The 288,358-nt window shown below is 44.9% G+C and overlaps 5 protein-coding genes across 5 annotated transcripts; 4 read left to right on the top strand and 1 right to left on the bottom strand.

Annotated features, from left to right (window-relative positions):
• Nucleotides 1–20,430: 20,430 nt before the first annotated feature.
• On the top strand, nucleotides 20,431–62,321 carry LOC146772369 (tropomyosin alpha-1 chain-like). Its single transcript, XM_085637390.1, has 9 exons — nucleotides 20,431–20,841; nucleotides 40,969–41,094; nucleotides 48,704–48,837; nucleotides 50,777–50,894; nucleotides 52,103–52,173; nucleotides 53,248–53,323; nucleotides 58,102–58,164; nucleotides 59,600–59,669; nucleotides 62,038–62,321. Exons 1-9 carry the CDS (start codon nucleotides 20,728–20,730, stop codon nucleotides 62,118–62,120), a joined length of 855 nt encoding a protein of 284 aa, XP_085493516.1. The 5' UTR covers nucleotides 20,431–20,727; the 3' UTR covers nucleotides 62,121–62,321.
• Nucleotides 62,322–81,668: 19,347 nt separating this feature from the next.
• RAB8A (RAB8A, member RAS oncogene family) lies at nucleotides 81,669–140,580 on the top strand. The gene is made up of 8 exons (XM_085638989.1): nucleotides 81,669–81,905; nucleotides 95,255–95,315; nucleotides 96,234–96,294; nucleotides 105,157–105,234; nucleotides 108,701–108,790; nucleotides 114,914–114,979; nucleotides 119,695–119,745; nucleotides 138,607–140,580. The coding sequence occupies exons 1-8, from the start codon at nucleotides 81,764–81,766 to the stop codon at nucleotides 138,697–138,699; spliced, it is 642 nt and encodes a 213-aa protein (XP_085495115.1). The 5' UTR covers nucleotides 81,669–81,763; the 3' UTR covers nucleotides 138,700–140,580.
• A 30,478-nt stretch (nucleotides 140,581–171,058) lies between these two features.
• Nucleotides 171,059–211,452, top strand: HSH2D (hematopoietic SH2 domain containing). The gene is made up of 6 exons (XM_085639523.1): nucleotides 171,059–171,183; nucleotides 194,965–195,099; nucleotides 195,648–195,737; nucleotides 199,139–199,304; nucleotides 202,866–203,186; nucleotides 206,688–211,452. Exons 2-6 carry the CDS (start codon nucleotides 194,996–194,998, stop codon nucleotides 207,273–207,275), a joined length of 1,269 nt encoding a protein of 422 aa, XP_085495649.1. The 5' UTR covers nucleotides 171,059–171,183; nucleotides 194,965–194,995; the 3' UTR covers nucleotides 207,276–211,452.
• A 1,146-nt stretch (nucleotides 211,453–212,598) lies between these two features.
• CIB3 (calcium and integrin binding family member 3) lies at nucleotides 212,599–240,618 on the bottom strand. Its single transcript, XM_085639524.1, has 6 exons — nucleotides 240,535–240,618; nucleotides 240,121–240,155; nucleotides 220,389–220,500; nucleotides 215,711–215,858; nucleotides 214,209–214,404; nucleotides 212,599–213,319 (listed from the first exon to the last, which is right to left on the bottom strand). The coding sequence occupies exons 1-6, from the start codon at nucleotides 240,583–240,585 to the stop codon at nucleotides 213,298–213,300; spliced, it is 564 nt and encodes a 187-aa protein (XP_085495650.1). The 5' UTR covers nucleotides 240,586–240,618; the 3' UTR covers nucleotides 212,599–213,297.
• Nucleotides 240,619–259,303: 18,685 nt separating this feature from the next.
• FAM32A (family with sequence similarity 32 member A) lies at nucleotides 259,304–288,117 on the top strand. Its single transcript, XM_085639150.1, has 4 exons — nucleotides 259,304–259,459; nucleotides 277,337–277,478; nucleotides 279,639–279,692; nucleotides 287,746–288,117. The coding sequence occupies exons 1-4, from the start codon at nucleotides 259,395–259,397 to the stop codon at nucleotides 287,812–287,814; spliced, it is 330 nt and encodes a 109-aa protein (XP_085495276.1). The 5' UTR covers nucleotides 259,304–259,394; the 3' UTR covers nucleotides 287,815–288,117.
• The last annotated feature ends 241 nt before the right edge of the window (nucleotides 288,118–288,358 follow it).

Genomic DNA, 288,358 nt, shown 5'->3' with positions numbered 1-288,358 from the left:
CAGGATGTTTTGGCTCTCTTGGCCAAGGGAGCCATAGAGAGGGTCCCTGTGCCAGAAGAAGGCCGTGGTTGCTATTCCCAAAAAGGTGCCCAAAAAGAACAAAGGCCCGCGTCCTATTCTAGACCTCCGGGCCCTCAATTTGTTCCACCAGAAGGAGAAGTTCAAAATGCTCACCCTAGCCAAAGTTCTGTGTGCACTCGACCCAGGAGACTGGTTGGTGGAGTTGGACTTGCAGGACGCATATTTCCATATCCCCGTCCTGCCAGACCAAAGACGTTACCTTTGGTTCACGGTGGGTCACGAACATTTTCAGTTCACTGTGCTCCCCTTTGGCCTTACCAGTGCCCCTCAGGCGTTCACAAAGGTGATGGCAGGGGTTGCAGCTCATCTGCCCAGACCAGGGGTGCCAGTCTTCCCCTATCTTGATGACTGGCTGTTAAAGGCGGGCTCAGCCCAGGCTGTCGTCTCCCACCTCCAGACTACGGCGGACCTCCTGCACTCACTGGGGTTCACTATCAATGTGCCAAAGTCACACCTGACTCCCTCTCAGATGCTCCCTTTCATCGGGGCAGTTCTTGACACCATGCAGTTTCGGGCCTATCCTCCCGATAGCGAGTCCGGGCTATTCGGGCTATGATATAGATGTTTCAGCCTCTATGATAGATTTCGGTGAGAATAACTCTGAGGCTGCTGGGCCTCATGCATTCTGCTGGTCGATCATGCCAGACGGCATATGTGGGCTCTGCAGTGGGACCTGATGTTACAGTGGGCGCAGCATCAGGGGAATCTTTCTGACTATGTCCAGATCTCTGGGCGAACTGCACACCAACAGCAATGGTGGCTCACGAACCAAGATTGGGTCAGAGACAGATCCCTCTCCCTTCCCCAACCAGATCTAGCGGTGGTGACAGATGAGTCACTTCTGGGAAGGGGTGGCCACCTGGGAGAGGCAGAGATCAGAGGCATCTGGTCTCCGGCTGAGTCCGGTCTCCATATCAACGTTTTGGAGCTCCTGGTGATCAGACTGGCACTGAAGGCATTCCTTCCCTCTCAGTGGAGAGTGGTGCAAGTGTTCGCCGACAACACCACCGCCATGTGGTACTGCAACAAACAAGGCGGGGTGGGATCATGTACCATTTGTCAAGAGGCTCTCCGCCTCTGGACATGGCTGGAATATCCGGGCATATCCCTGGTGGTTCAACGCATGGCGGACTCCCTGCACGCCCGGGCGGACGAACTCAACCATCGGTGCCTGGTCGGTAATGAACGGCGTCTCCATCCAGAGGTGGCACAAGGTCTCTGTCAGCGGTGGGGAGGGCCTTGGTTAGATCTGTTTGCCTCCGAAGAGAACACGCAATCTCAGCAGTATTTCAAGTTGAAGTTTCCAAGGCGGTGCTTGCTCGGCTACGCTTTCATCGCAAGTGGAACTGCGGCCTGCTGTACGCCTTTCCGCCTGTACCACTTCTGCTCAAAATGCTCAAGAATATCAAGCACGACCAAGCCCAAGTCCTCCTTGTGGCTTCAGATTGAGCACAAAGAGCTTCTGAGCATGGCCATCAATCCTCCGATCAGACTGCCCCTTCGGGAGGATATTCTGTCTTGGCAGCAGGAGAGGGTTCTTAACCCAAACATGTCCAGTCTCTTCCTCCTTGTTTGGAGATTGAGGGGGGAGGGGGGGCAGTTGACAGCTTTTGACCTTCCGCCCAAAGTCTGTGATGTTATTTTGGCAGCCAGGCTCCACTAAAATGGTATATGCCTGTAGATGGAACGCATTTGTGGCATGATGCACAGCAAAGGCTGTTGATCCCCTTTCTGCTCCTCTTTCAGAGGTTCTCTTGTATAGACTTTCTTTGGCCCAGCAGGGCTCTGCTTTGGGCACTCTCAAAGGATATCTTGCAGCATATCCCTGCCTTTCTTCAGCTTCCAGATCAGCCTTCCTTGTTAACGTCTCCCATTGTGAATAGGTTCTTTAAGGACCTTCCTCATCTGCTCTCTCCATCTCTTTTCCCAATGCCCCAGTGGGACTTGAATCTTGTTCTCACATACCTTATGCGTGCTCCCTTCGAGCCTCTTCACAACTGTCATCTCAGGTTGCTGACTCTCAAAACGGCTTTTCTTGTTGCCATCACCTCTGCTCGCAGGGTGAGTGAGCTGCAGGATCTATCTTCCAAGCCCCCTTTCCTGTCTGTCCTTCCCGATAAAGTGGTGCTTCGAACTAAAGCTTTGTTCCTTCCTAAAGTAGTCACGCCCTTTCATGTGGGACAGTGCATCACTCTTCCCACCTTTTACCCATCCCCGCTTCCTTCCGAAAAGGAGAAGGAGAGACGCCACCGTCTGGACCCAAAACATGCATTGTCTTTTTATTTTGATCTCACAAAAGACTTCCGGATGGATGATCAACTCTTCGTTGGCTATGTGAGTGCCAAGAAAGGTCGGGCTGTTAAAGACCGGACCATCTCCCGATGAGTTGTCCGTTGCATCAAAGTATGCTATGCTTTGGCGAAGAAGGAACCTCCTGTGCGATTGCGTGCTCATTCCACCAGAGCAACAGCGGCAACCAAGGCATTAGCACTGGGAGTCCCAGTCCTTGGCATCTGTCTGGCAGCAACGTGGGCATCACTACACACGTTTACCAAACACTACTTCCTGGACAGCTGAGTCCGGAGGGACAGGTACCTTGCCCGGTCAGTCCTCCAGGACTTCCTGGTATGATCTTGCTTCGCAGACTGTCCTCCAGGGTGGTATTGCTGGGGTATCTATTCTAATGTAAGGAATCTACAACTAGTAGTCTCTTTCAGATGAACAAGTTACTTACCTTCGGTAACCATGTATCTGGTAGAGGCATAAGTTAGTTGTAGATTTGTTACTGCCCCACCCATCCTCCCCACAAACTGATTTCTAGGGATAAAGGACTCCCCTACAGGGCCCTAGTTTTGACACTCTAATAGTCAGTGTATTTCACGGCTCTGCGCTTTTGGCGTGGAAAGTTGTGTTAAGAACTGGCGTCAGGGCGCATGGGTGGCGTCTATGTAGGTCATCCTGTAGCACACGACGCCGACGACGGACGCGGAGCCAACCGACGCCACTTAACCGATGCGCAGGGGTACTGCTGAAGAAAAATCTCTGGATCCAGACTGACGCCTGGGGGCAATTCTAAAGTAAGGAATCTACAACTAACATATGTCTCTACCCGATACATCATTACCAAAGGTAAGTAGCTTGTTCTTCTATATGGTGTGCGTTATTGTATTTGCAGTTACCTGAAGGTGAAAGACCAACACAATAGTTACAAAATAGTTTGTTCTTTTCAGCCACTCCTTTGATCTCGCGCCCACTGCACTCAGGATCGCAGTTCCTGTACATTTTTTAATACACTTCGACCGCTGCGGTTGATACAGTCTGAGCCCTGTAGCCCCTGTTTCCGAGCTGCAATGAATAAGTTACTGCTACTAGTAATGCTAGTCATACTATTAGCACCACTACTAGTAATTTTAATACTATCACTAATATGCTACTAGAGGGAACATCTGCACTAGTGCCTGGCAGTTAAACGAGTGCCTAGAAAAGATGACTTAGGAACTTTACTGAAGACTGGACAATGTGAATGCACAGACGGGTCCTACGCTTGTAGACAGCTCCTTAGTTGAATGTACCTTCTTCAAGAACCTGTGTCTATCCTCTGGGTCATGGCTTAAAGCACAAGTGGGCCAAAGCGGCTTCCATCTTCCTGAGGTCGATGACAAGAGTTATTATTATTTTATTTTAGCATTTCTTATTTACATCACGTTTAACAGCACAGACATGTGACTTAGAACACTACGTAAAACAAGTTCATTTTATTATTATTCACATTTTGTAGTTGTTTTTATGACAAGAGGATATATTTAAGCAGTTAAGCTACCGGCTTTGTAATCAAAATACATCAAGCCTAACCTTTCCTTTGTTTCATCACATCTTGTGATCGAGGCCAGATGTGTTTATCACCTACTATATAAATGCAATTACAATACAATACAATAAAACACCTTAGCTAAAATTGGGAGAGCCTTTACCTTATTTCATCACATCGTGTGATCCTCCCTGGCCACATATGTTTATCTTTTTTCTACCTTAGCTAAATTTGGGAGAGCCTTTAATTTATTTAATCACATCGTGTAATCCTGGGCACGCGTTTTTATCTTTTTCTACCTTAGCTGAAATTGGGAGAGCTTTTACCTTTTATTTCATCACATCGTGTGATCCTGGACAGGTGAGTGTATCAACGTGTACCTCAGCTAAAGTTGGGAGAATTTCAAACCAGGCCAACTCATGGTGTTGTGGCCTTTGGAGCTCAAATTGTAATATTCCGGTATACTGCGTGAACAGATTGAACACAAGTAAACCGCTGCTACGGTGAATACCTGGCCATTCTGATAAATTCAGATTTCTCCAGGGACGTCAACCCTTGAGGATATCTCGCGCTGTGCGCCTCTTTGACCATACAAGGTGACGGGCCAGCGAGCTGCCCTTTCCAAGGGGGCAGACTCATTTCTGCTTCTAATCTGAGAAATGCGCTCTTGTATCTAGCGCTTTGCCCCTGGACATTCCTCCTCCGCGCCATGCGCTATGTCATCTCCCTCTCCGGGCTGTCAGGGCTCCGATAACACCGGGGACAGATCCCTGGCTGGAAGCACAGCCCGATAAAGCCCCCGAAGGCTGCATTAATCTGCTGCTGTACCAGGCAGGGGTGGGGTCCAGCGAGGAATGCTCAGATTTTTATTTTAATTATCCAGAAGGTGGGCTGAACTTTTCCCTCCACTTGAGTCGAATCTTTTCCTTCTGTGCACCTTCCCCCAAGAACACTCCCAGCTGCAGGGTCACCGATTTACAAAAAAATACCACAAAGCTTTTAATTTAGCGTTTCATTAGCTTTGTTTGACCCTCGTCGGCCGCCTTATTTTTAGCCCTGCCTCTGAGGTCTCTTTGATGCTTCAGGGCCGCAAGAATGTCCCAGGAGGCCGGTCTGAGGATCAGAGAGCCAGGCCTGGATGCAAAGTCAAAGTTGGAAACAGGACAGCGCAGCGGGCAAGGGGCACCCGGAGGGGTTAAAGAGCAGACATGCTTTCGAGCTGTAGGCAGGAGTTTAAAGCCGTGCTGTGGAGGTAGGAGGTGGGGTGTCAGCACGGCCTAATTACAGAAAACAGTCTCAAAGCACAGTCACATAGTGGTGGGCGAGCCAGAAGATTACCAGGGAGAGCCGAGCCAGAGCAGAGCCAAATGTCAGGCTTGGATCGCAGAGCCCGTGCACGAGCCGAGCCTTGAAAATGTTTGCTGCATAAATCATACAGCAAACATCACTTAAAACATCACAAAGGCTCTTCAAAATTCAAAAAGGTGTATTTCTTTAACATGTGGACGCTTTGCCATAATTAGTTCACGTTGTAGTGTTTAAAAGTGATAGTTTTTAAACATGAACCATTAGTGAACTAAGAGGCAAGACAATGTCATGTAAACCCTGTAAGTGGCCCAAATTATTATACAGCAACATTATAGTTTATTAAATCAAACACACAAGTTTTTTTATAACTGGTTTTGTGATCTCACATGACTGAAACTGCTTTCATACGCGGTAATGAAGAAAAGATGAAATAAATAATTTGCCCAATATCACACAATTTAAACAGGGAAGCTGTGGATGTGGAGCGGTTCCTGCGGGATCACCCTGTCACGGCGTTATCAGAGGCGGCAAGGACGGCATTGGATCTTCCGCTAACGGTGGAAGAATTTGGGGAGGCGCTGGGTGGCCTGAACCCGGGCAAAGCCCCGGACCCGAATGGGTTCCCGAGTGAGTTTTTTAAGAAGTATTTCCTACAATTGGGTCCACATTATACGGCGGTGGTGGAGGAGGCCCGAGAGCGTGGACTGTTACCCCGGGACTGGAGGCATGCTGAGATTGTAGTGTTCCACAAGCCAGGCAGATCCCCGGAGGAGCACGCCTCGTATCGTCTGATCTCCCTCATCAATGTAGAGGCAAAAATTCTGGCGAAAGCTTTGGCCAATCGTCTTCGGCCATACATCACCTCGTTGGTCCACCCGGACCAGGCGGGGTTTATCCCCTCCCGTGCCACGCAACATAACATTCGGCGGGCCCATGTGGCGATCGCTGAAGTGCAGCGGTTGGGGGTTCCAGCAGCCCTGTTGTTGGCGGACATGGTTCGGGCGTCCGACTCCCTTAGCTGGCGATATATGTTCCTGCTGCTGCAACGCTTGAACTTCGGGCCGCGGTTCCTATCCTATGTGCGGCTTCTCTATACGGAGATTACAGCTTCGGTCAGGGTAGCGGGGGCGTCCTCATTGATGTTCCCCGTACGGCATGGAACACGCCAGGGGTGCCCCCTGTCCCCGTATCTGTTTGCCCTGGCCATGGAACCCTTGGCGGTGTGGGTGCGGATGGACGCGCAAATCTCCGGATTTGAGTGGGAGAACGGGCTTGCCGATCGTTTAGCCCTCTATGCGGATGACGTCCTCTTTTTTCTGACAGACCTTGACCGCACGGGGCCCCGGCTACTCCGTATTATGCAGATATTTGGGGAGATGTCGGGTCTCTTCATGAACCCCCAGAAGTCTACCCTGTGAGTATTGGGGGGTCCGACTCAGTTGCAGGGGTGGGCGTCCCTGGTGCGATGGCGGTGGGGGGGCTTCAGTATTTAGGCGTATTCTTATCAACTACCCCGGCGGTTTCTTGGGGGCGTAATGTGGTGCCCGTGTGGGAGCGTGTATGTCAAGATATTAAATTGTGGACCTGCATGCCGCTCACCATCTTCGGCCGATCTGCGATTTTCAAGATGGTGGCTCTTCCCCGCCTTTTGTACCAACTGCAGAATCACCCGTATGTGATGCCACCGGACTGGTTCCATCGGGTGAACTCGACCCTGGGTCAGTTCCTGTGGGAGGGTGGGGTGGTTCGGGTGGCCCTACGGACGTGCTTCCTCTCAACATATGAAGGGGGTCTGGCTACGTCAGATCTGCTCTCCTATTATCAGGCCTCCCACCTGCTAGTTCTGAATGAGTGGTGGTATGGGGATAGGGGGGACACGGCAAATGCTGTGGAGCGGCGGCTCATGGTCCCACACACACTGCACACCCTGCTATATAGCGCTGTGGATCGGGCGCGCTTGCCACCGGTGACGCGAGTAATCTTCCAGATTTGGTGCCAGGCGCTGAAACGAATTGGGTGGTGGAACGTGATCACGCGGGAAACCCCCCTGTGGCACAATGGGCGACTACCGCAGATTGCGGCCCTGTCAGGGTTTGAGGGGTGGGATCGGATAGGCATATCCACCATAGGCGATGTGGTGCGGGGGTGCGTTTTGAAGTCCTTCCAGGATCTTCAACAAGAATTTGGCATGCCGCAGACACAGTTTTATAGGTACCTCCAGTTCCGTCATGCACTCTCCCCCAGTCTGGCGGGCCTAGACTCCATAGCTGACTTTAGCCCAGTGGAAGCGAAGCTCTTTATGGGTGACCTACAAGAGCGGAAAATCTCCAAGATATACCGAACGCTCATTATTCACAGCTCCCCCTCGCTCCAGCGTCTCAAAGGGAAATGGGAGGACGATGTTGGCCCCCTCGACGAGACGGACTGGACGGAGGCATTGGCCTCGCCCCGGGGGGCAGCCATAGCGATCCGACTACGCCTCATACAATTTAAATACCTACATAGGGCTTACTTTACCCGTAGGAGGCTGTGGCGGGCGGGCCTGATTGTCTCTCCGGAGTGTCTCCAATGCGGGCGGGAGGAGGGCTCCTTCTTTCATACAGTATGGCTCTGTGGGTAACTATCCCGGTTTTGGAGAGGGGTGTTGTCTTGTTTATCCGAGGTGCTGGGTTGGGATCTTCCCGCAGACCCTAAGTTGACACTTCTGCACGTTATGGACGATATTGGTGGCAATATATATAAGAGACATTTACTGCTGTTGGGCCTTACACTGGCTAAGAGGGATATCGCCCGGGCATGGAAGGCTCCGGCGGCTCCTTCTCTGAATGTAAGGAAGAGGGGTTTGGACTTTAGCATGGGCTTGGAGCACTCCATATTTGCAACGAGGGGGTGCCCCCGTAAACATTACAAGATATGGAAGCGTTGGGCAGAATACAGGGGTCTTCCCCTGGAGCCGGTTCCGGAGGAGCGGGAGGAGGTGTCCATCTAGTTCCCCGGGGGCGCGCGCAGGGACTGGGGTCGGAACTGTCTAGCGTATGCCCATTCAAGATGTCGCTTGTTAGATATGATATGGTGCGGTCGGGGGGGATCCGGGAGGTGGGGGGGGGGAGGGTTGGGGGGTTTGTTTTTCAATTGAAATGCATTTTCAAGTATCCTACTATGGTAAAATGTCAATGACATTATGGGTGCAATGCTTGGGCCGGTACCTCTGGGGCTTCAGGGGCCGGCAATGTAGGTGTTTGTTAACGAATAAAAACTATTTAAAAAAAAAAAGAAAACAGGGAAGCTGTGATTTATCCAGGTTTTTTGGTTTCACTTCGTACAAATGAGCCAGTAAATTAGTATCTATTTGTCTTTATTTATTTTAAGGCATTGTTTATACCTATTTGTGCATTTTTCTACAGTTTTTATGTAGGGCGAACTTGACCTGTAGGTATTGGAACTGCTTCACATGAGCACCAATGACATTGCACAAAGTCACCATTCATTATATATATGGATGGGGAGATTGTCATTTGCCCAGAATCACAGGATGTGGAGCCAAACGCCGAGAGGCAAAGCGGGCAGCTCTTGCTGTAATGCCACATCCATGTACCGGGAGGGAGGCAGGCTGAAGCCACATGAAGGCTCGGCTCGTTCTGGGCTCAAGGTCCCAACAAGACCTCGAGCTGTGCCAGAGCCCGGCTTCAGGCTCAAGCCTGGCTCGAGCTTTCAGTGGCTCGCCACCTCTACTTCCACGTCCACGCACAGACACTGCGGCTGAATTGCAGTTAAATTGCAGGCATTGAGCAGGAAGAGTTTAATTAGTGCAGTGTGATAGAGGCTCGATGAAGAAGCATGCCTGCGGGCCCATTAAAATGGGCCCTTCATGTGAGAATGAGGTACAGATTATAAGAAATTACAAATGTGTCATATCATGATTTAATATTTCCTGATGCTCACTCGCCATGCACAGTTGTATGATAGAGCAACGCATGCCTGAACCATGCAGACTTAACCACGGCCGCGTCTTTACCACGCATGCCTTTACCACGCAATTTCGACATGATTGGTAAAGGGACATGTGTGCTAAAGATCATACCCCTGTCCCCAGTCCAAAAAACTGTCCATTTTCCCCTGCCCTACACCCTAACAATCTATACCCTGCCCTAAAAGCTACCCTCTTCCTGTGCCCGCCCATCCGCTCTGCATTTAGACCGTGCATTGCCTTAACCACGCATATGCGTTATCTGAAAGAAACACGTTAGTTATAGATTCCTTACCTCAGAGTTACCCCCAGGCGTCAGACTGGATCTGGAAAACTTTTTCGTCAGCAGTACCTCTGCGCGTCAGAAGGTGGCGTCGGTCGGTCGGTTCCGTGTCCGTCATTGGCGTCGTGGTCGCCAGGATGATGTCACCGTAGCTACTTAGACACCGCCCTCAAACGCTGACGTCAGTTCTTTCTTTTTCCGTGCCAGCCAGCGCAGATCCTGAGAGAGCGGTACCTCCAATCACTTTTTTACTTACTTTTTTCTCGACTTTTGTCGACTTCTTGTTTGAGTCCATTGACTCCTGGTGCACGAGGGATGCCCGGCATCAAGGCTTGTGGGTCCTGTCACCGCATGATATCAGTTACGGATCCGCACCGCATGTGTCTCTGCTGCCTGGAGCATGACCACGACCCAAAGTCGTGCTCCGACTGCCGGTCGATGGCGCCGAAGGCTTTGCGGGAGTGGTCCCGAAAGCTGCTTGTGCGCCAGCAGTCGGCTCCGTGCCGTTCGAGGTCTCGGTCGCGAGGGAGGTCGAGGGAACGGTCGCGGAGCCATCACCACTTTTCCAAGTCATCAAAGTCTTTGCACTGGAGGTCGGGTAAGTCGAAGCACAAGAAGAAGTCGAAGAAGCATCGTCGCTCTTCGACTTCTCCCCATCGGTCGGCTGACGGGACGAGGGATGCGGGCTGTGCCCCTCCCGCAGCTCCGAGCGCGGAGCCTGAAGAGTCGACTCCGGCCTCCCTTCCCTTTCAGGGACCCAAAGCGACTCCCGCCCAGCTTCGTACATTCTACGAAGCAATGCATGCCATCTTTGAGCGGCCCAAACCCATCGGTGCGCCTTCGGGCCACGCGGACTCGGTTGGGGGGCCTAGGCCTTCTCTGCCGTCGGCTCCGACCGCGGTGCCGCAGGCCCCCCTTGGATCCAGGCCTGGATCCGGATCTGCGCCGGTTGACCTCATTATGCCTCCACCTGTGCCGCTTCCTGCGGCACCGTAACCGATGCAGGTCGTGTCCCCCTCCAGCGTCGACCCCGGCCTCCATCCCTACGTAGAGCCGGTCCGACGTCGCCCGGCGCCGAGAGGGGTTTTTGTGCCCCTGTTCACTCCTTGGGTCCCTTTTCAGCCAGATTGGCACCCTGAGGAGGAGGAGGGGGGTTGGGAGGGGTCAGGTGACCCTTTAACTGATCAGATGGAATCTGAGCAGGACTGGAGAGAGGAACTGGGGGATGCCAGTGGTCTTGATACAGCTCCTGACCTTGGCATGTTGTCTCCTCCTACCGTGGCTACGGAGGAGGGAGCGTCATATGCAGTGGTGTTGCGTAGGGCGGCCGAGGCCCCCAGCCTCAAGCTTCATACGGTGGTGGTCAGGACTAACCTCCTGACAGAGGTGCTTCAGCTGGCAGCGAGCTCTTCGGAGCCCCTGCTGCCGTTCAGTGAGGCCCTTACCGACGTCCTTTTGGGCAAGTGGTCCAGGCCCAACACAGGGGCTGCCGTGGATAGGATGATTGTCCGACGCCACCGCCCGGCCCCGGGCGACCCCACTTTCCGCTCCCAACACCCCACTCCAGAGAGCTTGGTGGTCCAAGCCTCCACTTCCAAAAGCGCTTTCCCTGTCGCCTCACCGGAAAGGGAATCCAAGAAGCTTGACCATCTTGGAAAGAAAATGTTCTCTTCCGCAATCTTGGGACTGCGGTCGGTAAACACCACATGTCTATTGGGCCGTTACTCCCACTCTGTGTGGGATACGGTTGCGCAGGTGCTGCTTCAGTGTCCGAAGGTGGCCCGGACAGTGCTCTCCCAGGCTATTGCCGCTGGGAGGGATGCGGCAAAGTTTACCATCGGTTGTGGGCTGGATACCGCCGACTCTCTGGGCAGGACGATTTCCACGTCGGTAGCTCTTCGACGCTACGCCTGGAGGAGGTCGACTGGCTTTTCCGGGGATGTCCAGAATACCCTCATGGTCATGCCCTTTGATGGCCGTCGCCATTTTGGCGACAAAGCAGACAACTCTTTAGAGCGTTTCAAGGACTCACGAGCTAAGGCCAAGTCCTTGGGCCTCTCCAGCCAACCCGCGCAGTCTGCTTTTCGCCCCTTTCGTGGCTATAGAAGGGGTGCCCCGCTACGTCCCACCCAGAGCCACAGACTGCAGCAAGTTACCCACCCTTTGCGGGGCCGGGGACATGGGAACAACCGTCGTGGTTCCGTAGTGCCAGCGGGCGGGCCAGTCCACCGACCCCCCCTCTGCAGCTGCCTCCAAACCTTCCTAGTCCGACATTTCAGGCCCATCAAATGCCAGTGGGCGGCAGGATTACCCATCACCTCCCCCTCTGGCGCACCATCATGTCGGACAGGTGGATTTTGCAGATAGTCTGAAGGGGCTACTCCCTTCCCTTCGAGACTACCCCTCCAGCCATGCCACCGCAATACCACCGCATGTCGGAGGATCACCTGGCCCTTCTCCAGCAGGAAGTTATGGCTCTCTTGGCCAAGGGGGCCATCGAGCACGTTCCTGTCCCAGAAGTAGGTCGTGGTTGTTATTCCCACTACTTTCTGGTCCCCAAGAAGGACAAGGGCCTGCGTCCTATCTTGGATCTCAGGAACGTCAACCGCTTCCTCTGGAAGGAGAAGTTCAAGATGTTGACGCTTGCTCAGGTCTTGTCTGCCCTCGACCCAGAAGACTGGATTGTAGGGTTGGACTTGCAGGACGCTTATTTTCACATCCCCTTCCCGTCGGCCCACCGGCGTTACCTGCGGTTCACGGTAAGCCACGAGCATTTTCAATTTACCGTGCTCCCCTTTGGCCTTACCAGCGCCCCTCGGGTGTTCTCAAAAGTAATGGTGGTGGTCGCAGCTCATCTGCGCAGATCGGGGGTTTCAGTCTTCTCCTATCTCGATGACTGGTTGTTGAAGGCGGGCTCGCCCCAAGCAGTCGTTTCCCACCTGCAGACTACAGCCGACCTTCTGCATTTGCTGGGGTTCTCCATCAATGTGCAGAAGTGCCGCCAGACACAACTTTTGAGAAGGCATGGAAGCCATCGCCAAATGGATGAAAAACAGCTGCCTACAACTAAACACCAACAAAACGGAAGTACTCATCATGGGCCCAAACCCAGACGCCTGGAACGACACCTGGTGGCCCCCCGCCCTCGCAAGCCCGCCAACCCCCACGGACCACGCACGCATCCTAGGAATCATCCTGGACCAGCATACCTAAATAGCCGACTCAAATTCCACGCACCCCAAAGGACCCTACGATCAGCCCAGCTCTCCTACGCCGTGGTCCCCCGCACCAGAAAGACCAGATTGGGAGGCCGCTCCTTCTCCTTCCTCGCGGCCAGAGCCTGGAACGACCTTCCGCTCCACCTCAGACAGATAACATCGCTCCCCATTTTCGCAAGAAACCTCAAAACCTGGCTCTTCGACAGACCCCCTCCTTGATAGACTGGAACCTGCAAACCCCCCTCTCAGAAGCTCCTTTTCATTGGAGCGGTTCTGGACATGACGTGGTTTCGGGTCTATCCTCCCGAACAGCGAGTCCAGGATATTCAGGCAATGAATGCGATCTTTCAGCCTCTATCCCGGGTTTCGGTCAGGATGACCCTGAGGCTGCTGGGCCTCATGGCCTCCTGTATCCTGCTGGTCGATCATGTCAGGTGGAATATGCGGGCCCTGCGGTGGGACCTGAAGTTCAAGTGGGCGCAGCATCAGGGGAATCTTTCCGATTGCGTCCAGATTTCGGAGGGCACTGCACGACAATTGCAGTGGTGGCTCACGAACCAGGATTGGGTCAACGGCAGATCCCTCTCCCTTCCCCAACCAGACCACACAGATGTGACGAACGTATCCCTTCTGGGATGGAGCGGCCACGTGGGAGGGGCGGATATCAGAGGCCTCTGTTCTCCGGCGGAGTATGGGCTCCATATCAACCTTCTGGAACTCAGGGCGATTCGTCTTGCACTCAAGGCATTCCTTCCCTCTGTCCGGGGAAGAGTAGTGCAGGTGTTCATGGACAACACCACCACCATGTGATACTGCAACTAACCAGGCGGGTGAGGTTGTGGACCCTATGTCAGGATGCCCTTCGCCTTTGGACATGGCTGGAACATCAGGGCATATCCCAGGTGGCTCAACACCTGGCAGGTTCCCTGAACGCCAGAGTGGACGAACTCAGCCGCAGGTGCATGATGGATCACGCTTGGCGTCTTCACTCGGAGGTGGTGCAAGGTCTCTTTCGACAGTGGGGAGAGCCTTGGTTAGATCTATTCGCCACCGAAGACAACGCGCAATGTCAGCAATTCTGCGCGTTGGAATTTCCAAGGCGGAACTCGCTAGGTGACATTTTTCGTCGCGTGTGACGTTGCGGTCTGTTATACGCCTTTCTGCCTATACCACTTCTGCCCAGAGTGCTGAAGAAGATCAGGCACGACCAGGCCCAAGTAATTCTTGTGGTTCCGGATTGGGCACAAAGAGTCTGGTATTCCGAGCTGCTCAACATGGCCATCGATCCTCCAACCCGACTGCCTCTTTGGGAGGATCTTCTGTTGCAGCAACAGGGGATGGTCCTCCACCCGAACCTGTCCAGCCTCCACCTCCTTGCGTGGAGATTGAGCGACGGCAGTTGATGTCGTTCGACCTGCCTCCCGAAGTCTGCGATGTTATCTTGGCAGCCAGGCGTCCCTCCACTAAGACGGTATACACCTATCGGTGGAACAAGTTTGTGGCATGGTGCACAGCAAAGGCTGTGGATCCCCTCTCTGCCCCTCTTACTGAGGTTCTTTTTTCCTCCTTTCTTTGGCCCAGCAGGGCTCTGCTCTGGGCACTATGAAGGGCTATTTCTCGACCATTTCTGCCTTCCTTCGGCTTCCACATCAGCCTTCTCTTTTCAAGTCCCCTGTTGTTAATCGCTTCTTGAAAGGTATAACTCATCTCTTTCCTCCTATTCCTATTGTTATGTCTCAGTGGGACTTGAACCTAATTTTAACCTTTTTAATGTGCGCTCCCTTCGAGCCGCTTCACAACTGTTCTTTGAGGCTTTTGACTCTCAAAGCTGCATTCTGCCAGACGAGTGAGTGAGCTCCAGGCCCTTTCCTCAAAGCCTCCTTTTCTGTCTGTGCATCCTGACAAGGTTGTCCTCAGGACCCGTCCATCCTTTGTTCCAAAGGTTGTCACTGCCTTTCACATTGGGCAGACCATCACTTTGCCCAACTTCTTTCCGCATCCTTCCAAAGAGGAAGAGCGGCTTCACCGTCTGGACCCAAAACGTGCGTTGTCTTTTTCTCTAGATCGTACCAAACAGTTCCGGGTGGATGGCCAACTCTTTGTTGGCTACGTGGGCGCCAAAAAAGGTTGTGCCGTACACAAATAAGTATAAAGTTTAAAAAAAGCTTGTTAAGCGCTCGAATACCAGTGGCGTCTTGGCGCTGAAGTGTGAGAAGCAAGACAGAGATGGAGGTAAATGACTACTAGACATTAAACATCGTAGACTTCAAGGCTTTCCTAAAAGAAAGGAGATCTGGCTGAAGGCGTAAGGTGACAGGGAGCTTGTTCCATAGTTGAGTTGCACAGGTGGAAAATAAGTGGCCACCCCATCTAGCACGTCTATATCTCGAAGTGCAGATAAGGCTGAGATTGGCCGATCGTAGGTCACGAGGGGGGGACGTAAAGTCTGAACAGATTCTGACAGTAAGTGGAACCACCACCATAGCGTGCCTTGTGCACCAGGCAGAGTGCCTTGTACTCAATTCTCTGTTGGACAGGGAGCCAGTGTAGTGATCTTCTTGCTTCGGAGGTGGGGTGGCCTTTCGGAAGTTGTAACAGAACGCGAACAGCGGCGTTCTGCAAGGATTGGATTTTACTGATCTGGAACTTATCAATGCCCAAGAACATCGAATTACAATAGTCGAGTCTTGACATGAAAAGAGCGGCCATTACCATCTTCTGGAGTACCTTGGGAATAAAAGGAAAATTTTTACGGAGGGTTTTAAGCAGAAAAAAACAGGCAGAGGTTATGCTGTTAACATGAGCTGACATATTCATTTTATTGTCGAAAATCACGCCAAGATTTCTGACCTTCTCCACAGGGAGAGGACAGACTCCTGCCTCTGATGGCCACTAAAGATTATTCCAAATTGGTGGTCCATTCCCAAATTCCATGACTTCGGTCTTCTCTGTATTAATTTTTAGAAAACTTTGCGTCATCCAGGCCATGATGTCCTTAAGACAAGCATGGAACCTTGCCGCTGTTAGCTCTGGTCTATCCGATAACGAGATAACCAGTTGCGAGTCGTCCGCGTAGGACACAAAAGCAAAGCCATGCTTCCTGACAACGGTGGCCAACGGCCTCACATAAAGATTGAACAGGGTCGGGGATAAGGCTGAACCCTGTGGAACACCACAGGGCAAATTAAAATTGTCTGATTTTAAACCCTCCCAGTTCAATGATTGCTGTCGATCGTGCAGAAAAGAAGAGAGAAGGGCCAGAGCTCGCTGACTGATGCCTACCTCCTTTAGTCGGTGTACCAACACCGTATGATTGACGGTGTCGAAAGCAGCCGACAGGTCGAGGAGGACTAAAATAGCCCTCCCACCCCTATCGACTGCTGCCCGAATTCCCTCCGCCGCAGCAATCAGAGCAGACTCGGTGGAGTGTTTCGAACAGAAGCCATGCTGAGACACATCAAGCAAGTTATTGCCGTCCAGATACTCAGTTAGCCTGGCATTCATATGCCTTTCCATGATCTTAGCGACCAGGGGCAGACCAGAAATTGGTCGGTAGTTTTTACAATCGGTGGGATCAAGAGTAGCTTTCTTCAAGATTGGTCTAACGCGAGCCGTCTTCCAGGCAATAGGATAAGTCCCTGATGCCAGCGCTTGATTTATCAAAAGCATGAGGGTCGGACTAATCTTGTCCGCAACCAGATGCATGACCGACGGGGGACAGGGATCGAGAACTGAACCTGATTTGGTGGTTTTTAACATATCACTACTGCCTTGACAGATAGTGACCCAAAACTCATAAAACCGCCCTGACTAGTATCGGGAGGCCAAGAAGGTTGATGTAAACCTTGAACAGAGAGTGGGGTTGAAAGGTTGAACAGGTCATCATATATTGTCTGGACCTTATCATAGAAGAAAGTTGCCAGCTGGTTACAAAAGGCCTGGCCAGGGCGAAACAAACTGCCCTGATGGGGTTTGGCCAGAAGGGACACAGATTTAAAAAGTTATTTGGCAGAGTTACCTGCAGCCTGGATTTTCCCCGTGAAATATATTGTCTTGGCTAAAAGAATGGCCTCTTTATATTTATTAAGGGCGACATTATAGAGGTCTTTACTGACCCTGCTATAATCCACTCTCCACAGACGCTCGTACCGTCTGAATTGAACTTTTAATTGTTTAAGTTCAGGGCCGTACCACGGGGCTCCGGCCGGACACCTATTAAGTGTGGCCGTCTGTGTGGGAGCGACACAATTGACCGCTACCGAGATCCATTCATCAAACTGGGCTGCTGGCACATCGTTATCTCCGTCTAAAGTGGGGGGGGGGTGGTCAAGGGCGGCCGCTAGGCCATTACTGGTGATCCTGGTCCACCGCTGGAACATGACTTTAACAGGTTTATGAGAAGTACCCGAGCTGGCCAGCCAGGCCATGCCCTCAAAGAATACTGCTTTGTGGTCGGTCCAAGGAAGCGCATCAACCTTACATTAGGTGACATCTGGGTAATTAGAGAACAGCCCATCAAGGATGTGGCCTCCTTCATGTGTGGGTTCGGACACTAACTGATGTAGGCCATAAGCTGCCATGACATCTAGGAGTCTGTTCGTGTCTGGATTAGTACTGGATTCCAAGTGGAAATTAAAGTCGCCAAGAATAGAATAGAAATTTGAGTCCGTGCAAGATTCCATATGGGACATGAGGGCCAGTGGAAAGGCAGCTCTAGGGCCAGACGGTCGGTAGACCAGCAGGCCTTGGAATATCGTTACGTCCTTAAGCTTGATACAAAATTGGATTGCTTCTGCATGGAGGTCTGTCACAGTCCTCATCTGGACTTTAAAAAATTGCTTATGGACAATTGCGATACCCCCGCCTCTACTACCCGAACGATCAAGAGTCAGAACTGCATAGCCAGATGGCAGAACGGCATTCCAGTCTGGGGCGGATGCTGCCTCCGCCCAGGTCTGCGTTAAAAAGACCATGTCGGGGTTATGTGTACTTAGGAGAATTTCAAGCTCAAATTTGTGTTTTACCACCGAGTGTACATTTAAAAGAATGCCCTTGAACATCTTTAGTGGGGCCAGCTCCACTGTCCTAGTCGAAACAGGTTCTATGCGAGTACGGGGAATAACCGGTGTAGGGAGGGTCTCTTTGCTGCCACAGTCGATAAGGCAGGCAGTTCCTCCGTGACTCCCGCTGTTGCTATTGGTGTTCTTAACCACCGAAAAGTGGCAATGTGTACACAGGAACAAACCCACCTTGTCATGAAAGTTAAACAGAGCGCAGTCCCCAGACGGTTGTGTCCAATGCTTAAACAAAATCTGAGAGGTATAACGTATGGGGTTAACCTGACCAGGGGTCGTGGCCACAGACACATTCCGGACGCTGACGGGCGCAGATGGGCTTACCTTTGGCGCACCTTCGGAGCGCCATCGGCACGCCCGCTGCACGCGTCCGCGCCAGCGTGCTTTATATTGATGTGGAAAACCAAAGACTAGAACGCTGACCAAACCGTAGACGGGCCCGATCGCACGGACGGGCACCGCTACTAATGGAGAGTGGTTCTATTGTTTAAAAACGGGAGAGAGTGCCAAGAATAAAGTAGTTTTTAAAGCATCCAGATAAAAACCCCAGTCCCCAGCCACAAAGCCTCTCGCAGCCCGCTGAAGTTTCAAAAAATTAATACACCAGCGTCAGCATCACACAAACGGACAATCTCTCGATGGGTCGTTTTGTGTATCATGGCCTGTTATTCTCTGGCGAAGAAGGAGCTCCCAGTACGGATGCGTGCCAATTCCACCAGGGCGACGGCAGCCACTACTGCTTTAGGGCGGTGAGTTCCTCTGAATGACATCTGTCAGGCAGCTATGTGGGCATCGTTGCACACCTTTACGAAACACTACTGGACAGCCAAGTCCAGAGAGACAGCTTTTTTGACCGTTCTGTTCTCCAGGACTTTCTGGTGTAATATTAGTTTGCAGATCCACCACCAGGGTTTGTATTGCTGGGGTATCTATTCTAAGGTAAGGAATCCATAACTAACGTGTTTCTTTCAGATGAACAAGTTACTTACCTTCGGTAACGATATATCTGTAAGAAACATTAGTTAGTTATAGATTCCTTACCGCCCCACCCATCATCCCTGTTCTGCGAACGGATTTCTAGGGTTAAGGACAACCTTTCAGGGCCCTAGTTTTGTGCACCAGTGGTCAGTGTCTTGCATGGCTCTGCGTTTCTGGCGCGGAAAGTCGTGTACAGAACTGACGTCAGCACGCAAGGGCGGTTTCTAAGTAGCTACCGCGACATCATCCCAGCGACCACGACGCTAACGACGAACGCGGAGCTGACCGACGCCACCTTCTGACGCACAGAGGTACTATTGATGAAAAAGCATTCCGGATCCAGTCTGACGCCTGGGGGTAATTCTAAGGTAAGGAATCTATAACTAACTAATGCTTCCTACAGATATATTGTTACCGAAGGCAAGTAACTTGTTCGTTAAGGCATATGCATGGTTAAGGCAAGCGTGATTCTGGTTGCGGGTAAACAGCGCGCATGGCTAATCCCGCGTTGTTAAGGTCGTTTCCCGACGTGCACTGCTTGTACCCTCACCTATTACATCACTTGTGACATGTTCTTGATAACATCCCTAATGATGTCTGAAATGGCAACATTAATTGTTCATTAAAAACGGTAAAACTGTCATTTTCACCTAACTGTAACATTGCTTTATCCTTTGGGTTTTTTCATTGAATAAATACATATATACGGCCTAACGGCTAGGGTGGTGGATCTCAAATCTGGGGAACCAGGTTCGAGTCTCGGCAATGACGCTCAACATCTTGTGATTCTGGGCAAATCAGTTAATCCCCCCCCACCCGGCTAACAATAATGAATGTGTTCTTGTGTAGCTTAACTGGTGTTCATGTAAAGCGCTCTGATACCTGATACCTTCGGGTCAAGTTGCCGCTATATAAAACTCAGATGGAAAAAATATATATATATATATATATGTTTAAATATCACTTTGCATATAAAAATATTAAGCAAACAGCACTGCTGTCCAGTGAGAGTTATTTGGACAAATCCCTGTGGGTGGTGAGGTGCAATGTCTTTTTGTGTGCCACCTTCTGCCACGTGCAACATCTGTGGTGGAGTGCGGGTGGTTGGCGGGGGGTGGCAGGATAAATCGACCTAGAACACAGGTCCATATGTCCCTCACTCTAGAGACTCTTGTCCGATATGTGTTTTATTTCGAACAAACTCGTACATTTTTAACATTTCCTCAAAGATTCCAAAGTTTTGAAACAAAAAGTTCTCGAAATTGAGGGTAAGGAACTCTTGCACGTTCTCCCAGCCCTTGTTCGTAGCCCCTGTCATAGACTACTTTCACAAGAGGCATGCACTAATCACGGAACTAATTCACGAATTTCAACGGCGGGCGAGGGATTATTGTTAAAATGCGCACTGTGTCAGGAGTCAGACTGACACCGATGAAAGGGGGTGCTGTCTTTGATGCAGACCGAATGAAGTTCACACACATCCCTTGAAGTTGTGACCCCCGCCCCAGTTGTCTCGCGCTCTTTTACATGGTCGTTTGAGGCTCACGAGCCCCCAGACCATTTTTCACACGAGCCCGGAGATTAGCGCCTCACTCCTCATTCACCAGGCACAATGAGCTTTGTTTGAAGCCTGCTGTGTTCAGATGTCAACACCTGCTTCTGTCAGGAAGTTAAAAATGGAAACACAAGCGCTGTATCCCCCTTAACAAAACGGAGCGACCCAAACATGGAGACAGGCAGTGCGCCGAGATAGGCCCGCCCAGAATGCCGAGATAATTCCCTAGGAAGACGGGGTGAAGGGGGGAAAAGTAAGGGTGGGGGAGCTGTGGGGTCTTGGTCACTTTCCAAAATCTTCATCCTGGCCCTTTAGGCGTTTAAAGCAAGTGACGGTCCCGAGCGGGCTCACATCTCCTCTCGGCTGGCCCCAGCGTGCTCGCCCCGCTTCCTGACGCCAGTTCCCGCCAGCAGCGCCCCTCGCTTCCGCCGGAGAGCCGAGACCTTCCGCCAAGATGGAAGCCATCAAGAAGAAGATGCAGATGCTGAAGCTGGACAAGGAGAACGCCATTGACCGCGCGGAGCAGGCGGAGGCGGACAAGAAGGCGGCGGAGGACAAGTGCAAGCAGGTACCAGGCGGGGGCTGCTGATTGTCCAACCAGGGGAGTGAAGCAGGCCACTGAGGTGCAGGGGGTCCCACTCTTCATGGGACCCCATTTAGTCCAAGGTCCATGAATATCTGTAAGATATGGGAGTTTGAGGGGTCCATCACTACATTCTGCAGGTGGGCCCCTTCATTTTGTATTACGCAGGGGTCAGCACCAGGCAGTGGCGTGGCGTAGGGGGCAGGCACAGGGGCGGTTGCCCCGGGTGCTATATTCTTAGGGGGTGCTAAATTTGTAAAGGAAAAAAATTCTTACTACAAATGTTTTATCTTTTAAAAAATTTGCGTCAGGAAGTGCTAAGGGTCCACGGGTTAGGGGGCACAAGACTTGCCTTGGCCCGAGTGCTGCCAACCCAAGCGACGCCGCTGTTACCACGTACGGGCAACTAGTTGATGCCTGGAACAAAAACTATTGCATTGCACAAGGTCAAGATGTTCTCCTCATTGAATCGAATACCCAACCAGGGTCTCATAAATTAAGTGACAATGGGAGCATTAATACGTACCATAAGGACTCGGTATTTGGAAGGCACGCCCTAAACACCCTATTTCCAAATATCAAACCAATTTAACGATTCGGAAGACCTTTTCTGATTTGTTAATTAGATGTAAGGCATTTTAAAAAGTGTTTTAGCGGCCGCTAACCCTCAGGTTATCAAACCCAAGGTTCTGCGGCTGTTAATACACTTTGTATATGTGGCGTAGGCGCAAGTTTTCACACAATGAGGATGTTTGATCGCAAACTGTTTCTTACCAAAATTAGTGGATAAAATCAAGGCCATTCAAAGTCAACAAGGGGGTGAACTGTCACTTACCTCTTTGGCAACACCTGGATTATAGGAATTTAGTCCGGATGTGTCAACTAGACGGGCGTGAATGTTTTCTGTTTTTGCAAAATGCACCAGAAACTGCTTATTTTTGCAAGTTTTCTTGAAACACAGGAAATTTCCCAGGATCTTGGTGCTTCCTGATGTTTCGTGGCATGATACTTACTGTGCACACCCGTTAGCAAAATTGTTCTTTTCACAAGCAAAATAATATCTCTGTCGGGTTTCGCGTTTCTGTAAAAAATTGGTGCAAGCAACTGCTTTGGAATAAAATGTCACAATATTAGAATTTTGAGCTTTTTCATGATTCTAATGTTAGGCATTTACACTGCACACTCTCAAACTGAAGTATCTTCTGTTCCTTAAATATTGGGTGTTTTATGGCACAACCCATTGGTGCTCATTTTCCACCTATCGCCTCTACTCCTGATAATTCTCTGCTCAGCCATGCCAGATAAATCTCCCTTTCACCGTATCCCTTGTAATGCTTCTTTCACCCTATTCCAGATAATGCTTCTGTCACGTCTGTGCAGGATGCCATCTCCTCACCCAATGCAGGATCATGTTTTGCCACTAAAACCTGGTAGCAAAACATTAATATCTTACCACCAACTCAAAGGAGGTGGTAACCCATTCCCAAACAGGAAGGGTCCCCAAGGGGCTCCTTCCCCTTTGTGTATGTTGACAAAAATGTTATTTAGGAGTGGACAGTCCCCCACGGGACCCCGGCCTACCCTGCTTCTGGAACATTGGACCTGGAATTGCTAAATCCCACACGCGAACTCCGAAACAACAACTGCACAATTTTATACTTAGCTGCTCTGTATATACTACTTGTGATCTATGTTGTGAACATTTACTGTGGTAAAGCTCTCTGACTCAGATGCTCTGTATAGACTTGTTATCTTTGATGTGAACATTTACTGTTGTAAAGCGCTTGGATACATTTGGGTCTAGCTAGCGCTATATGAAACTCTCAAATAAATAAACAAGGCATTTGGCACTTTTAATTTTTTTCTAAACGCATTCCGTTTTTTAAGCGAAACAGGCTGTATTTTGAAAACCAATGCTTCAGTTAACAGCAATTACAGATATGGTTGTCAGCTGGCTCACGCAGGGTACCAACATTGTGTATGTTGCCAATCTTAGTGGGTCGCAAGCTGAGGCTTACCTTGTGAATACTGGTGAGGTTGGTCGAATTGCAACCCACTACTATTCTGTATTTTGTGACCTGATCTATTAGTACATAGGTCGTTTTGTAAAATAAAAAATGATTAGGTAAAAGTTGATGTGCAATTTGCGACTACTTTTACAAACTCAATTTCTCGAACATGAAGCTATTTGTGCCCGAAGCTGTCATCCTCAATGGAACGAAGAGCTATTACCTTAATAATTAATACCTCATTCTGAACATCATTGTAATTGTGCAAATCCAGATTTGGCCACAAATGGGATTTTACCACTGACTCATCAATTTTCCTTTGTTACATTTTGGCATTAAAAACCCAGGGAAACATGTCCAAGTAAAAAGGGTTTAAAAGAGGCAAAACATGCTAATTGGGAGCGCGTACTCTGATATTACGTATGATGCCTTATTCAAAATCTGTATTACACCTGCGCCATACATCCTTTTTGATTGGAATATTCAAAATTAAATGATGGCTGGGAGTCTCAGGGGAGACTCCAAGTGTTGAGGGGCATGAAGGCACACTTGGAACTGAGCCCACACTTCTCAGCAAGGAGGGCTGTGGTACTTTAAATAGCACCGAAGCAGAATATCTCTGCAGGGCTGTGTGTTTCACAGTGCAGATAACAGCTGTACAAGCTTTGCCCGCACACAAACAATTATTTCACAGGCAACAGCAGTGTAAAGTTCACACAAATCCACAATAGAAGGTATAGTACAGTCAGCAACAGTGTAAGCTTTACACAAGCACACACAAAAGGTACAAACACTTAGCAACAGTGCAGGTTTCACACAAAGGTATAGTACGGACAGCAACATTCAAGCTTCACACAAACACACAAAATGTATAGAACCGACAGCAACACTGCAAGCTTCACAAACCTACACTAAGCATAGTATGGACAGCAACAGTGCAAGCTTCACAAACCCACAGTAAGCATAGCACGGACAGAAACAGTGCACTCTTCACACAAAAGGTATATTACACACAGCAACATTGCAATCGTCACAAACACACAAAAAGTATAGAACGTACAGCAACAGTGCAAGGTTTGTACAAAAGGTGTAGTACACACAGCAACAGTGCAAGCTTTCCAAACGCACAAAATGATTGGTAGTACAGGCAACAACAGTGAAAACTTCACACAAACACATAAAAGGTAGAGTACGCACCGCAACAGTGCAAACTTCACACAAAAGGTACAGTGCATACAGAAGTAGTGCAAACTTCTCAAATACACAATAAGTTGAGAAAAGACAGTCGCACCACAAGCTTCTTCCATGTACACAGAATAATAAATAAGTTTAGGGATTAGTTGCGCAAACCTCCCTTGTATTCATGACATGCACAGCAGAAACACCAGCAGTAATGCAAGATTGACTCATAAACTATATAGTTGTTGCACAAGCAGCTGACGGGTTGTTGCAGGGATTCTGCTCATGCACAGAACTATGCGCAGGAAACCAGTACCTCAGTGAATTGTGGTGTACCAAAAAACTCACCTCAGTACCCAGAACCCCTATCCGACCAGCATCAGTGTCCCATTCGTTATCCGTATTCTCTCGGAGGTCCCAATGTATAGACAACCCAGAACAAGCGACTTAGAGTACTCTCAGGAATGATGGGAATCAGAAATACCTGTTCGCTATTATTCTCATATCAGTCCACAACAAGAGTAATCAGAGACACGGTAAAGTTTAAAAGGTTTATTTATAAACTACGTGTCCTAAGATGCAGTACTTTGGCTAACATAAGCAGACAAATGATTATAATTAAAACCATCAGAATTGTTACAATACCATAGAAAATGAAGGGAGAAATCATATTACAAATGACAGTGGAATACAGCCACCTTCCCTTAGCTAGTAGGCCAGTATTATTATACTAATAGAAGGTCTCTAGGCTTGAATGGGGAACCCCATACCGTAAAGATCAGCGTAAGTGAATCACATCACAGGATCAGCTTTGCTCTGCGCCTGGCAATGTTCTTCTCCAGAATGTGTTTCTAACGCATGCAAACTGTAATATTAAAGGCTCTCGACATTCAGGTATTTGCAGCTGTGTGCATATTATGACTAAAGAGTGGGCCGATCAACCTGGACTCAAAAACATACATTGTCTGGCGGCTCAGTGGGTTTTGCACACAATGTTCAGACCAAGGTCGCAGTGCAGGTCTAGGGATGTGAACAACAGACAGTTCTCATGTGAAGAAAAGGCAAGCAAGCAGTTTTCAAATAATAACATGTCTCTGCAGTGTCGTGTGCAAAAGCAGCAAAAGTGGCAAGATGGCTTTCTAACATCTAACGCGCTTATGCTAACATAGCAATGTATGCATCTGAATCGCTGCCTTCACTACACCCCCCCTTGATCGGACCATGAACAAATAGGGATACAAAAAGGAACGCAGAGTTCAAGTTCGACAGAGCGGAACCAAGCGCATGTATTGGAAATCCAAATAAAGAGGAGTGAAAGTTCGAGAGAAAAAAAAACGTTAAAAAAAAACAAAATGAAAGGAAAAAAAGAAACTGGTAAGTCAATACATCATGTAAAGGCTCAATGAGCCCGGATGTAGGAACACACAAAAAAAATGTGTGGTTTGTGCAAGGGAAGCTGGACGATTATTAATTTAATCCATAAACGTGTAAGCACAGTACGTAGCAACAGCTTCCAAAAGAAAGTCATTGGAACGAGTTGCAAAAGTGTCCGCCATCCAGTCTAACAAGGTAAATGAAAATAAATGTTCTTCGACCACCGGAGCCTCCAGCACATTCAGAGGACAACTGGTGTGTTCTTCTAAATAACTTTGTGCCAAGAAGTCATACGCTGTCGTTCCGATTTCCCAATTCCCTAGGACTCCATGTGCCGCTCCATAGGCCATAATCCTAACACCAGAACAGTCCAACTCATGAGCCACTAATGGACTCATCAGTCGACCATAATCCAGGGCAGGAGACACCGAGTTTGACAAGCACAAATCCAGAGCCCATTCGAAAGGACAATCTAGGCAATGAAAAACAGGTTGTACGCATGTAAAGTAGGCAAAACTGAAGGATAAGCCATAGGCTATGCTCAGGGTAGCCAGTGGTAAAGTTCCATAGTATTCAAGCATCCAGTTACGAAGATGGAGCAGCCGGGACAGGCTGTTGCCTGACACAAAATGTGCAGCCATTGCGCAGTACGCAGACCAAAAGCAGCACACCAGCTGCGAGGGCGAGAATCAACGGGAGCCCTCCAAAGACGCTGGAAAAAATAGAATGAAAAAAGGCCGGTATCACACCAAAAATAGTTTGGAAGGAGGTCACGAGGCCGGAGCCCACAATTTTGAAAAAATGCGCCAAGCCAGTTGTTGACGAGGCGTTAATGAAGTGGGAGATCAGTATTTAAAAGTGCCTGCACCTCGGTACGGGTGTTGGCTACGTGAAGGACAAATGTTTCACGGAACAAAGTCAGAGCGACTTCTTTTTGAGACAATAGAGCCCATATTCTGCTCATCTTGTTGAACTCTGCTTTCAAGGTTGGAATGGAAGGCCAGATGGATACATCCAGTCGCCCATGTGGGGGTGGGAAAAGGACATTTTTACAGCAAACTACTCTCTGTGATACAGTCACAATGTAGGGAATTCCCACTAGCATTCCGCAGCAAGCCTCGTTATTCAAAAGCAAATAACTACCGTTAGCTAGCAGCGTGAAAGAAGGTGTAATAGCTGGCACTGGAATCCCTTTCAGGACGCATGCTAAATTAGGAGCTTGCACATTGCACGCGCCATGCAATTGGATGTGCCTACAGACTACAGAATGATCAGGTGTGGAAATGCATTCCTCACCCTTCAAATAAACTTCTTTACCTTCTCTCATGCACCTGTATGTAAATGGGAGTGACCATACTTCATGCAGGAAAGCAGTACCCAATGGTTCATATCTGCCTAGGGCATAATGTTTCATGCACGAACTGAATTTAAATAAAGGAAACGGCATTGTGATTAACCCGTGGATAAGCCACACAGCTGAATTCAATTCGGCCACTGAGAAAGGCAAAGGTTCTAACTTTTCAATATGCAGTAATGAGTATGTTGCATCTTTCATGGACATGAATTGTTGTTTCGCAGTTAGATTAAAAGGAAGCAATAACGATGAAGTATTCATGTAGTCAAAGGGGACTTTCCCAGCTTTTAACGTTTGCAATGTCCATGCAAACTGCATTATAGAACGCAATTGATTCTGCCCATGATACAAAACAGACACATCATCCTGCACGATATCAACAACAGATGAAACAATATTATCTAATGTGTAAATTCTGGGAGAAAGGGTGTTAATGCTATTATCTATAACAGCTAGCACTTTTTCCATATTGGCCTGATCAATAGCTCTCAATCTGGAAGCAGCTTCAATTTGTGATAACTTCCAAACCTCGTTATATATAGCATACACCCATCTTTTAGACCTGCCACCCACAGGACCCTTAACAAAATCATTCAAATCTATTTTGTCATGTAATTTAGATAAATGAAGTTTAACAGATGCCAAAGTGGAATTTTGCATCCAAGACTGGCATAACTTCCCAACAGAGTAGGTAGTAACAGAATGGGAAGATTCAAAGCGGGGGTCTACACAAACCTGCGTATACCCAGGCTGCAGCCCCAAAAAATGATGTTGACAGGAATCTGAGCTTGTCTGCGAAGTCAACCATCCTTCCGAATTGAATTCGGAAATATTGAATGATGTGTTAGTAATGTATGACTGCAACGCATCAAGGGAAAGAGCTGTATGATTATCCCAATGTGGATAAGCACCCAGATCTGGAATAGAGGGGGAATTCAGTTTTTTAGAAGTAGCCAATCCAAAACAGGTGGTCTGAAAAATAGTCAAATTCAAAAACAATATGTGGTTCGGGATGAGGCAGGCACGATGCAAAGCTTCTATTCCTTGTACCTGCCATAGTTTAGAACCCCAAACAGATTTAAGATCAATAGTATCTTTCCACAGATCGTAACCCCTGACCGCTAAATCATCCATAAAGGATTTGGAATACAATAATTTAGTGTGTGTCAGCCTTACCTTCGAGGCAGACTCCGCTGCCATTATAAAATAAAAGGCGGCAGGTTTTGAAACTCTGAAATCAGTAAAATAGGCAAATTTGTTCACCAATGTGCTCGAGCTGCCTAACATTGGCGTTGGACAATGTTCCCATTGTGTATAATTCGCAAAATTACAATATGTATTGGCTTTATGCAGGAAATGATTGCCATAATGTTGATAGCAAAACAATTCTCCGTAATTAGCAGTGTCTAAATACAGATCTTCAGCATCAAAAGCGGCATAATATTTCAAATCAGAAAACAATGCTTCTATGGCCTGAACGTCCCAATCATCAGAGCGGATGTTTTGACACACACCCATAGAAACACGAAATACATTTGGTACATTGATAACCTCAGTTGGACCATGAATCTGAAATGTAACCGCATCCCACGCAATCCCGTCTAGTACAGGCCAGGCCGTAATATTCACAAAAGTCTGGTCTCTCTTCATGATGTGTGATGAGGAGTGGGGGGCCAAAGTTCCATCAATTAATCTAATTGTCGGTCTTTCTTTTAGGTAGTGTCCGTTCACAAGACGAAAAAATACCACCACAAATCCGATGGACATAAATAAAAAAATACATATGAGCATTAGCCAAATGTAAGTCCAAGGGGGAATCAAAAAATGTTTTTTAAACCAATCAGCAAAAATAGAAACTTTTGATGGGGCCCTGGAAGTCATAGAGTTAGTATCAAAGGAGAAACGTGACCGGGTAACTGCGGTTGATTGTAAAACAGGCAATGTTACATCTGCAGGATAAGTATACTCAGTATCTTCAGGTAGACCACCAGCCGGTGGTAGCAACAAAGGATCAGTAACCGTATGCATCTTGATGGCAACATCAGGCATGGTGGTAGGAGCCAGAGCCAAAACAGAATTTCTTAGGATCGCAGGGCAAGAGACCGCTGGAGTCATACTAAGAAGAATCGGCCACTCGCTGTAGTTTGACATTGTCAATGGAGATGTACCTTTTATCCTTGCGACCAGGAGGTGGAGGTAAAATGACTGTTCTTGTACCCTGCACGCCAAGCATTGGAACCGGGGCACGATAAGAGGGGCCGAACTCCTTCTTGTTCTCCACCTTCTCACGGACCAGGTCACCAACTCGAGGTAGCCAGCCAACTACCGGATCTGAAGTTCAGCATCAGATGTGGAGGGCAAGTGTTCCTTCGCGAGACTATCTCTGGTCTCTTGTAGACTCTGTAACACAGCACAATGATCATCTACGTCAAAGGGTGCGGCAGACGCCGCCATGTCTAGACCATCAAGGTCCGGGACAAACATTTTTATGCCAAAGAGCATCATGTATGGGGTCCGCCCACCCAGAGACCTTCGAGGGGGATTATTAAGTGCACATTGGACGTTATACAAATGGGCTAACCAGTTCCGGCCAGTGCCTAAAACCCTAGCTGTCAAGGAGTGCTTTAAGTCACGGTTCATCCGCTCCACTACACTATTACCCTCAGGTCGGTATGGAGACGAAAATTTGACTTGGACCCCTATATTTTTCATGGCTTCTTTGTACGCCTTAGAGGCGAACGCAGGGCCCTGATCAGAATGTAAGGCACCACATGCAAAACTTCCCACAAAGACACGCAAATCCCTGATGACAGTACGGGCATCAACACTCCTTTGTGGCCATGCCCACAAAAAACGTGTGCACGAATCCACTGCAACTAAGATATACTTGTACGTAGTATCAGAGGAGAATGGACCGCAGTGATCCAGATAAACACACCCAAGTGGTTTATTGGATATGTACAACTGAGTTTGTGGTGGACGCGCAGCAGTTGAAGGTTTAATCTGCTGGCAAATGTCACAATCAAGAACATAAGTGCGAGCCTGTTTATATAACCCGTGCCACCAGTAACGTTGTTGTAACAGAGAAACAGTTGCTGCAACGCCGGCATGGGCAGACGCCATACCCTTGTGAGCCGCTGATATCAACGATGGTCTGCAGTCCACGTTGGGAATCAATCTGTCACCAACGTCGTTAATTCTCACTAATGGGACGTTATCAGGACTTAAGTGATAATGGTAACGAGAAGGGAAACCTCTCCGGTAATTACTTCCCTTCTCTGTTGCAGCGATAGCTGCCAAAATGACATCATTGATCTTACTTTTGGATCTTGTAACTGCTGCTACTAGATATGTCGCCACTGCTGTTTTCGCTGCTTCGTCAGCTAAGCTGTTACCGACAGCGTGGACACCAACTTGCTGGTGCCCAAGAGTGTGAATTACATTCACGAGAGGCAGATGGTCTTTAAGTTCTGCCACTCGAACCCAAAGCAGTTTATTCTTAATTGTGCTACCTTTGGAATCACAATATTCATTTTGAGACCAAAAGAAAAGATTGTCGTTAAAAGACTGAACACAGTAAAACGAGTCACTTACTATAAGAGTAGTGACTCGAGGATCAGCAAACTCCAGTGCAAGCACCAGAGCACGGAGCTCCGCAAACTGTGTGGTACAATCACCCAATGACTGCGTATGCACGACATCAGATTGGAATTCACCATTTACGAAAGTACCTGCCACAATTGCGCAAGCTGCTGAAAAGGCGTGCTTCGATTCCGTCGCCGGTTGCGCCGAACCGTCAGTATAAATGACACAATGGTAATCTTCGAGTGGGCGCAAAGACAGAGGAGCTGGATGAACGAATTCATATTGCAAGTACTCCTGCGTCTGTAATGAGGCATCAAAGATATAAGTGACATCTGGCAATGTCAGAGAAGTGGCCCATTGTATCCAACGTGGATGCAAAGCTTTTGAATTGGATACACTGGCTTTCGTCACTGCCTCTAGGGCAGGATACGGTGTGACCACCAACATGCGTTTTCCTTGCGACAGCGCTTGTTCTTTAAGAATCGCCATCTGCACCGCAGTCAAAACTTTTTCGACAGAGGAAAAGCGCAGTTCAGCCGAAGTGTACAGGTGTGATTTGTATGCAATGGGGACGGTGTCGCCCTTATTGAACGTTAAGTACGTGAAACCCACTGCGCCTGGCACAATTCTTATTACCAGGTTTGTGTGGTTATCACATGTCAGTAAGTATTTTGAAGCAAGAAGATCAGCCTGCAAAGATTGCTAAATAGCTGAATGCTCTGGCAGCCAACTCGATTTGGAAAAAGTAGGTTGTACCAAGGCATATAGCGGCTTGATACGCTGGGCATAATCGGGAATGTAAGTACGACCGAAATTCAGAAAGCCCAGCAAAGACTGTAATTTCTTCAATGTTGTTGGAGCACGCAGACATGCGCACTTCTCCAGAAAGTGAGGAGCTAAGCCTCGACCCTCATTGTTGAGCTCGTAGCCCAAAAACAACACTGTATACTCTGCAATGTGAAACTTCGCAAAGTTGAATTTGTAACCGAAGTCTGCAAACATAACAATAATGCGATCAACGCGACACAGATGCGGCCACAACTCGTCATCCGTGAGATAGATATCAACATACGAGTACGCATCTGGGTCAATGCTCTCTAACAGAGAGACTACACGTGCGGCAAAGACGCCAGGGCTGTTTTTATAGCCCATGGCCAATCTTTTAAATTGTTTTTGCTTGCCGCCAGAAGTAAACGCTGTCCACTGACTACTAATAGAGGACAGGTTATGGCTGTAAAAGCCATTGGATATGTCAAGTGTAGTTTTGAACCTTTTACGCACAAGACTATCAACTAGGGCAGAACTGTGGGTATTCTGTACCGCGCACGTCCGGCAATGAGAGTTTAAATGCCGGTAATCCAAAACTAGGTGGTACGACCCATCAGGCTTCGTTACAGTGAATAAAGGATTATTCATTGGTGACACGCATGTTTCAATAACTACCTGATATTCCAATTGCTCAAGGATGTCCGCCACGTGAGATCTAGCTTCGCGACGCATGGGATATTGGGGTTGTGGTTGAGGCATAGACCGCAAGGGAATCTCATGGCTGGGGGACAATTTATCCCAGCCCACCTGAGTACGATACAAAGCCGGTGCAAGCACCTGAGCCCACTCTTCGGCAAACCTTTCAGCATGCTCCTTTGGCACTGTATGCGCAAAGGACGGGAGGATTACCTCCTCCCCTCTAGGAGCATCTAAAATGAAAGCCGGGGGCCAGTCTGCCTCTGCCAAGAGGATGTCATAGGAAGAGGTCAGATGATCCCAAAAAATCCCTTGTATTGTGCGTTGTATGTCACCTTCAATTAAGAGGACTATGTCATATAGTCTGTCAGGGGGAGCCACTCTAGTGTCCGCAGTTTCTACAGTAATGAACGTGTCAGTTGCTGTCGCCTCCAGAAATGGACGCAGTGCTTGCCGCACTACTATAACCTTCACTGCGCTGTCGAGCAGCGTTAGTGCCCATGTCAGGTTCCGAAGCTGCGTCCGCATTATCTGTGGCATACCTCGCTGTTAGCGCAGCAACCTTCTTCTTCTGAAACGGGGGACGTTGCCGTGCAAACTCGTCTTGCTTGCCTTTACCGTCAGCCTGACGGGGTTGCTCACGTCCTTGTTGGGCACCCCGACCCTTGCCACGTTCTCCGCCCCCGGACTGTGAGGCCGATGTTTCCTGTGAAGAACGAGGAGAGCGTTGTTCAGTAACCTGAAATCTATCAGGTGACCTAATCCTAGTGCGATTGCGCAAATCGTATGTGCGTTCACTAGTCGGCTGTACAGGAGATGCAGGACGAGACCCCTGTTTCTGTTGCTGCTTTCCCTGTTTCTTTGTTCGCCAATTTTGCTTTGGAAAAGTTGGATGATCGTCTTTAACAGGCAAGCTCACCTTAGTTTGTTGTATCAAGTCAGGAATGACTATAGTTGGTTTAACCCCTAAACTACTGCGGCCAATTGTTCTATACGCCTCCGCAATAATTTTAGGCAACTCTTTGGGCTTATTGAGCTCATCGATGCGGGCTAAGCCATTAGCCACTTGGAATTGTACCGCATCTCCCTTGAGATTACCAAGGACGAGAGAGGCAACTACGACGAATACTCCGACAAGTCGCATTCCCAACTCTACAGCCGCCTCCGGACCGTGGTTATCTTGAACACGTTTAATGACGGAGGGAAGCACAGCCATAGACGGAGTGCCAAAGCACTTTGAGTAGACCGCGGCAAAAACCTTACCCCAGTTGTCACAATCGGACACTTCTGGGACTAAGTCTTTCGGCAAACTAATGGTGAGGATTCTGTGTTTCTCCACAGATGTAGAGTGTGGAAACACTGCTTCCAGTTGGTCAAATTTCTCGGCAAGCCAATAAGGCAAATCGTCCTTATTCTGGGGGCGCTTGCCCATCACCGAATTAATTATGACAGGGCTAATAACAACCGCAGGGTGACCAGCTGGTAATCCCGCAACAGCAGATGCCCCCACCTGCACATTGTGCGAAACGTATTGCAACAAAGCCCTATATACTGTAATGAGGGCTGTATGGAGTGTACGCAATTTATCCACCGCAATAGTCAAATAGCGGGGGTGAGGCGTGAATCTGGCCAGCACCGGCCTTGTGGCCCCTGGAAACCGCATGGGGAAGGGTGCCATTAAACCAAATGCTATGCTGCCAGGCTGAAAGGGGAATCTTCAGCGTCCTGTATGGCGTATAATTAACAAGCTTGTATGAACCTATGAGGTTACAAACAGGTAATCTGTCACTCCCGTTATCCGGAAACAAGAGTGAGGGTGTTATGGACTAATATAAGCACTACTAAGGCGTTTCAAATCAAAAGACTAAACGTTAGGTGCGCCATGTTGCAGGGATTCTGCTCATGCACAGAATTATGCGCAGGAAACCAGGACCTCAGTGAATTGTGGTGTACCAAAAAACTCACCTCAGTACCCAGAACCCCTATCCGACCAGCATCAGTGTCCCATTCGTTATCCGTATTCTCTCGGAGGTCCCAATGTATAGACAACCCAGAGCAAGCGATTTAGAGTACTCTCAGGAATGGTGGGAATCAGAAATACCTGTTCGCTATTATTCTCATATCAGTCCACAACAAGAGTAATCAGAGACACGGTAAAGTTTAAAAGGTTTATTTATAAACTACGTGTCCTAAGATGCAGTACTTTGGCTAACATAAGCAGACAAATGATTATAATTAAAACCATCAGAATTGTTACAATACCATAGAAAATGAAGGGAGAAATCATATTACAAATGACAGTGGAATACAGCCACCTTCCCTTAGCTAGTAGGCCAGTATTATTATACTAATAGAAGGTCTCTAGGCTTGAATGGGGAACCCCATACCGTAAAGAGTGCACGTCTAGGGATGTGAACAACAGACAGTTCTCATGTGAAGAAAAAGCAAGCAGTTTTCAAATAATAACATGTTTCTGCAGTGTCATGTGCAAAAGCAGCAAAAGTGGCAAGATGGCTTTCTAACATCTAACGCGCTTATGCTAACCTAGCAATGTATGCATCTAAATCGCTGCCTTCACTACAGGGTAAGCTTCCCTCACACATGCAGAACAGGAATAGCACCCACAGCAGTGATGCAACCTTCTGCCACATGCGCACATAAACACACCCCTATGTGTGCTCACAGACACACACACATGCATACACATTCCCTCCTATTTATATGCTCACACAGACTAGGTTAGGCAAGGCATTAGTACACATCAGGAACAACACGAGTGAAGCACTGTAAGATTCCTACACAGACATAAATGGTGCAACACAAGCAACACCAATGCATGCTCTTTTCACACTCAGAACAGTAACAATGTAGACTGAAGAAGTGCAAGCTTTCCTCTCACACAGAACAGGTGTAACACAGGCAGTGAAATTACCAGCTGAAAAACTCTCACATATTACCCACAGTGCACAGAGAATCTGTGCAAGATCCCCGCACACAGTTACGAAAAAAACATGGGTAGGAAGCTGGCTCTGCATATGGTATACCACTAGGTAGTTATACTGTGCACAGAGTCCAGGGGTTCCCCAAAAGTGTACAGGGCTCAATGTATAGCTCAAAGTGCTCCATTAGTGGTAGTCTGGGCTAGGAGCCCTAGGCCTAACGCAGAGGAGTGTAAGACATGTATTGCACTACAGCGATCGATAATGGACACACGACTCAAGAAGGAGAACAAGACCAATATTAGAAAAAGAAGCTTTGTTTGTATTTTATTTTAAGACCAAGATCTTTGAAATAGGGTGAGTACGTTTTTAAATAAAAATACTTTTCACTTTGAAAAATCGACACTCAAAAACATTTCAGGATAGTTCAATGTTATCCAATGGAGAAAAACAATATCACGATGAATCAGGTAAGTATCAAACTTACAAATCCAGTCTTCGGGCCCAAAGGTCAGCAAGGGTAAGGTGAGTACCAAAACTGCACCACCAGCAGCAGAGGGGCGGCCGGTGCAAAGGTCAAAAATGGAGTTCGGACCAATGCTTTTCAATAGAGACTGGGGGTGCCTGAAGCCACACTGCTTGCAGGTAGCTAAATCAGTTGCAGGTCCCACGTTTTGGGGGTTAGAACTAGCACAGGGGGGGCACAAAGCAGCACCAAACATACACCACCAGCGGCACAGGAGCTGCCGGGAAAACAATCTGCGTCGGGCGCCTAATGCTTTTCAATGTAGTTTCTTCTTTTGGCAAACAGGCTGCAGGCGTTGCACCAGAGGTTGCAGGAGGGAGACCAACAACAGCAAAGGTAAGAAGAGATGTAGGGGGTTATAGGGACACAATCGGTTCAGCTCACCAAGGCACAGGGGCTTCAGTGCAGGGGTGCCTTGCGACATCAGAGTCTTTATACCGGAGCCAGTCGCAATCGGGGGGTGCCTCTGGTTTCACACTGCAGGCACAGCCGAGGAGTTCAAGAAAGGTCAGACAATGCTAGATAAGAGGTCAGGATCGCTGGTTAGATTTCACTGTACAAGTGAGCCACTCAGACTCAGGCTGTGGGTGTCGGTTGCAGAGTGGCCAGGAGACCTGTATCCGCCTGGATCCGGGGTACATTGGAGTTAGTTTCTTCTGGACAGGTCTACAGTCCACGGGAGATTGGAGTCTTTTTCAAAGGCAGCATTCCTCCCAGGGTTTTTAGAGGTCACTGGCTGCAAGACTGGTCGCAGGTTTGCAGCAGCTGGAGACAGGCCGGTAGGGCTGGGGCCAAGGCAGTTGTTGTCTTCAGACTTCTCTGCATGGTCTCCTTCTTAGGTTGTCTCAGATCTAGTTCTAGGTCCGGAGGAGACAAATAAATACTAGCTTTACAGGCTTTTTTGGGGAGTAGCAGGTAGGGCCAATGGGCACCTTACCTACGGTGACTACACGATCTATTATGCCACCCTCCTGTGGGAGGGGGCATAGACCCAGTCCTGATTGTAGGGGTACCCCCATCTTCAAGATGGTGGGGATTGAAAAGTGTGCTTCACCTCGCCTCCCCCATCTTATGGGTGGAGTTGGCAGAGGTGGGCACGCCTCCTATTCTCCTAGGTTCTCCCACCCAAAGTGGGTGTGTAAACCAGGGGCTGCCATCTGCTACTAGCCTAAAGCCAGTCAGTGCCCACGCCAGGGTCGATAGGCTTTCAGGCGGTACATGGTTCCATAAATCTCACACTGGCATCAGGGTGGGTTTATTGAAAAGGAGTAGTTTGGTGCTGCCGAACTCAAGTTGTCATGTTCCCAGCCCAAGTACTCTCTACGGCTTCCCTGGCACATACAATATTAAGGAATAGATCCTAATACTGTAGGGGCATATCTGCTCAGGCAGATGTGCCCACACCTGGGATATAGTGCAACCTGCCTTAGAGCTGATAAGGTCTGCTAGAGGGGTTCTTACCTATATCTTAGGCAGTGCTAGCTGGCATGGCACACAGTCAGTGTGCCATGTCAACTTGGTCATTTTTGTACCTCACAGGGACATGCCAGCTGCAAGGGCAGTGGCATGGTCCTAGTGAGGGGGTCCCAGATGACCCTCTTAAGCCTCCAGGCCCTAGGTACCCAGGGTACCACTTACCAGGGACTTACAGGGGGGTATAAGTACCAACTGTGGACATGTTTTTAGGGAAAGAACACTGGTACTGGGAACCTGGACAGCAGGGATCCAGGACTTTACAGTCAAAGTTGCATCAAAAGCCAGGCAAAAAGTGTGGGGTACTACATCAGAATCCCATTTTCTCACAACCTGGCATAAGCATCAGCTGTGCAATTATTCCTTAACAAGCCCACAGTGTCTCTCTCTCTCTCACACACATGCACACACACAGGCACACACACACATATAGTGTCACATTTTAGCAGAACCCAAACCTCCCCTCTCACACAGAAAATGTACAGCATGGTCTTTAGGTGAGTAAGCTACACCTGTGAACACAATATGTGTTTAGTGCAAGCATTATTTCCAGAATCATCACACATGCACTAATGGTGTAATCTAAACAGGTACAGCAGGGCTGGTAGTATTGCAGCCTTTCTTCACATGCGCACACTCACAACAGTTGGAATATAGGTAGTATAATTTCAGGCTTCCCTCAGACACAAATGCCAAACATGCAGAGCATGTGTTTTAACATTGTAAGCCTGCCTTTTGAGGCTAACTGTTAAAAGCTGCAGGATAAAACTTTACAAGCGTCCCTAAAACACAGAGAACAGGCATTTCACAGGGAACGTCACTTCATGCCTACTTCGCATATATAGCGGCTTTAGCATGGGCACAACTAATGCCACTGTATCTCACAGACACAGAGTACAAAAAACATAAACATTATTTGTACAAATTCTCCTATGGTCAGGACAGGCAGAAGTGCAAGCTTCGCTCGCACACAAGACAGCTGAAGTGGGCTGTGTCAGTGCTTCATTTGTCATGTGTTTTTGTACAACTTTATTGTTCAATGAGTTGTCAGGCCCTCTGCAATACAAGAAATAATACAAAAACGATTTTGGGCTAAAAGCAATTGACAGTCGCTAGCACTGAAGGGAAGTACTTTGTGTGCGAATGTGTTTCTTGTGAAAGAACAAAATGCCCTCATTCACAGTGAAGATTGCCAACGGCTAAAATAGAATTGGACCCCATGCTGTATTCTGTAGCAGTGCTTAATTTGAGCCAGTGGTTTCCGATGCTCCGCACCGGCATTGAATTGTCAACACCGATGCTTGTAGCTGTCAGCCACAAGGTGGCGCTGTCTGGCTAATTTAGAGATAACTACCACAACAGTTCATTATAAATTCAATGTACATTAGAAATTACTATTACCTGCTGCCCAAGCCATTCTAATAGCTTAGGGGGGCCTGAAATAGTCCAAAATGTCACACTTGCATGAGTGCGATAGTTAGTATCTGTGTTGTTTCTATCATTGGCAGCGCTGGGAGGAGCAATGGGTGGTGCAAGCTGCACTGGCCCCTGACGAGAGCCCGGGCACTTCTTTATTTTTTTTTTTTTTTTTACAAATTAAGCACTTCCTTAGTGTGAGGAAGAAACACGTTAATGACACAATAGCAGACCAATCTATGAAGAGAACTAGCTGAGAGCCTCTACAAATAGGAATATTTATAATTTAAATATCATTTTAGTAAAATCAAAACGTCTTCGCTAACTCCAGACTTAGAAAGTACGCACATAAAACGTATTTTCCCTTATAATTCACTACTTGTGCCTCACAGAGGGGCTTCTAGTTACATTGGACACCAGGGGCTGCCCTGCAGGGGGCTCGGTCCTGATTATTAGCTTGTCAGCTGGAATGGGATCCGAGGCCACCCTCGGCCCTTCCCTCGTCTCCCAAGAATGCTGAGTCACCTCAAAGCACTCTGAGGGCAGCCCCCTCGTCCCGCCAGTTTCAAATAACTCAGCATAAATCAGGGAATTAATGGGGTTTAGGGGCCGGCTCCGCAGAGCTGAAAAATGCTTTGGTTCCTGCACCCAGGGTTTAGTGACATTAAAATATCTTCCAGAAAGATGAGGGCGCTGCTATATTTAATTTGACGTGGATGACATAATGCAACGTTTTAGGCACGACGTGGATGTTTCTATATATATATTTTTTAATTATTGACGATTTCCTCTGCTTCTCAGTCTGTCGTGCAAATAGAATATTTCATTTAGTTGAGTTGCGGTGGCGGAAATTCAGATGTTAGGCGTGAAAATACAGTATAAAACAATTTAAATGGCAGCGAATAAAGACACCAAGTCACGAAGCGATGCTTTTCTTTCAAAAATAATGTGTGATTCAGACCTTATGTGCGTGCGAGACACGAAAGTGACGTATATGGTCACATGTGTGTTTACATTTGTGTACTATATGCAAAATGCGACGTCACGTGCACTAGGCACATGCAGTATCCAATTATTTGTGTGGGGGTGGGCTCAAGGTTGTGTGGGGGTGGGCTCAAGGTTGTGTGGGGGTGGGCTCAAGGTTGTGTGGGGGTGGGCTCAAGGTTGTGTGGGGGTGGGCTCAAGGTTGTGTGGGGGTGTAGCAATGAACATTAGGGATTTCCAGTAAGAATCATCTGCTTCAGATATTTGCAAGTGAATTTCGCACATTTGTCTGGACATTTGTTCCCCACTCGAACGGTTCAGGGTTAAATGGCGCAGTCGGCGTGAGAAAGTGCACAAGTACAGCCGCTTGTCATAGGATGTGTGTAGGAAGGTGTGTAGCGAACAATACCACAGCAACACCATGCTCACAACAGCAGCACTCTCTGCCAGGACACACCATGCGCTCCCAATCAGCAGACATCCTAACCCACACCCATAAACCCCAAACGTGCCATTTATTGGCACCTCACTCCACTCACGACAACCAGTTGCCCACGCACACTTACACTATTTCACCACAGTGGGCATGCGCACATCCTATAAGAGTGCATTATTAATCCGTTAGAGCCCTCCAGTCTGACCAATCAAAAACAAAGAACATTCACCCATAACTCACTGGAACTAACACACTCAGCGCCTGGGGCCTCACAAGTAGTTACAAAGCGCTGTACAATTACCAATACAATATACTTACCTAACACAGGAATGCACCTGCTCACGACACCTGCTCACGACACTGATAACACTTCTTCAGACTATGGTCTAGGATGGAAATCTCAGAATCTTTTATTCATAGAAATGCTTGTCGTTCATATGTATTGTACAAAAATATTAGTAAACAGAAACAATCATAGTGGTTGTACCTGGATTTGCAGTCTGCAGGATACATACAGGTCTCAATGACATGTACCCACTGGTACAGTTTACTGACATGTAACATATATCCATTACTGGTACATGAATATACACGTCACATAAAGGCAACACATCAACACACATATCTCATTTAATATATGTGAGACATTTTACATACATTTATACTAACGGTGGGTAGTGGGTCTAAAACATTCTTTTATTTAGGTGTAGCTAGTACATTTCCGGACAAGTTATGTTTCCCCATGTTGGCGGCTATTTTAGAATAAACAACATGAATACTTCTTCACAAAAGCGTGTCCCCTCTACCAAAGAACACAACAGATATAGAATGTTATGTTATAGTGGTGTTAACAAAAACTCTGGCAGTGGAACTAATTCAAATATGTTATTAAACTGGGTGACATATTTAGCTATCCTTGCCTGCCAAGTTGTAAACTGCTGGCTTCAACTGGAAGCTCAGTTTATAAAATCGTTTCATAAAATAAGTAAATATTGATTACTGAACAATTTGACATTGACTGCCATATATTCATTCTGTTGTAAGAGAACACATTTTACCCGAAGAAGACTGTACGAATAAATTCAGACTGAAACATGTCTGCATATTATGTTGATAGGTATTACAATCTTGGGAACAAAAATGCAATTAATAAAAAGTACTTAATTGTTAGAAAATCAGAAGACATTTTGAGAATTTGTATATTATTTTGCAATCTCACCAGCATATGCATTTTTGTGAACACAAATACAAATCTACAGATATTTTATGTTTTGTATGAACAAGCATCGAACAGATATTGAGAGGACCCTGTCCCAAAATGGACGACACCTTATTGGATATGTCATAATATATCTATTTCCTTTTCTCGAAAGGTGGAAGATGAGCTGGTTGCGCTACAGAAGAAACTAAAAGGAACAGAGGATGAGCTGGATAAATACTCCGAGGCCCTCAAAGATGCACAAGAAAAACTAGAACAAGCCGATAAGAAAGCAACTGACGTACGTAAAAGTGATCATCTGTTGTTCTAAGGTGCTGTGTAGGTAGATTGTTTTGTATTGTATTGTAATTGCATTTATATAGCGCTTACTACCCCTGACGAGGCATCAAAGTGCTTTTTCGGCAAGCAGCCCACTACTCCGGAACCTATAATGCATTGGTTTGCATTTATATGTTATTGTACAGTTAGAGGTAAACTTCAATGTGGTGTTTGGGAGAAGTGTGTTAACTATTAGGGTTACGCTAACTTTTATCAAGGTTTGTGCTATACAAATATTACATACATGCATACACATGCATGTGACTTTCAGGGCTTGTGTACTAATTGAACGGTGAAAGTGAGTGGATATCAGTATTCAGAGTGAGTGAGTGAGTGAGTCATTTTTATCAGTGCTAAGACAATTAATGAATGAGCCACTCGCTAAAGTCATTTAATGAGTGCCTGGGTGAGTGAGTAAGTGAGAGGGTGAGTCTGATAGACACTAGGTTAATTAGTGAGTCAGGCTGTCGTCTAAAGAGCATGACGCAGTGAGTGTGGGAGTGGGTGGGTGAATGAGTAAATCAGATAATATTCGATCCGTCAGTTCATAAGTGGTTGAGTGAGCAAGTGTGAGTCAGTAAGAAAACAAGTCACTTCACTAATAGGAATGATGCTTGATTGAGTGACTGAATGATTCAATAATTAGTCAGTCAAATAATGAGTTGATAATAGAGTGAGCAAATCATAAGTGAATTGAGAGTGAGAGAGTTTGTGAGTAAACAGAAGGGGAGTGAACCAGTCAGTAACTGAGTGAGTGAGTGTGTGAGCCAACCAGTAAGTCACTCAGTGGGAGTGCGAGTGAGGGAGTGTTTTTTTCCTTCATAGTGCACAGAGTGAACTGAAGCCCTTTGTGGAGCTTGCTTGAAATCCCATTGTGGATTGTTGTGGACTGAGTGCTTGTGAGGCACAGCTGAGAGCACTGAAAGGTGATGCCCTCCACATCAGCTGCTCACCCTGCCTACCAGCCTGAACAACCCTAATGTGTTTATGTCCCGTTAGTAAGACATATTGTCCCAGAATCTTGCCTGGTGCCCTTTAGCCACCCTAAGTTATAATGGGGAACGCACTCTCTTTCCAGTGTTCAATAATCCACAGTTATAACAGTCTACTTATTAATGCTTTCTTCTAGCTTTATTTATGCTACACATTACAATCTAACAGCCAACATGTTTCGCTCCAATTACTGAGACTTCTTCAGGGCACTAAAAAGTATGTTGATTCCTCACATATTTCAAACAAGCTGATGCAAAGCGATCACCTTCTTCCTCAGTTTGGCCAGTGGTCACATATTATGGTAGCTGCATATTTCCAACATGCGGTGTGGAGTCAGTCTGATCAATCACGTTCAGTCACTTTCAGACATTTTGCAGGACAGCCATAAAACATATTAAACTGGATCCAAATAAACACTACATAATTCATAACAGCAAAGACATAAGTGTATAGTTTTGAGAGAGTGTAGCTCAGGGCGTGAATTGTGTGAGCAGTGGAGATCGTGGCCCCCTAATTGGCCCCTGATAGTCCCCACAATCTCAACTTATAGTGACAGAGTTTTACTCGTGATATGGCCACCCAAGTATCGGACACCCCACCTGTCCTACCACTGGGTGCTCTAAGAAGGGCACAAAAGGCTCATGCTTCAGATCAGTCATTTAAAGATGGTGGGCCTCAGAAGATGCAATTGCATTTATATAGTGCTTACTACCCTTGATGAGGCGGTGAAGTACTATTTTGGTGAGTAGCACGCTACTCCGGGACCCAAGAAGGATTAGTGGTGTATTAGTATAGGGAAATATGAAATTAATTTGAGCGGTGGACATGTTAGTCTGTTATTTTAATTGAAAAAGGATAGTGGAGGGATAGAAGAGGGAAGGGTTTGCATGTATACTGTGCTTGCTACCCCTGATGAGGTGCTGCAGCGCTTTTTGGGAGGAAGCACGCTACTCCGGAACCCAAATAGGATTAGTGGAGAAAGGAGTATAGGGGAATATGAAATTGATTTGAGCGGTGCACATGCAATTTAATTTGTACTGAAAAAGGATAGTGGAGGGATGTAAGAGGGCAGGGTTTGCATTTACATTTGAGGCCAATGGGATTGAGAAACAGCCACTAAGAAGACTGGTGGAGACAGGTGATAGGAGAAGTCTAGTTTAAGGAATGAAACATAAGTTTCAGCAATGTATGGATTTTTTAAAGCCAGCAAAAGAGTTATTCAAGAATTTGCAGAGCCAATAGGTCTGGGTTTAATGGGCTGATGTGTGCAGTCTTCCAACTTCCAAAACTGAATTCCTCCTCCTCTCTACCTCACTCTCTCCTCCTCCTGTTCAATTTTGGATGGATCAGCTGAATTCATACAATAATAAACCTATTATTGTTGACAGCGCAAAATCCCTTGGTGTCATACTTGACAAAAGGCTCAATCTACTCTTCCACATCAATTCCATTTCAAAGAATGCACGATACCAACTGCGCCTTCTCTGTGGGATTCAACGTTTCTTTCCGTACAAGACCTAAAAACCTTGGTCCAATCTCTGGTTCTCTCTAGATTGGATTATTGAAATTCTCTCTTTGCTGGCATCCCCAAATCTCACCGTTCTCTTCTTAAATCTGTTCTCCATTCAGCGGCTCGTTTTGTCTTTGGGGCCAAAAGAAGTGACCACATCACACCCATTTTGTCTTCTTTTCGGTGGCTTCCCATCGAGGCAAGATCAATCTACGAGACTGCCTGTATCACCCAAAAAGCCTTGCACACTTCCTCCCCTCACTACCTGGCAATGATATTTAAAATCTCTGGAGGCTCTAGACCTTCTCGCAATGCGGAAAATCTACTGCTTGAGCCCCCCACCTTCAAAAGGGAAAGATCGATGGCTCAATCCTCAGGCGATGCGGTCAGGATCTGGAATTCACTTCCTCCACTACTCCGTACCACCACCTCTATCCGGACCTTTCAAAACTGACCTCAAATCTCTTCTCCTCCAAAGACACTTCAAGAACTAATACACCCCTTTTCATGTCCCTCCAGGAAATTATTTCAATATTGTAAATTTGTGATCTATGTCTGTACGATCTTCATCCTAATGTGTTTTTTTGTTTTTTGTGTGACTGCCATCTATTGTTTTATTGTACTTTTTCTTCTTTCTCGTTTGTTTCTGTAACATGTAAATATGTAAAATTCTCCTCATGTAACGTACTTGGTTCTATTGTGAAGCGCTCTGACACCGTTGGATAAAGTCTGCACTATATGCAATTGCATTAAATAAATAATAATAAAAGAGAGAGACATGGGTGGGATAAAGCAGGAGTGGACAGAGAGGGAGATATCTGTAAAGTAGTCTGTCACACAGTTCAAGGTAGCACTCGTGGAGGCGGAAGGATACATTTAGAGAGCAAATACCAGTGAGAGATGAACCCTTCAATGGGCGGAGCCGAGACGTGATTCCAAAAGCCTCAATCCCCGCCTGAAACAAGGCTAGCAGAAGAAAGCAAAGGCGGGAAAGGACAGACTCCCAGCCCCTTCTGTGTATATTGGTGACACTACCTCTTTTTGACAGCTGCACTTTCAAAACCCAGACCTACAAAAAGCAAAAAACTTCCATAAACCGAGTGTGCGTCTTACAGCATTTAGAGTCGAGTTTACCCAAACTTTATTTATGCAGAGACCACATAGTACAGTCCTCACTTCCCTGCGCAGATCATTCTTTCTAAGTGTGTTAGTCCAATTGAAATTAACCGTGACTACAGCTCCCAGAATGCAGTTGGATGGAAAACGACAACCCGGGAATGGAAAACGTGGACCTTGGTGATAAGAGATATCACTATCCCTTGGGCCTCAAATGGCTTCTTAAACTTTTCCATCAGTACTTTTTCCTTAAACGTGTCATAGGACTGCTCCAGTGTAAAGGTTCTCGGAGTCACAGGTATAACAACCATTTTCTATTTGGAAGCTTCCACTCCAGCGATCAACGAAGTCTGGGTTGAAGTTATTTCTGTCACTCGAGCGCCCTCTTCTGTCGTCTTGTGGTAGCACTAGAATGCAATAGGCTGTCATACAGCCAGGGGTGCAGAAAGTGCCCCAGATGACATGAAGCGTAATAAAAACGGTGCAGGTAACGTGCCACGTTTATTAACAGTGATGCAAGGCTATACATGACGCTAAAGGGTCGAATGAACATGACGTCACAGTAATGGTGAGAGAGTTGGTACGAATTCAGGTTGTTTCGCTGGTTTCTGCAGAGGAAGGGGCTTAAAAATTCCTGCAGGCAAAGTGCCTTTGGCAAAAAAAAAAGCCAGGGGGGGGGTTAAATGCGCTTTCAGAGGCAGGAAGACAGGTGGCGTCTCTAGTATTACTCCCCACCTCCTACGAATTCCCTAAAAATATAAAGAATACATGAGAGTGTATTTGTTTTTGTAACACTCGAGTGCACGTGCAGAATATAAAACAGGCAGATGAAGGGCACACATAGGACTGACTGATAGCGCCAGGATTTCCCGCCATAAACCCAGGAAGCAATAACTGTCCCAGAGATTAATTTGTAACGCGAAATCCCGACACATAATTCGTGATCTGCTGTCCCGCGCTGTCTGCTCAATGGTTTGTAGTATAGGGGTACACAGCCCCTCCCCCCCCCCCCCCCCCCCTCGGGACAGTACAGAGTTTGCATCAGAGACAAACGACGGATTCAGAAAACGGAGGCACATTATAGCAGGAGAAGTGGCTAATTTTTATTTTTCCCACTTAATAATTTACTAGGCCAATAAAGTCAGGCCTGTCGCGAAATTACCGTTTTACGAGCCTTTTCGGCTCCTGCTTTCATATTTATCACTGCATTTTAAAGATTATTGGCGAAAAAAGGCCAGTGTCAACGTGAAGGCGCACTGCCTGCTGGGCCAGGGCGACGCAAGGGCACTCCGGGTGGTGTGCAAACAAAATCTTATGAATTAATTCCCTCCCACTTAAAAAACAATCGAAATTTCAAATCCAGTTCTCTTCCAGGCCGTGGACCAGATGGGGGTCTCCTTTCTCCCCCAGCCCCCACCCCTCCACTGAATCAGTGTCCCTCGGCTTTAGATGGCCAGCCTCGTCTGCCCCTCCCCGGGAGGTTCCTTGACAGAGGCTGTCCTAATGTCCGTCGGAAGACAGAGTGACGAGGGGAGTCTGTGGCAGTCAGTGTGATGACTTCAGGGCGTGTGACAGAAAGTGTGACCAACATGAGGCCCAGGGTAGTCTGAGGCAGACAGGGTCCATGACAGACAGTCTCAGAAGCACGGGGTACATGACGGACAGACAGTGTGAGGGGCGTGGAGACCATCACAGAGTGAGGAGAGAGGAGTCTGTGGCAGAAACTGTGAGGACTTCAGGGCGTGTGACAGAAAGTGTGACGAACATGAGGTCAAGTACAGTCTGAGGAGGACAGGGTCCATGCTAGATAGAGTCAGGAACACCGACAGGCACTGGCGAAGGTACTGTGGGTGCAACAGGTGCAGTGGCACCGGGGCCAGGAGATCTGAGGGGGCACTGAACCCTGCTAGTTGCTGTATTTTACTACCACAATAGCACTTAAAAGGCCATTGTCATTGCTTGCACCAAGACCCATTGCATCCTTGCTAACGCTGGGGGCCGTGACAGGCAAAGTAATGACCACGTGGCCCGTGCAAACAGAGTAAGGACCACGGGGCCCGTGACAGGCAAAGTAATGACCACGTGGCCCGTGCAAACAGAGTAAGGACCACGGGGCCCGTGACAGGCAAAGTAATGACCACGTGGCCCGTGCAAACAGAGTAAGGACCACGGGGCCCGTGACAGACAGAGTAAGGACCACGGGGCCCGTGACAGGCAGACTAAGGACCACGGGGCCCGTGACAGGCAGAGTAAGGACCACGTGGCCCGTGCAAACAGAGTAAGGACCACGGGGCCCGTGACAGACAGAGTAAGGACCACGGGGCCCGTGACAGGCAGACTAAGGACCACGGGGCCCGTGACAGGCAGAGTAAGGACCACGGGGCCCGTGACAGGCAGAGTAATGACCACGGGGCCCGTGACAGACAGAGTAAGGACCACGGGGCCCGTGACAGGCAGACTAAGGACCACGGGGCCCGTGACAGACAGAGTAAGGACCACGGGGCCCGTGACAGGCAGAGTAAGGACCACGGGGCCCGTGACAGGCAGAGAAAGGACCACGGGGCCCGTGACAGGCAGACTAAGGACCACGGGGCCCGTGACAGGCAGAGTAAGGACCACGGGGCCCGTGACAGACAGAGTAAGGACCACGGGGCCCGTGACAGGCAGAGTAAGGACCACGGGGCCCGTGACAGGCAGAGTAATGACCACGGGGCCCGTGACAGACAGAGTAAGGACCACGGGGCCCGTGACAGGCAGACTAAGGACCACGTGGCCCGTGCAAACAGAGTAAGGACCACGGGGCCCGTGACAGACAGAGTAAGGACCACGGGGCCCGTGACAGGCAGACTAAGGACCACGGGGCCCGTGACAGGCAGAGTAAGGACCACGGGGCCCGTGACAGGCAGAGTAATGACCACGGGGCCCGTGACAGACAGAGTAAGGACCACGGGGCCCGTGACAGGCAGAGTAAGGACCACGGGGCCCGTGACAGACAGAGTAAGGACCACGGGGCCCGTGACAGGCAGAGTAAGGACCACGGGCCGTGACAGGCAAAGTAATGACCACGGGGCCCGTGACAGACAGAGTAAGGACCACGGGGCCCGTGACAGACAGAGTAAGGACCACGGGGCCCGTGACAGGCAGAGTAAGGACCACGGGGCCCGTGACAGGCAGAGTAAGGACCACGGGGCCCGTGACAGGCAGAGTAAGGACCACGGGGCCCGTGACAGGCAGAGTAAGGACCACGGGCCGTGACAGGCAAAGTAATGACCACGGGGCCCGTGACAGACAGAGTAAGGACCACGGGGCCCGTGACAGACAGAGTAAGGACGACGGGGCCTGTGACAGACAGAGTAAGGACCACGGGGCCCGTGACAGGCAGAGTAAGGACCACGGGGCCCGTGACAGGCAGAGTAAGGACCACGGGGCCCGTGACAGACAGAGTAATGACCACAGGGGCCCGTGACAATCATAGGGGCCTGTTCACCGAGGCATTTTGGAATATGTAAACTAGTACTCCCGTCCCATTAATGTAGTCTCAAATGCCTTTGTCAATTGGCCCAGAAAATCTAAAATGGGAATAAAATGTGAATATTCTGGGAATATCCATATATAATTTGTACAAATAGTGATAAAATTAATGGGGAAAAGCTTGTTTATTTTCCATGAACAGAACATCCATGTACTTTTATGATATTTTATATAGAATAAAGTAATTTGACTGACTGACTGACATCCATTAATATGATGTTACAATGCAAAACCTTAAAATTCCCGAAGGTCCCCAAAATTTGACGCCGAAGGTCCCCAAAATTTGCCGCTTAGTGTAGCTAAGCAGCTTTAACTCGCCCAATACACAATATGCATGACATCACAAGTGACATCACTGATAACACATACATGCTGTGCTCCTTTACTGATGATGACATCTCTCTCCATTTGACATAGACAGGCAGAGGGCGATGTAGCGGCGTTGAACCGGCGCATCCAGCTGGTGGAAGAGGAGCTGGACCGGGCCCAGGAGCGGCTGGCGACGGCCTTACAGAAGCTGGAAGAAGCGGAGAAGGCAGCAGACGAAAGTGAAAGGTACCCACATGAGCACCTAACCCATGGCCTGCTGCTTTTAATGGGATGTGGCGGCTAGGATAGGGTTTCAGTATTGATAATGACATCGTCTCCAACATCAGAACAGTGCAGAGGGGTTATATGCCTGCTGCAAAGCACGTGCACCATGCAGATTACAGAAGTGCATATAATGTAAATAGTTTAGTGGGTTTCTGCTTTTGTCAGAGAGATATTGTTGTTACTTGCAATTTATAAATTAAAATCCTAATATCAAAAAGCTGCCTGCAAACTGCAAGGTATTGGTTAGAGCATTATGGTTTTCCCCAGGCTTTCATTGTCCTAATGTTGCAAAAAAGTTAATTTGGTTAGAAATCAATTCTTATTAGCAAAGACAACCCCCAACCGTGGTGGTACGTTTTAAATTCTGAGTTTGTGCTTCTCCAGATCAAGCACTCTTAAACTATCCTGCCTACCAGTATGGATGACATGTGACTCCTATACCTTTTATTCCTCTGTCTTATGTAACATTTCCTATGCACTGATTTACGCATGTATAATTTATTGTCTCTGTGTAACAAGTGTGTTGTAAAGTGCTCTGACACCCTACACTGGTATGAGGCATGTGCCGTAGCATAGGCCCCTGCAGTGCGGAGGGCCCGAGCTGCAGGTGGCCCCCTCAGCACAGTACCCTGGCGTGAGAGCTCCTGGTTGCGTCCGGAGGGCTGGCCCCTCCATTTACCTTGCAGGGGGAGCCCCACTCAAGTTTTGTTACACTACTGGACTGAGCAGCTCTATAAAACAAAAGAAAAGCATGTGAGAGAGTGATTATGGAGACTTGAGGGTCACTGTTAAAGGGTGGTAGTGAGGGAGTTAATGGAGAAGAGGTCATTGGAGGCACCAACAAACACAGCCGCACGGGGCGCCACCCGTGCCAAAGCCGGCCCTGCCGTTCAATATCTCTTCTTCCTGCCTCTGTTCCCTCTTCCTGATGAATGCACTGGGTCTTGCCCAGCACTCCATTGCTGGTCTGCTAGGTTCACGCTTTAGAAATTCCAATACATACGTACATACAGATAAACTATTCCATAATCTAAGGTTTAAAGATGAAAATCGAAAGTCCTCCATTGTTCTCCACAGTCTGTCATATTTGCCTGATACTTTGGACCACCAAAGTACGCGTTTATGAACATCTCTCCTGTAAAGATGAAACACAAATCTTGGTTTCAAGAATTTTTTTATACACAGACTATATGCTATTAACCATGCCACCGTGCATGCAGCTTACATTTCCTGCCTTGAAATGAGAAGTGTACACTGGAACTGGGGAATCAGGTTCGAGTACCAGCGTCGGCTCAACATCCTGGTATTCTGGGCAAATCACTTAATCTACTTGTAACTACAAAAAAATTAGTGAGTCCTTATGTAATGTAACTGATGCTCATGTAAGGGGCTCCTATACCTTCAGGTCGTGTTCGCGCTATAGAAAAACTGTAAAAAACTAACAAAATCTAATTAGAGTAAATTAATATTAGAAACATCTGATATCAATGTACATAGAATCCTAATCTCTATTTTAAGGAAACAGGCAGAGGTAAAATTATAAAATCACGATTTACAAATTATTATTTTCAAGTCAAAGTAAAAAAAATCACTTTTGGTAATTTCCTTATTTTTACACTGGGACCACTTTCAGTGAAGCCATTCGTGGAGGTGAGAGGTCAAAAGCTTGTGACGTCACTTCCGGAAGGCTTATCATTTGGTCCAGTGGAGGGTGTCCCTCTAAATGACAGGCCAAAGGTCACATACCAGGCATTGTTGGCTTCTTAACCTCTGCTGGGGACTGCCCAAAGATCAGACTGACTTTTACATGAGGCTCCGAGACTGTGTGTTGACAATCAATAAGCTGTATAAATCGATGACTTTGATCGTGGTCACTATTGTCCTATTTTTGTGTCTTCAGAGGCATGAAAGTGATCGAAAACAGAGCCATGAAGGATGAAGAGAAGATGGAAATTCAGGAGATGCAGCTGAAGGAGGCCAAGCACATAGCCGAGGAGGCGGACCGGAAATATGAGGAGGTGAGAAGCTAAGCTTAACAAAATAATGTAGATATATCTCACAGGGGTGTTCTGAAACTCATGTGGAACTATGTCTGAGAGTTATGGCAAGGAGGCCAAAAGTGGTATCTCCCGCCAGGCTTGGGCGTACAAAAACATATCTAGAGGATACGGCATCTTCGTAAAATGGAAACAGGACCTGGGTGGTGTAAGACGCTTGGAAGAAATCAGGGCAGACTGGTGTATGTTAAGGACCACTGCCACAGGGGTATCCAGTTCAGGCCCAGATCCATGTCACATTTTCAATATATCCACACAGAATAAATATCCTTAGAGTGCATCTAATTGGACCTCCTTGACATTTCTCCTGAATATCTGGCATGGCTCTGGTCCCCTTGGGTCTACGTTGGACAGCCCTTGTCTTAGTGTATTTGCTTTACAACGTTCTCTTCCATAGAGTTGAGCAGTTAACTATAAGTCTCAATGCTGAGACACACATTCAGGTGCTTGCATGCATCTCCAGGGGCCATCTCTGTAGCCTCCGGACTGGTTCTCAAGGAATGGGAACAGGCAACAAGACGCGCTCCCCGGTGAAATGGATCCATTGAGTTTACAGCTGGAGGGTAGGCGTAACTCGTGAGATGTTCACCCAAGGACGTCAGATACTGAGACACAACTCCGTAGCCCCAGAGTCTGCCGGTCGGTCATCGGCTATCATTCATAATGCAAAGTCAACAATACTTTATAAGAGATAGAAAGTTTAGCTAACATTTTTCTGAACTGCTTCAAGGACGGATTTGAAAGGATCACTTTATTTGAATTCAAATCTACTTAAGTATTGATGTGGTGCAATGTATATGTGGCCAGATAGCTTTGCGCCATCAATCAGAGTTTTACAGCCTTTGAAGGAAGGAATACCATTGTGTGTAAGATTTTGATTTAGAGTTGGTGGAAATGGAAAATTCTATGATCTCTAGAAGACATGCTAAATCTATAAGGAAATCCACCAGTGAAATTTCCAACAATTTAGGGAATAGCAGGGCAAATAAAAATCCACCAGTGAGCCTCCTCTGGAATTTAGACTTTGAAAGACATTGGTGAATTGTCTGTTGTCAACCATTTCAAAATATGGCCCACAGACTTTGTGAACTAAAATTCTTACCAGGTTCACATTTCTCCAGATCACTTGTGCTGATACAAATACAACACCGTTTTTTTCTCACCCACAGGTTGCCCGAAAACTTGTTATCCTGGAGGGCGAGCTCGAGCGAGCGGAGGAGCGCGCAGAGGTGTCAGAACTGTAAGTGTGGCGGATAACTTATCCCAAGTTATGTCGTACATTCAGCCTTCTCCTTGGTTGTGTCGGAGATAGAAATGTTTACGCTTCAGGAAATGTGCTGCATACGGTTTCTGTAACTGTGTTGGTAATGCGTTCCAGTTTTTGCCTTTGTGACTACAAAACATGGCTCCTCTGGCTGCCTTTCACATGCGGTAACTTCTGAGGGGGATGCCGTATGCCAGGCTGAGTATTGATTCAATTATGTAACCACATCAGTTGTTTACTCTCCTCTTTGTCGTGACATTTAGTGGACACATAACTCCCCCTGCGTCTCCAGTGAGCTGAGCTCCTCTGTTGCTCCCCAACTCCTCGCAGACATTTGTGTGGCGGTCCCTGCAGCTGCAATGCGATGTTGGGCCTCTCTGCTATGCAAAAAACACTTTCACACAAATAAAATGTCATTTTTCAATTTACTAATCCAAGTGGCGTCCACCATTTTGGATCTGTATATAAAAGAAAATGGCACCTTCGTCATTCCACAGGAGGGCAAGGGTGGTGGTGCATGCACGTGCATATGTCATCACTCATGCTTGCGTCTACAGAAAGACGAGTCCATCAATAGCAGCTGTGTCATCCTGCCTTTTTTTCTCGGTTTCTTGTAGATGCTGTCCAGCATTGGCAAAAATAATGTTGCTTTTGCTGATGCTGTGCACAGGATCAGAAGAAAGACTTGGCACAGTCAGCAGGTCAACAGGTGCCTAATGCAGTATGACCTTTCGCAGGCCCTAGCTTGCAGGGACCTCTCCTTCCTTGCCTACAGGCCTCTTCGTCCTGCAACAGGCAAATAAGTGACAAAGAGAAAACAATTGGAGCTTCATTAGGCGTAAGGAGGGGTTCCGGAGGTTCGGCCATATTGGAATGGTTTTAGGTCAGTTTGTTAGTCTAGTTGAAAGATGTACCCATGGGGAGAACCAGGTCATGTTGTCAGGACTGTGAAGATGAACAACGAGGTAATGCAATGCTACACTCCTGTTTTATAAAGTGCATATGCCATATAATATTTACAAGCACATGCATATTTTTTTTTCTCTACAGAAAATGCAGCGACCTAGAGGAGGAGCTGAAAAACGTCACCAATAATTTGAAATCTCTGGAGGCGCAATCAGAGAAGGTTGGTTGTTGACGAGCCACTGGCTGTGTATTTTCTTCTTTATTCACAGATACCTCAAGTAGACCTAGAGTGGTAATTCCTGGTTTTCTCTTTGTTCCTTGGCTGCATCATGGCAAATGCAGAAGAGTATTTATAATGGAAATAGCTATACTTCAAGTACCAGAATGCAATGCAAAGATTTAGGCTGGATAAATTACTGTCATCTAATACGGGATAGCATGTGATCTCTAAATACAGAGACTCGGTTGCAGTCTTATGGCCATGTAAGTGGAATGATGGTGACATTTTATCTTTCTCATACAGTCTAAATAACTGAATTCCAGTACTCTGAATTTTATCTGGTTTGTTGAAAGATCTGGTGGTCAGGCAAAGCAATTAGTAGCAGACTGACCATAAGGCTAAGGGGAAATTTCTCAACAAGATGGTGCTCCTGTTTGCCCCCAGAGCTAAGGTAGGGACACTCAAATGCCAGGCTCCAGTTGGCACATGACTGACACCACCCCAGCTCTACTGACCATTCAGAAGAACAGTCCTTTTGTAAACCTTCTCATTTTCCTCTGGACAAGTCCACTTCTCTCAGGCAGAGTTTCCTTTTACACTTCATTTTTTCAGGTCTGATAGTCCACAAGTTCAAATGGACTAAACTAAGACTTCAATTCCCAGAATGCACTGCTGTGGTAAAGAAGAGCCTATACTGGAAACTAGTGTTCGAATGACATGGAGTCACACAGCCCAGGTGAAGTAGTAGGGTAGGGGAAGAGATACGGAGTCTTCATTCTAGGAGTTATTGGGGATACATAATTGGTTCTGGTTTAAACCTTTCCCCCCTCGAGATTGATTTTCAAGCAAGCTTAAAGAAGGTTTAAAATTCTAAAGTTAATCGATTCTGTATGTGAGTTGCTTGATGGATCCAGTTTTTTTCTTTCCATTCATTTATGTGTAACCCTGTTTAGCCCCTTAAGAATTGAAGACTACAAGTACCAGAATGCAAAGAAAAAGCATGGCCCTGACGAACTTGTCTTAAGTGGTGGTATGCACACCGTATTTCTCACAGTGTAATCCATTTTGTTTGATCCATTTTTTTTTCAAACTTTACGATTTGCATGCGGAACTGGGCTGTGCCTTCCCCTGAATGCACCATCATTAGTACAGTCCTGTGGGGAGCGCGTAGTCTACATTCCACTCCCAGTCGCACTGCGTTAGTGGATACCAAATCCAGCCAATATTTCTCCATTTGACCATGTTCGCCATTCATCTGATTTTCAGCCACAAAGTTTCTCGAATTTTTATCTCGCTTTCCTACTCCACATATCTAACATAATGTATTTTGGAAGCTTCTCATATTAACGTGCCCATCCGGACCTCTTCGTAAATACGATCCAAAGTACAAAGGATAGTTCAGAGCAGCAAATCTTTATTCAGAACCCAATGCATTTCGGGCTTATTTCCAGCCCTTCGTCAGGGGTAACTGTAAATCAACAATTGCAAAAATTCATCATTACTACTTTGTGCCATTATCTGCTGTAATGACATAAATCTGTGTTTAATCTTGCGCATATAACATGTTGTACTAAAACAGGTAGTTCACATTAAATTCAATGAAAAGACCAGGTGTCTGATCCCCGTGACCCTCTCAACCGTATTCCCCACTCCCCCAACAAAAATTAAACATCGGCATGGACCATTTGTCATCCCGCGTTCCGAGTGGTATCAGACTTTCATACTTTCCCTCAAAATACCTTCCCTCAAAAGAATTACAGCAGATAATGGCACAAAGTAGTAATGATGAATTTTTGCAATTGTTGATTTACAGTTACCCCTGACGAAGGGCTGGAAATAAGCCCGAAATGCATTGGGTTCTGAATAAAGATTTGCTGCTCTGAACTATCCTTTGTACTTTGGATCGTATTTACGAAGAGGTCCTGACGAACTTGTGACACGTGGATCTCGGTCACTGGAGGCTGTACAGTTATGAGAACTGCTCCATGTCACTGGGTCACTATTTTTCTAGTCCTGGACTTTCCTATTACACACTATTGTATAATCCTATTTTAGTCCAGTTGGTTCTACTCTAAGACCAAGCCTTCAATTCCCAGAATGCATCGCGGTGTAAAATCAAATCCAAAGGCAGGGCTGGAAACAAGGTATATCGAGTGATATGAAGTGATCTGCTCATCACTTTTCCAAGCTGTAAAGGGCATCACTGAGCCCAGTTTGGTAGGACCTCCTGGTCTGTTCTCTCTATACCAGCCAAGAAGCCACCGTCCTGGCTTTGTAGAAGACATGATACATTCTGGTACTTGAAGTTTCTTTTACAAAAGTGTGAGTATTGAGTCAAAAATCCTAGCCTAAAAGCCAGGACTCGCTGAAGGTGTCATTCATGACCTGGAGCAACTCAGCTGTTTTTTTTGTTATTATTGCATGATGGAAAGGCAAATATGTTTAAAGCTCTTTAATGGGAACGAGCCTGCGTCTCTGGACTGGGCAGTAATAAAACAGGGCTTTTCGTGTAGTCGGAATTTTACAGTGGTCGGACAAACAACTCAGGCATGGACATGGGAAATGCAGGTGGTTTCTAGTTTCTTGAAACTTTTGGTAGAAGTCTTCCAGGGTTGCTTTCATGCTATGATGAGTAGCCAGCCTCCCCCCATCAGTGATATCTCTTTGGTGACATACTAGAACAGGGTTCTCGAACGAGTAGCTCGTGAGTTACTGGTAGCTCTCCAGCTCTCCTGTGTGCAGCCCAGCCAAAAAAAAAATATATATATATATATCAAAAACTCATCAGCTTATGTTTGAAGAAAAAATAACTGATATTTATAGATCAATCATGTGGCACTATGGAGATGTATTACTAATATTATCACCTTGGTACCAAGTGCACTACAGCTATGGCTGTTCTGTATTACCCATGTAGAAGCATTCCACATTGACAAAGCCATTTAAAAATTGTTTTGCTGTCAACCTGCCTGGTGAACTGAGGTGATCACTGCTCGTAAATTTGCATATGGTGGCCATAAATATAATCTTGCCCTTATGCCGTCACTATTGCACCAGTAATAATATAAGTAGCTCGGGTGATTTTCTTTGAACATAAGTAGCTCTTATTACTGAAAAGGTCGGAGGCCCCTGCACTAGAATGTTTGGCCACACAGATTGGTTTTTGGTGGCCTCAATTCAGATGGGTTAGTACTTCTTACCGGCACAGTCTTCACCGCACTCATGTTACACCATTTTTGGGCCAAGTTCTTTTTTGCTCCATGAACCTTAAGCAGGGTGCCGGGGACATGACTGAAGGTGGCATTACAGCGATATCGTTTAGCACTGCCACCTAGAGGGAGCTGCCTCTGCACCAGGACTCTTGTATGTTTAGACTCTTAGTCTTTCTTCAAAGCAATGTTTCAAAAATATACAGAACACTTTTTATGAGTCAAAAAAGTATTTTCTACTTGTAAAGTGGATTCGGCAGCCAATTATAAATTGCAACTAGGAGGAGGTGTGAAAGGGGTACCCCCTCCTATTTGGAAGCTGCAGTGGAATATATCAATGCCTTGACACCACAAAACATTGATCAGATACCGACACCTCAAAATGATGGTATCTGATTTCCCCTGAAAGATGTTCCCTTTGAGAATAATGTCAGGCATCCTCCGGGGAGCAGACACTGGTCCAGCTCTGTGTTCCCAAACTCGAATTATTCTGCGTTACTGAAGATCTTTTGAATGTTTTACATTTATACATATAATATACTTAAATATAGGGACTTTCGTCCAGCCCTCTTAATCCACAGGTCTCTTTCTGTAACATTCAAATGTATCTTGGTACAATAGGTCAGTCCACTTCAGCCATTGGTTAATGCCACTGCCAGTGAGGTCTTCTGCCCGTTTACAAGAGCATTTCCACACTCAGAGTAGTCCCATTCAGTAACAGGGACTATTTCGTAATGTGTGGGTTTTTTTGGCCCAAAAATGTAGCTTTCAGACAAATTAATTTTTTTATTATTATTGTTTTATTTTATTCTGGTGAGGGCCTGTCAGCTCCCCTAAAAACAAAATGTTAAAAAACGAAGACAAAATAAAATAGGCATTGACAAAGCCAAAAGTCATTCTTCCAGCTCTAGACCTATTGGCTTTGCCAGTGCTTGTTTTAACAAGATATTGTTGGATGTGCTAAAAGTGAGTGATGGCTCTGGATAACAGCTCACCTCTTGCACGGGCTCTGCCCACGCTGATCACTCCACGCCACACCCTTACATGTTGCTGGGAGTAAATGGTTTCCTGGATAAAATGATTCTCCTACAACAAGAGGTTAATGCCCGGGTGTGCCCGGATACAGGGCTGGCGCTGTGCAAAGCTTTATTGACAAGTGTAAGGACCTTGAACCAATGGAGGCTTTCCAAAATAAACAGATAGATGTAAGATATAGCTGTGCTTTACTCAGTTTTCTAAGGTGTTTGGTTAAACTGTGTGTCTAGCGTGCGATAACACCAGGTCTCTCAAGTTACCCAATCCCATGCATTGCTCACTCGTCTAGTCCATTTTTTCATTGCCGATGGGTTTTGTTGTCCGGTTTAACCCATCATGAGCCCAGGGCTACAAGTCACCCAACTGTACTTTAGTAGATATAAAATGAGATGCAAGAGATCTCCACTCTGCAGGTGTGTCATGCTCCTGGTTAGTTTAAAATATTATATTTTAAAATGACCTTTTCTGTTATGATGATTTGTAAGTTTTGATTTTTCCTTAGAATTGGCATTGATCAATGAATTGTTTTTGCAGTACTCAGAAAAAGAAGATAAGTATGAAGAAGAAATTAAGCTGCTTACTGATAAACTCAAGGAGGTGAGATATTGACTTGAGTCCATTTAAATACAATCTAAACTTTGTTCTTCTAAGCCGCGTTTTGAATTTCCCATGGTGTTGCATGCATGGCTAAAGGTATGGAGGAAGGCAGATCACATGTTAACTGTGCTAGAATGTCCTTCTTCATCTTCCTAGAGCATAGAGTCGAAGATCAGCATGAAGAGAGCTTTCTTCCTGTGCAGTGGTCTCCCCCATCTGATGGGCCCTTGGTGTGCACCCCAAGCTTATCCTTCTTTAGGTGGGATAATTGAAGAAAGTGAGGCCTCTGTAGTGCTGTCTGCAGCCTGATTTCAAATGACGATTCCTTAGTTGTCGGCTGTCCCTACTCCATGAGTGGTATTAAAAGTGTAAACATATTGACCGAGTGTGATAGACGTCTCATATCGCTATTGATTGGGTGTTGTGGCTGGAAGGTCAGTGACTGTACTTGTACCGAGCAGGAGTAGTATACCTGCTAGCAGGGCCCTCATTATTCGCCGCCAAATGTAGGGAATGCATACCAGGGATTTCAATTCACAAACTTTAAGAGTTAGAGAAAGTTACATGTCGTACCCTTAGGTCTCGCACACTGAGTTGTAGAGATGCTTAATGCTGCTAGTACATAAGTAATCAATACAGTGTTATCATATGAAATCAAATTCCCTTTTCACTATTGTGCTAAGAAAATGCTGCAATTACAAGGCAGTAGCCAGGTAAATAAAATACTCCCACTATGAAAGACACCCCACTTGGCACAGAGTGAGCGTATGACCCCAGTAGCAATTACGGGGATAACTCTCGTCCACACAATGGAAATTTACCTCTATCTGTCCTTCCTTTTGTCTGTTTTTCCTTCCTTCCTTCCTTCTCTCATTTCTTGCTTCTGCCCTTTTTCCATCTTCCTTTCCTTCCTTCTCTGGATCCTTTTTCTGTCCTTTTATCCGTCCATCAATTCATCATTCTTTGCTGCTTTCGCATCCTTCTAGCTTATCAATCCTTCTTTCCTTAAATTCATCCACCTAACCTTCCCTTCATCTTTTCATCCTTTTCTCCACCCAGTCACTCTTTTCGGCATTCATTCATTCTTTCCATCTATCCATCCTTCCATCAATCCACCCTCCCCTCAATATGCCTCTCTTTTATCATGCACTCTTCTTCCGCTTGTTACTCCACCGCACAGCTCAGTCGTACGGGGCTGTGGCAGTGGTATTTGTGAGCTTCTGCTAGGAGATAATCAGTTGCAGATGATAGTTAAAGAACCAGTAATAACAACATATATATATATAGTCTCTATAATAATCAGAACTGCTCAATGGTACCTATCCCCCGCTCAAATTGCTAATGCCGGGGGTATGTGACTACAATGAACAATCAGGTCGTGGGGCTCCCTGTTATAGTCATTTTTTCCTTTCGTCTATTTATCCTTTTTCGACAGGCTGAGACTCGTGCGGAATTTGCTGAAAGGACAGTCGCTAAACTTGAAAAGACAATCGATGACCTGGAAGGTACTGTAGAGAAAGAGCTAAGACTATTGAGGATCTGTTTTGTTTGGAGTGCTGTGAGGTGATGAAAAATCATGATTGGCAGAATCTGTCCCCAGTACGTAGGGATAAATAGGCAAGCAGTTGTAAGGTAGGAAAAAACACCATACCCTTTACGATGCCCCGGAGTTCTCACTTTGAGGCTTCATGGAGAGGGCACTCAATTTGCACTACTCTATGTTCTACCATTAGAATGAGATTTAAATTTCATCCTGTCAAAATATTTTTCCAGGATATCAACTACCACTATATTGTAAAATGAAGCATACATAAATCTATATATCTTGACAATATATAAATATTCAAGAATCATTGATGTGGAAGTTAAAAATAGTAAATCTGTACTTACCTATACATAGTTATTTTCACAGTATTTTGAAAAGAAGTATACATAAATCTATATATATTGAGAATATGTAAATATTCAAGGTTCGTTGCAGTGGGAGTCTGTACTTACCTGTACATAGTTATTGTCACAGTTTTGTGAAATAAAGTATACATAAATCTATATATATTGAGAATATGCAAATATTCAAGGTTCGTTGCGGTGGGAGTTAAAACTAGTAAATCTGTACTTACCTGTACATAGTCATCATTACAAAATTGTGATATTTAATATGCCGGAAATACTATTACAGCTGGACAAAATCTGTCACTGGATATTGTGCCAACTCTCCACTACTCAATGTACACACTCCACTTCTATAGAGTTACGATATTGTCTATGCTGCCTATTGAAGATGGCAAATGCCCTCTACTTGCATGCTTCGTAAACAAAGCTCCTTCTTCAGGCGTTAAACTGGTACCAGAACACTTTCCTCCATGGCTTTGCCGGCCCCTAAGGCAGGTGCCTGATCTGAACGAAACATGTGCTTCCATTCCTACCTGCGAAATAATAGATGGTCATCGGACCCATTAAAGTCATTTTTGTCAGAATATTTGCTGTTGCAAACGTTGATCAATTGTTAAGTAAATACTCATCCTGTCCGGCACTTCTAGAATATTAGTCTCAGAAAGCACTGCAGGAAGGACAAGAATGTTCTTCGTGAGAAGATTGTGACACTGCAGAGGTTTATCAGCAGAAATGAAAAGGTGTACTGTAAATAAATAGAGGCCATGTGCAGCAAAATCATCCAATGGGTTTCCTATAAGAAAACACACATTTTATAAGATATTTGTGTAATAATTCTGATATACCACTATTGTAAATGATAAGCAGCCTTGCAAACCACCATTGGTTGATATCACGTCTTGCTATTTTATTACTATTTGAATGAGCTGTAGGAACACTTACAGGAAGCCTACTAGAATTTCCTATAAGAATTCTTGAGTATACCTTTACAGTGTTCAATTGATGACTTCCTAATCAACCTTATATGAAAGTACAAGAAACCAACAATAATAGGTAACATAAGGAAAACTGCGGGGGAAACATACACGTACCATTTTAATGCGTTCCATTTAAAATTACACATTGTACGTGCGTGGTATTTAAAGCACAGCAAATATATGTGTACTGTATCCTCTGTGAAAGCAGTAAGTGAGAGCAGAGGCAGATTTACTGACATGTCCATGTCCTTTTTGCTTTAAATGCCATTGTACTTCCCCACATTCACAATCTCCATCCGATGTACTTTTCTATTGGAGCAACAAGAAAACCACCCGTTATTAAAGTTATGGTGCAAAGAGACAGCAGCTGTTAGAATTGTAAGGATTTAGGTCAAGGCAAAGTGAAACAATAAAGCACAGACGTGCATAAAATGTGCAAATCATTTGCAATCTGGCATACTATTCTATATCATAAAAGTTGCCTATAGCCTATAAGTCATTGCATTACTTTGTTTCAAAGGTTTAACTTAAATCTTAGTTGATTTCATTGTGGATATACCTGTTCGTAACCACCTTTTTGTTCTTTTTCACTTTTGTTCATTCCATCTCTCAACTCATTGTTGTCCATTTCTTTCTACTTCCGGTGGATGCCGTGCTGTTCTACATCATTTCCTGTGCACTTCTACTTCCTGTGGACTATGGGCTGATGTGCACTCTTGTATTTCCTGTGGATGTTTTGCTGTTCTACATCATTTCCTGTGTCCTTCAATGCCCTGTGAACTGTGTGCTGATCTGCATCATTTCCTGTGTCTTTCTACTTCCTGTGGACTTCACGTTGATCTGCATCATTCCCTCTGCTCGCCTTCTATCCATCGATTCATTTCTGCTCTTGACCTCTAACTGTATCTCTGGATTTTGTCTGAACCATAATTTTGATCATATGTCATATTGTCTTTGCACCTTACTCCTTATTGCACCTGATCTTTTGCTCTTTGACCTGTAGATGAGTTGTACGCTCAGAAATTGAAGTACAAGGCTATCAGCGAGGAGCTCGACCATGCACTTAATGATATGACTTCCTTATAAAGGTTTTGTCACCTCTGTGCCCTAACATAGTTCTTCTACTAAGTGTAACTTTTTCACTGTTCAGTATTCTACTTTCTGTTTGTCTGCTTCCTCTAAACTTCTCATAGAACTACAATTCTCTCCTAAAACTCCTGCTCAATTCTGCTTTCTTTTTGTCTATAAAAATGTTACTGTTTTAATAAAATCAAAGAAACCCACTTACCTATTGCCTCATTTCTTATCCTTGTAAATTAACGGAGGAGCAAGGACAATCCAAATAGGATCTTTTTGAGGTTTTATGATGAGTAGGCGTGTCTAAGGACTTTCCCTATGCTCTTGGTTGCATGTGGTAGACGCGAGCAGTTATCCGTTTTGCGGCCCAGGTGTAGTGTTTTCTATACATCACAATGCAGGTTTGTGTCTTATAATGTGAAGTTGTATGTGTGAGTGTTTTTTACAGTTACGATGTTTCTGCATGTATGTTTCCGGGGTGTATATTGGTGTTGCGTGTGACTTGATTTTGTAATCAATTTGTCAACGATATAGCTTTGGTTCTGGGTTATGCGCTTCACAGTGAGTGGGTTTGTTCGAGCTTGTGGTGTCTGAGTATGACCCTTTGTAGGTGAGACTGGAGAGAATGGTGTATGCTGTTGCTTGTTTGGTATGCCTTGCTCCCATAAAAGTGTTTTAAAGAACAAGGGTACCCCTTATGCGAACCTGGGGTGATACAATGTGGAAGAGAACAATGGTTCGGGATGGCCTGAGAAGGTCCAGTGAAATGAAAAGCCCTAAGGAGGGCGAGATGATTTAGTATAGGTTCAAGGACTCATATTGGAGAGTGATACTTAATATAGAGAAACAAGGGACAGGGGAGGTCAATGTATGGCACTTATTTATTGAACAAAGATTGAATTCAAGTGCTCACATATTTAGTGACAAGAAAGCGTGACATGCAGGTGAGGGTGGAGTCTTTAAAAGAGAACATCGCATTGGCAACAGTAGAGAACCATTTTTTAAATAAAATTAGTACAAAATAGGTTCGAGTTGCATAGGGTCGACGGCGTTTCGAACTCAGTTATTTGAGTTCATCATCAGGACAAAATGTGAGCATATGAACTCTAAATGTGAAAAAAATACAGAAAAAATAAATAAATAAACAAGTACAAATCATAAATTAGTCCCTGAACTGTAACAAGCATCACAAGCAATTAATGAGCGGTACATGGTGTTCTCCAAAACGTGATGCAATTACATAAAGATGAGAAATCGGTAACCTGGCAGAGTCAGCAAAGTCATGGAACTGAGCAGTCTAGTGCCCTGAAGGAATGCGCAATTACAAGAATATGATGTTAGAGACTCGGAGCTAATAGTGACGAAGTAAATTATAGCGCTAGGGGCGGAGGTTGGGGCATCATTGCGCGCGCATGAAGTGGAACACTTACTGAGCATATGAGCGGTAGAGTGACGGGATAGTCGTCAGTAAAAACGTGTTCGTCGCGGAAGTGAACGTCTTGGTTTGAATCAATAGCCTAGGAAAACGGAGTGATTATGGGATACAACTGGACAAAGCGCGTGGTGATTAAAGCAAGAATACCGCGTGGTGTTACGGTAGTAAAGACACTTACTGAAGTAATAAGCTGGGTCCGGACTTCTCATTAAATGGAAGCGCGGTGTCTGTGCCGAAAGTTATTTCAAGCAGGTATCAGGAGGAAGTTGCCTGAGGAAAAAGGGGGGGGGGGTGTGTTTGTTAAAGGGACGTAGTACGGTGTGTGTACATGTAAATACGGGGCGGTGCCAAAGTTAGAGCGAGGACACTTACTTAAGGTAGGAGTGTAATCATGCCTGCTCAGCGAGTTGAGGCGAGTTTTTCGGTGCCGAGGAAATCAATCTGTAGAGGAGGATGCGGGAGGTTACCTTCAGGCGGATATCAAAGCCGCGAGCAAGTGAAGGGAAGGGGATTTTAGTTTTAATAGTACTTACTTAATCCATGCGGCACTCGGTGCATTCAATGGGGGTCACGGGGTGGAGCGAATCCTGTGTGCGTGTAGTTACGCGCGGCGACTGGCCGGGAAGTGGGAGGGGGAGGTATTTAAGGGGCAGGGTTGCCATTGGTTACTCGAGGCGTCTACAGCTGCGCCGATCGCAAGGTGTGAAGGCCCCACAAGGGTAGTAGGCCCAGGGGGTGCCTGTAATGAATTAAAAACGCTAGCATGAATGGAACTGCTCGAGTTAATAGTTACTGTGATAGAGCATGATTCCATACCGTTGGGCACACAATGTTGAGAATTCTTAAGTCTGGGGTCAATACAAAAGGGCCAAAGGGGGTATTGGGCGGTGCAGTAACTAAATTGCAGCGTCAATATAGTGAAGGCAGCGTAGGTGTTCAAATACTTGCCCGCTTAGTCTACATTCAAGTATATACAAGTAGTACAATAAGAAACAAAAGGGTTGCTTTACATACAAGAGTACAGAATCGCATGTACGAGGTCTCAGGGTTGGCAAGAAGAGACTGGTGTTGCAAGAGTTAATGGCATATTTGAACACAGAAGGTGGTTACAGAATGGTTCTGTATTCGTCCAGAGTGTTAAGTCCTTGTTCAATGGAGCGGCATTTAAAAATCCATTTACATTCCATGCGGTTAAGGATTTGCTGTTGATTTCCTCCTCTGTGGTTGTGTTGTAGGCTGTCAATCACTTGCCATGTGAAATCAGATTCAGAGTGTCCTTTGGCCAGAAAATGTTCCACAAGAGGTGCCGTTTGTGTTTTGCAGCGGATCCTGCTCCTATGTTGCGAGATCCTAGTCTTGATTTTCTGCGTGGTTTGCCCGATATAGAGTAGTTGGCAGGGACATTTTATACAGTAGATCACATTTTGTGAATTACAATTAGAGAAGAACTGTAAAGTGTGTTTGGTGCCATTATATTCAAAGGACTGGGTGTTACAGGTGGAATCACACGACAGACAGTTGTTACATTTATAGTGGCCTTGTAGAGGAGGGAGGCCAAGGAAAGAATGAAGAGTATTGTCCTTGTGCACTGGTTTCTGGGCTCTAACTAGGTGGTCCTTAATATTACGTCCTCTCTTGAAGGCAAAGAGTGGAGTGCCTGTATTGAGTTCCAATGGGCCTAGTACTGACCAGTGTTTCTTTATCATTTTGGTGAGTTTGTTGCTAACCGGGCAGAAGGTAGTGACGCATGTGATTTTGTTGAGGGATGCCTTTTCTTTGGGTTGCAGCAGGAATTCACGATGTGAGTACCATGCTCGTTTCATTGACCTCTTTACTAGACGTCTAGGGTAGCCCCGATTGGTGAGTTTTTTACACAGGATTTCAGCCTCTTGGAAGAAATCCTCTTTGAACCTGCAATTTCTGCGAATACGCAGGAATTGACCGTAGGGTAGGCCATCTCTCAGGGCCCTGGGATGACAGCTATCGTACTGTAAGAGGGTGTTACGCTCTGTAGGTTTTCTAAAGAGGGTAGTGTAGAGTTCACCCTCGGACGTTTTGACCGTGACGTCTAGGTAGTCAATTTTGTTTTTATTGAAATTGTAGGTAAATTTTAGGTCCGGCTGGGTGTTATTGAGCCATGCACTGAATAGTTGGAGTTCAGTTTCAGTGCCAGACCAAATCATGAAGACGTCATCTATGTACCTTCGCCATACGCGAATTTTGTTAAAGAAGGGGTTGTTGTTGTTGAGGATGAACTTATTTTCAATGTCATCAACAAAGAGTATGGCAAAATTAGGAGCAAAAATGGCCCCCATTGAAGTGCCTTTACATTGCCTGTAATACTGGTCTTCAAACATAAAATAGTTTCTGGTGAGGGCTATTTCCAGGAGTGAGATGATAAATTCTGTTGGGACCCGATGAGGTGCTGGGCGTAGATTGAGATGTTTAGTGATAACTTCTATGCCTTTGTCTTGGGGAATGTTGGTGTATAGTGACTCGATGTCCAGAGTGACCAGGAGTTCAGTTTGGGGGTCAAAGGGCTGGGATTCAATTAGGTTGATAAAATGAGTGGTGTCCTTAACGTAAGTGGCGGTGTCTTGTACCATATTCTTTATAAAGAAGTCAATGTAGCTCCCTAAAGGTTCTAGAATGGATCCGCACCCAGAAAGGATGGGCCTGCCTGGTGGAGTTTCCAGATTCTTATGGATCTTGGGAAGAGTATATAGGACAGGAGTCCTAGGGTTTTTATTATTTAGAAAGGAAAATTCGTGTTTGCTGATGTAGCCTTCTTCTAGAGCCGTTTTGGTAGCTGTGAGGATGAGGTCACTGATGTCTTGAAGAGGATTGCGCATAAGGCGTTCATAGTGTGACGTGTTCCTGAGTTGGCGTTGGATTTCATTGTCGTAGGCGGTTTTGTCCTGTAGGACGATACCGCCTCCCTTGTCACAGGGTTTTATCACCACGTCATTGAGGTTTTTTAGAGCGTTGAGACTATGTCTTTCTTCAAGGCTAACATTGAAGGGAGTGAACCTGTAGTTAGTTTTTATGTTGTTGAAGTCTTTAAGTACGAGATGTTCGAAGGTAATAACTTCCGGGGGCATCGAACCAGTGGGTGGATTGAATATGGATTTGGGTCGCAATCCTGTGATATCATTTCTCGTGGTTGTCTCTTTATCTTGGAAAAATACATTAAGTCTTACTTTCCTAAAGAATTGAAGAATTTCGGTGTGGATGTCAAACCAGTTAGGTTTTTCCGTGATGACAAAGGAAAGTCCTCTACTAAGTAGGGATATGTCAGTCGAGGCCAGCAGTGGCTTCACTGCAAGGGTTCCACTCGTTAGTGGTTATATTAAGTTATACTAAAAAGAAATTACTCTGTTCCCTCCTTTGATCTATGTACATCACCCTAACTTACAGGCCAGCCAGAAGCCCTACCTCGTTATCAGACTATGTCTACACCCACTATCCCAACCTATACCGAGGAATATATAGCAAGATTGATTAATGGTCCTTCACTTTTCCATACACCGATACCAGCCAACAACACTCCCTCTAATGTAGCAAGTGAAAAACTTATTAGTCTAGAAAGACTAAAAAAGAAACACATACGTACTGAACTACACGCCCGTATGCTTACGGAATATCTGAAGGCAGACATCATTCCAGTAGGTTTGCAAGTACGCAACATCCCTGCAATTTTCCTACAAGACCCAAAATTTAAGAACGGTTTCGCCCACATTGGCACTACGTGTTCCCGCCACTGGATGGTGCTAGGTATTGACACTGCATTAGAACACAGTAGAAAAGAACTACTAGAAATCCGAGAACTAGAAAAGGCAATCTTAGAACTAGACAGCCTAGCAGATGCCAAATCAGCCCTGGAGAAACTAGAACGTACCATTGTTGACTTTCAAAACTTTGAACACCATAAAAAGTCAACTAAAGTGACAAAGGACATAAGGACCTACAACAAAGAACAAACCTACCCTTATCTCAGAGAAGACTTCTTTACTCAAAACAACCAAGACCAACAGAGGTACCCAACAGGTACTTGGGGTAGATTCAGAAACAGGCAGCCGGTCACGTTCTCAACCTCCTCTCTAGAATCCGACAACTCTGATCCCGGGGAAGGCACTAGCTCCTCTACATACAATCCCAATTTTTTAGAGAGAGGCCAAACATTCACAGGGGAGAGACCGAGAGGCAGAGGTCGGGGCAGAGGGAGGCCCAGGTACAACCTCCCCCCAGGGGAGCGACAAACACGCAGGAAATTCTACCAATGGGGATACCAATACTAACACCTTCCCCCCTCCCACCTCTCTCATCTAACATGGACCAAATGCCTATCTTTAACCTCTCCAAACATCAGCTGGCCTCGACTGACATATCCCTACTTAGTAGAGGACTTTCCTTTGTCATCACGGAAAAACCTAACTGGTTTGACATCCACACCGAAATTCTTCAATTCTTTAGGAAAGTAAGACTTAATGTATTTTTCCAAGATAAAGAGACAACCACGAGAAATGATATCACAGGATTGCGACCCAAATCCATATTCAATCCACCCACTGGTTCGATGCCCCCGGAAGTTATTACCTTCGAACATCTCGTACTTAAAGACTTCAACAACATAAAAACTAACTACAGGTTCACTCCCTTCAATGTTAGCCTTGAAGAAAGACATAGTCTCAACGCTCTAAAAAACCTCAATGACGTGGTGATAAAACCCTGTGACAAGGGAGGCGGTATCGTCCTACAGGACAAAACCGCCTACGACAATGAAATCCAACGCCAACTCAGGAACACGTCACACTATGAACGCCTTATGCGCAATCCTCTTCAAGACATCAGTGACCTCATCCTCACAGCTACCAAAACGGCTCTAGAAGAAGGCTACATCAGCAAACACGAATTTTCCTTTCTAAATAATAAAAACCCTAGGACTCCTGTCCTATATACTCTTCCCAAGATCCATAAGAATCTGGAAACTCCACCAGGCAGGCCCATCCTTTCTGGGTGCGGATCCATTCTAGAACCTTTAGGGAGCTACATTGACTTCTTTATAAAGAATATGGTACAAGACACCGCCACTTACGTTAAGGACACCACTCATTTTATCAACCTAATTGAATCCCAGCCCTTTGACCCCCAAACTGAACTCCTGGTCACTCTGGACATCGAGTCACTATACACCAACATTCCCCAAGACAAAGGCATAGAAGTTATCACTAAACATCTCAATCTACGCCCAGCACCTCATCGGGTCCCAACAGAATTTATCATCTCACTCCTGGAAATAGCCCTCACCAGAAACTATTTTATGTTTGAAGACCAGTATTACAGGCAATGTAAAGGCACTTCAATGGGGGCCATTTTTGCTCCTAATTTTGCCATACTCTTTGTTGATGACATTGAAAATAAGTTCATCCTCAACAACAACAACCCCTTCTTTAACAAAATTCGCGTATGGCGAAGGTACATAGATGACGTCTTCATGATTTGGTCTGGCACTGAAACTGAACTCCAACTATTCAGTGCATGGCTCAATAACACCCAGCCGGACCTAAAATTTACCTACAATTTCAATAAAAACAAAATTGACTACCTAGACGTCACGGTCAAAACGTCCGAGGGTGAACTCTACACTACCCTCTTTAGAAAACCTACAGAGCGTAACACCCTCTTACAGTACGATAGCTGTCATCCCAGGGCCCTGAGAGATGGCCTACCCTACGGTCAATTCCTGCGTATTCGCAGAAATTGCAGGTTCAAAGAGGATTTCTTCCAAGAGGCTGAAATCCTGTGTAAAAAACTCACCAATCGGGGCTACCCTAGACGTCTAGTAAAGAGGTCAATGAAACGAGCATGGTACTCACATCGTGAATTCCTGCTGCAACCCAAAGAAAAGGCATCCCTCAACAAAATCACATGCGTCACTACCTTCTGCCCGGTTAGCAACAAACTCACCAAAATGATAAAGAAACACTGGTCAGTACTAGGCCCATTGGAACTCAATACAGGCACTCCACTCTTTGCCTTCAAGAGAGGACGTAATATTAAGGACCACCTAGTTAGAGCCCAGAAACCAGTGCACAAGGACAATACTCTTCATTCTTTCCTTGGCCTCCCTCCTCTACAAGGCCACTATAAATGTAACAACTGTCTGTCGTGTGATTCCACCTGTAACACCCAGTCCTTTGAATATAATGGCACCAAACACACTTTACAGTTCTTCTCTAATTGTAATTCACAAAATGTGATCTACTGTATAAAATGTCCCTGCCAACTACTCTATATCGGGCAAACCACGCAGAAAATCAAGACTAGGATCTCGCAACATAGGAGCAGGATCCGCTGCAAAACACAAACGGCACCTCTTGTGGAACATTTTCTGGCCAAAGGACACTCTGAATCTGATTTCACATGGCAAGTGATTGACAGCCTACAACACAACCACAGAGGAGGAAATCAACAGCAAATCCTTAACCGCATGGAATGTAAATGGATTTTTAAATGCCGCTCCATTGAACAAGGACTTAACACTCTGGACGAATACAGAACCATTCTGTAACCACCTTCTGTGTTCAAATATGCCATTAACTCTTGCAACACCAGTCTCTTCTTGCCAACCCTGAGACCTCGTACATGCGATTCTGTACTCTTGTATGTAAAGCAACCCTTTTGTTTCTTATTGTACTACTTGTATATACTTGAATGTAGACTAAGCGGGCAAGTATTTGAACACCTACGCTGCCTTCACTATATTGACGCTGCAATTTAGTTACTGCACCGCCCAATACCCCCTTTGGCCCTTTTGTATTGACCCCAGACTTAAGAATTCTCAACATTGTGTGCCCAACGGTATGGAATCATGCTCTATCACAGTAACTATTAACTCGAGCAGTTCCATTCATGCTAGCGTTTTTAATTGCATACAGGCACCCCCTGGGCCTACTACCCTTGTGGGGCCTTCACACCTTGCGATCGGCGCAGCTGTAGACGCCTCGAGTAACCAATGGCAACCCTGCCCCTTAAATACCTCCCCCTCCCACTTCCCGGCCAGTCGCCGCGCGTAACTACACGCACACAGGATTCGCTCCACCCCGTGACCCCCATTGAATGCACCGAGTGCCGCATGGATTAAGTAAGTACTATTAAAACTAAAATCCCCTTCCCTTCACTTGCTCGCGGCTTTGATATCCGCCTGAAGGTAACCTCCCGCATCCTCCTCTACAGATTGATTTCCTCGGCACCGAAAAACTCGCCTCAACTCGCTGAGCAGGCATGATTACACTCCTACCTTAAGTAAGTGTCCTCGCTCTAACTTTGGCACCGCCCCGTATTTACATGTACACACACCGTACTACGTCCCTTTAACAAACACACCCCCCCCCTTTTTCCTCAGGCAACTTCCTCCTGATACCTGCTTGAAATAACTTTCGGCACAGACACCGCGCTTCCATTTAATGAGAAGTCCGGACCCAGCTTATTACTTCAGTAAGTGTCTTTACTACCGTAACACCACGCGGTATTCTTGCTTTAATCACCACGCGCTTTGTCCAGTTGTATCCCATAATCACTCCGTTTTCCTAGGCTATTGATTCAAACCAAGACGTTCACTTCCGCGACGAACACGTTTTTACTGACGACTATCCCGTCACTCTACCGCTCATATGCTCAGTAAGTGTTCCACTTCATGCGCGCGCAATGATGCCCCAACCTCCGCCCCTAGCGCTATAATTTACTTCGTCACTATTAGCTCCGAGTCTCTAACATCATATTCTTGTAATTGCGCATTCCTTCAGGGCACTAGACTGCTCAGTTCCATGACTTTGCTGACTCTGCCAGGTTACCGATTTCTCATCTTTATGTAATTGCATCACGTTTTGGAGAACACCATGTACCGCTCATTAATTGCTTGTGATGCTTGTTACAGTTCAGGGACTAATTTATGATTTGTACTTGTTTATTTATTTATTTTTTCTGTATTTTTTTCACATTTAGAGTTCATATGCTCACATTTTGTCCTGATGATGAACTCAAATAACTGAGTTCGAAACGCCGTCGACCCTATGCAACTCGAACCTATTTTGTACTAATTTTATTTAAAAAATGGTTCTCTACTGTTGCCAATGCGATGTTCTCTTTTAAAGACTCCACCCTCACCTGCATGTCACGCTTTCTTGTCACTAAATATGTGAGCACTTGAATTCAATCTTTGTTCAATAAATAAGTGCCATACATTGACCTCCCCTGTCCCTTGTTTCTCTATATTAAGTATCACTCTCCAATATGAGTCCTTGAACCTATACTAAATCATCTCGCCCTCCTTAGGGCTTTTCATTTCACTGGACCTTCTCAGGCCATCCCGAACCATTGTTCTCTTCCACATTGCTCCCATAAAAGCCCATATATAGGGTAGGAAAGGTGTGTTCTTTGCTTGTAGTAATCGATGTGTGTAATGTACTGATTATGGGGTTGAGGTAAGGGGCGATTTTCGGTTTGGACGATGAGAGTATTCAAAGAGCCACTAATTATTCTCCAACACCACAGAGGACTCATTCGTACCTTACCTACTAACAGCGGCGGCTCTTCCGCTAAGGCAGAGGAGTGTCGCCCCACACAAAAATTAAAATTATAATAACATAACGTTATTATCATTTTATTTTTATGGTATTGGTCCAGTTTTTTTAAGGGGTGGGGCTGGGTTGTCATCGTGCAGAGGGAGGAGTGGTATGTGCACATAAGTGTGCATGACGATTTGGCCGTCCATCTGGGGCTGGCCAAACCGTCATGCACACTTTGCATGTTCTCCAGCCAAGCTGCATTACAGCCTGGGTGGAGAACATGCCCGGTCTTCCACTCCCTCTCTGAGCATCGAAACACGGCGCTCAGATCAATCACGACACTGCTATAAGCAGTGTTGTGATTGGCTGAGAGAGACTGGGAGCCTGGGTGCTTCTTGTTACGGCGTCCTCGACAGAAGTACGGAGAGGCAGTGGCCAGGTAAGTGCTGTTTTTTTGTTTTTTTTAACCCACCCTCCTGCCTGCGCCCCTCCCGCCCCACCACCGTGGCCCCATAGCAGCCACCACTGCCTACTAAAGCACATGTGGGATCCTGGGCAGGCTTCCCTATCTCTCTCTGTCTCGAGTAAAACTAGAGACCAGGGGCAAACCTGCATGCCTTATCTAGACAAACATATACATCACATACATACCCCAGTAGGCCTTTCCTTCGAGGCATATTGCTTTGCAAATGCAATGGTTCCAAGTGCAAGACAGCATGTCTCTCTCACTCATGCTGATGTACGGGTACCGGGGATCCAGGTCCCAGACAGTCTGTCCCTCCCACTCTGTGTACTACCAGAATACCATGTTTTTAATGTCATGATTAAAAAATATTGTAGCCAGAACAGTGACTACTAGTCTATCGTGAGAATGAGTAGCTATTATTTTTAGCTCCATCTTGAAGATATATAAATCAACAAGATACATAGATATGGGATTAGGAACAGTAAATCTATACTTGCTTATACACACTTTATTTAGCAGTATTTTGAAAGTCATGTTGCCATTTAATAGAGGGAATCCAGGTCAGGGACCCTCTGACCCTCCCATTCTTGTAGTTATACAGATGATACAGGTCACAAATAGTCTGTCCCTCCCAGTCATGCTGCCATACATGTACATGGAACCCATGTCCCAGACCGCCTGTTCTTGCCAGTCATGTTGCATCACCATACAGATGCCTCCAGTCTCTCCCAGTCATATTACCTTACAGATACAGGGAACAGTATGTCCCTCCTGAGCTTTGGGAAATACCAACCCATGTACCAAACCACAGCCAAAATAAATTGTCAGCCCAGAATATTACAAAATCAGACATTTGACGTTGTGACGGGGACAAGTCGGCTGTGTTTTTTCTAGTTACTCATGGAGAGCCCCTTTTATCAGCCCTTTCAATCCCATACATTAATATCAATAACAATAGCTTGTTTTGTTATAACTTGTTTTTATGTATTGATTTATACTGCACGTCTGCCATTCCATAAGCGCTGTGTGGGTGTATCTGAACTTAATTAGTGAGTGATAGATGCGCTTACTCAGTTTTGTGTCAATATTGTAATATATATCAAAAAAGCTACCTATGAAAATGTGTTCCAATGATAGAACGCAGAAGGTATCCAAAAATGATGACTTGGATATTGATGCGTAGTTTGCTGTGACTGGCGATAAACCCACCGTCCTTCTAGTATGAAGCTGCTTGTCATATCTCTAAGGTTAACAGATAACTCCATGTCATTTTGTAGACCGCATTCCATTGCAGTTTCCCTTCTACAAACCAGTGCCATCCAGAAGCTTAAACTAATTGGTTCGATTGAGATGAGCTAGAGCCACAAATCCAAAGTACGCTTGGTTAGTAAATGAATGGCCAGGGCATGGTTATGGTATCGCTGATGGCATGGTGTCGTCTTGTAGGACCAAGGCCATTGTTATTCCATACCACGGTTGTACAGGTTATAGTTATTGGTTAGGGATCTCTCATGGGCCGCAACTGCAAAATACAGACTCTGGGGCTGATTAACAAAAGCATTTATGAGTACGGGAAGCAGTACTACAGGAGTATCTCATTAATGCCATTGTGAATGACCACACCACCATTTGTCCAACTCCCTATTAGAGAAAGTGAAAAGAGATCACATCCCTTACTATTTGTACCAGCTGTATATGAATCAATCAATCAGGATTTATAAAGCTCGTCTAATCACCCAATAGGGTATCCAGGCCCTTATGAATATTCCTATTGTAGATGTTTTAGGGCCAATTCACAAAGGCATTTAAGAGTACTTATGTACAAATATTCACAAAATCATAAATGCCTTTGTGACTTGGCCCCTTTCATGTCCAGGAGAATTAAATTTGAATGAATGAGAGCAAATTAACCCTAAAAAATATTGTAATCATCATATGTCCTTATTCATTCAGATGCCTCACAGCCTGCACTTAACTTAAACCCTCTCTAAAGAATCATGAAGCATTGCCAAAGCAAACGGGTTTGCATTTTATTTTGTGCATGTAGAACGCAGAGACGTGCAAACTAAAGGCAATGCGAGTACAAAATGAAAAGATTAAAGCGCCCTGTGCACTGCCTTAATCATCCTCTGGAAGGACATGCTGCACGAAAAATAACCCAATAATTCTACAAAGCTCGCAGTGAAACCTAAACCGGGAACACAAATCAATGTCATCTCTCAGTGTGCTACTGTAATAGCTATGCAAACCTCAGTTCTGTAGCTATGAAATTGATTCATTTGTCTTTCCCGTAAAACAACCTGTGGCGACAGGAAGCAGTCACAATAGAATGTGCGAATTTGAAGCAAGTTTGGAAAAGAAAAAAACATACTGTGACCATCTTAAAATCAGTACTTCTTTCACATTACCCAAATACAATGGTGCCTGACTCCAAAATGGCCACTATGAAGATATGGAGTACTGTAATTGTACGCATCAGTGATAGGGAGGAAATGCCACATGCTAATGGCTCAATCGTTACATGGCACGCTTAATAACTGCCAACCTCACCAATCTCAAAGCCAACAGTTCTGCATTCCCGACTCATAAACACCAGTCACAAGACTACACTTTTGCGTTCCAGGCTAGCACCAATCCCAATCCTACAAATCTGGCAAAAGATTTGCCTACACAACATATGTGTGTGAGTGATTGTTGTCTTCTTCTTCACCTGGAAACATCATTGTATGTGATGCTTGCTGATCAATATGGCACCCTTGTGGTGGAGCCCTAAACAAACTGAGAATTTCGGTTAAAAAAAGAATTAGCTCTGTGCATGCATTGACGTACGAATATTTCCTTATTAGGTTGAGCCTGGGCAGTGCATGCACTACTCTGCGGCATGCTGTATTGGAGTATGGCATACAAGCCCCGCCCACTCTCCGGCCATATTTGTCATTGGCTTGTGTCATTACCCTTGGCAAATACTGGCTTCTGATTCAGTAATAGGCTTGTTAGTCCCTCCTTAGTACCGCCTTGTCTTCATTTGTAACCTCCCATGAGGACTGGCCATTTTACTTCAGTTGTTACACGGTGCCTCTTTTTTAGTTTGTTAGCACTATTTTCGTTAATGAGTTTCTACTACTGCAGGCACGACATGCTTTCCTGCAACATTCAGCACGTCATGCGTGCGTTCACTTTCCGAGCAGTCTAGGACAATAACGGCTAAGGTAACGCATTTACAAGAGTTTGAGATGTTGGCATTGCAAATGACAATGCCTTTTATTTATGTGTTAATTAGCAAAACAGATAAATAAAAGGCATTGTCATTTACAATGGCAATAGCTTACACTCTCGCAAATGCGAGGCCTATAGCATTGCAAATGCTTGTTTTTAACTAGTACTTCTAACCTTACCCTCAATTTGAGATTGTCATCCAGCTTGGAATCAATTTCTAACCAACCTCAACATTCCCCATGCCTACCATTAACTTCAAAGTGTGCACTGCCCTCTATACATGTATGTATGTGGGAAACTTCTATAGTGCAAATCTTTTTGAGAAGCACCAGGGCTACAAGACACTTATCACCTCTGTTCACTTCAAGGGCATCACCAGCCCCAAACACCTGCCTTCAAACGCCTTGGCGACTCAGAGAGTTCAGAGGTGTTACTTTAGGCGTGTGCATTGGTTGCCTATTGATGGCACTTAATAACATTCATATCTGTGGGTTAATGGGTCTGTGATCACTGGACCAGTTGTAGTTTTTCAGGTTATATTTCTTGATCACCTAACTCCTATGTGTGGTGCACTTCATTCACATATTCCTGAAGTTAGAAGTATTTTTTTAATACTTTCAGAGTTTGCAATGACATCTAGTAAATTTAGATTTAATTTCACCATATCTCGCAGGGAAACGAATGAGGGGACAACATTTTGTGCAGGTGATTCTGTGATTACCAAACGTTAGCTATATTTTTAGGTCTCGCTGAGCCCCAGCGCTTGCGCTGGCTCGGAGAGACATTTTATAGTTGGGATTTTCAAAGTGCTGCCGTGGCCTAAAGCTTCAGTGCACGTGAACGTGCACGCGCGCAGCGCCATGTGTCTTTCCTCGGCAGCACGCGATCGCAATCGCGATCACTTTCACTTTCGTGGCCGAGGAAAGTGGCGAAAGCTTGTTCTCTCTCTGCCCCCCTCGCATCCTGAAGCTCATGTCCTTCTTCGTTTTATTGCATTCACCCCTACTTCTTTCCTATCTCTGCTTACCTCTTAGGCACTACCTTTCCTTACCGCCCTTCACCTGCTCTCACTCGCCTTCCCTTCCTTCTTCGTCTTCCTCCTCTTCTCTCTCTTGTTTTCTTGCACTTTCATTTCTTCCCCTCTCTTCCTCCCTTTCACGTCCCCCTTTCCCTGCCTGTGCGTACATTCACCTCTCCTTGCCCTGACTGCTCCCTCTCTCCACATCTGCCTCCTCCCCCACGCCCTCGCCTTACATCTCCCCTCCGTGTCTTCCTACTCCCTCTCCCACGCCCTCCGCTTCTCCTGCCCCTGACCCGGGCTGCTCTCCTCCCGCCGACCACAGACAGGACCCTCGGCGCCGCTTCCCCCGGCCTTACCTGCGGGAGGGGGTCGGGACAGTCCGCCAGCCTCAAGCTATCCAGTGGTCCCGGGTGTTGTTCCTCATGTGGGACGGAGAGGGGGTTCCCGGCCGCACAGCCTCCCCCTGTGTGGATGCAGCGATTGATCAGTCCCAGACACGAAAACGCGAATAAATGGCAGATTGCTGGGGGCATTTGGTGCAGATGCAGCCCTGAGTAGCCCCTGGCCAGTGCAGGCCCAGTTTTACTGCTGGCTGAATGCCACATCAACACCCAGCAGCACTCACGGACAGCGGAATGGCACACGCCATGTCGCCCCCTTCTCTTACCAGCACTGCACAGCCCAGAGCAAGCAGGTGAGTGATGACGAGGGCACGGATGTGTCCATGGTGGCACGGCTGTCCCAGAGTTTCTTCATTTTCAGGCTCCTCAAGCCGAGGTCTCCACTCTGGGCCTCCTCCCAACCCAATTGCGCTACGCTTTATTAACAGTACTTTGGGCCACACCGGGGGTGTGCTACAGACTAACAGGCAGCGTGCTTTCTATCCACTCCCACTTACCACGCTGGTGTGCCCTTAGCCTGCTTCACTATCGGTGCCATCCTTTTACCTACCCACGTGGGCACTTCATGTACGGGGGAGGCCTCTCGCCTCTTGCAGGAGGGTCAGCATAGGCTGCAGGGCCTTAACTTGCGGGCACCATCAGTCATGCTTCTCTCCCGCCGCACTCTCCTTTCTTTAACCTTCCTAGCCACAACGCATCGGCGCCCGGCCTTTGTGCGGGCTATCTTGCGATCCCTTCTTCCTGCTTGTAGGCGTCACCAGGGGGTGCGTGATTCCCTTTCGCCGAGCTTTCACTCCAGCAGTGCTTCCCCCACACTCAACCAGGCATTGTACTGTGTTTTTGTCTGTGTGGGCACTTTAGGTACATGTGTGTCACGCTTCATGCTGTGTGGGTTTCTTTTGTCTGCTGCTGCACTCCACCCCCTCACCCCTTTCAAATACCATCCCGGCTTCGCTCAGTTGGACCCATGGGCTCACCTTATGCCCTAGAATCTGCATGTTATGCCCCATTTTGCAGGGTTAAACTTGTAATAGGCAATAATTATTGCAGACCATATATTCTGATCTCTGGAGTATCGAATCTTATGTGCTGAGTTAATGTAAGTATCCAGTGATGTGAGAGGCCTGTTGTACCCCTGGTTTGTTGCTGGGTGCTGAGTGTGCATTGTGTCTTCATGTTTTTGAGGGGATTGTTAGTCATGAGTGGTGTTGATGTGCAAATGTTGTGCTTTAGTGTCTGGCATTGAGATGCATCACTTGTAATCCCCAAGGACTGTTCAAGAGATGCTCCTCCTTGCCCCCTGAATGGCTCAGTTGTAGGCGTCAAAAGTGCAGGAATGCTCTGTAAGCTTCTCCTTAGCACCTCCGTACTATGTAGCACTGTGGTGCATTGGGTGATACCCTCATAGCTGCCAAGTTTCTCAGGTCCATGCGCGATGTGCTGCACCAGTCCATGTTTTCTGGCTTGGAATTCTGGGACTTGTAGTTCTGTTTTATAATGGAATAAACAATACTACAAGTCCCACAATTCAAAGCCAAAAGACATCACTCATGCATGGACCTGGGAGACTTGGCAAGGAATTTACCCTACAATATTGGATGGAATCATGACTTGTTGAGTGCCACCCCTTGCTCATTTAACAGGCCCTATGGGATCTTTGAGTGCCACCTCTTGCTCATTTAACAGGCCCTATGGGATCTTTGAGTGGCACCCCTGGCAAATTTTGCAGCACCTTAGTGCTAGTGTCACTGTGGTGATGAGCACAACCTTGGGGTATTTAGCCACACCCTGGCACAACGCGACAGCAATAGTTTTATTTTAGGTATTTGCGACAGATCAGACATTGCACCTAGAAGCAGCCAAGAACTTTAAAGCGTACATTTTTATTGCAGCAGGAACAGCATCTCAGATATGAGGTCTTGTACCAACAACAGTAGCACAATAGATTGTATAAACCAGGATGTAGTGTGAGGGACATTCGGAAGCAGTCAGTGCAGTGCGCTAACTAGTGCTGCGACAATTTCGTGTTATGTTTGTTTTTTACGAGGCATAGTTGTACAGTTTTCTTTATTTTGTTTTACTTTTTATGAAATTCCAGACATTAGTCCAACTTGAGGCACAGAAAGATACAGTGAGCTGCCCACAAATACATAGCTGTTGGTTCAGTGGAAGAAGGCAGGATTTGAACCCTCCAGTCAAGGTTCAAGTTAGGCCTGGGCGGAGTTTGCTGAATCGCACTATGCAGAGCTCTGCGAAGTGTCGAAAAACTCTGCCTCGCTACGCGGACTTCTGCGAGCAGCGGAGTGTGCTACGTCGTGCTATTTGCGCTGATTTTTAGCACCAGGAGTTTCTCCTGCGTTGTAAAATAGCATGAACAGCATCATGCGTAGCATCAGAGGGTACTGCTTCTATCTGAATCTTGAGTAGATTTTCTACACGAATTACAGCTTCCTCAACACGAGCGGCAGCTTTCTCTACGCGAGCGGTAGCAACCTGCCGCGACCGCCCGCGTTTAGAAATCTCTCCGGGAGGTGGTCTAGCATGCAATTTCTCTCTCTTTTGCGCGAGAAAAAAACGGCAAAACTCCGCTTGCGGAACAGAATTGTTTGCCCACCCCTAGTTCAAGTGCAGAATGTTACGGAAATTTCTCCCAGTGGGTGTTCACTTGCTTTGTTTATTCACTACAATATAGCACAGCTCAGAGGCGTGTGGTTGAGATGCAGGGGCCAATTTGGTCTGAGGTTGCAACAGACTAAGATAAGAGCAAGAGAAAGAACAAGCATTGGCATAGCCAATAGGTCTCGCCTTTGAGACATTATAAGTGTTTAGCCATGCAACAGTTAATGTTGTTGCAGTAAGGATATTGTGCTGCATAACTAAATACTTATAAGGTGAAGAGCTCGGTTCAGTCACAAAGCTCTCTGCCTGCAGCTTCCAGACAGTCTGCTTGTTGCGTCCACCCTGCCCGTCCTCCTCCCATTCCCTCTCCCAGCAGCTTGTTCTTTGATCTTCTGATAGCGCTCCTACTCTCCATGACCCCCATTGCTCTGGGTCTCTGACAGTCCGTAGTCCGCGAGTATGATCTGTGCCCCCAGCCCCCACAGGCACTACTGCAAACAGTTTTATAACAAACGAATTTCGGAGGAAAAAAAGTAAGATATTTAATTTACTGGATCGAGTTGGTTGTTGCATTTGGTGGATATTTTATTTGCACAGGATTTAAAGGCTAGAGCGTTTCTTCTGTCCATTCATTTACAGCGCTTCATGGCTGCCGCGGTGCTGTTAGACACTGGGCGCTGCAGCAGGGGCTGTGACGCCGTCAGACTTCAGATTTAACATCAGGATGGGCCCCCCTCTGACACATGCGGTCGAGGGTTCCAGTATTATCCTGCTATATCTTAATTGCATGATATAGCGCTTAGTACCCCTGACGAGGATTCAGCTGTGTCCTCATTTTCCGGGTTCACAGAAGAGGTTTGTTGCCTGCATCTCGGATATCAGATATGCCCTTTTCAGGTGCTCGTCTTAACAAGCATTTGCAATGCAATAGGTCTCGCATTTACGCGAGTTTGAGCTATTAACAATGGAAATAACAATGCTTTTTATTTTTGTTTTTAAAACATAAATAAAAGGCGGAGTCATTTACAATGCCAATAGCTTAAACTTGCGTAATTGCGAGACCTATTGCATTGCAAATGCTTGTTAAGACTTGAACATGCTACACGTCCGATTTAGGCAAGTGACCCTTGAGTTTTTATGGCAAAATGACGATAGTTTAGCTTTCTCAGGATTAAAACTTTCTTCACTGTATTGAGATGAAAATTAACTTTAAGAAATGTTTTCCAAAATATCCCACTTACTTGTTTTTGGGTTGTGGCCTGTGTGTACAACACCTCCCCAAAAAAGTAAACACCAAAAATGCAGAAAGAAATGGAAGAGATGTAAATACACATTCTAAGAGTATAATTTATGAATTATGCCAATCCCCATTTTTTAGACTACCATCTTTTTTCATGTATGTTAATTTTTCCATCTCATAAAATATCCCTTATTTCATTCTGTGCAAGTCAATAGGAAAACAATATACCTCACAACTTTTTCTTTTCCAGATTCCACCATCTGGATCTCAATAAACGTGGGCATCTTTGATAAGCGCACTATTCTGATACCAGATGCAGTTTTGTTTTTCTTTACAATTTTTGTTGGGACCATGAAACGCATTGTTTACTATTTAGAAAATAGATTTAATAAAACATTTGTATTTTGTGTGTGTGTTTTTTTTTTAATTATTACTTTGAAACTATGTTCTCGTGCCCGGTCACCGCTCGGCTCCACCAATAGCAGCGGCCCTCCGGCTCCTGGCCCGCACTTCCTGCTTCGGGCCACTCCGTAAACTTTAGCCCTGAGCGACGACGGCCCGCTCCCTCCGTTGGAGGGCGGACACCAGAGGTGACGCAGCGGCGCGCCAGCGTCCAATCGGGACCCGCCGGCTCGCCTGATGGACGCGTGGCTCGGCCAGTAGGGCGCCGCTGCTGGCATTTCCTGTATGTGTCCGTGTTTTAATATGGCGAAGACGTACGACTATCTGTTCAAACTGCTGCTCATCGGCGACTCCGGGGTGGGCAAGACCTGCGTCCTCTTCAGGTTCTCCGAGGATGCCTTCAACTCCACCTTCATCTCCACGATAGGTGAGTGGGAGGAGCCTGTGGTTCAGGTGAATCACCCACAGGGGCCGGGTGGGGGAACCGGGGATAGTGCACTTCACCGGGAGTCCTCAGGCCCCTTCCCAGGGGGTGGGAGTGTCCAGCCACCTAGCACCAGGGGCTGCGTACCTCTAGGGTGCCAACTGTCACGACCCCTCTATGCTGGGCAGAGGGGGCTCCAGCCCTCATTTTTCTATGAATTCTGGGACTTGTAGTCTTGCTGCTTTACAAAAAAAGACTACAAGTACCAGAATGCAAAGGAAAAAACCTGGCCTGAAGCAGAACACAACGCATGGACCTTGTGAACTTGGCAGATTTGTAGTAACCTCTAGGACTGGCTTTGCTGCCAAGTTTCCCAGGTGCTGATCCAGGCTGGGGTGTTTTATAATGGAATGAACAAGACTACAAGTCCCAGAATTCAAAGAAAAAAAATGTGGTCTGGAGTAGCATATCATGAATGGCTGTGGGAAGCTTGGTAGGGCTGGCACTGGGTGGCAAGGATCATATCGCAAAGGGTGGCCCAACCACCTTCCCTCTCCAGTGCAGCAGCGTAGAAAGGGGGGTGCGGGCCGCCCTGATGTCATCACTAAGGGGGGTGACAAAATGGCGGAGAGCGCATGGATAAGGAAGGGAGGGGGGGTGTTTCTTCACCGAAGTCTGTCTTTGCAGTTTGTACTGGGGGGGGTGGGAGACAAGAAATTTGCCGCACGCGGGTACCACCTGACCTTGCTACGCCACTGCCCCAGTGAGGGGAGAGAGTTCACCGATCTAGAGTGCTAGGGTTCCGATAATCATCTGGACTTAAGCAAGTAGAGTTGTCACTTAGCTGAATGTCACCAGGTTCTACGTCGGGAACTGCAGTGATGAGTTACTACCTCCATTAAACAGGTTTGAATGCTACACCTGATAACAATATGTTTTTTTATCATAGAAAAGTCCAGGACTGGAAAAGGTGTTATCCTGATAAACCTAGTTGGAACTTAGTGTGCATCTCTCTCCGTGTCATCATAGATCCTGTTTTCAGTCTTGGGCATTCACGTGACAAACTAATGAATTCTGGGTGCTATAGTATTGATGTTGTCCCTTTGAACTAGTTAGACAAGCACATCTGATGGCTATGATTTGGAGATGAAAAGCCGTGCTCAGGAAACACTGGCTGTGGTCTCAAGGATTCAGGTGGCCACCATAGCAAGTAGTCTAACCTCTGGAAACTCACTATTTGCGAAATTCTCATCATTTGCCTTTGCATAACTATAAGACATTTTAGCAGTACTACTAAAATTAGGGCTCCCAGTTTTCATTTTTACATATAAATACAGACAGAAAACAATGTGCTTCCGGTCTGCATTTATTAAAAACAATTCCGGTCTGCATTTATTAAAAACAAGCATTTACAATGCAACGGTCTCGGCATTGTTAAAGTTAGAGCTATTGGCATTGCTCATGATAATGCCGTTTCTTTAAATGTTTTAAAAACAAAAACATAAACAAAAATAATGTCATGAGCAATGCCAATAGCTCTAACTTTACCATTGCATTGTAAATGCTTGTTATGTCTATTTGTCAATGTGAACGTAGTAAGCTGATCTCACTAAAACATAAGTGCCGGTGCTGAGCACCGGAAAGCACCGGCACAAATTAAGTACTTTATGTAAAACATTTTCAAACACACCAAACTGGAATTAAGTGTGGGGGAGGGAAGTGTATGTAGGTCAGTCTGTGAGAATCCACAGTGAATGACATAATGAACTGGTGGCTACATTTAATACATTAATTACCCGCAGCCAGTGTCACCGTTTATTGTCAAATACGGCTGTCACTGTCAAATCTGTTTCCGGACGATGATGATAAAATTATTTTAAAAAAACGAACAATAATAATAATAAATACATATTCTTATTCTTCTCATCATCATCATTACGTTAAACAAATGTGAAAATAATATGAATATTGTTACCATACTCATCATAATACTTTTTGTCCGTATTCTCACCCTAAGGCTGACTGTCGCTGTTCTCACTGTGCAACTGCTTGTCTCAGAAGCCGCCTTCTGGCAGCAGTGTCAGTATAGATTTATTAATATGCTATCTTCATTTAAGAGAATGACTTTGATTCTTTTTTTCATTGCATTTATGGGGCGTGTGTATCTTTAAACCCCGGACAGCCGTGCACCATAATTGAATAAATCGCGCCCCTAAAATGCTCACGAGAGGTCTTTGCTTCCTCCCTTTTTGTAGATGGGGATATATATATATGAAATTAAAAATAGCTCGTGCCGAATTGTCAGACTCTTTGTTGTGAACCTCTATCTTCTCTACAATTACAATAACTATCAAAAGCGCTGCTCCCGGCGCCTCGAGGAACTTTACGTTTCATGTCTTTAAATATAGGTGCGCTTAAACCCTGCGAACATTTCACGCGAGACAACTCTACTGACTGAGAGCATGCTACAACGTGAACTAAATGTAATCACAGCTGGCATTTCTTTCTCCACGTCCAACCAGGCGGCAAGATACGGTTTCGCTGAGGTTGATAAGTGCCGATGTTATTTGATCTCGCCAGGTCACCGTACTGATCAAGAGGCCGCAGAGAACGTGAACATAGCTCTGAAAAGACACCACCGCCTTTCTCCGAGGCAGAGCAGAAATGCCTCGGAGAAACGCAGCGTCCTTTTCGTATTCGGGGGCGTGTTTGTCTTTTCTCTCGAGAGAATGAGACTTCTTGCAAAAAACACGCCCCCCGATCCGAAAAGGACGGGGCCTGATCGGAATGACTGACCTCTTCTCCAATGGCTGGCCAGCATTCAAGAGGCCAGCCAATGGAGAACAGGGGAGAAGAGGGGCGGGTGCAAGCCCCTCTTCTCCAAGTCATTAAATCTCTCGACTTCCGGTTCTGCCTTCGGCAGACCGGATGGTCCCGAGACCTAAAAATGGGTTTCTTTTGAGTGCATTTCCATACTGTTTAATAATTTCAGGCCAACAGCTGAGCAGATAGATGGCATTGAGAGTTAAAAAACAGGATGAGGTTTTATACATTTTTGACATATGTCCACATCCATTTGTAGTATAATGCCAATATTTACCTGTGGGTGTATTGTAATGTTATATTTGGCTGCTTAATTTGCTAAAACACGACAGACGCCAAAATATGAGCACATATATATTTGGTAAATAAATATGGAAATATACCATATTGCAACTTTGTCTATTCAGAGAACACAAAATAAATATGGGTAATTACTGACAAGATGGGCAAAAAGTAAATATGGATGTATACGGAAGGAAATGTTAAAAACAAAACACCATAAAACCGGGAGCCCTACTCATAATTATGCAAAATGCACTATATTTTCATTTGAAATGCATATTTGAGTTATTTTGGCATAAGAATGCATTCAAACAAATCACAGTGAACAACAGCTGCTTGTGTTCTGTTGTGTACGGAATTTGTTTTTTACTGCGCCTGCTGCATTTTGCGGTAAGATTTTACTGCAAAAGGCGTGTAATTATGTAATGGAGCATAACGGCATCATTTCTGGAATTCACATACTGTAATATTACGTGAATTATAGCAGCATAATTTAGATTTCACCCAGGCGTGGATCACTCCCATTTCCTGCAGGAGGGAGTGGAGCATATGCTCTATAGTGCTGTTACTAACGGCCCCATGGTAGCCCCTTAATGGAGCGGAATTGGGGCCAGTGAAGAAGCACTAGGATCTTCATACTTGGTGTTCCCATAATGTTCTTCCTAAGTCTCTGAGGTTGTGGTGAAGGAACACTTGGGTGACAGTTACTCTAGGCTCAAGTATTGTAAGAGACAGAGCATGCCATCTTGGAATAAACCCCAATTAGCCCACAGATGTAGATCATTCTGTGGTTCCCAATATTTGTCCTTGGGTGATAGAATTTGATATTATTTAGGAACTATAAATAGGTCGTAAAGTTAGTGATGAAAACATCATTGGGAATCTTGAGCCCGAGTGAAAAGGGAATATGTGCTGCATTGTTATGTAAATTATTATTAATATTACACCTCTGCCCTAAGGTGGATTCTATCATCTTGGTGGTATTGGAAGTCTTCTGATCTTGTCTAAAACCTGAGGATTAGAAAGGCCCAAATGTGACATTCTATCGGTACCCCACGTATGGAAAGACCAAAGACGGCACATCATTGGCTATCTGTAATATCCTATATAAACTAAATTAACTCAGAGGGGTAGCAGACCTTTGTCAACATCTGACCTACCTTACAGCTAATTAGCTATGGCACTCAATCAATTCAAATGAATCTTTCAGGTAGGAAATGAATATTATTTCAGACTAAAAAAATATTCTCAACAAGTGGTGCTTTTGGGACCTTCCTGGGGATGGAAAGACATAAGAAGTGTTAGTAGGTTCCATAGCGAACTCTGGAAGACTTTCAGCTGAGTGAGTCATGAGTGAAGAAGTGGGCCGACACCAATTCTTCATCTAGTAGTGTATACCTCTGCTACCAGAACAATTAGGTTTAATGTCCTCAAAACTTAATGCTGATTGTAGAGCACAAGATGGGGGGGGGGGGGGGGGGGGCGGGTGGGGCTTTAGTCTATAATGATAGATGAGACTGGTTGCAGGGACTACATTTGAGTGGTAACTTTGAGATGAACCAAAGTAGGACGTTTACTGATACTGAAAGCAGCACAGGGGGAAAATATTCTCCAAAATCTGCAGCAGGCCTTTCAGTCGACACCAACATTTATGGGGATGTCTCTGTAAACAGCAGCCGCTTCTATATGGTCCAAAGAACCAATTAAAATGCATTGGAGATGGAGCGAGTAAGTCATGGACCTCGTTATTTACTCACGCCTGAACCTTCTTAGGAAACCCTCCCTTTCTTGCACGTACTATCACTGTTGCATTGTCTTTCTCTCTAACCTAAAAATGCGCTTTTCACTCATATGAATCTACTTTTCTCTGTTTCAGTCCAACCCCTTTGTGCACTTTTGATGGTCTAGTCCACGCTATACAAAACCTTCAAATAGACCAACAAAAACTAATTCTTCCCATCAAACAATTGAATGCTGTATATTCCATTTTTACTGGCTAACAAAAGTGTGTGCTGTCTTGACATAGTACTATTTTTCTGTTGCTAATGATAACTTTCTTTGTGTTGTACACATCACAATCGTGCATAGTACTGTACTCTATTCATGCGCTGAGTTAATGTGATAAATGCTTTGGGGTTTTTGTAGACGTACGCAACAACATTCTTTTTGTATAATGTTCATTAGGTTGCACTCCTAGTTAATTAAATTTAGAGAAAGGGGTGTGTGTGTTGCATAAAATGCTTGATTAGATGTGGCAGTAACTTTTTTTTGTGTCATGCATGTACATCATGCAGTGGCCCTGTTGAGGGTGAGGGGGGGGGGGTCAGTTTTTTTTTCCATGGCAAATTGTCTTCATCCTTGTTTGTCTCATAGCATAGTGCATTGGTTCTTAATCCGTAGCTCATTGGCTCCACAATGCCTACTTGGGCTAAACAATATCATATTAATAAAGTATAATCATATAAAAAGTACAATTTGAAATCTAAAAGCATTTGAAATGCTCTGAAATGGTGAAGGAATTTGAAATTATAGCTTCAAAATTAAAGTTGGTATCTTTAGTTTGATTGTGTCATACATTTGTCACGATTAAGAAATTCAACCGGATGGAGTGGAAATAGAAAATACCACAGTATGGTTCTGATACGTGATAGCGATTGAAACCCGGAGAGTTTAGATATAGTTAATCATTAAAGATTTCCTGTTTGTCTAGTTTTGAAACAGAAGCAGCCCAGCATATCATGATAAAAAACAGAGTATCTTGTTATGCTCTCCTTCCTGAAGGATTTCCTCTGTGTAGCAGCAGCCAAAGATACAGTTGTCAAAGTATACATTTACTCCTCATTGCATACCAAGTACTTGTGAGATTTTTCTGTGTAACTGTTAGAAATGGGATTTTTGGTCGGCTAGGGCATGTGCCAAAGTCGGGCAGAAACCACCACTCTAGTCAGGATAAGGGAGTTGCACTCCTAAAATAACCCCTGCTCACCCCCTTGGTAGCTTGGCACGAGCAGTCAGGCTCATCTTGGAGGCAGTGTGTAAAGCGTTCGCACATAACCAACAGTAATACAGTGTAAGCACTACAAGCGGACACCACACCAGTTTAGAAAAATATCCAGTATTTTTATATAGTTAAGACAAGGCCAAAAACTATTTTAAAAAATCCACAATACAGTACTTAAAAATCTACAGTTCTCAAAATACGCTTGAAAAACAGTTCCTTGATGTCAATAGCTCCGTCCGGGGCTATCACGGCGTGGTGACCAAACAAATCCAAAAAGTTCTGGCTGACCGCGGCGTCGCTGGTCAACTACGGTGTCGGGAAGACCCGCAAACAGTACCATTTTAGAAATGCGGGGCGTCGGCGATCTCTCGTTGAGCTTCCGAAAACACGGTGCCCGCAGGCGTCGGTGCAGGAGTGGTCGGGGCCCTCGAAGTCACTCGCGTTGCAGATTGATCTCCTCTCTGTTGGAGTCAGGGGCGCTGGCATCGGCAGGCGTTGTGTGCTGTGGCACAAAGTGCAGCAGTGCGGAGCCCTCAGGTCGCGGTGCGAGCAGCGGCTCGGTGGTGGCGTCAGATGACGTAGTCGGTGAGACCAGGGTCGCGGTGTGAGATGAAGGCGGTGCTCGTCACTGTGCTGGCAGGTCACGGTACAGGCAGCAGCGTCGTAGTTGCTGAAGCGCTGTCGTCGGCTTACGAACTGGAGTCTATGGCGTCGGTAGGCCAAGGCTGCAGTGCAGGATGAGGGCGGTGCGTCGTGTAACTTTACGAGCGGTGCCCTCAAACCACAGTGCAAGCAGCGCCGTCGATTTTTGGCGTGGCGTGGCGCGTCGTCGTGGTGCGGAGTGCGGTGCCCACAGGTCGCGGTGCGAGCAACGGCTCCGTGGTGGCGTCAGCAGGTGGCGTCGGTGAGACCACGGTCACGTTGCGGCGGTGCCCTCTGTGGTGCCTTCAGGACACTGAGTCAGCAGTGGCGTTGTAGACGTCGTCTGGTTGCTTTTCTTCTGTTGCAGCACAAAACGCACAGTCCCCAGTGCTTAGGGTAGAAGAGCTTGAAGTCTTTGCTGTTCCTGAGACTTTTTGAACAGGGGGCAAGCTCTACCTTAAGCCCTTGGAGAAACTCACAAAGTAGATTGCAGAAAGTTCAGTCAAGTCCTTTCATTGCCCAAGACAGAAGCTGCCACTGCAGGCCAACCTAGCAAAGCACACAGCAGAGTGGTAGTTCCTCCTCCCAGCTTCACCAGCTCATCTTCTTGGTCCAAAAGAGTTCTAAAGTTCAGGGGTCTGGGCCCCAATATTTATATCCCCAAATCCTTGGATCTCTTAGGCAGAGAGTGTCTGTGCCCAGCCAGAACCAGTTCTGCCTTCTCTGGTGTGACATCCTGGCAGGAGGTGGAGACTGCATTGTCAGAGGCAGACTAGGCCCTTTGAGGTGCAAGGAAATCTCCCCCTTCCCTAATTGGAGCCCAGGTCTATTCAGCCCTTTCATGACCCACCTAAACTATCTGGAGCCACTCCTGCTCCACAGCCTTCTGTCATCCAAAACCCAGACAGGCAATCCACATTCCAGCAGAGGCACACGGGATGACTGAGCAAGAAAATACCTACTTTCTAAAAGTGGTATTTTCAAACTCAGAATGTAAAAATCAACTTTACTAAAAAATGCACCTTTATAGATTCTGAGTTCAGGCATACTACTTTATTTTCCTACCTAGTTCCCAGGGCCAGTTATGTTTATAAGATGTTATAAACAAACTTCCCATTCTGTCCTATGGGAACCAGGTAGCCTTGCAATAGTGAAAAACGAAATTGGCAGTAATTCACTGCCAGGACATGGCACACACACCAAGGCATGTCCTACCTTTCTCATACACTGCACCCTGCCCACAGGGGTACCTTGGGCCTACCTTAGGGGTGGCTGACATGTAAGGGAAGGTTAGGGCCTGGCAAGTGGGTGCACTTGCCAAGTCGACATGGCAGTACCAGACTGTGCACAGGCTCTGCAATGGCAGACCAGAGTCACATTTACGGGCTGTTTGGGTGGGTGGCACAATCCAGTGCTGCAGCCCACCAACAGCTTTTGATCTACAGGCCCTGGCACACGCAGTGCACTTTACTAGGGACTGACACACAAATCAAATAGGCCAATCATGGAAACACCAATCCATAACACATTGTACCACAGGAGCACTTTCACTTTACCACTAATCAGCAATGAGAAAAGTGCGCAGAAACACTAAGCCAGCACAAACAGTGTCAAAACCGGGAGGTCAGAAAGCAAAAACTCAAACTCAGGGGAAACCCGCCCAAAGATGCCAAGTCTAACAGTAACATATTCAAAATGTACACAGCTGAGCGATTGTTCTGTCAGAATGCCTGCCACTGTGTAGGTATCCATTGAAAAAGTTAAAGGGAAGTTAAGTTTCATGAGGGTGTAATAGGGGCTAAATCTCAAATCCTAAAAATACAAGAAATTGAGATGGTAAGGTATTGCCTGAAACTCACTTCACACATGCATAGTAGTCGCCTAACCTTCACACACATCCCTATTGGTTTTATGTAGCCCGCAGCATGTGGTGGATCAAGGAAGATCCGAGCAGACAACAGCTTTCGAAAACTACCTCAGACAGCTGTCTGCTGCCCCTGTGTCTCTTAACAAATGCAAAGCTGGCGCTGGGGCAGATGTCAACTTCCATGGCACAGTAAATTCTGCGAGCCAAGGAGGGCAGGGCAGCCATAGGGAGCACTAGCACTCTGTTCACAGTCTGGAACGATTTCCCTCGTTCCTTGTCAAGAGAAGATGAGGTTTGGGGGTATCCGCATGTTTCCTACTGCCCTGTACCTAGGCAACCAAATTCTGCGCCCCCCCCCCCCCGTATGGTAAAGCAAGGGGGACCCATGGGCAAATAAGCACCACGGACAAAGCACAGAGCGGGTGTTGGGAAGCCCTTTCAGACATTTTGAGGAGGACGTTTAATAACACCCCACCCATTGTTCCAGTGTTTGTGCTCTTTAGGCTATTGGGACATATGCGATGTCCATTGAGCACATTTTTTTTCTCCATTGTTCTGTTGGCAAAGGATTCACTATAACTTGGTTATGTATTATCAGATTACATTTCCATGCTAGTACAGATATGAACTTCAACCCTTATATGTTGTAATTAAATTGTTTAAAAAATAAATTTTAAAAAGAAAGTTCATAAACTGTTATTCAATACAGTTTAATATTAATAAACTCTTGCATAGATTTCACATTTGTTGTCGTTGCATCCACATTTGTAGTGCCCACTAAAACTCTCTGGCGTGCAAGCATGTTTTTTTAGGCCGAAATTACTTTAAACTTAAATTGGATGGTGGTTGCAATACATCTTGGTGAATCGTCCCCAGCAAAAGCGAGGATTTTAACTTTTTTTAAAGTGGTTTTGTTCTTTTCTCCATTTGGAGAGTTTCTTTGCATTTGCCCTATCACTGCAAATATGTTGCCAACCAGAGATTTTGCATCAAGCATTTCCATTCCTGCATGTTCACTAAATCAGAGTAGTTGCGTTTCGAGTATGGTGGTTTAGGACTCTCTGCATACAGTTAATTTGTTCTTATGCTGGTTTTAAAAGGCACAGGTTTCATAATTTCCTTGCCTCTTGGATCTTTTTTGGTGTCTTAGTTTCTGGACTGTTGCCGGATGTTTTTATCTTTTCTAAACGGATGTGTCTCCAGTTGTAGTCCATGTCGGTGCCTTGTTACCTTCCTCCAAATCTGGGTCAGTGTAAGCAGACGGTCTTGCGTTTTGGTTATAGTGTACTGACATGGTGTCCCTGTCCCAATGAGCATGACTGTACCTTCTTTTTATTTTATCGCCCCCCCACCCCCTCCCCCGACCTCTCTCGCAACAACAATGCCCAGCATACATAACTGCATTTGCCTCCTCGGGATATCCACATCGTTGGGTATGACTAATACAATCTATTGAGGGCTCCTGGGAATAACAGTACCCACCACCTCCTCCAATTCTTTAACAATTAACTCCCAATATTGTGTCGTTCCTAGACATAAGTGTGTTCAGAGAAAGGGCTGTGACCGCAGTCATTAATCACCTGCAGTTGAGTAGCCCAGTGATGTGCTCTAATATCTGGGATCGCTAGGCCACCATTATAAGCATTATAAGTAGATGTGTGCAGGGGTTTCAAAGCTGTTCTCCTTAAAGTATAACTTGGTATCAACTCTGAGAGTTTTCACTGTCTCTCTGAAGGCCCAGGTGCTAAGTCTTCAATAGGTCTGTCTATGGGGCTGTTGTGTGCCCAGCTTGAGCAACAGGGGTGATCAGAAATCCCATGGGCCAGATTTTGTATGTCTGTGGCCCAGGGTATCTGACATGGGTTTGCGAGCCCCTAAATAGAGCAAATAAGTTCTCTCATGTGGATGTCTGCTCCGCCAAGCATCACTGAGCCTCGTAGCATGCATGAAGTGTGGGGGGGGGGGGCTCCGTGGGTTGGCAAGAAGACACCATCTGGAGTGTATGTCTGTCCATCTCCTGGTCTCGGACCACGTTAAAGTCCCGTCCCACAATATGTAACTCGCCAGATGAATCGAGTAGAATAGGACCCAAGCCATTTAGGGTCCTTCTTAGCAGCTATGAGAGGGCATATACTTTTATGATCAAAACCATTTTCCTCTGCCATTTGCCACTCACCGCTACATAACAGCCCTCCGGATCAGCCCATAGCCTGGTCTCCTGAAGGGTGGGGATGGAAGGGGTGTTCTTTCTCGCTTGAATCGTGATGACTAAGGAGCCACTCTTTTATAGCCAGCATGTGCAAGCATGGTATTGAGTGGCACTGCTCAGTCATTTGTGCCAGAGGGCCCCTCACCAGCACGTAGCAGAGGAGCAACCGGATCATCTCCAATGTCTGTCTAATGAGCGGGCCCCAATGCCTGCCCTCCGCCCCTCCAAGCAGTCTCAGCCTCCACCGTCAGCCCCCTCTGGAGCATCGTCTGCCAGACCTTTTTCTCTGTGGGACCCTTTCAACTGCTGCCCCCTTGCGGTAGCGGACTCGCTGTCTGGACGCCTCGTTGGGCGTCCACCAACCACTCTCGAGCCCTGTCCTTATGGTCAAACATTAAGGCCTTGCCTTGGAAGAGCACTTTGAGCTTGGCCGGGCACAACATCACGTAACAAAGTTTCTAACCCATAACTTCTGCTTCACCAGATCGAAAGTCTTCTGCTGTGTTGAACCAATTTGGTGAAGTGTGGAAAGATAAGAATTTGTGTAAATTAGTATTTCACTTCCCCCAGGCCCCTACGGTGCAAAGTACCAAGTCTCTGACCCTATAGTTCAGGAGGGAGGCTATCATTGGCCTTGGGGTATCACCCCGCCACCCAGAGGCAGTCTCTGCACCAGGGCACACACACCCTACCCCCAGCCCATGGGAGGGGACTCCCATGTGGCACCAGACTCCTGAACAGAGATGTGAGCGGGGGAGGCTCACCCCAAAGACGGGGATCACCTGCCCACCCGTTGCCCTCCGCAGCTGCACTCCAGCCGCTCCTTACCTCCAGGACCCAGAGTCGATGTCCAGATACGCAGAAGGAGAAACCCTGTACCGATGTACACTAGCGACTCCAACCCTCTGTTAACACATGTCCCAAAGACCGGGGAGGGGTAGAGGCCTGTTCCCTTTAGGAAACCAAGGAGCAAGGGGACAGCATACCCTGCACAGATCTGAAGGGGTGACTTTTTTGAAGCTATCAACAGGAAGAGAGGGATGCCCAGAAAGAGGAAACCACCAGCAAGAGACATGTGACTGGTAGTCACAAGAGCCTGAAACAGAGATGAATGTGTCTGGCTGTAAGAGGAGATAATCTCAGCGGCCACTGATCATAGACCATTTCCCATCTACTGTACCTGTATCTCAGGACCAGCACGTTCTAACCTCCCTTGTTTTTAGTGCAGTGGTGCGTGGAGGGTTAGAAATGCACAGGGCAAATACCATGATCTGGAATGTATCTTCTTGGCTGTGGAGCCAATCCCCCAGCCCTTTCAGTGTTCTCTCCCAATGACCTTTAACCCGGATCGGATACTTTAAAAAAAAAAACTTTTTGTAAGTTATTATCGGCACTAAGGTCTAGGAAGGGTCCCACATTAGAACCCCTTTCCTGCCTGTCAGAGTGGAGAAGTAGAGGATGTATCTCCAGCTTTTTCTCTGATTTCAGTTCCTGACCAAACAGGAGACAGTTAGTACTTGTATCTTATTGTACTGTATAATTTTACTGATATGGCGCCTAAACCCTTCTCGGTGGTTGGTTAAGAAAAGCCTACCCATTTTCCTGATTGGTAGAGAGGGATTTTGAAGAGCTACCTAAATGGGAAGCGTTGGTGTCATGTGTAAGGTTCAGAAGGGAGCTACAAGCATGTTGCAGCAAAGATTTGGCTAGGCTTATATATATGGATTGAAGAAGAGAAATGTAATATTGATGTTCGCATTTGCTGATACTTGCCACCTTCTGGGTGCTATGGCTGGTGGTCCGTTGAGTGGGTACTAAACAGAGTTCTTCTCTAAGTGCCGACCAGGGCAGATTCCTTGCCTTTAGGGATTTCTGGCTAGTGGCCTGAGAGGGAGCAGTTTTCTTTAATGAAGGTGAACACTGGCAAATACTGGTCTTTTTATGACTTTAGCCATTAATGACCTGTTGAAGATTAATTATTATTTGGACATGTTTGTGGGATCTCCTGGGCGCGTTGCTTCTGGGACAGAAACTTTAGTATCACACTCACCACTTCCCGACAATGGTCAAAGCAAATGTGTTGGTTAATTTTAAACCTCCAATTTCCTAAATTAAATGTACCTTTTGGTTATAGTCATGACACTAATATGACCATTTCCCAATGGTGAGCAAGTAGCTTCTATATGAGGTGGAAAATGTTGATAACTTTCCCTCCTTTGAGTAAAATTGATTGCTGATGCAGTTTAGCATACAAGGTTGAGTCGGCGACAGGTTGCAAGATGTTCTTATGCATTGCTGGGATTAAGCATTTCCTTCTTTCATCTGTGGAAGAATTTTGATGATTTCAGCAAGGGCTGGTGGCTACTAACCCCCCTCTTTTATTGTAGGTAAATATAATGAGAGCCACACTTTGCGCTTTGTAATATATCAACATCAACAACAGTTCTTGCTGTGAAACATTTAGAGGTAATTAATTTTATCTAGAAAAGGTGATATTTCATGCATACGTACTTTTTGGTTTTTTACAGGAATCGACTTTAAAATTAGGACGATAGAACTAGATGGCAAGAGAATCAAACTGCAGATATGGTGAGGATTGTGGTTTTTTTCAATTTTTTTTATCTAGAGTGCTGGAATGAGTTAATTGTGCATGCAATTATTAGAGATGTGCATTAGCCATAAACCAATTTCTTTTTTAATTAATAGAAGATAATGATGAGTAGCAATGCCTGATAAATGCTTACCATCTGCTTTCTTGTCAAGATTGTTTCCACATCTGAATTTTTATAATTTTTTTAAGTTTAAATGGGTTGAGAAGAGAGCAGTTCCTTCATAGTTTGGTAAATAAGGGACTTTGGAGCTGATGAACCTGCTCCTTTGCCTGTTCCATTAAAGCAAACTCAACAGATCGCGTAGAGCCGCTTGAAAACATACCTTTGTCAGTCTTCGCTTTAAACTTACAACACAGTTGTATAAACATGTTTTAACCTCAGATATGCCAAACCAAGCCTGACATTAAAGTTCACTGCCTTCGCCACGACCACTTTCCTCCACTTTTTATTAAGCTGTATTTGAAAAGCACTTTTCTAGCATCATTTACCTATATTTCCGAATCAATGTTATTTCACCTTTAACCTACTCTGTGAATTCTGACTTATTGCATTTACAAGGCTGTAATTTGTTTTCCTGGCATTTTGAGAGGCATAGAAAGCAGACCTGCTCTGTCAATCCTAATGGGCGAAACTCAGCTGAAAATTGAGAAGCATTGATTTAAAATGTTGTTAATGATGTGATTAAAATAAGTGCAGTTGGGTTCTCTTCATCTCTCCTAACCTCGGAGAGTCCCTTGCAACACCCTTAGTACTTCACTAGGACACACATTTTATCTAGGCCACTGTCTGTTCATATTTAAATCGTGTAGATGTCTGGTCTGCTGCTGTTCGCATGTTTTACTGCTCCTCCTCAGGAGTTGTTACCAAGGGTAAACTTGCACTTTTAATGTTTCAGGGACACAGCAGGACAAGAACGCTTTCGAACGATCACCACCGCATACTACAGAGGAGCAATGGTAGGTAAAATTGTTTGTCATTTACCCTTAACATCGATATAAACATTAATACTTGCCAAGCTTTTTCTAGTCTCCTTTTAATAGTGTTCTTGTTTGCCTTTTTAGAATACTCTGTACTATGGCTATCTCTCCCTAATCACAGAAAGATAGATTTTTTTTAGATACACTCTATTTTGATGGATCCCATTTACTTGCGTGCAAATTTATTGCAAGTGGATATCCATAAAATCTTAGGTAGATCTGGCCCCTTTCACCAACATTGGCTATTCTTGCCATAGACGAAGAACCCTAGATGGAGGGGATGAGTTTTGAGGGTTTGTCCCTAGAGTCTTGAGGGTAAGATGCACTGAGGGATTGTGCACTGCACTGTCTTCGAGGGCCTTCCATAGCCATGCCAGAGGTTCTGTCCTCAATAACCATATATACTTCACTCTGGGGTTGGGGAAAGTGAACGTGCAGGTCTCTGACCTTTGGGACTCTACCATATCTTTCCCACCTGCTTCTGTCAGGAGGGCTGGTGCACTCTTCATTACCCAGCCTACAGCCAGAAGGTGTTTTGTGTACCTTACATTGGGCCTATCTCATTGCATGTCAAATCCCATCCCAAGATTTTTTCTCTGGCTTACGCTGCCTCAATGAAGGGGCCTTTCTTAGCCTAGATAACCTATAGGGATTTTAATGCTGGTTCCTCTTGTCTTGGCCCCGCTATTCAGCTTTAGAACCCCTTCACAATCAGCACAAACGTGATGCTTCTGTACATGCATCTGCTTAATATCCCCTCAATAGCTTAACCTTTTCTTAAGCTCCTTTCAATTTGGCTTCTACCGAAACACTGTAGCCCCATCTTTTTGCCTCATTGGAATAGCCCTTCCCTTCTACAGGTCCTGCTAGAGAGCCAAAGACTTCCAAGACTTTTGGGTGACTTCTGGTTTTGTCTCATGTTTTGTCCAAAGTGATCTTATAGCTCACTGTTGCCAGTTGGGCTCAATGGTATACCATTCTTTGGAGTCCTATTCTCTCTGCAATGAACCCTTGCACTGGGCCCATATCGCAGAATGGTGTAACCGTCCACCATGCAACCCTTAGCGACCCCCGTCTCAGCTTGGTAGTGGCCCACATCAGAGACTCCTTCATTGTTTGTGTGTAAAGGATATGGATGCTTTGCAGAATCATTTTCAACAGCTGTTCCCCGGATTTGTGGTGAATTTCTTTTTCTGGTGAAGTCTCCTGTTCATTTAGTAAGAGGGTGTTCTTTACGAATTCCCATCTTTACTAGTCAAATTTCAACTCCTTGCTCTGAATTTGACAGCACAGGTTTGTGTGCACAAATCTTTCCCCCGTTGGTCCAATTCCCCACAAACGTTCACCCTGTCCTGTCCCCTTGCACCGCCCCTAACCCCCAATCGCCTGCTCTAGTCATATTAAAGCATAAATTGGTTGTAGTTCTGCCTTCCTTTTTAAGAAGGTCTTGAGGCGTCTCCTCTCCTTTAGGAGACGTGCTTGTGGTTGGGGGTCAGGGGGACACACCTACCATTACAGACTTTAGTGACCTCTATGGATCCTTTCCTAGCTTTTGTGCTTTGGAGAACGGGAGCTTGAGTTGGATTGGTATTGTCAATGATGTTTACCAGGAGTGATTAGAGATCACAAAGACCTATTTTCAGTCTTAGTAGATTCCAGGTTTTGTGATGATCTTGGTGGGAGAGTGTAGGAAGCTGGCTCTCTATATATAGTGCACCAAAATGAGGTACACAATACAGAGAGTCTAGGCGACCCTTATTGGTTTAAAAGGACTTAAAATATAATCCCAAATGCTCTCTTTCGTGGTAGTGTGGGCATGCAGTTAATGCTTATCAGAGGATAGGTTTAAGCATTACTTGCACATAAAGTGAGAGAGAACCAGATTCAATAATGAAGTCCAACACCAATTTATAACAAGCATTTGCAATGCAATAGGTCTCGCACTTACGCAAGTTTGAGCTCTTGGCATTGTATATGAAAATGCCTCTTATTTATTTTTTGGTATTTAAAACATAAATAAAAGCATTGCCATTTACAATGCTAAAAGCTTAAACTCTCGCAAATGCGATACATATTGCTTTGCAAATGCTTTTTTTAGAAAGCTGCGTTGTAATTGGATAAAAACGTAATGCTGCCTTTAGGCTATTCTATCAGTTCAGTCTGTTTTAAATGTATTCACACCTTGTGCTTGGCTTTTATGTTAAAGCAAACCAAATGCTGCGTCCTGCAAGTGGTGCGAGCGTGTCCGTGTGGCGTTGGGCTGTATAGGCGAGCGTGGTGTGAGCGCGCATTGGCAGAGAACAGACGGCGTGAGCGTGCACATGGACTGTCCGGGGGGAAAGTGCACATCTCCTGTCGGGTGTCCAGGCGAGCGCAATGGGAGCATGCATCAGGAGATAAGATGGCGAGCGCTGTCACTTCAGAACCCACCAGTCTCGAGCCACGGGGGCGAGGCACCTGCCTGCAGCGCCCACCGCACAGGCCGTCGGGAGCGGACCCCCCAATGCCCGGCATCCCGCGGGCGGCATGGGCCAGGCGAGGAGGGAGCCAATAGCCAGAGCCCTGCGCGCGGGGCCGAGCGCGAGCCGCCGAGACAGGTGAGCTGCGGCCGGGGGGATGGGGACGGGCGGGGAAATGAGGGGAGACGGGAGTTTGGAGAGAAAGAGAGAGAATGCGTGTGATGGGAAGCGGGCAGAAGACACCGGAGAGAGCGGGCAATAGTAGCTGTTGTTGGGCCGGGGAGTGAAGGTAAGAAGACAGCAGAAGCTGTGCACCGAGCGGTCCGTGAGGGGGCGGAGGAGACCCAGAGCACACGGGTGGGCAAGAGAGAGTCAGGGCTGGGTGTCGGGGGCGCACAGACGGAGAAAGGAAAGTTACAGAGAACATGAAAACGGACCGGCCCTGAAGCAGGAGCGCCGAAGACAGAGGCTAAGACACCGAGGAGAGGTTTGAGAGAGGCAGGACTGGGGAGGCAGGTGAAGAGAGAGGGCCGGGAACGAGCGGGCAGGAGGAGAGAGAAGGACACACTGATATAAAGGGAGGAGACATACTGAAGAGAGAGGGACCCAGACAGACAGACAGACGGGATGAGCTGAGATGCAACAACTTCTACAATGAGGACGAAAGTGAAACTGCATACTGGCTTGCTGAGGGAAGGGAGACAGGAGATGTGCACGCCGCGTGGCTGTAGGCGCGTACACCAACTCAAATCCGCCGAGACCATGCGCGTGCCCATCTCCTGTCCCACTTCCGAGGCAAGTCAGCAACAATAGATCTCGCCGAAAGCAGCGCTCCGCGCTGCGTTCGCAGGCGAGACCTAAAAATCACACTCATTTTTATATGAATTTAGACACCAAGATCGGAATTAGGCAATTACTTTTTAAGATAGTGATTTTCAAGGCCTAGAAAATGCACTGAATTGTATCTTTCAAGCGGTACTGATATCCAATGGAGGAAAAACATACATTGCATTTCAACTTAAGGTAAGTCTGGGGCAAGGTCCAAGGCAGCACAAACAGGTCACCTCGTCGGCTCTGAAGTGTCCAGGTGCTTTAAGTGTTGAGTGCCCTGTTTAAGTTAATGGGAACCGGTCCAGTTGAAAAGGCGCTGCAAGCAGGGACTGAGGGGCCAGTCCTGAAGAACCCACATGGGAGCTGAAGTCTTGAGGGTTTTGGGTATAATAAAGGGACACCGTCATTCCACTCGAACTTGAGCTGTGGTGTTTGTGTGCAGTGTGGCTTTTTCAGGCGGTGCCGCATCACTGTAGACTCTTGCGGTTCTCGGTTCCTGCAGAAAGAGGCTGCAAGCGGCGATTGGGGGACTAGTCTGGCCAAACCCATGGGTGGGCTCCTCTTTAGAATGTCTCAGGATCACGTTGACTCAGTCCCCTCCCTCGGACTCGGGCTGTGGGGCACCGGTACAGGGTTGCTTTGAGTTGCATTCGGTCAGAGACTCACTCTGTGTCTTGGTGACCTGGTGAGGAGGGGAAACAGGGCAGCAGGGCCACTCGGTATTGGCCTGGTAAATCCTTGCGTCCCTTGATTGTAGGTCTTGCTTTGTGCTGTTGGCGTCCGGACTGGGCCACCAACAAGCCTTGGTTGCTGTAACTGCTCCGGTACCCAGGGTATTGGTGCTGGGTGGCTCCTGGAAGTCCTGGCATCTCCAAACTCGGTAAGGAGACGGATCTGGACTCCTGGAGAACGAAGAACATCTTCTTTCGTGCTGTTCCTGCAGTGATTTCAATGGCTGACCACACCGTGGACCGGCAGATACTTTGCGGTGCCTGCAGGTGAAGATGAGCAGCTCAGCTACTCAAAGTGAGTCCTTTACCAGTTGTTGAGGTGCTCAACAGTCTTTTTTTAATTTTATTTTAAACATATTTTATAAGCAAGTATTTTGTGGAAATAAAAGCAGCATATGGCAGGGCTCTTGCATTATCGAATAGTAGACATACATAATACATCTCTTTTGCCAAACAAAAAAATATAGTCGTACTAGATAGAATTTCCTACAATGCAAAGGATAAGCACCATTCCAACCTCAGGACCACATTTGCTCACAACTGCTGCTTAACCCCCACAACAGGCAGCTCTCTCCTTCATCCCAACTCGCAACATGGTCATGCCCTGGCAAATTTCCAGTCCCTCCGGCTAGGGAGGGCCCACATCTAGTGAGGAAGCTAGGCTTCTGTCATCTGGTATTTCCCGACAGTCTTCCAGGCGAGGGGGGGGAATCTGAGTTTTGCAGGGTTTCCACTAATAACTCCCAGGCTCAGGCCATATCCAGTGATCTACATCCCTGGGGAGCCTCCCGCAGCATCACCAAACACTCATAACTCGCCCATCTTTCTAGTTCACTTTTCCAAACCTCTACCCTGGGTACCTCTTTTTGCTAAGATGAAAGCCAAATCCTGAAACCCACTTGTTGCTTTATTCTCAGCAGTGTGTGGATGCCAATGTAAAAGACAATGTCCGGGCATGTATGGTACCTCCTTCTCCGTCACTAGTGACAGAATTCTAGTAATTTCCTTCCAATTGCGTGGCAGCTCCGCTCCCAGCATGTCCAGAACATATGGTAAAACTTAGCCCTCATCACACCACACTTCGGGCATTTCACCTCCTATATGTAGCACATAGTAATTAATAAGTTTAAACCTGGCATTCCTAGAAACCTCAGGTGTGCGTTGCAGGATCGTTTCCCAGTCGCTCTCCGGTATTGGAATCCCCAGGACCTCCTACCAGAGTTCCTTGAGGGCCTCCAGGGGGAGGATCACATCATCATGGATCGCTCTGTAAAGACAAGCAACAGCCTTAAAGGTCCTCGATGAGGTAACTAAATACTGGACGCTTTTAGAATGAGGGGGTTCCGACGCTCCCCCTCCCTAGTGTTTGCGAATGGCTGCTATCACAGCACCATGTAGAAGAAAATGGCCTGCGGCAATTCATTCCGGGACCGAAACTCTTCAAATGGGAGGAGAACTCAATCTTCAAAGAGGGATCAGAGCGTTGATACGCCTACTTGTACCTAATCTGTCAACATGCTCCAGAAAATTTGAGGGAATATCTGGGGAGTAAGGCAGTCGCCCCCGCACCCTACATAGACTACGGGCCCAGCAATGGTACATAACTCAAAGCTAAATGGGGTCGGTCTGCATAGGGCTGGAAAGTTGTAAGAGCACCCTCACCAAACAAGAAAGGCCAGGCACAGAGGGAGTCTCTGCCCTCTCAGGAGCAAGTCTCCTACCGATCCACTGTGTGAGCCATTGACTTTGCGCTGCTAAATAGTACGCTTCATAGTTGGGAATAACCTCCTCTCTGGGAGGCTGCATTTTGGACAGCGCTACTCACCTGCGGCCGTGCCCTACAGGAAGCCCGTGATTAGTGTGTCTACAGCACGGAATAGTGCTCGGGGGATCCATACTGGAAACATTACAAAAAAATAGAACAGGCAGGGTAGGGCTATCGTCTTTAATAAAGCCACTTGGTCTGCCACTGATGGGGGAAGCGTTTTCCAGAAATCAGTACTGTATTGGAGCCCCCAGACAGCCTGTCCCACATTACCCACCAGTAGATGCACCGGATTGTAGTAAATCTGAACGGCAAGGTAGGGCAATCCTCTGCATTGCTGCTGGAGTATCTCCAAGTGTGGGCGTGTGGAAGACATACGATTTCTGCCAGCTAACGCGTAGTCTGGGGAGAGAGCCAAAACGCTCCAGCGATTCCTGAGTGCCTTCTATGACGTCCTTCGCATCTCGGAGGAAAAGCAGGAGATGATCTGCGTATAAAGCAATATGATGCACCTGGGGACCAATCTGGATACCTCTATGAGTTCCCTGCCCTGGCAGGCTAAGACACCGGCTCCATTGCCAGGGTGAAAAATATCAGCGTCGCAGAGGATAACCCTGCTTACTGTCTCACTCCACTGTATAGCTTTCTGATATAATTTGACCTGTCTTCACTCTAGCTGAGGGATCCGAATACAGCAAATTTGTCTAATTCACAAAGCCCTATCTCAGGCTGAAACGAGTCAGCACCTCATAGGGGGTAGTACCACTCCAGACTATCAAAGGCTTTTTCGATGTCCACCGCGAAAATCACTGCTTGGGTCTTAGCACAGGAATTGGCATCCGAAAGGGCGAGGAGTCTGCGGATATTGAGTGCCGTGTTCCGGCACAGAATAAACCCCGCTTGATCAGCATGTATCAGAGTAGACCTGTGGGGCAGGAGGAGGTGCTGAGCAGTCTTACAGGGGTTTTAGAGAGGGTGTCCAGCATTTGGCGAAGTCAGTCAAGCAATGTTCGAAGTGCAAGAAGCCTGGCAGGGTTTTGCGCCAATCTGATTTCCTTGGGGCAGGGGCGGCTCCTCCACGTGGGCGGAGAAACCTTGCCCAACAGCTTTCTCGCAGTGCGAGAAGCAGAAACATAAAATGGTATTTTAAATACCATTTTATGTTTCTGCTTCTCGCACTGCAAGAAAGCAGAAGGGTATGCCTGGTTGGGGGCTGGCGGGTGGGCGGTCCTTCAGGAGGCCAGGGTAGAAGTGGCTTGCCCACTCTGAGTGCGCTGACTGTTTAATCAGCCCCAGGGCCAACCAAACCAGTCACACGCACTCTGCATTTTCTTTATGTAGGCTGCATGCAAGCCTGGCCTCCCCATAGATGCCTGTGGGGTCGACGTCCTACCCAATCACAACGCTGCTATTGCAGCATTTGTGATTAGCTTAGGGGAGGGAGGCTGCCTCCTTCCTGTATGGAGAGGAGACTAGACGCGGGACCGGAGGAGATGGTAAGTTAAAATATTTTTTTTAAATTAAATTACCCCACCCGCGAGTCATGCCAGCCGCGACTGGTATGGGGGTCCCCTACATACTCTATTTAGGGATGTTAAGGAGAGTGAAAGGTAGTAGCCAATATGCTACTTACCCTTGGGGTCACTACACCCCCTAGATGACCACTTCCTTTGGGGAGTGGGCATACCCCTGTCCGATAATTCCAAATTCCACCACAAACAAGATGGTGGAATTCCTATCTTCGTGTTCACTTCAGGCTGTCCACCCTAGAGGTGTGTCCAGCCTGGCAGTGCAACACGCCTCCTGCATAGCTAATTTTCCCGCCTGTCCTGGTGCCAAATGGGCTTCAAGGTAGGGGATGGCCTCCAGGTCTGGGGGAAGCCAGGCTTGCTATCAAAGGCAGTGCGCGTTTTGATGCTCCCTGCCTTTTCATGCTAATTTTCTAGCCATGCTGCTGGCAAAGGTGTAAACGCCTCCTGCCAGAGCAGGCATTGTTTCTGACCTCTGAGAGCAGGGCTTTCACCTCCTACGGGGGTCAGAAATTTGTCTGTGGTTGCAGACTCAACATGACCAGTCAGCCAGCACACCAGAGGACTAGTAGGGTTCAGGGGATGCTTCTAAGGTTCCATCTGGGTGCTGGCTTCAATAATTCCATCACTGGAATCTGTGTGGGTTTTATTAATATGAGGTGTCTGGTACCAAACACCATAGGTTCAGTGAAGTCATTATGTAGCTGGGAAACTCTTTTTTTACCAGTTCATACCTTAAGAGGGCGCCCCTGATCACTTGCAATATGTAGTAACGGAACTGGACATTACCGGGGTATATCTGGTCCTGCAGATATGTGCTCATGTGTGCTATAAGGCATGGCGCACAGGAGTGAGTCACGTCGTGTTTTCAAACATGGTTTGCACCATGTCGCGCAGCCTGCAATGGCAGTGTTTGTGGAAATAAAGTGGCAGAAGCTATGCTACAGCCCTTAGGGACCTGGGGTACCATTTTCTACATACAGGGGTGCTAAAGTCCTTGGCTAATTCGAAAGAAAATCAAATCGGACACCACTTTGTTTTAAGGAAAGAGCACTGGCACTGAGGTCTGGTTAGCAGAGTTCAGTGCACTGTCACAGTTGAACATCTTCATCCAGCAGCTCAAAAGGGGGCAACAAGTGGGGTAGAGTGTTTGGGGGGGGCAGACTACTGCAACAGAAGCCCAGTTTCCTACAGAGGGCCCGGACTTGATTGTTTTCCCCCCTCCTTGGTTGAGGAACAGGAATTTGCCCACTGAGCTTCCTCCAGTGTCTGTTCGTCTGCACACACCTCCCTTCTCTCCCTCAATGAGCTTGTGTCAAGGCACCCATCTATATATGTGTTTGACTGATCACACATTGGTATTGTTGATCATCCCTGTAAAACTGTGTTAACCAATTTCACATGTTTTCTGGAAACTTGATTGTCTTGTGGTGGTCTGCTTTTTTTTTTTTAACTAGATCTGCAGTTTGAATGATTTATAGCCCTAGGCTGTACATTAATTAAAATGTTTTTTTTACTTCAATCAGGGTATTATGTTGGTGTATGACATCACAAATGAGAAGTCCTTCGATAACATCAAAAACTGGATACGGAACATAGAAGAGGTATTTAGATTACATCACATACTTTTGCTACAAGGAACCCCCTGTCCTTGGGGTACTTAAACATACAACCTGTCAGTGTTTGACTGTGAAAGCTGTGAGCTTGATCATACAACAATTTATTTTATGTATTTTGCAGTTTTCTCATGCAGTGAGTGTACATGCAGTGTGGAATTAGGGGAGTTGTTGAAACCGGTATTAACACATTCACATAATGTAGCATGACTTTTCTTTGGACACATACTTCCATTTGCACAGTTGGGTCTTTTGCTTATTATTTTCTGGTTTGAGTAGGCCAGAATATGAATGAGAAACAGTACCTGGCTAGACAGATGGCCAGCAGCACCACTCGCCGGCTAGCAATAATCTCCTTGCAGCAGCTCTCTCGCCTAACCAAGACCTGAGATAAAATAGGATGCACTGCTCCAGTCTTCTAACCTCCCGCACTAAAATCACACACTCCCTGCTCATTCAGTAAGACCTCTAAGCTCCTTGTTCCAAAATGACCTCCTGTTGTTTTTTTCTGCAACAGAAACAATGCTCAGCCACCACCCCACACAATAAACACATTGACGTCTTGAGAATGACACTGGAATGCATTATCCAGAGCAAATGATCACATGAGCAGAATGTGATCTGCAAGGAACCCTGGGATTGTGGGCGCACACACACTTTCCCGACAGACTGCTGTGCTATCAAGCCTTGCTAATGACCAGTACTCATACCTGCCATTGGTACTGACTAACCCCAGTTAGCACTTAACAGTAAGGCCCATAAGTAAGTAATGATAGGCCTTAAATGGAACTCATGGTGTAGAAGAAAATTGAGCTTATGAAAGGTAAGGCTTTGAAACATCAGGGGTTGTTGGTGGTTTGGCCAGTCGGGTCATTAGCAAGAAAAATGAGATGTAAACAAAAAAAATAAACCTTTGTTCATTGAAGTGGTTAAGCTGACTTGTCGTTACAATGGACCCAGTGCTTAATTTGAGCCGGTGTGAGCCACCGTCACTTATTTTTGGGGGCCAGCCCTTATTTTTCGGCATTCCGATATTTACCGAGTGAAAAAGAGGGAAAAACACGTAGATTGGAAAGACGGCAAAACTATCACAAAGGGATAAAGCAGGAACTTCCAGGAGTGAGAAGAGGGGGGGAGGAGTGCCTGGTAGTGGAGTAAAGACTACCGGCCTTGATATGGTGCGCCATGTTTAATTGCACCAGCCACCGACTTCTGAGCAGAGTTACGGGCGTTGTCACTCATTCTTTCACAAGTTAAGCGTTAATTGGAAAATACCTAGTAACTGGGTATGAGAGCTATAAACTAATCTTGTCAGGGTGATATGATATGAAAACTAAGGCACAGGGTTTGATATATGAAGACAGTTACGCGTATTACATCTGAAAGGATTCATGTGCCATGACAAACGTAACATGTTAAGATTTCGCAAAAGTGCATTTTGCAGCAACTTAATGTTTTCTTTATCAGTCTGACTCAGTTCTTAGAGTTGTTGATGTCTTTAAAAAACCTTATGCTTCACAGTGGTGGCCTGCCAATTATTCTAAGTGCTCGTTCTGTTCTGCATTGACATTTCTGTGGCTTCAAAACATGGAATTTCTGATTCTAACTTTGTCAACAGCATACCCAGAGGTGGGGGAAAAACAACAACTTTCAAACCCTATTCAGCAGGTTGAGTTGTGTTAATATTTTAGAAAACGGCAGAATTTTTTAATTTTAAATTCATCACCAGTGATAATTTGGCAACACTGTGGTAATGGGTCAGACGCTAGAATTTTCCTCAAATATTGGTGGATTCTGTAGCAGAAGATTTTGATAATCAGTGGTCATGCTTGATGAGACTAAGATGTTTCATGCTGAAGCCCAGGACTATTTGATGCTAGGAAGAAGTATTGGAAACCGTCGAAGAGCATGGCCCCTTGTTCAAAGTTTGGATGGTAATTTATGCTACACACAGATCTACCCTATTGGAAACCTCAGAGATTTTTGCGATCTTGTTACCAGATTGAAATCTGATTCTTACACAGCTGTACACATTGCACAGCTGGGCCAACCTTTAAAGGATTCGTGTAGGCACAAATTAAGCCAAGGGAGCATCCGAGCGCTGTGTACAATAATCCAACAACATCAAAAGATGTTAAAAGTGAGAAAAATATGTCCGTCAACAATCATCAATAATACAGACGTCTCCAGAGTAAATTATAGGTGGCCTAAGGCAAACTTACACAGATATCTTATTTAGAGTGTAGAGATTGAAAGATTGGGCACCTCTAGCAAGGTACAGCGTCACAGGAAATACTTCAGGGTATACTTTTACAGCTCGAGCGAAGGTGTCCGTCTGAATTGGGTAGATTGTAAGGGCGATGGGTATGCCCTGAGGTGGGTCCCGTGCTCACTGTGCCTTAGGATTCGAGTTGCATCTGAGTGAAACACCATGGGGTTGGTTTGTTTCCAGTTCAGAGGGGTCATGGCTTGGCAGTTCATGCTGAACACTTTGTATTGCGGCAGGACAAAGGCTGATTTGTTTAAGGTTGATGTCTTCTAGAGTGGGACAGTGAGCAAAAATGAAATCCGTTAAAATGCTGCTCAGAATAATTAACAGAGACCTGGGCGACTGGAATTATGAGATGCTGCTGCTTCAACATTATCCACATGATTATGCATTTGCTACATAACCCATCAACAACTGCATAATCTGCAGGTTTCAACACAACATTTTGTTTCCAGCTCAAGCTGATCAAAAGTGATTAGAAACGCAGCCCCATGTTTTGCAGCACGGTGGAAGGCAAAGGTTGACTGGTCACTTTTCAATTACTTTCTGATGTGTTTGGGTACTAAACTGCTATTAAAGAGGTGAAATCTTTGCCCATACAATGTTAACCTGAGTAAAAATGACAAAACAAAATGATACTATTACAAAATGTGCTGCATTATGCCACATAATTTGCCTTTTTTGACCACTTAATATAGCCTACCCTGCCGCATAATTTGGTTCACCACTTGCTGCATAAAATTGATTATTTCGGGGATTCCATAAATCATCTTGTTTTTCTTGTATGTGAGGCAGGCAGTTTTGTAACAACACTAAGTTTCAAATGGAGGCCATCTTATGGAGAAAGGGCTGGGATTATATTTCTGAATTTCTTGAGTGGCAACTAGTTGGTAATGGATTACAGCACCGTTCTGGGCGAGCCCTACCCTTTTTGATGTGCCCTGTAAGAAGGGATTTGTTAGAATCCATTCATGAGATTGCCATGGATTGAACTGCCTTGTTGAGCCCCCGTTTGACTCAACCTGCCTGTTTCCCTCTAGTTCTGTTTCCTGCCAATAAACTTCTCCCTGCAGGACTTGGGCATAGCAACTTAACCCTTGAGGAGGTTACAACTGTTTGTAAGTCAGTATCTGTATTGATATTTGATTTATTACATTTTCAATTTTGCATTGTTTTGTTTGTTAGCATGCATCAGCGGACGTTGAAAAGATGATTCTTGGAAACAAATGCGATGTGAATGAAAAACGGCAAGTTTCTAAAGAGAGAGGAGAGAAGGTAATTTTTTTTTTTTTTGGGTCAATAGCTCTAAGATTGCAAACGTAAGTCTCTCAGCCATTCATTCTTCTTTTAAGTTACAGTTTATGGTTTGTATAGTTTCCATATCTCTCTGGTATCATTTTGAAAATACAAATATGCTTCCAACCTTCATTGGGTGTATTATACAGAAACATAGCATAGAAGTCTTGAATTTAAAGTGTACCCGGGACCTCCATATCACACGGCTCCTACTCCTCATGGTGTCTTGATTCCTCCTTTCTAAATTGGAGGATGGAACAGCTTGAAGGGACCAGTTGTGCTATTTCTGAGATGCATCATCTTAAAGTGAAAAACTGAGTAGGACTAGATGCTCTGACAAGGCCTGATATGTGGAGTCTATATGTAAGGTTAATGTTCAGTTGCCTTTTCCTTTTCGCAAAGTGAAACCGATGTGTGAATAGTAAGCCCCCCACGTTTTCATATGGTGAAGACAAAGGTCTGCTCCTGTCTGTTTCCTCTCTGGAACATTTTTTCATCCAGGAAGGCACTGGCACAGCAAAGGATGCACATAGGATGCATTTGGTTGATAGATGAGAAATGTTAAATTTGCTGAAGTCCTTATTTGGGGATACTTTGCTATGCCCCTAGACATTTGGTAACTTAACCCCAAGGTTGCTCATTCTGGAAGATGTAAATTTGTTCTTTGAATGATTTCCTATCAAGGTTCACTTTCTCCACTTAAATGTAAATGTCCTTAATTTCTGCTAGTATGTTTTTTCTTAACACTTGTATTTGTACATTCTGGTTTGAAGGTAGTGATAATAATAAATGTGATTATTCTCCTTGCAGGAACATTTTAATTTAGCACTTCCAGCTGCTGGGAAGTTAAGAATGGCCGTGGGTAGGAAGCTGGCTCTTTATATAGTGTATCAAAATGAGGTGCACTGTTTACAGAGTCCAGCAGGGGAGTAACAAAGGCCCCTGCGGTGCGGGGGGCTCCCGGGCTTACCCATACTGGAGGGGGCCCCCTCAGCCCCTACTGATGGCCACTGGGGTCCAGGTATCACTTACTAGTGTACAGGGGCTTGCTTTAACAACGGTGTGGTAGTTTTGTCGAGCAGCCTTAGGATTTACAGAGGGGAGTGTTAGACATTTGTTGCACACAGAGTCAATAATGAGACACACAGTCTATAAGGAAATCTGACTCCAATCTAGAAAAATAACATACATTTTTGTATTAATTTAGACACCTAGATCTACAAGAATAAGTAATTACTTTGAGTTAGCTTCTTCTTTTTTTGGGAGGGGTGGGAGAAACACAGAAAATACAGTTGTCAGATTTGAGGCATGCGCCTTGAATGTGTAATGTTATTCTATGGGAGAAACATACACTGCATGGGGGTACTTGAAATCGAGTTACTGGGTTGTTCTTCTGAACTTAAGGTAAGTAGGGTCCAGGGTTTTTAGTACCACCAGCAGTCTCTGTTTACCTACCCTGATGTGTCTTGGGGCAGTGGTGCTGGTTGCAAGGGTAGCCTCAAACCCTAGCGCTGAAGTCAATGGAAGAACCTGTAACAAGAAAAAGGCTGAAGTGGGGACTGGGGGACCAGTCCATCAGAACCCAAAGGGGGACTCAGGTCTTAGGGGTCTCTGGAGCAAGGGTGCACAGTCGGTAGGCTCAGACTTGGGCTGTGGGGCTTGGTTCAGAGGTGTTTTGTCCGGCTTGTGTTGAAGGCTCTCAATTTTTAGGTCGATATAGAGATGGGGACAAATCGAGACAACAGGGCCACTCCACTCTCGACTATGGCCTCGCTGGTGCTGACTTCCTAGTAGTAGGCCTGTCTGTCTTGGTGGTGATGGTATATGGGCTAGACACTAAACAAGCTTTGTCTGCAGCAAGCGCTCGGATACCCCAGGTTTTGGTGCCGGGCAGCTCCTGGGGGTCCTGACGTCTCCAAACTTTGTAGGAAGATGGATCTGACCTCTTGGAGCATGGAGACCTTCTCCTGGGATACTGCTTCCTTGGTGGACCCGGTGGGGGGGGGGGGGGGTGTTGCAGAAAGGTTTACTGGGTCGATGCAGTCAGTGGCTGCAGGGAAGTGGCTACTTCATGTCCAGGGAGATGCTGGCTGGTTGGGGAAGTGTTGGCAGCCCTCCAAGGCTTTTGGTGGATGCAGGACGAGTCCTGCTCTGCAGTTGTCAGGACAGGAGCAGGCAGGGTTTGGTGCCAAGTCCACAGTTCTTGCATTTTTTGGTTCTTCTGGGTCCTTCTTCTTTAGTGAGGCGAGTTCTTGGTGCCAGAAGGCAACCTAAATACTCCATTTAGGGGCGTTAAGGTGAGTGAAGGGTAGTAGCCAATGGGCTACTTACCGTTGGGGGTCACTACAACCCCCTTTATGACCACTTTGTTTGGGTAGGGAGCATAACCCTCTCCCAGAGTTCATAATTCCACCTAAGACAAGATGGTGGATTCCTCCTTTTGTGGAGCGAATCACTCAGCCCATCTTAGGGATGTGACTAGCCTGGTGTTGCAGCACGCCTACTGTCAAAGCTAATTTCCCACCTGTCCTGGTGCCAAATGGGCCTCATGGCTGGGAGTGGCATTTCCCAGGTCTGGGGGAAGAGTGGGTGCGGCATATCAAAAGTGGCACAGGCTTTGAAGCCCATGGCCTTGATATGCTAAACCACTAGCTATCCTGCTGGAGGAGTTGTGAACGCCATCCTCTGGAACAAGCATTGTGTCTGGCTTCAGAGAGCGTGGGCTGTCACCTGTAGGGGGTCAAAAACATGTCTATGGTGGCAGGCTGGAAGATACCAGTCAGCGAGTACACTAGATAGTGGTAGGCTTTTCAGGTGCATGTCATAATAAATCTTGCACTGGCAACCGTGCAGATTTATTAAGAGAAGGTGTATGAGACGAAGCACCATAGGTTTCAGTAAAGCCATCATGTAGCTGGGAAACTCACCATGACCAGTTCCCAGTGCATATACTTAAGATGGCTTCTCTGTTCACTTGTACCATGTATTAATTGAGCTAGACAGCACAGGGGCTCATCTACTCATGCAGATATGCCCTTACATGTATTATAATACACCTTACCTTAGGGCCACAAGGCCTGCTGCAGAGGTGACATACATATATTATATGCAGTGACTTTGGCATGGCACACAGTGAGTGTGCCATGTCGTGTTTTCACTCATGGTTTGCACCATGGCTCGCAGTCTGTAGTGGCAGGCTGCATGCAATTTGTACGGGGGTCCCTTAGGGTGGCATAATACATGCTGCAGCCTTTTGGACCCTCTTTGATACCCATGCCGTAGTTACCAGGGGTGCCACTTACTAGGGACTCACAGAGGTGCGATAGTGTCTGCCAATTGTGTTGCAATTAGACCACTTTACCTTGTTTTAGGGAAAGGGCACTGGCACTGAGGCCTGTTTAGCAGGAACCCAGTGCACATCTGTCAAAAAGTATCTATCCACATGGCAAAAAGTGTGTGTGACCCTGACAAAAAGGGGCACTTTCCTACACTGTAATGTAATTTGTCCCTTTTTAGTTCTCTTGTCCCTAATGCATAAGTGGTGAAAGTGTGTGAGGCACCATGAACGGAATGCTGGCTCTTTGGGGCGGGTTGAACACAGCAGGGGTATGATAACCCTGTGCCTTTGTGTGGGGACCTAGTGGTGGTTGGAAGAAGTCAGTGGATAATATTGCTATAATTTCAAACCGCTATATGCATGCAGCTCTGGAGTGGCCACCCATATTCCACAGCAGGGAAGGCAAAACGCTAGGTGCTATGGAGCTCTTAAACACGTTTCTCTAGCACAAGTTACCTGAAGGTGCTCTTGCACAGGTCTCTGATGGAGGGGTAGTGTGGATGCTGAGCCCGTACAAGCAGCATGTGGGTTAAGTAAGATTGGGTGACTGGGTGGTAGCAGGAAAATCGCAGCCTTCTGTTGAGGAGGTTGGTTCTTCAGTGTGGCCCTCCAATGCCTGTTCCTAAGGAGACAAGAGTGATGATCGTAGACCTGGTCCACGATTCTTTAGTAGGCCAGAGCAGAGAGAATAGCAACTACACCTAGTTTTTAGGTTGAGCCTAGAGGAGCGTGCATGCACTGCTTGCGAGACTTTTAGTAAGAGGCTTCAGAAAGCTCACCACACGCTCGTGCATGTGTTTTTAGGTCTCGCCTGACGCATGCGCTGGTCTGGCGAGACTTATTGAGAGGGCTCCAAAAAGTGCTTAAATTTGGGGCAGCAGGGGGACCACAGTGCTAGTTAGGATTGGTGTCAGCTACAGGTAATTGACATCCATTTTGATGAGGGTGGGTCAATTACTAGAAGTCCTTCAACTTGGTTTCACAGGCCGTTATTAAATTAGTGGACCGGCAGTCAATGACGTAATTACCAGCCTCTATTTAGCCGCATGGGACTTCCCCAGACAGGGCGCCTTTAACAGTGGATGGGGGCTGATCGCTGTCTCATTTGGGGTGCTCTCTTCTCGGCGAGGTGTCAAAAGCTTCCACTGCAAACACAAAGCTCGCTGGGGCCAGCGAATGACTCGGAGCTGCGCTCGTTAAAGTAATTTCTGTTGAAGCCCTTCTGAAACCTTTTCGGCGCACTTGACCAGAAATGTCCGTAATGATGAGCGGTGATGGGAGAGCGAGTGGGTCTTCAATTTAGGTCCGTGAAATAGAACCATGAAGCAAAGCTTTGCAACATTTCAAATGGAACTGCCCGTTTATTTCTGCAGTTTTTACGGAGCAAACGAGAGTGCTTTATATTATCACTTTATTACATCATCACAAGTTCAGTCTTTTGGCACGGGGAAGGTTAAGTGATATGCATAGAATCTCAGGATTTTGAGGGATGCCGAGGCTTGAACCCTGTTCCGCAGTTTTAAAGTCTGTCTTTAAGCAGCTGAGCGTGAGGAGAGCCTTTCCGCCACTGTATAAACAGAGAAGCGTGCCGCTGCTAATTAAAACGAGCATTGGCATAGCCAATAAGTCTCGCTTTTGGGACCTTATAAGTGTTTAGCCATGCAACAGTTGATGTTGCACCAAGGATATTGTGCTGGATAACTAAACACTTATAAGGTCCCAAAAGTGAGACCTATTGGCTATGACAATGCTTGTTATAAGAAGCTAACTCACCTAGGTCCTGGTCGATATGATCGGGTAGAGGCTCTTCTTCTGGGAACTTGGTGGCTTCTTTCTTTTGAAAGGTCCAATCCCCAATTTGTGTTAATCAAATATAAACATACCAGTAATCCGGTCAAGCACATGCTTCACTTAATCTAATCTTCATGACAACCAAACAACCTTGGCCCTTAACAGGTTAGTATTTCTGTTCTCACTACTTCCAGAGAACTTTGACCCTCAGATGTCCTGCTATCCATATTGACAGGAAGGTGGGTGGGGGAGTGGTGTCGGGCTGTGTCATATTTTAGATCCAGTTCCCTTGAGCTAAGTTGACACCTAATCTGGCAAAAATGGTATATCAAGTTGATTCCACTTGTTGACTGACACTTCCTTTCAGATCTAAACCTAGGAGTGTCTCTGAGATATGTGGTTAATGTGCCTGAAATGTTCTAACCTCTCCCTAAATCGACAGGTACCTCAGAATAGCCATCTGATGAACAAGAATGTTATGCCTGATGTGTTTCAACAAAAGAAAATCCCCCACTCCTTTGTCATGTCGGAACCTGGTTTAGATGATTCAGATCTTCCTGAATTCTCTGGCACCCGATCATTCGTAGTCACAGCTTAAAGTGATCCTTGTCGGGCAGAGAATCCTATATAAAGCTAATAGTATTCAGTGTACAATCCTGTATTCTAGACAAGCCTTAGTTTGTATAACATATCCACCTCCTCATTTGGATCTGCGAAGCGTCCAGTGAGGTCGAGAGCCTCATAAACTTTGCCCCCCCCCCCCCCCCCAAAAAGATGATTAACATTGTCAGTGCTTGTAGCTTGTATTTCAAGTGAAAGTCTGTCGCAGAGCAATAGTTTGATGGTATTACTTGTAGTTTGTGACTGAACCGCTGTGCCAAGGCTCTACGCCAAAGCAAGGGAAAATGGTTAACGTTTATAATGGATGTAACTGGCTGTGATTAAACTGTGTTTTTATTCTGTTCTTTATACAGCTGGCTTTAGATTATGAAATTAAGTTCATGGAGACGAGCGCAAAAGCAAATATCAATGTAGAGAATGTAAGTACCATTAGTTTTCTCTCTCTTATCTATGGATTTGATGCTCACCTCAAGAAAAGTTCAACAAAGTTAAAGCAATAAATTCTCCAAATCACATTTCACAGATAATCACATTAGGGGGAAAAAAAATGGGGATGTTGTTTCTTCTTTGATCCTGTGTGACTCTATTCATGAAGTACTTGAGTCTAAATAATGTCTACTTTTGATGAACCTCCGTTCTGCCCATTGGTCAGCAACTCTGACTTGAAAGAAATGATAAAGAAACATATTCTTCTTTGTTAATTTGGTTTTCACCAGCACCGAATCCGGGGTTCAGGTCCAACCAGTCCACGGCTATAACCGTCCCAGTACCATTTACGTACATGATGTGCAAGTAACCCCTGACCTGTACACATTTGCCAAGCTCATTTCTGGGACAACTAAAATGGATAACTGCTCATTTATATCGTGTTCCATATTGACCTCAGGAAAAGGCTGCGAGGTCAGTCCCTTCATACAGTTGAACTAGACATTTACTGATTTTCCACCACTTTGTTTAATTGAGCAGTAACTGGTGAGTAATTTATACCGTTTAGCTGTTTTTCATTAGAAGTGATGACCGGACAGCAGACTTCGAACCGTATTAGTTCAGGTCTAATAATTACAGATTTCTCGCTTTACGAGAGGCCGACCGCGTAGCGCGTCCACGCCTGCTTTTTATAGACTACTCTTTCATGCGCAAGAAGATAATGGGACTCCTCACCTGATGGTTTATAAATAAAGGGTTTATAAATAAAGGTTAACGGTTCACATTTGGCAGTAATCATTGCAAGATTTTAGTTGCCTTTTGTTGCTTAATAATAATACTATAAATTTAGGCGTTCACTCGCATCCTTTTTAGAGATCATATAGAAACGTAAGGAATGTCTATTTTTTTAAACCTAAAGTAGGCAGAACATTGAAGTCTAAGAATAATTCTTTCGTATAAGTTGTAACTACGTGAAATAGGAATATTAATTTACGTAAAATACTCAAACAATATTGCATCTGCCAAAGAATGACCGTTTCAGTTTATCCCATTGCTTTAACTGAGTTCATGATATTTGAGGGTGGATTTCTAAACCTGATACTGCCCACTGCTCCATAATACCTCACTGTAGTTTACCATATCCTGCCTGTGTTTGCAGCAGTCTAAAGCATACTGTGGGGAATTCGATTTCATTAAAGTAGTTTTTTGCTTTATTTGTCTTGCATCTTGAGGTCAATCTAAACATCTGCGCTGTTGCATCTACTTTACGTCTCAAGACCACAGTTAGCTGCGTTGTATTTGTGGCACATTGTCGGCATATCAGAAAAATGTTACGCCTTGGTTCAGCCTCCATCACAAAGGCGTGGACGGATGTGGCAGCCCTTTTAGGCACGCTGTACTATAGAGCAGATCCGGCAGACTTCCATTTGCACCGACTCTCACAAATGTCTCTTCAGTGTCAATTAAAACTGCTGGATCTCGTTAAAGATGCTCTGCCCAAGGTAACTGCTGTTCTGATTGAGAGTTCTATCGACTGTGTGGTGTTCTCTTCAGTTACATCTGGTTGCGTTGTTGAATGCATCCTGTTAGTGGTGGTGAAGTGTGCAGTTACCAGTGGCAGAGCGGTACAAAAGGGGGTGGTGATGGACGGAGCATCAGACCCAATCAAACACTCACACCCAGTCAACAGATCTGGGTTTGATCCATCACCGTTCTTTAGCCCACTCTGCCACCCCAGTTCAGACATGGCAATATACAAATCAGTCTGACCCTGTGCCTCATGGGAACAGTCTAGCCCGAACTGCCAAGCCATGCCTTCCCTGGACCGGAAACAAGCTTCCTAGGACCGGTTTCTGGCATTTCAGCCGTCTTCAGCCAGGCTTGCTCACTTTGCCACTGGATTCAAGCAAGCCTGGCTGACGACGGCTGAAATGCCAGAAACCGGTCCTAGGAAGCTTGTTTTCGGTCCAGGGAAGGCATGGCTTGGCAGTTCGGGCTGGACTGTTCCCATGAGGCACAGGGTCAGACTGATTTGCATATGGCCATGTCTGAACTGGGGTGGCAGAGTGGGCTAAAGAACGGTGATGGATCAAACCCAGATCTGTTGACTGGGTGTGAGTGTTTGATAGGTTCTGATGCTCCGTCCATCACCACCCCCTTTTGTACCAGTGGCAGAGCAGCAGTGGCTCTAAGGTAGACTACCTTCACCTTGGAATTGGTTCGATAATAAAGTGCTGGGGCTGTTCGTATTCCACACTGTGTGGCTCAAGGTTTTGCTATTGTGCGCAGGATGGAGCCTATTCCCCTGCTTTCGAAACTGTACCCTCCGGGACCCACTCCTGAGTCCCTTACGGCGCTGAGCACGCTGAGCACTCTGTGGGTCTTTATCTGTGTTTTTTTGGTTCAGATGGAGGTGATATTTCAATAATGTTATCAGTCCTGGGTCTTTATCTCTGGCCATTGCAGGGTTGTTTGTTTCATTATCTTGCAATTTTCTTCTACACAAAACGCAAAGTAAGTAGAAAACACATGTAAAATCGTGTTGCCTGCAACATCCCTTTGCTCTAAAGTGTTGCCCCGTTCTTAGTTTTTATCTATTCCTGGACAGCATTCCCTAAAAGTTGCATCTTCTCAACTTCTGCAGTATATGTTATTCATGATGGAGTTATTTTCTTTGAATAGGGTCCCTCCCTCTATATATATAGGCTGATATCTCAACTTCGTCCGCCTCTGCATCAGTGTAGCTAGTGCCTGCAGGTTGGACACTTTGGTCCTTTGTTGATGAGCTCTTGTTAAATGGAGAGTACTTGGTAAAAGTGTCAAGTATTCTCTACATAAATTCTTATTATTGTATATTTACTCATATGGGTCCCCCAACATCTGAGAGGCAGGGACACTCCAGTACTGGGGCTGTTCTCTAAAGGGGTCGAAAAGGCGCACCCTCCGAAAAACGGCACCAAAAACTCCTTCAGCATTTCATGTTTACTCACTTAGCTTAACCAGTCTAGAGCCGCCCTTCAGCTCACTTCACTTCAGTTCCAGGTGACCGTGATAGATTTTGTGAAAATGGCCCGTAATATGGATGCAATGGGACAGGATTTTGAAGTGTGTAAAATTCCTTTGTCTGTTGCATGCCCTTCAAGACTTCACCAGCAGGGGGCACTGCATCTTTATCCTCTAATGAAAACATCTTAAGATGTATAATGCTTCAAGCACGTACCTGATTCCTGAGAGGAGGCTTCTAGCAGGAGGACATCACTAAATATTTTCTACAAATTAATGAAAATAACAACATAGACAACCATAGCAGGAAAATTAAGACCCGTGGTTTCCTGGCTCATTATCTTTTTACGTTTTCCTTGCTTTTTCTGTTCCAAGTATTTCACCCCTTACGGACTTCAGATCAGGGTTATGTAGTCTGTGACTTTAATCATTTTGGAATCGCGGTGCCGTGCACTTGTTTGTCGATCGAATTTGCATCATTTATCTCCTCTCTGTCCATCTCCTTACTTGTGGAAGCTGTATGTGTTGTTTCTCTACCTTATGACATGTTGCTGGTGCCTGTTACCTGAGGTAATTTATACATTACCCTACATTTTCACAATCTGCATGCCTACCTAATATTTATATGTGCAGTTCATTGGAATATTCATCCAATATCTAACATTTAGCTTTCTCTGCAGCTGAAAATAAATTGTTCTATTAAATTAGTTTTGTAGGTCAAATATATGCTGCTGGGATGGGTGTGCAGCCATAGAGTTCAATACCAGAGGAGCTGACTTAGCCTTTATTGATAAAAGAGTAACGCAGAAGGGAATGACTGTTTGTGATTTTTATGTTTTCCTCAACTCTTGCAGAGAATTGATGATTTTGTCTTTTACGGATGTTTAGAGATTTTCTCCCAATTATGTCTACGCTTTGGGAGAAATTTATAACATTTGCTAGCCTCTTTAGATATTATGCATAACCTGACACTTTTACCAGAGCAAGAAAATCTTCAAAACCCGAGGCCACGATAATTTAAAGAAGTGAATGGAACATAACCTATGTCATTGCTGCAGTTAAATGTTATCTTTTTTTGTACAAATGCAACATAGGAGAAAAAATAAATTACAATGAAATCAATGTGGAGAAACACAAAAAGAAACCCCTTAATTGAGTTAATTCTTCCTATTGTGTTCCTAACAAAAAGTAAGGTGCTTGTGAAGGGGTACATTTGATATAGCAGTCTCCTGAGCTGCAAGTCTAATTGTACAGTTTTTAATCCTGCTTTAAGTGCATTCTTACTCGGAGGGAAAACGAATGTCCTTAAAACTGTTGGAACATCCTCTGTTTACAGAGAAAAGTCTGTGCGCTGCTATTTATTTGAGTTGCATCCAGCCAACTTGATAGTAACACTTAATGTCTCTGTGCTCTTGGAGAACCTGTCTGTTTCATATTATTTACCTTCACCGTGCCCGCTCGTCTGTGCTGATCCATAAAGATTGATCTCTGTTTCTACTTTCTACCCAGTAACCAAACCTTAGAATAGTGATTGGACATAAATACCAGTTCACGTACAGTTGCACTACTGTGAAGTGTAGTTAAACATTCAGAAATCCCATGTATGAAGTCTGTGCAAACCTTTTACCAAATGTGGGACTTAAAAATCTAGCCATGTACACTTGTGACATAACTAATTTGTTTTTAAATGTCTTGTGCTTTATAGGCATTTTTTACACTTGCAAGAGACATCAAAGCAAAAATGGACAAAAAGTTGGTGAGTACAATGCATTTAATTAGAGAAAATGAAAAATGTTTCTAGAAAACAAATCTAGAATTTTCATATTGAGTGACAATGGCTCCTGATCACATGAAAATAGTAAATATTCCAACGTTCCAGGTATAATGTCTTCCAGGCAAATAATTGTGAATCATTTAACACTTCTAATGCTTAAGAGTTGTGCAGAAACCCAACCTCCATCACTTTTCAGATGTTTAATTTGAAAATTCAGTGATTTTATTTTTCTCGCACTTAACAATTTTCATACACAAACTACAGGAAAATAATAACACAGATGTTGGTTTAGTTTTGTGAATTAGCTGGATGCAAAAATGTCAACACCTCCTACATCTACCTTCAGCCATCTTTAGAAGAACTGTACTACCATTACGAGAAAAAGCAATACCCTTTTCTTAACATATCACACTGGGCCAAAATTGCTTATTTCTGACTGTGTAACTAAAGAAAGTTTCCAGGACTACTCCTATGGAACATGCCTGTCCGTTTTCCATGAACTACTGCTGGAATTAACTTGTAATTCATTTTTTGCATGAACATATTTACACACAGATTTGCTCTTGAACTTTTTTTCCCCCCTCTCCTTTAGGAACAATAGTTTGCCCACTGAATATACCAATTCCCCTGCACCTCAGCCAATGTTGTTCCCTGCCCATTCCCACCATGGAAATTGATTTATTTTTCCAGTTGATAACTGCAAATCTATTTACCAGGGTAAAAAGGAGTCTTAACATTTGTGAATACCGATAAATTCACAAATCTGTTGTTTTTTTCACAAACCATTCAGCGTATCCAAGCCCTGTCATGCTTCATAGGAGAAGGTTCACTCTTATGCAGTAATATTAAGCGTGAGCTAATTCTTTTACATGTGTAAATTCTTTTCATGAAGCCATTGTGTTTCAAGATTTAGGTTCACTCTTAAATATAGCCCTTTGCATGTGTACATTGTATTTACACATGCTAATGGCTGTAAGAATCAGGCCAGTACATTTAGGGATGTTAAATTATTGCTAAATATAACTTAATTTTAAGTTACTCCGTGGTCACTTCCATGTGCTTCTAAAGAAACTCCTCAGAACACTTGTGTAACTACAAATTACCAGCAAAAAAACTAGTTCACCTGAAAAGAGTTCATTAGATCTTCTAAGGACTCAATGCACCTTTCAGTCCAGTCTCAGGCAGACAATTCAAAAGATGAAGATTGAGGCTTAAACTCTACGGTCAGATGATTTTGAGAAGAGTATGACATTTCTCAGAGTTAATGGAATTAGAGTCTGAGGGGTTTCAGTCACTAGTGAGTTCAAATTGCTAAGTCATATACAGACACATAGCCTTCGGAAGCAGGCTTTCCTGTAAAGGCAGAAATAACAGGGTGTTATTCATGAGCATACATTGAATGAAACAGTTTTATTTTTGCGCTCGGGTGCCCAAGAAAATTTGTGAGGCAGAGCCCTGATACCTGTATAGACCAGCCACCTCTGTTGGTAGATACTGAACGACAAAGGCCTGATTTGTACTTTGACAGGTAGTACTCTATCAGTCCGTAAGGGGGAGGATAGTAACGCCTTCGTCCTTACTGACTAATTTAGAGATGACTGGCGGCCCAGCGGTCATCTCTGTATATTGACCAGGACCGCTGTTGGAGCAATTCCTTTGAGCATACAAAAAGTTTGGTGGGCTGCCTGTCCGTTTTGATGGGCGTTCACCGAACTTTTCAAAAGTCTTTGTTTTTCTGTAACAAATTTCCAAAGCAGGAGTTTGCTTCAGAAAAACTACAAACAAATGGCTTCCACACCCTTGGAGTTTTGTCTGATATGGATGCCATTATTTGGATTTTATTTATAACTCCACCAGTTTGTTCCTGGAGGGTGATGGACAGTGAAATAGACAGGGCAAGCACTGTCCTTCGTTCGCCTTCTCTCCTCCCCTCCACTTCCCCGCTCAACTCCATTAGTCACTCGGACGAGATTTCCATCAGCAGAGCCAACATAGCCTACATAAGCAGAAAACTTAACGTCCGTCTGACTCTAGATGAGACGAGCGGACCAAGAGATTGGTGGACTGGTACTGTTAAATGGTAGCGGCAGTTTCAGTCGATAACCTTTCAAGTATTGCCCGGCGGTAATGGCCTCTCATACCATTCGATAATTTACCAATGAAAGAGGCAGGCGCCGGAGACTGGAAGGCAGGAAACAAAGTTTTTATTCCGTCGGAGCAGAACACATCAGATCAGACAGCAAGGTATCGTCACGAGGTGCTCTAACTGCATCTCTGAGGCCTGGCCTCTTATACACAGGTTTATGACTTTATGGCAGGGTTATCATACATGGCACATTCTTGAGATTGTCTTGGAACATGAAAGAACATCCTCGGAATCCCCACTTCAAGCTCGTTCCCACACATATCTACAGTGGAAGTCCCCACCCCATCCACAGTAGGAGATGGCTATCACACAGCTGGACATTCCGCCAATTCCCGGGGGTGTGTGCGACCGGTCGGATCTCAGGGGGTGGGGGGCCTTGATCTACTGTAATCCCTTTGATGTGGGGTGTTTCCCTTACAGTAGGGGCAATAAACTGCATCCGCAGGGCTAGGTGATGGCCTGGGATCGGTTCGGACAATGGGGCGCAGAGGAAGGGGGTTATCAAAGAGATGCATGACCATGTATGGGATGTCGGTCAGGCGTGGGATGTGGTTCTATGGCAGGGTCGCGCAGAAGGAGAGGGTTTATGGCCCGTGTATGAGAGAGCGGGGGTGGGCGGCGCGCGGGGGATGCTTGCAGCGCCAGGGGGACGCGCTGGCGATCGGCAATGAGCAGGGAGAGACCAGGGTGCCTAAAATGGCTGCCGTGCGCTTTCCTGTGTGTCGCGCTGGGGAGAGACAAGATGGCGCAGATAATGTTCAGTTTGCAAGCTAAATTTCCACAGTCCTCTCTTTTAACATATCTCGCCAGCTTGTCTAGTTCGGATCTATCCCCGTAATACTACGAACTTCCACCTCATACAAAGCCTTCATTCGTTCCGCTTCAAAGTCTTAGGGCAGATGCGGTTCATAAAAAGCAAACATAAAGGTGGCAGACACTGAATCCCCAAGCAACATCCACATAGTATCACAATCGGTATTAGGATAAATGAAAACAGCCTCCATCCCCAACTTTTAATAGTGTCCCAAAACCAACTCCCAAGGGACCATCCTTCTTGCTCCTGATGAACCTCTGCGGAAAGTCTGTGGAGGTGTTCAATTGCTTTGTAGACTGAGGGTGAGTTATCCGGTACGTAGGTACAACAGCTGGACCCAATGATGCGGCATGCTCCTCCACGATCAGCCAGAACCACATCTAGAACGAGGCGGTTCTGAAGAGCCACTAGGCGGACGGCCTGGAGCTCGGCGGTGTTGTTGGCGAGGATGCCGGCCGTAATGTTCATCGCCGTTTCGACTGCCTGGGTTAAGTGGCGGATGGCACGGCTGTTTGCCATTGGACCCCAGAGTGGAACAAGACCTTTTACTGCGTTCATGAACTGTGCTCCGGCGGAGTCGGCTTGCACAATGTCTTTGGCACGTTTCTGTCGGTGATGGTTCGCTGGAGCCACATATGTCGGAGGAAGGACAAAGGCGATGTAGCAGGTGCCTCCCCAACCTTTCGGAAGCCAGGTGTAGGCCTTAGTACCACAGACTAAGTACATATTCGGGGAGGCAACAAAGGAGGGTGGATCAACTGAGTCCAATGTTCGGGTGATGAGGCAGGAGCTGTGGCCCACCAGCTGCGCCCCCAGGCCTTCGAGGCACACAAATCCAGTGATGTTGATGACGGATAGGGCCACTGTTAGGGTTGCGGCCGTCCGTTTCCGGAGGTAAGAGAAGGTGGGTCTGGCTGGGTTGTTGAACACTTGCATTTCAACTCGTTCTTTGGCAGGGATGTCCATGTGAAAGGAAGTGTTTGATCTCAGAGGACAGAAGGGGGCAGAAGTTCTTCCAGTTTTGTTCAGCCAGAACCCATGGTAGAAGTGTGACATAGTTCTGCCGGAAGTGGCATTGACCTTGTAGCTTTCTTGCAGGAGGATTAGCCAGGCGAGGCAGGAACCATGGACAGAAAAAGGTGAAGGGATGAAAGGGATAGAGTGTCCAGTGGCATGTGGTAGCAATCCACAGATCCAGCAATTAGTGGCATTGGCGGCAAGATTATGTTGGTGGAGCAACTGCACAAAAGAGTTATTCCAGAACTCCTTACGCCTTTCTCGGAGTTGGGGTGAAAGTGAGATCAGATGGTGTTCTTTCATGGTGGTAGGTTGAACGGTGGTCAGCAATGTCTTATGAGCGGGTGTGTTTTCCTCCATGATCCAGAAGGTGACCACGAGGAGAAGGCAAAAGAGAAGGGTAATGAAAAGTGCAATAGTCTTTGAGCTGTGCATTCTGTCAGTCTTTGGGTTTTTGTAGTGGATCTTCGGACGTCCGGTTGCTTCCATCATCTTCATGTCGGGCGCTTCCATCACCTTCAAGGGACTCGGTAGCGGGCAGAACCACAGACTTTGTTTAGTTTCTCTCCTGGTGGCCTTTGAGGTGGCTAGGCTACCGCTCTGAGATTTCCACTTAGTTTGTGGTCTGCTTAGCCGAAGTTCTCTCCTTTCGTCGCAAGTTATACCCTTCCTTGGATGGCACGGTGGGATCTGGATATTTCACTAACTCAAGTGTCTCTGTATCTGGGCAGCGGCTCAGGGATGGTCGGTCTTTGTCCAGAAGTTCTTCTTGAGCGGTGATGTTGTCCGTGGTCGTCAGGGTCGGTGATACCTTCTTGCAGTGGTGTGCATGCAGCCAATTGCGTTTCCCCTCCACTCGAAGAGCTGTTCGGGTGGTGATCAGGACTTGCAGGGGGCCCGTCCACCGGGGCTCCAGACTCTTGGTGCGCTGGAAGTTACGCACTAAGACAAAGTCACCGGGTTGGATGTCGTGTCCGGGGCCCCTGGAAACATCGGGAATGGCTTGCAGCACCTGCTGATGGATAACAGACAACGTTTTAGTTAGGTTATACAAATAGTCAGACATGAGGACGTCCGGGACGTCGTGGATGGATGTTGGCTTTGGTGCAGTCCAAAGGTTCATGGGCCGTCCGAAAACGACCTCGTAGGGGGTTAAGTGGTGTTTAGTGGGGGTGGAACGCATTGATAGCAATGCTAGCGGGAGAGCGTCTGGCCATTTCAGTCCTGTGGTGGCAACTATTTTTGCTATCTTAAGCTTCAATGTGGCATTATGTCGCTCAACCAAGCCTGCAGATTGGGGATGGAAGACCGCATGGAATTTCTGTTTTACACCCAGCCCCTTTAAGATGAATTGGATAACCTCGGCTACAAAGTGGGGGCCGTTGTCGCTCCACAAAATTCGACAAAGGCCGTATCGGGGGAAGAATTCTTTCAGTAGTACTTTTGCGGTAGTCATAGCGGTGTTGTCGTGGGTTGGGTAGGCTTCCACCCACTTGCTGAAGGCACACACAACGACAAGTACGTACTTCAAACCTTGGCACCTTTCTAACTGGACATAGTCCATTTGTAGGACTTCAAAGGGGTGATTGGGAACCCCAAACCCTCCCCGGGGTACAGCAGTTCCTTTCCCAGGGTTGTGTTGGAGGCATACCAGGCATTGTTGGACCAGACGTTTGGCTGAGTCTGGGATTTTGTCGTTGTGCCAGACTTTGGAGATGAGTTCGATCATGGGGGCAGACCCTATGTGTGCGGGGGAGTGTGCCATGGTCAGCATGGGGATCAAGTATGAGTCGGGCAGCAACCATTTGTTCGAGTCTTTAGTTCGCCAGCAACCGTCATCGTCCTTCAATCCCACCCGGGCCCATTCAGTTAATTCGTGTGGTGTGCTGGCTAGTTGGATATCCCTAATCGTTTCCCTAGCATCCTTCCATTTCTCAGTTTGTGACCTGGTCACGTACATATGGGTCGTGGACCTATTCTCGGCTGTGGTTCGGGCAGTAATGTCAGCTAGTGCATTTCCCTGTCCTATAATGTCTGTCACCTTCTTGTGTGCCTGGCATTTGATCACAGCCAGCCGTGTGGGGAGGAGGACTGCTTCGGTCAGGGCAGAGACTAGATCTCCATGCAGGATGGGTGTGCCATGGGAAGTCAAGAATCCCCTCTCTTTCCATAAGAGCCCAAAGTGGTGAACTACCCCAAAGGCGTACTGACTGTCTGTGTAAATGTTTGCGGTTGTCCCTGCTGCCAGGATGCATGCTCGTGTGAGAGCAATTAGTTCCGCCGCCTGTGCGGATCGCTGTGTGATGCGGGCTGTCTCAACAACTGTTCGGGCTGTGGTGACTGCATAGGCAGCTGAGGTGGTGCCATCGGGGAGCTTGATACATGAGCCATCCACCCACAGTTCTCCGTCAGGGTCCGGGAAGGCAGTATCCCGGAGGTCAACCCTACTCTTGGTCTGTTCGTCGGTGAGGGTCACGCAGTCATGTATAGGGGACGCATTGGGGTCAGCGTCAGGGAGAGGTAGCAGAGTAGCTGGATTCAGAGTGGTGCATCGTTTCAATGTGATGTGGGGTGCAAGCAGAGTCAGTTCGTAACCAGTCAGTCGTGCGCTAGTCAGGTGTTGAGTCTTGGTTTGGTTCAGGAGGGTGTCAACCGCATGGGGTACCAATACTGTGAGGGGGTTCGAGAGCACAATCCCCTCACTTTGCCGGATAGAGACAGCAGCGGCAGCTACTGCTCGAAGGCAGGCTGGCAAAGCTCTGGCTACAGGGTCAAGAGTGGCAGAGAAGTAGGCACAAGGGTGTTGTTTAGGGCCTATGGACTGAGTTAGGACAGACAACGCACATCCCTCCCTTTCGTGGGTGTAGAGGGAGAAAGGTTTAGTGTAGTCTGGGGTTCCTAGGACTGGGGCCGAGCAGAGGGCGTCTCGTAATTCTTTGAAGGAGGATTGGCATTCGGGTGTCCAGGGGAGGGGGAAGGGGACATCTTTAGCCAGCAGGGAAAGCAGAGGTTTTACAATAAGACTGAAGTTTGGCAACCATTGTCGACAAAAGGAGGTGAGGCCTACTAGAGACCGCACTTGCTTCTGAGTTTTGGGAACAGGGGTTTCTAGGATGGTCTGAATTCGGTCAGGGGTAAGTTTCCTCCCGTCTTTGGATAGTAGGTGGCCTAGATATGTCACTTGGGGTTGGCAGAATTGCAATTTCTTCCTGGAGACCTTGTGACCGTTTTCCACGAGGAAGTGGAGGAGGTGAATGGTGGCTGTGACGGCAAGTGGAGTGGTGTCGGCCGCCAAAAGAATGTCATCGACGTACTGTATTAACACCACTCCATCGGGTAGTTGGACTGCATCTAGTTGTCTCTTGAGGGCTTGGCTATAAATGCTGGGACTCTCAGTGTAGCCTTGGGGTGCCCTACAGAATCTGTACGAACGAGCTTTTAAAGTAAAGCCGAACAGGTAGCGGCTGTCTGGGTGGATGGGGATGGAAAAGAATACGTTCTTGAGATCAATAACGGTAAAGGTGGTGGCAGTGGACGGAATCAGGTTGAGGATGGTGGTGATGTCTGAGACCACGGGGTACTGAGGTATGACTACTTTGTTAACTTCTCGTAAGTCAACAATAAAGCGGTATGCTTTCTCATCTCCCTCGCCTTGCTTTTTTACAATGGGTAGGATAGGGCTGTTGCAAACATTACTGACTACTTCTTCTACCACTCCTGCATCGACTAGGGACTCGATGATTTCCACCAATGCCTTCTCGCCTTCGGGCGATATCCGATACTGTGGAAGCTTTGGGAGCACTGCGTCCGGTCGGACGGTTATATGTACTGGGTCGATCACCATGCGCCCTACATCTGAGTCGGTTTTAGCCCATAGATGTGAAGGTAACGTGTCGAGTAGGGACAGGTCAGCATCGGTTATAGAGAGCATACGTCGTGTGTGACAAGGTCTGAACAGATCTGGGTTATCGTGCAGGATGACTCGAACTCCGTCTTGGGAGCATCTGATGGTAGCTCGATAATGTTTTAGCAAATCAAGTCCCATAATAGCATCGGGGGTGTTGGAGGAGAGCAGAAAGGTCGTATCAGTGGCGTTATCTTCTAAGTCAAAGGAGATTGGTGCTGATAAGGGGTTAGTGGAGGGCGTTCCATCGAAGCCTATTGAGGTTACATGTGAGCCAGACAAGGGTGCCCTAGGAATCAGTCGTTTAGATAACGCACTACGTGTTGCCCCAGTATCTACCAGGAATGGAGACTTTGTGCCCAAGACCTTAGCAGTGATGTAAGGACCTTGCTGGTCAACACGGAGTTCGACTGGATCCCTCCCTTGCCCCTGGCGGTCCTATGCGAAGTCATGGGTGCTTTCGTAGTCGGACTGCTGACACTGGTTTTGTCGGGGGCGATCAAAGGTGTTTGGTCTGCCTGGCCTGTCGTTGATGGCGTCGTTCGTGTACCCTCGTCCCTGTCCTCTATTTCTGGGGTCATATGCTGTGTCTCTGGGATCCCTATTTTTGTTAAGTTCCAGAAGGACCGGGCACTGGGATTTCCAGTCTCCGAACCCTCTACAGAACGCACATTGGTTCCCATCTAAGTCTCTCCGTCCGTTGTAGGGTGCAGGTGTATGGTCTCTAGGGGGTAGCTTTCTAGGGGCGGTTGGTTGGTAATTCCCTTTCGGGGGTTCCCTTCCTATGGTCACCCCTTGCAACTGTGCTATCATTACCCTCTCCTTCAGCTCCTTTTTCTTCCTCTCTGACGCCCTATCGTTCTCATTCTTTTGGTTTTCGTAGTATTGGGCCATCTGGAGGATTGCTGCGGGTTTGGAGGCTGCCCAACTACTCTCGCTGGTCTGTAGCTTCTGGGAGACTTCTTGTGACAGACCCTTCACATAATTCTGGACAAAGAGGTGATGTCCGTTTGCAGTGGTCATGTCCTGGCCACTATAATCGGAAAACACAGTCTCGAATCGGGAGAAGTATTCAGACACATCCTCCTGGGGTTTCTGGCGACAAGCCGTCACTATCGACCAGTCTACCTTTCTTTCTGGGATTAGAGTCTTCAACTTCTGTACAATCTTGTCTGGGAGCTCCAATATGGCTTTCGGGGGTTTCTGTCCCGGTTCTCGCTGTTTATCTATGGTATCGAGTTGTACCCAGGTATATCCGAACGGTTCAGCGTGGTCAACTTTCCGGATTTGCTTCCACACATCAGCCGGCAGACATAATCCGAAGAACAAGTCGATATCTGCTAAAGTCATTATTGTTGAGCCTAAGGCTGTACCTAGTTCGGTGTAGAAGGCAGTCGGGTTCTTTCTTAAGTCGGGTAGAGTTTTTCTAAAGGTCTAAATATCTTGTCGGTCCCATGGCTGGTAGACCCAATTATATACAACCCTTCCCTTCGCATCTTGGTGGTTGATGTCGTCATGTGTTCCCTGACCTCGTGGGGGGACCCAGTAGGGGGCGGCCTCTTTGATGGGCATCATGGTATCAGTCCTTCCTTCCTGGGGCTTAGTCGCTATGGGGGTTTCTGCTTTGGTTGTCTGTCTGTGTTCTTTAAGGTGTCGATAGACCTCGAGTGTACGAGTGAAGAGGTTCGTCACATCGCCCTCTCCTTCTTCCCCAATGTCTACCTTCCTATATAGGGCCGCTAAGCCTTCGGGACCTTTATCGTGGTACCTATCCTCATATGTATTCAGGGCGTGATAACAAAGTCGTACGACAAAGTGTCGTCTGCGGCTGTCGGCATACGAGTTATACACGTCTGTTATATACTCCTCACTTTCCTTTCGCTCCACCAGTGTCCCTACTATCTTGTCGATTCCTGCTCGTTCATCCTTTGTTAGTCGATTCATTCTGGTGGAATCTTTCTTTCTCATCTCAGGGTCATCCAACGTCATTGCCGACGTTGTGTTCAGTACAAGAGGCTCGGCCGGCGCGGAGGCCGTGAGGGCCGAGGCCCCTGTACTGCTTTCGCTCGTGTTTGGGGGTTGTGGGTGTTGCACTACCGATTGGGAGGGTGCGTATGGAGGGGGCATGTAAATGATCGGGGGACCTAATAGTAATTCGTCATTCGTTCGTTGCTTAGAGGACAACTCAGGGTAGAGCATAGAGGGGGTCCTAACAGCGTACTGGCCTGATGTTTCGGGCTCCTGTCTTAGTTTAGTTTCCCTTCTCTCCTTTATTTATTCTTCTAACTTTCTAGCGGCAAGGTGAGCTGCCTTTCGTAATTCCTTTTATGCCTTTACTTCTTCCCTCTTTTTCCGTTGTGTTGCTTCTTTGCGCCACATGCCGATACTGTCAAGCATAGTAGGCGTTGTCTTATTGCTACGCAGAGCTATTTCTAGCATTTCTATCTTATGGTCGTCGAAGGATCCCATCAGTGGCCACTGACTCTCGGGGTCCTTCCTTGTATATTTATGCCATAGCTTGCTATAAGCTACGGCGACTAGTCCATATTTAGTGAACATGTCCTTATTAGGGGTGCCTTCCAGTGGAGCCGGATGGTCCACCTCTAATAAGCGGTCCGGGCAGAACCAACTATCAATCAGTGGGGAGAAGATAGGCATGACTGGTTTCAACGGGGACAAAAGTCAGCACTACCTATCCTTTCACTGCTTGCAAAGACTAGACAGAATATCTCTATTCCTCGTTATTTGTAAGCAGAGAATACCTCCAAAGAACCAATATCGAACAACTAGTGTTCGGACAATCAATCAATCAATGGGGAGATAAAGATAGGCACGACGGGTTACAATGGGGACAAAAGTCTGCGTTACCTACCCTTCACTATTTGCAAAGACTAGACAGAATATTTCTATTCTACGTTATTTGCAAACAGAGAATATCTCAAAGAGCACTATTCTTCAAAACAATCAATGTTCGGACAATCAATCAGTGGGGAGATAAAGATAGGCACGACGGGTTTCAACGGGGACAAAAGTCTGCGTTACCTACCCTTCACTATCTGCAAAGGGAGAGAGAGAGAGTATTTCTACTCCTCCCCGTTTGTAGACAGCGAATATCTCAAAGAGAACAATCAATAAGCAATACTAGTATTTCAATCAATCAATCGTTTCGCAATTTGTCGTGTTTCACGACCTTACCCGGACCGCGTGGACAGTTTCTCGTCTTCCGCCTCCAGCGCCCGATCGTCCTCTACTCTCCGTATTTGCCGCGGCACTCCTGATGGTTCCCAGTCAGGACCGTAGATCACTCGAGAGAGGTCTGCTCGGAACCAGTGAAGTTCGGATGATCGGCTGCCAGACGAGGGTCTATCGGGCAGGAGCTCTCCCGATCGTTGCAGTCGTTCACTCTGTCGTCGGGACCTCTCCCACTGGATCCACGTGTCGCTGATGGGCCCCACGTTTGGGAGGCCAATTGTTAAATGGTAGCGGCAGTTTCAGTCGATAACCTTTCAAGTATTGCCCGGCGGTAATGGCCTCTCATACCATTCGATAATTTACCAATGAAAGAGGCAGGCGCCGGAGACTGGAAGGCAGGAAACAAAGTTTTTATTCCGTCGGAGCAGAACACATCAGATCAGACAGCAAGGTATCGTCACGAGGTGCTCTAACTGCATCTCTGAGGCCTGGCCTCTTATACACAGGTTTATGACTTTATTGCAGGGTTATCATACATGGCACATTCTTGAGATTGTCTTGGAACATGAAAGAACATCCTCGGAATCCCCACTTCGAGCTCGTTCCCACACATATCTACAGTGGAAGTCCCCACCCCATCCACAGTAGGAGATGGCTATCACACAGCTGGACATTCCGCCAATTCCCGGGGGTGTGTGCGACCGGTCGGATCTCAGGGGGTGGGGGGGCTTGATCTACTGTAATCCCTTTGATGTGGGGTGTTTCCCCTACAGTAGGGGCAATAAACTGCATCCGCAGGGCTAGGTGATGGCCTGGGATCGGTTCGGACAATGGGGCGCAGAGGAAGGGGGTTATCAAAGAGATGCATGACCATGTATGGGATGTCGGTCAGGCGTGGGATGCGGTTCCATGGCAGGGTCGCGCAGAAGGAGAGGGTTTATGGCCCGTGTAGGAGAGAGCGGGGGTGGCCGGCGCGCGGGGGATGCTTGCAGCGCCAGGGGGACGCGCTGGCGATCGGCAATGAGCAGGGAGAGACCAGGGTGCCTAAAATGGCTGCCGTGCGCTTTCCTGTGTGTCGCGCTGGGGAGAGACAAGATGGCGCAGATAATGTTCAGTTTTCAAGCTAAATTTCCACAGTACTCCCGGTCATCGTTGCAATGGAGTACCCTGTTTGCTAAGCTCTAAATCAAACCTCAAGTGTGCAAATACACTTTCGCCACCTCAGCAAATTGGAAAAACAGGTGTGCAGAATGTTTCCTAAGCTCCTGTGGCATATGATATAAAGGCCATGTGTTAGCAATGTACTGGGATGGGTTCAACTTGCAGTCTATAAGAATATGTTTACTAACATTTCCACTAATTAATATCTGCTACAACTGCACATTAAATATTTACTTATGGGACAAAACAAGCAGGCCTGTCCTAGCATCTCCTCTCCCAATATTACTCACTTGGATCATAAAGCTGCTGTTGATATACTAGCTAACAGAATAAGGAAATTCATGCTCTTCTTAATCTCTTAAAATCAGAAAGGCTCGTACCATGGCAAAATTCTTCATATAGTTTTTATACAGTGTGTCAAGTAGTGTAACATAACCCCCTGACCTATGGATAACTTCGCTGGGCTAATCTCTATCGATACAGTCAAAGCCTTTGATGCCATTTGTAGGAAGCTGGCTCTTTATATAGTTGATCAAAAAGAGGTACACGTAGTCCAGGCAAACCTCAAAGGAATTACACAGGCACAAATGACGCCCAAATTCTCTCTTCTGTGGTTGTGTGAGTGAGCAGTTGGGCATATCAGAGGGTAGTGCTAAGCATTTATTACACACACAATGGCAGTAGGCAAGGCCACACTCGATGAAGAAATCTGACACCACGTTTATAGAAATTTAGATACCAAGATCATCGGACTCAGTTAAGTACTTTTCGAGTTATGAATTTTTACAGTCCTCAGGAGTGGACACGTTGTGCATTTTCGGTATTGGCAATGCTATCCTATGGAAGAAAAACATGTATTGCATTCTGGCTCTTGACAGCGACTTGGAGAACTGCTCTTCTGGAGTTAAGATGAGTATGGGGCAAGGTCCAAGATCACACCAACAGGTCTCCTCAGGAGGCACTGGGGCATCTAATTGCAGCGGTGTCATAGCGTTGGGTGTCCCATTCACTTTAATGGGAGAATGATCTGTCGGGAAAGAGGCTGCAAGCTTGGACTGCGGGACCAGTCCGGTGGAACCCACATGGGTGTTCGACCCTTGAGATGCTCGGACACACAGGGACACCTTTGGTCCCCTTCTCCTCTGGCTGTGGGGCTCAGGTACAGTGGTGTCTTTTGGGGTCCGATTCTGGTGCCGGAGTCTCTTGCTGTTGAAGGGGGCCTGTAGAAAGAGGCTGCAGGCGGCGACAAAGTCTATTCTGGGCAAACCCAAATGTGGGATTAGCTCTTGTGGGTCTGGCGACCCCGTTGGCACCGTCACCTCCCTTGGACACGGCCTCAGGAGCACAGGTGTACAGGTGCTTTGAGGCGTCTGGTTGTGGCGGTCACAGACTCACTTCTTGGTCTTTGTTTTCTGCAGGAAGGACAAACAGGACAGCTGGGCACTTCATGATGTGATTCTCCCTGTCTCTGAAGTGCCTCAACGTGCAAGTCGGTCTCCCTCTGCATTGGTGACTGGACACAATAAGCCTTGGCTGCTGCAAGGGGTCGGTACCTGAGTATTGGTCCTGTGCGACTATGGTTGGTCCTGGTGTCGTCCTACTCGGGACAAGACAGATCTGACCTTCAGGAGCACAGGGTCCTCTTCCTGGGGAGTTGCTGTGTTGGACCTGCCCAGAAATGGCAACTCTCTGGACCGCACCTTGGCTGCAGGGGAGTAGCTCTTCTAAAGCAAGGTAGTTTCTTTGTTGATTTGTGAAGCACTGGGAGCCCTCTGGGTTTCTTGAGATCTGCTCAGCGACAGGATGCTCCACGTGCGTCAGGTGCAGCAGGCAGGCCGGCAAGGATGGTGCCAAGTCAGTCGTGCTCCTCGGTTCTACTGGCACTCCTCCTTTTGTGTCCAACGAAAATCTGAAGTCCTGGTATTGGGGCTCCCCTAAATACTCAATTTAGGGCGTTTAGGGGAGTCAGGGGTAGTAACCAATGATCTACTTACCCCTGGGGTCACTACGCCCCCTATATGACCACTTACTGTGGGAAGTGGGCATAGCCCTTTGTCAGAATTCCTAAGTGGGCTAACACAATGATGGCCACTTCTGAAAAGTTGTACACCCTCCCCTCCCCATCAGGTTAGGCCACCTTAGGGGTGGTACTGGCTTGGGGCAGGCACGCCTACCCGACTAGCTAATTTTCCCTCCAGTCTAGGGACCAAGGGGGTTCTGGACAAAAGGGAGTTTGCTTCCTCTCCTGTGAGGGAAGCCAAATTCCCCTTTCAAAGGCTGTTGTTTCTTTGCAGCTCGCCTGCCTGGGAATGCTTATCAGCAGGTCATCATATAGGAGGGGGTATAAACACCCTTTTCAGAAAAAGCTTTGTTTCTGATCTCCTGAGAGCAATGGCTCTCACCCCTGGGGGAAATAAACTCATCTGTGTTACCGTTCCTGGTGGGGCCGTTTAGACACTATAAAGATGATGCTTTGCCCTATGATTTTATATACCATTTCTAATATTCCGGTTCCCATTTCTACTAAACTATTCAAATCTATTAATTCAGTACTGTCCTCCTTTTTATGGAACAACAAAAAACCTTGTATGTCCACTTACAAATTAACATGTCCTAAAGCTGAAGGAGGAGTTAATTTTCCTTAATTTCCCTGCTTATCAAAAAGCATTTTTATTACGACCGGCTTCGTATTGGTTACTTGACTCCACAGCAGATTGCCCTTTATGGACATCAGTTGAGAGTTCGCTTTTATTCCCTTTTTCATTTCAAGAATATCTCTTTTTCTCGTAAACCTCAAACGTTATCTACACCCCTATTTAAATTCACTTACAAACTTCTCGTCCCTTTATATCCTTTGATTTATGACACTCTGGACTCTTTTTTTTTTTTTTTTTTTTTTTTTTTTTTTTTTTTTTTGCCTCAACCATTTGGCATAATAAAACTTTATTAATACATAATAAGCCCTTTTATTGGAAAACATGGAGGCAACACGGTTTGATTTGGGTCCATCAATTATTTTCAGATAATGAAATTGTTTCTTTTTCTTTGCTTCAGAAGTTTTATAATCTGCCTGCCTCTTTCATTTCTAAATATTATATTCTCCGTAGCACGGTGCTTGACATATACACTCAACTTGCTAGTAACTCTGCCAACTCTCCAACTAATGCCTTGCCTACTGGTTTGTCTACTCTTATACGTACCAAACCTAAAGCATCCACTTTGTATACCTTCCTTCAGTCTACAGGTATATCAAGACAAAAATCTAAAACCGAAATTGCTTGGTAGACAGATTTTAATGTAGTTTGGTCCTTACCAATGTGGAACAAGATTTGGGTTAAAATACGCAAAACGTCAAGAACAGCTAGTTTAACACAAACGTTGTTTTACATTTATAACAGACTTTTGCTATCTCCACATACTTTAAATAAAAGGTTCTCCACTGTACAAGATACCTGTTGGTCTTGCTCGTCTCCCAATGCTACTTTATTTCATATGCTTTTTTCATGCCCACCTGTACATAAGTTCTGGAAACAGGTTTGGTCTCAAATCAACTTAATCTTTGGCACCAATATCCCATTTTTCATAAAGGACATCTTCTTGGGAAGCCTTTCACCAATTTGGGATAATTGTGAAACTAATATCAAAATTGTAGATTTATTTATAGCAGTTGCTTTTCAGCAGATCATAAGAAACAAAAAATTCTTACAAAGCTTGGTGGTATGATGTTTGTCACAATCATAGATTGGATACATTCCTTGTGTTTCCTCTACAAATGGCTATTAAACGACTTCAGTTATGGTCACCTGTTACAACCTTCTTTGATAAATGTGTATTACAACATTCTTCGCCGAACCCATCTCAGCAGGAAGTACTTAAGCCCCCATACATTTTTTTATGTTCTTCTATGCGAGCTGTGTCATTCCCGATTTTCTTTTACTGTGATTTTATCTTTCTCCTCATTTGTGTATTTAGGCTGGAATACATATGTGATGTATATTTCGTGCCTGACAGTATGTCTTGTATATTGCCACCTTTTTGCCTTTAATAAAAATTTTCTCTGAACTAAATAAAAACAAACTCCTCTGTGTCAACAGACTGGACTGAACCAGTCAGATAGCACACTAGAGGGCTAGTGGTTTCAGGGGTACCTCGAAGGAACCTTCTGGATGCATGAATTAATAAATTCATAATTGGAGTGGGTTTATTAATACGAGGTGACGAGTGCTTGGTCTGAAGAAGCACACCCTCAGGATCCAGAGAGTAACATAGTGGTTAGGGTTGGCGTTGCTAGTAAGAATTTATTTCTACCCAAACTCTTTTCAGCAACATAAGTATAATGAAAGACTGGAAACAAACTTAACTTTCTAACCTGTACCATGTAGTTTGCATGCAGCTCTTTGATGACACTTTATAGCTCACTGTGCTAGATTATGGTTGTAACTTATGAACTGCACAATAGCAAAAGGGTGTCTGTGGTAAAAGCAGTAACCCACTACGCTATGCACATAAAATACTGTTCTGCGATCAGCATGTTACACGTCCTTTGCAGCAGGCATATTAACCCTCTGCACTACCTTAGATAAGTCAAAACTGCCACTAGACAAACCTCCAATCTCTCTCCAGCAGGTACATTAATCACCAGAGTTATCTTGACACTGTTGTTGTTGCCTGAAAACTATTGACTATACAAGGAACTCTGCAGCAAGTGCTTGCAAAACTGCTGCACGGCTACAAAACTGCCCCCAGTAAGAAAACTGCCCCCCAAATCCTTCCAGCCTCCAGGGCAAACGCCTGGTACGGCCAGTCCAGCCTTGGTGCTCACCCTACATAAAGAGTACAACTGGTCAGAACACCACATGTTTTGTGACTGCTTTGAGTACACTTCATCTCCCGTTTTAATTGGTGCTCCCAGTTTTCAAACATTAATGGTACAACGCACAACGGACCCAGGTTAAGGAGAAATCTGCGCCAGTTGATTACAATAACTGACCTGCAAATTATAAAAAACCTACATTTGAAAAGAGAAAGGACAGAGATGATCACCCAGCTGAGGAAGAGGTATAATAAAGTATAGAACGGTGGATCAAGTGGGAAAAAAGTGACATCCTATACATCCATTCTGGCTTTAATCAGAATTTCTATTGATTTTAGTATAATTGACTTAAAAATTTAAACTTAACACATAGTAACTGCTTAAAGGATGCATAATGTGAAAGAAGACTGGCTATCGAAGGTAGATCTATTTCATTAGATCTGGAGCTGGGGTCAAGTGGTCATTTAATTGATTCTTATGTTTTATTTTATCCAGATAAGATTTACAAATGTTGCAAAATAGTAGGAATTTTATCCACGTTGTTAGTAAGTGTAAAAATAAAAACTAGTTTCTCTATAATGGAGATGCTTAAAAATTGAAAAGGTGTGAAGGTATTGGGACGATATACGATTCTGCGAGTTAACATTACAATTTTTATTGAATTTCAATGTGTCCTGGTCTGATAAAAAGACAATTTAACGGTTATAAAAAGGTTCTGTTTGTCAAATCGTATTTTGTAAAATTAAATAAATGTCGAATGCCACCTACAACCTTCTGCCTGAATTGTGTACCTTAAAACGGTCTTGGTGGCTGGTGGTGGTTATTGTGGAGATGCAGCTATATAAAAATAGCTGCCAATGCTAAATGTGGGTTGTTTAGGAGCTATTACATATAGAGCTGATTATATGTTGCAGGATTAATGTGTACTCGCTAGAAGGATTTGTTTTTCCTGATTGGGCTGTCTGTGTTGTGCAATTAGTAGGAATGAAGGGTTACTCAAGGGTTAGAATGGTGAGTGGGTGATTCATGGGGTTAAGAATAGAGAGTGTATTCATCATTAGTGAGACTTCATTTAGATGATGAGGTTATTAGTATTGTATAATGCTGTCTTTTTTTTTTGGTAATCTATAACAGTATGATATAATTTTGTCTGCCGGAATGAGTTTGTGAATTTAAATTTTACCTTCAATGAATTAGGGAGCACATCATTTAAAATAAAGAATGGCTAGAGTTATGAACTTTATAGTTTCTCTTACTTGCGGCATTTTTTATTTTGTAGTGTACTCTAAATATATTGCGTCATAATTGATCTTTGGCATAACATTCACACATTTATTTTCCAAGAAGTCTGAAGATATTTTTATGGATATGTTTATTTTCAAAGATCTGTAAAAATATGGGGGGCAATTAGAAATTACTCAAAGATTCGGACCCAGAATTACATTTGTTTTTCTGCAAGTAACTTAATTTCTGAAGATCCAATTTATAAATGTATGGACTTTCCTCATCCCCAAGATGCCTCTGGTATTGGTAATCCCTAGGGTGGGGTGAATCCGGAGCATGTTCTGAGCCGCTTGTAATGAAAGCCTGGAAGCGTGCGGTGTAAAGGATGCAAGTACGGCTACTCTTCCTTCTGCTTGGATACAAACATGTTATCCAGAACACTGTATATTTTAGCAATTCGAAGTATGTCTTTACATTTGTTTACATACAACACACGAGTTTGAGTATTTCTGTCTAGTATTTAAAATTGCATCGTAATAACATTTTATTTTTTCACAATTTTGTGTCTTTAGGAGGGGAACAGCCCTCAGGGCAGCAACCAGGGAGTCAGAATCACACAAGACCAACAAAAGAAAAGCAGCTTTTTTCGATGCGTTCTTCTGTGATGGGAGTTTGCCTTCGTTCGAGTGTCTTACTCATTTGAACTGGACTGTGCCTGTTGCGAATTTTACGTTCCACTGTGAACTTAAAAACTTTCCATCTAGCCCCTCCGAGCTGTGGCTGTCCAGATGAGATTAAACCATTGTGTTTATTTAAGGTAGTGGTCTCCCTTTTCAAAATCGGAAATGGAGCTAAGTTAAACAAAAAAGTGTATTCCGCTAATATTTTTCTCTTCAGTCTCATGTCTGATCTAAATAACAATTGAAACAGCTGAGCTCACCAAAGTAGAGTGGTATCCACGTATGGTATCTTCTTCCAGCCCACCTTGTTTTGCAAAATTACAGATTTGTTTAAATAAAAAAAAAAAGCGCCTTCTGTTGCACAGAAACCCATGGATTTGCAGGAAAGGTCTTTGCAAGACGGGATGATGCGAGTCTTCGCCGCTTGTCGTCTCTAACGTGGACACCACGAAAAATTATTTTCCTCCTGTTCATAATATATTTACTTAAACTGACCAATATTTTTGTAAATGTGTTATAAATATAGAAAATTATTTTTGTATTACTTTGGTGCGCTTCGATGTTTTAATTTATTTTGCTGCAGCGGATAATCGTTCTGGAGATGAAGCACCCTTTGCTAATATCAAAAGTGTACAGATATTTTTCTTATGTTCAGAGGAGACAGTGCAGTGCTGCCTTGCTACTTCCCTGACCACCTACTGCACTGTTTTTGTATATTAGTAGCGTGCCTACAAGAACAAAAAAATGCAATAGTCTCTAATCCGATTTCTTGAAAGTTCTATTTTACGCTGACCTGCCAACGTGCTAATTTACAGGTGTTTATAAACATGTATATTAATATGTACATAGATATACGTATATTTATGCCACATTTAGTTAGCCTCTTTACTTTAATTTTAAAGTAAGGTACTTGTATGAGTAAGAAGTATGCTCAAAGTATTTTGTTGCATACTTCCAACTCTAAAACATCTTCTGGTCGTATACTTCTCTTTGTGTATGTGTCTCATTTGCAATGTTTTCTTTATTAATCCTGCCGAAAGATAATTCATTGTAATTTGGAATGGATCGCTTGCTTCTTGAGAAAATATATACAACTTGAATAACTTCTTGCATAGATGTACAAAAAATGTGGCACAAATATACCCTGCTGTAGAATAGGGGCATTAAAAGCATCATCTTCCTTATGCAATGCTATGTAAATGAACTTGTGCTTTCCTTTGCTATTTCATATATCTGCATTTATTCTTAAATCGAGTGATTTATCTCACTCCTACGCTTGCAAACATTCCTTTTATGCAGTTCGTGTGTATACAGTAGTATGTGTGCAAACGATTGTGTGCTCACTTTAATGCATACAGTACTGTATTGGAAATACAATTTGTACAGTGATGCACAACTGCAAGACCATTCCATTCGATAAAAATCCAAACCGTGGACATTCCCAAACCCATAAATGAGTTTACCAAAAGAGTTCATGTACATAAGACAATACTTACCGCAGCCATCACATGTAGGGCCTTGGATTTTCAAGCGCCTGCTGGTGAGCGGTTATAACAGTAGTGCCTGTTAATGAACATTTATAATTCGCCATACTGTGAACACTGGTTTACTAATGACTTTGTGACAAGAGTTGTTGAACTATGTGTGTTGAACTAGAAAGTTGAGAACTAGGAAATTGTACCAACAGGTCAGGCTTTTCAGAAGCTGATGTCAAGTTATTAATTGGTATGATCGACTTTAGTATCATTTAAAGTAAAATGAACATATCAGTGGCCTGCTGTTCACTGGAATATTTTTAACCTGCTTTGTTTACATTTAAGACTGCACTTCAGGAAAACAAAAAAATTAAAGCTCATTTTAAGGTTATTGATTTACCAAACCTGCCGTTTTTATTTAATTTGTGTGTTCCAGCATGGTAAAACGTAAATTGATTTTGTCAGTTGTATTGTTCTCCCTGGTTTGTGTGAACGCAGCAGACTTTAACACACAGAGGCATGTGAGTGATGTGTGTGGATTCATGGTGTTTGGGATCTCTGTGACAAGGTTTTAACATTGGTGCCTTAGGATGATGCGAAAGTGAGCATTATGTCAAAGGTCATGACTGTTTTGTTGTAGGAGCTATCGCGGAGAGGACTCTGTCCACTACAGGGCCTTTAGAAGCAAAGCCAACTGGAAATACTTGCACCTGGAGCATGCAATTACTTAATGCCTCCAACAAGCCATTAAACCTCCATTTTTAAGCAGGGTCTACCTATTGTATCATTGAGGGCTAAATGTTTGATCCTGTTAGGTCTTCGCACGTCCCTTCCAACCTGTTCTTTCACCGCTACTATAGTACACATAAACCTCCACACTACATGCAGTCTCTGTTGCAAGGGTTACAAGTGTGGTGGTGTGAATTTATGTGATCTTTATTAGCACAAACACAGCTGAAAAACATTGGAGGGAAGCACAGGGTTCAAGGCAAAGACACGGTCAACATGTGCTTAGAGGAGTAGCTGTTTATGGACTGTTGCCGTAGCATGTTTTGTTGTTATTCTGAAGGGAGGCTTCCGCACTTTGCTAAATTTGAGCGGGGTTTGGACAGTCTTGATGAATAACAGGATATCTTGCCACAGCCTAGATGTATAGCTAGTGAAGGCTTGTTATCTTTTTGTTTCTTTTTTGGCACCACTTCTTGTTTGAATTGTTGGCCTAACCCGGCTGTGGGTCTCCCAGAAGCCTCTGAAGATGTCGAGCTTGTCAGCCAGGTAGGCAGTTGTGCCAATCGCGACGATCCAGCTGGTTCTGAAGATAGTGTGGGCCGAGAAGGGTAGACAGTGGAGTTCCATCAGATTGGTGTGATCTGGTGATATTTCTTCAGTATCCTAATGAGGTGAGCTGTACCATGTAGGATACCCTTTAGCCTTCCCAGTGTGGAGTCTGAGAGGTTGTGGGGGGGGGGGGGGGGGCTGTTCTACCATCTAGATGTGGGAGTGCAAATACTTGAACGGCAGTTCGGAAGTAGCTTTCTCAAAGGAATGATATTTGTTTCTTATGTAGAGACTACTTGAGTTCGTTGATGTGCTCCTTGAGGGTGAGCTTGCTGTGCGATTTACATCGGAGAGACTTTTCATTAGGTGAAAGTTTGGGCTTGAATCAGTCCAGATTAATGACATTGAAGCAGGTTTAGACTAGTTGCTGCTTGTTGTTCTTGCAGAATAGCCGGAGTTCTGTTTTGGTGAGGTTAAGGTTCAGGTCGGTACTGGACATCTTCGTCTGGATAAAGTGTAGACTGTGTTGGATGTCCGAACAGAGGAGACTTCCAAATGTAGTTGTCTGTCATCAGTGTATGGTTGAATTTTAATGTTCTCTCTCCGAGCCACAAGAAGCCTCATATAAAGGTTGAGGAAGATGGGAATCAAGATCGAACCCTGGGGTATTCGGAAGATGATTCTGATCTTCTGCAACAGGAGGTGCCCAAATGAAGAAAGAGGCGTCCGTTGGATAAGTGGGACGAGAACTAGTGAAGGACGTTTCCATTGAACCCCATTCACGACTTCACAGTGGGGTGATAAACGGAGTTGAAGGATGTTGAGAAGTCGTGCTATATACGGAGGCATGGTTCATCTTTATCTGTGGTCCAGAGGGTGTTTACTAGGATTTGTAAGGTAGTGGTCTCTGTGCTGCACGTGATCTGATGCAGGAGATCATTTTTGGGTTCTCAAAGTTGTGCACAGATGATTTTTTTTTTTTTTCTCAGTGATCTTACCCATGAAGAGAAGGTCAGTGGTGGGACAGTACTTGGCAAGATCGTTTGAGTCTAGTTTGCGTTTCTTCTGGCCTATCTTGTGATCTTCCTTATATACCTTTTCTGAGGAAGGTATTGATACTGGGGAATAAGGTTTGAGGGCTTTTCCAAAGGGGGCTTTGACGTAGGGCGAGGAGAAGCCTGTATCTTCGTAGACATGGCTTGAAAGGAGTGCAGTCATTGAGAAACTGGTTTGAAGGATGACCACTGAGGTATGCAGCAACGGTGGTCAGAGGTGCATCAGGGTTGGTGGTGTTCATTTGCTGTTGTACCTTCTGTTTTTTTTTGTGGTGAAAATGTAGTTGATGGCATTGCACTTTTACATGGAGTGCTGGTAGGAATGTCAAGCTTTGGGTTCATGCACTGCTTCATCTTCTTTCTACGAGTGTTCTGTTTCTGTCTTTAGATTTGACTGTTGGGGTAGTCCTTGGTTCTGACTGATATGAGTTGTCTTTGTGTTGCACAGAGGGCTTGAGTGTTGTGAGATCAGGGTTGTGTTTTTCTTTTATTTCCCGTCTGTGGATGGAGTCTGTTGTCTTTGGAGTACCAGGGTGCTGAAGTGTTCGGCCTGTTCTTTTTTGTTTTAGTTGGAGCTTGGGTGTTCACGTGGCTTTGCTGTGTTTTTGTGTGGTCTAGTTCTGAGTTTTATTGCAGGGGTGGGCAGTGGGGGAAGCTGTGTAAAGCACATGAGTATACCTATCTCAGTAAGTTGCAGTGGCGCAGGAGCTGTGGCATAAGGCCTTTCCTGGCCCTAACGTGAACAAACTGGAGAAGCCCCTGTCCACCCTTAGCTGGGGACGCTCTGAGGGTTTTAATGAAATATGGCGTAGGCAGGAAGTTATGTCTTTTTCAATGGAGATGAATGCTCACAACTGCAGTGATGTCACCTCTGAAGATGGATGGTGGAGAATGAAGTCCACTTGTCTTTTAAAGATGGTTTTGGCGTGAAATCAGTTAATGCCAGGTGATATGCTGAGTTCTGCTAAGCTTTCCACACTGCACCATTGTCAGCCTGGACGTCTCCCAAGTGCAGAACATTTCTCTACTGGGCACGGCCTCTCCCACTGGGCACGGCCTCTCCCACTGGGCACGGCCTCTCCCACTGGGCACGGCCTCTCCCACTGGGCACGACGCCTCTCCACTAGCACGACGCCTCTCCACTAGCACGACGCCAGCCTCTCCCACTAGCGGTTCAAAAAGGGGTGGTGATGGACGGAGCATCAGAACCAATCAAATACTCACACCCAGTCAACAGATCCGGGTTTGATCCATCACTGTTCTTTAGCCCACTCTGCCACCCCAGTTCAGACATGGCCATATGCAAATCAGTCTGACCCTGTGCCTCATGGGAACAGTCCAGCCCGAACTGCCAAGCCATGCCTTCCCTGGACCGGAAACAAGCTTCCTAGGACCGGTTTCTGGCATTTCAGCCGTCTTCAGCCAGGCTTGCTTGCTCTCCATGCCACTGGAATCAAGCTATCCTGGCTGAAGAGGGGTGAAACCCCGAAACCGGTCCTAGGATGCTTGTTTCCAGTCCAGGGAGGGCCTGGCTTGGCAGTTCGGGCTGGACTGTTCCCTTGAGGCACAGGGTCAAGACTGATTTGCATATGGCTGGGTTCAAACTGGAATGGCATGGTGAGCAAAAAAAGGATGGATTTAGGCCCAGATCTCTGTACTGGGGTGAATGTATGACATTGTTCTGCATTCTGTCCATCAATTGTTGTTTTTGCATTTGTCACCCGAGTGGGACGGGTATGCTCAGACGTGAGTCCCGTGCTCTCCATGCCACTGGAATCAAGCTATCCTGGCTGAAGAGGGGTGAAACCCCGAAACCGGTCCTAGGATGCTTGTTTCCAGTCTAGGGAGGGCCTGGCTTGGCAGTTCGGCCTGGACTGTTCCCTTGAGGCACAGGGTCAAGACTGATTTGCATATGGCTGGGTTCAAACTGGAATGGCATGGTGAGCAAAAAAACGATGGATTTAGGCCCAGATCTCTGTACTGGGGTGAATGTATGACATTGTTCTGCATTCTGTCCATCAATTGTTGTTTTTGCATTAGCCTCTCCCACTGGGCACGGCCTCTCCATGCTGCATCTTGCTCAGCCTGGACATGGCCACAATCCTGGATACCTCCTGCAGCATGGCTTCCTTCCTTTCACTTCCTCCATGGGCCTCTTCATCACAGGGTCACTTTAAATCTCCTTGCCAGTGTTGTAAGTGAAGACCTGTGGACGCTGGTAAAGAGCCGTGCATGCAGCCCAGTACAGTTGTGGAAATATTTATCAGCATGTAGGTCCGGACAGCAGTAGGTAAGTAAATTTTATTTGCACAGTTAATAAAAACCATTGCAATTCCACATTATAAAAAGAAGATAAAACAAATACATTCTCTACGTTTCCCAACACATACTTAAATTCAGTCTAAAATAATAAAATCTTCCAGATTAAGACTTTCATTATATCATTTCCGTCACTTTGATAAGTTTTACAATAAAAACTATATAATTGTGTACAGTTCATACTATCAAGTGACTCCAAAATAAGTTAAAAAACAGGTTTCTGCATCCTTATCTCCACCTCTTTCATAAATTTCACCAAGTTGCAGTTTAGCCGCAAATCGTCAGGGGAAAAACAGGCAAGCACGGCAATCCTTCGGGTGCGTATTCCTCGTTGGTTAAACAAACATTTAAGCAAACATTTCCTTACTTCTAACAGTTTTTCACAGGAGCATAAGAGGTGTGGCATGTCCTCAATTGCCTTACCACATAGCCGACATAGGGCATCCCCTTTGTCCCTCTGCCAGTGTGGGAGATGGCATCTACAAGGGATCAGGCCCATTCTGAGTTTTAGAAACCTCAGCTTTATAAATCTTGAGTAGCCCAAATTGAAATAACTCTGTAGACCTTGATTTGAATAGGAGTTTAAGACAAACCACCCATGTGATCTCCTGGCAACTGACTCCTTATCTTCTATCCATGATAGGTGTTTTGTAGTTTTCTTTACCAGTCTTTTAATAGTTGAATGATTGGTGGAAGTATTCCATAACTCCTTTAAGCCTAGGGTCACCAGGCTTTTGGCCAGATAGTTAGCAGCCTGGGATACTTGATTCTGCTGTAATTCTGACCATAAAAGGCTATTAAGAGACCCTTGTTTTGCCTTCCTGATTTTATCCCACGTAATTATGTATGCGCCCTGTCTTGCAAGCGCCTGTTTGTGACCTCCAAACTCTAATCTCATTTGGGCCGGGGATGTGTATTTAGGTAGACCAAAAATGATCCTATATACTGATGCCATAGTTTTATCCAAAATTCCTGCATCTCTGCCTCGTTGTGCTTCACTGCCATGAATAATAGTAGGCAAGAGTTTATGAGCGAATAACTTGTATTATGGGGGAAAGAGATGGACTAGTTAATTTTCCATTTAATTTTTTTAGCGAGACTGCTATGGCAATGCCTTTTCCTCTGATAGTTTCTTTTTGTAGGATAAACTGGCCACCACTGTCCATTATGACCCCTAGATATTTATACATGTTTGTATCCTCTATACGATTTTTATTCCAAAACCAACTGTTCGATGACTTTCTTTTTTTGTTGATTGACATCGTTTTTGTTTTGTTCAAATTAATTGACAATTGGTTTTCATCAGAATATCTTTTAGTAGCATCAATAAGATTTTGTATCCCTATTTTCGTGTGGCTAATTAAAACCAAATCGTCTGCGTATAGTAATGAGGACAGTATTTGGCCTCCTAATTTTGGTGCATGAGAATTGCAGTTATTGAGCAACGGAGTGAGGACTCCTAGGAACAGGTTAAATAGTGTAGGGGCCAAGACGCATCCTTGTTTTAGACCATTATTTGTTGTGATGCGTCTCGACAGATGAGAGCCGTCACCCAGCTTAACCTGTACCCATGTGTCACTATGTAAATTAATCAACAGATCTTATAGAGGCTTTGGTATCCCCCACTTCTGTAGTTTGGCCCATAAAAGATTACGATTAATATGATCAAAGGCTGCCTTATAGTCTATAAAGCACAAATTGATTGGCATTTTACATGTTTTTGCCTTATCAATTAACAGACCCATAGCCAAAATGTTTGTTGATGTCCCGACAGTTTTGGCAAATCCGGTCTGATTAGCCGGGATTAGAGAATATTCTGAAGCCCAGGCCTGCAGTTCCTCCAAAGGATTCCAGCAAAATATTTTGCTTCGTTATCCATGAGGGCAACCAGTCTATAATTATTTGGAAGAGTTTTGTCCCCTGCCTTAAATATTGGGGAGATGATTGAACCCTTCCAGGAGGCAGGTAAAACATTTAAATGTTTGATTTCCAAAAACAGAGGTAGAAGGGCTCCAGCCCATTCCTTTTCGTTCAATTTGTACAAAATAGGGGGAATGCCATTCGGGCCTGGCGCCCCGTCCCGCTTCCCTTTTTTAATTTGGCACTCAATTAGTTTTCGAAATTTCATTGAACCTATATCGACGCTTCGTGCTGTCTGGTTGTATCTAATATCACTCAAGGAAAATAATTTGTTGTCATCAGCAGCTGTCATCGAGTTATTAGTATTGTTAGACCTGACATCCTTGGCGTGGGTTTTTCCCCTATCGTTTGCCTCTGCTACCTGGATTTTTGATGCTGTGCTGGATTTCGTTTTGCTGGTTTAGATGCTTTGGACACTCTGCCACTGCTAATCAGTGCCAGAGTGTAAGTGCTCCCTGTGTAAAATATCGTATTGATTGGATATACCTGATTGGCATATCTGTATCACCATGAAGTCCCTAGTAAAGTGCACTGTGTGTGCCAGGGCTGGTGATGACAGATGCTACTAGTGGGTCTGCAGCGCTGATTGCGCCACCCACCTGTGTAGCCCTAAAACAGTGTCTCAGGCCTGCCGCCGCAGGCCTGCCTGCAGTCCCCGGACTGCCATGTCCTCCTGGCCAGTGTCCACACTGACCGGGCCTAACCCTTCCCTTTTCGTACACGTCAGTCATCCCTATGGAAGGCCCAAGGTACCCCCCTGGGCAGGGTGCAGTGTATGTAGAAGGTAGAGCATGTACTAGTGCAGGTAACATGTTCTGGTAGTGAACACCGGCCATTTTGTGTGTTCACTACTGCAAGGTTATCTTGTTCCATAGGCTAACATGGGGGAGGCGGGTGCCAATGGCTATCCGCCTATCTTCTCATAGGAACAAGATAAGACATGAGTGTTTGATGTCCCTGAGCTCAGCATTTAATAACACATCTTTTAGGAGAGGTTGTTTTTAAATCCTGAGTTGGAGAATAGTACTTTTTAGAGAGTAGCTGTTCTCGTGTCTGACCTTTCTGTGTGCCTGGGCGCGCTTGTGGATTGACTGTCTGGTTGGAGAGTGACAGGGGCTGGGGATCCCCCGGGAGGTTGGCTGAGTCAGCCCTCTGCTGAATGGCGACATTTGCAAGGAGAGTGAAGGGAGGAGATAGCACCTGGGATTGAATAGGGCTGTGCCTGCCTGCCACTCTGCTGGCTCCACCTCCTGCTGGGCGGCTGACGACTCTGCCCCTCGCTCTGAAAAGAATGTAGAGGCCAGGAAAACAAAGTGCTCCAGCAACACCCAGAACTGGATCAGACCGGGCTCAGGACCCACTTGCACAAAGACTTCAAAGACTTTTAGGGGTATAAGTATACGACCCCTGACAACAGATTGTCAGATTCGACCATCGAGAGGAACCTCTGCTGAAAGACGGACCGCCGAAGAACTAAAGGAAGATTGCCGTGCTGTGTGCTCTAAAGGCTGACCTGTTCTGCTGTACAACTGAAGCTGAGGAGAAGAAGGGGTCTTGCTGTGTGCTGACCCTATCCACTTGACCAAACAAGACTTTGCTGTGTGCTGTGTCTTCAACTGAATCTCCAAGGGCCTGAGAAGAGCTGGCCTCCTGTTTCGCAACACAGGGATAGAAAGGTTGCCAAGAACTCAAGACTGCTGTGTCCCACCTGCGCTGCTGTGTGCCGCAGGGACCGTGGACTGTTCTACCAAGCTTCTCAACATCTGCCTGTGAGGTGGGCTGGCTGCTCTCTGTCTTGCTGGAGAGTACCGCACCGAGCCGGGCCTGACACCGGTTGCCGCATCAAGAAGACCGACGTGCTCATCGGCACGTGCCTTGCCGCGACCCGGAGGCCTGAAGCAGATCGAGAGTCGTATTTCCCTGCTCTACGAAGCCGCGCTGTGAGTGGCTGACTCCGGTGACGTCGACATCGTCACTGGGGGCTCGTCGAGGGAGTTGTGGAATCCTTGCACCGAACAGCCCGAGGAGCGCTTGTACAACGAGTGCAGCGACACCGCCGGAACAACGTAGCTGCCTAAACATCGAGAGCCTACAAACTGATTCATTCTCAGTGAGTATCGAATCACTCAAGAGACTAGGGACTATCGTCTGACGATCCCGACCAACCAAGAAAGCGACTATTGTGTAAACCTGTGATGCTTGATTTCAACTGCGGAAACTAGATAAAGATATATTATTTTTGATATAACTCACCTGTGTGGTCTAAGTTTGTGGTGTGCGGAGGGGGGGATCATTGTGGTGTCTACGTGCAAATACCTTACACATTGCCTTGGGGATAAGCCTGTCTGCTCGAGCCAAGCTACCTAGAGGGTGAGCAGGGGTTATCTACCGTGTGTGTCCCTGTACCCTGACTAGAAGCAAGGGTCTCTATTTGGTCTCAGGTGTATACCTCTGCCAACTAGAGACCCCCAGATCTAACAAGTATTATGTTGTGAAAAATGGTCTTTGAGATAGTGAACCCATGTTTGTTCACTAATGTTTGAAGAGACTCCTTCGTGCCCAGGATTCATAAAGGAGTTAATTGTTTTCCAAAATTTTGCCCCGTCGTTCAGCTTGATATCAGAATGTAATTTTGCCCACAGGTTTTCCTCAATTGATCTATTTGCTTCCCTTTTGGTTTTTTTTAAAGATGATTTTAGTTCTAACAGATGGGAATGTCTTACTATGTCGTTTGGTAGGTGTCTAAGTTGGCGTATTGTACGTGCGATGTCCTTTTTTATGCTCTTTATTTTAGTTCTATGATCTTTTGTGAGAAGGAGCATGTTGCTAGCCTTCTTTGCGTATTGGGGTTTCAGGGTTGTGGTGTAACCTGCCATGTTGGATGTAAAGCTTTCCCATTTCTGAACCTCGCTTGCCCCGATTCGCTCCTCAAAGTGTTGCTTTGCTCTTGCTTCTATATCTCCATCCATTACTGCCGAATACTTGATCCTTTTGTAATTGATGGTATAAATTGACTCGTTTGGTACCAACAATTGTTCAAGTTTTGGTTTCATGATATTAAATATAATTTCCTGGGGACAGTGATCGCTGTCAGCTTTTTCCCCTATTTTAAATGAAGAAATGAGGCGAAATAGAGATAGCGACATAAAGGTATAATCCAGAATTTTACTTACTCTTGTAGAGTAGAATGTACACGCTGGCAGAGTGTCTCCACTGAGTCTCCCATTCAGTGCTCTGAGAATATAATGCGCAAGGGTCTCTAAGACCGCCTCTCCAAGCTTGGATTGTGAGGATGTTAGTGTAGCCTCTTGATGTGGAATATTCCAGGCTATGTTTAAATTGCGGCTTGCGTCACTCGATGAGATTCCCATCAGGTTGAGATTAAAATCATAATATCAGTTGTTGAAGTGTCAGTTATGATGTCATCAAGGCATTTGTATAGATCCTTTGTGGCTTTTCCTTTCCTTTTCGGATGGATATAAGCGTTTATCAGTGTTAGCTCGAGACCTTTCTTGCTTTGAGTTGAGGAAGACAAGTGTATTGCATTTAAATCTGGGGAAGAAAGGCCTAAGTCCTTAACATCATAGCCACTTGCAACCGAGACATAAGACACTAACCCCCCTTGTAGGTGACCAAATTTTGCTGTTTTCACTGCACTGGTAAAAAAACGAAGAAATCCATGCAGATGTGGAGGTTCTAGTTGCCATGTTTCTTGTAGGGATATAATGTCAAAGGACTGTAAATAGTTAACAAAATCCAAATCAATCATTTTAGAAGCAAGACCATTAATGTTCCATGAGCATATTTTTAATTGGTTTTGCCTTTTTATTTCCTTTTGGATTCCCATTTGTCAGTTTAGCTGATTGTTTATTGTTCTTGAGATCCATCTTAGGTCGATAAAGCTAGGTGAAGTGCCGGCAAGGGTACAACCCGTAACCCTAAGATCTTCAGCACTACTTGCTCCTTCCATCCCTTTAGCGCCTCTAAGTACAGTTTGTACCTTCCCGTTAGCGGAGTGTAGTTCTCTTACTCCGACCGCCGGAATTAATAGATCAGGATATTTTGGTTTTGTAAATGGGGCAGTTGTTATTCCCCAATCTTTAAAGGTCTTAGTTTCTGCCAAGATTTTTTGTGCAACTAAGGGTGTTGTCCATGTTGCTTTTGTTTTTTCGACCTTCATGCCAGCTTCCGATTGAAATTGAATAGAATCCAGGTCCTGAGTTGTGATACCTGTTATAGATGGAATATGAGCTAACAGTCGTAAGATGTTACCTCTATTCAAGATATCATATTTGCCTTTTGAGATGTACTCTGGGGTAAACCAGACAATATTTGATGTATCTTTCAATGTGTCCGTGTAACTAGGTTCGTTATTGTGTTCGTTATAGTGACTTTGTACGAATTCATGTCCTTGTGTTACGGTCAGTGGTGCTTGCTCTGGTATAGGAAGGACAGCTTTCCGCCCTCCAAGGTTGCGGATTTCCTCTGCAGTAGTTGATTTTGCATTCCCATTTCCAGTTTCTTCTTCCCTTTTTAGTTTTATGATGTTATTTCTATTCGTTGAACTTATGTCAATGGATTGTGATGTTTGTCTAATAGGGAGCGATCCGTTGTCATTTGTTTCTTTAAGGTCTCCATTCTGTGATGCCTGTTGTATTATCAAGACGTTTTTTACCGTATGGTTAATTCCATGTGTTTTTAAGGAAGTCATTTTGGTAGCCATAATTGGTAGATCCGTGGTATTCTGCTTTACTGTCTGGATATTTTCTCCCTCCTTAATTTTACTGCCATTCGCTGGTGATAATGGCGGTATGCAAGAGACTCTGGGTGAAGCATTTAGTGATGTAGTTTTGTCGGACTCTATTACTTCTTTTTTACTGACCTTATCCACAGAATTGGGTTCTTGTTCATTAAATTGGGACGTTGACCCAAAGAGACGCCTGAAGCCTTCTTGAGCTACGATTAATTTTTGGTTTCTACCTTTACGTTGTTTTGCCCTCCTTTGTTTAGCGTTAGGTTTCTTCACAACCTTGTCATCTATTTGAGCTACAGGACATAGATCTATTGATTCTCCCGTATCTTTTATTACTTTGTTAAATTTCTTGTTAATCGAAATGTCCGTCTCCCCCCGAGAAACATTTTTCCCGATCGATGTTAAGCCTATGTTTTTTGTTTTGTCGATTGAGATTGAAGTGCAAGTTTCAAGGGAGTGCTTATCTAGTTCTACGTCCGTTTGTCTAGAGCGAAAGTAGTTGGTATTACTTTGCAACGGATTTTTTAGTTGTATGCATAGATCAGACAACATTGATGGTAAAGTAGCCAGTTTGTCGATAATAGGGCTGCATCCACATCCCGCGTCCCTGTTGTGGGTTAGGGCCTGTTTATTTTGTAGCAGAGTCGTTAGTGCTCCCAATTTCCCATCGATAGCAACCACAAACACAGCCAGAGTGTCTAGAAGAGTCAACTGAGCGTCCATCTTATCTGATTGGTAGTGAAGTGTTTTTACAAGAAGTTGTATTGTATTTAGAAGACTGTCCCATGCCATCCCCTGGCTATTATTTTTTGATGAATTGACCATACGGACTGGGGATGTCGTATCCTTTTGGTATTCCTTTTTCTTTTCCTCTCCCATCTCTAGATCGTCTGTTAGATCGATCGCAGTACCCATGTTTGCCGTATTCGGCCCATTACTGATTGAGTCTTGGTCGTAAGCTGCCATTACGTCGTTCCAATCTTCTGATCCCAAGCGTGAGGAGATCTCTATGACGTCTGAGACATTTGTAACATTTTCTATTATAGTTAGAACCTTTGTTTCCCCCCTCTCCCCCCCCCTCCCCCCCCCCCCCCCCCCCCCCCTTTGCTAGGCTCCGTTTGATGATTTGATGGAACATTATTTGAGAGAAGGGTGGTTGGTAGTGTTTTTAGATCTTTAACACACTGTGCCCCGTCATTCCTTTTTTGGGAATAATCAGCTCCTTTGGAAAATGATTTGTCCCCAGAACATGTTCGATTTAATTGACATAATTGACTTGGTTGGTTAATAAACAAAGATTTGTTAGTTGTGTCATAGTCTTCAAGATTATTTTCGATGTTTATAGATCTCCAGTCATCATTTGAACTGAGACCTGTTACTGATACATCATGATTATTATCTTGACCACCTTTAATCGTCATAGTTTTCTAAATTGTCTCTTCCTGTTTATGAACTTGAGCTTTGACTTGCTCAATGTTTCTAATTGAAGCACTTCCCATTGTTGTACAGCTAATCCGTGATTTGCCGTTTTGAGGGGTTGATGTTATTTGCCGGGGACTGTTAAATAGTGTATTTGTACTTCTTTTTGTGTCAGGGCTTTTCCTCTCCTGTGTTGATTTCAGATCTTCAATAACTGGTGGTAGTTGACTTAGTTGTACAGGTTGAAGAGGTGATTGAAGGCCGATGACATTTGTTATGTTTGAGAAAAGCGTATCCCCTCGATTTTTTAAGAATGAAAATTTTGTAAAAATCTTAGGTTGATGAGAGAGCTGCTTTTTTGTTGTTTTTTTATTTTCCAAATTTTGTAGTTGTCCAGAGGCGTTTCCAACAGCTGGTGGCTCTATTGCAGAGCAGTTATTCATGGTTGCTTGCTCTAGTTCTGGTTGTAAGGCAGATCTTTCCTCTTCCTTCATCATGTTTTTCCGCCTCCGTTTTTTTGTATCTTTTGTATCTTTTTTAAATATAGCGCTATCTCGAACACGGCCAGACCTCATGGTACTCTCCACTTAGTTGAGGTATAGAATTTCACTTTTTGTCGCACGGAGCTTGTCGTATTGGTAGAAGCCTTAAGCTTATGAGTTTATTGTAAAACCACGATAAACTAAGATAGTGCCGCTGCTGCAAAAGTACAGTGGTGGCTAACTACACTGTTGCCGAAGATGAGATGAGCTAGTGCCCGGAAAAGGTTCACCTTTGCTTTTCTCCTTTCGCCCAAACCTTGGCGTTTTAGAAGAGTCACAGCGTCTGCCAAAAAAAACAACAGACTTTTTCTATTCGACTCGGGGCTCCTCCCCCTTTTCCAAAGATAATGGACCAACAAACCCGGTCACAGCTCATAGAGCAGATTGGGCGCTCCAAAGTGCACTAGGCTCCTCCAGATACCTGGGGCATACGCCTGATGCGACTGTTTAAGTAAGGTGCGTACTCTCGTGCCCAGAACACTCAGAATCACAGATAGTGTCATAAACCCCCGGGGTCTTTCCAACGGGAGGCCAGCGAGAGTCTTTACTGGTTTGCCACTTGTAAATTAACCAGCAGAGTTTTATTTTTTTCTTTCGGGCTTTCACCCTCCAAACAGCAATCCGCAAAGTAGAACAGATGACCCTCCGGAATCAGGCCCCAATCAAACCAATCAAACCAAACCGAGCCGGGAGAGGACCGAGCCAGGAGAGGACTGCAGAGAGGGGTGGGGGAGGGGCGATCAGCGGTTTCGAGTTTCCCCGGCAGTTTTACTGGTCCCGATGAAGATTACTCGCGTCCCATCCGTCTCGCGTCTCCTGCGCCTCCCGTGCTCCCGCTGCTTGGTGTTTGATGTTTGGCACGCAGTACTCGGTGCTCGTTCTTCCGCCCGCGTGATGCTGCCGATTTGCTGCCGCTGGTCACTCGCTCTGCTCCGTTCTGCGCTGCTCTCCGCTCTCCAGACAGCAGTAGGGCAATCCGTTCTAGGAGTCCCTCCCCTACCAGGAGCAGGATTTAATCCCCCTCGGTCACCCAGTTGGTTCTCCTGGTTTCAACAGGCAGAGCCATCCCCACCCTCCCATCCTGAGGAGCCACAGGACATACATGTAACCTTGACAATACATGACAGGACAAGTGTTAGTAGAGAGTGGATGTGTGTGCGACCCATGTGTGTATGGAGAGTGGATGGTGTGTTTTCGATGTGTGTGTGTGTATGCATGTGTGGTGTGCATGGTTTGTGTGTGAGGGCACGGTTAGTGTAATAGCAGGAAGGAGTGACGTCACTAGGATGTTGTGGATAATTGCTGATTTGGCAAGGCCTGTTTCATTGCTTATTTAAATAACTGTGTTTAGTTAAGTCAGCAGGGCCCCGCTTTTCTACCATGGTTTACTCAACAACACTAAATGACTTCTAATGTTTATTTCGGTTCCTAGCTTGTTTGAAGGACAGTTTTCAAGTAGCCCATATCCTGCTTTTATTTAAAAAAAAAAAAAAGGGGGGGGGCAGATTAGAGAAGGGGTTGGCTGTCTGAATAAAGGGATTTTAAAATTTAGAATGACAAGGCCAGTCCTCAACCAGTTGCCAGTCCTCAACTGGACTTAGAAGTGCTACTTTAAAAGATGCTGCATCCATCAGCGATGCTGTCTCTGCTGGGCCTCAGCTGTCTTTTGTCTCGGTCTCCCTTGCTGACTTGTGCTCACTATTTTGTGTGCTTTTGTGGGGTTGTTTTTGTGTGTTTTTTTTTTTTTTTTAGAGTTTTATAGAGCTATAACTAGACCCAAAGATATCAGGTATCGGATCTCTTTACATGAGCACCAGTTTTGTTACATATGAACACATTCATTGTTTGTTAGGCACGGGGAGATTAAGTGATTTGCCCAGAATCACAGGATGTTGAGGGTCATTGCAGAGACTCGAACCCGGTTCTCCTTCTTCGAGGTCGACCGCTTTAGCTGTAAGGCTACCTCCTCTCCCCAATTTTACTGCACCCTTCCGCTTTCTTTGTGTTCCCTCTAATGTCCCACTTCAATCTCTGTCCCTGTTTCCCCTACTGGCGTCTTTCACGTCTTGTCTCAAAATTGTTCCCTTTGTTAAAGGACGGTGAGTGACAAATGACGTTGTCTTTTTGTCTGTGCGTTTGAAAATGCTTGATGTTGGAAGGGCGGTTCTCCGGGAGGCTTCGTAATACGTTCCTGACCACCCTTTGACCCACCTCTCCCAGAGTGAGGCCGAGCACTGGCGGGGAGGCCCTTCCTGGAAGGGTCTCGTTCCTAGGATCATACACGCTGAGCTTACACTACTCGACAGAGGGACACCACACAGTAGTTCTTCGTAAACAGTATACTTTATCTCTGGTTTCTGGGGATCTTTATGATCCGTGATACAATTGTGGGATCAATATCACAACGTCGGCAGTTTCGTGAGGGGGTATGGGGGTAGCGGGACAGTCCTTAGGTTCAGTGTCTCTGCGGAATATCCTTCGCACAGCTCTCAATCCTTGAGCTGGGGGATATGGGGTTTGCTCGGCAGCTCAGTCGGTCTTTCAGGATAGGAGTGCCGCGAGTCTCTCAGCAGGCACAGGTGGTTTCAGGTTCTCGGGAGCCGCGACGGTGTCAGCAGCGCTCAGAAGGTTCGGAGTTCGGGGAGCCGCGACAGCGTCAGCAGGGCTCAGATGGTTCAAAATTCGGGGAGCCGCGACAGCATCAGCAGGGCTCAGATGGTTCAGAATTCGGGGAGCCGCGACAGCATCAGCAGGGCTCAGATGGTTCAGAGTTCGGGGAGCCGCGACAGCGTCAGCAGGGCTCAGATGGTTCAGAGTTCGGGGAGCCGCGACAGCAGGGCTCAGATGGTTGAGAGTTCGGGGAGCCGAGTCAGCAGGGCTCAGATGGTTCCGTGGGTCAGGTAGCGTCCTTGGTTTCAGGGGTCGATCGAGCCGCGACCAGGTCAGCAGGGCTCTCGTAGGTCCAGGTCTTCTCTGCCGCCTGTCCCTTCAGCACCCTTTGTTATACTTCCCCCCCCCCCCCCCCCCCCTCCTCTTTGAAGTCCGGAGTCCTCGCAGAGAGGGGTCTTGGTGCCTGGGTGCAGCGGGTTGGGAATTCCTGCCGCTTGGCCCTTTGATCTGTTCAGGTTGGTCTGGGCGGGACTCCAGACGCCCATCATGCGAGGCGCCCGCTCACCGGGGGCCTGGTGGCCGATCGAAACCCTCCTTGGGGAGGAGATCAGAGGTGTGACAGAGGCGGCGCCTCCCTGTCATGCTTGGGGGGCTCCTCTCTCCTTTGGCCGGGCATGCGTGGTAGTGTCTAGGTTTGGCTGGGGCTCCGGCCTGTCATCGGGTTTATTGGGCCCTGGTGGCCGGAAGTCTGTGGTACCGGGGGATCAGGTGGGGTGCAGGGGTGGCTTGCTGGTCGGGAGGGCCCACGCCACGAGGCCGGTCTCACACTTGAACACTGGCAGAGGGCACGGTTAAGCAAATTGTGGTGAAGCCCTTTTGGGCCCACTTTGGTTCTCCTTTTAGTTTTCAATTTTACGCATTTTAGCAGTCTTCGTTTTAGTCTTGAACCTTTTACATATATTATTTTCACGGTTTGTTTCTAAGAAACGCTGCAGACGCTGTTTGTTTTTAGAAAGCCTTTCCTGTTACATAATCTGTACTCTTTGCTCAAGGCTAGGAGCACAGAACCAGATATCCTATGGTACATGCGTTGTCTGCTCGGAGACGGCTTCTAACATCTAGACACATCATTGCATCAGAGCTGTATCTCTAGCACGGGGGTTTTATAATATAAACGGTGCACTGTACCATTGTGGGTCAGAGGGGCCCCTCCGGCCCCAACGATCCTGGGGCACATGCAGCTCTGCCAGTGCGGATCTTCCATATCCTATATTCCCGCAACAAGTTGTTAGTTGTACATTTGTGTGTTTCATTCCTCACTTAGTTTTGTTCATGTTGTAAACCTGCTCTTTGCATGAAGAAGCGCGGGGCAAAGATTTAGGCGTGTTTGAACCTGTGAACTGCAAGTTACAGGCAAGTCTCTCGAACGGGCCTGAAACCAGAGACATTTCCTCACATTGTAAGTGGTGATTTCCTGATATCTGCCCAGGGGTTCTATGTGCCCAATGCAGCAGCTCCTAAAAATCCTAGTTTACAGTTGGAGAACTAAGGGGTGTTCACCGGGCGGCCACATCAAAGTTAAGGCTGAAACTTGCATCTTTAGTCCAGTTGGAGGCTAGAAGGCTAGCAGTAATATTACCCAATTCTGTGGCACTCCATTTACTTAGCTCGCCAGCAAGATGGAAGGCTTTGCCAAGATTTAAAGCAGTGACGTGTGGCGCGCCACAGATGTCAGCGGCGAGTGTTTAACTTGCTGAGCCATCCTACTACTTGCAGTCGAAGGATGGCGGAGCTCAGCTGACCTCATGAGTGACTTCCAGCCAGTACTAGTTAGTCAGCCAAAAGCACTGTGTACATATATATATATATATTTTAAAATAAAACTGAAAATCCAGGAGTTTGAACTGATGTTGCTAAAATTGAGGTCGTGGGCACCGCTGACAATTAGGCAGGCGGAAATCGAGGTTTGGCTGTGCCAGCTCACTCCGGAATCCAAACAGGTACACGATGAACGCCGCCCACCGCCCCCGCCCCACAAATGACCTTCAATAACTCTTAGACTCGGAGCGTCTATTTTGGGCTCGGTGAGCAGTAACCGCGTGAAGGGCGTTGACCCGGAAGCCAGTGATCCGCCCGTGTGGTGACTCCGTCCGTTCTTCTAGGGTGGAGTTTCTTAAGACAGCGGATCACGGCCGAGTGTCGAAGCCGAGCCGCAGACCGAGAGCCCGGCGTGCCTTGCGCAGCACCGTTTATTCGCGGCAAACTGGGTTCTCGGTGTGTTAATTAGGATTGACCAGTTACAGATGTTTCCACTGGATTCGATTGTAGTGGACAGGGTTTTGGTCATTTGAATATACCCGACTAACAGAAACGACGAGGAATTACATTGGTTAATTTAAAACGACAAAGGCACCAATAAAAACATACACCAAACCAGTTCCGGCTGTAACTTGACTGTTCACCAATGAACTGCATGAAAGCCACGTGCTAGAATGTGGATCCACTAGGAACCACTTGTCTCTGGTCAACTGGAATTTCCACCGGGATTGGTAGTAAGCGTCCTGTGAATAACACTTTCTGACTCGCTGCCGCAGCCACATCCTTGCTGAGTCGCTGGACACGTGTGTTGTGCTGTCACACTTCCTTCCCTGAAGAATACGGCATCATTCAAGTCATCGGGTGGCAATTTAAATTATTCCTCCAACACGTGAGCTGGGTCTTGTCTGTGTGTTTTTAGAAGAATGGTCCGTGTTCCAGCAGAAAATGCAATGACTGAATTGTGGTTTTGAATAGCGCTGCGTCCGCTGAGCTAGGGTTACTGGGAGCTTTGGCTTAAAGCACTGTGTCAGAGAAGACAAAGTGTCATGTGGAGAGTCACTGTGTGTATTTTGTGATTTTCTAAACTGTTTCTACAACTACCCGGTCACTTTCAGGCGAAGGGAGATGCGGGCAGGTCTATATTACACTGAATATGATGACCATGGAAAAATTACCATTACCCTTTTAACAACAAAATACTCCCATTATCTCTGTGCCAAAAAAACATTGCCACTACCCCTTTGCAGTGAAACCATTGCCACTACCCTTTTGCACTGAAACCATTGCCACTACCCCTTTGCAGTGAAACCATTGCCACTACCCTTTTGCACTGAAACCATTGCCACTACCCTTTGCACTGAAACCATTGCCACTACCCTTTTGTAGAGAAACCATTGCCACTACCCTTTGCACTGAAACCATTGCCACTACCCTTTGCACTGAAACCATTGCCACTACCCTTTTGTAGAGAAACCATTGCCACTACCCTTTGCACTGAAACCATTGCCACTACCCCTTTGCAGTGAAACCATTGCCACTACTCTTTGCAATGAAACCATTGCCACTACCCTTTGCACTGAAACCATTGTCACTACCCTTTTGCAAAGAATCCTTTGCCACTACCCTTTGCACTGAAACCATTGTCACTACCCTTTGCAAAGAAACCATTGCCACTACCCTTTGCACTGAAACCATTGTCACTACCCTTTTGCAAAGAATCCATTGCCACTACCCTTTGCACTGAAACCATTGTCACTACCCTTTGCAAAGAAACCATTGCCACTACCCTTTGCACTGAAACCATTGTCACTACCCTTTTGTAAAGAAACCATTACCACTACCCCTTTGCACTGAAACAATTGCAACTACTCTTTGCAATGAAACCATTGCCACTACCCTTTGCACTGAAACCATTGTCATTACACTTTTGCAAAGAAACCATTGCCATTACCCCTTTGCACTGAAACCATTGTCACTACCCTTTTGCAAAGAAACCATTGTCCCTACCCTTTTGCAATGAAACCATTGCCACTACCATTTGCACTGAAACCATTGTCACTACCCTTTGCAAATAAACCATTGCCACTATCCTTTGCACTGAAATCCTTGTCACTACCCTTTTGCAAAGAAACCATTGCCACTACCTCTTTGCAGTGAAACCACTGTCACTACCCTTTTGCAAAGAAACCGTTGCCACTACCCCTTTGCAATGAAACCATTGCCACTACCCTTTGCAATGAAACCATTGCCACTACCCTTTGCAATGAAACCATTGCCACTACCCTTTGCAATGAAACCATTGCCACTACCCTTTGCAAAGAAACCATTGCCACTGCCGCTCTTCAAAGAAACCATTGCCTCTACCCTTTGCAAAGAAACCATTGCCACTACCGCTCTGCAAAGAAACCATGCCACTACCCTTTGCACTGAAACCATTGTCGCTACCCTTTTGCAAATAAACCATTGCCACTACCCTTTGAACTGAAACCATTGCCACTACTGCTCTGCAAAGAAACCATTGCCACTACCGCTCTGCAAAGAAACCATTGCTACTACCCTTTGACCTGAAACCATTGTCACTACCCTTTTGCAAAGAAACCTTTATCACTACCCCTTTGCACTGAAACCATTGTCACTACCCTTTTGCAAAGAAACCATTGCCACTACCCTTTTGCAAAGAAACCATTGCCACAACCGCTCTACAAAGAAACCATTACCACTGCCCCTTGCAAAGAAACCATTGCCACTACCGCTCTGCAAAGAACCCATTGCCACTACCCTTTGCACTGAAACCATGGTCACTATTCTTTTGCAAAGAAACCATTGCCACTACCCCTTTGCAGTGAAACCATTGTCACTACCCTTTTGCAAAGAAACCATTGCCACTACCCTTTGCAAAGAAACCATTGCCACTACCCTTTGCAAAGAAACCATTGCCACTACCGCTCTACAAAGAAACCATTGCCACTACCCTTTGCAAAGAAACCAATGCCACTACACCTTTGCAGTGAAACCATTGCCACTACTCTTTGCACTGAAACCATTGCCACTACTCTTTGCACTGAAACCATTGCCACTGCCCTTTGCAATGAAACCATTGCCACAACTCTTTGCAATGAAACCATTGCCACTGCCCTTTGCAAAGAAACCATTGTCACTACTGCTCTGCAAAGAAACCATTGCCACTACTGCTCTGCAAAGAAACCATTGCTACTACCCTTTGACCTGAAACCATTGTCACTACCCTTTTGTAAAGAAACCTTTATCACTACCACTTTGCACTGAAACCATTGTCACTACCCTTTTGCAAAGAAACCATTGCCACTACCCCTTTGCAAAGAAACCATTGCCACTACCGCTCTACAAAGAAACCATTGCCACAACCACTCTACAAAGAAACCATTACCACTGCCCCTTGCAAAGAAACCATTGCCACTACCGCTCTGCAAAGAAACCATTGCCACTACCCTTTGCACTGAAACCATGGTCACTATTCTTTTGCAAAGAAACCATTACCACTACCCCTTTGCAGTGAAACCATTGTCACTACCCTTTTGCAAAGAAACCATTGCCAATACCCCTTTGCAGTGAAACCATTGTCACCACCCTTTTGCAAAGAAACCATTGCCACTACCCTTTGCAAAGAAACCATTGCCACTACCCTTTGCAAAGAAACCATTGCCACTACCGCTCTACAAAGAAACCATTGCAACTACCCTTTGCAAAGAAACCAATGCCACTACACCTTTGCAGTGAAACCATTGCCACTACTCTTTGCACTGAAACCATTGCCACTACTCTTTGCACTGAAACCATTGCCACTACCCTTTGCACTGAAACCATGGTCACTACTCTTTTGCAAAGAAACCATTGCCACTACCCCTTTGCAGTGAAACCATTGTCACTACCCTTTTGCAAAGAAACCATTGCCACTACAGCTCTGCAAAGAAACCATTGCCAATACCGCTCTGCAAAGAAACCATTGCCAATACCGCTCTGCAAAGAAACCATTGCCACTACAGCTCTGCAAAGAAACCATTGCCACTACCCTTTGCACTGAAACTATTGCCACTACCGCTCTGCAAAGAAACCATTGCCACTACCGTTCTGCAAAGAAACTGTTGGACCTGGCCCTTCTGGCAAGTTCACCCCTGAACTTTTTGCTTTTTATGGTTAGTGATTTTTGGCTTCTGCGCACTTTATCGCTGTGTCCCAGGGTAAAGTGCGTGCGTGTAGTGAGGTTGGCCTGCCCTCCCTTAGGAATGCATGGGGGAATGTATGTGTCCCTGGAAGTTCCTGATGCGTGGGGAGTGCAGGTGCGAGTTTGGTATGTGCGGACTCGTGTGATTAAATGCTGCGTGATGATGTGTGCGGCATGGCTGTGTCTAGTGTGGAAGTGCCACTTCTAGAAGTGGGCATTTCTGTGTGCAGTGACTGTCTGGCGTGTGATTGGCTGGTGAGCCTGGCTCCAGGAGTCAGGATGGGTCTGCCCCAGTGGTGGGTGGTGAGAGCTGCATGTTGATGAGTGGGAGGAGTACACCTGGGAGCTAAATAGGGCTGAGCTTTCCCCACACAATGCTGGCTCCGCCCCCTGTGGTGCGACTGATAACCCTGGCCTGTGCTGTGAATAGGGAGAGGGGCTGAGCAAAACAAAGTGCTCAGGAACCAGTTGTATCTGGTTCGCCTCTTCCCTGCACCTTTGAGAACAGAGGATTTGGTGTATAAAAGAGGGGCTGTGACCCCATGAAAATGTTCTTGTTTTGACTTGAATCTACCAGGGGCGTGCTGCTGCTGGGGCCCAGGGGAAGGCTTGCCTCCCTGGGCCCTGCCCAGCCCCTGGATCCCTGGAAGACTTCTGGGACCTTTTGCTTCATTCTTCAAGCGCCTGGGAGCGCTTTGCCTTGGATTTTGGCCTTTTGCTTTAGAAGGAGCATGTATGCTCTGCAGCGCTCTGCTGCCGTCTTTATCCCCAGGGGGAATCCCCAGCGTAGGGATTCCCCTGTGATGCCAGCCTTGCGGGAGCCCACCCCGCTTATTTTGTTACTTTGGGTGCGCAGGTGCCCACCCTGCTTCTTCGTTGCACGTGATGGCTTAATGCGGGTGCCCACCCCGCTTATGTGAGCCCTTGCGGGTGCCCACCCCGCATATTGTTGCTAAAATGCACTGCCGCGGCCCGAGCCGCATTCAGAAATTACTGCTGAGTCCGCGGCCCGCCTGGTTGTGGGCGGGGCCGCTGGACGGAAGCGGAAGTGCGGCCATGGTTCGGGAGAGGCTGCCCCCGCCGTGCACCGAGAGCGAGAGAGTCCCCGAGGAGCGGGGGCTCTCCAGTGCATGCCACGAGGGGGAAGCCCGAGCCCCGGTGCCGGAAGAATAGTCCTGCGAAGTCCCGGGTCCCAGAAGGGGGCCCGGGTGAAGAAGTTGTCGGTCCAACAAGCGAGGCTCTCAGGAGAGACAGAGCTCCGCATGGAAAGCGCCGCTCCGGAGTCCCCGGAGAACGAGTCCTGCCTCCGCCCCCCCCCCAGCCGGTGAGTTATCTGAATGAGTCCGGGTGGGGAGAGGCAGAACCAGAGCGGCCCCGCCTGGCAGCGGGTCGCTCCAACATGGGGCAGGTCTTGCTTAGAGCGCCAGTGCGCTCCCACGCTTGGGGGCCATTTCTTTTTAGCGCATATTGTTTTAAGAGCCCCGAGTGGCTCCAACGCTGGGGGCCAGAGGGCCTGTGTGCCGGTTCCAGAGTACCATGTACAGCTGCCCCGCTGGCTAGAGGGCAGCTGCCACGTGTTAGGGCTATGATTGTTTTAGAGCCCCATGTGGCTCCAGCTTTTGCGCATATTTACCCGAGGGGCCCGTGTTTGCTCCACCCTGTACACAGATATTGACAGCGCCAGTGCGCTCCGCGTCTTGGTGGCTAGTCCTTTTCCTTGATTTTGGCCTAATTATTTCAGGAGCCAGTGTGCTCCATGGGACATGTTTATTTTCAGAGCCCGATGGCTCCAACGGCTGGCACATTTAGTTCAAGGGCCAATGAGAGCCCATGTCGCATTTTGACTTTCACAGCTGCCCAGCAAGTAGTGGGCAGCTGCACCTTTTAGGTCTTTCTTTTGCTTTGGGGGGACATGCCTGAGTTAGGAGTGAGATGCACTCCTTTACCCCTGACATTCACAGCTGCGCAGCACTTAGTGCCAGCTGCAACGTTTAGGTTTTGCGCAGGGGCGCACCCTTGACCTTCGCTGCCTAGGCAGCAGCCCTGACCTTATGGACATAGGGCATTTTAACCCCCTTTCTGAGATGGCCAGATGGCTAAGGGGGGATGGTTAGAGGTGTAGGGCGCCAGGCCCTAATGTGATTTATGTTCATGTGATTATGCCTACTGTGAGTTATGATTAGGATGTTAGTGTCTAATGTGTTAGACTTCCAATGGGAGTGTGGTGCTAGGAAATGTTATTCATTTAGTATGATTTACGCACCTGTGTTGATACCTCTAAAATGTGCGTCCTGATTATGAGGTTGGTTTGCATATAATGGTTTATGCTAGCGAAAGTTATTCCCTAAGATGAGTTATGGTTAGGGTCTAATGTGTTTAGACTTGTGAGAGAATTGTATAATGTGGTTATGCTGATGAGGTTGGCGTACAATGCGTTTGGCGCCTGATATGAGACTAAGCCTAATGGAATTGATGTTACAGGCTGATGCTAAGGGCAGTGATTACCAGTAGTACTGGTTGTGTTCTATGTTATGCTAAATTCCACATTTACCAAGTTCCCTTTGTGATGGTTCTGACAGTGGTCCATGCGGCCCTGTCATGTGTACATAATCCCTTGTAAATATTGCCCAGTGCCAGTTGGCACAGTGTATATTGTGTGATTACCATCCTAATGTGTTATGATAATACAAAGGCTATTTTTATATAATACCTTGTGTGGAGTTTCTTTTGTGGTGGGCCTTGGGTTTTGTTGATGGGTGCGCGCGCAAACGCTTTACACATTGCCTCCGGGATAAGCCTGATTGCTCGTGCCAAGCTACCAAGGGGGTGAGCAGGGGTTATCTTTGGCGTGTAACTCCCCAGCCCTGACTAGAGTGGTGGTTTCTGCCTGGCTTTGGCGCAAGCCCTAGCCAACCAGAAATCCCATTTCTAACATTGGTGATCAGCGGTGGGATAGGACTTGCGTTTGCGCAGTACCACAGCGACAACTGGCTGCACTACAAAACTCTGCATTTAGATAGTCACATGGTATAGGGATTATTGTTCTAAGTTTGTTTTTAAATGTCATTTCTGTGGAAATGTGTTTCTGGATTCACCAGTAAGGGTGGGATCCAGTGGTGGCAGCAGACGTGTGTCCAGTGCATGTATTCCGATTCCCAGTTCCCGGAGTAATGGTACCTGTGTCACGTGGTGGTCAGGTTGAGAAATCAGGGGCGGTAGAAACTGTCTCACTAGTCTGGGGGGTGTGAGTGTGGATGAATGTTGTGTTGCACTGGACGATTGAATGTTAAATGGTGTTAAAAGGTTCTCCAGTCTGTTGTGTCAGAGAGAATCTCAGAGTTATTGTTTTCCGAAGTTGCACCAACGCCTGGTGTGTGTAAATTCTTTTGAGTCTTCTTGAGCTTGTTTTTGGGAGTGACCCTAGAAGAATGGTGCAGGTATCTCCACAAACCCTTGCGGCGGAGATGGTTCAGAGTAGCCCAGCTAGGTACCCTTATTTGTGAGGATGTTGAGTGGTCTCACGCCTGAACTGGTTGAGGGCGTGACCCTGGGTTGTATTCCCAACCCCAACCTCAGTCTCCAGGACTGGTTGGTTCCATGAGGGAACACCAGGTAGGGAGCCTAGTCTGTCCTGTTGGACTGTTCTTTGAGGTGGTTCTTTCTGTTTGAGGTAAGCTGGGAGTGTCTGTAGTAAGGCCTCCATCAGTTCTGGTGTCTAGCAGTGCCAATCCTAGGTGGAGGGTGCAGAGGTTCAGTTTTGAGGGGTGAGAGGGGGAAAGAGTCCCCAGTGGGAGCCAGTGGGTCAGGGGCCGGCCAGAAGGGCTGATCCACCAATGAGTGACCATGGTGACGCCACTTCTGTCCTGGGGCATCTTCACGCACTGTCAGAGGGACAGGAGGTTGTGAGCTCTGCGCCAGGCAGACTGTCACACGACACGCTAGGTATGTGTCACCCTTAGGAAGTCCTGGTTCGCCAGGCATCTGACCAAAGGGTACGTCCCTCGGTTGGGGAGCCAGTAGCCGGTGTTTCCGGATCTGGACGTAAGGACGACTGTAGTCAGTGTCCTGGATGTTAGTTATGTATCAAGCTTGTGAAGTCCTGGTTCGCCGGGCATCTGACCAAAGGGTACGTCCCTCGGTTGGGGAGCCAGTAGTCGGTGTTTCCGGATCTGGACGTAAGGGCAGCTGTAGTCCTGAGGGCAGGTGGGACTCATCTTAAGTGAAGAGACCCTGCTCTACAGTGGAAGGGGGTTCAGAGGGAGGGAGTCCTCGCCTCTGACCCCTTGGATCCCAGGTGGTAGACCAGTTGGTGGAGAGAGGTCCTGAACTGTTGGGAGAGTTGTGTTCTGGTGGGTGCTTCCCTGGGAGGGTGCGAAACCCCAGAAGTAGAGGTAGGGTGGGGCATTCTTGCCCGTGACCTCTGGTCAGCCTGAGGGTGCGGACCCTAGGTTGAAGGATCAGTGGTAGTTGGGAACTACACTGAGAGGGAGAGTGGAGAATGGCTTGTATGCCAGGGGTTACTACCCCCCACTCTGGGTTTGGCAAGGACCAGTGGTATCTGGGTGGCCTAGGGCCTGGTCCTGGCCGTGGACAACTAGGTAGTACCAGTGGGGTAGCCTAGTTGGGCCTGAGTTTTTTTTCCGTTTGTTTTTTTTTCAGATGGAACCATGTTGATTCAGAATGGCGTAGAACCGGAGGGTGTCCCTGCAGTGCGGGCCTGCGTCCGTGTTCTATCGCCCCAAGCAGGGAAGACCATCACGGTGGTGATTGGTCTGCCCTGCGTTTTGGCTGGAAGGGGGTTGTGTTGGACCTGGCCCTTCTGGCAGGTTCACCCCTGAACTTTTTGCTTTTTATGGTTAGTGATTTTTGGCTTCTGCGCACTTTACCGCTGTGTCCCAGGGTAAAGTGCGTGCGTGTAGTGAGGTTGGCCTGCCCTCCCTTAGGAATGCATGGGGGAATGTATGTGTCCCTGGAAGTTCCTGATGCGTGGGGAGTGCAGGTGCGAGTTTGGTATGTACGGACTCGTGTGATTAAATGCTGCGCGATGATGTGTGCGGCATGGCTGTGTCTAGTGTGGAAGTGCCACTTCTAGAAGTGGGCATTTCTGTGTGCAGTGACTGTCTGGCGTGTGATTGGCTGGTGAGCCTGGCTCCAGGAGTCAGGATGGGTCTGCCCCAGTGGTGGGTGGTGAGAGCTGCATGTTGATGAGTGGGAGGAGTACACCTGGGAGCTGAATAGGGCTGGGCTTTCCCCACACAATGCTGGCTCCGCCCCCTGTGGTGCGACTGATAACCCTGGCCTGTGCTGTGAATAGGGAGAGGGGCTGAGCAAAACAAAGTGCTCAGGAACCAGTTGTATCTGGTTCGCCTCTTCCCTGCACCTTTGAGAACAGAGGATTTGGTGTATAAAAGAGGGGCTGTGACCCCATGAAAATGTTCTTGTTTTGACTTGAATCTACCAGGGGCGTGCTGCTGCTGGGGCCCAGGGAAAGGCTTGCCTCCCTGGGCCCTGCCTAGCCCCTGGATCCCTGGAAGACTTCTGGGACCTTTTGCTGCATTCTTCGAGCGCCTGGGAGCGCTTTGCCTTGGATTTTGGCCTTTTGCTTCAGAAGGAGCATGTATGCTCTGCAGCGCTCAGCTGCCGTCTTTATCCCCAGGGGGAATCCCCAGCGTAGGGATTCCCCTGTGATGCCGGCCTTGCGGGAGCCCACCCCGCTTATTTTGTTACTTTGGGTGCGCAGGTGCCCACCCTGCTTCTTCGTTGCACGTGATGGCTTAATGCGGGTGCCCACCCCGCTTATGTGAGCCCTTGCGGGTGCCCACCCCGCATATTGTTGCTAAAATGCACCGCCGCGGCCCGAGCCGCATTTAGAAATTACTGCTGAGTCCGCGGCCCGCCTGGTTGTGGGCGGGGCCGCTGGACGGAAGCGGAAGTGCGGCCATGGTTCGGGAGAGGCTGCCCCCTCCGTGCACTGAGAGCGAGAGAGTCCCCGAGGAGCGGGGGCTCTCCAGTGCATGCCACGAGGGGGAAGCCCGAGCCCCGGTGCCGGAAGAATAGTCCTGCGAAGTCCCGGGTCCCAGGAGGGGGCCCGGGTGAAGAAGTCGTCGGTCCAACAAGCGAGGCTCTCAGGAGAGAGAGAGCCCCGCATGGAAAGTGCCGCTCCGGAGTCCCCGGAGAACGAGTCCTGCCTCCGCCCCCCCCCCAGCCGGTGAGTTATCTGAATGAGTCCGGGTGGGGAGAGGCAGAACCAGAGCGGCCCCGCCTGGCATCGGGTCGCTCCAACATGGGGCAGGTCTTGCTTAGAGCGCCAGTGCGCTCCCACGCTTGGGGGCCATTTCTTTTTAGCGCATATTGTTTTAAGAGCCCCGAGTGGCTCCAACGCTGGGGGCCAGAGGGCCCGTGTGCCGGTTCCAGAGTACCATGTACAGCTGCCCCGCTGGCTAGAGGGCAGCTGCCACGTGTTAGGGGTATGATTGTTTTAGAGCCCCATGTGGCTCCAGCTTTTGCGCATAATTACCCGAGGGGCCCGTGTTTGCTCCATCCTGTACACAGATATTGACAGCGCCAGTGCGCTCCGCGTCTTGGTGGCTAGTCCTTTTCCTTGATTTTGGCCTAATTATTTCAGGAGCCAGTGTGCTCCATGGGACATGTTTATTCTCAGAGCCCGATGGCTCCAACGGCTGGCACATTTAGTTCAAGGGCCAATGAGAGCCCATGTCGCATTTTGACTTTCACAGCTGCCCAGCAAGTAGTGGGCAGCTGCACCTTTTAGGTCTTTCTTTTGCTTTGGGGGGACATGCCTGAGTTAGGAGTGAGATGCACTCCTTTACCCCTGACATTCACAGCTGCGCAGCACTTAGTGCCAGCTGCAACGTTTAGGTTTTGCGCAGGGGCGCACCCTTGACCTTCGCTGCCTAGGCAGCAGCCCTGACCTTATGGACATAGGGCATTTTAACCCCCTTTCTGAGATGGCCAGATGGCTAAGGGGGGATGGTTAGAGGTGTAGGGCGCCAGGCCCTAATGTGATTTATGTTCATGTGATTATGCCTACTGTGAGTTATGATTAGGATGTTAGTGTCTAATGTGTTAGACTTCCAATGGGAGTGTGGTGCTAGGAAATGTTATTCATTTAGTATGATTTACGCACCTGTGTTGATGCCTCTAAAATGTGCGTCCTGATTATGAGGTTGGTTTGCATATAATGGTTTATGCTAGCGAAAGTTATTCCCTAAGATGAGTTATGGTTAGGGTCTAATGTGTTTAGACTTGTGAGAGAATTGTATAATGTGGTTATGCTGATGAGGTTGGCGTACAATGCGTTTGGCGCCTGATATGAGACTAAGCCTAATGGAATTGATGTTACAGGCTGATGCTAAGGGCAGTGATTACCAGTAGTACTGGTTGTGTTCTATGTTATGCTAAATTCCACATTTACCAAGTTCCCTTTGTGATGGTTCTGACAGTGGTCCATGCGGCCCTGTCATGTGTACATAATCCCTTGTAAATATTGCCCAGTGCCAGTTGGCACAGTGTATATTGTGTGATTACCATCCTAATGTGTTATGATAATACAAAGGCTATTTTTATATAATACCTTGTGTGGAGTTTCTTTTGTGGTGGGCCTTGGGTTTTGTTGCTGGGTGCGCGCGCAAACGCTTTACACATTGCCTCCGGGATAAGCCTGATTGCTCGTGCCAAGCTACCAAGGGGGTGAGCAGGGGTTATCTTTGGCGTGTAACTCCCCAGCCCTGACTAGAGTGGTGGTTTCTGCCTGGCTTTGGCGCAAGCCCTAGCCAACCAGAAATCCCATTTCTAACAGAAACCATTGCCACTACCGTTCTGCAAAGAAACCATTGCCACTACTGCTCTGCAAAGAAACCATTGCCACTACCGCTCTGCAAAGAAACCATTGCCACTACCCTTCGCCATGTAACTATTGCCACTGCTCTTTGCAACACAACCATTGCCACTACCCTTTTGAAAAGAAACCATTGCTACTATCTCTTTAAAAAGATACCACCGCCTCGTTATGAAGAACCCACTCACAACCTTTTGCCACAAAACCATTGCCATTATCTGTTTGCAAAGAAACCAATGTCACTATTTTGTTGCCAAGAATTCATTTCTACTACCTCTTTGCTAACACTATTGCCACTTTGCCTCGAAAACGTTGTCCCAAACTCACTGCCTAGAAACCACTTCTGCTACCACTTACCCAAGAAACCATCGCCGCTACCTCTTTTTCGAAAACATCCTAGCATTTGACAACAAACCATTGCCACTACACCTGTGGAAATAAGTCATTGCCAATAAATCATTTCTACTACCTCTTTGCAGAAACCATTGCCACTGTACCTTTGCTAAGGAACCTCATTGCCTAGAAACCATTGCCACAATCTCTTTGCCAAAAAAACATGTTTTTGAAAATAGGTAGCGACAATGATTTCTCGACCTTTGTGTAACTCATTGCCACCCCCTATTTTCCAGTAAAGTGTCCCTACTATAAGAATGATTGAATAAGATGCCGCATGCAGCTCTTCTACTTTAGGCAGCTGCCTAGATTCGGCACCACCACAATGCTACAAATGGCCTAAAAACGACATTGTTTGAATGGGATGGGGAGCACACAAGTGCCAAACTGTCCTTTTGCCCAGAGCTTCAAAAACTGCGGAGGGGAGGCTAGGGGACTGCCAGGCACTGTTGGCCAAGATTCCAGGACCATTGCAGGCCAGTGAGCAAGAAAGACGCAGAGTGTGCCATGACACGAGGCTTGTGGGAGGCACCGTCTCACGCAAAGTGCCCGTCGCTGAAAGGAACAAGAACACATTTACAAACGAAAAGCCACAGCCGGAATGAAACACCAGGAGCTGGTGAACCGCACTCGCGGGAGGGGCAGTCACCCGAGCAGCCCGCCCCAGGAGTGAGGACTGGTTTCTATTCCTGGTACTTCCTGGTGGCGCTCACCTGCGCCCGGACACGCCCCCTGCTGTAGTATTACCGAGGCAGGGAGAGGTGGAAGCGAAACCAGCGCACGCCATGAGCGGCGACGAGGCGGCCTGCGCTCCCAACGCACGGGAAGGTAAGTGCCGGGACAGTCCTTCACGGACACAGTGCCGCAGAGGCTCGAGGCTCTCACTGCAAACGATTTATAAGAAAGGGGGAGACCCCTAGGCTCTGAACAAGTGGAAGAAAATCAGGGCACGAAAGTACCTACCGTAAGCGCACGCCTGTGAATATCGGTGCGCCCGAATGAACGTTAGAAGCTTTGCGCGTTTGCAGGGGCGTGGCGCAGTCAGTGCAGGTGGGGTGCGTGAGACGCAGATTTACCAACTGAAAAAGAGGTGGGCTATAGGAGGAGGGGTGAGGGGACCAAGGTTCGGGTGGTCCGTTTTCATGAGGAAGAGATATAGTAGTGGGGTGGTCTGTTCCCATGAGGGACAGGGGTGGACTGTTCCCACGAGGGACTGGGGTGGTTCTGGGGTGGACTGTTCCCACAAGGGACTGGCGTGGACTGTTCCCTGAAGGGACTGGGGTGGACTTTTCCCACGAGGGACTGGGGTGGACTTTTCCCACGAGGGACAGGGGTGGTACTGGGGTGGACTGTTCCCTGAAGGGACTGGGGTGGACTTTTCCCACGAGGGACTGGGGTGGACTTTTCCCACGAGGGACAGGGGTGGTACTGGGGTGGACTGTTCCCTGAAGGGACTGGGGTGGACTGTTCCCTGAAGGGACTGGGGTGGACTTTTCCCACGAGGGACTGGGGTGGACTTTTCCCACGAGGGACGGGGGTGGTACTGGGGTGGACTGTTCCCTGAAGGGACTGGGGTGGACTTTTCCCACGAGGGACAGGGGTGGTACTGGGGTGGACTGTTCCCTGAAGGGACTGGGGTGGACTGTTACCTGAAGGGACTGGGGTGGACTTTTCCCACGAGGGACTGGGGTGGACTTTTCCCACGAGGGACAGGGGTGGTTCTGGGGTGGACTGTTCCCTGAAGGGACTGGCGTGAACTGTTCCCTGAAGGGACTGGGGTGGACATTCCCACGAGGGACAGGGGTGGTACTGGGGTGGACTGTTCCCATGAGAGACAGGGGTGGTCTGTTCCCACGAGGGACAGGGGTGGTCTGTTCCCACGAGGGACAGGGGTGGTCTGTTCCCACGAGGGACAGGGGTGGTCTGTTCCCTGAAGGGACTAGGGTGGACTGTTCCCTGAAGGGACTGGGGTGGACTTTTTCCACGAGGGCCGGGGGTGGTACTGGGGTGGACTGCCTTTTGTTGTAGCTTCAAGAGTGTGCCGAGGCCTAGACATGATACTAAACAGGACGCTACGTAAAATAGAATGTATTCATTCGTTGCGTGACGTGTGTGTCTGTATTTACTTTGTCAGTGATAGCGTGGGCAGCTCTAGAACACATTTAAACGTGTTTTTTCTTTACATTGGCTGTTTGAAGTATGTACACATAAGTGCTAAAAATACCGTCTTTAGGTGACTTTGCTTATTAAAATACCGGTGGTGACGGCACAAAACCGGGCAGGTGGCAACGCTGGTTGGTACTGATTTTCTTTTGACGGGCCTCTGTCGAGAGTGCCGCAGTGGTTTGAAAACAATGGGTGTGCTTAGAAGCCCGAGACTGGCACAGCTTTCCAAGCCTACTACTGTCAATGTTTGTGAATTCCAAAAAGTAGTACATTTGCAGCCATTGAAGGAGTAAGGGGCATATGTATCAACATCTCCATTTGCGATTCTCAAATAGCGATTTTTTGAGAATCGCTATTTGAGAATTGCAAAAAGGGATGTATCTAAAAATTCGCACAATTTTTGCGACTTCTTAAAATTCCTTAATTGCGATTAGCAAATTGCGAATTCGCAATTAAGGAATACCTTCCCATTCATTCCTATAGGCCAGGAGGCCCAAAGCAATGAATGGGAAGTCCTTCTCAATTTGCTAATCGCTAGTTGCTAATCGCAAATTGAGAATATTTTCAAAGGTGCAAGGGTGTCATGATGACACCCTGATGCACTCCTGAAATCAGCATGTGTGCGCATATGGCGCACATACATGCCCTAAGGGCATGTATGTGCGCCACATGGCACTTTGAAAAATGCAAAAAAGTGCAGTTTTCAAAGAAATCGCAAATTACCACCAACTTGAAGTTGGTGGTAATTTGCGATTTCTTAAGGAGAAATCGCACAACTTGGGTGCGTGTTACATAGCATTTAAGAAATCGCAATTTGCGATTTCTTAAATGCTTACGCAAACTTAAGAAATCACAAAATTAGCGATTCCTTAAGAATGCGAGGCTGAAATGCCTCATACATCTCATTTTACGATTTTGTATTCGCAAACGCGTTTTTTTTGCGATTCGCTGCGTTTGCAAATATAAAATCGTTTGATACATATGCCCCTAAGTCTGTTTGCAGATCTTCTACTTTTTGGGAGGAACTATATACTTTTAAGTTCTCAAAAAAAAAATGAACAAGTTAAAAGCTTTCAGTGAAAAGAGAACAATGAGAAAAAAATAACCGCCATAGCAGACCACAATCGGGGCCCCCAGACGCAACCACAAGCAGGGCCGCACTGGGAATCCAAAGCAGCCCAGGCACATTTTGTCCAACCAGTCCCCGTACGGTGCATGGCGAGTGCAGCGAGCGAGCCTGACCACTAAAAGGAGAGCTTCGGGGGTTTTCCTCCCAAGAAAATTTGAGGGAAAATAGTGCATTCTACAACAATTTTTTCATTATATATTTAATGTATTAGTTTTTACAGCATAGTAAATGATGACCTTAAAGTGCACCAGGATACAGCAATTTTTATTGGGGTTACTCAACGATGCCCTCACTGTCACCCTCCAACAGTGCCCCTCATCTCTCCATAGCCCCTCGCTCACATGTATTTGATTTGTTTCATAGCACCTCTCATACCAGTGTAGGGTGTTGTCGCACCTTACATCACACACAAATACACAGACAATTACTCATACATGTGTAGATCGGTGTATAGAAAATGTAACATCAGACAAAGGGTAATACAAGGTGTGGGGTTCACATGTCATCCATACTGGTAGGCATTTTTAGGTCTCGCCAGACCCAGCTCATGCGCTGGTCTGGCGAGACTTTTTGTGAGGGCTCAAAAAATGCTACCATGGCCAGCCTAGAACTACAGTGCATGTGCGCGGGCACACGCTCAGGAGCAGAGGCTGGCAAACCTCGTCTTGCTCATTAAGCGCCCACGATCACTTTCGCCCGCGATCACTTTCGCGGCGCCCCTTTGATGTTCTTGTTCAAAGAACATTAAACATCAAAGAACATGTTGTGTTAATGCTTTGCTGCGCCCGTTTGACTTACAATGTGCTTTCTCTTTTCACAAACTCTATGTTTGTGTTCCTTTATTTTGAGATGCTTTTAGTATTACTGTTTTGTGACTTAAAGAACATTAAGGAAATGTTACTGTGAAACTGGACAACGTTCACAGTGTTTATTTCTGATCGCAGCGGCTGCTTCATGTCCGTTGCACCATTCAGGGAGTCCTTTCGTTGGCGCTTTCATGAGGACATGATGAGGAAGCTGGAAACTTTTGGCACATTCTCTTTAAAAGCACAGCATGTTGGCGACTGGTTAATCGATTAGACCTATGTAGCGCTTTAGATCTCAAAGCGCTATGGTGGGTGCAGCGGTTACAACTCATGAAATATGGGGTGCAACTCGCAAGGAGGGGGCAGGTTTGAGTGCACATTGGCTGCAATCGAACTCTTAAGATGATGGGCTGTGTATATCCATTATCAGCACTCAGTCTTCGCTAAGTGATCTTGTTTGTTTTGTTGTGTTAATGCTTTGCTGCGCCCGTTTGACTTACAATGTGCTTTCACTTTCCACAAACTCGATGTTTGTGTTCCTTTATTTTGAGATGCTTTTAGTATTACTGTCACACACACAACCACACGCACACAACCACACACACACAACCACACATACAACCACACACACGCAACCACACACACAACCAACACACAACCCCACACACAACCACACGCACAACCCCACACACAACCACACGCACAACCACACCCACAACCACACACACACAACCGCACCCAACCACACCCAACCACACAACCACCACATAACCAACCACACACACACAACCACACAACCACACACACACAACCACACACACACACAACTACACCCAACCACACACACACAACCACACCCACAACCACGCACACAACCACACCCGACCACACACACCCACAACCACACCCACACAACCACACCCACACAACCACACCCACATAACCACACACACAACCACACACACAACCACCCGCACATACACAACCACACACACAGCCACACACACACACAGCCACACACAACCACACACACATCCACACACATCCACACACAACCCCACACACAACCACACACACAACCACACACACACAACCACACACAACCACACTCAACCACAACCACACACACATACAACCACACACACACAACCACACACACAACACCACACACACACAACCACACACACAACCACAACCACACACACACAACCACACACACACAACCACACACACACAACCACACACACAACCACACACACAACCCCACAACCCCACACACACAACCACACACGCCACACCCACACACAACCACAACCACACACAACCAACCACACACACAACCAACCACACAACCACACACACACAACCAACCACACATCCACACACACATCCACAACCACACTCACACCCACAACCGCACCCACACACAACCACACACAACCCCACACAACCCCACACTCAACCTCACACAACCACACCCAACCACACACCCAACCACACAACCACACACACACAACCACACACACACAACCACACACACACACAACCACACACACACACACAACCACACACAACCACTCACACAACCACTCACACAACCACTCACACAACCACACACAACCACACACACAACCACACACACAACCACACCCACAACCACACACACACCCACAACCACACCCACAACCGCACACCACCACAACCGCACACACGACCACAACCACACACACACAACCACAACCACACACACAACCACACACACCACACACACACCACACCCAACCACACACACACACACACACACACACCACACACACATACAACCACACATACAACCACACATACAACCACACACACAACCACACACAACCACACCCACACACCCACAACCACACCCACACACCCACAACCACACCCACAACCGCACACAACCACAACCACACACACAACCACACACACAACCACACACACACCACACACACACACACACACAACACCACACACACACCACACACACACACAACCACACACAACCACACACACAACCACACACACAACCACTCACACACACACACAACCACACACACACACAACCACACACACACACACACAACCACACCCGCACCCACAACCACACCCGCACCCACAACCGCACCCACACACACAACCACACACAAACACACCTAACCATACACACACACAACCACACCCAACCGCGCACACAGAACCACACACACAGCCACACCCAACCACACATCCACACACACACCCACACACACACCCACAACCGCACCTGCACCCACAACCGCACCCACACAACCACACACACCACACACACAACCACACACACACACAACCCCACACAACCACACACACACAACCACACACACACCACACACACACACACACAACCACACACACACAACCACACACACACCACACACACTCAACCACACACACACACAACCAACCACACACACACAACCACACACACACTCAACCACACCAAGCATTGGCATAGCCAAAAGGTCTCTCCTTTGGGACCTTATAAGTGTTTAGCCACGCAACAGTTGATGTGGTTGCACCAAGGATATTGTGCTGCATAACTAAATACTTAGAAGGTCCCAAAAGCGAGACCTATTGGCTATGCCAATGCTTGTTTTAAGAGTCCTTGGTCTGGGGAAGGACAAACTCGGGATTCAGAACGTAACAACACACGGGTTAGGGTTGACTTTGCTAATAGTAATTTATTCCTACCCAAACAACCCCTTTTTAGCAAAATTAGGGTAAAGAAAGCATGGTGGGAAAAAAATACCTTTTTAACCTCGCTTACGATAGTAATTTATGAACTGCACAGTGACAAAACGATTTCTGTGACAAAAGCAGTAGTCCATTGAGCTATGCACAGAAAATACTGTTCTATGATCTGCATAGTATGTGCTCTTTGCAGCAAGCTATTAGCCCTCTGCGCTAACATAGACTAGTCAAAACTGCCACTAGGCTAAACTCCAATCTGTCTCCAGCAGGAGCATTATTCACCAGAGTTATCTTGGCACTTTTATTGTTGCTGAAAACTGTTGGATGTACAAGGAACTCTGCAGCACTTTTAAACCTGCTGCACTGCTACAAAACTAGCCCCGGTAACAAAAGCAGCCACCACCCTTTCAGCCTCCCGGAGTAACACCGGATGCCCAGTCCGGCCTTGCTACTAAGCCAAGAAGACTTTTTTTTATGTGTGATTTAACACACCAGACACACTCCCAAAGCTATACCCCGCCATGTTTGCTGGTACATTGTATTTTTGAAATGCTAGTATTTTTTTACTGTTTTTTTGTTTTGTTTTAGTTGTTGAAGAGATTTGAAGTATCTGTAAATGTGTTGGTGTTATCACAAATCTGATAAAAACGAACTTGCGTTTATGTACACCAATATATATCTTCATTATCCTCTTTGCTGCCGTTTGGTTCCCATTTTTCTCTTGCTTTTTCTTGCGGGCTCTCTCATCCCTTTTCTTTCTCCATTGAAAGAATGAACTCCAACTGATAAATAACTATCATCTTTTATGAAGGTGTGGGTGTGGCATGAGGAGGATAGGGAAAAAGAGAGCTAGATCGTTGGCTGTCACTACCGTACGTTAGAACATTGGATTGTTGCTCACTTCACTAAAGACAATGGAGTGCTCCAAGCTTTTTCTGGCTGGTAGAAGCCCAGAGAGCAACATTCCAATGTTTGTCTTTTCACAGCTGTTGCTGTGAACAAAGGCCTCACGGAGCCAGAGGGGATTTAAACCAACTCGGGCTCTGATAGGCCTCTGTTTTTACGAATTAAAACATTCTGCCCTCTAAGGGCAGAATGTTCTAATAGCTTTAGAGCTCTCCGTAGCTGGTTGTACCGGCAACTAAAGGCCCACTCCCTTGTTAAATGCCCTCGCCTTCAGCTCGGGCCTTTAATGGCCGGTAGAGCCTACTACGTCGGGCTCTAAGGCTATATTGAGGAACTCTCTCGTTAGGTCTGATAATTAAAATATTTGACATTGAGCACCAGAAGACCTTTAAATTCATAGGCCTTTCCTTAAAGGGGCCGTCCAGTGAATGATGTCACAATAAATATCCAGCTGACCTCATAAAAAAAAAAAAACTACATTCTGTGGTGATAGGGATGCAGGACTGGACGAAAATAACTGTTCTTTCTGTCACCTAGTCTCGAAGGCACCTTAAAGATTTTGATGCATACAAAAGATTTTGTAGCAGCTTGTCTGTGGTCGATAAGGTCACCTTGTGTGCACCATGTGTACTTTTCCTACCATGTGAGCCGGTTATTCACCCAACACGACTTGTTTGTGCTGTACACATTCCATATCTAACCCCTTTTAAAAAAAATGCTGGAGGTTTTTATTTGTGCACTGATGTGTACTATTTTTCTGTTTAGGAAACTAGAAAAAAAGTGGCCACCCCCTAAATGAAGACAAATTGGTGTAAAAGATGAAATGTGTGAACAGAGTTCACCAAGCTTCAAATGTCATTGTTTATGGATGCACATGTGACTTCCAAGAGGCAATTTGACTTGTCATGAGCTAGGGCAAGAATTGCCAAATTTGTAGGAAAAACATGTTTTTTAATTTACTGTGGAAATTGCAATATAACCTTAACTGTAGTGGCACTATCGCAGTCTGTGTGTATATCGAAGTCCCACCCCCATAGCTGAAGACTACGCTTTCCTTAGCTACTACCCACTAATCAGACATCTGCTGGTTCTCAGAGGCCTGGTAACCGGGTGCTGAGGATGCTAAAACCATGATCCCTTTCTGGACTCCCCACTTCTGTGTAGCTTCCTTTTCCATATGAGCATCTAGATACAGACATCTGCGGATGTCTATTGGGCGCACTGTTGAGTTCCATACTGCCATGGCTTATCGCAAGGATTTACATTGTTCGGACAATAAAACATTATGTCACCGGTGAAGCAGCTACAGTATTTTTCTGCTTCCCAATTTTAAATACATGGAATAATGGCTCCATGGGCCAGGAAACCTTTTTGGCGTACATGCGCTTTATAAATGTGCTGTAACATAATATTCATTATTTTGTATATTACAGACAAGCCAGACTTGTTGCCTTTGCCAAATGCTTGCTTTGTTATAGACTTGGTTGCTATTCTTTGTCAGCTATCTCCAGTCACAAAATATCTTGTTTCTGTGTTGGTTTTCCCCCTCTCTTCGTCACCCTGCCACCTCACACCATCTCTAAAAGCTGTTCTGCCATTTTCTGTGTCCTGCATCTGCCATGGTTTGTCGCTATGGAGCGCTGTTTTCTTTTGTTCATGTCCCCTCTTCTCATCTATTTACCTCTACCCACACACTCTGCATAGGCTGTCCTTACCCTTTCTGCACATTGCAGCCGCCACATTGTTGAAGCAGTTGTAAGGTTGTTTTTCCCTGTTCCTCTTGCCTCCTGCATATCCTTATGTGTCCCAAGCCACCCAGATCCTTTGCAAAGGCTACCCCTGTCCCTTCCTGGAACCTTGTGATAGCTGGTCTTTTACTCCTCTGTCCCTGGTATGTCTCCATTCAATCCACAAAGATAGGCCCCGCCCCTTCCTGCACATCATGGCTGGCATGTTGTGTCTACGGTCACAGTTTGTTTTGACTTATTCTACTCTCCCGTCTCTCCAATCCCCTTGTTCTGTCCTGTAGTGTACACAAGTCAAGTTGTGTCACTTATACAGATATACACCCCCCCCGACTTCCGGTCATACACTTTGTTCAACCTTTAGCTGTTTCTGGCCCATCCCACATTTCTAGAATAGCCACATGAGAAACTGTACCATACCCTAAATCTGAATGGTCCAAAGTTTGGCAATGCCTTTGCAAACTGTTTGCAGACATGTGCCTACTAGTGTGTACTATGGTTGCCCAGTGGTACCCTACGGCGTCTGCGTTCACTGATGGGGCTGAGGAAGTGCTTCTAACTTTCACTTTAATACAGAAGGATAGGTGTGGCCAGAGAGCACGCGTCAAGATTTGTTCTCTGTAAGAAATATAGTAATGGTGGATGTTGTCGAACTCAAAGGCCTCGCGTGTCTACCCGTCATAAGAGGAAATCATTCACTGCAAGATGTACAAAGCAGTTTTTGGTCTTTGGTCAAACTTTGCAATAGAAAAACTGCTTTTAGAAAGGTTCTCAACCCATTTTAGCAGTAAGTAAATTTTTTCCGACTCCTAAAATGGCTTTAGAAATTGATAAGGAATAACTATCTGGAAAGGGCGTGTTGTAGACGTCTCTTCCAATTATTGAGTCCTATTTGTAGTGTCCATGTTATCTGTGGCCATGTTCTACTTTGGAGTGTTATTGTATCACTAGGGTTCTAGGTTCTATGATGGGTTGAGAGATCATTATCAGTTTGAGACTGTCCTGTGTGGTTGTATAAGTTGTCCTCTCTGATAGTAATAAATCTACCTGGAATCCACCTGATGTGAATCCTGTGCTTACTTCACACTGGCGACGACCGGGAGTCAGAGGAGGACAGCGTTCACTTGAAGACAACACTGCCTAGAAGCGTTTAAGGTATTTTCTGTTTGTGCATGAATGCACCCGCGGCTGTTTTAAGGATTATGTGCTCTTGATTGCACCAGCGGCCGTGTTGCACTGCTGTTTAATCGAGTCTTTGCCGTTTATTGGATTGGTGTCTTAAAAGCGGTCGATGTTTGAGCTAATAGATACTTTTAAAGATGTTTGCACTCTGATTGTGCCTGCGGCTGTGTGCGAAGCTGTTTTGCGCTGTGATCGCGCCGGCGGCAGAGTATTTTGCCTAAATCGTCCTGTTTCAGCGTATTACTTTGCATGGAAATACTGGTCTCTGTGTGCTGTGGAGATCGTAGCGGTTACGTGGTAATGATTTGAAAAGACACACTCACCCGCTCGAGCTGCATGCAACGTTCTCGTAAGGAACCATCAGCGTTCACTTGTCTACGCGCTTCCTTCTCGCAGAAGATTCCAAATTAGCAAAGCATGCTGGGAGCGTGATGATGTCACGCGTTTTGGCCGCCATTTTGGATTGGTGTAATGTCGGAAACAGTGTTTAATATTTTCAACCTTGAATTCAAGGACTCGTGTGTCAAACAGTAATACGTGACACAATTTTGCTTATTTTTTTTTAAAGACACGTTGCTTTGGGATCGTTCTGCTACCAATTTTTTCAATTTTTTTTCATTTTTTTTTTTCTTCTTCAATTAATATGAAATCTGGTGGAACAAGACTCTAAGCAATAACTATTGTGGCAGTGAGAAGTACATCTGTGCTTTATTCAGTTTAATTACACCTATTTTTATTTGTAAAGGGAAAAAAAAGTTTTTATTAAAATGTCTAACATTTCGGCACCACCACATTTTTTGCCTATAGCTGGAGAACCTAAAATGGAATGGGATTTATGGTATCCCATGTTTTTAGCCTACGTTGAGGTTTTAGAGGAGGAAGGTTGCTCCCCAAAAAGGAAGTTAGACCTGTTGAGGCATTGCCTAGGGGGTCAAGGGATCAAAGAATTTGATAATCTGCCTCCTCTCGAGAGCACTGAAGGGGTAAATGTGTTTGAAGTAGCAGTTAAGAAAATGAGCACCAGATTTGGGAAGAAAATAAACATTGTGATGGAAAGATTTAAATTCTATTCCCGTGCTCAAAAAGAGGATGAATCCATTGAAAACTACGTGTCAGCTTTACGCTCTCTTGCTGGTTCATGTGCGTTTGATACTATTAACTACGAGCAAGTGCTTAGAGACCAAATAATGATGAAAACCAAAAGTAAAAAGATACAAGAGAGGTTATGGTTAGGTACAGAATCTTCCTTGAATGCTGTGGTCAATATCGCTAAAGGCATAGAACAATCTGAAAAGTTCGTAAGTGAGATCAGAGGTCAACCTCCAATTGTCAACGTCAAAGAAAAGAACAAGTTTCCTGATCCTATGTTGGATTTCAAAATAGTTAGAGAGCGTGTTCAAAGATATCAAGATAGAATGCAGAAGACAAAGAATAACAACTGTTCAAGAGTTTGCAAAATCAAAGTGGGTGATTTGGTCCGTGTTAAATTGGGTGGTATTGATAAAAGATGGTCTAGATGGTCTGACCCAGTGAAGGTAATTGAAGTTTTCAGCAGAGCTGTTAGGGTACAAGGTGGTAAAATATGGAATTTCAGACGGATATCCATATTTAGATCCAAAGATATTCGTGATGATTCACCTGTTCCTCCAGTAATGGAATCTTTGGATACTGAGGAGAATGGGGATTTTCAAAATTTTCTGGATACATTGAATGGTTCTAATTCTGAATTTGAGGGGGGGTTTCCTTCTTCAAACACTGACATGTTGGATAATGATGGGAATGCTACTGATTCTTGTTTGACTCAATGTACTGCTGCAACATCTAATGTGGTCCCTGTTGAGAACCAACATGTTAGTTCTCCTGATGAAGTGTCTATTTCACCTGTTCCAAGGAGAAGTTCTCGGGTGAGAAAACCACCTGTTAAAATGAATGATTTTGTTATGTTTTAGTTTTTTTGTTTGTTTTTTTGTTTTTCTAGGGGGGAAGGTGTGTAGTGTCCATGTTATCTGTGGCCATGTTCTACTTTGGAGTGTTATTGTATCACTAGGGTTCTAGGTTCTATGATGGGTTGGGAGATCATTAGCAGTTTGAGACTGTCCTGTGTGGTTGTATAAGTTGTCCTCTCTGATAGTAATAAATCTACCTGGAATCCACCTGATGTGAATCCTGTGCTTACTTCACTATTCATATGTATCAATGGTTTAGGAATTAAAAGGTGTTGTCGTTAACCACTGCGACCCAATGTGATTCTGATTTTTAAGAACCGATCTACTGGCATAATACCGACAAAGGTCGGTTCTTAAAAATCTCTACTGGTCACAAAAATACTGCCCACGATTTCCATCCAGTACTTTCTTTGTGACTAGATATTCGTACATCTGGCCCTAGATTCTCAAAGCCCGGCTTTCAAAGGAGCACTTTCATACTTCTGAAAACAATAGATGGAATGTTGCCATGGGGATGCTTCTTAATTGAACAGAAGTGCCAATGATGTTGCCCAGGTGACCAACCACAGATTGAGGCATGATGTACTCGCGAGACCTTAGGGAATGAATGTGGCATGGCTACCCAGGTTTGGATAATCTGACGAACTGTCAACAGATGAGCTTGTAAACACATTAAAATTCCAAGGTGTCTGCACCTTTGTGTTCATTTCAGGAGCCTGGTGGATGTTACACCCACAAGAAATGAACAGGAGCCAACAATGGCTGGGTAGGACACAACTGCTTAGTAGGTCGCCATGGCAACGCTACCAATACTGTTCGGGGTAGGGGGGCATATAACACACACTTGCAAGGACTCTGGATGTAAAAATGTGTAAATATATGAATTGCAGATATGCACTGGTGCCTTGCCTAGATTTAGCGCACTTCTCCTATATTTTTAGATGTACGCATGGAAATCGAACTTTTTTTTTTTAGTACGCTGCTCCCATTTTTTTCTTCGCAAGGAAAACATTGTGCCTTCCACTAAATTAGAATAAACAAATAGCAGGGGTGTTTGAGGTGCTTTCATAATCCAAATGCTTATGTATTCCTTTCTTTTTTGGAGTAATTGGCCATGTGTCTCTGGACCGAGGCCAGTACTATCGACCAGCACAAATATGGTCTTCACTGTGTCCCCTGCAAACATGTCGACCAGTTAACCATACATTGAGAAGTATAGGTTTCCTATTTTTATCTACACATCTACTTACTTTGAGGATATGTTGGCAGTCGATATTGTGGGATCAATCTAAGTGCAGGGTTGATACTAAAACTTCAACATTGTGGTAAAAACCCCGGTAACTCATAAAACCGTCATTCCACCTATCATTTCAATCTTAATCCAGACCCTGAGTGCTTCCTCAATTACCGATGCTATTTCCCCTCCATCCCTGATTTTTTGCTGTAGGTGCAAGTATATCTACACATTCCGAGTTTGCGCACCTCGAAACACAAAGATACCTTTTGGTATACGACGTTAGAAATGGCGTGGTATTACCACCTCATCTAATAAAGTTCTTGGGGTGGGAAATGTTTGTGAATAACCCTCAACTTCTCGTTTTGGGGATGTCCACCACATTCCCAGAGAAAACGCCTGAACATCTCCTGGGAACATCTGTCTCCCCTCCTGGAAGGTTGGCGCAGTTCGTTCCTGAGTCTGGAGTTGGGCGAGCCAACAAATTAAGAGGGAGAGCCAAGCCAGAGCTGAGCCTAGGGTGGGCTCTGGCTCCGAGAGCCCGTGCACGAGCCGAGCTTTGGAAATATTTCGCATGTCACTCATGCAGCAAAGATCATGTCACCTTATGAGTAGGGTGTCTTAAAAATTCAAAGTAGTGTATTTCTTCAGCACGCGGAAATGTTTCTCTTTAGTACATTTGATTATTTGAGAAGTATTTATTAAATATGAGAGTTTTCAAACATGAACTGACATACATTCCTTCCCCCACCCTGATGACAATGCTGTTAGTGAACTAAGAGGCAAGTCAGGAGTCATGTGTATCCTATATGTGGTCTAGATACTTATTATGCATGGAGCAACATCATAGGCTATTAAATCAAACATAAGGTTTTTGTGTAGCGCACATATTTAAAGGTGTTTGAAGATGTGATACTGAGCAAAAAGGGGGCTCAGTGAGAAAGTATTTGCCCAAGATCACACAAGGGGAGCCTGTATGGGTGCCAGATTTTCTACTTTCACAGTATAATTCAGCCACTAGATGGGTATCTCTTTCTGACATCAAAGATTAATGCTTTGTCTTTTATTATTGGAGGATGAAATTAAGGCATGGGTGACAGGCAGAATTCACATTTTATTTTTTTGCACTTTCACATCCCACAAAGCTTGCATTGCCTTTTTCAACAGACACCAATAAAGTTACTCTTTTGTTTTCTTTTCGGCACAGGGAGATTTGCTAGGATTCACAGGAAGCTGAGCCAAGGGCAGGGTTCGAACCTGGTTCCCCATTTTCCATGGCCAGCAGCTGTGGCCACTCTTTTTAAAGTTCCAAGTTAACCCATTCTATCCTGTACTTATAATTTCAGTGGAGAAAATAGTTTATAGAAGTATGTGCAGCAGAAGTAAATAGGAACATATCTTCCCATTTTGTGATTGTGTTTTTTGTCCACCAGTAAAAGTCTTTTTCGTGGACAAAAAAAACCACCATGAAATGTGAGACTTTTTGGGAAACTTTTATCTCAACATTTTCACACTTGCGCCAACGTTTTTGTGGAGTAAATTTGTATGTAAAAGTAGAGAGTAAAAAGCATTGAAATGGTTTGTGAATACTCACCAAGGTCCAGCTTATTGGGGTGGTCACCCCCTTTTTCCTCTTCTGCAAACATCTTGTTGCCCCCCTCTTAAGCTCAAATATCAAATTGAAGGACATCCACTGACCTAATTTGCAATTGGGGGCATAAAAGGAAACCGATTTTGATTTTATTAATAAGGATCTTTGAGTTATAACTGCAGATGGGATATTTTTGATGAACTTTGGTGCACAAAGTTGAACTCTGACGCACAAAAAAAGTATCTCAATCCGGCCCATATGTCATTGATTATATTTACATATTTTATTTATTGTTGTTCGTTCATTACAAAAGGAAAACCGGCTTTCCACCCTTAACAGTTCTTCTTCTGACCCAGGGTTTATTATTTTTTAGAAAGAACATTTATCACAGTAATGGTGTCTCTTGTTACATTCACAATGCATCTGAAATTCTATTGCGATCCTGCGTAGATTAAACAAAAAGCACATATACTTTTTTGTTTTTTAAACAGTTTGGAAGATGAATGTGTCCTGTTATGCTGCTTTATTATAAAAAAAATTAACAAACTCGTGTATGGAATTCTAAAATACAATTAGGTAAAAGATGTATGTAACAAGTGTGAAATAATGCATTTCTCCCCAACACAAATTTGGCTAAGCACAACCTGATGGAATGTAAACTATGAATATTGTGCACATTCATTCGGAACAGGGGAGAGTGTGGTGTTATATTTTTATGCTTCCACCCGTGGTGCAGATCTCAGATTTGGGGAGAATAATACACCCGGTAATTATTGCACCCTGTAGTATCCATGGTGGTTTTGTGTGTTATTGTCTCTTAAATAAAACCAACTTATATCTAGACCCTAGCCGGGTGGAAATTACGGCTGCGATTAACAAGTGTGGCTTTGGTCATATTTTACAGATAATTGATTTCGATGGAGGGGAGAGCAAGACTTTAGAACCTGAAATACAGAGCCCTAAGTTCTTGAACAGTGTCACTACTCATCAGTGTCCCCCTGCAAACACTTAGGCCCTTAATGTACGTCCTCCTTTGAAAGCTGGCCACAATGTGTTATCTATTAAAGACCCCCAAATTGTACCCTAAGATTGGCAAATAAGAATTTAGCAATCCTCATTGTATTCAGATAGGGAATGTTCTTTAATATTTCTCTCCTTTACAATTATTAATGCCGTTAATTTTAAGGCTGAATGTTGCTCCAAGATGGGGAACAATTTTCAATACTTACAAAATATGTTGTAAATAAATTGCATATGAGGAAAATAAAATAAACCACAAGAGTCCATTAGTTTAAAAAACGAATTTATATAAACATATGTATTTATTCTTCCTTCTCTCCAGGGCAAAGAATAAGAAGCCACAATCTACTAAAAACAATTACACCACACAGTATACGTAAATACAAATAAATCACAACACAGGACTTTATAAATATAAAAGATGTTATGCCACATTGACATCAAAAACACGTAAATCAGCTTTTAAAAACAACTTGTCCTAGGGAAGTTGATGTTTCGGTCCATTTCTAACTTTTTTTGTGGTACCTTCATCATATGCCAGGTGGCCGACTAAAGATTTTTGATCCTCATAAAATGTGGAAAAATACTATATATACATAAGTGAGAGATTGTTCAAGTGAACCCACGAAGACCAATATAATATGACTGAAAATCAAACTATACAGCATCAATGTTTGTAAACTGGCTAATTAGATCACTAATTCAATGCTTGTAAACTCATCTGCATTTTTGATAAGGCACTGTGGACTGGCACAACATACACCTTTCTTCACTCGACTGCCTCCACAAAACCAAAACACTTGTGTTTATTTACTCCCCTGTACATATTATATGATACCTTTATGGATTAAGGGCCAGGTTGAGAATTGTGTGAGCAGCCGCAGTCCACCAGTGAAGTAGCGGTAGTAACCTGCATTACTGCCCACCCGTCCACCATATTGAGAGATCTCTGCCAGCTTGGTAGTCATATCTGTGCCGTCAAAGGCGCCAGCACCACTACGGCTCCTCTAAAGGCACTAAAAGTGTGCTGAGTGGCCGCCATGTATCATGTGATTGCTCAGTAGTACGCTTTACAGAAACTCCAAAAGTATGAGTTTATTTTTGTAAAACAAAATACTAATGAACCTGACGCCCTGGGAGTTTTCTCTCTTCATGTTTGTGACTGCCAGGCCCAAACAAAAATTACAGTAGATCGGACCACCCGCTCTAAATAGTGTGGACAGTCTAATGTACTTGCACCAATGGCCTCAAGTACGTCAGGCCATCAATGTAAGGTTTACCCTGATAGAGAAGCGGGGGCATCGCAAGTGGAAACATGACAGTCCGGCCTGCTCGAAATAGGGCTCCAAATAACCCCCAAAATCTTTGCATGTACTTTGGGTTGAAATTCTAAAGCTCTTTTTAATACTTACATAATTGCATATAATAGTTTGGCAATATCAAAGATTATATCAATTCAAGAAAGCAGTGTAAACTCTAACCACTTTAATTTGTATTCTTTGTCAGGGGTGCATGAATGATATCCCTCAGGGATGAGGTGGTAGTTATCATTAAATGCGTGCCTATTGAAGCCCTTCAGGTTGTGATGCATTGGCGGCCAAGGTACCTCTGGCAGCAGTCACTCCTCTCTCCTTTGCGGTGACGTCTATGCCTGAGGACAGTTGTCCTTAAAGAGTGTGTATTACCTTGCTTCTACCCCACCCCAACCTTTCGTAAGACTTCAGAACTAATAAATGGCCAGGGCAGGCACTCATGCCTATGTGCAGGGAGACTATAACTCTATTCACAAAGGTATTTTTGGCAGTAAACCTAAGTTTATGAAGAGAAACAAATCTAATTTACACATGCCTGGAATTTACAAAACGATGCAGTGAGTTTCTCCATCACAGGTGAGGATAATTTTGCATTAGTAAATCCCACTCCAGGGGTGGTAAGTGGGAATTACAAGGAGTGGTTGCCTTGAAATTCTGGCAACACCACATCTTTACAAAAAAAACAATTGCTGGGCAGAATGTTGATCAATGCCATACGTTCACCCCAGTACAGAGATCTGGGGCTAAATCCATTGTTTTTTTGCTCCCCATGCCATTCCAGGTTGAACCCAGCCATATGCAAATCAGTCTTGACCCTGCGCCCAATGGGAACAGTCAAGCCCGAACTGCCAAGCCAGGTCCTCCCTGGACTGGAAACCAGCATCCTAGGACTGGTTTCGGGGTTTCACCCCTCATCAGCCAGGATAGCTTGATTCCAGTGGCATGGAGAGCACGGAACCCACATCTGAGCATACCCTTCCCACTCACGGTGACAAATGCAAAAAGAAAAATTGATGGACAGAATGCAGAACAATGTCATACATTCAGCCCACAACTATGGACATTTGTGGTCATTCACAAACTAAAGTCTGAGCAATGTACCACCCTGGAAATGATCAAAGTTTACTCCAGCTGAGTGATGGAGTAACTCTCTTTGCAGGTCGGGAGGGGAAATGGCTCTTCGCAGCACCTGATGGGGGTGTAGGAGATGGGTTTTCTTCACAGAGGAATATTGTTTTCCATGTGGAGAAACAAGAAATTAAGCGTGCGTAGCACAGATGTAAAAACACCCCTGGCATGGCTTTCCAAGTGTACTATTACACCTGTTTTGAGAATTTGAGAAAAGTTTAAAAGTACATACAGGTGGAGTCCTGGAACTCCTCTCGTATTTTTAATTTTTGGGTAAATCTGGCCTTATGTTCTTCAACCTTCTGCGTAAGGTTCAAGCAATAGTAAAGCCGATAATGGTGAGTAAATGACGTGCTGGTTTGGTTAGGGCAATTATGACTGGACATAAAAAGACAGGGCCTCGTTCTGAATGAAATGTGTAACTCTGTATCTGGAATAACAGGCCATCATAGGGGTGTAGATTACTCATGTCAGAAGCACCCAGATTCCGGATAGTATCTGAGAGCCCACACAAGCCGCTGCTTTACAAATGCACGTTCTAACTTTTATATATTTTTCTCTACATGGAAAATATTTGCCCATTTGTGAAACACCTTTCCCTAATCCTCTACCACCATCGAGCTGTTTCCTACCCCTTCCCACCTGGAAAAGACACTTACTTCCTTGTCAAGAGTAAATCTCCAACCGATTGCAGGGCACAAAGGGCTCGGAGAGGCGTTCGTGCATGCTCACAAACACTAATCTTTGTGGGTGACAAACCATAAGGGCATTCCCACTTTGAATGCCTACTCCTCACCCACAGGAGTACATTTACTCTCCCACAAGTTTCTTGTGAATGGATTTGCAGACGTAAATTAAGTTACATGCTGTGTAGGTCAAACGTACACATGCACATAGCTGTGAGAATGAGGCCCATAATTGTTATGCCTAAATTTCTCTGGATGTATGGATCCTGTTAGCTAGCATGTTCCTATGTGTGTGTATATACACACACACACGCACACACACACGAAGGTATCGGAGCTCTTAACATGAGCACAAGTTGCGTTTGAGATGGACACATTCATTTTGTTAGGCACGGGAGAAGAAGGGATTTGCCCAGAATCACAGGATGTTGAGCGTGTCTGCCGAGACAGGAACCCAGTTCCCCAGCTTCGAGGTCGACTGCTCTAGCCATTAGGCCACATCCTCTCAATGAACAACTTGACTTATGTACTGTGGGCCTGATTCACAAAGAACCTCCGCACTCGTGGCAGACGCCCCGCAGTCGTGGGAGGGGCTCGCACCCTGGCTAAGGCCTGCAGTCGAGGGAGGGGCTCGCACGCGTTGCGGGCCCTCCACAATGAGAAACTGCAATGCGGAGGTCCCGCCAGGAGTGCGGGCCCCCGACACGAGTGCCGAAGCCCTGTGTGGATTGGACCCTAGGTTTATAGAAATCTGTGATGTGGGTTGTAAAATGATTTCCATCAAACAAAAATTTGAACTCAGGAGTCACCGAGTCACAATAGAGTCCGTGACTATTGTTACTGTTATTTGCACTAAACTGTTTAAAAAGTTAGTACTGCTGATTGAATTTGAATCTGCTTGATGCATCAATCTCAGTTGTTTCACGCCGTCATAGACGGTCTGTAGACACTTATTTTCCTTAACAAATTGGTGCTAAGAGCAGCCAATCAGGCGAGGCGGGGTGGAGTTTGAAGCACCCAGCGGGCTTTAAAACTATGGCAGCAGTGCCGAAGTGCAGCAGACGTGCCGCTGGCGCGCCAGAGGCAAGCCCGTCTGCGCCCGGACAGTACCCGGGGCCACTCACTATGGCCAAAAATGTATCTACACGCCGGCTGTACTAAAAGCCCTGGCCCCACAAGACAAGCTACAGCTTGCCCCGCTATTTAAACATAAGCTCAATGAACTTGGCCTGCTAAATCCCGGTCCTGAAATAGATCTCAGCATCTGCGAATTGGCCAATCACGGAATGAGCCATAAAAATATCATCCCCTTAGCTAACAACCACCCTACAAAGTAACTAAATGTCCTATATCTAAACTCTCGCTCCTTGGTCGAGCATCAGCTAGAGTTTTTTAATCTATTAGACTCCAATTCACCGGATATGCTGTTTAAGACAGAAATCTGACTAACAGATGAATCCACCCCTGATATTTTAGCAGCACTCCCACAAAACTATTATCTTGTACAGTCCAACAGATCAACTGGGAAAAGAGGGACGGTTGGCAGCTGCCATCAAAAAGAGTCTATCTTTCACCGCCATCTTCCTGTTAGGGATTACACAAATTGATAGCTTAACAGTTAAACTGGATTCCCCCCCCCCCCCCCCCTGATGTGTGTTCTCATTTATAGACCGACTGCCAATAGCGAGTGCCAGAGTATCCCAAAGTTTAAGCTAGTTGCATTGCTTCACTAACCGTAGACTATGCCAAAGTTTTGATAATCGAAGATATGAACTAGTGGACAGCTCCTGCATAGTGATAGTGTTTTACATGTAATAGAATTTTTAAAATTAACAGTTAAACTGAGAAATTGTTTGGATCAGTGAAGTCGCATCTCTCAAAGTATGATCAGTTTATCCATTGGATGATCTTTTTAGCTTGTACCAAACCCGACATTATTTGCACTTTATATTCTATTCTATTCTGTTTATTTGCCTCATGTACTATGTTTTGTATTGTGTATATGTGTACTTTTCTGGTGTGAAACAAAACCGAAATAAAGTCTCTTACTTACTTACTTACTAACTAGTGGACAAATGAGGAGGAAGGGGAAAGGGCTCCAGGGAAATGACCGAAACACTACAAAGTCTGAATCTCATACAACATAACCAGGTGCCTACGCACATCAAAAGACACACACTTGACCAAGCTTGGTCCATCAACCTCCCTATCGGGAACTTGGCCATCACCCTTGTATTTGGTCAGACCATCATATAATTAGTTTCACACTGAGTAATATCATCCTGCCCACATCCACGCACCTTCCCAAAAGAATGACCAGAACTTGGAATCGCATAAACACTAATTCCTTTTGTAAGACCCTCGCTCTCTAGCTGCCCACCATGTCACCTAATGTAGACACCTCTGAGACAGAATTTTCCAACTGGCTATTGAAGTTAAAAATTACTAAATTAAGAACGCGCCAGGCCGAACGTAAATGGTGCAAAACGTATTCGCCAGAAACCAAGGAGCTATTTAAGCTAAGCTGGACAGCCTACAAAAAAGCCATCTTAGAGCAAAAAATATTTTTTTTGCTGACTATGTCATAAACTCAAATAACAAAGCAAAAGACATCTTCAATATAGTAACAGACTTATCTAACTCTGATCGAGTAACCACCCCCCCTCTCAATCCCTCACAGAAACTATGCGATGACATTTATTTCTTCATCTTAGACAAAATAAAGAAAATACAAGTAACCATTGTTCCTAGCCATCAGTATAGGCAAAACGTACCTGATAATAGTAATTCTAACACCATGGCTACTGTCCCCTGCCTAAATAAAGAACAACTCGTGGAACTACTAAGCAAAGTAAAATCTGGCTCTCCCACAGATGTTTGCTCTCCTCACATACAAAAACTCATTTTCACCTCCTTTCCTGGGAGCACTCTCTCCCTATTGAAGCTATCTCTCCCACAAGGGGTTGTCCCATCAGCTTTCAAAGAAGCAGTGATTAATCCGCTTAAAAAAACAGGTGTGGCTCCCCAGAAGTTAGATAATTATAGGCCTATTTCTCTTCTTCCTTATCCTGCAAAGATTCTAGAGGCTCATGTAGCCAAACATCTCTGCTCCTCTATCGAAGAAACACATTTCCTGGATTCCCACCAGGCAGGTTTTCGGACTTCTTACTCCACTGAATCAATTATTCTATCCATAGTGGATGACCTGAAAGAAAAGGCTGATGTGGGATGTACTTAAGCATTGATCCTGTTTGACCTATCTGCAGTGTTCGATACTGTTGATCATGAGATCTTAATGGATCGAATTGCTGCAGCATGTCTCGGAGGCACCGCCTAAAACTGGTTGAAATCTTTTTTATAAGACCGAAAGCAATCAGTCCGTCTCACACCTTATAATTCTGCCATTGTCAGTATGAACTGTGGGGTACCTCAGGGTTCCTCCCCGTCTCTCCATCTTTTCAACATCTGCATCCGCCCTCTGATATATATTCAACAATTAAAAAAAAAAGGTTAAGAGCTACAATTATTCAGATGACATGCAGTTTATCTTTACAATCGATGAGACACCGGTTTCCAAGGTGTTCCTACCGAATACCCTGCTGTTCATCAGAAACTGGATGAACGGCAACCAGTTAAAGCTTAACTCTGACAAAACAGAGATTGTCATCCCAACAATAAATGAAACCACTGGACCCCTTCTCACTGGCCAATGGAGCTTGGCCCGGCACCCATACCTAGGAATGCGAAAAAAAGTGTTGGCGTCCAAATCGAGGCAAACCTATCCATGAAATCCCAGATAAATTCGGTCACGTCCTCCTGCTTCCTCCAACCCAGGAAGTTTAGTAAAATTAGAAGATTCTTTAGTAGCGAGGTCAGTATCCAAATTATCCTTGCTCTGACTCTGGCTAGAATAGATTGCGCTAATGCCATCTATCTGGGTCTCCCGATCAATCAAAATTACCGACTACAGATGATACAAAACCAAGCTGCCAGAATCATTTATCAACAACCTAGGCATTGCCACACGAGGTCACTGACGGAGCTTCACTGGTTCCCAGTGGCACAGCGGTCTCTGTTCAAAATAGGATGAATCATCTTTAAAGTAATCCGCAGCAAAGGTCCCAAATATCTATCCTCAAGGATCCACAGATACTCCCCGAAGCGCAATCTAAGATCTGTGCAAATGAACCTATTGGAGGTCCCAAGATTTAGATGTAAAAGGACAGGAGGATCCCGTTTTTCCTTACCAGGACCCACATTTTGAAACTCTATGCCCATTGCCATCAGACAGGCAGCAGACTACATGCGTTTCAGGAAAAAGATACCAACGTGGCTTTTGGCTTTTCACCCAAGCATATAGTTGGGCACAGACCCCTATTAACGGTAGCTTTCCCAACCCAGCACCAAGAGACATATCGTTGTGCGTGCGCTTCATAAATTTCCCCTAATGTAACATTACAAAATGTTTAATTAGTCCTGGAGTACCTTATGAAAGTGTTCCATTTCTAGACTTGAGCAAATAAAAGAGATTTCACAACCATATGCTCAGTGTGTGTTTGACGCAATAAGCCAGGTGGAGGATGCGCGTGATTGAAATGCAAATGTTGATGCAATCAGGAACCGTTTCACAAAAATTTAAGTCCTTTTTTTTTGTGCTGAGAATTTTATTTCGTCTCTGTTATGCATTTTGTGTGGTTGCGAGGCGTGTTGATGAGACTATTGACACGTCGTGCCTTTGTCATTTACGATTATTTGAATAAGCCTGTTGCATGTGAACAACCACAGACCAGGAGCAGCGCGGACAGCTGCAGTGAAAACTCATTATCGCTGTCTTGCGAAAGGGCATACAGGTTCCTGGTCTGCAGCGTACCTTTTGAAGGAACTCGTTAAGAGTAAAAATTAACTTCATCAAGAGCCTGGCGCTCTCGGGTGAGACTGTCAACAAGGGTGTGCCAGCTATGAGAGCAACTTGTGATCTGAACTTCATTATTCCACGACAGGTGGTCACTGAACATCCACGCGGTGTGAGAGATGCAGATGGCCAACACCACCAGGAAATGGTTCCTGGAAACCCAAGCCCTATGGTTTATAGAACACGGTGTGCCCATATGGTTCCATGGACTCATCACAAGAGAGTAAGCAATTTGTTTTGTCTAAATTGTTCATCATCAAAACAATTCTCAAAACATATCCTGTTAAATAAGTACTGAGTAACAGCAGGTGTTGATCACACCATTGTGTACCTACTTGTGATCTAATGCTTAATGTGATAGGGTAAATATAAGGTGATAAGCAGAATCCTCTTGTAGTAGGGGAAACTTCATGTGGTTTGGGAATTTCATGTGCTATGGGAAAACTGCATTCTATATAGTGAAAATAATGTGATATTGGATCCTTCATGTGAAAGATTGCATTTTAATGTGATATGGGGAACTTCATGTGATAGATTTCAATGTAATGTGATCTGGGGAACTTCATGTGATAGATTTCAATTTAATGTGATATGGGAGACTTCATGTAATATGGATAAACCTTGTGTAATGGGAAAAGTTTCATATCATATAGGGGTTCTGGCATGTCATATTTGACAATGTCTTGTGAGATGTGAAAGGTCATGCGATACGGGACAACTTGATGAGAAAGACAGGGAAACTTAATGAAATCATGCCTGTTGTCTTTTCAGAGAAGCGGAAAATTTGTTGAAGAATAAAACTCCGGGATCATTTCTGGTTCGCGTCAGTGAAAGCCGTATAGGTTACAGCTTATCATACAGGTAAGACCGGTTTTAGTGTGTTCCTTTAAAGGATGCTTAACCAAGTACGGTAACACAGTGGGTTGGTGTGTCTGCTGAAGAGATTCGCCTGTGGTCTGAAAGTCCTGGTTGGGTCCTAAAGAAATACACTCCCAACAAAGGTTTGCAATTAATTACAAAAAAATAGGACGCAAACCTCATGCAGCTCGACAACATTGACTAGGTGTAGCTTTGGGCAAGAATTTAACAGTATTAATTCTTCACATGAGACCTGATCTAAATCTTTAAACTCCTCCACCCCTCCACTTACTAAGTGCTACAAAATTTGTAAGCGTCATTGTGCAGCTGGCGGTATCTGCAGGTGTTGGAAGCAACCCTGGTGGAACCGGTTCTGAAGACACCTTCGATGTCGAAAAGATCACCTCATTGTTTGTTTTTTCCATGACGAACCCTGTTGAATCCCATTCTTGGTTCAGATTTATTGTTTTCAATTTCGTTTTTCCTCTTGTTTTGTTTTCCTGATTTCAATAAAGTCCCCTCCGTTGTACATTTTCCGGAGGATGGGAGGTTCCACAAGCCCTTTCTTTATTCCCACACTCAAGATCAAAAGAGATTTTCCTTGGAGGCTTCACTCCTGTAATTTCCATGTATCCTTCCACCTAACCCCTCCTTTCTTCTGGTTTTTAAGGGGAGAAGCCTATTCCTTCACCTTCTTTCCTCACAGCAATACCACACCCCTCACAGATCCTCTTATGTTTCTGTTGTATCTCGGATTCCCCCTTTTTTCTTTTTTTAAGTTTTATATAGCGCAAACTAGACCCAAGACTTCGGGTATCAGAGCACTTCACATGAGCACCAGTTTCGTTACAGATGAACACATTCATTTTTTGTTAGCCACGGGGAGATTAAGTGATATGCCGAGAATCACAGGATGTTGAGAATCGTTGCCGAAACTCGAACCTGGTTCCCCAGCTTCGAGGTCGACCGCTCTAGTCTCCTCCCTGCCACTCACTGCTCTTTTTTTCCTACACTGGCCTCTTTTCTGGTTCCTCCTTACCTTTTTTACATGTCCTGTTCCTAGCATGTTATCTCCTTCAACCCTTCCCCACCAGCACTATAGAAATGAAAAACATACTAGGCTGTTATTTAAAAATAAATTATCTCTGATAACCCGGTGCTCCAAACACGTGTTGGCAGTTTAAGAATTCTGTGGAGTTCTTATTTTTGTTGTTTTTTTTAGATAGTTTTCAAACCACAAATTAGTTTCAATTCAAGTTTTTTTCCTTCTGATTTTTTGTAGAAGTTTGTGGAAAAGAGTATTGTGGTTGACTGAAATGAAGAAAAAGCGTTGTTAATTATGTAGCATTTCATAAAAGTGAAAGCAATTGACGTGGTAAATTTTCCACATTATTGTTTTACTCTGGCTATTAAAGCATTTTAATAAACTTAGGTATTAAAACTAAACGTGCCCCAATGCAGTAAATATACATTTTCGATTTTGGTAAGGAAATCATAGAGACAAAATACATATATCATGCACAAAATATTATAAATCAATATGTGCAACCTTCTTGCAATAAGTAGTGAACTTCAATCTGAGTATGTCTTAAGACCTGTCTCATAGACGTCCGCGTGGGACTTCTTTTGTGTTCTAGGTAAGTGTATGCTAGAAGCAGCACTTTGTAACAAAAAAAATCTCCTGCAGAACAGAATGTAAATGTTATATGTATACATGAGTGCCCCTCTAGGGCATTTTTCATGAAACACATCAAACCTTAAAAACACAAATGTTGAACTTTGAGTCTCTTAAATTCTGATTTTAAACTGTCACCTTTCTAAATGAACATTATTTGGCATAAACGGTGAAACATCTGCTTGCACGACTGCATTGAGGTGACTTGTTGCAACAGGCATTTGCAATACCAATAGGTCTGGCTTTAAAAGATTGTTGTATGGGAATGTGAAGCATGACAGGTAGATAGCACTGGGATGGATCTGAAGTTGTGAGAAAGGAAAGAACTGTAAAATAATGTTGGTGTAGGTTGAAAGGTCCAATAACAGTTGCACTGTTTAGCCAGACCTAAAAGTCCATGTAAATTACTGACTGCCCTTCTCCCATCTGTGCCCTGCCAGAGAAAAACATCATAAATTATCGAGTTATCTAAGACACTTCAATAGCATTACAATGTCATGTGTGCCCACGAACGTTAAAGCTCAGGCAGCTGGAAAAATAAACACAATTATTACAGCTGTGTGATGGGTAAGCACTTTAATGTAGAAGAACACATCTGCTCAATCAAAACATGTACTGCTGGCTCCCAACATGTGGGCGCTGCCAAAGCCCCTCTCCTGGTGATTCTCACTAAATTGTCTGGCAACAGCTGTACTGTCAAGCCAAAAAAAGTAAAAGAAATGTATGTGTAAAAGCTACCACTATTATTTTGTAAGGGAGAACTCTTTCTCACCCTCCTCCTCTACGCACTTATTTAATGTCAGTTGAGTGAGTAGGAGGAGGTTGGTTAATTACTGGTTTCTGTTTGACGTGTATGAGTTGATACTAGCAAGGTAGGTGGCAAGGAAAAATATCCAAGAATTACCAGATTTACAGCAGTGGTCATTTAATGGCATTAGAGGCCCTCCAGGAGCCCTTAGACCGGGACACCAGGGCAGTGCCAGGGTCACTGAAAGGAAAGCCAGTGGGAGCAACCAACACCGGTGGATTCCGCAGACTCTCATCCGTGCCCGTTTCTGAGAACTGTTGACGCATGCAGATGCGTGCGATGTGCAACCCTGTGCGCCTGTCAATATGCTGCTTCATAGTTCATTTGAAAGATCTTTCTGCAAAGAGAAGGTATTTGTTTCTTCAGAAAAGGATTGTTTAGAAGGCGTCTTATATGCAATATTTTGTGTATCAGTTTGTTTGTCAATTCATGGTGTGCTAATTTACGATTACCTAATTGGTAATCACAAATTAGGTAATGCAAACCCAAGGGTGCCCTGGGGCCTAAGGCCCCCCTGAAGCACCCCCCCCCCAAAACAATGTGTACATATAAAACACACATATGCCCTAGGGGCATGTGTGCGCTACATGGCACTTTGAAAAAATCATTTTTGTGCATTTTTCAAAATGTGCACATGGTTCCCATCAACTTGAAGTCGATGGTAATAGTATTTTCCTAAGTGCACAGTTTGCAATTTTAGGTATTTGCAAACTGCCGAAATTACTGATTCGCACACTTTGATGCATGTGGCCCTTAGTTATTATTCCATAGTTATAGTGTTTTTTTGTTTTCGTTGTGAAGGCTTGGTCAACCAATAAACTGATGATAAAAGTATTATCCCAAAAGGGAAGTCAAGATTACATCTATTTTGTTTGGGGTTCTCACATGAGGATGCATTAATTGTTTTGTGTTCTCTTCTAGTGCCCTTGACCGCTGCAGGCACTTTAAGATTGACGTCCTAGACGATGGACGGTTTGTAGTCGTGGGAGCACCGGATATTCACAAAACACTAGAGGATCTAGTCCAGTTTCACCAACGAAACCCAATCCACCCATACAATGAAGTACTAACTCAACCATGTGGACAGGTGAGCGCCTTATGAATTGCCTTACCAAATCCACCTCAGTGGGTAACTTTCTGGGATATACATTTGAGTTACCTTTGTATCAGTATCACCTCAAGAACTCTTCCTTTTTTTCAGGGCACCATGTCAGAACATACACTGGAAAAACGTTCAGGTCAAAAATGTGGGGAAACATCTAGGGTTTGGTGGAATGTGTGAACAGGTGTAAATCTAGGGTCACAAGGTTCCTGATGATGGTGCACCAGTGGTCCCTGCTGTCGGAGACCTTTTGTTGGTGGTCCATCCATCACAGAGCCACCAAGGGCAGTGTGCCAGAAACCCGCCCAGTTAGGAAATGGCTTCCAAGGTTTATACTTCCTTCCTTCGCCCAACATGCATGGCAGACCCTAAGTGGAAAAATATCCTCTGGCTTCTCGCACCAGGAGAAAACGCCCAGCGTGTCACAGCCGCTGATTTTTTTTTTTTTGTATTAACAGAAAATCAAAGAATTCCATGAGGTACAGCAACATGGCTAAAAGACAATCTATTGGTGAGGTAGAAAAGAAAATAAATAAATAGAAAGTGCCTTGATTCAAAGTTGTCTGTGGTACATTGGACGTAGAATTAAATATATTAAGACAGCGATGTAATGGAACAGCCATGGGGGGGCGATTCCCAAAGGGCTTCCGCGGCAGAGTCCCCGCTGTAGTGGCGACGGGGCCTGCACTTGTGGTGGGACCTCCGCAGTAGGAGTCTGAGGTACGGAGGACCTCCCACGAGTGCGGTACCCATGCCACGAGTGTGGAACCCCAGCCACGACTTGGTGTCCACCACGAGTGTGTAGGCCCTTCGTAAATTGGCCCCATTATAGAGAACGGCTAGGTACAAGGATTTCTGACACCCCATATAAAAATGCCTTTTATTCATCCCTCCTGCTTAGCAATAAGGCCATATTTGCTGCCGATAAGAGCGATCTAGCTGCTACTGTTGGTAGGCCTCTAGGCAGCTGCTGAGTATGGACTGAAAACCAGCCCTCCAATGTGCCCAGGTGAAGGTTGATCAATAGCATTGGATGTGTTCATGATTGACTGGGAAATCACTTGTAGAAAAAATGGTTGAGAATCTATGTTTGGAATGTGTCTTATCTGCCATTGCACAAGCAGCGCACAAGTTTTAACCCCGTATGATGTGGATTGCCCAAAGATGGTCCATGAAGGTTGGAATCCTACCATATTGTAAAGTAACTACTGACATTATAAATGGTTCCTATTTAGATTCATTGCATGCCCATTTAACGCAAGTGAATGTCTTCCCAACCTGCCATTAATCCAACACTCATTTATCAATGTTTCTCAATCCTGGTGGATTAGTCATTTATCTCAGTGGATCACCTCAAACATCTGAGGAGCCAACGCTGAGGCTGGTACGAGAGCAGTGTTGGCTTGCCCTGGGAATGTAAAAGGCCTATTTCCTTGTTTTTTCTTTTTTGCGCTTCTCCGGTGTGATGGTGTCCTGTTGCGGGTCTGCAGAGAACCACCATAGATGGTGAGCTTCCCTGCTAAATAATTGGGGGTGCGGTCGTGATGGCTTTGTAGATGATGCGGCGGGTTTTGAAGATGGTGCGGGTCAGCAGGGGAGTCAATGGACTTCCATCATGATGGAGGTGATACTGTGGCATTTACAATGCCCTTTTGGGGGAGGGGGGAGAACCAGTGTGAAGTCAGGGAGGCCATGGAGCAGAGCGTACAGTGTTTAATTTGAGCTGGTGGTTTCTGGTGCTGGGCACCGGCTCGTAATTGTCATTTCCACACTTATGATACTGTGCCACATGGTGGCACTGTTCATCTAATTTAGAGATAAGCAGAACAACGGTTGTTTTGTGAATACAATATACATTAGAAATACTAACACCTGTCTCCCGAGGTGAGAGAGATGGTTAGTAGTTGTTTTGGTGCCCTCATTGGCAGCGATGACGGGACAATGGGTGGTGCAAGCTGCAGTGGACTCGTGGTCAGGGCCCTGGGTCTTATTATTTTACAAAGTAAGGTACTGAGAGTGTTACCACCAACCATATTGGAAGAGTATGAGGGTTTGAAAAACAAAGCTGTGAAGTTGCTCTCTGGAAGAAACTTTTATTTTCTTTAGAAGGGAGAGCTGCTACTGGGCAGTCTGATATTTTTTGGCAATGTGGTCCTTGAGGGTAAGGTTAGAGTGCAGGGTTAATCCAAGTGGCATGGCATTCAGTGAGAGTCAGGGGTTCAAAGGAGACCAGGTTCACATCGTCGATCCGGGTTTGCACTGTATCATTTTTGTTGTTTTTGGAAAATAACAGGAATTCTGTCTTTGTTGGGTTGCGCTTTAGGCAGGCCAGCGGCAGTTTGTTTATGAGGGTGGGGAGCTCCGCACTCCCCCCTGAGAGCAGCACGAAGTGTCACAAATAAAATGGCAATGAAATTATTTCATTGCCATTTCATTTTTCACCATGGCGCACCAGTCGCCAGACAGCCTTTGAGTCAGGAGGGCGTGTCCTCTGCTGCCGATTGGCAGCAGGAAGACTGGAATAGTGCCACACACTTCAAAGTGCCCATGTCCGTTTGGCCAGCAGCCATGTGCCGGCCAAAGTGACATGCGCACTTTGAAGCTCTCCACCCAGCTGTCTTAGACAACTGGGTGGAGACCAAGCACAGGCCTCTAGGGCCTGAAGGAGCGCTAGGCCAACCCACTCCATCCAATCCTGGCGCTGCTCTCTTGCAGCAGGAGAGCAGCGTCTGGATTGGTTAGAAAGGGTTCTTAGTTCCACAGTCTTTGTAAGGACAGGAAGGAGTACGCGGAGCTCGCTGTAAGTACAATTTAGTTTTATTTAATGTAATCCATGTACTGTTTGTTTAATTTTGGAGGGAGGGGTTGTTTTTATTTGGGCTGTTGTGGGAGGTTTTATTTTTGTATGGACTTTTGTTTTTTTGGAGGTGGTGGGGCACTTCACTTGCCCCACTATTTTGAAAGGTCACCAGCCGCTCCTGAGGCTGGCGCAGGACATCCAAGTCTGGATGAGATACAGACAATATTCAAGGTGTTGTGTGTCTCAAGCAGAGGAAACTTTCAGGTAGAATTGCACATCGTCTGCATATTGGTGAATGTGGATCCTGTCGCCTGTGAGTAGACCCAATGTGCTCCATGTGGAGGATGAAGATCCTGGGGAGTCTGCAGGTGAGGATATTGAAGGATCATGAGGTGCCCATGAACTGGTGTAGGAGGTGAATGTGGATTCTGTCGCCTGTGAGTAGAGACCCGATGTGCTCCATGTGGAGGATGAAGATCCTGGGGAGTCTGCAGGTGAGGATATTTAAGGATCATGAGGTGCCCATGAACTGGTGTAGGTTGGAAAGGTAGGAGGGCAACCAGTGAAGGACAACAATGGTGAATCCCATTTGAAACTCCAGGATGTGGATGAGTGCGAGATGGTTTACTGTGTTGAAAGCAGCAGACAGGCCTGGCAATATCAGAATATCTATTGACTGTACTTAAATGGAAACTGGATATTAAATAAATTGAATAATTTATAACCGCTGTTCCATTTCTTTCCAGAAAAGTGCCACACAGAAAGATTACGAAGACTTATTTGAGTTTAATAAATCTGAAATAAAGACGGATCCGAGAGCGCCTAAACCCGGGGTTCCTTCCGATCAACCACAGGTGCAAAATATGGGATGGAACATCCCACCAGCACTTCCACAAAGGATCCTTCCAGACAGTAGTCGACCCCCTGTCCCACCCAGAATAGCACACCCCGACCCTTCTTCCAGGAAATTGTGTCCCTTACCTCCCCTACCACAAACTACAGGAACCAACCAACTGTACCCTTCTCTTGCAGAGGAAATGAAGTCTGATGCTTCTGCACAAGATTCAGTAAGTACTGGGTTTATAAATATATATACATATCTTAATTTATTAATTGTAGGTTTAACACGAACGGCCATTGCTCAATTCATGGTGAACATATTGTGTTCTCTGCATACGCTATTGGCTTCTTCTGCATTGGAGCCTCCTGCCTGCCATTGGCTTGAGACATTGTCAGTCACTTCTTAGACCTACCCACAGGAGTGTTTTAGTTCCACCTTTTTTCCATTGGCTGTTTGAGTGTATCCTTCACCTCCTTTGAAATGTATGAGAAACTATTTTACATCTGAAAAGTACACTCTGTAATCTCACATTTAATTCTCTATTGTATTCGTGCAGAGTATACACAAAGCTATTCTTTTTTTAATTGTTTTGGACTGCAGCAAGAATTTCCATATTGCTTTTGTAGGTTTTCGAATGTGAATGTCAAACCTTTTTGCTTTGTCAGTGCAGGTTTATAGTTATAACCCAGTTACTTCTAAACTCCGAATCAAACTAGAAAGTGGTGAACATAATTTGCATATTGGGAAATTATAATATTCAGAAGTTTACATCTGTATTTTGAGCTGTTTATTGCAAAAGCTTTTGATAGCACCCGGACCATGCTATTATTTTACGTCTTTAATCGAGTTAATGTCTCTCCTATACTCTGTACCACTAAATTTGTGCACATACTTTTTGAGACTGGTTATTTAAGGCTGCACATAAAACATCCATACATTTTCCAGACACACAATGTACCACTGTCTTTAGTAGTGTGACGAGAAAAAAAAACAAGTGGGAAAAAATTCTTCGCTGTCCTTTTGGAACAGAAGTGATAAAAGTCTTGTGATAATCCTTATTATAGCTCGGCAGACAGTGCTTAATTTGTTAAAAAAAAAAGAAATGAGTGCCAGGGGAATATAGGCCTTTTTTTCGCATGCGTTTACAACGCATGCCATAACAACGCGGTCGTTACAACAACCGCGTTATTTCTCATACCGTTACAACGCAAGTCGGAACCACAACTTGCTCTTAGGGGGGCGCTGGATGTTGGAATAGTATAATCTAGTATTTCAACTCCAGTCTGTGCGGACACTAGGGAAGGTGTTGGATTTTAAATCCAACACCTTCTGCCCCCTAACGCAAGTCGTTGTTTCGACTTGCGTTGTAACAGTATGCAAAATAACAACGCAGTCGTAACAACCGCGTTGTCATGGCATGCGTTGTTTGGCATGCAAAGTAAACGCTGTTTACCGTGCCAGGGCCCTCGTCAGGAGGCCATGACAGCTTGCTCCGCCCCCTGCCAGCGCTGCCAATGACAATTCAGATTATTCCAGGCCCTCAAAGCTATAAAAATGGCTCGGGAGGCAGCTAACAGTCATTTTAATATATATTATATTAATAATAAACTGGTGTTCCGATCATCTAGAAAATTAGATAGACATTACCACCATGTGGCAGCTCTCATAAGTGCCGGTGTTGACAATTAAGTTCCAGTGCCGAGCACCGGAAACCACTGGCTCAAATTAAGCACTGCCTGCAGCCCTTTCATAAGGCTCTTCATCCCAGAATTATATCACACACAGAAGCTAATTATCACCTATGAAAGCACATTTTAGCCACAGAAGGTAACATCTAAAAAACAAACACTAACTGCAATTACTCGGAAGCAGATTTAGCAAGATTGTGCACCACCACAAAGTTCTGCAAAAAGCCACAATTCTTGATATAGTATTTACTTTCCTGCACATTTTATTTTGCTCTGGAAAAGTGCTCTTATTGTAGTACAAAGATTACTTTGCTCTCGTTTGTGTCAAGGGAAATCCAGCGGGTGGTGCTTGGTAGTTCCAGGGCAACTACCCGTGGCTTGTGAAGTAAAGCCGTATCTACTAACATTGTGAGACTTGGCTCTGCGTCAAAAGATAGCGCCTCCTTGAGGCGGGAGCCAAGAATCAAATGTTTGTGTTCCTCCTTACATTTAACACATTGCTCTGCACAGCACACATCCAATGTGTGAAATGTTTTACAAAATGCCTGAGTGTAGGATTTTGTGCAGGAAGGGTACTCTTCAGTACAAAACCTATGCCAGACAGCACAAACGCTTTTGTGCTGGAGTGCGCGTTGCGCTAGACACCCTCGATGAACAGTGCAGGGTCAGAAGCAACAACAGACTACATTTAGTAAACATGGATTTCAGCTACTCATTTGCAATGCAATGCATTGTAGTAACTTTGGTTGTTGCGCTGCGCCATTTGTTCGTAAATCTGTCCCCTAGAAAAATTCAGTGTAAAATTCTCAATCCCTGTCCTGAATATTACAGGGTGGTGGACATGTAAAATGCGGATGAGCATTTATTGGTTAGCGTCAGATCTCTCTCACTCTGGGAAGCTGAAAGGCATATAAAATTGGAAAGTAATGAGGAAATAGAAGTGGTTGTGGCGTGAGTGCAGAATGTTGCAAGGAGGAGCGGAGAGGAATCATGGGTGGAAAATAGGAGGGATTTGTTTTCTATGGAACGGTGGGATCAGGATCAAAACCATAAGCCATTAACCTCATGTCTCTGAGTCATGGGGGTCCTACTGACCCCTTTTTCAAGGCTTTTCCTTCCAAGAAACTTCTGAGCAATACATTATGACCTAGAGTCTACTTGGAATCACGCCTACATATGACTGATACATTTTACATTATTTTTGGAAATTTACATTGGCAATACTTCCGTATGCGGAACTCTTTACACATGCAACTGCTTCATGATTTGTACTGCAGTCCCTGGATTCCAGGAGTACTCCTGAAATGCATTGAGAATTCCTAAAAAGGAATAAATTTACTCTGAACAGTTTGCTGTTAAATTGGTGGGAAGAAACCCGGATCAGAATTAACAATTAAATCTGGTGGTAACCCTGAGTTTACCAGGACCACAAGTGCCTTGATTAGGGAATAACTGACAACACCCAGAATTACTGAGTTCTTTTAGGCGCATTTTCCCAATGGCATTTACCACCAGCTACAAGCAGACGGTAACTGGCGGCAAGGGGGCCGGTGCGCCTGGGAGGGTGGGGGGCATGGGTTCTAAGTTACCTTTGATCAGTTTGCCCATCTAGGGAAACCCCTGCAGGTAGCTAGTAATGGTGCCCTGAGTGTAAGCATATACGTATAAATGTCTGATCTGTCTTTCATACAGTCTTTGTGAAGAATGTCTTAAGGAGTATTTTTCTGGACGTGGGAATTCAATTTATATCTTTATTTTGACAAGCTGAGGTGGCAAATTTACTGTAATTTGTGTGCGCTTTATAGCCCCAACTTTTCCAAAATGTTTACAAGTACAAGGACGGCAACAGAAGTACTGTGTGTTTTTAACTTAAAACTATGTGGAATCTTTATTTCTGTAAAGATATTTCTGGTTTTGAATAACATTAACTTTTTGAATGAAAATGTTTTGGTACACAGTGCTTTGTGCATTTCACTTACTACACAATAAAATAAATGATTAAACATTCCAGTGTTTAATATGTATTTTTTATTTTGCAGGCATCCATTATGTCTGGCTTGTACCCTTGGAAAATTAAAATGACTAATTCCGCAAGTTCTGATTCGCTACCCTCGGATACAAACTCTGAAAAGCTACCACACAAGCATTCTTCATCCAGTGAAGCCCAGAAATGGAAAGAGACGGACATTTTGCCAAAAGCTAGCAGTGACCATATTGGGAAACATAACAGGCCCTTTGATAAACTGCTGAACCCTGCTAAGGAGTTTAAAAATAAGGTTCTCCCTGCCTTGGAAAACACGGTCACAGCTATGAACAATATTAAAATTCCACTCAGTCCTAAGCTTGCTGGGGTAATGAACAAAAAAGGCATGGGAACATCTGGCCCAAAAACTACTGCTGGGAATGGCTGCTCAGGGCCAGCTACTGGACAAAAATGCAATATAACATCTCATCAAAAAAACTCACCAACGTTTGGGAGTAGCCAGTCGCCAGCTGTGTCCAATCACCCGACAAGATCACAAAATATAGCCACCTTGAATCAAGGAGGTGAAAAGGAAGCCACTGTCAACGATCCTTCTCTCATCTACCAATATAAAAGGCCCCCACCATTTGCACCCGGATTCTAGGAATTTCTAAACCGAGTAAGGCACATATGAAACATTAATTCCTAGTCTGAATGGTAGCTTAAGAGATTACGCTTGTTGTTTTTATCAAAACTAACTTAGTTGTTCCTACTACCAGCATTTCAAAATGTAAATGTTATCATTTTCGGTTTGTCTAAGAAATGATAATTCAACCTGGAGTCTTAAAACTGTTTAATTGTTTTAAAAATTTTAAAACATGGTATGTTGAGTTAGACATGGCTTCTCTATACACAATATTACATTATATGGATATAAATATGAAAAACATTTTGTAGTAGTTTTGAAAATGATAGAAGTACTTCTTACATTAGAGCACATTTGGTTTTACATGTTTTGCAACATTAGCTAATGCTTCGTATTTATTACATTACACTCAGGTCAATCAAAGTCCCAATATTTCATATAGTAAATTGATTATGCAACTCTGTGAATTAAATAAGTATTTTCAACATTTTTTGTTCATGTGTATTCAGTGTAATTATTGATGTTGTGCAGGGGAACATGTAGTCCTAGGCGAACAAAACAAACAAGTTTAAATCTGGAGTGATTTTAGACTTGTCGAACTCTCACATGTTTAGTGATTCAAATTCATGTTGATTTAATTCCTAAATATTCTTTCACACTTTTGCATATTACAAGAACAAATTGTGCATGCCCTGTACTTGTATTTTTTGCTACTGTTGATTTAGGCACTGACCAACCTTCAATCACCTCTAAATTACTTGAATAGAATATTACATGATGACATTCAAGTTTATTCAATTTCTTAATGTGATTGGGTCTTGTGGTATATTGAATTTCTCCTATCTTCTATCATGTCTTTGCAAACCAAACAAAATAGGATTTCTTGCAGGACTTGTACTGCACTATGTGCTGTTGTAAGATGCCTACACAGGAATTTCAATGTTTTTTATTTTCTATGATTACAAAAAAAGCAATAAAAAAATTATCCGCAAATGCACCGTGCGGGATAGCACAAGATACACTATGGTATGGATACATTTTCACCATATATGCATCATAGATTTATAATGTCATAAATAAAATCCACTCACACTAAGCACTATGCACTTTGACTAGATACAGAACCACCTAAACTGACATATAGTTAGAAGAATTGAGATCTTTTCTGATCACTCATTTGTTGAATGTGATGCCTTGTCTCATTGAGAGACGGAGGACGAGAACACCTCCATGGCCAATTGATTCTTCCTTTACAAAAGGATCTCTGTTAAGGCTAACGGCTCTTCAGAGTTCCACATTTAAGAATTTCCAACCAAAAACATTAATTCCATATTAAAATAACAGGCACGATAAATACTTTTTACTTTAAATTTCTGGATGTGGTGGTGACTGCTAGGCAACCTCATCAATGTGACAATAGGGTGACCACCTCCCTCAAGCCATTATAGATAAAGTTTCCGGGCCTGGCTTTTGTCTGAAAATGTAATGGATTCTGGACTTGTAGTATTGTTTTGCTTTCTTTGAAGTTATCAGTTTAACACACCTGAAATCAATGTCTAGACTAGAGACTGAGTCCATAATGACCTAGTGTCAGGTGGGCTCCTTGCTTGACAAGTAAATAAGAGGACTAAAATGTTCACTATAATAGGAAGTGCTAAATACATATTTTTGTTAGCCAGCTGTGGCTGTCCTTACACCGATAGGAAATGCTGCAGGTACCATAGCAATTAACACGAGACTAGGAATGAGACCATCGGAAAGATGGGCAGTGTGGGGATATGTCCGTATAGAGAAGGGTGACACAGAGAATGCATTGCAAATAATAATAATTAAAGCTTCCTAAGAGTTTAATTTAAAATAATTTGTATGTAGCAAAGAACTTACACCCACAAATTCCTCTGAAGGAGAAATGTTTTTTGTTCACCTGTAACCCAAACTCACTCTAGCCCAAAACGCTAAACCTACCTAAAAATAAATGTACCGCTTACTGTATTTGATAAAGGCACTTCAATCAGTACTTTGACTTTCACCCTAATTCTTAACCAAACCCTAATGCTAATCCTACACCTATTGGTCATTTTTTAACTTACCTTCATTTTAAGCCACACCGTAACCCTTTTTCTAACGTACCCTAACTAAATCCCTAATACTAATCCATACATTGATTCTGACTACAAGCAAACTCTTCACCTGACCTTAACTACAATGAACATAACACATTTGTACTCTTATTACTAAAAACAGCTGTACTGATTTACCTGAACATTTCTTTGTAATGATTTTACCATTTTGGAGAGTCTCAGTAATGGTATTCTCTGTTCAGGAGAAACGTGTGTTCCCTTCACACCTTTCTACCTATACCAGACTCCGTGATCGATTGTCAGTGGTTGTTGAAAGATTTGAGAGGGCTCCTATTGGCTATGCTTTTTTTAAGATTATTTATATATTGTATCGGAGACTGGCGCCCCTCGGCACAGAGGCCTGACTTGCCTGCAACAACACTCTGTTTTTCATTTAGTTACTGCTTCCTTAAAAAGTTAGACATTTACTCCTTTAGATTTATTCCTATGTCTGTAGTACATTTCTGCCTTTTTTGGCGTTTACACAGAATTCCATGTGTACTGCTGGGAAAAGGTTAGAGTAGTATGTTCCCAAGAGTATTTTTTAAATTATTGTGGGGATTGCAAGTTACATGCCAAAGCATCTTCCTGTGGGTAAATGTACATGGGCTAAATGTATGTGTCTGCAGGTACCTCGCAGTAGTGAACTTCTAATTTTCGCGGATGACACGCTTTTAATTGCTAAGTCCCCAAGCGGTCTACAGCGAGCGTTAGGTATTTTTGAGAGTTTTTGTGAGGAACGGGGACTTGAAGTAAATGTCAAGAAAACCAAGTTCATGGCTTTTAATCCTCACCGGCATTTTAAAAATTCGTTTTCATTATTCAACCAATCCTTAGAACAAGTACAGACTTTTACTTATCTAGGGGTTAATATCCAAAATAATCTTAAGTGGACCAAACAGAAGGAATTGGCAGCTCTAAAACATAGACAGCTCACTGGAGTAATAAGTGGCGAATTTAAGAAATCATTAACTAAACCAATCAAGCCTGTACTCCAGGTCTATAGTGCTAAAGCAGTTAGCGCATCATTATACGGAGATGAATTGTGGGGCTTCGAGGGCCTGTCCTCGTTAACCATCTCGGAGAACAGATTCTTTCGAGGCATTACATCACTTCCCCAGAGTACGCCTCTGGTCCCTTTAAGACATGATTTGGGAAAGAGTTTTATTGCTGATGTAGCTAGATTAAGACCAATTTTATACTGGCGTAGACTGTGGACTACCCCGGCATTATCCCAGTATGCAGCGGGTTTTATGGATGTTCTGTCCATGGTTGGATCTCGTAATATTGGGTGGTTTAAGGATCTTAGAAAAACCCTCGAGGCGCTGGGTATGAGTGATCTATGGGAAAAGCCCTCGGTTGTTTCTTTTCCGTCAAAATCTTTTTTGAAAGAAAAATACTGGGAGATGATTAATACAAAGATAATGATCGATTGTAAAACCCCTTCTTTAACTGATGACTTTCTAAATATAAAATCTGTCCCAAGGCTGGAGATCTTTTGGGAATTTGTTACCAAAGTATTAGACAGAAAGTTGTATTTTCAGTTGCGGGTGGGATCTTTGCCCTTAAATTCTTTTACTGCTCGGTGGTCTAAAGCCCCCATGAGCCAAGCTAATTTATGCCCATTGTGCATGACTCAAGATGAAACAATAAGCCATATGCTTTTTGTATATCCCGCATATTTATCTCCTAGGAGGGTGTGGTTGAGACCAATATGCAAGCAATTGGGCACTAGGTTAAGTGATGAGGCAAGGAGGATCCTATGTACTAGCACATCATCGGTTATTGTTGTAGCTGTGGCAAAGTTTCTAGGATGGGCCTGGATTATAGGAAAACGCAGCATCTGTGATTAATGTGTTAGTGGTCCCTGGATATGAAGTAGTATTTACTGTAAGTGTGTTGTAATGTAAATTTTTTAACCCATGTATATATTTTAAGGATTGCTTTTTTAAACTTAAATGTTAATCAAGTTGTTTTTAGGGATTTTTAATGATTATGACTTGTATTCATGTTGTTTTTGTACTTGTTCTATTGCTTTTATGACAAATGTCGAATAAAGCTGTTTTTGGATTGGATTGGATTGGATTGGCACTTCTACTTTTCATAAAATGCTCTGCACATAAAACATTTTACTACACAGTGGAATCTCTTCCTGATACCATCTCAAGTTTTGGGGCTGTGCGATACATTGTATGAGGGTTAACTCCACCCCTGGACAGAAATTTGTACAAACTTTTCCATGGAATTGTCATCCTGCAATGTCCCCTCCCCACCCTTGTGAGCGAATTTATTGACACATTTCATACATCCTATGTTTTGCAAGTGTAAATCCATATTTTGTGAACTGCAGCTGTGGATTTATACTTGTGACAAATCGCAAGATGTGCTCCCCCGTTCAAGTTATGTGCGCATATGGCTTTAATTTAATAATTGCCCATTTCAGTTTCGGAGTAACTACATCATGCTGAATTTAAGTTAACCAGTTTTACCCCCCCCCCCAATTTGGTAATACCCCTATCTGTCAATAATCAACCAAGCATAAAGTTCCATAGTTTTTGTATGTCATATTTCTATTTAGAAACTGATTTTCCAGCGGTATGTCCTTGTTTAATATATATCAGGTTTGTTGTACCTGAAAGAGCACCACTGCTTCATATAGTATTATTTCCTCTTTTTGTAGTTGCTTCATTTTCATCCCATCTGCCTGTGTCTTCATTTCAGCTCTTTTCCTAATAGGCTCATAGCAACTCAGGGATCCAAAAAGCCAGCGTAAGAAAATCTTCCTGTTAGTACTGTTTCGCTGATGCTCTCTTTGGTCAGGGTCAAAACAATACGAGTTCATGATTTTATTGGGTAATTCACACATCACCTGCAGTTTTCCTTTTTATAGTTTCTGTATGTTACTTTTTGCATATAAAAGGTTCACCTTGGATTCTTAGATGTCAAAATACAATATATTTGGTACAACATATGTCAGACAAAATTACAAACTCAAGGCTTAATATTGAAATAGAAACTCAGTGGACTTAAAATAAATTGAGTACCATATTTACCTGTCCTGCTGGGTGTTTGATATCTTTCCATAATACTTTATTGCACAATGTAGTTAAATAGTAACACTCACAAAATATGAATTACTGTGCCACCTTCTAGACTCTGGAATCATTTAAAAAAAATTGTAAGTTTGTGAGAGGGGTGGCAAATAAGAGGATCGAGATTTTACTTTGTGTAACAAGGCTTTAATAAGAAATCTATATTTTAAGTGGTAAGACACTTCTCATTTTCCTAAAATGGATGTACAGAGAACTGGATAAAGAATGAGTAGGCAAGGTTTAACAGCAGATACAAATTATCTACAATGCTGTCCTTGTATGCAGAGGAGTATCTTCAACAAATAACCTTTTTCAATATGATGTCTTAGCATCCTTGGTCTCTAATCCTTTCCTCTTCTCTTCAACTAGTGCACACAGTAAAATAGAATGTTATGAAAAATATTCATACTTGTTGTGTGTGCCAGTCATTATGCATTAACAAACTGTGTCATTTAGGACTAATAAGGTCTACGTAGCAAAATGTTACGTTTACAAAAATGCGTCCTGTCAAGTCAGTACATGTTTTCATATTGCAATTTTTTGGAAAACATTTCAAATGTACGTAATCAATTTGAAAAAATCATCCAATGAAAACTCAAGCTTAACACAAAGATAAAGCAAATGCTTTTACATGTTCTTCTCAATGGATGAAACATGGATTTTGAAGATCTCTGAGACAATCTGGTCTGCACTGAGCCTTTCTGGCAGAAACATTTCTCTTTGATCATCAGTAGTATACCATCTCAGGGATTGACACCATTTTCTGACTGAGATATTCATTCAGACTTTAGAAATTATGTTGAAACTACCCCTTCTCAGCTCAGAGGCTTAAATCCGAATGTGAAAAGTACTGTTGGGGAGAAAAAGAATATAAAATTGTATCAATACAAGCTTTGTTTATGAATAATTTAACAATTAGTCTGGCACTTTAATCTTTTTTACATTGGCAATACATTTTCAATATTTTAGGATTACAGAATTAATTTGGGGGCTTTGGGCAGAAGATTACGTTTAGATTTAAAAGCAGGGTCTATTGACTTAAGGTGCATTTTTCTAAAATTATCCCCGTTACATTGATTTCATAGTTTTAGATATTGAGGCAACAGTTAATGCTCTAGTGTTAGCCTAGTGCAAGTGTAATGCTTCTTTCTGCACATGGTCTCTTGCTGTTCTTTGTTTTGAAGGATTGATGCACTCATCTGAGCCATATGATTGGCCCTCAATACCACCCATCCATACCCTCTTATATGATTTGCTTAAGTCTAAACCGACGTAGCCAAATTTCAGCGTCAGCACTCCCACATGGAAGCTCTAAATCAGCTTGAAACTAAAGAGACACTTTTAGACCTCATTGTCTTTCTATATTTCTACAAACAGTGGAACACAGAAGCCCTGAACAACTTGCTCCTCCACGTCCCTTTTCGTGTCCATACTTACTGTCGGCGGTGACAAAATGGAGAGAAAAAAGAAAATGCGCAAGAGCAGGGGATGACAGAACCAGGGATGCAGGGGTACAGGATCAGCAAGTACAAATGTACCAAAACAGGGAAGAAATTCATGGGCAGTGCTTGTCCATTATCATAACTGCCTTAGCATGGGGTGACCTTGGCGTATAAGTTCATACACTGTTATGATTGCTATATATGTGTAATGGGCCAGCTTAGCCTTCTCTTTAACGTCCGAGACAAATTCTGGGATTTTCCCTTTAGCGATACGGAAAATACGAGCATTTTAGTTACCTAAGAAAATCTGGTGCTCGCACAATCATGTGTTGGAAGTCTTCTAGGGAGAGTTTTCCATCGTTGTCCACATCGGCTTCATCGATTACTTTTTCACAAACAAGACACACCTCTTCCGGTGTTAACTCGTTTCGGGTCAATTTGTTGAGGGTTTTCTCCAAGTCGGATTTACAGATAAAATCATCATTGTTAAAATCTACCAAAGTAAGCATTATTTAGTTTAGTTAACATCTCAATGATTTAATACGTTTTAATATGTTTTACACATGATATAGTAGAGTTTCCTGTTCAAGTTAATCAGACATTACACCTTTTTGATGCACTTTCTTTAGATATAAATGTGTTCAGTTTAAAAATCTAGCATTCTCCAAATGCAAACAGAATTGAAAAACAATTAAAATTCAAGCAGGACATGATCAAAATTATTGTAGAAAGCGAAAGACTAGTGCAATCAAGGCGGAGGCAATATTGTTTTAATAGATCTGATGAGAAAAATACCCATTGTTGTATTCATAAAAAATAAAAGCTGGGTGGGTCATCCTGACATGAAGACGGGATCACTTTAAGTGAAAATGCTCCCCAAACCAGTGGGGCCCCCAAAATATGCAGGTGATTTGCCATTGAACCAATGTAAGAAAAGCCTCTGCAGTCTCAGAGGAGTTCCAGGCTGTCCTCTAGGGTGTACACGCCCCTCGAGTACACTGAGTGTAATATACTTATAAAGGACCCAATTTTCTAAAATAGTTGAAATTCTACACCCAGGCATTTTCAGGTTTGGTACAAATTTTCAGATTTTGGGGGAATGTTCAAAAAATTCCAGAAGTACTTGTAAGAAGCTATGACAGACGCGGCTATACAGCAATACATTCACATGCATAAGCAGTTACACATGTGAGTGGTGCATGGTGTATAAAGATGCCACTTGAAATGCTAATATAAATGCTTAAAAAAATTCCCCCAACTGGAAAATATTTTAAGGAGGTAATTTCTCACCATTCCCATGATGGATAAGAATGTTCTCCTTTTTTTTGTAGTGAGTAAATCTTTAACTATGGCCTTATTGGGAATACGTCTTTTAAACGTTTGCGCATACCAACAATCTCACAGGCTTTTGGCTCTTCACAAAATTTCTATGACATTTGCTCCTCGGGATTCCCACATCTTCTGAGCCAATTTAATACACTGTTGTAACTTTAGAGGTGAGTACATAGATTTTGGAGTCTAAATTCTCATTTTGTGAATTGTAAAAGTAAATTTGCACTCATAAACAAAGCTACTTGCGCACCGATGTTGAATGTAAGTGCACAAATGGCTTTGGGCATTGAACAAAAAAATTGTGAAATATGAATCTATTCATACATGTCATCTGAGAACAGATTCTATAACATAAATTGATATGGATTATCAGTCTGTAACAAGTTTTCATCTACTGTACAACCTTATTGTTTGGTTGGGCCATGTCTATGTGCAAAGTCTTGATACCTAGCTAACAAGTTACTCACCATAAATCTTAAAGGCATAGTAAGCTTTGAGGTCCCTTGGCGCCATTTCACTCAGCACAGAAAACATATCCAAAAAGTCATCCAATGTCATATTGCCATCTCCGTCTTCGGAAAAGACCTCCGCTATCCTCTGGCGGAAGGGGTTGTCCTGCAAAGTCAATTGAAAATAACAAGTCTCATTTATGGCAAATCATCGTCTTAAGCAGAAATCCGAATGATATGAAAGGTATGTCTTCTTGTACACTTATCTGTTAATTTCAGCAGTATCAGTTTAGCGGTACTACAAAAATATATTGTTTGTACATGTTGTGCTTCTTGTTAATATGAAATTTGCTTGAATGCCTCAAGGAAAATTGAAATATATGTGTTTGTTAAGATAATACATTATTTGGCATATGGCACTTGGCTTTTATTCCATGAACATAGTACATTCTTTCAAAATAAATAAAATCTTTACTTTAGTAAAAACATTATCCAACTCCATTAGATTAAAACCCCATACCTTTTGCCCACCTATTGTTGCGATTAGAAAACCAAAAGATAGGAATAAAAACAATGCCCAATGCAATGCAAAATTACTTCATACAGGGAGTGGGCCTATGCCAAGATTTATGTGCATCGATGTATCAAATATCTCCTTCAAAGTGGCAGTCTTTCAGCTGACCGACAACAGCACACCTATGGCATGTGCAGCAGCAGTGCAAGCTTCCCTCTCATGCGTCAAAGGTATCGGCAGCAGTGCAATGTTCCTACAGAGCAGGCACAGCGTGGCCAGCAGCGGAGCAGGTTCCCTCATACACACACTGCAGATGGAGCAACCTTCCCTCACACGTCAAAGATCTGTACACAGAAGAGGCATACATACTCCAGTGCGTTCTTGCTTTGACAGTTGTGTGTCATGGGTGTATCTGGTTTGATTCCAAGTCTACGCGGGTAGAGGTAAGAGGGTTATGTTCACTGCTGAGAGATCCTTTCGATTTACATACCTTGTAGAGCGGTAATAAGTAATAACACTTGTTAGTGACGCTTTGAGTCAGTCACATGTGTACAAAATCAGTATTGGTTTATTTATTTTCTACAGTGCTTTCCAACGCCTCTATTGAGTAGTCACTATGCACGCATGGGTTGCATTTGCAAAACTTTCATACATTTCATTATGCAGGGGTCCATTTCACACCCTCCTTTGCCTCTGTGCTCCTCTTACATTTCCACTCAAGGTCCTTCAATGTCAAACCCAGTGATTCTGCAACTCACAGGCTTTGCGCCGGCAAATCCCTTCATACCTCGTGTCCTTTCTGTCCCAAAAGCTGCGCACTTTCACAAAGCTGTTTCACCCTGAACAGGTTAATGAAATGTGCACGAGAGGGAATTATGGAAGAATGTAAATCTTTAGCTCGCCCAGTTGCAGTCACTGGGTGGTTCCTTAAAGCTGCCAGCCAAGGCGCTCCCGTATGACGTCACGATCGTGATTACCCTCTGACTGTATTTGCTCTTTGTTTTGTTACTTTGCTAGGGCGTGCCGCGCACCATTTTTTTTCTCAGTAAAACATCAAATAGTGAGGCGAGTAACTGCGTCGAAGCCAAATATGGAGCGGGGTCGTGTTTTACCACGAATAGATTTCAAACTCTGACAAACACGCTGCTTAAAAGTGATACAATGATATGCATTGCTGTGTTTGTTCTATAATCTTTTTGGCAGCATAACACTTTGTGAGATAAAAAACACGACAGCCTAAAAGTGATGCATTAGAAGCAAGCGACAATGTGATTCGAATTTAAAAAGTGCAAATGAATAGATTTAAAGGATTTTTTTTAATTTGTGGTCGGAGTAAAGCTAAATAACTTGAGCTGGATTATTTAGCCCCCCCCCCCCCCCCCCCTTCGGTCGCCAAGAGATGGTTCGCTCCGTTGTCGGCGCTATACAAATAAACAAGCGCCTTTTATACCTCTTAAACCCTTTAAGCTAGAGGCCTGGACAGCGGTCACTCCTGTGTTTGCACGGGCAGTGCCTCTGCAAACAGGGGCGTGGCTACGGTTGGTGCAGTGTCACCGGGGCCAATTGAACCCTTATAACTTTATTTTATTTACCCTAACAGCTGTCCAAGGGGCTATTTTCCTTGCTTGCACCAATGCCAATGGCATCCTTCCAATGCCGCTGTCTGTGCAGTGCTTTAAATGGGCCGGGACTGTCCGGTACTAAGTACCTGCACTTCTTTCATTTGAAAGGGAGAGTACCTGCACTTCTCAGGAGCACACAGGTACTCTCGATGGTGAGGACCAGCACTTCTATACTTCTATTTAAAGCACTGACTGCGTTTGAGACAGTCCGCTAGATTACCAGCGGCCCCTTATTGCGATCCCTGAACAAACACCTGTTTGAGCTTGGAACGCAACTTCAAGGGGTGCGATGCTTATCGCACCGGTAACTAGCAGGTGCAATAAAGATTGCACCCTTTTGTTAAATTTCGTCTGGCTGACCCTGCTGGAATTTAAAAAGGGGAAAAGGACATGAATTTACCAGGACATGCGCATTTGAGTACAATACAGGGGCATATCTTTGGGGTGGGGGGGTTGGAGTGTTACACCCCTCTAATAAATGCATTTTTTTGTATAAATAGTTGGGTACAGCTGCTTTCAGTCTGGTATGGTGAGGTGTCTGTCGGATTTTGCAACAACTTTTTACATACACACAGAGAAACACAGACACTCTCTCCATCTCTCGGTTTTGAAAGTCTTCAAAAATGTTGGTAATTTTACAAAATATTCTGATTTCCCTCACTTAGTACCTCTATCAATTCGCATTCCTCTCCCTTTTCACTTCCCCTTAAGCCTCTCTCATGCGCCCTGCATGTGATATAATGTATTTTAACATTATATTTTGGGAAAATCTGAAGCTCACCCCTACCCAATCTTACTGACCAAGCTACGACCCTGGTTCCATAAACACCAAAATGTGTGCAAAATCCCCCAAGAATTCCCGATAGGTGATAATCATTGCATCTGATACATTCTGAACAACTTGATGGTGTAGTTGTATTAAATGCAATCATATCTGATGGGGTCTACTTGTAATCTGGCACGGGGCGTAAATACTACACACAAAACAGGCAAAAACATTTGGCTGTTTAAATCGGGTGGAAATAAAACCCCAGTGATGCGCATATGTTCATGTGTTCTTGGGCTTATATCCACTCCCAGTTGGCACAGGTATAAATCAGTGTTTGACCGACCACATCCTGCAACCCTCCCACACCAGCAGCGAGAGCATTTGATGCTCCAGTCACTGACTTGCCTACGAGGTCTGAATTTGAGACTATTTCTCTTTCTTTTGTTTCCAGCAGTACTTTCTAATAAATGGTATGCTCTAACAGTATCCAGATGTACTAGGCATCATTTTGTGGTCGCAAACCCTGCGATTTACAAAATCCCAGGGTTTTACACCTGAAAAATCAGGTTTTCATATGTACCGACCCCATTTTTCGATTTTTAAATTATTCCAAAGTGACAAAATGGAGTTTCCGACTTAAACCGAATAGCATTTTGTAAGGAGCCAGTAAGGGGCATTTCGGCCAGATTGTGAGGAGGTGTGGTATGTGTTAAAGGTTTTTGACCATAAATTCGGGTTGCAAACCATTGATCAGTTACCAATTCTCAAATTCTTGTGGAACTTACTTTTGCTCCTGCTTTCCGATTTGGAATGCCATTACAGGGACGTTAGTATATCTGGCCCTCTGTGCTTAATTTCTGGCAGTGTTTGCAGGTGGTGGGCACCAGCACTAATTTTTGGCACCAGGACTTATTTTTCTGCGTCAGTAACCAAAAAAAAAAGGGAGCATGAATGTGAAAGATAGGAAAAGAGTGACAAAGGGAGAAAGAAGGGATGAGTTGGAATCAAGACTAGGCAGCTTCGGCATTCATGAGATAAAGAGACAGGAAGTGTAGGGCGGTGGAAGGAAGAGGCATGAGGTGGAATCAAGACCAGGCAGCCTCGGTATTCATGAGGTAAAGAGACTGGAGACGTAGGGTGGAGGAACACAGAAGCATTACAGAACAGTCTTGTGCTCCATAACCCTGGCAATCAGCAGTGCCAGTTGCAGGATCCTACAAAAAAACTTTGGGCTCAGCACTCATGTCATTAATTAATTAAGCATTGCCTGTAGTTGATTCATGTTCCATGTCCAAAAATGGTTCCTTGGTGTGGAAATCAGTCCTGAGGTCTCTTTCACAAAGGAGCACATCCACACACAAAGTAGTTCCCTTCAGTACCAAGAGCTACTCGAACAAAGTATACTTAGTGCGACCAAAGAAAATTCGTTTTTTCCCAATTTCTTTTATGTTGGTGAGAGCCTGGAAGCTCCAACAACCATATATTATAAAAACAATGGGAAAATAAAACAAGCATTGACCGAGTCAAAAGGTTTGCAGCCAATGCCAGACCGAATGGCATTTCGAAAGCTTGATTCTTAATTGTATGATGACGCTGCTGAGTGCTTCCTCAGAGGAGAAGGTGAGGTAAACTAGTAGTGGCAGGTGCTAAGGACCATTTAGTTGCCAGTTTAGTGTCCCAAAATAACACCATTGGATGCAAAAGCCCAGGCCAGCCTTAACGGAGATCCCTTGGTATGAGGCTCTACATAGTAAGTAGTAGTATAGAACTGGCTGCCGGTCTGGCACCCACCTTAAACTCGGGCATGCTGCCGATCAGCTCATATGGGACCTTCACGTCCGGCTTGTTTGTATAGTCGTCTGGAACGAGCTGCGGCGCGAGGTCTCGATACCGGTGGAACAACCTGAACATTGTAGGAGAAAGATGCACATGTTGTTAACAGGGTTAGCTTCTTTTGTGTGAGTCTGATAAAATAGACCCAGTTTATGTTGATAATGTTATAATAACAAAATAAAATTATATATGGGAGAATGTACCGACAACTGTACATTCTAAGGATTCTGCAAGTCACTCCGGGGCTCCGTCACCACATGGAGGCAGGAGGCCTTAAAAGGCAGATGAACTCAAAAGTGATGTCCATCAAGGGTCCCCAAATTTCAATGACTTGTGGGACATTTACATGTTTGAGGTATGTGTTGTGATGTCACATTATGTGTGAGACATTTCGGGTGACACCTAAAACTGCTCTTAGACGGCCCTAAATGCACTTGGATGCAACCCACACATGCCCCTCAGCACAGGGCACCTGCCAGTCCTAAGTGTCCCTTATTCGTCACTGATAATCCCTCAAGGTTCCTTTTGAGACTTTACTACTAGGTGCATCAGCACAGAAAACTCAGAAGGTTAGCTGCAATGCCCTACGTGGGGTTGCCTACTAGTTAGTAGAGTCAGGCGTCCTCTCCTCTATCCAGCCCCCTGTAACCAAACCACCTACCACAGGAAGTATAAACATCAACCACAGAAGGCTGTAAAAGGCATCAATGGCCCCAGACAGTACATGCATCAAAGGCCCCATGCTGTAATGACCATTTCAAAGGCAGATCCTTCAGGATACTACCAGTAAATGATGGGCTAGCGTCTAATGCACCGTACAACTTCCAAGCACCCTGATTTATAGTTCGGGCGCCACTGCCCAAGCGTGTCTAAATGTGCGCCTCAGAACTCGCAATCCATCAAGGCCAAAGATGAGACATTCATTTTTGTTTTAAGCTTTTCAAATGAAAAAACAAAACTTCTAAGCCACTCCAATACTGCCCCGCGCCCTACTGCGCTACAATTCATTGACTAATATCGGTCACAGCATTTTATAGCTCCTCAGGTCCTGGGTTGGAGGGAGCAGAAGAATCAGAGGAAAGAGTAACGATTAGCAATATTACATATGAAATAATAGATGCTCCTCATCACTATCGTATTGTATAATATCCGTTTATGACACATTCTCCAAGTCGCTATCCATAGTGTAGCATGTGCGGTGTCACCGGGGCCGAGGGGTGTGAGGGACCCTCTGCCCCCATATTAATTGGAGCACAGAACAAACAGGACAGCCCTAGAATGACTATGTGTCCCCCATCTTTGGACTGGAAGGGTGCATTTTGAGCTGGAGGAGATGCTCTCGTCTCAGTGTCGCAAAATATCTTAATTTTCCCCGGTTTATAGCAGCTGAGACCACGCCTGACCGTAAACAGTGCTCATTGTGTGAGTGGGAGACTCAACGTGACTGTGGTCACCGCTCTCGTCTCACATTGGCATTGGCATGCTCTGCCTTGCGTCAGAGGTGGTAGAAGACAATAGGCTCGAAGTCCACTCAGAGAACCCAGCTGTCGCAATGCTGGTCGTGGAGGGTTGTCACTTGCTGCTTGTAATAAATTATTACAAGCAGTTAGGCACCTTTACCACGCAGGTACATTTTGTGCCTTTACCACACCTGCCTTTACTACAAAGGTAGGTTTTTGTTCATTTAAGTAATATTAAGGTATATATATATATATATATATATATATATATATATATATATATAGTGGGTAGTGATAAAGGATGGTATGGCTAAATTTCGGGTTCAGGGGTGTGTAGTGGTCTAGTGGTAAGAGTCATTTTAGGATTTAGGGCTGTGTAGTGGGAAAGGGTGGTCATGTATAAAGAAGAAAATATGGTGTGTGTGTATATATAACACACATATATATATAGTTATTTTTATTTTTTTATTACATATGCTATTGTTATTATTAGGCACATTTTCATTGGAGAATGATTATTATTAATGTAGTTATTAGTGACGTAATCTTTGGTGTGATCAGATCTATTATTATTTTTATTCTTCTTTGTGACATTTTCATTGTTAGATTATCAGATGTATTAATAGTATTATTAATGTTATTATTTGTGACATTATCATTGTACGGTGATCAGATTTATTAATAGTATTATTAATGTAATTTTTTGTGACATTATCATTGTACGGTGATCAGATTTATTATTATTGTTATTAGTAGCATAGCTGTTTGTTATTTTTATTAATGGTGTTACAATTAATACCTGCTTTATTATTACCAATATTATAAAATGTTCAGTGATATAAATGTTGGCCTCCTACATCTAGAGTGACAGCCAGTAAAGAGTTCCAGTACAGACAAGGTGATCACTCAATATTCACCCCCTAACCCTTATAATCTGCCTTTACCCTGAGAACTCATTCTAGGTGTATTACAATCACAAACAACTAAACCGCAACATATACACCTCGACGCTTTTCACCCGGGGAAAGATTAATTTAAATGCAGCAGGATCATTTAAACAAAATATAGAGTAAGCGAAAGAGATAAAACTTTATTCAGATTGTCTGAAAAACATTCAGAAAGTGAAATTTGCTTCCATTAAGGGTTTATTTCTGTTAAGCACAGCTGCTTAGATAAAAGAGGTATTGTGAATAACACAGAATGACATGTTACCCATCTATAATTCATGGGCAGAAAATTAAAAAGATATCTTGCCAATGCCTTCTTAGGTTTCATATAATCCCAGCTCAGAAACAATGGCTGCCAAACCTGTATCGCGGGCTGTGTTCCCGCGCCAGCCTGACCTCTGGATGCCCCCCCCGGGAGGAAAGTGAACTTGAAATGACCCATACCCAGCTGTACTTTTAAGGGCGCCCGCCAATAGGAATCTGCCCTTTCATGACGGATATAACACAACTCGACAACAAAAAAAGCGAGTAAAGTTAACATGGATAACAATATTTCTCCAACTTGTTTTACTATTTGTTTTTCTACAGTGCTTTTAGATAAGAAGCAAGCTTAATGTTACAGCAGTTACTGACGTTTTTAATCAAGTTCCCCCAACCTCAGAAAGTTTGAAATAGTCACTGTAGTGAGAGCTCTACACAGCTTTAAAGCAAGGATTTGTGAAGTCACAGGCATTATTATATTTAGTTGTTTGGGTGCTCCCCTCCCCCACATACCAACAAGACAATTTGTTGCACTCTGGCACCCCCTTACGTTCATTTGTTGTAGCACCGTAGGACAGCTGCCTCCAACAGCTTTAATGAGACAACGTCGATAAATGTAATTAGCAGGGTTGAGTTTGCCTGGTGTATTTTACCTTCGGTTTACTTATCTGTGCCATGAAGGCATAAGTTCTGGATCCATGGTTACCTTTGTACTGAGTAAGCACCTAAAGTCCTGGCTCAGTTCACTGTTATCCTTCATGCATGCAATAATTTCAAAGTAAGGTTTTTATTACTGTGGAGTTATGTAGAAACTTCAGTCATTTCACCATGTTAGAAGAGTTTAAAAACAAAAATAAGTAGATGGTGTTGCAGGTTCGAGGTTTATTTATATATACATTTAGATGAAAGAATTTATAAAAAGCAAATATTACAGTTCATTTCTTAGTCCTACACAAACAACAACATTAAAATACAAGCGAGTATTTAAACATCTCAGTATGATTAAAAGTAATATATTTTAAGAAATTATGATTTTCAGATGGGCGTATTGACTAAATCGCTTCTTTCTCCGACCTTTTTGTCATTAAAACATTTGATGCACATAATATATGCATGCCTCTGTCAATGGTGTGCACCCTAGAACTACAAGTGCTAAACCTTGGACATACTCTGAACATAAATTGCCAATCTGATTCTCTTCAACCATCTTTTTCTATCTTACCAAATTTACCACCAGACTGAGGTTAAGCAGCACGCCTCAGGGGCCATTGCATTTCACTTTACATCTCAACTCTAAACCTAGTGATAACGGAAGGTAAGAGTGGAATCTGGGAGTAGCAATTAAGATACTTCTTAAAACTATACAATTTTACACATAGTTTTAGAATGTTGAATAATATCTGGTTCTCTTGACGCTTTATATTTATATATTTTCTTTAAGATGCGTGAGGCACACAAAACATCTTTGTTCAACTTGCACATATAAGATCTTTCCTCAGCCTATACTTTAAGGGATTTACAATATTTCTTCGGTCACTGCAAGACCCATCAATATGTGGGTCTGTGGGTTCCTTTTCTGGATGTGTTGTCCACTACCGGAACAGTATGCATTTTGAACGGCAGTTGCATTTTGAACGGCATGCCTAACTGTGCACTTTTCTGATTAGTCACTTTTATTTGAATAAAGTGCTGTTTGAATTTGATTTGCCTGTAATGGGAGCTTGCTGTATGCAAACCATTTCCGAATGTATACATTTAAAGCCTTTGTTGTCACTCCCACCAAAGCTATGTCCAATCATATTAAATCAGTGGATACAATTTTATGGATTGCCAGGATCCTTTTACAAAGTGAGTTTCCTGTGACTGTATATTTATCTAGGGACTCGGATGAACTTTAGCCTCCTGGGGTTTATTTCAGGGAGAAACCAACCTCTTTCCCAAGTAACAAAGCCCAGAATTCTTTTGATACAGACCATGGTTACTGGATAATACTGTTATTTTTTGACTTTGTGCCATATTGATTGTCAAAAAAGTCTATGTAGAGTTTTGCCACACTCAATCCAGGCTCCCAAGTAGACAGGTGGCAGACATTAAAACAAGCGATTTTATGGCAAGACGGAAGGCTAGAATTATGCATAACCTTTTATTCACCACTTCTAAGCAGCAACACTTTACAATTCCAAAAACATAACACTGTATGGTAACATAAACAAAACAGAACGCCCTCCTACAACAATGATAGGAGGAACCAACTGGGGGATGAACATGTCTGAAATGTTAATTGAAAATAAAATCCTTGCCTTAATCGATTTGTTGTAAATATCTTTTGCTTCAGACCCAAGTACAGACCATCATAACTGTTGACGGTGTATCAAAGGTTCTACCATAAGGACAAAAGACCTGTTAGGACTCCCCACTTCAGCATTGAACAATCTTCTTAAAATTGATTCTAAGAAGGCAAATCAGCAAATGCTTGCACACACCTTTTTTGGGGGAGGAAATGTCACCTGCGTGTGAATTTTTGTATTGGTGACGAGCTTCGCAGTTTTGTAAAGTTCCAAAGTTTTGCAACTCCATGGGTGGAATTGTAATTTTGTACATCTCTAGTTTTCTGTTGGGTTTTGATACATTTTGAAATATGTGATTATCAACACACTCACTAACAAAAAGAACTTTAACTAAAGAAGGAAAATAGCACACAAGTGGTGTGTTTGTTAAGAGTACTGCACTGCAAATGTCATTCAACAGTCAATACACAGGACCCAACCTAGGTTATCAACATCTTTGAAAGTGGTTGGAACAATGGCGGGGGAATTCTCAAAAGGCTCGTCCATAAATAATCCATGGCCTATTCATCGAACAATTATGGCCCTGGACTCAGTTCAACACATGTAAAAACAGGCCACGGCTTGGGTTTCATTCGCAGCGAACTGACATTTATTGCAGACTTTCACTTCAGCCTCTTTTTGGAATATTCTCTGTTGGCAACTAGGGTGTAGATGTTTTCGGCAAGGGAATTGCATTGTAGACATCAGTGTGCGACTTCACCGCTTGTCAGTCTGACCAAACTGAGCTAAATGCAAAATTAGAAAATTGTAACCTTTTTCTCAACACTTGCCAACAGCTTTGTCTAACATGATAGTTTTAAAGGGCTTTGCCTGGGGGCCAACGCATTTTGGGGATACTGTCACATTTATCTTAAAGAAGCTTTCATCAGACAGTCGTTCATGTGCACTGAGCTCTATGACGTCACACCAAGCGGTTGTTCTCAAATATAAAGAAATATAATCTAGTGGCCTCATGAATGAAAATTCGTTGAAAATTTGGATCTACCGATGTTTTCTATGGCATGGGAATTTTTTCATTCACTCACAAAATTTGTCAAGTTTGTGTATTGTTTGCCTTTTGAAGACTGGCTCGATTAACGTATCCAAACTCACACTTGGTAAGTACCCTTTGATGGCATGGACTGTCATGGCAATGTGCTTTTTGAGACAAAAAAATAATTTTTGCTTTAAGCCATTTTTTTTCTCTAGGTTGACAAGGGCACGGCAGCTTCCCCCAACAGTAATGGTTTGTAAAAACCATAGCAAAACCAGCATTGACAAGGCCACAAGTCTGGCAGTCAACACTACACTTATTGGCTTTGCCAATGCTTGTTTGTTACTCAATTCCTTGTTTCTTAATGTATGCTATGGAAAATATCATAGTTAGGGGGCTAGAACACAATTTGGTTTGTACGCAGAATTTGTATTATCTGTCATGACCCTATTTTATTTGAACAAACAGCTGTGATAGGAAGAGTGCAAACACATCTGGATATTCACTTGAGACAGTCTGTTCAAAGAACAAAAATGTGTCACATTTCGCTTTGTTTTCTATGTAAGCGTTAACCACTAAGCTAACTTTTGGATTAAAAGTGCAGCCTTTTTGATCATTGATATCTAAATCTGTTCTTATCTGTTCATAAGACAATCTCAGATGCCCAGGAATAAACCTGGAGTTCTTTCTAAATTTCCAGTCTTGGTACATCACTTTCGACTACGTATGTATTATATATAGATTACTAATGTAAATGTTTCTAATATAAGCGTGTGTAACGTGCTGGTAGATGAAACAAGCATCGGGCAAAGAAAATGCAGCAATTATAAAAACGGTCCTCTTTACATGCATTTGTCACAACAAATAATTGATCTCCTACATTTCACCCTTTTCACACACCTCTTCTAAAGAGTGTATGCATTAATGCTCTAATGCAGGTACATATGGTTGTGAGCTACAAATATAGGCAGTGCATTGTCAAACTTTTCCCCAAAAATCCAATTGTTGGTACCCCTCTTTTGCATTAATTATTTTTTGCCACCTATCTGACTTCCGAGAGTAAGTAAGTCCTCATATACATGCGTTCAGAAATAACGACTGCATAATGTAAGTACATAAATTGAATACATGCCACTTACATAGTTAGTTTATATGTTTACTTTTTCATTGTTCTCCTCATCATTCAAATTTTAGGGCCTGTTTAAGAGTTTGGCGGACAGGGTACGCCACCGAAAAAGTGTCGGTGAACCCTGTCCATTAAACCCTTAGTCTGCCCGCTCCATAATGGGGCCGACCGGCGGTAAGCTTACTCCGACGGCCTGACAGAGATGGGGCCATTGGAGTAGGGAGATCAGACCGCCTATGGTATTTAGAGCAGAGAGTCTAATTTTTTATTTTTTTTTGCCCATCACTGGCAGTCTTGAAAAGAAAAAGAAAAAAGAAAAATCAGCCCATAGACCCTAGGAGAAAACTCCCTGGGGATGTGTGTATTTTTTTTACTTTTTTCATTGACAGACTCCAGCTTTCTGAATTTGTTTTTTAAAAAATGTTTGGCGTAAAAAGACGCAGCCGCGCACAATTTTGGTGTCATCCACTTAAGGCAGGACTTGGAGTAATTTTATTGTAACTGCACAAACACAACTCCACACATACCTGTAAATAAAGTAGATAAAATATTCATTCTAAATGATAATGCACCCCTTTACCAAGACTTGGTATCCCAAGCAAGAACTACCCATAAGCAGACCAGTTAGGACCACTTCTGAGTTTCAGATATTCCATCCGAAGGCTCTCAATGGTAAAGCCATTATGTAAATGCAGCAGTAAATTAAACGTCACTCTGTCAGCTACCATCTCTAAAAGATGCTCACCAATCACAGACATATTTTACCATATCTGGGTTCATCAGTGTCATTCAGATGTCTCACAGTCTTAAAGACACGAGTGGTTAAAAGAAGCGAATATATATACAGGTTGATGGGTGTGAAAACGGTGCATTTTGTTTTCCAGACACTTTAGATATTATTCAGAAGGTTTTCTTGGCATCCTATTAGCTGAAGGTCTGCTAGGAGCCTCCACCCAACCATTCAGGAAGATGAAAGGCTGAGAGAATGGTTTCCAGAAACTCCCCTGGCTTGAAACAAAGGGTTTTCAAAAGTGCAATCACAAACCAAAGAAAAGGACCTGGGAGACACCCTGTTTGAACACAAACAGTGCAAGCCCTCAGCACACACCAATGCCACAGACACACTTAACATATTATAAAGAACGCTCCCTGTTTTCTGTTTTTACAGGTAAATACAGACAGCAAACCATTTATTTTCCCATCTGTATTTATCTTTAAATGTGCATAAAAACTGAAATTTAATTGTTGTTGGAGAGTGATTCTATATGCTGTCAGTCATGACTGCCAGGCAATAGCTGTATGGATTAACAGGGGAGGGGTTAAAAGAGAAAGTCATTTTAGTAAAGGGGCTTTAAACTGGAGTAGATATGCACAAAGTTAATAGTAAATATTCCATGCTTTCATATAAGTGCATTGACTTATCATCTGTCAGGGATTCTAACATAAGTGGACATTTATCAGTTCAATAAATGAGGATAGATACTAGTGTTAGGTTATTTTATTTTTTTGTAAACGCAAAATAAATACAGATAAATAAAGATAAAATCATGAAAACAAAATATGGATAAATGCAGACAGAAATGTCCAAAAAATAAATACCATAACACCCGGAGTCCAAATACCATAACACCCGGAGTCCTAATTATAAAGCAACCAGGACTTTAAAGTACAGTTTCCTTTTATCCTGCGTGTCCTCTACGGGACATCTGTTGAGTAAAACTTCCCTGGTCCAGGGCATAACATTAATCGTATGAATGTGCTTGTTAGTATCTGGCCAGCTGGGCTGTGCACTCAACAGAATGACCTACACCCCCAACCCCACCTGCTTGTTCATTTCACTCTGTCATCTGTGCTAAGATGGCTCTCCTGGATTCTGTTGGCCCTGCAGAAAGGCACTTATTAAACCAGGAAGATAATTGTAAGATTATAGAGTGATCTGCCTCCTAAAAGCAGCACATTCAGTTAAGGTATCTCAATGAGCATGACCCAGCCCTGATCTTGGCAGAAGGGTACCCCCGTCACAAACCTGGGAGCTTTTCCCATCTGCCCAATAACAAGTGCATTATACCTTTTGGCACTTGTAATACACCAAACGGTATATCCGCCAAGTTCGACGGAGTATCCCATCCGCCAAACTCCACATGAGGCCGTTAGTATAGCGGTGTCCAGCTACACTGATGTGACAGTTTCAAGATATTCACTTCAGACTTTACGTAAAAAAATCAAATTGGCCCTCAATGACTATCCTGAAAGCCTGGTACAGATCCATCCCTCATGAGCTTACTGTGGACCTAACTTGGACACCGTCTATCATCTGTACACAATATCGGCAAAAGCAAGAGGGAAGATATAGCCAGGCCTAAACAGCTTCACATCACCATGTACTCCATCCCACGTGTTTTATTCCCGCCACCAATGACTATAGGGATTTATAAAGCGCACAGCTACTTCTAGAGTGTCCCGGCGCTAGACCCAAAGGCTGGCGGACCAACTTAATCTTTGAACAGGGGGGGTTTCAGATGTTTGTGAAAGGTTTTAATACCCAGGATGCTTCTCAGGGATACAGGGAGCACATGCCAATGTCTGGCAGCTGGTACTGAGCAGGCCGAACTGCCCCATTCTTTTTTCCGTCTGGTGGGAGGAATACACAGCAGAAGGAATGATTGAGATCTCGTATATCTATTGGGACAGCGCTTAGAGATTGTTTTCGAAAACTACGCATTGGACAGTGTAGAACTACTGCCCGGTTTACCCCCCCTGATCGCAGCCATAATCCGTCCTTACAAAGCAAGGAGAGAGCTACGCTCAGACCACCTTCGTTTTATAACTATCCCCAGAATTAAACGAGCCAGAAGTGGCGGTAGACTCTTCTCATTGAATGCTGGCAGACTCTGGAACGCTTTGCCACTCTCTCGCCGAAATGAACCGAGTCATCGCTCATTCAGGAAACAGCTCAAAACTCTCTTATTTCCTTAACCTCCCTTTCGTTTGGCCCTAGTGCTGGGAGGTCTCTGGGTAGCCATGCGCTTTACAAATGCCCTTTTCATTTAATTTCGTTTCACTGCCCGGTTTATCCATTTCTTATATCTAGACTTCCAATTACAAATTTAATACGAATGTAGATTTGTCAAATATGAGCCTGTAAGCCACAAGGAAACTGAAAAATTGAAATTCTCATTGTAGGCCCCTGGGGTAATTAACCATACCAGTAAATGTGATTGAAGGATTAATACTAGGTCTTTCAAATGGAGCAAAAGACCCTGAAACTATTACTACTGCAGAAATACTGAAACTTTGGGTAAACCCATTTGTAGTTAGAAGTTAAAAACAAAATCAAAAGCTTTCACTAGTCTCAAGTCTATTGCTACCTTAAGGAAACTGAAGGCAGCTTCATTATGTTTTTTCCAGAAGAGGCCAGGCTCAAGAGGGTGCCAGGTTGCAATAAAAGGGCTCATACATAGATTTGTTGCTGGGGCAAGGGAAGCCCCCAAATGGCAAAATGTAATTTGGCATGTAGCTCTGAAAATGCATGCTCCATCGATTATTGGTTAATGCCATTGTAGAGCTGTTATTGAAGCAGTTATCCTCCCATACCATAGACAGTCTAAGGCGTACTAGAGCGTCTACCAAGCACTACACATGAACGCTCTAAGAACTTTTTCATGTAATATTGTTGTTTGGTTTTAACAAACCAAATAAACTAATAATCAAAGTAAAAAGTAAACCCGTTGGACGACATCCTCTAGTACCCCGCCTAAACTTGGTGTTTGTGGGCTGTTTGTCACTCAGTTTCCACTATTACTCCATCATTTGAGCACTGATACTGCGTACTAACCAGATTTGATTAGCCAATTAGAAGACTTATAAATATTCACAGAGGTGCAACTTTTCACGTTTATCAAATCAAAAAGGGGCGATCCTCTTGTAACACCAAGGTCACACACCTAATCCTCTACGTACAACTGTGGAAAATCTCCCATACTGGCAGATTGTCTACAGGGCCGGACTGGTAATCAAAACCGGCCCTGGCAAAGTGCTCAGCTGGCCCCACGGGGGGGGGGGGGGGTTGGGGGTGCGGCCAAGCCGTTTGCCACGGCCGATTTCAGCCAATTTCGTTACAGCGGATATTGGAGCTATGCTGCGAAAACGGCCCTGTAACGAAATCGGCCCCCACGGGCCCAAAACCGTCCCCCAACCCTGGCGACCCACCGGGGAAAGGCCCGGTGCACGCTACGGCCAGTCCGGCCCTGATTGTCTATAGCATTCAATCTGGGGACAGACAGCCACTCAAATCCGGTGTTTGGACAAGGTATTGAGGGAAAAATATTGTGTGGACAAAATGAGTCAAGAATATTGAGGTCAAAAATACTGTGTGAAGGTAAGTTTCTATGGGAAAGCAACATTTTACTATACTTAACTCTACATATATAGGTATCTATCATCAAGGTACATAGATGCGGAGTTAAGACTAGTAAGTCTACACTTCCCTATTTGCACTTACCTTCTCGATATTTTGGTCCTCTGTATGTTTGACACAATAATCTGTCCACACGATCAGGTCCTAGGAATCTCTTTCACACCGCCATGTTTGGTGGGTGTTCCCATCCTGTCCAGTAACTCTCCAACCATTATCAGGGAGGGGAGGTGTCAAAAGATGCCTGTAGTGTTTACAAACTTCTGTGGAGAAGTGTGGCTCAATGGTTAGAGCGGCAGACCCTGATGCAGAGGTCTGGCCCGGACCAGGGTTCAATTCCCGCCTCGCCGGGTCTTGGGCTCAATTTCCCCGGACCCGATAATTCTCGCCTCGGTGCCTATTCTAATCATGGGTCACACTCTGCAACTCTGGGCAATAGCTTGCTTAATCTCCACAACGGCCCCAACAGCGCTAGGATGCCTGGCTTCACCTTGGGGGTGCCCAGGAGTGGGCATTTCACAGGGAAAGGCCAGGAAGGGTTCCACAGCGGTATGTGCACAGCGCCTGAGAGACCCTTTCGGGGGTGTGCGGAGCGCTATATAAAAAAATGCACTACATGTCAATCCTGCAGCAGAATATTTACTTCATCCTGAAGAGTGGACTTTCTCACTCAGAAACCTCTTTGCGAGTAAATCCATTCACAAGTTCCAACTTCCCTGAATCAGGAAACTAAATTTGCAGGCGTAAGTTAAGCTACTTTAAGATTAGTTGCCGTATTTAAACTATGATTAAGGCTTCTGGTTTTTCATTTTTACTGATTTTTACGGATAAATACAGACAGAAAACAATGTGTTTCCTGTCTGTCTGAATTTTAAAAGCAGAAAAAGCCTGAAAATGGTGCTTCTTTTGAGAAACTCTCCATGCTGTCTTTCATGAATTCTAGGCACCAGCATGGAGGGTTAAAATACAGGATGAGAGTTCCTTAAATACAGGCATATGTTAACATATATTTGTAGAATGATGCCAATATGTACCTGTGAGTGTAGGCTTTTCTTATGCGTGGCTGCTTAGTTTACTAAAACTTGACAGGCATCTGTGTTTGAGTGCACGTTGAAGAGTTCTATAAACACAGAAATATAGCATTTTACAGCTACATTTATTCTTGAAACACAAAATAAATATGGATAAATACCAATCAGATGGCCAAAAAAATAAATATGGATAAATACAGACCAAAATGTTAAAAAAAAGAAATACCATAAAACCGGGAGCCCTATCTATGATAGACGAACTGGCTGGGGTACCGCCCGTCCTTCATTGAGATGTGGAATGAAGTTTGTAATGCGAAAGCTCGCGTGTCGACTCCCTACAGTAAAATGAAAGTTTACTGAGCTGGTGCCATATTTAAAGCACTCTGCAAACTTTTCTGCTCAGGGTCAACTGGGTCAAAGGTTAACCCTGGCAGTGCCAGCAGGGAGGGTTATGACGTTTTCCTAGACTATGGGGAGCCGTGATTTTGGGGGTGCGGGAGCACTGATGATTTACAACGGGACTTCCACTCTGTTAAACTCTAACTTAGGTCCTACGTCTGACTTCTACTCACAAACGGCTTTAAGAATGTATTTATTTAGTTATGTATTATTTATTTATGCGTTTTTATATAGAGCGGACATTACCCAGTGGTGTCAGAGCGCTTTACAAGAGAGCGAAGAAGGTTACATGAGAAATTCAGAGTAACACGGTAGTAGGTGACTGTTACGTGTAGCTACTACGGTTCCTCATGGTGAGAGTTTCGTATTTACAAATGACATATTTATTACAGATTACATATTTAGAAAAGTTAAAGCGATTAAGGTTACACAAATGCATACAGAATGTGACCTTAAACCTGCAAGTGAGGAATTGTCATGAGCCACCAGGCCCATCAAACTGGCAAAAAATAATTTTTAAGATAGCTGTGCAAGGGGTGTTTGAGGGATATAGAAGAATCTATAAATTAGTTGTTCTGGTGAGCTAATGTGTTAGTCAGTAGGCTGTCGGTGTGCGGGGGCCAGGAGAGTTACTCTTTCCAGTAGGCCTGTGGCCACCCTCGCACGCGCATGCGCATCAGGGCGCAAGTACGTAGAACTGCCGCCCCTGTTAAGGAGGTTAAGGCGCTGGGCGTAGGGGAGGCCCGGGGGAAAGTATCCGTCCGATAAGCTGTACCCCCTACACAAGCCTCCTCCGGTGGAGTAGTACCCTTAGCAAGCTCTAGGGGTGCCCATCATTGACCTTGCTGTAGGCTCTAGAGGGGACACGCAGAAAGTAACGTATATGCATTGTTAGATTACGTTAGGAACTGAGTTTGTATTAGTACATGTTAAGGGTAGACAAATGATATTATGTATCTATCAATGTATCTGGACTTTCTGCGTAAAATGCAACAATGTAAATTAATAATTGTTTTGTATGTAATAAATACGGCCAGGGGGTCACTCCCCTTAATCCAAAAATGTAGTGTGGTTTGAAATGCTTGCATGTGGGAGGGAGCACCTTCTCAAACAAGGTATATCAGGGGTTTATAATACAAGAAGGGACTTAGGCAGTACCAGGCCGTATGCACCTTCGCGTAGAATTGTCACTTCCTTATCAGTAAGGCGATAGTGTTATCGGAGTCACTTACTTTACCATAGTTTGTCGACAGATCGCACCCAGAAGGAGGAAGTGGGCACCTGCGGGCAAGGCAAGGGAGAAATGTGAAAGTGTGTTTCCCATGGGCTAGAGTTCAGAGGTCACGGGGTGACGCCGGCCCAGCCAGGGCTTGAACTTGGCAGGACCTGAGGAAGGTGTTGGGTTGCACACCCTCTGTCCTGCCTGCTGGCCCAAGCAGCCAGCGCCCTCAGCAGAAAATTACATGAAATTAGCCTCGACCTGATCCTCCCAGAGACAACTGCTGGGAGCTTTGCTATTCATCAGCTGCTAAGTGATATGAGGTAGATTGAGCCGGCTACAGTTCATCTCATGGCCTTTTGTCAAAGTCAGAAGTTCAAGGCTTGTGGAGATGAACACATGCAGTAACAAGCATTGGCAAAGCCAATAAATAAGCCACTCCTTTGGGACCTATTGGCTTTGCCAATGGTCTTTACCCATGCTACACAGCATGCCTGATGCTGCTGTGCAGCATGGCTAAAAAATGAAAATTAAAAATTAAAAAATATGTGTAGTCATGCACAATGCAAGCGTGAGCCTACAAAATGATGTGGGTACTTTTTTTCTGTATAGTAACCTGTCCATGTTGGCGCAGTTACTGAAGAGAAAAAAACGCTTCAAAGCGTTTTTTAAGCAGGTGGGTCAAACCAACGGAGGCGCAAAAACAACTGGGTGGCAAAAGTAACGCGGGGAGGACTAGGTGGGGAGCAGAAGCAATACTGGGAATGAGGGGTGGAAGCAACAACAAAAAGATTACTATAGTGTCATTTAAAATGAATTAAAGTAGTATATAAGAGATTTAGCGGAACTCACCAATTGAACTGAGTTCCCAAGACCAAACATCCAATCATAGGACATACCCTTCATGTATGCCTTTCACTTCATAAGCATTGCTGGGGTTCTCAGCTTAAGTGATCACACAGTGAAGTTGGTGAAGAAACTGAGGTGTGTATGTACAAAAAGAGACTTATAGGACACATGACCTGTCCCATCAGTGAGCTATAGCTTGAGTCCTAGAGTACAGGACCCACGCGTGGGCATACCCGTCTCACTGCAACAACGACAACAAGGTGATGGATGGACAGGGCCGTAGCTTGGTCAGTAAGATTGGAGGGATGTGAGCTTCAGACTTTCCAACAATCAGGCTGTCATATTATGTTAAAATACATTATATGACATGCAGGACGCATGAGAGGGGCTTAAGGGACAGTGGAAAGGGAGAGGAATGCAGATTGGTAGGACTAAGGGAGAGAAAACATAATATTTTGTAAAATAACCAACATTTTTAAGAGGTTTCAAAATAAAGAGAGGGAGAGATTGTGTGCATTTTTGCCCGTGTGTATGCAAATATAGTTGGTGAAATCCAACAAACACCTCACCATACCCAACTGGAAGCTCCTGGACCCAACTTTACATTTATTAGGGAGTGTTGACCCCCCCTCTCAAAGCTACACCTCTGTGGATGGAATGCTTGAAATCATCTTTCCTCGCAGTTCGGGATGGACTGTTCCCATGAGGTGCAGGGTTGGTACTGATTTGCATAAGGCTGGCCTTTATCTCGGGTGGCATGGTGGGTGAAACAAAATGTACTGGAAAGCGACCTGAGGGATTGTCAGTGGCGTTAAGTTTATGCCAGCGAGCACAGCCCTTTACCAAAATAGTGACATTTCCAAATGAAATATTTCACCAGTACTGATTCTGCAAACCAGGACTTGGAAATTATGTTCAGAATATGTATGCACAATTCTTCATGATATCAGTCACTAACCATTCGGTGTTGTGTTTTTGAATCATCATTAAACAAACGGATGTACAAGGAAATAACATAATATTGCAGAACATCTCAAGAAAGGAAACAAAAACAAGTGAGGAAAGGAGGTCACGTCAATGCCTTAGCACTCAAAGATGGAGTCAGGACAACATGTCTGCCACTGTTCAGTACAAAATGTACTGTAAAGCCCCCGAATGCTCTTTTTCAACCAGTGTTTGCCATCACTGCCCTGTTAGTTCCAGAGCCATGCCACGGTTTGGGGATTTCCAGATGATATTAATTTACATTCAGTAAATCTAAATGTTAACTCATTACACAGTCAGTGGTTGTCCTAAAACGCTGCCATGGTTGTGGCTCTCGTGGACAAGTGTTGGACCCCCTCAGCACTGTGGTATTGGCTCAGTGCAAAATCGTGATGAAATAAAGTACAATTCTGAGGTTTGGATCTGTTAGAATGCTGTATCAAGTCCTTTCATGAAGGCAGGGACCCCAAAACCATCCAGCAGATGTTTCTTTTTTTTAAATATTGCTATAAAGGCTCCCACTTTGTGATCTACAACTACCCTTGCCAAGCCACCGAATAGTAAAATCCAGTTAGATTTCAGGATGTCCACAATGAATATGAACTAAACTAATTTTGCTGCAATTAATGCTAGCAGAGAATATTTGACTTTTTTGGTTATTATTCTAAATAGACCTCACTCAAAAAAATAGTCCCTGAATTGTTTGTTTTTTAACTTTTTTCTGTGTTATAGGATACATATTGTGTCTTTATTTTTTATTTTTTTAATTTAGTTATAGAAAATCCACAGTATCAAAATAAACACAAATCACAAACCAGAATACATTAAAGGGAACAGAACAGCAAGGGAGAAAAGAATATGAAAATAACCATAACATATTGATTTCATCCATTCAGATGCTTATGCATGACCCCCCAGATGTACATACCCAATTTACGCTTTCTTAATCCTTTGAATGAATATAAACTAAATTCCATATTATATGTATTATAAAACCTTGCACGCCACATTTCGAAAGATGGTGCCTCTGGATGTAACCATGTGGAAGCTATACACAGCCGCATTACTGCTACAGCAATAAACAGGAGATATCTAAACGTATACATTGGTCTCCCCGCCAATAAATCTTCCCCAGTCCCGAGCAACATAATCGAAGATGATATTTTTATAGTTACTCCAGTAATCTCTGTTAGCAATTTCTCAATATTTTGAATAAACACCGTCAATTTAGAACAGGAGTAGAAAACATGTTTTTTTGTGTCTTTATTTTTGATGCAAGATTTTTAATATTGTATGGAAAATATTTTCTATGTGTGACCACATGTTTGGTTAGTTTTAATAATATATTTCTATTTATAACTTTTGAGCACTTGACCCTTTGATGGTGGGTGTGTTATGTTCTGGTGATATGTTTGTTTGGTTGAGTGTATGATTTATGGTGTTCTGAGTTACCCAAAGGGGACTATTGTTTTGACTGAGGTCTATTTGGTGGCCTACTCCTTTGGTGTAAAGGGGCCCCTCTCATTGATTTGAGATATGATTCTAAATACCCAGGTAAATTTTACAATTTGGTGACTGGTTTAGCCCAGCTCTGTTCTTCTCGTACATTGTGTTCTCCAGCTCCAGGGACTCTCGTCCAGCGCAAACTACTCGTCAAACCTATTTGAAATGTGAAGATCTCTTACACTTTGCCTCACCCCACTGCAGATCAGGCAAGTTCACCACACAAAATTGTAAAATTCAGAAATGTACTCTTTGAAAATGTCTTCATATTATGCACATAGATTCACAAAGTCCAGATGCAGCCTCACCAGCAATTTTCATTGTTGCCTAATCTCTTCAGCCTCTCCCCCGCCACCAACAACATTTAATCCTTTTACTGACTTCACAGAGAGGAAGGTTGTTCCTCTGCACTTCCATAGCTTCTCCTTTTTCTATCCCCTGTTTGTGCTTTTGTGCTCCTGGTTATCTTCATTCCTTCTGTCACCATTTACACTTTCTCTCCACCCGCTTCTTTCCTTCCTAATAACACTGAAATGAAGAGCTTTTCCCTTTGCCATTTTTACTTCCCTCATTGGGTTTGAAACTCCTATTTCCACACCGTGTGGCTAACTAAATGCTCCAGTACCTGCATATAGAAGTGCAAATCCATATTTCTGAGGGCAAAATGTGCATTTCCATTCAAAAATGGATTTACTGACATGTGAAACTAACGAGCTATGTCCTCGCAGGGACACTTTGTGGCCGTTTCTGGTAGAGGAAGGATGAAAATGCTGGTGAACACACCAACATTCACAAGTGTGTGGGTGGTTACACGAATTCACTTCCTGAAAACCATCAGAGATTTTCTCAAATTCATGGCAAGAGTAAATTCGAATTCCAGGTGAGCAATGTAAGGGAACAGCCCCAAAATGAGTGTGCGTTGCAGGGAAAGTTATTTATCATAGGGTGAAAAAATGATTTGCCATGTTAGAAAATCCTAAAAACTGTTTGAAAGTTCAAAGACACTTATACATTAAATATTACCACTAAGAGATGTCCATATGGGCAGCAGCCGTGCCACGTACATACGCCAATGACGACGATTGCTCCCTTTTTTTAATTGACTTTTTAAAATAAGTTGGCAAGTTCTGTGTGCTATATCACAAATGCCAGTTTCTGTTGCAGGACAGGATCCTAGTTTATGCCCTATGCAATCAGAATCCTAGCTAAAAACTCAACGGATCATTCATGGCGTTCTGTTAAACCAGTTTTACATGGCACGCACTGCTTTATACAAAAAAATTGTAAATCGAATGAATCATCACAAGTCTTTGTCTGCCAAAAAATTAATTCTTTAGGGAAGTATCAGCAAAAGCATGATATAAATATGTAGACATTTATTACAAATCTAAAAAGTGAGGCGCAAAAAATGGGATGCCTTCATCTACAAAGAAAGACAGTAATAATAAGAAATAATGCAAGAATTGCTATAATGTTTGGTATCAAAATCACAGACAGGGCATCATCAATTTCCACAGATTAGCAGCATGAGACATTTGAATGTCTTAGTAGTGAATTATATTTATAACAGGAGCCAAGCAGGGTATCCCCCCTTGATTGACATTTATATTCCTGTTGCCCCTTAATTATACATTCTGAACACTGCACTAACCTGCTTTTCATTGATAATAATTAACATTATTAAAATGTCCTAATTTTTAGTGATTGACGACATGTGGCCCATGTCTTCAAATTACTCTACAATCCATTTTTACTGTACAGCATAGGAATTGCATAAGAGAGACTATATCGTTTAGACGTATTCAATGTTTTGCATTTCCTTTATGCCATTAGTATATTTCTTGTATTTGAGAGAGCCTCAAAGGCCACAACTGAAGTTGTTTAACAGTGCAGAGGCGGCCCTATGTGAAGCAACCTCTAGCACACGCCTATAGTGTGTACACCACGTAAGACATGAAGGTCGGTTGAGGCATTATACACTAGGTTCTCCATATAGGTCATATGTGTAATTCAACTCTTGAAATTACAATATGGCATCACCCACACTTGGATTTTTCTCACAGATTAAGAAACCACTTGGCCACCAGAGAATCCTGTTCCTACAGATAATAGTTGTGCAGAGAGTGTTGCACTCAAAAGGTCTTCTTAGAGGACATAACAACACTTTCAGGCTCACCTGAGAATTTCCTTTCTTGTGAAGAACGTGCAATCCTGTAATATAAAAAATAGACACTGTTTGTTTTTCCCCTTTATGTAAACACTCAAAATATTATCTTATGCTTTTTAGATATACCAAAAGCACAGCATTGTATTAATTCGACAAGAGCGTCAGAATTATGCAATATTAGAACCATGCAGTAAAATAAATGCTCTTTGTATAGTGTACACATTTCAGACAATAAAAGGGTGGACTGTGCTACTCCACAGTCCTAGAATCCCACTTAGATTTCCCTTGTAAATTTAACATCTGAATTTGCTATCTTTGTGTCTATGATATTGAAGAGACTCTGGATCAATATCCATTACAATCTCAATGCTTTCTACCAAATTTCCTCATCTACTTTTTGGTTTTGCTTTCGTAAACGCTCACCTGGTACGTGTCAAGCTGTTCAGTGGTGAAAATAGTCTGCTTGTTGCCCATTCTCGCGGCAGCATCCGGCGACCATGCTTCCCCTCCGAAGATGCCCTTTATGGGACAGCTACATACTGAGATATGAAAAACCAGAACAATGGGGCAAAGAGGCGGGCTGGGATCAGATGGCCGGATCCCTCGCTCCCCCCTGGTCAGAACCATAATAGGGGCATTTCATCGAATCTTTAGTCTGAGCGAAGAAAGCCTCCCATCCAGTTACAGCCAAGTGCACAGAAATACGCGTCTACGCTTGCACCGCCAACTGTATGCTCAACCGAGACTCATATTACAACATTGAACCCAGCAGCCGGTAAAGCGGCTCCTTCCCTCCCTGACCTTCCTGCTGAAGAAGATGGAGGGAGACCTCTTTATAAACAATATCTCAACTTTATTAGAATAGCACATATTAACATATACCTTCTGCAATAGGAGAAAAAAATCTTTCAAATGTACTTTAGCACATCTAGGCATTTTCATGCTTTGCAATTCATTCAATGACGTGCTTGCGGGTAATATTCAGTGCTAGCCAGTGGTGAAACACTGGACATTCCCACACCGCTGGAATATATTAAGTCTGAAAAGAATGCGCCAATTGTGTCCTTTTGAAGGGTCGAAATACTTCCAGGCCCAGAAGCAGATATTTGATACCCCAGTCCTTTCCAGGTATCACGGCTACAAATGAGATTTTTCAATAGCAAATGAATTGACCTTTCTGTGCCTTTAAAGAAAATGCGCCTTCTTTTGAATTCCATAGGGTTATATGAGAATTACTCAGTTTTATCCCTGCCTTTTTCCCGGTAGGTTGGCAAGCAATGGATAAACTGTCTTAAAAAGGAACACAGTGGGGAGAATTGTCGATGAACACTAGAAATTCTCTAATACAACAAGAATGCAATAAAAGTCTGTAAACAATTAAATAACGAAAGTGCCAGATCAACGCCACATCTTTCTGCAGATAAAAGTGAAGATTCTCTGAACGTGAAGATGCCTTTTTCTTGGCAAACTTGAGCGGTATATTGATGTCACAGGTACTGGTACATGGAGTTTCATTTTTCAGAGAGAAAAGCATAAGATTCCAAACTCATTGTGCCACTATAGATAGATGAAGACTGCTCATAAACAAATGGGGTTTGGTCCTATCCCAAAAGGCACAGTGGCAGACTGAACTGTTATGTTATGTTATGCTATGTTATTTTGTTGTTGTTATGTTATGTTATTCAATGTTATTTTATGTTATGCTATGTTATTTGTTTGATTTTATGCTATGTTATTTGTTTGTTGTTATATTATGTTATGCAATGTTATTTCATGTTATGCTATGTTATTTTTAGTTGTTATGTTATGCAATGTTATGTTATACTATGTTATTTGTTTGTTTTCATGCTATGTTATTTGTTTGTTGTTATATTATGTTATGCAATGTTATTTTATGTTATGCTATGTTATTTTGTAGTTGTTATGTTATACAATGTTGTTATGCAATGTTTTTTTATGTTATGCTATGTTATTTTGTGGTTGTTGTGTTATGCGATGTTATGTTATAGCATGCTATGTTGTGTCATGTTATGCAATGTTATGTTGTGCTATGCAATGTTTTGTTATGCTACATTATTTTGTAGTTGTTCTGTTATGTTATGTTGCTATGCTACACAATGTTATGCTGTGTTATATCTTCTATCATGTTATGTTCTTTATCACGTTATGCAATGTTATGTTATGCAGTGTTATGTTATATCTTGTTATGTTATGCAATGTTATGTTATGCCCTAGACATGCTTTGGCTGTTTTGTGCCTCTCCAGTGAGATGCAAATATGTTCCATGGCTCAGCGAGAAACGGAACCCCCATCTGAGTAACAAAATGCCCTTAGGGTTGTTCATTAGTATCAAAAAAGTGATGGAATGAATGCTTGAACTAATCTCAGCCAGTGGTAACTACTCTGCTCCACATTCCAGTCCATCGTTTGTGCGCATTGTGTCACTACAGGCAGGGACTAACCATATTCAAATCAATCGTCGTTCTGCCCATAATGGGACATAGTGCTAGGTCACGTGTCCATCACATGGGAACACACGCGACTCCAGGCATGCGCTGCACGGGTCCCATAGCGGACTGAGGCATAAGGGCGCAAGCTGCACTTTCTGGCCACGCCAGGCCAGGGGTCGCTTGTGCGTTGGTGCACGGGATTGGTTTCCTTGATGAGGCCGAGCCAGGTCTGGGGTCGCTTGTGCATTGGTGCACAGGATTGGTTTCCTTGATGAGGCCTAACCAGGCCTCACCAGGCCAGGGGTCGCTTGCGCGTTGGTGCACAGGATTGGTTTCCTTGATGAGGCCTAACCAGGCCTCACCAGGCATGGGGTCGCTTGTGCGTTGGTGCACAGGATTGGTTCCTTGATGAGGCCTAACCAGGCCTGGGGTCGCTTGTGCATTGGTGCACAGGATTGGTTTCCTTGATGAGGCCTAGCCAGGCCTCACCAGGTCTAGGGTCGCTTGTGCGTTGGTGCACAGGATTGGTTTCCTTGATGAGGCCTAACCAGGCCTCACCAGGCCAGAAGTCGCTTGTGCGTTGGTGCACAGGATTGGTTTCTTTGATGAGGCCTAACCAGGCCTCACCAGGACAGGGGTCGCTTGTGCGTTGGTGCACCGGATTGGTTTCCTTGATGAGGCCTAGCAAGGCCTCACCAGGTCTGGGTCGCTTGTGCGTTGGTGCACAGGATTGGTTTCCTTGATGAGGCCTAGCAAGGCGTCACCAGGTCTGGGGTCGCTTGCGCGTTGGTGCACAGGATTGGTTTCCTTGATGAGGCCTAGCCCAGGCCTCACCAGGTCTCGGTCGCTTGTGAGTTGGTGCACAGGATTGGTTTCCTTGATGAGGCCGACCCAGGCCTCGCCAGGTCTGGGGTCGCTTGTGCATTGGTGCACAGGATTGGTTTCCTTGATGAGGCCTAGCCAGGTCTCACCAGGTCTGGGTCGCTTGTGCATTGGTGCACAGGATTGGTTTCCTTGAAGAGGCCTAGCCAGGCCTCGCCAGGTCTGGGTCCTTTGTGCGTTGGTGCACAGGATTGGTTTCCTTGATGAGGCCTAGCCTGGCCTCACCAGGTCTGGGTCGCTTGTGCGTTGGTGCACAGGATTGGTTTCCTTGATGAGGCAGAGCCAGGCCTCGCCAGGTCTGGGGTCGCTTGTGCATTGGTGCACAGGATTGGTTTCCTTGATGAGGCCTAGCCAGGCCTCGCCAGGTCTAGGGTCGCTTGTGAATTGGTGCATAGGATTGGTTTCCTTGATGAGGCCTAACCAGGCCTCGCCAGGTCTGGGGTCGCTTGTGCATTGGTGCACAGGATTGGTTTCCTTGATGAGGCCTAGCCAGGCCTCGCCAGGTCTGGGGTCGCTTGTGAATTGGTGCACAGGATTGGTTTCCTTGATGAGGCCTAGCCAGGCCACACCAGGTCTGGGGTCGCTTGTGCATTGGTGCACAGGAATGGTAGCCCGGAAGTTTGGGCTGCACTGCGCTTTTGGGCAGACCAAGAGTGATCTGGACCCAGTTGGACCAAAAACCATGGACTGCAGTGCAACCTGGAGCAATTGTAAGTGTCTGCGATGAATGCAAGCACTTTATTTAGCACTTTGTATTGCACACGTCATGTGTGGCACCTTCAACCACTATGGTCCCAATGAAAGGTTTAGAGGAATTCTGTGTGTAGGTTACAGGTGTTTGGAATTACTCATGCTAGCCGGCTTCTTCTGCACATAATTCCTTTAATTAAGAGTTATACCCCTTGGAATGGGGAATAACTGTGCAGACCCAATAAGGCACAGTATTCATGATTCCAAGGGGATTTTAAGACATACATTTACAACCTGCTCTGAGGCAGTGGAAAGTGTCTGCAGAACCTGTCTGCGTGAGTGGGGGAACACAGGGGTGAATATTACCTGGAGACTAGTCTGTGAGGCTCGAGTTAGGGGCTGCGAAATGGGTCCGAGTTGCAAGGCAGTGCTTACCCTATGCGATTTTACCACATGGATTTTCTGGCTGGTAAAATTGGGCCTCATGTTTACACACCAGGAAAATCCAGAGGTAGGTAGGAGATACCCCTTATAATTGTACACAGTTGAATTCCACACGAGAATTAGGCTCTGAGCAGCCCTGATTCTTAGCTAAAAATCAGTGGCGTATCTTGGTCAGTAAGATTGGGGGGGGGTGAACTTCAGATTTCCCAACAATAACGCTGGAGTATCTTGTGAAAATACATCATATGAAAACAGTGCTTAATTTGAGCCGGTGGTTTCCGGTGCTCAGAACTGGCACTTAAATGTCAACACCGGGGCTTGTACCAGTCTGCCACATGGTGGCGCTGCTAAAAATGCCTATTGACTGCCACCCCAGCCGTTCTTATAGCTGTGGGGATCTCGGGTAGGCTGAATTGTCACACTTGTAAGAGCATGATGATTAGTAATTGTGTTGGTACTGCCATTGGCCGCGCTGGCAGGGCAATGGGTGGTGCAAGCTACAGTAGCTCTTGATGAGCGCCCTGGCACTTCTGGTTTTTTACAAATTAAGCACTGTATGAGAAGCCGAACCTGAGGGGGTGCTAGAGGAGCAGTGCGTTAGGAGTACTTAAAGCTCAATATTTTTCAACGTAACCAACATTTCTTCAGACCTTCAAAACCAGGCGCGGCCAGCACAGGTAACAGGGCATTGGGCAGGGTGGGTGGAGGGGAAGTGGACATACGACGGGATAGGGAAAGTAAAATAAAACAAGCATTTGCAATGCAATAGGTCTCGCATTTATGAGAGTTTGAGATATTGTCATTGTAAATGCCAATAGCTTTAACTCTTTTAAATGCGAGACCTATTGGATTGAAAATATTTTTTTTGTTGTTAAAGCCCCCATGCCACACTTTCACGAGCATGAAGGCCCCACCCCTTTCTTTAGAAGAGCCGCGTCGTAGGAAAGGAGCGCAGCCGCTGTTAAAGTGAAACTGTGGCATGGGAGCTTTTATTAAAAAAAATATTTTAAGTATCTGTTTGTCAAGCAAATGCTTTTTTTTGTAAAAGCTCCCATGCCGTGGTTTCACTTTAATAGCAGCTGCGCACCTTTCCTTAGACACAGCTCTTCTAAAGAAAGGGGCGTGGCCTTCATACACGTGAAAGAACGGCATGGGGGCTTTGACAATAAAAAACATATTTGCAATGCCATAGGTCTCGCATTTGCGAGAGTTTACAATGCCAATAGCTCAAACTCTTGTAAATGCGAGACCTATGGCATTTCAAAGTAGCAGTCGCAATTGTCCCGGCTGCTTGGAAAGTGAAACCGCTTGGCGCGCTAAATGTAAGGAAAGCATGTCATGCCTGCAGCAGGGCAAAACCTATTAAAGAAAATAGAGCTTACAGACGAATTAAAACATACAGTGTTGCAACAGAAGTAAAAGGGCCAGTCACCATGGGAGGTTTCAAATGAAGACAAGGCGGTACTAAGGAGGAACTAGCAAGGTGATTAAGGAATCAGAAGCCAGCATTTACAAACGACACAAGCCAATGAAAAATATTGGCGGAGAGTGGGCGGGGCTTCAAATCTCTAACTCAATGCAGCATGGCTCGCAGAGCAGCGCATGCGCTGCCCATGCTCAACCTAAAAATAAATAAAGCCACTTACTTTGCACTCCCTGCATCACGACTCTGCGAGGCAGCGAGTGCAAGGTAAGTGGTTTTATTTATTTTACTTTCTCTATCCTGTCATCTGTACACTTCCTCCCCCACCCGCCCTGCCCCCGCTCCACCCCACCACTTGTGCCAGCCAGGCCTGTTCAAAACAAAGACTAGAAGGCACTGGTACCCAACTTTTTACTACAGAATACATTTGTAGCGGGGTATAACACCCCAAACACCCCTCTGAAGCTATGCCCACGCAAAACTATTTGAGGTTTGGGGTTGGAGGCCCATATTGATAAAGGGAAAAGTAAAAATACAAATCCTTCTCCCTGAGTTTAACAATCGATTCGAAAGCATCGGATATCACCCACTAGGGACAAGATCTCTGGTGAGCTACCAAAAATATGAACACTTTTATCTAATACAGTTTGGGTATAGCATCCACACCAATGACCTCTCATCTTATTTTTGCCTCAACAGAGGTCCGAAGGGCCCCCTGCCTTCTGGCTCCCACAAGGACTTCTGTAGTCCATTTGGTCAGCCAGGGGTGCAAACGACTAATCCAGGCCACGCCCCCCAGAGGTTGGGGACGCACATGCTCAGAAGGACAGACCCCACACAACCACTGCAGAGCGCTGCAGGCTGACATTAACTGGCCCCAGGGGCCAGTCGTTTTGTTTTCGGCCAAACCGCAGTGTCGCAACTACCAGGGTCTGAAGTCTAACAGGGTGGGCCAAAGATCCTTCATCAGCCGCCACAGAGAACTTCAGGCTGGCTCCAGACACAGATCTGCTGCCACCCCATGCAGGGGCGTAGCTTCGTCAATAAGATTGGGGGGGGGGGGGCAGGAGCTTCAGATTTCCCAGCAATCACGCTGGGGTATCTTATTAATATACATATCAGAAAGAAGACATGAGGCTACAGCGGAGTTAAAATAGGATCCGCTAACTTCCCAGACACAGTTTGGATGATAGGGTTCAGGCATTAAGTTTCTGCTTTAGGATTTTGCAGGATACTGGCGAGGTTACTGTCATCCCAAGCCTAATGGGTGCTGTCGGCCAACTTCACAGGCCATGCCCCCAGCAATCACCTGGACCAACAGACATGAAGAGGTAGCATGGTGGAGTCAGGTTCCTCTGTTTTCTCTCTTATCCCATTCCTCGTCCCTCGCTTCTACAACTGGCGCTCATATTGCTACGCCTGAGGTCACTGTTGAAAGTGAAGAAAGAGAGAGATGGCCATAGCTCCCATTGTATTCTGGGCGAAAAGGTTGGAGAATCCTGACAGTACCTGGATATGGGAGATGTTTGCAAGAGCAGGACAAGCTGAAGGATCCATTTCCATGGCCAAGTTATGTGAAAAATGCAATATCTACACTGCAGCTTCAGCCTTTATGGTGTTCCCCTGCTTTTCAGGCCAGTTTCAAATTAATAGCAAGCAATATGTTGAGGTTTTGTCATCCCTATATGATATAGAGGAGCTCCGCTTAAAAAATTGGCTGTATTTATAATTGAATTGGCAGCTACTCACATCCACATCTCACCCCACCTCAGAGAGCTCCACTGGTTCCCCATTCACAAACTCTGCCAATTCAAACCCCTAACACATGCAAACAGAGCCTTGCACAACACTGGACCAGCATGCCTGAAGAACCACATCCACTTTCACCTGCCTGCCAAACACCTACGCTCAGCCGTATTCTCACTTGCACACACCTCCCACTTTCACAAAAGTAGAGCACGAGGTTGCTCGTTCTCCTACATCGCACCACAGCACATCAGAGCCCCCGCCTCACTTTCTGAGATCTGCACAGGGGCGGCTCATCCGTTTGAGCGGAGGAGCGTCGCTCCACTTAAAAATCCCACTAAAGATGAAAAAAAAGGTAATTAATTACCATATTAATTTTCATCCCCCGTGCCAAGTCGAGCGGCAGGATGGGGTCGAGCCGCTGGTAAGTAAGAGCAGCAAGGAGTAGGGTAGGCTGGTATTGCACTGTTTAAAGTACGCAGGTTTTTTTGGCAGGCCGTCTTGCGACCGTCAGCCACCAGCAATGCCAAGTGCCTTGCTTTGCGCGTTATACTAACACATTTGAACAATATCTGCGCTTTACCACAAACACACAAAATCATCACGCAAATGTTGGAAGGCGTTCACCGGGGAGGCTGCGGAATGCGTTCCCGACCACCCGGAGACCCACCTTTCCCAGAGTTAGGCCGAGCAAGAGCGGGGAGGCCCTTCCTAGAAGGGTCTCGTACCTAGGATCGCTGCGCTTACTCTCTTCTGCTAGAGGGACACCACACAGTAGTTCTTCGTAAGACAATATACTTTATCGTTAGTCGTAAGGGATCTTTATGATCCGGAAGGCAGGTACAGAATTAGTGCCACAAGTGGCGGCGATCTCGTGATGGGGGGTATGGGGGTAGCGGGACAGTCTTTGAGTCAGTGTCTCTGCGGAGGATCCGGCGCACAGCTCTCAATCCTCGAGCTGCGGGGATGTTGCTTCTCTCGGCAATCTCTGCCGATTCTCTTGGAGGAGGGCCGCGAGTCACTCAGCAGGCACAGGAGGTTTGTGGTTCGGGGAGCCGCAACGGCGTCAGCAGGGCTCAGATGGTTCAGAGTTCGGGGAGCCGCGACAGCGTCAGCAGGGCTCAGGTGGTTCAGAGTTCGGGGAGCCGCGACAGCGTCAGCAGGGCTCAGATGGTTCAGAATTCGGGGAGCCGCGACAGCGTCAGCAGGGCTCAGATGGTTCAGAGTTCGGGGAGCCGCAACAGCGTCAGCAGGGCTCAGATGGTTCAGAGTTCGGGGAGCCGCGACAGCGTCAGCAGGGCTCAGATGGTTCAGAGTTCGGGGAGCCGCGACAGCGTCAGCAGGGCTCAGATGGTTCAGAGTTCGGGGAGCCGCGACCGCGTCAGCAGGGCGCAGGTGGTTCAGAGTTCGGGTAGCGTTCTTCGGTTCGGGGAGCGATCAAGCCGCGACCAGGTCAGCAGGCTCTCGTCAGTCCAGGTCTTCTCTGCCTCCCGTCCCTTCCGCATCCCTTGTTATACTTCCCCTCCTCTTTGAAGTCCGGGGTCCTCGCCGAGAGGGGTCTTGGCGCTGGGGGGCGGTGTGTCGGGGCTTCCTGTCGCTCGGCCCTTTGATCTGTTCAGGTGGGTCCGGGAGGGACTCCAGACACCCAGCAGGCGAGGCGGCCGCTCACCGGGGGCCTGGTGGTCGATCGAAACCTCCCTTGGGGAAGAGACCAGAGGTGTGACACGGTCGGCGCCTCTCGGTCTGGCTTGGGGGGGTTTCACTCTCCCTCGGCCGGGCATGCGTGTTGGGGGTCTGGCCGGCCATCGGGATGTTGGGCCATGGTGGCCGGAAGTCTGTGACATGGAGGATCGGTGCGGTTGCAGGGTGGCTTGCTGGTCGGGAAGGCCCACGCCACGAGGCCGGTCTCACAGCAAATAAACCAAAACTTGTATTACTTCGCTACCAACATTATAATGCTGACCTGGCATCTAGATCAGTAATCAATAAAACAAAGAATTGATGTTTGGGATGTCCAAGAAGCTCTCCTCGTTACACCAGTTTTTAGGTCTCGCGAGCCAAAGGCTCGAAGAGACATTTTATAACTGGGCTTTTCAAAGTGCTGCCGTGGCCTAAAGCTACAGTGCACGTGCGCTGCGCCATGTGTCTTTCCTCCGTAGCGATCGTAATCACGATCACTTTCACTTTCGCTGGCTCTTCTGTTGCTGGTTTGTTGTTGTTAAACTAAGCTGTTTACACCAAAGGCATCACCCCCGTTCTGTGCTACTTTAGCAGTCAAGCGCTTTTAAAACTTCTAGGATTTTTCTTTTGCCATTTTATGCAACTGCTTTTTATTATTGCTAGGATTTCATGCAAAGCCACGTTGTGCTAGGTTAGTAGATCTGCCTCTGCATGTAAACGCTGTTCCCGCCCTGATATGCCCCCACTGCATTACATTAAGAGGGGGCTTGCTGCTATGCAATACAGAGCCAGACATTTTGCTTCAAATTATCAGCGCAAAACCTCTTTTTTGTTTGACAATTGGTGTTTGTTCTGCTTTGTGTCGCGCTAGAGTACACCTAAAAGAATAGTCAATCTGAGCCTACCATTATGGGGTTTAAAAGTTTGGAGCCAACGTCGGTTTGCCAAATTGAGGAGTTTTGCCCACAATACACGTGTTGCTCTGCAGTGATGAGACAGCACGTCACGTCAGCTGCACGGCTCGAGCCAACAACAGGCAGTCTCTCCTCACGACTGCAACAGCCAAGTTGCGATAGGAGGGGTGCTGCTTACGAGCCCTGAGACAGCTGTGCGCGTGCACATCGCCTGTCCGGGCGCATGCCATCTCCGGTCCTGTCAGAACCCCTCGATCTCAGATGAGATTGCTGCACAGAAATCCATAGAAAACCAAGTTTCTCAAGCCCAGCAAATACCAATCCCCGAGCCTCCATACTCTCTCTCAAAATTTAACTTGACTTTGTGGCTTACTTGTAGTTTGCAAATGCATATAGGAATTACTAGGACGGCCCTAACAAATCTTTATCTAGAATGCACTTTTTGAAACTCTTACCATGAGGCAGCTGGCACTGTGATCGGCTAAATGACTGTGTACAGAAATTCTGGGAACAGACCTATTGTTTAGCTTCCATTTCTGTGTCACTTCAAAATTGGTAGTATTTCTGCTTTCGCTTTTTCTCTAACAAGACGGATGGCAACAAGAAATAATGCCTCTTATGGTCCAACTACAAATCTCCACAAGCCTGAAGAGACAAAGTGTGAGTGTATGCCACATGCTTGGCCATGATGTGGTGGAGTACACAATGACCACCTTCCCTGAGAGTAATGAGTGGTGAAGGCAATGGCCATTCCTGAAGTTTCACCTAACTATGAATACTGTACTTTTAGAGAATATGCAGTGTGGCACCCTAGATGCATTTTTTAGGCTTGTTTTGATGCAGATTGGAGTCTTAGGACTCAACTACCAGAAACCGTCAGAGTGACTTTATAATCCCGCCGGGATTCCAGCACCCCCCTCTCCTAATACAACGAAGAACGAATGTGTATTTTACGTTCCTTCGCTATGCCGTACTTTATAATCATTTTTCAAAGGGAGCGATTCGTGTCCGTTGGTAGCGCCTATTACCGCAGCGCTACAAAACCGAATACAGGAGCTGCTGGTTTACACAGAAAACAAGATATTGATATTTCACCCATGTGTTTTCTTCGTGTGAGTTGTATAAAGTAGGCCCCTGTGGCATTAAATGGGTCTTGCACAGCTTGTCTGGTCTGCCACCGTGTGCGATCTCTTAGTCTTCGTAGTTGGGCTTGTTCGATTCACTGGCCCTATACCTTCATCCCACCCCTCCCAGTCTATACTTTAAACATGAGCATATTTCCACTTCAGTGCACAACATATAATTCCACATCATGCCACATACTATGCCACAGAATTTCACTCCCTACAACATAATTCCACTCTGTGTCACATAATGCCTCTTCCCTTTCGTGCCACATAATTCAGCTCAACATATTTCCACTCAACTCAACACAATTCCTTGCCATGCGACACAATTGCACATCACATAAATCCATGCCACATAATTCTACTATATGCCACACACTTTCACTCCACACCACATAATTCCACACCACGTCACATAATTCCAATCCACATCACTTAATTCCACTCCACACAATTGCACTCCATGTCACACAGTGGCACTCCTCACAATTCCATGTATCAAAATTTCACTCCATGGCACACAATTGCACGCCATACAATTTCACACCACACAATTCCATGCCACACAATTCCATGCCAAATAATTCTGCGCCACTTAAATCCAATCCATGGCATGTAATGCCATGCCACACAATTCAACTCAACATAATTCGGCTCCATGCCACATAATTCTACGGCACGTAATTCCACTCAACACCACACAATTTATTACCATGTCACATAATTCCACTCCATGCTATATGATTTCCACTCCACTCAGTGACACTCCATGTCACCCAATTGCACTCCACATCACACAATTGCATTTCACGCCACACAATTCCACGTTGCACAATAACACTCCAGTCAACACAATTACACTCCGTGCAACACAATTCTGCACCACACAATTCAACTCCATGCCACCTAATTGCACTCCACCCTCATATTTCCAATCCAAGCCACATAATTCCACTCCATGTCGCATAATTCCAATCCTCTCAATGCCGCACAATACCATGCAAAACAATTCCATGCAACACAATTCTTCTCCACATAATTAGACGCCACCTAATTCTACTCTACACCACATAATTCCACTAGTCATCACCCCACAATTCCATGCCACACAATTCAACTCCATGCCACATAAATTCACTCCATGCAACATCACATGACTCAACATCATGCTACATAACTCCACTCCATGAGACATAATTCCACTCCATACCACATCATTCCACATTGTACCACACTGTACCACCGAAATTTAATCTCCCCAAACCAACATAATTTCACACCACACAATTCCACACCACACAATTCCATGCCAGACCATTCCATGTCACATCTCATAATTCTACTCCACGGAGCATAATTCCACTCCTTGCCACCTAATTCTATGCCACACCACTTGAATTCAAACCATGTCACATAATTCCACTTCACGCCACTGAATTCCTCTCCACACAATTGCACACCACGTCACATAATTGTAGTTCACGCCACACAGTAACATGTCTATCTCAGTGAATGCAAAATAATTCCACTCCACATAATTCCATGCCACATAAAGTGCTCTCCACTTCTCATAAATCCACACCACAGAATTCCATTCCATGGCACACAATTCCATGCCACATAATTCCATACCACACCCCATAATTCCACACCACATCACATAATTCCACTCCATCCCCATACTTCCTCTCCGCAGAATTGCACTCCATGACACACAATTGCATACCACGCCACACAATTCCATGTCTCACAATTTCCCTCAACACCCCACAATTCTAGGCCACACCACACAAATCCACACCAATTAATTACATGCCATACCACATAATTCCACTCCATGGCACGTAATTCCATGCCACATAATTCCACTCCACTATTAATGAATCCACTCAATAACATAATTCCACTAAGCGGCACATAATTCTACTCCACCACATAATTTCATTCCATGCCACATATTTCCACTCCATTCCATGACACATACTTCCATTCCTCTCAACACAATTCCATGCCACACAATTCCATGCCACACAATTCCACTCCACACAATTCCACACCACACCATATAATCCTATCCACGCCATGCCAACTAATTCCACACCACATCCCTTAATTCCACACCATGCCACATAATTTAACTCCAGGTAACATAATGAATTTCCATACAATTGCAGTCTATGCCACACCACGCCAATCAATTCCACATCTCACAATTCAGCTCCATGCCACACAGTTCCAAGCCACTCAACATACTTTCATGCCACATAATTTCACCCCACACATCATAATTTCACTCTGCATATTTCCACTCTACTTGACACCACGTAATTCTACTCCCCTCTACATTTGCAGAACAAGCATTTGCAATGCAATAGGTCTCGCATTTACGCAAGTTTGAGCTATTCACATTACAAATAACAATGCCTTTTATTTTTGTTTTCTTTTTTAAAATTAAAATGAAAGGCAGTGTCATTTACAATGCCAATAGCTTAAACTCGTGTAAATGCGAGACCTATTGCATTGCAAATGCTTGTTTTTGTTGCCCCTTGAGAAGAGCTTGGCTAGCCACACCTATGGTCTCTCCCATTATAAAATTGCAGTGCTCAGCCTTTCCACCCAAGACGTTAGTGCCTGACGCTGCTCCACTGAGGGGAAGTGCTGTCCCGTTTGAATATTAGTGCAGCCGAAGCACCCGATCGATTTAATCACCCTTCCAAGGCCCCTGTGTGAGTTACCCCACTGATTAGCATACTTCCCGCTGTAATGCAATACGAATGTTTTTAAGAGGCAGTGGAAACACCCTGCCTTCTTGACATTGTATTCGGTATAGAATTGAAAGCAAAAAAAGATATCTAAACTCCCAGACTGACCATTGGCGACTCACCCATGGCCAGTCAGTGTGATCAGCCAGCAGCCCTGATTGTCTGCTTGCTCTCTGGTGGAGGCTTGTGTTCCGCTCCTTTCCACTAATGGTGGCAGTTGGGGCCTACTTGTGTGCAGGTGCTTTTTTGCTACTTATGAGTGGGTGTCCCACCTCCGCAGGTGTTTCCTTTTGTTGCGCAATGCTTACTTACTTGTTCATCTTATGAACAGCTCTATTGCTTTAGTTAAAGGCCACTACTGCCCGTGGAGAGCTACTCACACGGACTGCTGCTTAGTTGTGCATTTTATAACGTTTAATACAGCATTGCTGCTTCAGGCTTGCCTCATTTTAATCCTATATTATAAAAGCTAAGCTACAGTTTTAAGATCTTCGTAGTGTTTCTCGTTGCTCAAGTGGGTGTGATTTCTGATATTTATATGTTTCCCTCGTCTTCATTGCTTGATTTTGCTCACAAGAAAGTGTCACTCATAGTCGTTGAATGTCACTCATAATTACACTGAAATTATGAAAATGTCACATATAAGCAATCTGAAAGCTTGGCAGCTGTGAGCCACACATGTGCATTTTTAACATCTGGGTTAGAGCAAGCCAATGCCTCCTGAGCGTTTGCGGAGTGCTGAGTGAGACCGCTCCCACCAATCCTAGCCTTCCTCTCGTGGTGGTGAGATCAGCACCAGGATTGGCCAAGGGAATCCCAGCATCCGGTTCCTCATAGTTGCCAACATTTGGAGAAAAAAACACCTGGGACACTTGGCAGCACGGGGCTGCTGCAGATGGAAAGTTCTTATTTGTGTACCTGTGTGTAATAAAGAGGAACAGTTTCTGCAACAATATTACCTGGGACAGTCTCCAACTGTCCCTGCAAAAACGGGACAGTTGGAAACCATGGGTTCCTGTGTCGGCGAAAGAAGAGGTCCGGAGCAAGGACGTTGCCAAGTTCGGTAGGTTTATTTTATTTTTGTATATTATTTTACACACGCACCTGCCCTCACAACCGCAGATGACAGCTGCGACTAGTTCTGCAAGAATCTGAAAACCTGGCTCTTCAAATAGTTCTGCAGAAATTACACCAATTTGAGCAACAAGAAACTCTTAGAAGATCTTAAAACTGCTGTAATGCACCAGAAAAGGGATGGTCACTACCCTAGTAAAATGCAGTAACGCGCAGCCAATACTCATAAAATAAAGTTTTGTGGGCCAGTAACTGTTTGACCACCGTTTTCTACATTGTTAACAATGTAAATTAAGTGGGCACTCCGAAACGAGCATTGCCTAACACCAGATTGTTTCCCAGTAGTGAAAAACAGGTTCTGTGGGCCAAGGGAAACAATACAGAGTAATTCAGGGCTTTCCTGAAGCCTGACAATACAGTCAGCTCAGCTGAGCCCAGCCAGCAGTTATACGTAATTTGCAGGCTCAGACTGCGCTAAAATGTTATTAGATTATTAATGTTCTAATAAAATCAACACCATAACATGAATGCATAAACTTAAGACCTCTGCCGGTTCAATATGGTCAGCTCTACCAGGGCATAAAGACTCAAGGATACGTGAGGACGTGTGGATGTTCAGCAAAGTAAACAAGACGCCGGTAGGGGTAAGGAGAGTCAATTTACATGCAGGAATCAGACGGCATAATGCGCAGCTGAATGAGGTTGATGTCAGCGACACTGTTAGCACAAGTATCACTGTAATTATCAGGTGTTCCTGCCTGGCCCAAAAGAAATGAAGTTATTTTTGTCCTGCATACCTGCGTGAAAACAGAGCCCTGTGACCAGACTTCTGTCTTGAACACAAGTGGGCACAGTTCATACTGGCGTCTTCTTGGCTCTCAGTGGCACCCTGTGTAAACAAATGCACTGCCCCTCACTACCCCAGGTCTCGTGCCTATGGGTCTGGGAATGGTACCCCCTTTATCTGCTTCCCAGCTCTGGATTCAATACGGAAGCCAAATAGGATACTTCGAACTCACTCTTCGAAAACGAAAGCGACGATATATAGCTTACAAGGTAGCTTGGGTGAAGCAGATGAGTCAACGTTGCTCCCCCGCCCCTTGGACATAGCGGTACAGCCCATTTGAGTATATGAGTGTGCCCAGGAACAGCAGACACGCTGGGTCGGCGTTGCTCAGCAGCAGCCTCAGCCAGCCCCCAAGTCTGGCGAGCAGCGCGCATGCTGCCACACTCCCTTTCGCAAATGGTTATTATAATTAATTAAGCAGCCAGGGCTCTCAGGCTGCAGCGCTTGACAGGGACAGCTCAGTAGGTGCTAACATGTGTGACTTCGCATTTCAGCGTGGTGATGCGGACCACGACACTGAAAGGCGTCAGTCTAACGCCAGATGGGTGGTACATGGCAGGGCTGCATAAAATAACATAACTCTCTGAATGGGCTGGCAAACTATTTACCTTTGCCTTTTGGGAAGGCTTCAAGTCATCGGTTCAGCATATTTGCTAACTGCTAGGCACTTTTCCTAAAAAATATAATAATACTAATGACATTATGTAGCATACAAACTCAAACACTCTTCTATTTCGGTCTCTGTGGTCCCTATTTGTTCAGAGGCTCGCTCCAGTTCTCAACTCTCCATGATGCGCTGATCGTCAACCCTGATGCCCTCGCGGTACTGTGCCTGTGCACGCGAACAGCAGACATTCTACTCCCCTCCCTCCTCCCTTGGTGCTGTGGCTACTTAATGGAACTCTGCTCTCTGGGTTTTCTGGGTCTTGACTTGGGTGCATCTTGCCTTTTTGAGATGGTTTCCTTTGATGCCCACAACCCGGATCTGCCATTTTGTTGATTCTTGGCCTGTCCTTCGGTCCGTTGGACTCCATCCTGCAAAACTTCAAACATTTGTCTTTTGCTGGACTGCCATGTCTTTTTATCCCCCTCAGGTCCCCCTCTCACCAATCTCAGCCTCCGACTCTTCTCCCCCCACCTCTCTCTACCCCTTTTGATATTTTATTTCTCTGTTCACTCTGTAAATATGTAATATATAATTGTCCAAGCCTAATCGCTGGTAAATTTTAATCATGAGTATATATATATATACCAGGACACAGTTGCTCAGCAGCAGGGGCGCACTCGGGAGACAGAAATCATGCACAGGCATCAACAGAAGCTCCCATCAATGGAGCACGCCTGACGCGTTTCGGAATAGGTTCCTTAATCATAGGCTGACTCGAAATTTTGCTGTGCTAGTGGCATCTTTATTTTAAATATCTTCCCACCAATGGGGTTCTTTGCCCCAGCGCCTGATGGACACTGTTGCGGCTCATTGAAGGGCCGTTTGCAACACTTTTCTCCCATCCCATTCGGGTTGAAGGTAGGCTGCAGCACTACATATCCCAGCAAACACTGGGGTTCTCATTCGAGGAGCCCATTGGAGGGCGGGTATTTAAATTAATTGCTGCAGCATTGCGAGACTTTGGGACTATGCCTATGATTAAGGGAATGTTCTCCCGAAACGCGTCAGGCAACAGCAATGAATAAAGCGTCTGCAGTGCTTGATGGATGATTCTTGTGTCAGAGTGCGCCCTCGTTTCGCTGAGCAAACTGTGTTTGATGTTTTCGCGCCGGCTTCAGGGCGTGGAGGGCGCACCACCCAGCGGATTGCATGGGGCCACGGGGCGCTGAATTTTCCGCTGCTCCATAGGTGGGGACAAACAAGCCTTGGATTACAAGCACTGATGGACACTTTTGCGGCTCATTGAAGGGCCGTTTGCAACACTTTTCTCCCATCCCATTCGGGTTGAAGGTAGGCTGCAGCACTACATATCCCAGCAAACACTGGGGTTCTCATTCGAGGAGCCCATTGGAGGGCGGGTATTTAAATTAATTGCTGCAGCATTGCGAGACTTTGGGACTATGCCTATGATTAAGGGAATGTTCTCCCGAAACGCGTCAGGCAACAGCAATGAATAAAGCGTCTGCAGTGCTTGATGGATGATTCTTGTGTCAGAGTGCGCCCTCGTTTTGCTGAGCAAACTGTGTTTGATGTTTTCGCGCCGGCTTCAGGGCGTGGAGGGCGCACCACCCAGCGGATTGCATGGGGCCACGGGGCGCTGAATTTTCCGCTGCTCCATAGGTGGGGACAAACAAGCCTTGGATTACAAGCACTGATGGACACTTTTGCGGCTCATTGAAGGGCCGTTTGCAACACTTTTCTCCCATCCCATTCGGGTTGAAGGTAGGCTGCAGCACTACATATCCCAGCAAACACTGGGGTTCTCATTCGAGGAGCCCATTGGAGGGCGGGTATTTAAATTAATTGCTGCAGCATTGCGAGACTTTGGGACTATGCCTATGATTAAGGGAATGTTCTCCCGAAACGCGTCAGGCAACAGCAATGAATAAAGCGTCTGCAGTGCTTGATGGATGATTCTTGTGTCAGAGTGCGCCCTCGTTTTGCTGAGCAAACTGTGTTTGATATATATATATACATACATATATATATAAAACTCTAACCTCTAGTATATGTAGTAGACCTTTGTACTTACTACCATTCCTATGTGAGTTTAGAGTTTATCCGTTTGTATCTCTTCCTTGAGTGACTTTACAACTTGTACATTTCCAATTTTTATGTTTGTATCTCTTATGTAACTCATGTAATCCAAAGTCCTTATCGTAACGCACCTGGTTCTTTTGTAAAGCGCTCTGACACTTTCGGGTAATCTTCGCCCTATAAAAAATCGCATTAAATAAAAAAATTAAAATATAATGCTATACATATATTGCCTGTATTTCATTATTTTATATATGCCTGATACATTTTTAAGGGTGTGATACTTCAGTATGTTTAAATTTAGACTAGTAGGTGGAATATATTTGGAATTGATTTGGACGGAGATAGTCTCGTTAGATTTGGCATTAGCACTTACCATTTAAAGATGGCCGCCAACTTTACCGGAAACAAGACCTGTCGCGATGGTGACCTTCTTCGATGTCTTTTACCCGGACAGCGGATGTATCAGCTGGAACCGCCCGCCTCTTCCGGGTACGCAGAAGTTATTGTCTGGGTGCAGACACTGTTGGCTGCTGCAGGATGTCCGAATATGAGACCGTGCAGAAGGGGGCGCTGAAGATCAAGGGGGTGGTCATCGGCAAGAAGTAAGAGCCTGTTCCGATCTATTGTGAATGGGGTCCTTGGAGGGGGCGAATGTAGCAAGACAAGACAGATGGATACTGAGAATGGAAGAAATGGAGTGGTGATAACACCGAAAAGTTAAAGGAAGACTGAAAGTTGGGGTTTGAGAACTGAGGAGGCAGGATGTCTGTTGTGTTAATTGCTGATACTTGATAACAAAAGGAAGAGGTTAGTTATTAATGAGCCATGCAAAGTAGTCCGACGTTTTTTCCAGTCCTGGGCTTTTAATTTACAAATCATTGCTACAATGTGTGTTAGGCTAGTTAGTTCAGTGGAGGCATACCAAGTATACAGAGCTCACAAAGTACAGTAGGTTGATCTATAAACGCCCAGGATGAAAAATAGTGTATGTGATGATCGGCATGGGATGAGCACTAAAGAATGGTGGTCCAGGTGTCTGAACAAAGGTCTATAATTGATCTGTGCCATGTGTGTTGAGTTGTTTGTTTACCTCCACGCAAATTGTCCCAGAAGGTCTAGAAAAACAATATCATTACACCACTGACCGATTTCTAACATTGGTAAATTATTGTATATATGCAGGGCCCCTCTAATTATGCAGCAGGAGAGGGCCAAATTATGCAGCAGGCTTGACTAACCTATGCAGCAAGAAAAGGCAAATTATGTGGCATAATGTGGAACATTTTGTAAAAGTATTACTTCATTATTTTGTTATTTTTAGGTCTCGCCTGGCGAAAGCAGCGCATGCCTATTGCGAGTACATTTTGGAATCGATTCTGCCGAGGGCTTTCATGCACGCGTCTGCATGGACAAACATGGCTGCTGTTGCCATTTGTCCATAGCAACCAGCATGCGCGTATCCGTCGGACTGTGGACAGTCCGACGCTATCTTGTGCCAATAGCTTCCCTTCCCGTTGTCCATGGCAACCAAGCTTCTTATCAGAAGCTTTGTCATGTTACTTTCCTGTTCCCACCCCCTTCCTGTTGTCGTGTTTCCGTTCCCTTTGTTCCCATCCCCCTCCCGCTGCTCCCTCCTGTTCGTCGTGTTCTCCATCCCCCCTTCCCCGTGTTCCCGTTCCCTTTGTTCCCACCCCCCTCCCGCTGTCCGTTGTCTCGCAGCTTGTAGCGGACATGGACCCGGGCTGAGGCAGACCCGCAGAGATCGGGCATCCGAGAAGGGTTGGAGGGAGCCCCAGAGCCTCCCCAGCATCAGCCGGGATAGGAGGTCAGCAGAACCTGCCGGTGTTTTTATTCCACCTTCTGTGCGACTACTTTTGCCAGGTTGCACTTCAGAAATGTTAAAAAATAAACAACAGAATGAGCTTTAAAGTGCAGCATCCTGGCTGCGGGAGAACATCGTGTCCGCTGTGGGCGATAGCGTTGCCAGTCTGTTCGAGGCCAAGCATGGTCTGTGCCTCATTAAAATACAATTGCTGCAGATTGTCGACGACCCTGCTCGTGCAACACATAGCGGCGCTGTAATGAGCATGAATACCTCTCATAAGAATACAATATCTATGCATCAGTTAATATTGGTTTTTGCTCCGTGCACTCTGGTTCACAAGCAGACCGCAGGATGCCATAACCTGCAGATTCATTGTCCGTTCTAGCCGAGCATGGCCGGCTCACCAAGGCACGGCCGCCGGGAGTCCAAACTCGCCGTCGCGCTGACTACAGAAGTTGAACAAGTAAGTACTTTTGCCGTCGTGCTCAGAGAGTCTATCTAGTGCTTGCCAGGACTGAGTCTGACTACAGAAGTTGAACAAGTAAGTAAGTAAGTACTAGGCCAGGCAGCCTGCCTGCCACTGGCTTAAGTAGTAGTAGTGTTGTTGTTGTTCATGTTGTCACACAGAGACTGAGTCTCACACAGTGTGCAGCTCCGTGAATAACCGCGGCGTAGTTGGTTGATGCAGCAGACCCAGCAGCGCGTCGTTCATTTAGCCCCTAGTGGCGGAGCACGCGCCAAATATACACAAACCTTATTCTTGGGAGCACTAGCATTGTACTTTATGTACAATGTATTTTTTTTGCATTACTTCCCGCGGTGCCGCTGAGTCAGTGACGTCACAGCCCGGCCAGGGGTTAGTGCCCAATAGCTACACTACCGAGACACTGGCGGAATCGCCCCCTGCCCCTGTCAGGTGAGGTGAGTGAAAAAATCCTGTCCGGACTGGCCGGAAGCACCGTGGCTGCTCACTGTGAATGCCTGTCTGTACCGAGGTGGCGACGGCCGTGGCAATCACGGTGCTGCCCCATGCTCTGCTCAGAGGTCACGGTGCTCTCCCAGCACCACTGAATGTGCAGCCCGGCCGGGCGGCCCGCACTGTGGAGGGCTAAATTATTCTATGGCAGCCGGCAAATTTCTTCCAGGCCCCTGTAACCTGGACAAGCGTCAAAGAGGTGCTTCAACAAGTTGTCACTTAACTTTAACTGTTTTTGTCCCTAGTTTTTCTTTAACTGGCACAACCCTGCTACACCACAGACCACATTCATACCGACCAAGATGTAAAAGTAATCTCGATATCACCGATGGTCTACCTTGCTATGTATATGTTACAGTCATTTATGCGCAACATGATAAATGTACGTTTATATTACTAAATGCCAATAAAAAGAATTTTCAAAAAAACTTTAACAGTTTTTGTGATTTATAAAACAATGCTAATAATGTCAAGCAAACTAAACATTTTAGTGTGTTGTCAGAGCACGTTACCCCTATCGGGCCAGCCTTCCGCCTATTAATTGGGGAAATTTGTCGTCAGCCCACACAGACCCCCATGAAGTAAACGTATGCCCAACATGATGTAGACTACAGAGTTAGGGTGTGCACAGACAGGCAGCAAGTTGTCCGTCGGCCGGGGCTGCAAAAAACAATCCTAATCTTTTTCACATAATTCTGCAGGTGCATGTGATTTTATCACACCAGCTAATTCCTTGGATTTACTGCATATGCACAAACTTTACCAAAACATAATAATCACATGTAACGCAGGAAACGCATAATTCTTATGCCAAAACAGGAACTTTATTCAAAGATATCATTCAGTGGATCTGTGGAAGCCTGACACTTACGTGGGAACACTGCTGTGTTGTATGGTGAAGACGGCCACAATCACTCGCTCCTAGCTTGCGAAGGTGGTTGCTGGGTCGCTTCTGTATTGGGCCACGCCCCCTGCTACACCGGCTGCTATTTATTCCAGCTGATGCAAGCGCGCAGCGGTCCTCTGTGATCTTTGCCGCTGCCGCTGTGCCTACATTGCTGCCCCCATACTTGCATTTAAAACTTTTATCAGAGGAACTTTGTTCCTTATTTCCTTTTAACTCGCTAATAGTAGCGTCAATTGTGTGGGGCTGTGGGGACTTACGTGGGAACACTGCTGTGTTGTATGGTGAAGACGGCCACAATCACTCGCTCCTAGCTTGCGAAGGTGGTTGCTGGGTCGCTTCCGTATTGGGCCACGCCCCCTGCTACACCGGCTGCTATTTATTCCAGCTGATGCAAGCGCGCAGCGCGCGCGCGCAGCGGACGCGCCGATGGCGCGCCGGAGGCGCGCCAGAGGCAAGCCCGTCTGCGCCCGCCCGCGCCCTCGAGCGCCCAGCGGCCAGAGATTATGTCCCTGCTGAGGGGGATGGTAGCCTTCGCCGCATATACTCTGCTGAGGAGCTGTATCACTTACGGGGTAAGGAATGTGTTGGCATGCCATCTGACTTGTCAGCTAGACCTCTGACCAACTGCACAGTCACAGGCTGTAATTTTATGTTTAATCATGAAAGAGAAAAAACACAAGCTGTACCCTCCACAGCAATAGCTTCACGGGGGGCAGCAAACGCCACTTTCAAATTCTGGAGTATTAATTGTAGGTCCCTCCCAAAACACAAGGAACATATATTTGATTTCCTAAGCACCGCTCTCCCGGACGCTTTATTTCTCACAGAAACTTGGCTTCATGCCAGTTCCTGTGCGGATGTGGCCAATGCTCTTCCATCAGGCTATGTTATACTGAGAATAGATCGCAGTTCGGGGAGAGGTGGTGGTGTTGCAATTATATTTAAAGACACCTACACATGCCGGTTAGAAGCCCTGCCACTTCCAGACTGTGAAGCCGGGCTGTTTAAACTAGCACTTTCACCTCACATGACTCTATCAGGGATTCTCCTTTATCGTCCCCCAGATAAATCCACTCAGTGGCTGTTTTCTTTCTCAGAGCTGATTGCTCCTTATGTTCTGAAGGCGGCAAATTTTGTTATTGTGGGTGATATTAATCTTCATTTAGAAGACACCAATGACAAACTGAGCAAAGCTTTCCTTGCTGATTGTGAGGCAATTAATTTGGTGTTACGTAATCAGGGACCCACCCACCAGGCAGGGCACTTACAGGATCCAGTTCTATCTAATATCTCGCTGGATTGCAGTATTTCACCACTCCCCCTTATTTGGTCCGATCATTTTGCTGTTCAATTTAGCCTTATTTTAGCTAGCGGCGTTCCACCAGTCCTTCCTCCTTATGCCACTAAGTTTAGAGTTTGGTCTAAACTGAACTTGGATAAGTTCAACGCCGAGTTGACATCTACATGCCCGGATACATTTGGCCCTCTATCCTCTTTAAATTTGGAGGTGTCACAGTGGCTGTCATCCACTATTGAGCATCATCTCCCTCTTCGCATTAAGCGTCCCCTTGTACATTTGCCTCCTGCACCATGGTTTACGCCGGACCTCAAAAATATGAAGGCCAAGTGCAAACACCTGGAAAGGTGTTGGAGGAAAACTTACTCAGCAGAGAGTAAATTAACCTATAGGGCAGCTTTAAAACTCTATCATCTAGCCTGCAGGAAGACAAAAGGGACTTTCGTTTCTGAATCCATCTCTAGAGCCACTAATCGTCCTAAGGCCCTTTTTTCTATGATAAAAAAGTTGGCAGGGGCAGATACTTCTCCAGCCCCTCCAATACTTGGTGAAGCCCAATGTAATGAGATTGCTGACTTCTTTATTACGAAAGTCGAAACTATCCATAATTCTTTGGCAGTTAATACATCACTGCCCGAAAGCAGGTCCTCTTTCACTATGTACGATGAGAGCCCTCCTCCTAAGGAAACGATCTCTGTATGGCCGTTATTGGACCAAGAGTCCCTACGCCTGTGTGTTTCGAAGGTGAAATCTGGCTCCCCTTTAGATCCCATGCCCCCTACTATTCTTGGACAGCTTGCACCAGCCCCCCTTTTGGTGATCCAAGAATTGCTTAATGCCTCTCTTCGGGAGTCCATTGTCCCCGTTGACTGGAAGAGGGCGATGGTGATTCCCCTTTTGAAAAAACCTGGGGCGGACCCCACAATCTTTGCTAACTTTCGGCCTATCTCCCTACTACCAATGTTTTCAAAAATTCTGGAGAAGCATGTTAATACCCATCTAACTGCACACATAGAGGCAACAGGTTATCTGCATTCCTCTCAGTCTGGCTTCCGTGCAAATTTTTCGACTGAAACTGCTCTATTGGGGGTTACTGAGACTCTACGTAGTCATCTGGATCAAGGCGAAACCATGGCACTGATACTCCTTGACTTGAGCGCCGCCTTTGATACGGTGTCCCATTCTATTCTTATCACCGCATTAAAAAAGGCTGGGGTGGTGGGGCCAGCTCTGTCCTGGCTAGCCTCGTTCTTGTGTCAGCGCTCATTTCAGGTCTGTTCATCAAGCTGCTCCTCCTCCATTCGTACAACTGCCTATGGGGTTCCTCAGGGGTCTACATTAAGCCCTATGCTTTTTAACATCTATGTACGACCCCTGGCCTCAATAGTGGAGGAGGCGGGACTATCTCTTTATTCTTATGCGGATGACACGCAGATCATCTTCTCTCTGTCCTCCAGTAAGGAATGCCCCTCTTCAACACTTCAGGAGGGACTTGGTCGCGTTGCTGAGTGGATGCAGGCTAACCTGTTAAAGCTTAATGGTGATAAAACCGAGTTAGTCATTCTGGGCAAAGATAAACATCTTTGGGGCCCTAAACACTGGCCCTTGGTAATGGGCCTGGTACCTCAACCAGTTACGCATGTACGCAACCTGGGCTTCTTGCTGGACGACTCTTTATCTATGCGCCAACAAGTTGTCAGTATTTCAGCCACCTGTTTTACCATCTTAAGGTGGCTTCGTAAAATTCTCTGGCTACTTCCTGTCCCAACAAGACGTACTGTGGTCCAAGCTCTGGTAACCTCCCGCCTTGATTATGGCAATGTACTCTACCTGGGTTGTACACAAGAGGTACGCAAGAAACTCCAGTTGGTGCAGAATTCTGCAGCTCGGCTTCTTTGCAAGGTCCCGAAGAGATCTTCCATCACTTCTGGTCTGCGGGACCTACATTGGTTGCGCATAGAGAGCCGTATTAAATTCAAGGCTCTGTGCGTCATGTTTAAAATCAAACATGGTGCGGCACCTCAGTACCTGCGCTCACGGGTCCACCCATACGTCCCCTCGCGCGCTCTCAGATCTTCCTTCCAGGGCAATTACGTGATCCCCAGATTCAAATTGGCGAGAATGGGGGGCTGCTCCTTCTCTTATCTGGCCCCTAAGCTTTGGAATTCCCTCCCTGTATCCCTAAAATGTCAATCTATCTTTGCACAGTTTCGTAGGGGTCTGAAAACTTGGCTCTTTGCGCAGTAGACAATTATCCCAGTTAACCTCCTCATCGCTGGCGCCGGGAGACCCCATGGTGGGTAGCTGTGCGCCTTATAAATTTAGTTACATTATAAATTTAGTTACATTACATTGCACGCGGACCTCCTACAGCTGAGGCTGGAGAAATCAACAGGCAGCAATTTTGTCATTGCTGATGCAGGGAAAAGTGTGGATACACAATTCATTGCTGTGCTACGTTCTGGAATATGGAGAGATAGTTTCATAAAATGTTTGGTCCAATACGTTACTATGGGAGCAGTGAGCTTGAGGAAGCATACATTTTACCTCTGCCAAACAGCATTTGTAAGTTGTTGGCTCAAGGGGTGGTGAAGGAGGAGCCACGTCTCCTGGGAAGCCTTGTGGTCTACACCAAACCAAAGGGTGTGATTTACCGGTTTCCCTCCTCTTCATTGCTTGATTTTGCTCTCGACAAAGTGTCACTCATAGTTTTTGAATGTCACTCATAATGACACTGAAATTTATGAAAATGTCACACATAAGCGATTCGAAACCTTGGCAGCTATGGCACAGTGCCTCGATTAAGGAAATCGGCTAATCACCTCGTCTCCTGGGCGTTAATGGTGCTGATTGCAGTATTCACTGTAATATTTCTGTCCCTGCTCTGCCGTACTATACCAGCTGGCCACTGGACTGCACCATTGCACCGAGCACAACCAGCGAGAATAAACCAAGGGAAAGGAAAACTAATGACTCCGTGCCCTCGGCGCCCACTGCTTTCAAGAAGGCTAAACCTTTCCGAAGCAGCTCAAACCCCTATCAATAATATGCGGCCCAGAAGGGGCCACATGCGACAAGCGAGTAGAGGATGAGTCAAACTGGAGTGGCGGGTCGAAGAAGGATACTGACGCAGGTCAAAGAGCTTGTTTCACAAGGTATATTATTGAAAAAAGGCACTTTGATGAAAGTTTGCACGTGAATCGTTTTTTAATTACAGTTTTATTCTGAAATGTACTTTTTTTTTCTATTCTTCCCTTGCCACGGGACTGTTTCTGTACTTAAAGCAGCAATACCTGTCGATAATCTAGTTCAAAAATTGCAGCGCAGGGATAGAACAAACCAACTGGCTTTGAAAATGCTTTGCATTTACCATGCAAATACATACTTTCAGGAAGAGCTCATAGTCAATATGATAATGGAGGCAGAAATCACAATTATTTTACTGTCCAAATTAATTAAAATCATAGGCAATAGCAAATATAATAATTATCAATGTAGACAATTTTAATGATAAAAAGGAATACAACTACTAAAAAATGAGATATTCATATTTTGAATATCTTTAGAGATGGGCACAGGCGAGATACATAAATCTAATTAGACCTGAAATCGACAAGATAGTCAAGGCACTTGTTGACATTTAGGACCGCATTCAGACCTGGGTGGGAATACCATGTGGTAAAATCACCATGGGGTAAATCCATTACCGCACATCTCTTATTCTGGATTCGGACACATCAATCTGCATGTGTCTGTTTGAGTTTAGCCCCTGAACAGCCTCCAGAATGAGGGCCCATGCAAAGAGAACAGCCTCTAGAATGAGGGTCCAAGCCGTGAGTGCAGCCATAAGTGCAGCTTCCAGAATGAGGGCCCATGCCATTAGAACAGCCTCCAGAATGAGGGCCCATGCCGTGAGTGCAGCCATAAGTGCAGCTTCCAGAATGAGGGCCCATGCCATTAGAACAGCCTCCAGAATGAGGGCCCATGCCGTGAGTGCAGCCATAAGTGCAGCTTCCAGAATGAGGGCCCATGCCGTGAGTGCAGCCATAAGTGCAGCTTCCAGAATGAGGGCCCATGCCATTAGAACAGCCTCCAGAATGAGGGTCCATGCCGTGAGTGCAGCCATAACTGCAGCCTCCAGAATGAGGGCCCATGCCATGAGAACAGCCTCCAGAATGAGGGCCCATGCCATGAGAACAGCATCCAGAATGAGGGCCCATGCCATGAGAACAGCCTCCAGAATGAGGGCCCATGCTGTGAGAGCAGCCATAAGCGCAGTCTCCAGAATGAGAGCCCATGCCATGAGAACAGCCTCCAGAATGAGGGCCCATGTTGTGAGTGCACATGAAGATCCTCAACACACGACGGGAGCACAAGCAGATAGAGCGGACAGTTCAAAATGCTGGGAACCGCCAAACGTGAGTACACAACAAACGAGCATTGAAAATGCAATAGGTCTCGCCTTTCATTAAGTGAAAGCCATTTGCTTTGCTATACAATATCATTAGCAAAGCAAATTGCTTTAACTTAATCAAAGGCGAGACCTATTGCATTTTCAATGCTTGTTAAACTTGGAAACACTGTTTGGCATAGGTTACACCTCATTAGTTAAACACTCAAATATAGCAATAAGCAACAGAAAATGTGACTAGTCCAGCTGTGCAAAAAACCTTCCACTGCGCAGCAACAAGTGTTGCTGCATTTTTAGTAACTTTTGAACTGTTTGAGGTAGAAACAACTTTTTTTTGTTTTGTTAAAATCTGCAGATAATTCGGAAGATGATGGCTTAAGCGGTAAATCTATAATTAGGCGAAGATCGCAGCAGTCACACAATCGCATAATTCCAGTGGCCCCTGTAGATATGTAGATGGGTTACATACAGACAACTGAAGGTCATGACTGCCTTCCATATATCCCCTTCCACTCCATCCAATGGAGACGCTGGCAACTTATTTGCTTTTGTTGTCTTAACAGTCCGCACTAATCAAAGTCGAGGTAAACCAACATGATGTGTTTCTTTCACAATGACCGTCAATCATATCTTGTATGACTATGGAATTTAGGTAGGGAAATTATACGGCCCGAAATATTGAGAGAACTGAGATTGGTTGAGGATGCTTTAATCTGAAAATATTTACCATGTAGTCCGCCCACCCAATCTCTGTCATAATTTCAACGCTTACATCGACAAAGATTAAAAATTTACGTGAAAGGGTGATTATGTTGAACATCATCTTCATTTTCGTCAATGTCTAGTCTAACGACTTGGTCAGATTCCCAAATTACTTTCTTTCTGAGGCCGAGGACTCACTCCCCAGTCCATTGAGGCACTTTTAGCCACTCGTAGGCCCGTGAATTCGCCAGTCAATTCTAAATGAGTTTTCATTAGCCTGTGCTGCTTTTGGCACTTTACTTGATATTTCCCTTAGCGAGAGTGTGTTCTGGAAATACTGAAAAAGCAGAACCATTATTTCAAACCTAAAAATATTGTTTACTGTGTTTAATTCTCGTCCCCTCGTCTGATTACCTGATCTAGTGAAAGCTGTGGCCACAAAGCAATAAGGGTTTTATTACCAAAATGCCTATCATTTTCCAGTCCAGTCTGGGTACTTTAGGCCACTTCATGCATCTGAAACTGCTCTTGTAGCTATATGGAACGAAAAGGTAAGGATATGAATAGTCTGTTAGGTGGTTATGCTGGACCTCTCGACTGTGTTCAGTACCTTCAATCATATACATGGTGCCACCAGAATGACTTAAAGTGGTTCAAATCGTTCCTAGTGAGCCCAAAAATTATTTTGAGCCAGTAAACATTGAACAAAATGGCTGTCACCACTGGGGTACATCTAAACATTCCTGCTACCACCTATTTGTTTGGACATGCAGTCACTCTGTACTTATCCAATCCTGTGCATACAACACTTAAGTTTACCTTACTAAAGAGAAGGGTGTCGTGGATGCCGTTCAGTTGGTCAACCGAATTGAAGAGCTGAAGGCTAGTAACATAAATTCAGCTTTTAGCTCAATGGTCTAAAAATCGAGCTTATAACCTTTGGCTGTAGCAAGCGATCCTAACTCGCCGCAAATTATGTACCTGAAATAATTTGTATGGTTTCAGTAAGTGAAAAATCTGAGCTTTCGTTCTTCCTTTAATTCTCAGATATGTGCAATAGTCAGAAACTGTTTCAATTGCAGCCACAAGTTGAGACCTGTGTTTTCCCAATTGTCACTGGAGCTCAGAGCTGTGGTTGTACGTGCTACTATGAACTCAAAATTAGACTATTGCAGCTCACCAGTTGGGGCCGGTAATTTAAACGGGCATGGAAGGGGGCGGGAGGACCACACATTTACACTCACTCACACCCATCCATAACTTACCCGGTCTCTGGTTGTGACATTGAGTGGCACTAGAGAGGCCTCTGTGGTTCCTGACCATTTGGACTGCCACCTCTCGTATTCGGTGTCCTTGTTATGGGTCGGACAATGGGAGGAGGCGGCTGTCCTTACCCCGTCACAAAGTGGGATGGGTCAGTGAGACTGCTGACCCCACACTGTGACGAATGTCACTGATAGCCACTTGGCCCTGGGCACTACAGGGCTTGAAATTGAAGTTCCCCGGTGTAGGAGAGTAGGATCTGCACTTATGTTGCCCCCACTTTTTTTCTGATGTTTACACTGGTTTCTGGCTATAGTCTGGCTGGGTCCCTGCTAATCAGGGCCCCAGCCTCTCTGTTCTCTCTAAACAAATTGGAGTGCATATTAGTTGCACTAGTGGTTGGATACTGTGGTACCTTATATGCCCCTAGTATATGGGACCTTAGGTACCAAGGGCATAGGTACTTCACAGGCCTACCAGGGGCTGAAGCATGTATTATGCCACCCCTGGGAAGCAGACTAAATCTGGCACCACAGGCCTGCTACTGCAGCCTGGGTGAGGTAGTGTTAGCACTCCTCACTGAGGTATAGGTTCGCTATATCTCACGTTACACACACACACACACACACACACACACACACATATAAACCTATCAGTCACCCCTAAGGCAGGCCCTAACAATCCTGAGGGCAGGGTGCTTGGTTTCCATGTGAGGGGTGCCTCTGCCTGAGCAGGGCCCCTCTGCAGCTCTCAGAGTCCATTCTCTGTAGCTGTTTGTGGATGCGGTTAAACTATATACTCTTAAGTGCATTATAACCTAGCGGTAAATGCTAACTTTGGGATGGCTGCATCAAAACATGTTGTGTTTGGTGACAGACGCTTTGGAATAATACCCCCACACCAGTAACTGGTGTGGGAGTATGATCCCAACCTTCTAGAGGGATAGACATGTACCCACTGTGGAAACACAGTAGAATCCTGAAGAGCTCTGGCATCACAAAATGGATGCCACCAGCACAGACACTGGGCTGCCCTCCTGCTGATGACCGAAACTTGCAGTGGAGGAGGCCCAACAATAGGCATCCTGTCACAGGGAGGTGTAACCACCTTCCAGACAGGATTTAGTATATTGGGGCAGGGTGGGTGCACTTATATGTACAAAAAGGTATCCCCCAATTAATTTTAGGCCTAAGAGGAGGGGAAAAGGGTAAGTACATATGAAGAGACCTCTTATCTGACCTTTCCAATTTCACATTGGTGGTTACTCACAAATAGACATTCCCCATAGACAAAATTACATTACAAAACCAGATTTATTTTTGGTCATTTTATTTGACAAAGCATTTATATATATTTTTTTAATATCAAATGTATATCATTTTTATGTATTTTCATAAAAGTATTCACACATGAAAACTAATTCAAACAGACAATTAAATTAAGAAACAAAAGAAATTACTCCGCTTCTTAGTTTAGAAAAACAATTTTGAAAAGCTCAGTTTTGAGAAAAACAATTTTGAAATACCCCCATAGGAACACCATCACCCTTTCATTCTCACCTATCATTCTACTCGTACATACCATCAATCAAACCACATAAAACATGCACTAAAAAACACATCTAAAGTGGGATCCTACTGGCAAATATTAGTCCATAAATTTTACGGATCTTTAATAAACATTCAAAGGAATTTCTTATTCAATATGTTGGCAGTTAGTCCTTCTGTAGGATTCCCAGATGTATAGTCACTGGTCTACGCATGTTTCAGAGACAAATACAAATTTGTTTCTCCTTCTTCAGGACCAAAAGTATATATTTCTTTATCATCTGTGTAGCAACCTGGGGGTTCTCTGCAGTAATATAATAATAAATCGTATAAGACGGAGAAATGTCAGACTATAAAACTAACTTGTATATTAATGCTCATAGATTAGAAAAGCCCTTAACAAAAAATAATTTTTTATATAAAAAGCATCATCTTATCACTTCTGACAGATATAGTCAAGTATTTAGAAAAAAGGAAATATAGTACCAAAAGTTAAGATATCCCGAATGTGCTCTAAAAGAGAAGTGCAACACAAAAATTGAACTTCTTAATAATGTGCTCAGTGATAAACAGAACAAGTTTAGAAATTTCCAGTAAGTTCCCAGAATAAGAAAGACGCAGTGAGCCAATAAGAAAATATTTTTAAAGAAATGCCTACATAATCAGTGTAGTGTAGGAATCTCTGTGGCTCAAAAAGGAATAATCCGTTCTCTAGATTGGTATCATCCAATAAAATTTCTGTTTAGAAATGTTTGTTATCAAAGATAAAGACAGGGCTCAGTTTCCTATACATTGTCCTCTTTTTTGATAATACTAGTCTATAGGACAAAATGGTTATATCCTACCCTCCATTTAATTTGTCTCTAGAGGGAGCGATGTGTCTCAAATGATTAGCATCCAGTTTTTTACTGTTTTAAAGTTATTATGTATCATCACTATCTGCGACGATGATACGATTCCATCTGTAACATAAAATTCCAACAATGTTTTTTATATAAATACTTTTAACAGAGATCTAATATATAAAAATACACTGTGATAATTGGTCTAGGTTCTTACAGAGGTCTTACCTATGTGGATGGAACAAATAATTCCACAAAATATATGGGTAAGACTGTTGTCTTCTCCTATAGAGGGTCCTATTTATTGAGATTTCAGTTCACAAAATTTCATTCTGTAATGAAAAAATCCTATTAGTGATCGTTCAGACTTGGCTGGTTATAGATAGCAGCAAGGACAACATAGTCGTGAAGTTTACACATATCAATCAATGGTTCGATATTAATGGGTTTCCATACAAGTTAATTATAGACAAATAATCAGTATTGGAATAAGGAAAAAAGCATTCTTGCTAAGACAAGTGTTTTTTGTGGCATATCATAGGTGCTAAGATGCTACCTTGGAGTCTGTCAGGAACGATAAAGTGCTTCAACTATACATCTAAAAATAAAGATGATCACCTATTGACAGAAATTAATAATAAACTCTATACTCATTTATTCAATGCTCTAACAATGGTATTCAATCGAAAAACTAGGCTGCATGGTAAACATAGAGTAGCACTGATACGATGATGTACACTTGCGTACCCCACATGAAATCCCTACCACTTACAGCCACTATAGTTTCAATGCTTAGAGCCTCTCGTTACCTTACGATTATATTGCCCAGGTGCATGGGTGAACAAATAACTTCACTAATGATAAAACTACCAACACCTATGCTAATTACACAAAAACTAAAAACCTATCAAAGGAATAAGGTTACACTTATACCACAGCTCAGAATATCCTTACCCGATGTCTTACGGAGGGACCCTATCCAAATCGAACCCGATCAAAAGGCGCGGGCATTACAGCGTCTGTTTTTTATGACGTATTATTGCGTGCGCCCTGGTAACACTCGCGATATTACGTATGTTGGTACACAGGCTTCTTTTAGGGGATTATCAATATAGTCGCCATTTTGGAGTGGTGCAATACAGTACGCACACCCAGTTATTTAAAATTAGGTGTGACATAGTCCAATGTGATTGTCGCATTACGGAGTTTGCCTCGTATCTATATGCCACATATAATCCTTACCGCTTGCAGCGACTATGTTTTCAAAGAGAAAACGTCCCACTACCTCATATTTATATAAAAAAAAGCGGGTACATCTATATACGCTATTCTTCCCTTACGGTAAGACTAGTCAACAATAAAACTAGTTAGAAGAAAAGCTGTATCCCTTCAAAAAACGGGATGAGAGATTTTCTTTAAAAGATAAGAAGATGCTACGGCTACTAGTTTCCTTACCCGATATCCTATAAAGGTAGCGCCAGCCAAGTCACACCAATTCGAAGGGACAAAAACTATTCCGCGTATGTTTTTATGTGGTGTAGTCGCGTTCATCTATGTCACGCTTGCGATATTATGATGGTTGTTGATGCGCAGACTACATACAAAAGACTGCTGCTGTAGTCGCCATCGTAGAATGGTAAAATGCGATCCATACACCCGTTATTTTCAAATATAGTGAGTGTAACATAGTCCAATACAGTTACAACGATACAGATTTAGGCATACTAACAATATATTTGAAAATTCGTATTAATGCTCTCCAACAGTTTGAAACTAGTTTTTCTAGGATTGTAATATGAGCACCAAACTATGTATGGCACTAAAGTAAGTGTCTATAGTGCCTAAAAAAAAGAACAAATAATATTGAAAAGTATTAAGTAGGGTGGGTGCACTCCTAGAGTGCTTTGAAGTCCTGCACTGGGGGAGCAGTAGGCTCCTCTGTGCATATGCCAGCTCAAACCGGTTCAGGGGCTACCAGCCCCTGCTCTGGCGCGAAACTGGACAAAGGGAAGTGGGTGTAGCCACCCACTCCCCTGACCCTCCCATAGGAGTTGTCATAGAGCTAGTCTCTCCCTTACTTTTAGTATAAGTTAGGGAACCCTTGCCATTGCAAACTAGATATTCCTGGACGACGTTCTGAAGAAGAATCCTGGACCTTCGACGTTCCACTACCTTTGGAAGACTGAAGAATCTCCCTTGGAGTCAAGGAGTGACTCCCCTGCTTGGCAGGCACCAAAACTTTGCATCAACGGTCGCAAACTTTCCCTCTCCCGCTGGAGTCCGATGTCCCTGCAGCCCCGGAAGTGGATTTCCTGACTTCTCGACGGCCATTGTGAGTCCCCAGCAAAGCTGAGGCGAGTGGACACCACGAGTGACGAGGAACAGCAATACCCGGGTACCGTGCACTATTGTCGAGTGCAACCCCTTCACGACGTTCTACGAACTTGTGCTTTGGACCTCGTGTGGTCCAAGCCTCCAGCAGGATTTCCTCCGAAAATCAGAGGCCTACCTCGTCCAGAGTGACCGTGGGCTCCTGGTGAGTGAATCCTCCCGAGTTGTCTTCGCCATCCCTTGCCGGTTGGCTTGTGGGTCCCCTGAAGACTTTTCTACAGAACCAAAGGGGTTACGCTGGTTGCTCCAGGCCTGCCCTGACTTACCCTCGCTGGGCGAGTCCCTCAGACCTTGCTGGTCTGCACCGCTGACTTAATTCACTTTCCACGAGACTTGCTGTTGTCAAGGCTTGTTGGCTCCAATCCGGTTGCTGACACCTCAGTAAGCTGCAGACTTCGTGGGACACTCCGAATCCAGCTCCTGGTCGTCGTCGACGCCTCCTGGACCTCGTGGCTGAAGAGTCAAGACACCCGTGATCACCTGAAATCACCCGACTACTGTGGGCATCCAGCTTCCTGGCCCAGGGTCACTGGCAAGTGACTTTGAACACTGTCTCCTCTGCTTTCAGGTTTTCTTTCTTCAGAATTCAGCCTTGGATTCCACCGGACACTTCTCCTGTCTTCACAAGCAGCAAGTTTTCTTTGGCTCCCATTGAAAACGACGCCGCGACCCAACACCAAAAGACACCTATGCACCCGGCTTCCCTGGGTGAGGTAACGCGAGTACTCCGGTGCTCCTGTGTGTGTTGGCTCTAGAACTACTTACCCTGTAAGTGACTTGCTTGTGGACTCTCCCGAAGTATCCTAAAACGTTAAAATTCCAACCGCGACTTGCTCCATTGAAGTCTATTGGGACCCGCGGCTGTGTTCTCACACTGCATGCGTCTCCCGTGGGTCCTTTAATTACCTGCCTTGGATGGATTAGTGAGGCCCCAGCGCTTCTGAAGACCTTAGGCCTTCTCCCTTCTCAAGTCGTTCTTCTTGTACCTCTTTTTTAGTATATGGTCTGGTACGCCCCTAGGGCTCCAGCCATATAAGTGCTTAATTTGTTGTGAAATGTTGATTTGTGCATATGTCCTTGACTTCTAATCTCATAAAGAGATTAGTAGCGTGTGTCTAGTAATACATACATATATATTTTATATATATACCTGTGTGGTGTCCTTTCATTTAGTGATTCAAGAGATTATAAGGTAAAACAAGCTGCTTTACATTCCTCTGAGACTTAGCTTGAAGGCTGCTCTCCACAGCTACCACTAGGATAGCTTTCTTTAAAAGGTTGTCTTAAACCTATCTACCATAAGAGTCGAATTGTACTGGTGCAAGGTGGCCACTTTAACTAGTGACCAGCATATACCAGGCCAACTTCTCACACCCGGTTAGAGGCAATCAGTGACACTCCTCCTCGTCATGAGGGGGAGGACCACCAATCACTTTGCTGAGCTCAGGAGGTAACGCCCACAGGGCGGTGACAGCTTAACTCAGCAAAGTTCAGCTTAGACCGCCGGGCGCCTGTACATTTAGTGCGAGTGCAGTGCCTGGATACCTCAGCTGAACATGGAGAGGCTGAAGGCCAGCCTGACAGACACTTCACGTTGGGGAAAAAGGTGGATAGTTTCTGTGCCTTTAAGGGCAGGCCGCTGCTGCAGCTCACTGTATGCAGGTTATCCTGCATACCAGTGAACTTCAAATGGTATCGAATCCCGTAGTGGTAGTTGTCAAAAAATCTTTCCATATTACACTATGTCACGTTAACAGGAAGGGTCGCTTCACTTGGTTCCAGAGCAGGAGTATCACCTACAGGTGCTTGAACAACTTGGCTCCTAAATACTTCAAAGACAAAATCCATTGCCATGCTTCTGTCGGAGACCTGCAGAACACTGATTTAGAACTCCTCAGGATTTCTTCTATTTAACTCCTTTTTAAAGTGCTGTGTCTTTTTCCTTTCGAAGTCCCTTCCTTTGGGGTTCTCTTCCTGTAAGACTACTCCACTCTGTCACTCAGGGTTTTATAAAAGCCTTACCTGTTCTAATTTAGTAGCTGACTTTGTAAGGCCCACATTTATAGACCTCAGTCCAGAGGCAGTGCAGGTGTTATAAGTGTTGTCAGTTCAGTATCTGTATATTTTTTGTTTTCTAGTGCGAAAGTAGAACGTGGAACCCACCCAAAATATCTCGCCTTGAGTGCTGTAACCCGGTACTGATCTGCACTTTGTTTGATTAATTGCCGGAATCCTTCAAACAGCTGTACTGCTTCAAAACAGACTAACAAAATGCATTAAAGTGCTTCTGGGTATTGCCCCTAATTTGTTTACTAAAGGAAGAAGAAAAAGGACAAGGAACAAAAGAAGATGATAGAACAGTATATGGCAAGCATGAAGAATGAGGAGGAGAAAAAGAAGTCAGCCTTGGATAAGAGAACACCCGCACAAATCGTGTTTGAAAAAATGCAAGAAAAACGGGTAAGCAATGGTGCAATTCTGTCCCTTTATTTAGTCTTAAATATTTATTTGTCCAAATTAGTGCAATTCACGTCATACACTGAAAGCAGTTTTCCTTTTTGGGGTGCTTTATTTGTAGAATTAAAAGTAACATTATAGCAAGTTTAGGTGTTCGATTGCTAAGTGTTTGGGGAGGGCCAAGGGCAGGGCAACTGTGTGCTATTTGAAAATCGAAAATGGTGCAGTTTGGAGTATGCTTATAAGGAATACAGTTAAGGCAAGATCAGCAAAACTCATTTTTTTTTTTAGTTCAAATTGTTTTATTAAGCATTTTTTAAATGAAACAAGGTAACTTACTTGCACATTTGTAAAGTGGTGATAATACACAAGTAAGAATGGAGCGAGGAGAATGTTACAGTGCTAGCAATAAAATTCAAATAGTGTGTGCATACGTACCGCAAATAAAATACAAAAAGTAAAGTACATAATCCAGAAACCATATGTAGACGAGCAAACAAATTGACTAAGGAAAGGGGTGTAAAAGAAAAAGGGGGTACGCCTGAGTGTCTATAAAGCGAGTTAGGAATAGGTATTTGTACAGGAATGAGGTGAGGCATGGTCATTCTAGGCAAGTGTGAAGACCAGCAATGAGTGTGAATTTATAAAAATGCGTTGCGCCCAACAAAATGGATTCAAAGGAGAAATGTCTCGACTAGGTGGATGTTGAGGAACTCATGGCGGTTTATTAGTGGCGAAATAATTGTCTAGCTTGTCCCATAAATGTCTGATAGATGGTTTCCAGGGAGAATATACAAGAGCTATATTGTCCGCTCCCCTAAGATGGGTTACCCAGTTGATCTAATTTTTAAAGGAATCTTTGTGAGTGTTCTTCCAGTTATTCAGGACCATTTTAACAGCAGAACTGAGAAGGAGCTCCAATAGCGCCCTTTCTGCTTGGTTTTTAGGTCTCGCTTGACCCAGCGCATGCGCTGGTCTGGCGAGACTTATTGAGAGGGCTCCAAAAAGTGCTAGCAGGGCAGCCTAGAGCTACAGTGCATGTGCACGGCCGCTTGGCATAGCCAATAGGTCTCGCTTTTGGGACCTTATAAGTGTTTAGTTACGCAACTGTTGCATGGCTAAACACGTATAAGGTCCCAAAGGTGAGACCTATTGGCTATGCCAATGCTTGTTCTTGTTGGTATTAAGACAACCTGTAATTAAAGAAGTGACTTCTCTTTTAAGATGACAGTCAAAGAGGGTAGATATGAACTTGAATGTTTTGTACCAGAATTTAGAAAGAGTTTTACAATGAAGGATAAGAGGGGGTAAATCTCCTAGTCCTTCCTTACAGTTCCAACAGAACGGATCTGGATGGAGGTTTTGTGAATGTAGGCGTGCCGGCGTCCAGTAGGCTTTATGGATAAGCCATCATTTTGTTTGGGAGAGGACTTGGGAGATTTCACATTGCGTAACCGAGTTGTTACTTTGGGACCACTGTGATTCAGACAGGCGGTAGGAGGAATGTTGATCCCAGAATGTGACAATATTTTTGTTTGAGGATGAGGCTTTTGGCCATAAAAGCTTGTAGATATGAGAAACTTGATGACCCAGCTTGTTGATATCGGAGAAGTAGTTTGGTAAGGATGGGGAGGATTTATGTATTCTAGATTTAGATAAGGCGGTTTTGATTTTAAGGAAGTTATAGAATTCTGACTGTCTAAGGCATATTTGCTTTGGAGTTCCATAAAGGATAGGGGGTGCGAATTTTGTTCAAGTTGCTGGGGAAAGAAAAGGCCATTGTCAATCCAGGAATCAAAATGAAGGGAATTGCCCCTGTATTTTATATTACGGTTGTTCCACAACGATTCAATGTTTGAAAGTCTGGTGCTGGATGTTAGTTTTTTGTCCACTTGTAAAATAAATGATTTTGTGCTTTTGAAGATAGATTTGTAACTCTTTAGTTTTATAAAATTGGAAGTCAGTAAGGTGAGAGGGTTGCATAAAATATCTGGGGATCGAGTTCTGCGGCAATATCATAGATCAGCAAAACTCTTAAAAAAATTATATCCGCCTCATTAGGATACTGAATGTATTTGTGAAACAGTTGCCCTGTAGAATACAAAGACAAAAGGTAACAATAACTCTTACTGCATCTAACTCAACTTTATTCTTTTTTAATAGCAAATGGAAAGGATTTTAAACAAAGCATCTAAAACCCACAAGCAGAGAGTAGAGGTAAGATTAATAGAATTACATCTGTATGATTGAGATATTGTTTTACCCTTGCTCTAAGGTTGGCTATTTGCTGAAATTGATCATATTGATAGGTTTTTAAAAGTCAAAAATCAACCCGTATATGTTTACTTTACATCTAGAGTAAATTTCAGACTTTACTGTGAATACCAGGACAGGGCTCGCAAAATGCACTCGCCATGGCGAACCAGATTTAATCAGGACACCCGATTTAATCAGGACAAGCTATTTTTAGGGCCTACTCGCCCTTTCTGGTGAGCTGAAAACAGGTGTTCTGCTTGCTCACAAAGTAAATAAGCAATAAAGATGCCTTTAAATCGTGTTATCTTGTCCCATTTGTTTGGCTTTCAGAGACAGAGGTCAAAAGCCAGTTTGTCTTCCTACACTTACTTTTCTTTCTGTGACTGAAGTTTGAGGTTTTTATACAGTGAACTGTGTAAAAATCTTGCTGTGCAAAGCATGTGAAATGAAAGGCTGTAAGATTTCAGGATTATTTCTAACACAACAGTGATATAGCTTATAAGTGAACTGTTCAAACATTTCACAAATATTTCACTAGTTATGAAGACACATTTTTGTAATTCTGTGGTGAAAAAAAGATTTTTATAGGATCAAAACAAATCAGAACACTGCTTGGTGATGTGCACGTTTTTAATATTTTTGGTGAAACCCAATTTGCAAACATTGTTTATGCGTATATGTTGGTGGGAATGTTTTGTGGCCATTTTAATGGAAATGTGCTGTTTGTAAATGACCGTGCACTACCAAATCATGCTTTAGTAATATATTTATGAAAAGTGAGTTTTTAAACGTGAACCGGGGAAGTATTCCTGCTCCTACCCAGATGACAATGCTATTGGTGAACTAAGAGGCAAGCCAGGGATCAGTGTACCCTATATGTGGGCTAGATTCTTAGTATACATGGAGCAAACGTTTAGTCTAGTAAATAGAGTTTTTATGTACAGCAGAAATAGTGAACTTGCATATATAAAGATGCTCTATTATGTGATAATTAAGAAAAAGGCAGCTCCATAAGACAAAATATTTTCACACAATTGAGGCATTAACTGCACCTCTTTTACTGCCCGCTTTGCTTCTCATAAGCAAGAACTAGAAGTACAAAGTGCATGTTTACGCACCGCTTGCAGGGTTTCAAAAAACATAAATAAAAGGCATTGTCAGTTACAATGCCAATAGCTCAATCTCATGCAAATGCGAGACCTTTTGCATTGAAAATGCTTCTTTTCTGTGTTGGGCATCATTTTTTTCCCATGGAGAAAGCACTTCCACAGCGTTTGGTAACAATTGGTATATATAGGCACAATCGGTGTTCAAATGGACAGGCTAAGTGGCATGCTTAATCCAATTTTAGGAGACCAGGTCATTGGCATAGTGTTATTTTCTCCAATGTGTCTGGCACTTCCATTATTATGAATGTTATGGAGCCTGTAAAGAGTTCTAACGTAGCCTGCACCCCAAATTTTGTAGTACTTCTTTCGAGGAGTCAAATCCAGGGCACTTAATTGATTTAGGGCTCAGACAGGATGCAGGTCAGTGACAAAGATAAGGTTGGCGTACCGGAGCTAAAGCAATCATTGACAAAGTCTATTGGTCTGCCTTGGTAAAGCCTACAGTAAAGACTGTATTAGCAACAGATTCTAGGTGGGTATGGGCGCAACAGGGCATGTATTGATTTAAAAAGGGCACATCCAGAATAACTGCATGAAGAAAAATAGTACCCTTTAGGCAACACTACTCTTGGCAAAATATCGCCCTGTCCAGGGGGTGAAGCAGAACCAGCACCGCTCCCTGTGCCCAAACCACAAAAACAGATACAAATAATTCACTTTAAAGCCTATTAATACAAACACTGAGCAAGAATTTTATGAGGGTGCATGTAGTTGTTAGGCCTCTGCCATCTTTGCGAGGTCAACCTTATGTAACCCAAGGTTATCACCCAGCATCCTGAAGTAGGAGACAGATGACATTATAAAAGGTAGGCCCACAGTTATTCACCTACATGCAATGGAGCGCTGCATGAAAAATTACTAAATTTAGCATGAAGCGCCCTCAGACAATGCTTGAAAGATTCCACGTTTCTGTTTTCATTTCCATTTCACTGCTTTTGAAAGGACCAAAGGCCACCAGTCACTTTATTATACAAATTACCATCCAGCCACAATTAGACAACACGATATACCGTACACGGAAATAAATGTGCAGTCCACACTAATACCAGGATCCTGCTAACCTGGTGTAAGTTCCCACAACCTTGTATGGCTAGCCGTGGGGCTCTTAGGTTTGTGATTAGAGTCCCTTTTCATAGTGCGCCATTGTCCCTAGGGGCTTCCAACCTGTGAATACAGTTTGAGGGGTAGGGCTTGATCTGAGCTACGTGCACGCGCCCTCCATCCTGTTTCGTGCATCGTATTGTTGTTGTGGAATCAGCATGGAGGAAGCCTGCAATGCAGCATCGGGTGCCCCGGATAGAGCGGGGTCCTGGTGTGTGTGCGGAATAAAAGCTGAACAAAAGAAAGACGCGCGTATGCTTTTCGTAAAGCATTCTGCGCTGCAAAAAGAAATATATATATTACCTACTGGCGGTCGCCAGTAGGTAGTTATAGTTAGGACCCTGTTTCCATAGGAAATCCGCAACATTCTATTTGGAATAACTTTGGCGCCGGTCGACGAATCCTCGCGAAATTTTCAAAACTAATGGGGCGCTACGCTCCGCTCCGCTCCTACCCTGAAAGTCTCGGGGGGGATTCGTCAAGCGGGGGCTGAGAAAAAAGGGGGGTCCCAAAACGTGTTTTCCCCATGCATTTTTCCATAGGACCTTTAGACACAGCTACAGCCCGAACGGCTGAACAGAATTACTTGTAATTTGGCAGAGAGGTAGTCCTCAGGTCAAGGAAGTGCCTTTTGTAGGTCTGGTGTAAATCTGTTCAGTAGTTCCTGAGAAAATAGCATTTAAATCAATATATATATCTGTAAGCGCGCTCCGAGCGCGCACCGTAAGCTTACCGTACGCGTACGGTGCCGTGCGCGAGCGCGATTCTGATTGGCTGTTAGATCTTAGTAAACATTCGAATCGGTCGAAACCAGGAAGTGTCGGCCGCCATTTTCTCTCTCGCACTCTGAGGGGGGGAGGAAAAACAAAGTTGGATATCATGAAAAGGGGCAGGCTAGTCAGCTCCTAACCACCTAGCCTTGGTTATGGTGTCCCACAATGCCATCCAAGGCCAAAAATTAAATTATTTTTTTTTTTTTAAAAACGCCGAATGCGCTTACCGTACGCGTACGGCAAAAAATTAAATTAAAAAAAACAAAATCCATATTTCCCCTCCCCCCCCCCCCGTGTGCAAAAGGTGCCCGCATATCAAATATGTGAACATTTAATAGATAACCTTTCACAACGAAGCGCATAATATGTCCTCCGTGTGCGGACGGTGCGCGAAGGGCATCGTGCGTACATGGCCCATCCAGCGTAACGTGGGCACGCGGTGCGCGTAGCGCACCGCGTGCCCACGGAACGAACTGCGTGAAGTGGGCGCGCACGGCACGAACGGCGTAAAGTAATTTAGCATTTAAAAAACCGTACAAATTCACTGAAAAAACCATAGGTTTCACACACGTTATAGTTAGGAATTAGCATTTAAAAAACCTTGCAAATTCACTGAAAAAGCCATAGGTTTCACACAAGTTATAGTTAGCTGTACATTTCACTCGTAAAAAACCAATGAAATTCCACGTTATAGTTAGTGCAGGCAACTATAACTCACGCGACCGCAATCCTCTGCTGATGCTAATACTGTATTTAGACACTTATTTGCCCATGTCTTCTTCCATTAAATTTTAGCTATACATATATTACAAATATTTTTTTTTCATAAAGACACATATGTCATTAGCAGAGGATTGCGGTCGCGTGAGTTATAGTTGCCTGCACTAACTATAACGTGGAATTTCATTGGTTTTTTACGAGTGAAATGTACAGCTAACTATAACTTGTGTGAAACCTATGGCTTTTTCAGTGAATTTGCAAGGTTTTTTAAATGCTAATTCCTAACTATAACGTGTGTGAAACCTATGGTTTTTTCAGTGAATTTATATATATATATATAATCTACTGGCGGTCGCCAGTAGATAGTTATAGTTAGGACCCTCTTACCATAGGAAATCCGCAACATTCTATTTTGAATAACTTTGGCGCCGGTCGATGAATCCTCGCAAAATTTTCAAAATAGGTGGGGCGTTGAGCTCCGCTCCTACCCTGAAAGTCTCGGGGGATTCGTCAAGCGGGGGCTGAGATAAAAGGGGGGTCCCAAAACGCGTTTTTCCCATGCATTTTTCCATAGGACCTTTAGACAGAGCTACAGCCCGAACGGCTGAACAGAATTTAATGAAATTTGGAAGAGAGGTAGTCCTCAGGTCAAGAAAGTGCCTTTTGTAGGTTTGGTGTAAATCTGTTCAGTAGATTCTGAGAAAATAGCCTTTAAATCAATATATATATCTGAGCGCTTACGGTGCGCTTACCGTACGCGTACGGTGACGTGCGCGATTCTGATTGGCCGTTAGATCTTAGTAAACATTCGAATCGGTCGAAACCAGGAAGCGGCGGCCGCCATTTTCTCTCTCGCACTCTGACAGGGGGTTGAAAAACAAAGTGCAAAAACATGTAAAGGGGCTGTTTAGACAGCTCCCAAGCACCTAGCCATGTCGAGGGTAATAAATAATAAAAAAAAAAAAAAAAATATCCACATTCTCCCCACCCCGTGTGCAAATTGTGCCCGAAGGGCACCATTTGTGCATGGCTTATTAGAGCAAAACAAAACATATATTTTACCTGTCACAACGATGCTCATCATATGTCCTCCATGTGCGCACGGTGTGCGAAGCGCATCGTGCGTTCATGGCCCATCTAGCGTAACGTGGGCACGCGGTGCCCGAAGCGCACCGCGTGCTCACTGTGCGCGCATGGTGCGCAAAGCGCACCGTGCGCGCACGGAACGAACTGCGTTAAGTGGGCGCGCACGCCACAAATGGCGTAAAGTAACTTAGCATTTAAAAAACCGTACAAATTCACTGAAAAAACCATAGGTTTCACACACGTTATAGTTAGGAATTAGCATTTAAAAAACCTTGCAAATTCACTGAAAAAACCATAGGTTTCACACATGTTATAGTTAGCTGGACATTTTACTGATAAAAAACCGATGAAATTCCCCCGTTATAGTTACTGTAGGCAACTATAACTCACGCGACCGTAATCCTCTGCTGATGACCTATGTGTCTTTATGAAAAAAAAATATTTGTAATATATGTATAGCTAAAATTTAATGGAAGAAGACATGGGCAAATAAGTGTCTAAATACAGTATTCGCATCAGCAGAGGATTACGGTCGCGTGAGTTATAGTTGCCTACAGTAACTATAACGGGGGAATTTCATTGGTTTTTTATCAGTAAAATGTCCAGCTAACTATAACATGTGTGAAACCTATGGTTTTTTCAGTGAATATATATATATATATATATATATATATATATATATATATATATATATATGTACCCCACAAAGTCCCGCACTCACGAGAAACACTCGGACACCCAAGTTGAATGCAGCTAATTTATTTAGCAAGTAACAAAACGACGTGTTTCACCTTTACGGCTTGATCACGCTCGTGTACTCAAAATTCCACCATGTTTAAATATCTTACATCATGATGGCCTACCAGGTGGGTTGATTGCGTTTTTGTGAATCTTGGGAATTAGATACAGTTGCGGTGTTACTGGATAGTCTATTTTCAGATACTCGAATTCTGATTTGGTGATTAAATTCGCGCTTTTCCATTCATATAGGGTTTTATGATATTTTTCCTTTATGCCTACTATAACCGTTGGCGCTATCCTGCAGTAGCAGTCCTTGTCATTGAGCTGTTTCATTGCCTCCAAGTTATAGTCCTCTAGGGGCCACAGGACAACATTACCCCCTTTATCAGACCATCTGACTACTATATCCTGATGTTCCTTAATTTTACTCATAACTTTATTGTAATTAGTTCTGTTTGTATTGAGTGTTTTGGCGAATTCTTTGTCACTTTTGAGCGCCAATATTTTGAGATCTTTAATCACATTCTCCGCAAAGATATCCAAACCATCCTTGGGCATCATCGGTATAAATACGGATTTGGGTTTGAATGGTGTAAGGATGGGGTTTCGTATTTCTTGAAAGTCAATAGTGGTATCAACATCTGTTATGTCTTGATTTTCTTGTTGCATGAGTAGAAGATCCCGTAACAAGGTTTCGTCTGTCATTGACACTTCCGTGTGTGTTACATCAAAGACCATTTGTTGTGAGTCTTTATTACCACTGTTCATAAAGTATTTTTGCAGCTTTAGTTTTCTCACAAACTGAAAAAGGTCTATCCGTGTTTGCGAGTAGTCAAAATTAGTTCTTTCGCAAAATGATAAGCCCAATGCGAGAGTTTTTTGTTCAATTTCGGTAAGATCCATTGTTGTTAGATTTATAACTGTGTTTTCGATGTCTCTGCTTCCGTTATATTTTTCTTTGTCACTTATCTGCGCTTGTTGAATGCAGCTAATTTACACCATGATGTAAGATATTTAAACATGGTGGAATTTTGAGTACACGAGCGTGATCAAGCCGTAAAGGTGAAACGCGTCGTTTTGTTACTTGCTAAATAAATAAGCTGCATTCAACTTGGGTGTCCGAGTGTTTCTCGTGATTGCGGGACTTTGTGGAGTACATAATTAAGGAATTCCGGTTTCCTGGCTCGGACCGCCCGTGACAGACCTATCCTCTGTACCGGAATTTGTGGATTTTATATATATATATATATATATCTCATCATGATAAAGGCTCTGTGCCGAAACGCGTTTGACGCTCTTTTAAATGTCTTTTCCGTTTTCTGCTATGGAATAAATACAGAAACTTTGAACACACAGCTTCAGGAGTGCCGTTCCGTTCTTTATTGTGGTCGAAAGTACGAAATATGTATATATATTTGTTAAATGACCCCATATTTTAGAAAGAAGAAGCGCGGGCGCCATTACCGTTGTGGCGCATTGTGAGGAAGTAAAAAACATACAATGTCTAAAAAATAGAGTAAACAAAAGAAAGTCGCATGGCCGCCATTGCTAAAGCACTTTAAAAAAAAATACGAAGATATTGTGTACTTGCCAGCTGGGGAGTGGCAGTGTAGGGAGCATCTTTCAACAGCAGCCAGGAGAAAGTCATTAACAAATTAGTGCTCAAAGACTATAATTAAAACATACCGAGCAACAGCACATGCAAAAGGGCCAGTCCTTATAGGAGGGAACAGAAAACAGGGAGGCACTGAGGACGGACTATTAAGCCTATTAACAAATCAAAAGCCAACCTTTACAAAGGACAGTGATGACAGCCAATTAAAAAGATGGGCCGAAAGTGGGCAGAGCTTCAAGTCCATACCTGAATAAAGCATGCCTCTAAGAGACTGTGCAAGCGCTGCCTAGACAAGACCTTAAAAAGGCATTTTTTTAATTTAAAACTAAAAAGGCATAGCAAACCCTTTTAGTGGGGGGGGGGGAGCTCCTGAACTCTGAATGGCTTGTTACACAGGGAACCTTTCTGTAAGTGCACAGTAACTATATTCTTTTTATATGAAAAAAATATGACTGTGCTCATTTATTGTTTAGTATTAAGTTCATATCAAGATATCAGCTAAAAGTTTGTTTATTAGCCCTATTTTCATAAATGCAAAGTCTATGGGAAGCATATGGGGGTGGTCTGCGATACCTTAGAACCTCTTGGAGGAGCCTCATTTCCACATACCTCTATTTTTCCTATCGGGGGAGAGTGAGATACAAATAAATGTGTAGCATAGAGGGTAACTGATGTCTCTCGTATTACCTCTGTGACTTAATTGAACTATTTCAGTTACATTTTTACATAAAAATTAACATATTTGAAATTGAATTGAATGGACAACTTCTAAAAACATTATTTTGCCTGTTTTTTTTTTAATTTTTCAGGATTTTAATCGGCACTTGGACACCCTTACCGAACATTACGACATTCCCAAAGTCAGCTGGACAAAATAAGGAAAATTTTGTGTTTATTTATGGACACCTTGATATGATCATAATTGTGATATTTTATTCCTAGTTGCATGTAATGCGATGTGCGGTCTGTATCAAAAGGACATGTGACAAAACATGTATATTATGTCATGCGTACCTCTCAACAAGTTTATTTTCTGAATGGTTATTTGTGTAAAACTTTTATTGACCTACAAAAAGATAAAAATAAAGTCCAGTTGCTCATTTTATATGGACCTGAAATAGTCAACCTCAAATTAATTTGGTTGAATGTGATACTAGTAGAAATAAAATAGTTTCATCCAATTTGTTTAAAAAACGTGGCCAGAATATGGTATGACATAGAATTTTTATGTTTGTCAAAATTGATTTTGTTTATAGAGCGCATGAATGCCAAAAGACGTCTTAGTGCTGGCGCCCGCTAGATGTAACATTATATAGAACCAACTGCACAACCTAGATGAAAAAAGACAGGTTTTGAGTTGTTTTCTAAAACAGATAAAATTGGACTGGGCTTTGAGATGCAAAGGCGTTTTGTTCCAAAGTT

The sequence above is a fragment of the Triturus cristatus genome, chromosome 12, assembly GCF_964204655.1.
Source record: "Triturus cristatus chromosome 12, aTriCri1.1, whole genome shotgun sequence".
In the NCBI taxonomy this organism is placed as follows: domain Eukaryota; kingdom Metazoa; phylum Chordata; class Amphibia; order Caudata; family Salamandridae; genus Triturus; species Triturus cristatus.
Note: the sequence above shows the minus strand (reverse complement) of the source record. Positions and strands in the feature narration are given on the sequence as shown.

What these genes read in the sequence shown, in the direction of transcription:
- LOC146772369 (XM_085637390.1), top strand. Translation starts at nt 20,728, where the DNA reads ATGGAAGCCATCAAGAAGAAGATGCAGATGCTGAAGCTGGACAAGGAG. An exon ending in CCGATAAGAAAGCAACTGAC is followed by an intron (nt 41,095 to 48,703) that starts GTACGTAAAAGT and finishes TGACATAGACAG; the next exon opens with GCAGAGGGCGATGTAGCGGC. An exon ending in GCAGCAGACGAAAGTGAAAG is followed by an intron (nt 48,838 to 50,776) that starts GTACCCACATGA and finishes TTGTGTCTTCAG; the next exon opens with AGGCATGAAAGTGATCGAAA.
- RAB8A (XM_085638989.1), top strand. Translation starts at nt 81,764, where the DNA reads ATGTGTCCGTGTTTTAATATGGCGAAGACGTACGACTATCTGTTCAAA. An exon ending in AGAATCAAACTGCAGATATG is followed by an intron (nt 95,316 to 96,233) that starts GTGAGGATTGTG and finishes TTAATGTTTCAG; the next exon opens with GGACACAGCAGGACAAGAAC. An exon ending in CATACTACAGAGGAGCAATG is followed by an intron (nt 96,295 to 105,156) that starts GTAGGTAAAATT and finishes TACTTCAATCAG; the next exon opens with GGTATTATGTTGGTGTATGA.
- HSH2D (XM_085639523.1), top strand. Translation starts at nt 194,996, where the DNA reads ATGCAGATGGCCAACACCACCAGGAAATGGTTCCTGGAAACCCAAGCC. An exon ending in CATGGACTCATCACAAGAGA is followed by an intron (nt 195,100 to 195,647) that starts GTAAGCAATTTG and finishes TTGTCTTTTCAG; the next exon opens with AGAAGCGGAAAATTTGTTGA. An exon ending in TAACTCAACCATGTGGACAG is followed by an intron (nt 199,305 to 202,865) that starts GTGAGCGCCTTA and finishes ATTTCTTTCCAG; the next exon opens with AAAAGTGCCACACAGAAAGA.
- CIB3 (XM_085639524.1), bottom strand. Translation starts at nt 240,585, where the DNA reads ATGGGCAACAAGCAGACTATTTTCACCACTGAACAGCTTGACACGTAC. An exon ending in GCAGCATGCCCGAGTTTAAG is followed by an intron (nt 215,859 to 220,388) that starts GTGGGTGCCAGA and finishes TTGACTTTGCAG; the next exon opens with GACAACCCCTTCCGCCAGAG. An exon ending in CGAGCACCAGATTTTCTTAG is followed by an intron (nt 213,320 to 214,208) that starts GTAACTAAAATG and finishes TCTCCCCAACAG; the next exon opens with TACTTTTCACATTCGGATTT.
- FAM32A (XM_085639150.1), top strand. Translation starts at nt 259,395, where the DNA reads ATGTCCGAATATGAGACCGTGCAGAAGGGGGCGCTGAAGATCAAGGGG. An exon ending in GGGGTGGTCATCGGCAAGAA is followed by an intron (nt 259,460 to 277,336) that starts GTAAGAGCCTGT and finishes TGTTTACTAAAG; the next exon opens with GAAGAAGAAAAAGGACAAGG. An exon ending in CCCACAAGCAGAGAGTAGAG is followed by an intron (nt 279,693 to 287,745) that starts GTAAGATTAATA and finishes TTAATTTTTCAG; the next exon opens with GATTTTAATCGGCACTTGGA.